The following is a 288,358-nucleotide window of genomic DNA, read 5'->3' as shown; positions in this document are numbered from 1 at the left end:
GAGTTCCCTAGCAATGTTGGAGGTTTCAAAAATAATTCTATGGGCAGAGGTTCACTCTTGCCTTCTATCAGCTATCCATATCCCAGGAGTAGAGAACTGGGAGGCAGATTTTCTAAGTCGACAGACTTTTCATCCGGGGGAGTGGGAACTCCATCCGGAGGTGTTTGCGCAGTTGATTCAACTTTGGGGCAAACCAGAACTGGATCTCATGGCGTCTCGTCAGAACGCCAAGCTTCCTTGTTATGGATCCAGGTCCAGGGATCCCAAGGCAGCACTGATAGATGCCTTGGTCCTTCAACCTGGCTTATGTGCTTCCACTGTTTCCTCTGCTCCCTCGTCTGATTGCCAAGATCAAGCAGGAGAGAGCTTCGAGGATTTTGATAGCACCTGCGTGGCCACGCAGGACTTGGTATGCAGATCTGGTGGACATGTCATCCTTTCCACCATGGACTCTGCCGCTGAGACAGGACCTTCTACTTCAGGGTCCTTTCAACCATCCAAATCTAATTTCTCTGCATCTGACTGCTTGGAGATTGAACGCTTGATTTTATCAAAGCGTGGTTTCTCCGAGACGGTCATTGATACCTTACTACAGGCGCGAAAGCCTTCACCAGGAAAATCTATCATAAGATATGGTGTAAATATCTTCATTGATGTGAATCCAAGGGTTACTCATGGAGTAAAGTCAGGATTCCTAGGATATTATCTTTTCTCCAAGAAGGATTAGAGAAGGGTTTGTCAGCTAGTTCCTTAAAGGGACAGATTTCTGCTCTGTCTATTCTTTTGCACAAACGTCTGGCTGAGGTTCCAGATGTTCAGGCATTTTGTCAGGCTTTGGTTAGAATCAAGCCTGTGTTTAAACCTGTTGCTCTGCCATGGAGTTTAAATTTAGTTCTTAAAGTTCTTCAAGGGGTTCCGTTTGAACCTTTGCATTCCATAGATATTAAGCTCTTATCTTGGAAAGTTCTGTTTTTAGTAGCTATCTCCTCGGCTCGAAGAGTTTCGGAGTTATCTGCTTTACAATGTGATTCCCCTTATCTCATTTTCCATGCAGATAAGGTAGTGTTACGTACCAAACCTGGTTTTCTACCTAAGCTGGTATCTAATAAGAATATCAATCAGGAGATTGTTGTTCCATCACTGTGTCCTAATCCTTCTTCAAAGAAGGAATGTCTATTACACAATCTTGACGTGGTTCGTGCTTTAAAGTTTTATTTACAAGCTACTAAAGATTTTCGTCAAACATCTGCATTGTTTGTTGTCTACTCTGGACAGAGGAGAGGCCAAAAGGCTTCGGCAACTTCTCTTTCTTTTTGGCTAAGAAGTATAATCCGCTTAGCTTATGAGACTGCTGGCCAGCAGCCTCCTGAAAGAATTACAGCTCATTCTACTAGAGCAGTAGCTTCCACATGGGCTTTTAAGAATGAGGCTTCTGTTGAACAGATTTGTAAGGCGGCGACTTGGTTTTCGCTTCATACTTTTTCTAAATTCTGCAAATTTGATACTTTTGCTTCTTCGGAGGCTATTTTTGGGAGAAAGGTCTTACAGGCAGTGGTGCCTTCCGTTTAAGCGCCTGCCTTGTCCCTCCCTTCATCTGTGTCCTATAGCTTTGGTATTGGTATCCCACAAGTAATGAATGATCCGTGGACTGGATACACCTTACAAGAGAAAACAAAATTTATGCTTACCTGATAAATTTATTTCTCTTGTGGTGTATCCAGTCCACGGCCTGTCCTGTCATTTTAAGGCAGGTGTTTTTTATTTTTAAACTACAGTCACCACTGCACCCTATAGTTTCTCCTATCTCTTGCTTGTCTTCAGTCGAATGACTGGGGGTGGCAGTTAGGGGAGGAGCTATATAGACAGCTCTGCTGTGGGTGATCCTCTTGCAGCTTCCTGTTGGGAAGGAGAATATCCCACAAGTAATGGATGATCCGTGGACTGGATACACCACAAGAGAAATAAATTTATCAGGTAAGCATAAATTTTGTTTTTTTTATTTTGTGAATTTTTTTTTTTAACTTTTTAGTTTTTCAGATCCCCAATACTTACACCATTGGAAAGGTTATGTGATTAATTTTCCAAAGGTAGATCTTGGGGGTCTGTAGCTGCTTAGATGCCTGAGATACAGGCTTCTAAGCATCATGCCCCCTTTCCCTATACTTTGTATTGACAAATTGTTAATAAATTTGCGCAGTGACATTATCATGTCATTGCGCGTGATGTCAATGTTCAAAACATGATGCCCCGGTAATGCCTGTCACTCTACAGGCACAATCGCCAAGTTAGGAGTGGGTGGCAGTCTCCAGATCTCCCTCAAGGTGGGAAAGTGGTAGTGACGGCTCTGAGTCATCATTAGTACCAGAGTGGGAAACTCTGTGACGGCTTAGAGCCGTCATTAGCACTCAAAGGGGTAAGCTTCAAATTAGCCTCCTGCACCTTTTCTATATCATGCAGCAGGAAGCGTAAAAAAAGTTATTTTAAAATGGTCTCTCTGGTCACTGAAATGGATGCCAAGCTCAGCCCAAGGATGACATCATGATCTGGGCTGCATCTAGGCACTCTGCTGAATAGCAATGGCAGTCTGTTGAATCCAACTAGTGAGCCTTTGGTGATTGGATGCCATATACAGCCCAGATCATGATGTCATCAGTGGGATGAGCATGGCAGCCATTTCAAAGTTGCCAGAAACAATAACTTTTTTACTGTTCATGCTGCATGATAAAGAAAAGGTGCAGGAGGCCAGGGTCAGCTCCAGAATGAATGAAATGGGGGGGGGGCATTTTTTTCACAAGGGTGCACCCCTTAATCACCATGATCCAAAACCCTTAAACTCATTCTCAAATCTCAATCATGTCCCCTAAACAGCCATGCACCCCAAACCCCCAATGCAATTGACCCCTTTGTTTGCAATAGCAGTGAGGATACTAGGTTTTCAGGTACTGGTAATTTTGTAGATTAGATTTTGCTATACCTATTTCACAATAACTAACGGATATCAGGCTACTTAAAGGGACAGTCAACACCAGAATTTTGTGTTGTTTAAAAAGAAAGATAATCTTTTTATTACCTATTCCCCAGTTTTGCATAACCAACACTTATATAGAAATACACTTTTTACCTCTGTGATTACCATGTATCTAAGCCTCTGCAAACTGCCCCTTAGTTCAGTTCTTATGACAGACTTGCATTTTAGCCAATCAGTGCTCATTCCAGGGTAACTTCACGTGCATGAGCTCAATGTTATCTATATAAAACACATGAACAATGCCCTCTAGTGGTCAAAATGCATTCAGATTAGAGGCAGTCTTCAAGGTCTAAGAAATTAGTATATTTACCTCCTAGAATTAGCTTTCAACTAAGAATACCAAGAGAACAAAGCAAAATTGGTGATAAAAGTAAATTGGAAAGTTGTTTAAAATTACATTCCTTACATTCCCTATTTAAATTATGAAAGTCTTTTTGGACTTGACTGTCCCTTTAATACAACCTATGTACTGTGAACCTATAAGAATATGATTGTATCATATAAATATAAGTCTATAACTGGCTACCGGCCTGTAAACTCCTCAAAAGTGCACTGTTATCTTAGGCCGGGCCAGTGCTCTTTTGAGGCGTCTATAGAAGCCGGTAGCCATTTATAGACATATTTATATGATACAATCATATTCTTATCATGGTCTATTGTTTAAGAAAATGAGTAACTCACGATAGTTAGGTAAAATTAATAGGGTTAAAGACAAGTGCAAAAAGTCTCTAACTTCCAAATAAGAGGTTAAAACACGGAGCTCTTTGCAGATGCGAGATGCAACCTCACAGTTCGGTAGCTGACTCCGCCCCCAACATGCAGCATTACATAACAATTCATTATTTTATTTATTATTTTTAAAGCGTATAATCATATCAATATTTTTTTCGGGTGCACAGCATTTCATTTGGGTGGGCATTGCCCCCTCCCTTGAGCCGACCCTGCAGGAGGCTATTTGCAGCTTAATCTAAGGTAAAACTTTAAGATGACCAAGGTGTAGACTGTCTCTTTAAATACATACAGTGAGATTACGAGTTTTAGGGTAACAGGGGTGCGGTGCTAACGTGCAGTTTTTTCTCACTGCTCACTTACATACAGCACTGGTATTACGGGTTTTTATAACCCCGGAGTTAATAGACAAAAAGTGAGAGTAGAGCAAAATGTTGCTCCACACTTCACTCCAATACCAGCACTGCTTAAGTGAGCGGTGAGCTGGTTATACGCGCTCGTGCACAATTTCCCCATAGGAATCAATGGGGAGAGCCAGCTGAGAAAAAGTCTAACACCTGCAAAAAAGCAGCGTATAACTCAGTAACGCAGCCCCATTGATTCCTATGGGGAAATAAAATTTATGTTTACACCTAACACCCTAACATGAACCCCAAGTCTAAACACCCCTAATCTTACACTTATTAACCCCTAATCTGCCGCCCCCGAAATCGCCGACACCTACATTATACTTATTAACCCCTAATCTGCCGCCCCCGACATCGTCGCCACCTACATTATATTTTTTAACCCCTAATCTACTGCTCCAGACATTGCCGCCACTACAATAAACATATTAACCCCTAAACCGCCACACTCCCGCCTCGCAAACATTAGTTAAATATTATTAACCCCTAATCTGCCGTCCCTAACATCGCCGCCACCTACCTACATTTATTAACCCCTAATCTGCTGCCCCCAAAGTCGCCGTCACTATACTAAATGTATTAACCCCTAAACCTAAGTCTAACCCTAACACCTCCTAACTTAAATATAAATACAATAAATCTAAATAAAAATTAATATTATTAACTAAATAATTCCTATTTAAAACTAAATACTTAACTATAAAATAAACCCTAAGCTAGCTACAATATAACTAATAGTTACATTGTATCTAGCTTAGGGTTTATTTTTATTTTACAGGCAAGTTTGTATTTATTTTAACTAGGTATAATAGTTATTAAATAGTTATTGACTATTTAATAACTACCTAGCTAAAATAAAGACAAATTTACCTGTAAAATAAAACCTAACATATGTTACACTAACACCTAACACTACACTACAATTAAATAAATTAAATACAATTAAATAAATTAAATTAAATTTAGCTAAATTACAAAAAACCCCCACTAAATTACAGTAAATAAAAAACAAATTACAGATCTTTAAACTAATTACACCTAATCTAATAGCCCTATAAAAAAAAGCCCCCCCAAAATTAAAAAAAAACCCTAGCCTAACTAAACTATCAATAGCCCTTAAAAGGGCCTTTTGCGGGGCATTGCCCCAAAGAAATCAGCTCTTTTACCTGTAAAAAAAAAATACAAACAACCCCCCAACAGTAAAACCCACCACCCACACAACCAAACCCCCCAAATAAAATACTAACTAAAAAAAACTAAGCTCCCCATTGCCCTGAAAAGGGAATTTGGATGGGCATTTAGCTCTTTTGTGGCCCAAAGCCCTAACCTAAAAATAAAACCCACCCAATACACCTTTAACCCCCTGAAGATCAACTTACTATTCTGAAGACTGGACATCCATCCTTAAGGAAGCGGCAGAAGTCTTCATCCAACCGGGCCGAAGTCCTCAATGAAGCCGGGAGAAGTCTTCATCCAAGCCGGGCAAAGTGGTCCTCCAGACGGGCAGAAGTCTTCATCCAGATGGCATCTTCTATCTTCATCCATCCGACGCGGAGCGGCTCCATATTCAAGACATCAGACGCGGAGCATCCTCTTCATCCGGAGTCTTCTTACTGAATGACGGTTCCTTTAAATGACGTCATCCAAGATGGTGTCCCTTAGATTCCGATTGGCTGATAGAATTCTATCAACCAATCGGAATTAAGGTAGAAAAAATCATATTGGCTGATGCAATCAGCCAATAGGATTGAGCTTGCATTCTGTTGGCTGATTGGAACAGCCAATAGAATGCAAGCTCAATCCTATTGGCTGATTGGATCAGCCAATAGGATTGAAGTTCAATCCTATTGGCTGATTGCATCAGCCAATAGGATTTTTTCTACCTTAATTCCGATTGGCTGATATAATTCTATCAGCCAATCGGAATCTAAGGGACCCCATCTTGGATGACGTCATTTAAAGGAACCGCCATTCAGTAAGAAGACTCCGGATGAAGCGGATGCTCCGCGTCTGATGTCTTGAAGATGGAGCCACTCCACGTCGGATGGATGAAGATAGAAGATGCCGTCTGGATGAAGACTTCTGTCCCTCTGGAGGACAATTTCTCCCGGCTTCGTTGAGGACTTCGGCCCGGTTGGATGAAGACTTCTGTCGCTGTCTTCAGAACAGTAAGTGAATCTTCAGGGGGTTAAGTGTTAGGTTTTTTTAAGGGTGTATTGGGTGGGTTTTATTTTTAGGTTAGGGCTTTGGGCCGCAAATGAGCTAACTTCCCTTTTAAGGGCAATGCCCATCCAAATGCCCTTTTCAGGGCAATGGGGAGCTTAGGTTTTTTTAGTTAGTATTTTATTTGGGGGGTTGGTTGTGTGGGTGGTGGGTTTTACTGTTGGGGGGTGTTTGTATTTTTACAGGTAAAAGAGCTGATTTCTTTGGGGCAATGCCCCGCAAAAGGCCCTTTTAAAGGCTATTGGTAGTTTAGTTTAGGCTAGGGGTTTTTTTAATTTTGGGTGGGCTTTTTTATTTTGATAGGGCTATTAGATTAGGTGTAATTAGTTTAAAGATCTGTAATTTGTTTATTATTTTGTGTAATTTAGTGTTTGTTTGTTTTTGTACTTTAGCTAATTTAATTTATTTAATTGTATTTAATTTAGTTAATTTATTTAATTGTAGTGTAGTGTTAGGTGTTATTATAACTTAGGTTAGGTTTTATTTTACAGGTCAATTTGTATTTATTTTAGCTAGGTAGTTATTAAATAGTTAATAACTATTTAGTAACTATTCTACCTAGTTAAAATAAATATAAAATTGCCTGTAAAATAAAAATAAACCCTAAGCTAGATACAATGTAACTATTAGTTATATTTTAGCTAGCTTAGGGTTTATTTTACAGGTAAGTATTTATTTTTAAATAGGAATTATTTAGGTAATAATATTAATTTTTATTTAGATTTATTGTAATTATTTTTAAGTTAGGGGGTGTTAGGGTTAGATTTAGGGGTTAATACATTTAATATAGTGGCGGCGACGTTGGGGACGGCAGATTAGGGGTTAATAAGTATAATGTAGGTAGCGGCGATGTTAGGGGCGGCAGATAAGGGGTTAATAATATTTAACTAGTGTTTGCAAGGCGGGAGTGCGGCGGTTTAGGGGTTAATATGTTATAGTGGCAGCGATGTCCAGAGCAGAAGATTAGGGGTTAATAAATTTATGTAGATTGCGGCAACATTGGGGGAGGCAGATTAGGGGTTAATAATATTTAACCAGTGTTTGCGAGGCGGGAGTGCGGCGGTTTAGGGGTTAATATGTTTATTATAGTGGCAGCGATGTCCTGAGGGGCAGATTAGGTGTTAAAAATTTTATTATAGTGTTTGCGATGCGGGAGGACCTTGGTTTAGGGGTTAATAGGTAGTTTATGGGTGTTAGTGTACATTTTAGCACTTTAGTTATGAGTTTTATGCTACGGCGTTGTAGTGTAAAACTCATAACTACTGACTTTAGAATGCGTTAGGAATCTTGACGGGGTAGGGTGTACCACTCACTTTTTGGCCTCCCAGGACAGACTCATAATACCGGCGCAATGGAAGTCCCATAGAAAAAAGACTTTACGAAGTTTACGTAAGTCGGTTTGCAGTAAGGCCAGTGCCCCTAAACCTGCAAGACTCGGACGTAAAAAAGCAGCGTTAGGACCTGTTAACGCTGCTTTTTTAGCTTACCGCAAAACTCGTAATCTAGCCGATAGTTATTTACAATCCGTGGTACAATAATAAACTGATCTAACATATTAAACATTATTGCACCTTTATATCTCTTTAATTAATAATAGAGATAATTAACAATTGTATTCTAGATAATCAATATCTTGGTAAATTTGTCACAATGTTATCTTCATTAAACAAGGATTCACAACAAGATAGCACAAAGCTAGATCTGAGTAAAGAGACAGTAAACACCTCGAGACTGTAATATAAACTTACTAAAGGAACACTGAAACCAGTTTTTTTTTCTTTCATGATTCAGCTAGCGCATGCAATTTTAAGCAACTTTCTAATTTACTCCAATTATAAATTTGTCTTCCTTCTCTTGTTATCTTTATTTGAAAAGCAAGAATGAAAGTTTAGATGCCAGCCCATTTTGTGTTCACAACCTGGGTTGTTCTTGCTGATTGGTTGCCAAATGTCAGCCACCATTAAACAAGTGCTGTCCAGGGGCAGAACCAAAAATAGTCTGGCTCCTTAGCTTAGATATCATCTTTTTTCAAATAAAGATAACAAGAGAATTTAGAAAAATTGATAATAGGAATAAAAGTTGCTTAAAATGTCATGCTCTATCTAAATCATGAAAGAAAATATTTGGGTTTATATACAAGTTTTCTTGGTATCTTTATTTGAAAAAGCAGGAATGAAAGCTTTGTAGCTGGCCCATTTTTGGTTTAGTATTCTGGATAGGGCTTGATGATTGGTGACTACATTTAGCCATCCAATCAACAAGCGCAACCCAGGTTCTCAACATAAATTGGGCTGGCTCCAAAGCTTTTATTCCTGCTTTTTCAAATAAAGATACCAAGAGAACAAAGAAAAATTGATAATAGGAGTAAATGAGAGAGTTGCAGGCTCTATCCGAATCATGAAAGAAAACAATTGCGTTTAGTATCCCTTTAATGTTTAAGCCATTCAATGTTTCTCCACCCCCTGCAAGTGATCTGCTTGCTTGCGGTATGTCTGGGCGTCACTCCCTTTTCGTTTCTGGTTGAATTATCAATCCGTATGCAGAAATAGCGTCCCACTCTCTTGTGCTACAGTCACTTCCGGTCATGGCGAATTTCCTGTGTTGCTTTAGGTTTCCTACGGCAGCTGCACGCCAACACTTCAGTGGTACAAAGGGTCCCCACTGTTATAGTGATTCCTCTATTCACTACATATAAACTGTAATAAGCAAACAGCAGGGAACAGTCCTATGGATTAAGGCGGCTTTATTAGAAAGATGCAGCGTTATCGTGACCTCTTATTGTGACTTCATCAGAGACGTCTGACAAAGCACTCAATGAGCGAAACTAAGTCATTGTAAAACAAACACTCTGAGGATGGACATTATGGTGCCGAATATCTAAAGGTCTCTGGGATGGCGAAATTATTTAAAGTGATTGTAAAAAACTAATTAAACTTTCATGATTCAGATAGGGCATGTAGTTTTATACTACTTTCTAATTTACTTTTATCAACAAATGTGCTTTGTTCTCTTGGTATTCTTAGTTGAAAGGTAAACCTAGGGAGGCTCATATGCCAATTTCTAAGTCCTCGAAGGCCGCCTCTTATCTGAATGCATTTGACATTTTTTTACAGCTAGAGGGTGTTAGTTCATGTGTTTCATATCAATAACATTGTGCTCATGCACGTGGAGTTATTTAAGAGTCAGCACTAATTGCCTGAAGTGCAAGTTTGTCAAAAGAACTGAGGGATCTGCCAAAAAAACACATACAAATATGTATTTATAATTACAAAATACAAAGTGTAATTGTTGTGGTGTTTTTAAAAAAATAACCTGAACATGGACGTTCCATGAGCGTGTATGGAATTTTCTCTCAAATCCCAACGTAATTATCTAAACATTTTCGCCCTTCAGTTCTCACTGTTTTTCCCACCAATGAAAAGGTGGCGAGGTTGTGACAACATACTGAAAATACTTAATACACCAATAGAAAGACTCATGAATATAAAAATATAGGTGACTGTAGGATGCGCATCTTTTTTTTTCTTTTAAATTGTTTATTTACAATATCAACAAAAAAGATAGATAATAAACAGATATAAGTAAGATAATCACAGTAAATAAATTAATTTGCATGCAGGGCAGATAAATCAAATTAACATCATATTAACGTGGTCTTCACCTGAGCAATGCAAATTTCATTATCAACTTATCTATGTAAAAAAAAACAATTTGAATTAAATAACTTACTCCTAGATTACGAGTTTTGCGGTAACAGGGGTGCGGTGCTAACAAGCAGTTTTATCTCACCGCGCACTTTACTGCAGCGCTGGTATTACAAGTTTTCAGAAACCCGGCGTTAAAAGACAAAAAGTGAGCGTAGAGCAAAATTTTGCTCCAAATCTAACTCCAATACCAGCGCTGCTTAAGTCAGCGGTGAGCTGGTGTAACGTGCTCGTGCACGATTTCCCCATAGGAATCAACGTGGAGAGCCGGCTGAAAAATAGTCTAACACCTGCAAAAAAGCAGCGTAAAACTCAGTAACGCAGCCCCATTGATTCCTATGGGGAAATTAAATTTATGTTTATACCTAACACCCTAACATGAACCCCGAGTCTAAACACCACTAATCTTACACTTATTAACCCCTAATCTGCCGCCCCCGACATCGTCGACACCTGCATTAAAATGATTAACCCCTAATCTGCCGCTCCGGACACCGCCGCCACCTACATTATACTTATGAACCCCTAATCTGCTGCCCCCAATATCGCCAACACCTACATTATATTTATTAACCCCTAATCTGCTGTCCCCTATGTCGCCCCAACCTACCTACATTTATTAACCCCTAATCTGCCGCCCTAACGTCGCTGCCACTATAATAAACATATTAACCCCTAAACCGCCGCACTCCCGCATCGCAAACATTAGTTAAATATTATTAACACCTAATCTACCTTCCCTAACATCGCCACCACCTACCTACATTTATTAACCCCTAATCTGCCGCCCCCAATGTCGCCGCCACTATATTAAATGTATTAACCCCTAAACCTAAGTCTAACCCTAACACCCCCTAACTTAAATATAATTTAAATAAATCTAAATAAAATTACTATCATTACCTAAATAATTACTATTTAAAACTACTGTAAATACTTACCTATAAAATAAACCCTAAGCAAGCTACAATATAACTAATAGTTACATTGTAGCTAGCTTAGGGTTTATTTTTATTTTACAGGCAAGTTTGTATTTATTTTAACTAGGTAGAATAGTTACTAAATAGTTATTAACTATTTAATAACTACCTAGCTAAAATAAATACAAAAGTACCTGTAAAATAAAACCTAACCTAAGTTACACTAACACCTAACGCTACACTATAATTAAATAAATTAAATACAATTACCTAAATTAAATTAGCTAAAGTACAAAAAACCCCACTAAATTACAGAAAATAAACAACAAATTGCAGATATTTAAACTGATTACACCTAATCTAATAACCCTATTAAAATTAAAAAAGCTAGCCTAAACTAAACTACCAATAGGGCCTTTTGCGGGGCATTGCCCCAAAGTCTCTTTTACCTGTAAAAAAAAATACAAACAACCCCCCCAACAGTAAAACCCACCACCCACACAACCAACCCCCCAAATAAAAACCTAAATAAAAAAACCTGTCAAGGTATATGTAAAGATTAATTAAAATATATATATTTTAATCATATATTTGGCTAGTCAGTAGCAAATGATTCATTCATTTAGAAAAATTAACTTCACTCATGTTCAGCTCTCCCCCCCCCCCCACTTAGTATGCAAAGTTATTCTAAACACACAAGTGAGGACAATAAAACATTAGGTTTATTTAACTTTAACAGCCTTTCCAAGAGACCATATGTGGCCACTACCTGGAAATATCTGATAAAATCACAACGTTGCCTGGTAGTCTGGTCTAGGTGAGATATTTTGTGAGAAAGACATATGTTATAGTGTAACTTTGAAACTTACTAAAAATACAGCAAATAAACATATTTGAATGTATGCCTCAGAATGTATTGAATATAGAAATTTGGGAGATTGTCTAATTTTCTAATATTACATGAGTATTTGCTAAGCTTGATAGGTGACTATTTTAGTTGGTCTAAAATGTTTAACTGTGTCAGAATAATAACCTCTGTATTTTTTTATTTCTTTTATTTTTCAAAGATGATAAATACAAGATACTGCATAGAAATGAATGTGTATATATATATATATATATATATATATATATATATATATATATATATATATTGAAAGCATAAAATGTCTTAGCATCTGTATTTTTTTAAGAATAGTTGTGGACCTAAAAAGAAATGATTAATAACACTTATTTTTATTTCAGATGGACCATAGACAAGATTCATGCATGCAAAATTTGTTGGAGATGTAGAACATGCTGTATTTGTGTAAATACATATATAACAGATGTATAAATGCCATTAATTTCAGAATAATTTGTAGTATTAATTTGCTTTAATATAGTATGATGTTGGGGACACATGATGTTTCATATTGAAATAATCAGAGAGATGATATGATACTACCCCATCTACAATTAATATTGTAATCTATTAATGAAATAAATTATAATATGTTTAATAGGGAGAATTGAATTAACAGTGTACTTATTTTGATATTATATAATGGTGTTTGGTATAGAAATGATCAGAAAATTCACATAATACCACCCTGCCTGGAATTCGGATTGTAAGTGATAAATGCAATGTTATAGTATTGTTTAATATAATCATTATATGGGATATGTAAGATTTAGAAACAAAAATGCTAGAAATGGTTAAAAGGAATCTGTTTTGTGTTGTCATGCTGCCCCCCGGTGCTGTGATGCGAGAATTACAGCCAGAAGGCATTTTGGCTGTTAAAAATGAAATTTCCAAGGGCCAATCCGATAAGATATTCCAGATATCCAATCAGAAGGGACAAGGTTTCCGAAGGGCCGCCCATATTCCACTCCTATGATTAAACAATATAAGCTGTATGCAGGATAGGAGGAAGGTGAACTGGCTGTGATTTTTCTTTGCTAAACTGACTGAAAACGGTTGCGTAGGATACAGTCAAGCTATATGCAGAGTGGGCCATACTTTCTCTTATCAATTGCTATTACACTTATTTTTATATGAGGTGGGACAAGTCTTGAAGCTGAATATCATCTGGTAAAGTATATACATATATATAAAAGGTTATTGGTAAGAACATAGTCAAGTTATAATAAATAGATTTAAAGAGAGCAGTCTGTATTTTTGCTTATATTCATAGCCCTGTGTAGGATCAAGTTTATCTTTTGTATGCTAAGTAATTCATTTGAAGCAAAATATAGAATATCTACATATATCTTAGAATTAGTTTTAATTATAAGTAAATAAGAATTTGTTCCAGTTTAAATAAATAGACATTTAAGTAACAGTTTACAGTAAGAATATATGTATTTTTAGTATCCTAATTAGAATTGTATTAGAATCAATTGCAGCTAAATAGCTAAGTATATATATATATATATATATATATATATATATATATATATATATATATATATATATATATATATATATACTGTTCTATTGTTCATATAAGCACTATTAGATACAACAAAGGTTTTTGTTTTTTTTAAGCACACCACAAAAAGACTATTTGCAACCTAGCACACACATTGTGGAAGTGCTACCAAGGTGACCAGCAATGATTAATTGAAAAAAACAAGAAAGTGTAGGTGCACATTCTACCACTAGAGTCCACATAGTTATAGCATATTTAAATATATACTTCAATTTGCTAAATATACTTGCACTGTTCAGATAAGATTGGGGATAGACATCTCACACAATAATATCGACATATATTTAAATTGCAAAGAATATTATCAGAAAAATATGCTTTTAAATAAAAATGGGATCTTAGTCACACAATATGATCATATTCTGCTAAGCCAGTCTACCACTTACAAGGTGTCCCAAATCAGACTGGTCCTATGCTAATCAGTATCCACACTGCAGCAAATTATGTCTATGCAGAGTTCCTTAGCTATATATATATGACACAGTAGTTAAACTGGAACACACCTGAACTGTGTGGCGTGCATTAACCAAAAGGAGGGTTTGGTCAGCTCACTAATCTAAAGATACAACAAAGGGAAGTATATATTTAAATATGCTATATCTATGTGGACTCTAGTGGTAGAATGTGCACCTACACTTTCTTGTTTTTTTTCAGTTAATCATTGCTGGTCACCTTGGTAGCACTTCCACAATGTGTGTGCTAGGTTGCAAATAGTCTTTTTGTGGTGTGCTTAACCAAAAAAAACCTTTGTTGTATCTTTAGATTAGGGAGCTGACCAAACCCTCCTTTTGGTTAATGCACGCCACCCAGTTCAGGTGTGTTCCAGTTTAACTACTGTGTCATATATATATATAGCTAAGGAACTCTGCATAGACATAATTTGCTGCAGTGTGGATACTGATTAGCATAGGACCAGTCTGATTTGGGACACCTTGTAAGTGGTAGACTGGCTTAGCAGAATATGATCATATTGTGTGACTAAGATCCCATTTTTATTTAAAAGCATATTTTTCTGGGGAGCGGAGCCAACTGCAGAGCTGGTGGGACGTGTTTTGATGCAGCTCCCGGGCCCAAGATCCTAATATAGGGGTCTTTCCACACTTTATTGCAACCTCTTTGAAGCCAGAATTCAGGTGGATGGACCTAAGAACTAGCAGTGTATTCTGATGAACTTATAGGGTCTCAGGGAGACTGCATCGGCCCGCCTAAACTGTTTTATACTGCTGAGCCAGACAAGAAAGACGCCATCTTGGGGACGCTGTGTTTTCTATACAGGTCTTTAACTAATCCCTTCACTCAAAAGCAATTGAAGGCACACTATCCCTCAAGGTCTGTGATCCAGACTGCAATATGAAGTTCCCGGCTCGCTTTCTAGAGGAGATGAGGCACCTCCTTGAAAGCCACCACGCTCGCTTAGCTGACAGACTGTATACCGCTACAAATAGAAATGGCGACCATCAGACCCGGCAGCCCGACCTAACTGAGCACATCTTAAGAGATCAAGATGGGGATGGTGTTATGGGGCCCCGGTGCCTACTCCCTCCCGGCAGCATATCTAATGAAGGTCGGGTTGCGAACACAGCAGGGGAAAAAACTTGCAATAGCACACCTCCTAACTACATTAAACAACAAGGCGAATCACATACAGGAAACAGATACCCACTAGGCATACCCGCGGACGTGTCTCTCACTATGGTAATGGTAATGCTACAAGACGCAGAGCCAGATCAGCATAGCCTTGTACAAAGGGGGAAAGCGGCAACCCGACAGGTCAAATTCACATATCCTCCCTTTGAGCCACCCTCTGCTTGTGACTTTCCGGGTGATCTCACATATTTCAGCAACTCTGTGCAGCTCCGTTACTCACTTTTTCTATACATAGGGGCAGTGAACTTGGAATTTTCCCTCCAACGTCCCCAGGCCTACTGTGAGTCTCTTTCATCGAGGACACTGACGGAGACTTTAGCTTTGCATGAAAGACTAGGAGTGGGCTAAAAATCTCCTTTAATAAAGCCATTGCAATGTGCTTCTGCGATCAACCTATATCACCACTACAAGATGGATCTATTAATGTTACACCAAAGTTTAACGCTCTTATGCAGTTCACAGTATGTGTGTAAGCTCCTCTTTGTCTACATATATGGTGAGGTTGCTAGAATTTAAAACATTTTATCACATAATTCTTTACTAAAGTTTGATATTTGCTTACTGCTACAATACCCAATATGCAACTGAGCCTCTGTTAAAACCTACATTATTCTATACTTCCTAAGCTGCAGTGACTTATACTCACTGCCTCATACTTTTGCCAATTTTGTGTATTATGTTGATGGCTGCCTCTCCTGAATTAAGTATACTATGTATTTGATTTATACCAAAACACTGTAATATGCACATCTTGTTACTTGTCTCATGCCTTAGGACACAGTCTGTGCAGTACTTAGGGCTATCCGATGAAAATGTACCTATGCCAAGCTTCTTGTTTTATTGTCCCTTGTTCATTTGATGAGAGTTAAGTTTTTCTTTTACACGATATCTATATGCAATGTGTGTTATCTCAATGCATCCCTATTGTTGTTACAGTACTGAGGTGTTCAGAGTCGCTATATGTTCAACTAGATGGGTCCTGCTACTTTATATACTCCTCAACCTAGCAGAATTGTGACTGTGGAGACATATAAAATATTTAAACTAACTATTCTTCACACTATAATAGTGCAGCTGTATGGTGGGATCTTTCCTTTCACTACAGTACAGACGTAGCCAGCGGCCGAGGCTGCGTCCTACCATTTGTTATGTTCCATCTTGCAGTTGTTCTATAAGGCCCAAGTGTTTTGTTTTGTTGCCTTCCCTATAACGTTGCAGCTGCATTGCTGCCACCGAAATCACATAGACTGTGTTATCTAACCCTGCCTTAACTCCAATTTTAGATTCCATATCGTCCCAGGGACAATCTTGTATAGCTAAGAATATTGTACTTCAAAATGGTCCCATCCTAACTCCCATAGTCTAATTATGCCCTTACATATAACTCATGTAAATACCCTAATTTTTCTCTACCAGTGCATGACCCATTCCAAATATATCACCTTTACACGAGTGCCGCAACTACAGCCTTGCTCTGTGCCCTACTAAGTCTATTACCTCTGACCCATCTGATTAACGCTCCATTTTACATATAGCCCTCGCCTGAATGACATTAATGATTCTGATGTAAAGACCTATAAATATATACGCACAGCTTCCTCTATATAGTTTCATATGGCGTCTTTGGAGCAGGCAGGTCCTGCATCATTGTTATTCCCATTTCTGCCCTCATCATACGAGGGATTTCTTATAAGCTCAAAGTGCTATATTAGCTTTGTGACCCTCAGGCTTTACTGGTCGAGTTATTGTCCCAACCCAGGCGCTATTAATACACTTACACTTTTAATATACTTCCATTACCACCTCCCCCCCCCCACCTTTTCTTATAATATACCTCCTGTTAGGAGGATTACTGAAGCGATTTGTCTAGCCTATATCGCACCCTACCTACTTTTCTTACACATATAATTTACAGTCTCCCATATCATTGACCACACCTTATCTTTTTAAATTAGTAAGACTGTTCAAAGTTACTTTATTCGATTACTAATCTAGTTGTAGTGTATGATTTAAACACTACATGCCCGCATATTTCACTACAACTTAATATAAGAGAAAACTCTTCCTTCTTTATAATGTTTCAAACCTTCTAGGGTCCATAAGTGGCCCATCTGTTATTAGAGGAAGATACCTATATATGTATTGTCTATGTAAAAATGAAAAAGAGGTTCCAGGTTTCTACACAACATAACCCACGAAGGGAATCTTAACTTTTTCCATGGAAACTGTTTACTTGAAATGTACCATTTATATCTGTCTTACGATATGTTATTTTACATAAGTTGTATTTGTTCTCACACAACCTCAATAAAAATTCTTTAAAAAAAAAAAAAAAAGCATATTTTTCTGATAATATTCTTTGCAATTTAAATATATGTCGATATTATTGTGTATCCCCAATCTTATTTGAACAGTGCAAGTATATTTAGCAAATTGAAGTATATATTTAAATATGCTATAACTATGTGGACTCTAGTGGTAGAATGTGCACCTACACTTTCTTGTTTTTTTCAATTAAGCACTATTAGAATTGTACCAGTCTGAATGTTTTAGTGGTTTATACTTTAGTCTCATTGTGTTAATTGAATGAAAGGCTATTGTAAGTAATGCTAATTTTAAGGGTAAACTGGTATGAACTCTGCATAGCATATTTTAAATGTTTTTAAACGCATATGATATTGATTCATATTCTGGTATTACAAATATATTTCAATGTGTTCATAGATATTAACTAATAAAAAGAATTTAGGCATTTATATTAATTTTATGGTTTCTAGTACATGCATATTGATTGAGGGTTTATTTTTAAAAGGATAAATATTAAATATATTGTATTATAACCCTGCCATAGACTGACATGTTATTTGGAGAGCACTACTGAGATTCTTATAAATATACTGACAAACCTAAGCTCCCCATTGCCATGAAAAGGGCATTTGGATGGGCATTGCCCTTAAAAGGGCAGTTATCTCTTTTGCCGCCCAAACCCTAACCTAAAAAAAAAAACACCCAATACACCCTTAAAAAAACCTAACACTAACCCCCTGAAGATCGACTTACCGGGAGACGTCTTCATTCAAGCCGGGCCGAAGTCCTCAATGAAGCCGGGAGAAGTCTTCATCCAAGCCGGGCGAGGTGGTCCTCCAGACGGGCAGAAGTCTTCATCCAGACGGCATCTTCTATCTTCATCCATCCGACACGGAGCGGGTCCATCTTCAAGACATCTGACCCGGAGCATCCTCTTCATCCGACAACTAAAGCTGAATGAAGGTGCCTTTAAGTGACATCATCCAAGATGGCATCCCTTAGATTCCGATTGGCTGATAGAATTCTATCAGCCAATTGGAACAGCCAATAGAATGCAAGCTCAATCCTATTGGCTGATTGCATCAGCCAATAGGATTTTTTCTACCTTAATTCCAATTGGCTGATAGAATTCTATCAGCCAATTGGAATCTAAGGGATGCCATCTTGGATGACATCACTTAAAGGTACCTTCATTCGTCGGGTAGTCATCGTTGGAAGAGGATGCTCCGCGCCGGATGTCTTGAAGATGGACCTGCTCTGCATCGGAAGGATGAAGATAGAAGATGCCGTCTGGATGATGACTTCTGTTCCACCATTTATTTAACAGGTAGGGTGTCTGATATATTTGACAGTATTTCTTTTACAAGATATGATGAGTCCACAAATATCGTCCTTGCTTGTGGGGTGTCGCCTCCTGGTCGGTGGGGGGGGGGCGGGAAGCGCCACAACGGAGCTGTGTGTGTGGCTCCTCCATTCCCTCCCACTTCAGTCATTCTGTCTAGAGATCGAGTTGTTTTCTCAACTCTCATTAAGCTTTTTTTAACTAATGATTCCGATACCCCTTAAATCGGAGTTTCTCCATTTCTGTGCAATATTAAGTGTATTTTAAGTTTTTTCCTCAGTAAACAAACTTATATACAGATATTTTATAGTTTTCTAAGGAGTATATATTAATAATATCTTCAAATTGTATCCCATCTCTATACAGTGGTATTTTCCTTGCATAGAAATGTTTAACCTGAAGGAATGCAAAATATGCGAATAGTGAATTCATAGTAAGTTTTATTGCATTCTATTGTTAGCATGAATCTATTGATTTCTTCTACAAGATACGAGTCCACGGATTTCATCCTTACTTGTGGGATATTATCCTCCTGCTAACAGGAAGTGGCAAAGAGCACCACAGCAGAGCTGTATATATAGCTCCTCCCTTCCCTCCACCCCCAGTCATTCTCTTTGCCTGTGTTAGTAATAGGAAGAGGTAAAGTGAGGTGTTAGTTTTAGTTTCTTCAATAAAGAAGTTTTTTTATTTTAAATGGTACCGGTGAGTACTATTTTCCTCAGGAAGATATGGAAGAAGATTTCTGCCCTGAGGTTGATGATCTTAGCAGCTGTAACTAAGATCCATGTTGGTTCCCACAGAGCTTCTGAAGGTAGTGCAAGAGAAATCTTCAGTGTGGAGAACGGTTTCATGCTACAAGCAGCATTGAGGTATGTTCAGTCCTTTATTTCTGAGGAGACTTGGTATATCAGAACTGGCTGACATTTTTCCCCTGCAAGGGAAGGGGTAAGCAGTAGACCTGTAAAACAAAGGGTGTTACTGAAATTCCTGTGTTTATTTATTTTGTTTACATAAGTACTAGGCTTAAGGCAGCATTTATAAAGAGCTTAATGCAGCATATACAAAGGGACACTGGGAGAGGCAGCTTAACGGTTGATCAAATAATCAGTATGGCTGTTTATTTTTATGTGTGCTTAGGGGACCACATGGCTTTTGCTAACCACTTCCCACGCGGTTGTTCAGTCTAATGCCAATGTCGTCCATGATGTGCAGGGCCTATATTCTGCGCTCAGACACGCAGCTTACTCTGGCTGAGAAGGCAGCAGGCATTAGCTCCGGTTGGGATTAAACTAATGTTCTGTTAACCGGATCGTTGTCGAGTCATTTTGCAGTACCCTGGGGGCAGGTAGGTGCCACAGCAGAGCTGTGGCGAGGTGCAGGGGTTATTTTTTCAAATCAAACATATTTTTTGCTATAAATATCTTTTGGAGGTTAATTTCACCCTTTGCTCTTAGGGTGCAATAATTTTTGGCACTTTTGATTATGTGTAGTTAATTTTACAGTGTTATTTAACATTTTTAGGCAGTTTGGAAAATATTGTGCGCTTTTTTATCTCTTAAAGGCGCAGTACACGTTTTTTAAAAAAAATTAAATCAATAAATAAAGTGTTTAACGACTATTGTGGTTATTGCTAGTCTGTTCAACATGTCTGACATTGAGGATACTAATTGCTCTATGTGTTTAGAAGCCATTGTGGAACCCCCTCTTATGTTGTGTACCTCTTGTACTGAAAGGGCCTTATAATGTAAAAAGCATATTTTAAGTAAAGAAAGTGTGCCTAAGGATGATTCTCAGTCTGAAGAGAATCAGGATATGCCATCCAATTCTCCCCAAGTGTCACAACCTTTAACGCTCACACAAGCGACGCCAAGTATCTCTAGTGCGTCTTATTCTTTTACTTTGCAGGAGATGGCTGCAGTTATGTCAACTACCCTTACAGATGTATTATCTAAGTTACCAGTGTTACAGGGTAAACGCAGTAGGTCAAGTATTAATGTAAATACTGAATCCTCTGATGCTTTATTGGCTATTTCCAACGTACCCTCACAGTGCTCTGCGTTGGGGGTCAGGGAATCGCTGTCTGAGGGAGAACTTTCAGATTCAGGAAAGATATCTCAGACAGATTCGGACGTCATGTCCTTTAAATTTAAGCTTAAACACCTCCGCCTGTTACTTCGGGAGCTTTTAGCGACTCTGGATGATTGTGACCCTATTGTGATACCACCAGAGAAATTGTGTAAGATGGACAAATATCTAGAGGTGCCTACTTACACTGATGTTTTTCCGGTTCCTAAAAGAATTTCGGAAATTGTTAAAAAGTAATGGGATAGACCAGGTATACCGTTCTCTCCTCCTCCTAATTTTAAGAAAATGTTTCCCATATCAGACACCATACGAGACTCTTGGCAGTCGGTCCCTAAGGTGAAGGGAGCTATATCTACCCTGGCTAAGCGTACAACTATTCCTATTGAGGACAGTTGTGCTTTCAAAGATCCTATGGATAAAAAGTTAGAGGGTCTTCTAAAGAAATGATTTATTCATCAGGGTTTTCTTTTACAACCTACAACCTGCATTGTTCCAGTTACTACTGCAGCAGCTTTTTGGTTTGATGCTCTTGAAGATGGACCTGCTCTGCATCGGAAGGATGAAGATAGAAGATGCCGTCTGGATGATGACTTCTGTTCCACCATTTATTTAACAGGTAGGGTGTCTGATATATTTGACAGTATTTCTTTTACAAGATATGATGAGTCCACAAATATCGTCCTTGCTTGTGGGGTGTCGCCTCCTGGTCGGTGGGGGGGGGGGGCGGGAAGCGCCACAACGGAGCTGTGTGTGTGGCTCCTCCATTCCCTCCCACTTCAGTCATTCTGTCTAGAGATCGAGTTGTTTTCTCAACTCTCATTAAGCTTTTTTTAACTAATGATTCCGATACCCCTTAAATCGGAGTTTCTCCATTTCTGTGCAATATTAAGTGTATTTTAAGTTTTTTCCTCAGTAAACAAACTTATACTGGATAATGAGAAGGCGTACTTTCACGCACTGAAACTTTTATGCACTTGTCCGTATATGGTATATATCTCAAGTCAAACTTCAAACTATATGGCTATATGCATATTTATTTTCGCTTCTGTATGACTGTGTATATGTTCTCTGTTTCACCTCCCAGCAGTATGCTCAAGAACTTGATTAAGGTATGTGGTGTAAATATGTATTTCTATTACTTCTGTCAGTAAATCAAGGAAAGAGATTACCTTGTATCCTTTGTAAAAGTTCTGTGCGTTCCTGCTTGGGTGGTAGCGAGGCTCCTTGCAACCTGGAGATGAGACACTCCTTAGTCTCACGAGAAAGCAATTCCTAGATAATGTTTAATGGGTCCGCTGCAAGGAAGACACATCAGCCGCCTGATTTGCATGTAAAAACCGACTTTATTTAAAGTCAAATTAGGTACAAGTTTGCTCGGGAGGGAGCACTAAGAATGAAACGTCCGACGCGTTTCCTGCCCGGAGGCACTTCGTCAGGGACTAAAGCATAATGAATTCCTTAGTTCTTTTAAACACTTAGCATTTCCTGTTACGTATGCTTACCTGTGTTACAGCACACCTGTAGTCTTAATTAGGACAAATACACTGCAGTATTGGTCTCCTCACACACAGCTTGTCCGCGCATGCGCTACGGACCTCACACAGCTACATCACAATGTATATATATTTTGTATCTATTAGTGTCTCTGTCTGACTAAGCGCTGTATGTGAAAAAAACAAAACGTTTCAGGTTGTTGCTGCGAAAAGTAACACTGGTAAAGCAATTACGCAACAGTGTCTATAGAATCATTTCCAGCCAATATGTTTAGAGAAATTATAAAAATTATAAGAAAAAATGTCAATAAAAAAACAAAATTAATATAAAAAATGCTATTCTTATACACGATCTTTATCTCTTTACTTGTTTATCTAATAGAATGTTTCAGATATTTTTTCCGATATTTTTAGTTGAGAGAGGAAAAGAGAATAAAATTCAATTCACTAAACATCCCCCCGTGTGAACAGATCCACCAAATAATGCTTCATATCTATCTTGGTATTTGTATTCTATTTATATTCGATTGTATTGTGTTGCACCGTATTTCCTCTTTTATTTTTCCAAATACAGATTTCTTATATTAACGCTACAATTCCTCCTAATTCGCTTTTTTGTTCATTTGGTATTGTATTATTTCATTTCCTCTTATTTATTTATTTTTGTTTTTATTCCTATTTTGGTTGTTATTGCTGGTCTTTTATATGTTAATGTCTATTATTTTTGTTTTGTTTTCATTCCCCTTTAATTTTTATTTATTATTTGTTTTTTGTTTTTTATTTTTTATTTTTTACTTTTTATTTTTTATTTTTTATTGTTATTTTTTATTTTTATGTTTCTATCTAGTACTTTGTGTTTTATATTAGTGACTAAACCTCTTGTGAGTCTCTGACATCTTAGTATCTTATTGTGAACAAATTTGTATCATCTTGACAAACTGTGGAAAAATTAAGTGTTGCACATCTACTCCAGGATAAATGTCTATAGATTAAAAAATATAAAAATATAAAATATTGTTATTTATTGCTATAATAGTGTTGAAAAAATGTGTATATTATATAGTATAATATTGTGAAAAGATATTGAAATATATAACTATCTCTCTGTGTGCTAAATTCTTAACTATATCATGTGGTGTGGGTTTATCAGGTGTTCTAACTACCTTATCTCAATGTGCTTGAGGTGTGTTCCCCTTATACTGTGCTTCGGGAATAGTGTATATTTAGACTTAAACTTTCTTCTGCTCCTATCTAAACCAATGTAATAAAAATTTAAAGAATGAAAAACAAATATAAATAAAAAGCCTCAACTGCAGCCCTTACTGTGTTCCCCAATACTATTCACCTTTACCTCATAGAATATGACTCATCGCTTGTAAATGTATTATCATTCTTTGATTGTATTGAGGAATTGATGCTGTATCTTCTAAATATTGTATACTTGGAGTACAGTGCCACACTTTAATTTATTTTTAATTAGTAATATTTAAACTTTAGATATTTGATTTATTCTATTATTTATGGTGATCATCTTAGCTTATTAGGTGTTGGATGTTTTTTTAAAAGAACTTTGAGCTTATACATTTTCATATCCCTACTGCATCACTCCCAATTCATGAATGATGTTATAAGGTGCTGGTGGTGCTTATATTAACTCTTCATCTAGACTGTTAAATTCACTTAGTCAACAAAATACCTAAGATCGGTGATCTTATTAATTCCTAGGGGGACCCCTGTGGACAAATGGAAAATCCAGAATGCCTCTTTCCTATCTAATACAGCTGTCCTGTCTCCTCCTTTGGGGCTTTTGATGGCCATGTCAATGCCTTGAAACCCTAGTACTGAGCCTATGTTATTGTCATTTACGGGCATTCCCATAGATTTGAAATGTGTAACAAAGTGTTTTGCTATGGGAGTTTTGGGGGGGTCTTGTTTAATTGATATTAAATGTTCACGGATTCGATCTTTTAATAATCTTGTAGTCCTACCCACATATTGTTTGTGACATAGATTGCAGGTAATTAAATAAACCACAAAGTTAGAATGGCAAGTCATCCTGTGTCTAATATCAAAAGTTTTGCCTGTGGCTGTAGACTTAAATGAATAGCCTGAAATGACAAAATCACAGCTTTTACATGGTTTTCTTTTACATTTGTAAAATCCATTTTGACTTTGTAGCCATGTGGCTGCATGCTTTCTAGAGAAGTCCCTAGTTAATTGATTTCCAATAGTTCTCGCTCTCTTACTAACACATCTAATTCCTTGTTTCTTCATCACCTCTTGTAAAAGTGTATCTTTTTCCAAAACTGGAATATACTTTCTGATTATTTGATTTATATGTTTAAACTGCCTACTGTAGCTAGTGGTAAATGTGATCGGACCCTCTGTATGTTGCTCAACATTGTGTTGATTTCTTTTATTATGTTTCTTATTGCTATCTTTTAGTAGATCTTCTCTTCTCATGATTTCTACTTCTTTGCTTGTCTGTGACAGTATGGTTTTATCATATCCTCTAACAATGAGTCGCTTGGAGAGTGAGTCTGCTTGTTCTTTATACACGTCTAGATTTGTGCAGTTTCGTCTAAGGCGCATATATTGCCCTTTGGGTATAGCTCTTTTCAAATGGGATGGATGATGTGAGTCCGCCCTAAGTATAGTGTTCCCTGAAGTCGATTTCCTGTAAGTTGATGTTATTATTTTGTGTGAATTAAAGTCTAGTTTTAACTCTATATCTAAAAACGGTATATTAGTATCCGACACTGTGTATGTGAACTTTAAATTTTGGTCATTATTATTCAAGTAACCTATGAATTCTTCTATTTGTTCCATCCCCCCTTTCCAAATAATTATCAGGTCGTCAATGAACCTACGATAAAATCTGATATGTTGTTTATAGGGGTTATTGTCACAGAAGATTTTCAGTAATTCAAAATTGGTTAAATACAGGTTCGCATATGAGGGGGCGAACTTTGCTCCCATGGCTGTGCCTTGGTTTTGAACATAGTGGTCCCCCTCAAATGAGAAGCAGTTATGGGTGAGCAAGAACCTCACCCCCTCACATACGAACTCGATAAATCTCTCGTCAAAGTTAGTATATAACTGTAGCATATGTTCCAGTGCCCTTAGGCCTTGTTGATGTGGGATGCATGAATATAGTGAGGCTGCATCTATTGTTAGCAGAATGTCCCCTTCTCTGATCTGTATGTTATCCAATAATCGCAGTACATGTTTTGTGTCCCTCACATATGCAGGTGTTATTTGGACTATCGGCTGGAGGATAGTATCTATATAAGACCCCAATCTCTCCCCCAATGACCCAATCCCCGAAATGATGGGGCGTCCTGGGGGGGAGGTTAGGGACTTATGTATTTTCGGCAGGTGTTTGAAAACCGGTGTCACTGGGAAATCTACTTTTAAACTTTCAGCCGTCTGCAATGTGATAATACCTTTCTCCACATAAAATTTAAGAAATCTATTTAATTCTTGAGTAAATTTCTTGATTGGATTAAATGTAAGTTTACAGTAGGTTTCTATATCACTTAATTGTCTTACTGCTTCCCGAGTGTATTGGATTCTGTCTTGTACCACTATGCTCCCTCCCTTGTCTGAGTTTAATATGATCAGGTCATGGTTTCTTTGTAACTTACTTAGGACCCTTTGTTCACTAGTTGTTAAATTACTATTTGGGGACCACCTTTTCTTATTAGTTTTTGTTTCTATATCCTTAGACAACAAATATAGATCCTGTTCTACTAGGCCCTGAAACACATCTATCAAATCCCCTCTCATTTGTATTGGATAGAAATTTTTGTTTGTATTTCTATAATTGATTTTGGGGATTTTAAGATCATTTGCAATGAATCGTGTACTCTCACTTTCTAGTTTTAATAGGTCGATAGATTGACATTGATCAGGAAAATCAAAAGTGTCCATATTAATGTCCCCAAAACATGCTTCAGCTTGTCCTCCAGTCGAGCTGTTATCAGTTATACTTCCTTCCTCTCCAGCTATGTCTCTTCCTTCTTGGGTGGTAGCTGAGGAAAAGTGTCTTTTGAGAGTGAGCTTACGAGTGAATCTATTAAAATCGATCAGGGTCTGAAATAGATCAAAGTTCCTACTCGGTGCAAATCCCAATCCTTTAGAAAGCACCGCTTCTTCTGCCGCACTCAAATTGACAGATGACAAGTTCACCACATTCAGATCTTCAGCTTTCCCATTAATATTGGATTTCCCCTCAGGATCAAGTGGATTGGTTCGTCTCCTCTGTTCCTGATTCACATCAGTTGTTATTTCCTGTTGCTGTTGTAACTCACATTCCTGTTTTTTGTCTGATTTCTGCTGGGGTATCTGGCCGGGGTGATCATCACATCTTCCACGGTTCCCCCATTTTTTGAGGGTTTTTCCCCTTTGGTATTCTTGTTTCCTGTAGATAATAGTGTAGCTAGGGACTTATGACTCGAGCCCTTCTTAGGTTTGACAGACTGGTCCTCTGGTCTTGGATCCTCCTTATCATGTATAGGGGTCGATGCTCTTGGGCTCTCATCACCCGTATCTTCCTCAAAGCTAGAGAAGGTGACCCTCTTGTCCTCATTTTTCTTTTTATTTTTGTTTCTGGAATTACGTCTCGTTAGATTCCAACTGTAGACAACATTTAGCTCATAATCTTTGCTATCACGATTGTATTTTTTCATCTTTGTCTCAGTTAGTTCATCATCCAGTGTGCTGATGGTTGTTTTCAACTGCGTTTCATAGTCCTTATATTTTTTATCACTTTCAAATTGTCTACAGTTTTCCTTCAATTCTGTTAATTCTGTACATGTTTTTTTATGTTCCTCTTCTTTATCTTTTAGGAGCTGTCTCATCAAGGTAAGTGAGCATTGACTCAGTGTATTGTTCCACTCGGACATAAAGTCCGGACGCTGTGATGCATAGGCCGGATATTTCTTCATCCGGAGCCCCCTCGGAATTTTTTCTTCTTGTATGTACAGTTTAAGAAACTCCATATCCCACCATAATTTCAACTCCTTAATTTCCTTTTTCTCTCTTAAAACAAATAAAGAGCTAAGATCGTCTGGATACTCACCTCCCGAGCCTGTACCTTGTATTAGTAGATTGAATTTTGCTTTGCGGTCTGAATAATTAGCTTCGGCCATGTTGTTTTTGTGCGTTCAAGTGCTAGGAGTAAAAGATTTTTCGAGCTGTTAACCCGATATGATACTGGATAATGAGAAGGCGTACTTTCACGCACTGAAACTTTTATGCACTTGTCCGTATATGGTATATATCTCAAGTCAAACTTCAAACTATATGGCTATATGCATATTTATTTTCGCTTCTGTATGACTGTGTATATGTTCTCTGTTTCACCTCCCAGCAGTATGCTCAAGAACTTGATTAAGGTATGTGGTGTAAATATGTATTTCTATTACTTCTGTCAGTAAATCAAGGAAAGAGATTACCTTGTATCCTTTGTAAAAGTTCTGTGCGTTCCTGCTTGGGTGGTAGCGAGGCTCCTTGCAACCTGGAGATGAGACACTCCTTAGTCTCACGAGAAAGCAATTCCTAGATAATGTTTAATGGGTCCGCTGCAAGGAAGACACATCAGCCGCCTGATTTGCATGTAAAAAACGACTTTATTTAAAGTCAAATTAGGTACAAGTTTGCTCGGGAGGGAGCACTAAGAATGAAACGTCCGACGCGTTTCCTGCCCGGAGGCACTTCGTCAGGGACTAAAGCATAATGAATTCCTTAGTTCTTTTAAACACTTAGCATTTCCTGTTACGTATGCTTACCTGTGTTACAGCACACCTGTAGTCTTAATTAGGACAAATACACTGCAGTATTGGTCTCCTCACACACAGCTTGTCCGCGCATGCGCTACGGACCTCACACAGCTACATCACAATGTATATATATTTTGTATCTATTAGTGTCTCTGTCTGACTAAGCGCTGTATGTGAAAAAACCAAAACGTTTCAGGTTGTTGCTGCGAAAAGTAACACTGGTAAAGCAATTACGCAACAGTGTCTATAGAATCATTTCCAGCCAATATGTTTAGAGAAATTATAAAAATTATAAGAAAAAATGTCAATAAAAAAACAAAATTAATATAAAAAATGCTATTCTTATACACGATCTTTATCTCTTTACTTGTTTATCTAATAGAATGTTTCAGATATTTTTTCCGATATTTTTAGTTGAGAGAGGAAAAGAGAATAAAATTCAATTCACTAAACATCCCCCCGTGTGAACAGATCCACCAAATAATGCTTCATATCTATCTTGGTATTTGTATTCTATTTATATTCGATTGTATTGTGTTGCACCGTATTTCCTCTTTTATTTTTCCAAATACAGATTTCTTATATTAACGCTACAATTCCTCCTAATTCGCTTTTTTCAACACTATTATAGCAATAAATAACAATATTTTATATTTTTATATTTTTTAATCTATAGACATTTATCCTGGAGTAGATGTGCAACACTTAATTTTTCCACAGTTTGTCAAGATGATACAAATTTGTTCACAATAAGATACTAAGATGTCAGAGACTCACAAGAGGTTTAGTCACTAATATAAAACACAAAGTACTAGATAGAAACATAAAAATAAAAAATAACAATAAAAAATAAAAAATAAAAAGTAAAAAATAAAAAATAAAAAACAAAAAACAAATAATAAATAAAAATTAAAGGGGAATGAAAACAAAACAAAAATAATAGACATTAACATATAAAAGACCAGCAATAACAACCAAAATAGGAATAAAAACAAAAATAAATAAATAAGAGGAAATGAAATAATACAATACCAAATGAACAAAAAAGCGAATTAGGAGGAATTGTAGCGTTAATATAAGAAATCTGTATTTGGAAAAATAAAAGAGGAAATACGGTGCAACACAATACAATCGAATATAAATAGAATACAAATACCAAGATAGATATGAAGCATTATTTGGTGGATCTGTTCACACGGGGGGATGTTTAGTGAATTGAATTTTATTCTCTTTTCCTCTCTCAACTAAAAATATCGGAAAAAATATCTGAAACATTCTATTAGATAAACAAGTAAAGAGATAAAGATCGTGTATAAGAATAGCATTTTTTATATTAATTTTGTTTTTTTATTGACATTTTTTCTTATAATTTTTATAATTTCTCTAAACATATTGGCTGGAAATGATTCTATAGACACTGTTGCGTAATTGCTTTACCAGTGTTACTTTTCGCAGCAACAACCTGAAACGTTTTGGTTTTTTCACATACAGCGCTTAGTCAGACAGAGACACTAATAGATACAAAATATATATACATTGTGATGTAGCTGTGTGAGGTCCGTAGCGCATGCGCGGACAAGCTGTGTGTGAGGAGACCAATACTGCAGTGTATTTGTCCTAATTAAGACTACAGGTGTGCTGTAACACAGGTAAGCATACGTAACAGGAAATGCTAAGTGTTTAAAAGAACTAAGGAATTCATTATGCTTTAGTCCCTGACGAAGTGCCTCCGGGCAGGAAACGCGTCGGACGTTTCATTCTTAGTGCTCCCTCCCGAGCAAACTTGTACCTAATTTGACTTTAAATAAAGTCGGTTTTTACATGCAAATCAGGCGGCTGATGTGTCTTCCTTGCAGCGGACCCATTAAACAAACTTATATACAGATATTTTATAGTTTTCTAAGGAGTATATATTAATAATATCTTCAAATTGTATCCCATCTCTATACAGTGGTATTTTCCTTGCATAGAAATGTTTAACCTGAAGGAATGCAAAATATGCGAATAGTGAATTCATAGTAAGTTTTATTGCATTCTATTGTTAGCATGAATCTATTGATTTCTTCTACAAGATACGAGTCCACGGATTTCATCCTTACTTGTGGGATATTATCCTCCTGCTAACAGGAAGTGGCAAAGAGCACCACAGCAGAGCTGTATATATAGCTCCTCCCTTCCCTCCACCCCCAGTCATTCTCTTTGCCTGTGTTAGTAATAGGAAGAGGTAAAGTGAGGTGTTAGTTTTAGTTTCTTCAATAAAGAAGTTTTTTTATTTTAAATGGTACCGGTGAGTACTATTTTCCTCAGGAAGATATGGAAGAAGATTTCTGCCCTGAGGTTGATGATCTTAGCAGCTGTAACTAAGATCCATGTTGGTTCCCACAGAGCTTCTGAAGGTAGTGCAAGAGAAATCTTCAGTGTGGAGAACGGTTTCATGCTACAAGCAGCATTGAGGTATGTTCAGTCCTTTATTTCTGAGGAGACTTGGTATATCAGAACTGGCTGACATTTTTCCCCTGCAAGGGAAGGGGTAAGCAGTAGACCTGTAAAACAAAGGGTGTTACTGAAATTCCTGTGTTTATTTATTTTGTTTACATAAGTACTAGGCTTAAGGCAGCATTTATAAAGAGCTTAATGCAGCATATACAAAGGGACACTGGGAGAGGCAGCTTAACGGTTGATCAAATAATCAGTATGGCTGTTTATTTTTATGTGTGCTTAGGGGACCACATGGCTTTTGCTAACCACTTCCCACGCGGTTGTTCAGTCTAATGCCAATGTCGTCCATGATGTGCAGGGCCTATATTCTGCGCTCAGACACGCAGCTTACTCTGGCTGAGAAGGCAGCAGGCATTAGCTCCGGTTGGGATTAAACTAATGTTCTGTTAACCGGATCGTTGTCGAGTCATTTTGCAGTACCCTGGGGGCAGGTAGGTGCCACAGCAGAGCTGTGGCGAGGTGCAGAGGTTATTTTTTCAAATCAAACATATTTTTTGCTATAAATATCTTTTGGAGGTTAATTTCACCCTTTGCTCTTAGGGTGCAATAATTTTTGGCACTTTTGATTATGTGTAGTTAATTTTACAGTGTTATTTAACATTTTTAGGCAGTTTGGAAAATATTGTGCGCTTTTTTATCTCTTAAAGGCGCAGTACACGTTTTTTTAAAAAAATTAAATCAATAAATAAAGTGTTTAACGACTATTGTGGTTATTGCTAGTCTGTTCAACATGTCTGACATTGAGGATACTAATTGCTCTATGTGTTTAGAAGCCATTGTGGAACCCCCTCTTATGTTGTGTACCTCTTGTACTGAAAGGGCCTTATAATGTAAAAAGCATATTTTAAGTAAAGAAAGTGTGCCTAAGGATGATTCTCAGTCTGAAGAGAATCAGGATATGCCATCCAATTCTCCCCAAGTGTCACAACCTTTAACGCTCACACAAGCGACGCCAAGTATCTCTAGTGCGTCTTATTCTTTTACTTTGCAGGAGATGGCTGCAGTTATGTCAACTACCCTTACAGATGTATTATCTAAGTTACCAGTGTTACAGGGTAAACGCAGTAGGTCAAGTATTAATGTAAATACTGAATCCTCTGATGCTTTATTGGCTATTTCCAACGTACCCTCACAGTGCTCTGTGTTGGGGGTCAGGGAATCGCTGTCTGAGGGAGAACTTTCAGATTCAGGAAAGATATCTCAGACATATTCGGACGTCATGTCCTTTAAATTTAAGCTTAAACACCTCCGCCTGTTACTTCGGGAGCTTTTAGCGACTCTGGATGATTGTGACCCTATTGTGATACCACCAGAGAAATTGTGTAAGATGGACAAATATCTAGAGGTGCCTACTTACACTGATGTTTTTCCGGTTCCTAAAAGAATTTCGGAAATTGTTAAAAAGTAATGGGATAGACCAGGTATACCGTTCTCTCCTCCTCCTAATTTTAAGAAAATGTTTCCCATATCAGACACCATACGAGACTCTTGGCAGTCGGTCCCTAAGGTGAAGGGAGCTATATCTACCCTGGCTAAGCGTACAACTATTCCTATTGAGGACAGTTGTGCTTTCAAAGATCCTATGGATAAAAAGTTAGAGGGTCTTCTAAAGAAATGATTTATTCATCAGGGTTTTCTTTTACAACCTACAACCTGCATTGTTCCAGTTACTACTGCAGCAGCTTTTTGGTTTGATGCTCTAGAAGAGTCTCTGAAAGTAGAGACCCAATTAGAGGATATTTTGGATAGAATTAAGGCTCTCAAGCTAGCTAATTCTTTTATTTTAGATACCGCTTTTCAAATTGCTAAATTAGCGGCGAAAAATGTAGGATTTGCCATTTTAGTGCGTAGAGCTTTATGGCGCAAATCGTGGTCTGCTGATGTCTCCTCAAAATCTAAGCTTTTAGCTATTCCTTTCAAGGGTAAGACCCTATTCGGGCCTGAATTGAAGGAAATTATTTCTGACATTACTAGAGGTAAAGGTCACGCCCTACCTCAAGATAAGTCTGTTAAGATGAGGGGTAAACAAAATAATTTTGTTGCTTTCGAAATTTTTAAAGGAATGCCCTCTGCTTCCTCTTCCTCCACAAAGCAGGAAGGGAATTTTGCTCAATCCAATTCTGTCTGGAAACCCAACCAGGCATGGAATAAAGGTAAACAATCCAAGAAGCCCATTGCTGCTACAAAGACAGCATGAAGGGACTGGATCTGGTAGGGGGCAGACTTCTTTCTTTGCCCAGGCTTGGGCAAGAGATGTTCAGGACCCATAGGCATTGGAAATCGTGACCCAAGGGTACCAACTGGATTTCAAGGATTTTCTCCCAAGAGGGAGATTTAATCTTTCACGATTGTCTGAAGACCAGATAAAAAGAGAGGCGTTCTTATGCTGTGTAGAAGACCTTTTTACCATGGGAGTAATTTGTCCCGTCCCAAAACTGGAACAGGGTTTTAACTCAAATCTTTTCGTGGGAAATTTCAGACCCATTTTAGATCTCAAGTGTCTAAACAAGTTTCTCAGAGTTCCTTCATTCAAGATGGAGACTGTACGAACAATATGACTACCGTGGACTTGAAGGATGCATACCTTCATATTCCTATTCACAAGGATCATCATCAGTTCCTAAGGTTTGCGTTCCTGGACAAACATTATCAGTTTGTGGCTCTTTCCTTCGGGTTAGCCACAGCACTCAGAATCTTCACAAAGGTTCTAGGGTCTCTTCTAGCGGTTCTCAGACCGCAGTGCATAGCAGTGGCGCCTTATCTGGACGATATTCTGATTCAGGCGTCGACTTATCATCTGACAAAATCTCACACGGACACAGTGTTGTCTTTCCTGAGAACTCACGGCTGGAAGGTGAATATAGAAAAGAGTTCACTAGTTCCACGAACAAGGGTTCCCTTCTTGGGAACTCTGATAGACTCAGTAGACATGAAAATATTTCTGACGGAGGTCAGAAAATCAAAGATTCTAAATACTTGCCGAGCACTTTAGTCCATTCCTCGGACATCAGTGGCTCAGTGTATGGAGGTCATTGGATTAATGGTAGCGGCAATGGACATCATTCTGTTTGCTCAATTTCATCTCAGACCACTGCAGCTGTGCATGCTCGGACAGTGGAATTGGGACTATGCAAATTTATCGCCTCAGATAAATCTGGATCAAGAGACCAGAGACTCTCTTCTTTGGCGGTTGTCGCCGGATCAGCTGTCCCAGGGGACATGTTTTTGCAGACCCTCGTGGGTGATAGTGACAACGGACACCAGTCTTCTGGGATGGGGTGCAGTCTGGAATTCCCTGAAGGCTCAGGGTGTTTGGACTCAGGTGGAGTCTCTACTTCCAATCAATATTCTGGAACTGAGAGCAATATTCAATGCTCTTCAGGCGTGGCCTCAGTTGGCTTCGGCCAAATTCATCAGATTCCAGTCATACAATAACACGACTGTGGCGTATATCAATCATCAGGAGGGAACAAGGAGTTCCTTGGTGATGATAGAAGTATCAAAGATAATCCGATGGGCGGAGGCCCACTCTTGCTATCTATCAGCAATCTACATTCCAGGAGTAGAAAACTGGGAAGCGTTTTTTCTAAGTCGTCCGACTTTTCATCCGGGGGAGTGGGAACTCCATCCGGAGATGTTTGCCTCATTGATTCGTCAATGGGGCAGACCGGAATTGGATCTGATGGCATCTCGTCAGAATGCCAAGCTTCCACGTTACGGATCCAGGTCGAGGGATCCTCAGGCTGAACTGATAGATGCCTTGTCAAATAAAGTTAATAAATTAAAAGTGGCGCTAAAAAAGCTTTAAGTATTAAAAACTATGGGCAGATTAGATTCCAAAGGGTCTGAAACTAAGGGATTATAATGTGGATTGGATGTCACTTAAACGCACAATGGGGTGTTAATAGTGATTATTTTTCAAATATTTCTCAAATAAACCACAATAGGGAATATATATATAAAAAAAATTACATTTACTGATAAAAAATTAGCATAAAGATAAACAATTAATGAATTATTGGAATAGCAACACATTCATACGTATAAAAAATAGCTTTTACTGATATTACATAAAATTTTTGTATGAAAATAAACAATCAATAAAATATTGGAATAGCAACAAATTCATAAATGGAATAAAGTGCAAAATTCATATATGAAGAGAGAGCCAAGATTTATAAGGATCTTAATTGGCATATATACATATCCTTTTCTTGATTCCACGAATTATTCAAATAAGTCACTGTAGGCAATTTTCTATTAAAATCAATATGCATAAAAAGTTCTCATTGACGGTGCCTATAATGCAACATCTAAAAATAGCAGTCTTGTGTACGGCAATGAACAATAATTTCAGGGAATCCCTTTAAATTGTGTTGCGGTATTGGGTAAAATAGTAGTGGCCAGCCACTATTAAAACTATAAAGTCCCCGCTGTAGAGTAGTTGAAGCACAATTAGTAAAAAATAAACTCACTTGACAGATCTTTACCTTAAGGTGGATATATATAGTGCCTGCTATGCAGGTGATCTCACCCTTCAGCGTCCGTGGTTAGATTCTGACAGGCTTCTAGTGTTCGTGCTCTTTAATGAAGGCAGTTACTGGTCCCGGTTTTTTTTCGGACTTGCGCAAGTCACCGTCGGAAACCGGTGCAATTCTCCTATGCAATTCTCCTGCTCTTAGTACTCAGATGTACGCAGGAAGCGGTCGAGTATTCAAAAGCAATATGCAAACCTCCCGGTTTGGTGAATAATCTTCTTTATATAGTAAGGAACAAGGGAAAGATCCTTAACACAGCTTTCTATGCGTTTCACCCAATTTCAGGGCTTTTTCAAGACCTTGACAGTGCCTTGGTTGTTCAGCCTAGCTTATGTGTTTCCACCGTTTCCTTTCCTTCCACGTGTGATTGCTCAGATCAAACAAGAGAGAGCTTCAGTAATCCTGATAGCGCCTGCGTGGCCACGCAGGACTTGGTATGCGGATCTAGTGGACATGTCCTCCCTGCCACCGTGGAAACTTCCTTTGAGACAGGACCTTCTCATTCAAGGACCTTTCCAACATCCAAATCTAAATTCTCTGCAGCTGACTGCTTGGTGATTGAACGCTTGATTTTATCTAAGCAGGGATTCTCTGATTTGGTCTTTGATACAGGCGTGTAAGCCTGTCACTAGAAAAATCTATCATAAGATATGGCGTAAATATCTTTATTGGTGTGAATCCAAGGGTTACTCATGGAGTTAAGTTAGGATTCCCAGGATTCTGTCTTTTCTCCAAGAAGGATTGGAGAAAGGGTTATCAGCTAGTTCCTTAAAGGGACAGATTTCTGCTTTGTCTATTTTGCTTCACAAACGTTTGGCAGATGTGCCAGATGTTCAGTCTTTTTGTCAGGCTCTAACCAGAATTAAGCCTGTATTTAGACCAATTACTCCTCCCTGGAGTTTGAATTAGTTCTTCGAGTTCTTCAAGGGGTTCCGTTTGAACCCATGCATTCTATAGATATTAAGTTGTTATCTTGGAAAGTTCTGTTTTTGGTTGCTATTTCTTCTGCTCAAAGAGTTTCTGAGCTTTCAGCATTACAATGTGATTCGCCTTATCTTATATTTCATTCTAATAAGGTGGTTTTACGTACCAAACCTGGATTTCTTCCTAAGGTTGTTTCAAATAAGAATATTAATCAGGAAATTGTTGTTCCTTCCTTGTGTCCTAATCCTTCTTCTAAGAAGGAGCGTCTGTTACATAACCTGGACGTGGTCCGTGCCTTGAAGTTTTACTTGCAGACAACCAAGGATTTCCGTCAATCATCTTCATTATTTATTCTGGAAAGCATAGGGGTCAGAAAGCTACTGCTACCTCTCTTTCTTTTTGGCTGAGGAGTATCATCCGCCTGGCATATGAGACTGCTGGACAGCAGCCTCCTGAAAGAATTACGGCTCATTCTACTAGGGCTGTGGCTTCCACATGGGCCTTTAAAAACGATGCTTCTGTTGAGCAGATTTGTAAGGCTGCGACTTGGTCGTCTCTTCATACTTTTTCCAAAATTTATACATTTGATACTTTTGCTTCTTCTGAGGCTGTTTATGGGAGAAAGGTTCTTCAAGCAGTGGTGCCTTCCGTTTACGTCTCTCTCTTGTCCCTCCCGTTTCATCCGTGTCCTGTAGCTTTGGTATTGTATCCCACAAGTAAGGATGAAATCCGTGGACTCGTCGTATCTTGTAGAAGAAAAGGAAATTTATGCTTACCTTATAAATTGATTTCTTCTACGATACAATGAGTCCACGGCCCTCCCTGTCATTTTTCAGACAGATTTTTTTTTTTTTTTTTTTTTTTTTTTTTTTTTAACTCTCACAGTTTATTAGAGTGCAAACAGGGTAAAATAAAATGATGTTTAATAAAACATAAGAAGTAAATAAACCCTAAACTATGAGAATATAAGTATTTATCACGGTCTTGCACAATTTGTATATATATTAGGCCAAAGATGGTCCTCTCCGGGCCATAGAGATGGTAAATTAGAATATCTGTTCAGTTAGTAATAGGGCCCGGAAGGAGTTAGTTTTACAAATTTAAAGGGGGTAGGGATGCAGCGGGCAAGAGCCGCTCGATATAAAATGGGGGTGGGGTGGGGGGTGGAGGGCGGAGCCAGCTAAGAAGTCAGGAGTGTAGTTACTATGAAGGAAAGAGTTAGTGTTATCAGCTAGACAATAAGATAGATACTTGCGCAAATGAAAGATAGGCTGTTAAGTAGAGGGTCCGCACAGCTCATCTCAGGCCTCAGTGAAGGTGAAATATAATAGTGTAGAAAAATGAAATGAGTAATAGGGCACTTGAGGTCGTTCAGCTGTAGATTAAATAGTTAATGTAGCCTAGATAAAATTTACATTACAATCACATATACTACCAGAGGGGAATAGAATGCAAGAACAATTAAGATAAACCATAATAACCATGCTGAGTGCCTTGAAATTTAAATAGCAAGTACATAATCATTCCTCCAGTAACAGAGAAGAATAGTAGCTTACATAGTTTAGGTAGAGCATTAGCATATAACAGTATTGGCATGTGGAAGTATATTAGACACTGGAATATCATAGAAAGCCTCACATCTAGGAACTAACGCTCAACAGGGAACAAAGCATAAACACAGATTATTAGATTTAGCTATGGGCCTATAATAAACCAAAGCTATGTGATGCCTTTTAGACAATGAATCCGGAAAGGAACATGCTAACCCCTCTCATAAAGCAGGATATACTTCAGCCCATCCACATCACAATTATCTAGTTTGTTCCCATATGCGATATGAATTATATGGATGGGATTAACATTGATGTAGGACAGAGATATAACTACAATAAACTGTTCTACAATAACTTTAGCTGCGTATGAGTACATATACCCAATCATAAATTAGGTTAGAGGAACTTCTACTATCCTACAACTTATAAGAATGGAAGCCCTGTCCTTATGTGAGGAGTGTAAAAGAGAATAACTGCACCTTTAACAAATGCTTATATACCCAACTGCTAGCAGGAGTGATGCACGACTTATCTTAGTCCTAACATCTAAAAATAAGAGTATTGGGACAATGCTTTAAATTTAAGACCTGTAATCCGATTTGATAATAGCATAACTAAGTTATAGTCCTTTATAACGTGTGTACCATAGGTTCGTTAATCAGACAATGTAGGGGGTAACTTGAGGTATGATATGAGTATAGGTATATACCCTGGTAGTTTACTCGCTATTGAATTAAAAAATTACAGTAGTATTATCACTGTCAAGCAACCAGCATAGGCTATTCCACGAGAGGCGTAAATAGTTACACAAAGGATCTGTGAGATGGCATTATATACTATATACACAGCTCTAGTGTTCATCTTAGTTACATAGTGGTAAGATAACTTGTTTTGCGGTGTTGAAAGGATATTTGACCCTTATTAGGACATGCTCTGCTATTGAACGCTATCTATACATAACATATTGCCTATGTACATGATGGTAAAAAAAAAACCCAGTGAAGACGTATAATACATGGGAAACAATATTAAACTTGTACAGTAATGAGGCAGCATAGCATAGAAGTATAGGGAAATAAAATAATACAAAAAAAAATGAAACATATGCTTACAAAACTTAACTCTACGAAAATATGGAAGGCAGTAACTATGACTCCAAAAATAAGTGTCAACGATAAAATAAATGCAAGTAGACAGCCTAAGAAACATAGGGCTTGAAAGTCTGTATTATTAAGTCTGTGAAGTACAAATGTGATAAACATGAGGGACCGCTGTGTAAGATGTCCGTGTCAGTTTTCTCAGGATCAGCAGGCTATCCAACACCCATACGAACCCAATTCTCATACTGCGCTGCTCTCAGGAGACTCAGACTACTCCATTGCCACATCAACACCAACAACGGATTTCCAGCCAGCAGTGGAAAGAAGACCGTTATGGCGTATGTGCCTTCAGGGGAGCTGCAGTAAGTTATACCACCTCCATGGCGGCCCGTGGAGACAAGAGTGCTGTGGAATTTCAGGCTCCTGGTACACGCCGGAGCTAAAGGCTGCTCCAAGTACAAGTTAGCAGTACAGGGAACCGAGCCGAAATAGTTAGAGTTCAGAGTCCCCAGATCTTCACACCTCACTGGTCTAGGGATATGCACCGCTTCTGTCACTGGCTGACTTTCGCTGGGTCCTTCCACTACCGGGAGTAATGAAGTCATCTCCCGCGGCTCAGAGTGTCCCGGATGCATTCTAATTTGTGGCGCCATGCTTTGGCCTCCTTTCCCAGTGGGAGCCGGTATCTCTTCGCTAGGCCAGGGTGTGGGGCTTCCATCCTCACCCCTACATGCTGCGATAAGCTCCACAGAGTAACCATCCAGCTTATCATTTAAATGTTCAAATAGGGTCTGCAGTGTGGGGTAAGATGCCTCCATGTTCAGAGCATGTATAGGGCCGCAAGACTTTGCGCTTGTAACACTCAATCTTATAGGGATGGTAGGAATAAATGCTTCTGAGAAGATGTAAATTGGTTTCAATACAGTTTAGGAGCTATTAGATGGTTGTCGCACAGGTTGTTAATCTATTATTATGCATTAGTTGGCCCTTTCAATTGACTTGTGGTCAGAGCTCCATAGATTAGCGACCTTCCATGTTGGCAGTTGGCTCCGCCCCCGACAGATTATATTTTATTTTTACAACTTCAGTCACCTCTGCACCTTTAGCTTTTCCTTTCTCTTCCTAAACCTTTGTTCGAATGACTGGGGGTGGAGGGAAGGGAAGAGCTATATATACAGCTCTGCTGTGGTGCTCTTTGCCACTTCCTGTTAGCAGGAGAATAATAACCCACAAGTAAGGATGAAATCCGTGGACTCGTCGTATCATAGAAGAAATCAATTTATCAGGTAAGCATAAATTTCCTTTTTGTAATGCTATACTTTATTATCCTTTTAAATGGGCTGAGCTTGCTGGAAGAAAATATCTAATTTTGTTATCACTATATGTAATCACAAAGAACTAGATTACAAGTGAGGTGCAAACGGTTTTGCATTAGCGAAATCGTCTTTTCACAAGATATTTTCAATGCGTTGATATTACAAATCAGCAAACAGAATGAAAGATTTTTGCTTTCATCCTTATGGCTGATTTGAATTAGAAGATTTCAAATCAAACAATAGGAATGTAAAGGTACCCTATATAAAAGGGGTACCTTGCATTCACTATTCAGTGTGCAGCTGGGGACCACATGAAGAGGAGCTCCCTATTACTGCTGTAAAGAGGAGGACCACCATCACCACCGCCATCACTGCCTCCCTTTTCAGGGCAATTGGTAATTTAGTTTTTTTTTAGTTAGTTTTTCTTCCTAATTGGAAAGAGTTCACAGCTGCATCCATTACTTTTGGGAAATAAGAACCTGGCCACCAGGAGGAAGCAAAGACACCCCAGCCAAAGGCTTAAATATTCCTCCCACTTAACTCATCCCCCAGTCATTCTTTGCCTTTCATCCCAGGAGGTTGGCAGAGAAGTGTCAGAAGTTTAGTTAGTCTCTTATGGAGGGTAGTACTCTTCGTAATGGGACGGGAGTTTTAAGTAGTCCTGTCAGCCTCTGTTAGGGTTTTTTCCCTGCTTTGTTTGCCATGTGCTGCTGGCAGCCATTTTACTCACCTCTCTTGCTGACTCTGGTGCATACTGTGTTATGCTGCTCATTTCCTGCACTTCCTTTTATGGCCAGACTGGTGTACATCATCCGTGTGAGACAGGATGCAGTCTCAGAATTGTGATGTCATCACTTATTATTTAAAGGGCCTTTGTTCAGTATGCTTTGCCCTTGCGTTGTCTCAGACCTGTTTGTGAGAGCTCCTGTGTATTACCTGGCTGTCTGATATCCATCCTGGTTCCTGATCCCTGACTCTGCTGTTCTCCTTGTTCCTGATTCTGGCTCATCTGACTACTCACTTTGGCTCCTGACTCTGCTCGTCTGACTATTCGCTTTGGCTCCTGACTCGGCTCGTCTGACTACAAGCTCTGGTTTTGATTCCTGGCTTGTTATTTGACTTGTGGACTTTTTATTATATTTTGCACTTCTCATCTCAGTCTGATTCCTGGCATCCTGACAGCCTCTCAGTGAGAGCCTGGATGTAAGTTAGAGTCCGGAGATGCAGGGAGAGTCTTTCGGCAAAACCATCCCGACTCATTTTAACAGCTTCACTAGCAATCAGTGTTCACGAACTTCACTTCGCTGCCTGCTTTCTTCTCTCAAGTCCATGTCGGAGGCGATGCTACTATCCGTCAAACTTGAAGGGCCATGTTCCTTTTCCACATTGTAGATTCCAGTAAGATCATTTCATTTTATTTATTTCATGAATGTACTGTAGGGGGGGTTATTGAACAGGAGTTTTTTTAATCATGTTTGTTATGTGATTCAATCTGCTTATGTGTAGTGTTAACTGGGCTCATGGCTTGGAACATAAGGGTCTTTGGAAGTGATGCAACCTTATGGTTTGGTGCGCTTTTTTGGACTCAACGGTTCACCTTGTGACCTGGCGTGATTACGTTCTGTCTTCCATTTCCGCATTCCTGACTGTGTGGCGACTGAGAAATTCTTGTCCGCAGGGGTCTGGTCATAGGAGGTGGTGAGTGCCCCAGCCATTGTGGGTGTCAGGTGCCGTTTTTTGTTTTTTTCTTATAGTCCATATTTGCATATACTCCATCCAGTTATGGAGGACTCTGATGCTGAGACCGTTCAATTTACAGACTCAGTTATGGAGGATTCTGATACTGAGACTGGTCTACTTTCAGATTCAGATCCTTCGTACAGTGAAGAATCCGGACTGGCCTCGTTGACACCTGTCAATCAGTTATGTTTTGTATGCTGTATTAGAGTGCCTTGTTCCTCAGGCTCGGGGATTCAAGGGCCAGCTGAGTCATCCACCTCTGGGGGTCCTGTCCTCCAAGAGGCAAGTTCCCTACTGCTCCATACTTCTACACATGCGGGTAACTCAGTTTCTGATTATTTCTCCATGCAGGGCGAATGGTTCCCCCCGGAGGTTGCGGCACATTTTCGCTCCCACATACTTTTGGAAATTGTTCGTCTGCAGAGTCCAGACGTTTGTGCGTGATTGTGCTCGTGCCCTATTGTCCCGGGTATTCCACCTTGGACTGTACAGTTCCCTGCAGGTTGGACTGTCCCTGAGTGTTGTGTCTTTTGTTACAGAATTGCGCGCCTTCGCTTGTTACTCAGACATGTTTTTCCATTATTGAATGACCCAAATCCTTATCGGATACGTGAATACTCAGTCTGCATCTTCGAATGGGGTGCACCTCATTAGACACATGGGGATGATGTAATCTCCTGGTTGTCTATGTATTAAGATCTTTCCCAGTTTTTGGAAGATCAGCGCTCCGTTTTGGCTGGTCCTGCGGTTCGGCCTGTTTCTTCTTGGGCGTTAACCTATGGGTTGCCTTGTATTTTATTTTCATCCGATAGGATGTCCTTTAATTTTTGTTTATCTGTTTCCTGTTACTTCTGTGGAAGTTTTTTTGAGGACATGTTAGTCCTATGTTTGTCTGTTTTCCTTCTTCCCCTCTGAGGGAGGATTTATGCAGCTTGACGGTTAGGATCCGGATTTTTGGTTCAGTTCTGTCTGGTAGCTGTTCAGACACGTGACGACGCTTTGCTTGGCTGGTCCTGTAGAGGCGCTGAGTGCTCATGTTATCATCTGTGTTCAACTAAGCATTCTAGAGGACCGGTGGTTCCGTGAGGCAGGAAAGATTGTCTCAGTCCTTATAGCCTTCAATATGGATGACTGGGTCAGTGGAGTTCTGCTGTGTTTCTCTCTCTTGTGGCTGGGGTTGTCCTTCCCCATGTAGTGGAAGGTTGGGCGGTTTGGCCTTTTTTCTTTTGAGGCCCTTGGATTTGTCCTTTCTGGACTTAGTTCTCAGCAGCTCGTAGTTTAATGGGTAGTTCAGCTGCCTTGCAGCAGATGGGTTGCAGAATGTGACCAGCTGCAGCTATTGCACATTGACTGTGTACTGTCTAGCTGTTTTTATGAGACCTTTTGGTCTTCCTCAATTGTCTCCATGTGGGTTAGGTCTCTTTTTAGGGACCTGGGTTCCCCCCGGGAGATGGTTGTTCCCTGTTGGGGACACTGGGTGTGGTCTCCTTGGGCTCTGCTTGGAGCTGAGGATGCTGTGCGTCCTTTTCTCTCTGTGATCCCCTGATTGTATGGAGGTGATGCAGAGACCAGTCTTTGCTCAAGTGATTTTGGCCTCCCCTTGCTTGTTGTCCTGCGGCTGTTTGAGAGTCTATGGGCTCTAGTGTCGTTGTATGACTTTTAATGCCTTAGCTCCATTGGAGCATTGGACTTTGGCAAGGGGTGTTCGCTTCCTTGGGACGGGACTTGCGAGTTATCTCGTTTCTCGGTTTGATCTGGATATTGCATTGATATCTTCTGTGGTCTGTATTTTTTATATCAGACAGCGAGTTATCTCGTTTCCCGGCTTGATCTGGATATTGCATTGATATCTTCTGTGGTCTGTATTTTTTATATCAGACAGGGTGTTAAGTTCTTGAATATTGGTGCTTCCGGTTGCTGAGGCTTTGCTCAGTGTTTTCCCTTGTGGAGTTGTTGCCAGACTTTTTGGCTCTAGGGCTGGTTCGAGGTTCTGGGGACTTGGGCTATGTCCTTTTACTCGGACTAATTGACCTGGTCACGATTGGCCAGGTTTTCTGAGTGCCGATGCTCATTGGGCTTGACTTATGCCTTTATGGTCGGTTTCCCTTGGTCAGCTTGCTGCAGTAACCTTATGGATTCACTGCTCTGCAGGCGAATGGGTTTGCAGTGTCACTGCTGCAGCTATTGCACATTGGAAGTGTGTTAGCAAGCTAATTCCTTAGGGGGATTCCTTCCAAGTTCATCTGCGTTGGAGATTGATTTATCCTTTAGCCTGTGGCTTCGTGTCTTGTGGGCAGGTGCTCTGCCTTTTTGGCCACATCCCTTTTCTTAGGGTGGGGGGCTTATTCTCCTTATGGAGGTGTGGTCCTTTTCTTAGGGATTCTCCTGTATTCAGGAGGTTGGAACTGATAGTTAACCTTCAGAGTGGGGTGTTTCTCTCTTTGTTGTTACGTTCCATCTGGAGTCTTGCTGGCTCTGTGTCGAGACTATGGTGGGCTTTTTGTTAGATTCCTTTGGGTCTACGGTCTTGTTGTCTGTTTCTACGGAGTCGGGTTAGCACCCATGTTCTGTTGAGATGGCTGTGGCCATTCTTCCACTGGTTTTTGAGTTTGTGTTGGGGTTCTTTTGTTCCCCTGTTTCAGACCTGATGATGCTTGGGCTGGCCCGGCTGGGAATGGGTTCTGAGATGCATTGTCATCTTCAGGATCTAGGTTGGCATAGTAGCTAGCTCCCTGGGCTTACAAGCATAAGGTCCTGGGTTACCATACACCTTCGGGTTCTGGGTGTAACCTTTCCCTTTTGGAGCCCTGTGTGTAGGTCTGGCGGCTTTGATTGCCTGGATTATGCCCTCTGTCTGGGAGTTCTCCTTCTGCAATCTGTTCTCTTGCTGGCCGCTTTTTACTTCTCAGCAAATATTCTTCTGTGTCATCCTGATGATGGCTGCGTGTTCTTGACTCAGGGTTTTTCATCTGGGTCTGTTACACGTTCTTTTTTTGTCTGAATACTTTAGTATTCTTAGTTCTGATGTTGTGAGGACTCCGTCTTCAGTTGTCTTTTGGTGTTTTTGCACAATGTTGAGAGAAAGGTTTCTTTGTTTTGATGCCCAGTCCTAAAAACCTGGTTTCTGTTTGGTCTGGGCGTAGCCTCCCCTTGTCTCTCAGGACCCTTTTGGGTCTTTGTGAGCTGGGCTCACTATTGAAGGTTTCCTTTAATGGATTTTGTGGTGATCTTTTGGTTTCCCATCGGTTCTTCCTTGCCCTATCCCTTGGGGAGCTTAGGCTGGTGTTCGCCCCAGTAGTGAGGGGTGAGTGGTGAGCGACTGCCTGTTGGTCGACGGTGTCTCCTGGAGGACTGTAGGCTCAGTTGAGTCTGATTTGGCAGTCTCTAGCTAGGCTTCTGGACTATCTGCGGGTCAGTATCCTTGGGGCCTTTGCTTTTCAAAGTTTTCTCAGCTTCGGACGAAGCGGGGTACTGTTTTCCCAAAAGTAATGAATACAGCTGTGGACTCTTTTCAATTAGAAAGAAAAACATAAATTATGCTTACCTGATAATTTCCTTTTCTTCCGTTGGAGAGAGTCCACAGCTCCCCATCTGTTTTCTTAAGTGGGGCATCTTTTTATTCATCTGGCACCTTTTTTCACCCCGATATTTCTTCTACTGTTCCTTGTTCATCGGCAGAATGACTGGGGGATGAGGGAAGTGGGAGGAATATTTAAGCCTTTGGCTAAGGTGTCTTTGCATCCTCCTGGTGGCCAGGTTCTTATTTCCCAAAAGTAATGAATGCAGCTGTGGACTCTTTCCAACAGAAGAAAAGGAAATTATCAGGTAAGCATAATTTATGTTTTATTTTTATTTTGGGGGGTGTAATGTTAGAGGGGTTAGTGGGGTTTTTTTTAGAAAAAAAGCTGATTGCGTTAGGCAATGTATTTAGATACTTTGCATTGTATGGGTGGTGGTTTAGGTGTTAATAATTTACTTAGATCATTTACCTTGTGGGGGGATGGCGGTTTAGGGGATATTAGGCTAGGGTCTTATGATAGGGTGTTAGTTTTTTTTACTTTTTTTGTCTCCATTGATCTCTTTGGGGGAATACATGCTCGCGCATGTGAAAACTCAAGTTAAGTTTTTTTTGCGCTTTTTTGGTTAACATTAGCATAAAATACGTTTTTTGGGAACTTGTAATACCAGCGCAACCGTCAAGCACAAAAAGCTGAAAGCTAGCTGTGTTTTTGCGATCGCAGGAATTTTTTTTACTGCACCACTTGTAATCTAGCCCAATGTCTTCTTTTTCTTACTCTGTGCTAGAACCAATTGAAAATTAATATTTTAGCGTCGGTCTCTTCCACCACCACCCCCCCTCTTGCATTGTGATTTAAAGGGACACTGTAACTAAAATTTTTCTTTCGTGATTCAGATTGAGCATGACATTTTAAGCAACTTTCTAATTTACTCCTATTATCAAATTTTCTTCATTCTCTTTGTATCTTTATTTGAAATGCAAGAATGTAAGTTTAGATGCCGGCCCATTTTTGGTGAACAACCTGGGCTGTCCTTGCTGATTGGTGGATAAATTCATCCACCAATAAAAAAGTGCTGTCCAGAGTACTAAAACAAAAAAAGCTTAGATGCCTTCTTTTTCAAATAATGATAGCAAGAGAACGAAGAAAAATTGATAATAGGAGTAAATTAGAAAGTTGCTTAAAATTGCATGCTCTTTCTGAATTACAAAAGAAAAAAATTTGGGTTCAGTGTCCCTTTAAGACAACTCCGTACTGACCAGGAGAAGATAAAGGACTGGGGGTGGAGCACAAGACAAATACAAAATGTCTGACAGTGAGATTAGTAGGAAGTACAATACCAATACTCAGTATTAGATGTAACTTACACTTAAACAACTCTTATGTAACATAAAATCTTGTTATGTGTCAGTGCTTTTCTATAAATGATAGAATAAAATGATTATAATATATTTGTCAGGTTGTGGTTTGTGCCACTTATAAATAGATTGTCTGCTCCTGAGCTTATAGTGTAAAGTTCTGGGGAAACTGTAACACACACAGAGCTAACTGTACTAAATGCTTGTGGGGAATCAGCAGCGCATGTGTAATACCCTAAGCACAGGGACTCAGCCGATCTGTATCACATGACTTGTTATGCGTGCCTTTAAAGTGAAGGTCAATTTTCATCAATGAGTGCCCGGTTTTTAAAAATACTTTTAAAATCAGGGGCACTTTCATTGATGAAAATTAACATTGCACTGGATTTTAAGAAATACTTACCTTTTACTTCTGCAAAGCCGGATCGACGATCTCCCTCCTTCTTCTTCCTGCTGTAGACAACAGCAATGACGAAACTGGCTTCCTCCAATCACAGCCAGGCATCACGAGCTGGACGCTCTGGGGTGCAAGCCATGATTGGAGGAAGCCGGTTTTTGACATTTCTGACGTCACTACAGAGGAACTGAGGCTGAGATCGGCGATCCGGTTTTGCAGGAGAAAAAGGTAAGTATTTCTTAAAATCCAGTGCAATGTTAATTTTCATCAATGAAAGTGCCCCTGTTTTAAAAAGTATTTTTAAAAACCGGGCACTCATTGATGAAAATTGACCTTCACTTTAATTATAACATACGGACACTTAATCACAACCATTATTTACTGTTAGCTCTTTATATCATTTAAAGGGACAGGAAACTCAAAAGTTTTCTTTCATGATTCAGATAGAGCAGCGATTTTAAACAACTTTCTAATTTTCTTCTATTATCAATGTTTATTTGTTCTCTTGGAGTCTTCTGTTGAAAAACAGGGACATATGCTTAGGAGCCGCCCATTTCTGGAGCACTATATGGCAGCCGTTTTACAAGAATGTTATCCATTTACAAGAGCACTATATGGCAGCACTATTTCCTGTCATGTAGCGCTGCTGATGCCTACCTAGGTATCTCTAACACAGAATATCATGGGAATGAAGCAAATTTAATAATAGAAGTAAATTGGAAACTTTTTTTTTAAATGATTTGCTCTGTCTGATTGACAAAAATGTTTGGGCTTCATATCCCTTTAATATACTTTTACAGACACCGCTAGAGAACTGAAAGACAATAAAAACAAACTGAAACAAAAAGAGATAACAGTGAGATACTGAGTGGTGCTGTGTTTATAAATAGTTTACCTGATGATATTATATTTATATCTATATATAGTGACCTATAGCTGTACAATATTATGCACTAGATTACAAGTGGTGCTGTGTTTATAAATAGTTTACCTGATGATATTATATTTATATCTATATAGAGTGACCTATAGCTATACAATATTATGCACTAGATTACAAGTGGTGCTGTGTTTATATAAATAGTTTAACTGATGATATTATATTTATATCTATATAGAGTGACCTATAGCTGTACAATATTATGCACTAGATTACAAGTGGTGCTGTGTGTATAAATAGTTTAACTGATGATATTATATTTATATCTATATAGAGTGACCTATAGCTGTACAATATTATGCACTAGATTACAAGTGGTGCTATGTGTATAAAATAGTTTAACTAATGATATTATATTTATATCTATATATAGTGACCTATAGCTGTACAATATTATGCACTAGATTACAAGTGGTGCTGTGATTATAAATAGTTTACCTGATGATATTATATTTATATCTATATAGAGTGACCTATAGCTGTACAATATTATGCACTAGATTACAAGTGGTGCTGTGTTTATAAATAGTTTAACTGATGATATTATATTTATATCTATATAGAGTGACCTATAGCTGTACAATATTATGCACTAGATTACAAGTGGTGCTGTGTGTATAAATAGTTTAACCCCTTAAAGACCAGCGACGTACCCTGTATGTCACTGGCCTTTTTTTGCGACTTGATTGTTTTATAGCACGGTCTTGCCACCAGCGTTGAGATTGCTCTATTCCACAAAGCCTGCTGGAGGGAGGGCATTAATAGTGTGTTCTTGCTAGACTTGTGCTATTATGTCCTGAAAAAAACATTAACGACCAGTGACATACAGGGTACATTGTGGTCATTAAGGGGTTAACTGATGATATTATATTTATATCTTTATAGAGTGACCTATAGCTGTACAATATTATGCACTAGATTACAAGTGGTGCTGTGTGTATAAATAGTTTAACTGATGATATTATATTTATATCTATATAGAGTGACCTATAGCTGTACAATATTATGCACTAGATTACAAGTGGTACTGTGTGTATAAATAGTTTAACTGATGATATTATATTTATATCTACATAGAGTGACCTATAGGTGTACAATATTATGCACTAGATTACAAGTGGTGCTGTGTTTATATAAGTAGTTTACCTGATGATATTATATTTATATCTATATAGAGTGACCTATAGGTGTACAATATTATGCACTAGATTACAAGTGGTGCTGTGTTTATATAAATAGTTTAACTGATGATATTATATTTATATCTATATAGAGTGACCTATAGCTGTACAATATTATGCACTAGATTACAAGTGGTGCTGTGTGTATAAATAGTTTAACTGATGATATTATATTTATATCTATATAGTGACCTATAGCTGTACAATATTATGCACTAGATTACAAGTGGTGCTGTGTGTATAAATAGTTTAACTGATGATATTATATTTATATCTATATATAGTGACCTATAGCTGTACAATATTATGCACTAGATTACAAGTGGTGCTGTGTTTATAAATAGTTTACCTGATGATATTATATTAGTATCTATATAGAGTGACCTATAGCTGTACAATATTATACACTAGATTACAAGTGGTGCTGTGTGTATAAATAGTTTAACTGATGATATTATATTTATATCTATATAGTGACCTATAGCTGTACAATATTATGCACTAGATTACAAGTGGTGCTGTGTGTATAAATAGTTTACCTGATGATATTATATTAGTATCTATATAGAGTGACCTATAGCTGTACAATATTATGCACTAGATTACAAGTGGTGCTGTGTGTATAAATAGTTTACCTGATGATATTATATTAGTATCTATATAGAGTGACCTATAGCTGTACAATATTATACACTAGATTACAAGTGGTGCTGTGTGTATAAATAGTTTAACTGATGATATTATATTTATATCTATATAGTGACCTATAGCTGTACAATATTATGCACTAGATTACAAGTGGTACTGTGTTTATATAAATAGTTTACCTGATGATATTATATTAGTATCTATATAGAGTGACCTATAGCTGTACAATATTATACACTAGATTACAAGTGGTGCTGTGTGTATAAATAGTTTAACTGATGATATTATATTTATATCTATATAGTGACCTATAGGTGTACAATATTATGCACTAGATTACAAGTTGTACTGTGTTTATATAAATAGTTTAACTGATGATATTATATTTATATCTATATAGAGTGACCTATAGGTGTACAATATTATGCACTAGATTACAAGTGGTGCTGTGTGTATAAAATAGTTTAACTGATGATATTATATTTATATCTATATAGTGACCTATAGCTGTACAATATTATGCACTAGATTACAAGTGGTGCTGTGTGTATAAATAGTTTAACTGATGATATTATATTTATATCTATATAGAGTGACCTATAGGTGTACAATATTATGCACTAGATTACAAGTGGTGCTGTGTTTATATAAATAGTTTAACTGATGATATTATATTTATATCTATATAGAGTGACCTATAGCTGTACAATATTATGCACTAGATTACAAGTGGTGCTGTGTTTATAAATAGTTTACCTGATGATATTATATTTATATCTATATAGTGACCTATAGCTGTACAATATTATGCACTAGTTTACAAGTGGTGCTGTGTATATAAATAGTTTCACTGATGATATTATATTTATATCTATATAGAGTGACCTATAGCTGTACAATATTATGCACTAGATTACAAGTGGTGCTGTGTGTATAAAATAGTTTAACTGATGATATTATATTTATATCTATATAGAGTGACCTATAGCTGTACAATATTATGCACTAGATTACAAGTGGTGCTGTGTGTATAAAATAGTTTAACTGATGATATTATATTTATATCTATATAGAGTGACCTATAGCTGTACAATATTATGTACTAGATTACAAGTGGTGCTGTGTTTATAAAATAGTTTAACTGATGATATTATATTTATATCTATATAGAGTGACCTATAGCTGTATAATATTATGCACTAGTTTACAAGTGGTGCTGTGTGTATAAAATAGTTTAACTGATGATATTATATTTATATCTATATAGAGTGACCTATAGCTGTACAATATTATGCACTAGTTTACAAGTGGTGCTGTGTGTATAAAATAGTTTACCTGATGATATTATATTTATATATAGCGACCTATAGGTGTACAATATTATGCACTAGATTACAAGTGGTGCTGTGTGTATAAAATAGTTTAACTGATGATATTATATTTATATCTTTATAGAGTGACCTATAGCTGTACAATATTATGCCCTAGATTACAAGTGGTGCTGTGTGTATAAATAGTTTAACTGATGATATTATATTTATATCTATATAGAGTGACCTATAGCTGTACAATATTATGCACTAGATTACAAGTGGTGCTGTGTGTATAAATAGTTTAACTGATGATATTATATTTATATCTATATAGAGTGACCTATAGCTGTACAATATTATGCGCTAGATTACAAGTGGTGCTGTGTGTATAAATAGTTTAACTGATGATATTATATTTATATCTATAGAGTGACCTATAGGTGTACAATATTATGCACTAGATTACAAGTGGTGCTGTGTGTATAAATAGTTTACCTGATGATATTATATTTATATCTATATATAGTGACCTATAGCTGTACAATATTATGCACTAGATTACAAGTGGTGCTGTGTTTATAAATAGTTTACCTGATGATATTATATTTATATCTATATAGAGTGACCTATAGCTGTACAATATTATGCACTAGATTACAAGTGGTGCTGTGTTTATAAATAGTTTAACTGATGATATTATATTTATATCTATATAGAGTGACCTATAGCTGTACAATATTATGCACTAGATTACAAGTGGTGCTGTGTGTATAAATAGTTTAACTGATGATATTATATTTATATCTTTATAGAGTGACCTATAGCTGTACAATATTATGCACTAGATTACAAGTGGTGCTGTGTGTATAAATAGTTTAACTGATGATATTATATTTATATCTATATAGAGTGACCTATAGCTGTACAATATTATGCACTAGATTACAAGTGGTGCTGTGTGTATAAATAGTTTAACTGATGATATTATATTTATATCTATATATAGTGACCTATAGCTGTACAATATTATGCACTAGATTACAAGTGGTACTGTGTTTATATAAATAGTTTACCTGATGATATTATATTAGTATCTATATAGAGTGACCTATAGCTGTACAATATTATACACTAGATTACAAGTGGTGCTGTGTGTATAAATAGTTTAACTGATGATATTATATTTATATCTATATAGTGACCTATAGCTGTACAATATTATGCGCTAGATTACAAGTGGTGCTGTGTGTATAAATAGTTTACCTGATGATATTATATTAGTATCTATATAGAGTGACCTATAGCTGTACAATATTATACACTAGATTACAAGTGGTGCTGTGTGTATAAATAGTTTAACTGATGATATTATATTTATATCTATATAGTGACCTATAGCTGTACAATATTATGCACTAGATTACAAGTGGTACTGTGTTTATATAAATAGTTTACCTGATGATATTATATTAGTATCTATATAGAGTGACCTATAGCTGTACAATATTATACACTAGATTACAAGTGGTGCTGTGTGTATAAATAGTTTAACTGATGATATTATATTTATATCTATATAGTTACCTATAGGTGTACAATATTATGCACTAGATTACAAGTTGTACTGTGTTTATATAAATAGTTTAACTGATGATATTATATTTATATCTATATAGAGTGACCTATAGGTGTACAATATTATGCACTAGATTACAAGTGTTGCTGTGTGTATAAAATAGTTTAACTGATGATATTATATTTATATCTATATAGTGACCTATAGGTGTACAATATTATGCACTAGATTACAAGTGGTGCTGTGTGTATAAAATAGTTTAACTGATGATATTATATTTATATCTATATAGAGTGACCTATAGGTGTACAATATTATGCACTAGATTACATGTGGTGCTGTGTTTATATAAATAGTTTAACTGATGATATTATATTTATATCTATATAGAGTGACCTATAGCTGTACAATATTATGCACTAGATTACAAGTGGTGCTGTGTTTATAAATAGTTTACCTGATGATATTATATTTATATCTATATAGTGACCTATAGCTGTACAATATTATGCACTAGATTACAAGTGGTGCTGTGTTTATAAATAGTTTACCTGATGATATTATATTTATATCTATATAGTGACCTATAGCTGTACAATATTATGCACTAGTTTACAAGTGGTGCTGTGTATATAAATAGTTTAACTGATGATATTATATTTATATCTATATAGAGTGACCTATAGGTGTACAATATTATGCACTAGATTACAAGTGGTGCTGTGTTTATATAAATAGTTTAACTGATATTATATTTATATCTATATAGTGACCTATAGCTGTACAATATTATGCACTAGATTACAAGTGGTGCTGTGTGTATAAAATAGTTTAACTGATGATATTATATTTATATCTATATAGAGTGACCTATAGCTGTACAATATTATGTACTAGATTACAAGTGGTGCTGTGTTTATAAAATAGTTTAACTGATGATATTATATTTATATCTATATAGAGTGACCTATAGCTGTACAATATTATGCACTAGTTTACAAGTGGTGCTGTGTTTATAAAATTGTTTAACTGATGATATTATATTTATATATAGCGACCTATAGGTGTACAATATTATGCACTAGATTACAAGTGGTGCTGTGTGTATAAAATAGTTTAACTGATGATATTATATTTATATCTTTATAGAGTGACCTATAGCTGTACAATATTATGCCCTAGATTACAAGTGGTGCTGTGTGTATAAATAGTTTAACTGATGATATTATATTTATATCTATATAGAGTGACCTATAGCTGTACAATATTATGCACTAGATTACAAGTGGTGCTGTGTGTATAAATAGTTTAACTGATGATATTATATTTATATCTATATATAGTGACCTATAGCTGTACAATATTATGCACTAGATTACAAGTGGTACTGTGTTTATATAAATAGTTTACCTGATGATATTATATTAGTATCTATATAGAGTGACCTATAGCTGTACAATATTATACACTAGATTACAAGTGGTGCTGTGTGTATAAATAGTTTAACTGATGATATTATATTTATATCTATATAGTGACCTATAGCTGTACAATATTATGCGCTAGATTACAAGTGGTGCTGTGTGTATAAATAGTTTACCTGATGATATTATATTAGTATCTATATAGAGTGACCTATAGCTGTACAATATTATACACTAGATTACAAGTGGTGCTGTGTGTATAAATAGTTTAACTGATGATATTATATTTATATCTATATAGTGACCTATAGCTGTACAATATTATGCACTAGATTACAAGTGGTACTGTGTTTATATAAATAGTTTACCTGATGATATTATATTTATATCTATATAGAGTGACCTATAGGTGTACAATATTATGCACTAGATTACATGTGGTGCTGTGTTTATATAAATAGTTTAACTGATGATATTATATTTATATCTATATAGAGTGACCTATAGCTGTACAATATTATGCACTAGATTACAAGTGGTGCTGTGTTTATAAATAGTTTACCTGATGATATTATATTTATATCTATATAGTGACCTATAGCTGTACAATATTATGCACTAGATTACAAGTGGTGCTGTGTTTATAAATAGTTTACCTGATGATATTATATTTATATCTATATAGTGACCTATAGCTGTACAATATTATGCACTAGTTTACAAGTGGTGCTGTGTATATAAATAGTTTAACTGATGATATTATATTTATATCTATATAGAGTGACCTATAGGTGTACAATATTATGCACTAGATTACAAGTGGTGCTGTGTTTATATAAATAGTTTAACTGATATTATATTTATATCTATATAGTGACCTATAGCTGTACAATATTATGCACTAGATTACAAGTGGTGCTGTGTGTATAAAATAGTTTAACTGATGATATTATATTTATATCTATATAGAGTGACCTATAGCTGTACAATATTATGTACTAGATTACAAGTGGTGCTGTGTTTATAAAATAGTTTAACTGATGATATTATATTTATATCTATATAGAGTGACCTATAGCTGTACAATATTATGCACTAGTTTACAAGTGGTGCTGTGTTTATATAAATAGTTTAACTGATGATATTATATTTATATATAGCGACCTATAGGTGTACAATATTATGCACTAGATTACAAGTGGTGCTGTGTGTATAAAATAGTTTAACTGATGATATTATATTTATATCTATATAGTGACCTATAGCTGAACAATATTATGCCTTAGATTACAAGTGGTGCTGTGTATATAAAAAGTTTAACTGATGATATTATATTTATATCTATATAGAGTGACCTATAGCTGTACAATATTATGCACTAGATTACAAGTGGTGCTGTGTAGATAAAATAGTTTAACTGATGATATTATATTTATATCTATATAGAGTGACCTATAGGTGTACAATATTATGCACTAGATTACAAGTAGTGCTGTGTTTATAAATAGTTTAAAGGGACACTGAACCCAATTTTTTTCTTTTGTAATTCAGATAGAGCATGTAATTTTAATCAACTTTGTAATTTACTCCTATTATCAAATTTTCTTCATTCTCTTGCTATCTTTATTTGAAAAAGAAGGCATCTAAGCTATTTTTTAGTTCATAGCCATGGATAGCTCTTGTATATTGGTCGGTTAAATTAATCCACCAATCAGCAAGAACAACCCAGGTTGTTCACCAAAAATGGGCCGACATCTACACTTACATTCTTGCTTTTCAAATAAAGATACCAAGAGAATGAAGAAAATGTGATAATAGGAGTAAATTAGAAAGTTGCTTAAAATGTCATGGTCTATCTGAATCACGAAATAATTTTTTTTGGGTTCAGTGTCCCTTTAACTGATAATATTATATTTGTATCTATATAGAGTGACCTATAGCTGTACAATATTATGCACTAGATTACAAGTGGTGCTGTGTGTATAAATAGTTTAACTGATGATATTATATTTATATATATATAGAGAGAGTGACCTATAGCTGTACAATATTATGCAGTAGATTACAAGTGGTGCTGTGTTTATAATAGTTTAACTGATGACATTATATTTATATCTATATAAAGTGACCTATAGCTGTACAATATTATGCACTAGATTACAAATGGTGCTGTGTTTATAAAATAGTTTAACTGATGATGATATATTTATATCTATATAGAGTGACCTATAGGTGTACAATATTATACACTAGATTACAAATGGTGCTGTGTTTATAAAATAGTTTAACTGATGATATTATATTTATATCTATATAGAGTGACCTATAGTTGTACAATATTATGCACTAGATTACAAGTGGAGCTGTGTTTATAAGTAGTTTACCTGATGATATTATATTTATATCTATATAGAGTGACCTATAGCTGTACAATATTATGCACTAGATTACAAGTGGTGCTGTGTGTATAAAATAGTTTAACTGATGATATTATATTTATAGCTATATAGAGTGACCTATAACTGTACAATATTATGCACTATATTACAAGTGGTGCTTTGTGTATAAATAGTTTAACTGATGATATTATATTTATATCTATATAGAGTGACTTATAGTTGTACAATATTATGCACTAGATTACAAGTGGCGCTGTGTTTATAAGTAGTTTACCTGATGATATTATATTTATATCTATATAGAGTGACCTATAGCTGTACAATATTATGCACTAGATTACAAGTGGTGCTGTGTGTATAAAATAGTTTAACTGATGATATTATATTTATATCTATATAGAGTGCTCTATAGCTGTACAATATTATGCACTAGATTACGTGGTGCTGTGTTTATATAAATAGTTTAACTGATGATATTATATTTATTTCTATATAGAGTGACCTATAGGTGTACAATATTATGCACTTGATTAAAAGTGGTGCTGTTTTTTTTATAAAATAGTTTAACTGATTATATTATATTTATATCTATATATAGTGACCTATAGCTCTACAATATTATGCACTAGATTACAAGTGGTGCTGTGTTTATAAAATAGTTTAACTGATGATATTATATTGATATCTTTATAAAGTGACCTATAGGTTTACAATATTATGCACTAGATTACAAGTGGTGCTGTGTGTATAAAATAGTTTAACTGATATTATATTTCTTTCTTTCATGTAATTGGCAAGAGTCCACGAGCTAGTGACATATGGGATATACAATCCTACCAGGAGGGGCAAAGTTTCCCAAACCTCAAAATGCCTATAAATACACCCCTCACCACACCCACAATTCAGTTTTACAAACTTTGCCTCCTATGGAGGTGGTGAAGTAAGTTTGTGCTAAGATTTCTACGTTGATATGCGCTTCTCAGCATTGTTGAAACCCGATTCCTCTCAGAGTACAGCGAATGTCAGAGGGACGTGAAGGGAGTATCACCTATTGAATACGATGATTTCTCTAACGGGGGTCTTTTTCATGGGTTCTCTGTTATCGGTCGTAGAGATTCATCTCCTATCTCCCTTTTCAGATCGACGATATACTCTCAAATTACCATTACCTCTACTAAAGAACTGTTTTAGTACTGGTTTGGCTATCTGCTATATGTGGATGGGTGTCTTTTGGTAAGTATGTTTTCATTTACTTAAGACACTCTCAGCTATGGTTTGGCACTTTATGCAATTATATAAAGTTCTAAATATATGTATTGTACTTATATTTGCCATGAGTCAGGTTCATGTATTTCCTTCTGCAGACTGTCAGTTTCATATTTGGGAATATAAACACTTTAAGAATTTTTTTTTTCTTACCTGGGGTTTAGTCTTTTTCAATTTGACAACTTTTTGCATTTGCGGGTATTAGGCCCGCGGGTGCGTCAAATGTTAGACTTTATGGCGTCATTTTTGGCTCGAACTTTTTTGGCGTGGAAAAATACGTTTTTGACGCAACTTCGTCATTTCCGGCGTCATACGTGACGCCGAGACCTTTCACACGGCGGCGTCATTAGTGACGCAAGTGTGTCATTTCCGGTCATTTTTGGCGCCAAAAAAGTTTACGTTACATAGTGCGTCATACTTGGCGCCAATTTTTCTTCATTATTTCAATACCCCATTGTTGTTTGCCTCCTGCTTTCTTTTCTATCAAGAGGCCTATGCTTTTGCATTTTTTCCCATTTCTGAAACTGTCATTTAAGGAAATAGATAATTTTGCTTTATATGTTGTTTTTTCTCTTACATTGAGCAAGATGTCCCAATCTGATCCTTCCTCTGAAGTTTCTGCTGGAACATTGCTGCCTGACATCGGCTCTACCAAAGCTAAGTGCATTTGTTGTAAAATTGTAGAAATTATTCCACCGATTGTCATTTGTAATAGTTGTCATGATAAACTTTTACATGCAGATAGTGTTTCTATCAGTAATAGTACATTGCCAGTTGCAGTTCCTTCAACTTCTAATGTGCATGATATACCTGTAAATTTTAAAGAATTTGTTTCTGATTCTATTATGAAGGCTTTGTCTGCATTTCCACCTTCTAATAAACGTAAAAGGTCTTTTAAAACTTCTCATTTAGTTGATGAAATTTCAAATGACCAACAACATAATAATTCATCCTCTTCTGCTGAGGATCTATCTGAAACAGAAGATCCTTCCTCAGATATTGACACTGACAAATCTACTTATTTATTTAAAATAGAGTATATGCGTTCTTTATTAAAAGAAGTGTTAATTACTTTGGATATTGAGGTAACCAGTCCTATTGACGTTCAGTCTAATAAACGTTTAAATGCTGTTTTTAAACCTCCTGTGGTTTCCCCAGGTGTTTTCCCCATTCCTGAGGCTATTTCTGATATGATTTCTAGGGAATGGAATAAGCCAGGTACTTCCTTTATTCCTTCTTCAATGTTTAAGAGATTGTATCCTTTACCAGCAAAATCTATAGAGTTTTGGGAAAAGGTCCCCAAAGTTGATGGGGCTATTTCTACTCTTGCTAAACGTACCACTATTCCTATGGAAGATAGCACTTCCTTTAGGGATCCTTTAGATAGGAAACTTGAATCTTATCTAAGGAAGGCCTATTTATATTCAGGTCATCTTCTCAGACCTGCTATTTCTTTGGGTGATGTTGCGGCTGCATCAACTTTCTGGTTGGAAAATTTAGCGCAACATGAATTGGATTCTGACATATCTAGCATTGTTCGCTTACTGCAACATGCTAATCATTTTATTTGTGATGCAATTTTTGATATTATCAAAATTGATGTTAGATCCATGTCTTTAGCTGTATTAGCTAGAAGAGCTTTGTGGCTTAAATCTTGGAATGCTGATATGACATCTAAATCTAGATTACTATCTCTTTCTTTCCAAGGTAATAATTTATTTGGTTCTCAGTTGGATTCTATTATTTCAACTATCACTGGAGGAAAAGGAGTTTTTTGCCTCAGGATAAAAAACCTAAGGGTAAATCTAAGGCTTCTCACCGTTTTCATTCCTTTCGTCAGAATAAGGAACAAAAACTCAATCCTCCTCCCAAGGAATCTGCTTCCAGTTGGAAGCCTTCCTCAAATTGGAATAAATCCAAGCCATTTAGGAAACCAAAGTCTGCCCCTAAGTCCGCATGAAGGTGCGGCCCTCATTCCAGCTCAGCTGGTAGGGGGCAGATTAAGGTTTTTCAAGCATTGTTGGATAAAATCTGTCCAAAATCATTGGATTCAGAGCATTGTCTCTCAAGGGTATCGAATAGGATTCAAAGTAAGACCTCCTGTGAGAAGATTTTTTCTCTCACGCATCCCTGTAAATCCAGTAAAAGCTCAGGCTTTTCTGAAGTGTGTTTCAGACCTGGAGTCTTCAGGGGTAATCATGCCAGTTCCTCTTCAGGAACAAGGTTTGGGGTTTTAATCAAACCTATTCATTGTACCAAAGAAAGAAAATTTGTTCAGACCAGTTCTGTATCTGAAAATTTTGAATCGTTATGTAAGAGTACCAACTTTCAAGATGGTGACTATAAGGACTATTCTGCCTTTTGTTCAGCAAGGACATTATATGTCCACAATAGACTTGCAGGATGCATACCTCCATATTCCGATTCATCCAGAACACTTTCAGTTTCTGAGATTCTCTTTTCTAGACAAGCATTACCAATTTGTTGCTCTTCCATTTGGCCTAGCAACAGCTCCAAGAATCTTTTCAAAGGTTCTGGGTGCCCTACGTTATGTAATCAGAGAACAGGGTATTGCGGTGTTTCCTTATTTGGACGGTATCTTGGTACTAGCTCAGTCTTTACATACTGCAGAATCTCACACGAATCAACTAGTGTTGTTTCTTCGGAAACATGGTTGGAGGATCAATTTACCAAAAAGTTTCTTGATTCCTCAGACAAGGGTTACCTTTTTAGGCTTCCAGATAGATTCAGTGTCCATGACTCTGTCTCTAACAGACAAGAGACGTTTAAAATTGGTTGCAGCCTGCCGGCACCTTCAGTCTCAGTCATTCCCTTCAGTGGCTATGTGCATGGAAGTTTTTCAGCTTTGTATGCTGAATCAATGGTGCAGGGATTATACAAAGATATTACAATTAATATCCTTGAATCCCAATGTGCGACACTCTCTGACATGGTGGATGGATCACCATCGTTTGGTTCAAGGGGCTTCTTTTGTTCGCCCAATCTGGACTGTGATCACAACAGATGCGAGTCTTTCAGGTTGGGGAGATGTTTGGGGATCTCTGACAGCACAAGGGGTTTGGAAATCTCAAGAGGCGAGATTACCAATAAATATTTTACAACTCCGTGCAATTCTCAGGGCTCTTCAGTTCTGGCCTCTACTAAAGAGAGAACCGTTCATTTGTTTTCAGACAGACAATATCACAACTGTGGCTTATGTCAATCATCAGGGTGGGACTCACAGTCCCCAAGCTATGAAAGAAGTATCTCAGATACTTGCCTGGGCGGAATCCAGCTCCTGTCTAATCTCTGCGGTGCATATCCCAGGCATAGACAATTGGGAGGTGGATTATCTCAGCCGCCAGACTTTACGTCCAGGGGAGTGGTCTCTCCATCCAGATGTGTTTTCTCAGATTTTTCAGATGTGGGGGCTTCCAGAGATAGATCTCATGGCCTCTCATCTAAACAAGAAACTTCCCAGATACCTGTCCAGGTCCAGGGATGTTCAGGAAGCAGTGGATGCGCTGACACTTCCTTGGTGTTATCAACCTGCTTACATCTTTCCGCCTCTAGTTCTCCTTCCAAGAGTGATCTCCAAAATCATCATGGAACAGTCTTTTGTGTTGCTGGTGGCTCCAGCATGGCCACACAGGTTTTGGTATGCAGATCTGGTTCGTATGTCCAGTTGCCCGCCTTGGCCACTTCCGTTACGGCCGGACCTACTATCTCAAGGTCCGTTTTTCCATCAGGATCTCAAATCATTAAATTTGAAGGTATGGAAATTGAACGCTTAGTTCTAAGTCATAGAGGTTTCTCTGACTCAGTGATTAATACTATGTTACAAGCTCGTAAATCTGTTTCTAGAAAGATTTCTTATAGAGTTTGGAAGACTTACATTTCATGGTGTTCTTCTCATAAATTCTCCTGGCATTCTTTTAGAATTCCTAGAATTTTACAGTTTCTTCAGGATGGTTTGGATAAGGGTTTGTCTGCAAGTTCCTTGAAAGGACAAATCTCCGCTCTTTCTGTTTTATTTCACAGAAAGATTGCTATTCTTCCTGATATTCACTGTTTTGTACAGGCTTTAGTTCATATTAAGCCTGTCATTAAATCAATTTCTCCTCCTTGGAGTCTTAATTTGGTTCTGAAGGCTTTACAGGCTCCTCCATTTGAGCCTATGCATTCTTTGGACATTAAACTACTTTCCTGGAAAGTGTTGTTCCTTTTGGCTATTTCTTCTGCTAGAAGAGTTTCTGAACTATCTGCTCTTTCTTGTGATTCTCCTTTTCTGATTTTTCATCAGGATAAGGCAGTTTTGCAGACTTCTTTTCAATTTTTACCTAAGGTTGTGAATTCTAACAACATTAATAGAGAAATTGTTGTTCCTTCCTTGTGTCCTAATCCTAAGAATTTTTTGGAGAGATCCTTACATTCTTTGGATGTGGTAAGAGCTTTGAAATATTATGTGGAAGCTACTAAAAATTTCAGGAAGACTTCCAGTTTATTTGTTTTATTTTCTGGTCCTAGGAAAGGTCAGAAAGCTTCTGCTATTTCCTTGGCTTCTTGGTTGAAACTTTTTATTCATTAAGCTTATTTGGAGTCGGGTCAAACTCCACCTCAGAGAATTACAGCTCATTCTACTAGATCAGTCTCCACTTCGTGGGCTTTTAAGGATGAAGCTTCAGTTGATCAGATTTGCAAAGCAGCAACTTGGTCCTCTTTGCATACATTTACTAAATTCTACCATTTTGATGTATTTGCTTCTTCTGAAGCAGTTTTTGGTAGAAAAGTTCTTCAGGCAGCTGTTTCAGTTTGATTCTTCTGCTTTTTTATTTAAGTTTTTTTCTTTCAAAAGTGAAAATAACTTATTTTTTGGGTTGTGGATTATTTTTTCAGCGGAATATGGCTGTTTTTATTTTATTCCCTCCCTCTCTAGTGACTCTTGAGTGGAAGACTCCACATCTTGGGTATTGATATCCCATATGTCACTAGCTCATGGACTCTTGCCAATTACATGAAAGAAAACATAATTTATGTAAGAACTTACCTGATAAATTCATTTCTTTCATATTGGCAAGAGTCCATGAGGCCCACCCTTTTTATGGTGGTTATGATTTTTTGTATAAAGCACAATTATTTCCAAATTTCCTTTGTTGATGCTTTCTACTCCTTTCTTTATCACCCCACTGCTTGACTATTCGTTAAACTGAATTGTGGGTGTGGTGAGGGGTGTATTTATAGGCATTTTGAGGTTTGGGAAACTTTGCCCCTCCTGGTAGGATTGTATATCCCACATGTCACTAGCTCATGGACTCTTGCCAATATGAAAGAAATGAATATATCAGGTAAGTTCTTACATAAATTATGTTATCTATATAGAGTGACCTATAGCTGTACAATATTATGCACTAGATTACAAGTGGTGCTGTGTTTATAAATAGTTTAACTGATGATATTATATTTTATATCTATATAGAGTGACCTATAGGTATAAAATATTATGGGCTAGATTACAATTTTATGGTATATATATTTTTCTCGCAATTGAAAACTCCGTTAGTGTTAAAGGGACACTGAACCCAATTTTTTTCTTCCATGATTCAGATAGAGCATGACATTTTAAGCTACTTTTTTTATTTACTCCTATTATTCATTTTTCTTTGTTCTCTTGCTATCTTTATTTTAAAAGCAGGAATGTAAATCTTAGCAGCCAGCCCATTTTAGGTTCAGCACCATGGATAGCGCTTGCTTATTGGAGGCTTACATTTACCCACCAATAAGCAAGCATAACCCAGGTTCTCAACCAAAAATGGTCTGGCTCCTATGCATTACATTCCTACTTTTTAAATAAAGATAGCAAGAGAACGAATAAAAATTGATAATAGGAGTAAATTAGAAAGTTGCTTAAAATTGCATGCTCTATCTAAATCATGAACAAAAAAATTTGGGTTTAGTGTCCCTTTAAGCTTTTTGCGCCAGTCGGGTTTTGCTAGTATTACAAGTTAAAAAAACAACACTAGCGGTAACCCGAAAAACCTAACTTAAGTTTTCACATGCATGGTTCTCCCCATAGAAACACCCACTCTGTCACACAAACACCATGACATATTCTCATTAGCACAAACTCGACATGAAAATATTAATTTTAATTTTTCATATTCCAATGTTCTTTAACATATTTGAAGAATATGTATACATATATATGAATGTATTTATGTGTATATATGCCTGTAAATACATATATACACATATACACACACGTATCTGTATGTAGCTCTACTTGGGAGGCATGTTTTTTGGGTTTTTTCTTCTTAACACCCAAGATCTCATATCTTTGAGCCCTTATAACTTTTTTGTGCAATATTTTTTTTAAATAATTTCTATTAGACAGTCACCTAGATTACGAGTTTTGGGTTGTGGCTTGTAAAACGCTGAAAATATGGTATTTTCAGTGTTAAAACAGCAATGATGGTGTCACGAATACCTCAGGATTTAGCTGCTATGGGGTTAATTATGTTTAGCCTGTGAGCTAAAAACATAATTTATGTAATAACTGATAATGTCTCATCATACGTTGACTACTTCTTACAGAAGTATGTCTTAGGTCTTGAATCCTATATTCGAGACTCAGCTGATCTTCTTAAAAAACTGGAATCATATCGCATTACATCCGATATGATTTGGGTCACCTGCGATGTGCAGGCCCTATATTCCAACATTCCTCATGACTTGGGCCTACAGGCAATCTCTGAATATCTAGAACAAGATTTCTATCTACCACAGACCCAAAGAGAGTTTCTTTTAGATCTCATTGCTTTCATCTTGAGACATAATTATTTCGTCTTTCAAGATGAATTTTACATCCAAACAAAGGGCACTGCCATGGGTACCAGGTTCGCCCCCAGTTATGCGAACCTGTTTATGGGTTCCTTTGAACAATGTTACATCTATGATTCAGCATACGGGGCGAACCTGGTATACTATGGCAGATACATAGATGACCTCATTTTCATCTGGAGGGGTGAACCCTCCACCGCCGTATCTTTTGTTGAACATCTAAACACTAACAATAGAGGCTTGGTTTTCACTAGTTCCATTGAGAGACAATCAATAGTGTACCTAGACCTTAATCTCTGCTTTACTGAGGGTAAAGTGACTAGCACCACTTTCTTTAAAGCAGTAGATTGTAACAGCTATCTTGATTTTAAGAGCTGTCACTATCACCCCTGGAAATTGAACGTTCCTTACGGCCAGTTTAAAAGAGTACGTCGTAACTGTAGTTCTATGGCCGACTACGAATCTCAAAGTCTTATCCTAAAGGAACGCTTTAGGGAGAAACATTACCCTAACTCTATTATCGAAAATGGTTTTTTGAGAGCCAAAAACGACAATAGGGACATATATTTCACTGGTCCTAATGCACGATTGGAACCCACGAATAACAGCACCTTTCATAAAGATCCATTCTTCATCACTCAATTTAATTATAACCATAATTTAATTAGAGAGATTGTCACACGTCACTGGCAAATTTTACTTAAAGACCCTATTCTGAAAAGAACTTTGGATAACAAACCTAGAATAGTTTATAGAAGGGCGCCGACCCTTAAAACAATGTTGGCTCCGAGCAAGATTGTCAAACATAGACAGTCATATTCTGGTGCTAACAGTAATAATTTGCAACATGGGTCATTCAAATGTAGACGAGCCCGTTGCAAGATGTGCACTTTCATTGGTGATCAGCAGAAAACCTTCAGGTCTAGTATCACTCATAAATCTTATGCCATCATTGGCCATGCATCTTGTGCTTCCACCTATGTAGTTTACCTACTAACTTGTGTCTGTGGGGCTCAATACGTAGGGCGTACCTGTAGACACTTTAGTACCAGATGGTCTGAACACTATCGGAATATGAAGAAGAACTATAGACTCCATAGTGTATCTAGACATTGTAATGATGAACATAGGGGAGATCTGAACTGTTATTCCGTGAATCCCATAGAATTCATTCCCAAATCGCATCTTTACAATCAGTTTTTCAGGCTCAGACAGAGGGAGACCTATTGGATCCATCTGCTGAAAAGCATGCATCCAGACAGTCTCAATCTATGTGTTGATTTGGCGGCCTTCTCATAAAGGTCCGATCCTCTAGTCCCTCTGCCTGAGCTTGCTGTAGATTATACATTATATATATTTTTTTCCCTTTGGAGTATACGTTTATAGTCTCTGACCAACTAGATAAAAATACTTTAATTATTAGGAATGAAATTTCTGTTAGTCATCCGAATCCTGACTTAGACATAAGCCAATCCACATAGAAATACACACTGATATCTATCTGTCAAAACATATGGTCCCCTTATAATATGTACAGGCAATCACACCTTTAACATGCTCATGGATACTAATCGACTTCTACTCACGCCGTACGGCTGAGAAATTATTGTGAATACCATTAGCTCACATCTCATTTATCAGCACTGTCTCTGCACTTCTTATGGATTATATTTTATTCCAAATTCTCTCTCTTGTTATTGTAGACTTTCGTTCCATGTACATGAGAAGAGCAGACACAGCCCTGCCTTTGCGTCTGACACATAAAACTTTATGATGTCAGTAATAACCATTAATTTAGGCACTACTTGATGTTGTGATCTGAACTACATATGAACTTATGGGACTTTGATATTGTGTTTATTTGTATAATTTTTTGGTTGTCTTGTATGTAATTTAGGATTACTATGTATACATATCACAGTCGGCATTGTTTTTCCACACTCCTCATCTCTCATCACAGAACAGAATTAACTGTCATTATAGATACCAATCACAATTCTGATTGACTCTATGATGGGTGTGGACAACAGACCGGTCTATGATTGGACGATTATCATGTTAAATAGAGCGGGGTTTTCCAAAATTAATATCAGCCTGATGAAACGACCGGAAGGTCGAGAAACGCGTTGCTGTTTCTACTACTTACTATTTACTAGTATTTTAAACAGTTTTTAGTAATTTTTTAATAAACTGCTTTTACGATACCCCCACTCTCTGTCTATCATCATTCGACTACTTGGCTGGTTTGGTATCCTGCCATTCACACTAAGGGCTCTGAGCCAGTAGTCCTATCACAGACGCTGTGGGCCTCTGACGCGGTGACTTCCCGCTGCTGCGGATTGGACCATTGGAGTGCCGGAGCTATCCTCCCATTGGACCGTCTGGCGGACGACTAAGGTTCCGTCCTGTCTAGTCTGGCATACGTTTATGCCATCATTTTTGTGAGTACTCTGCCATCTGTGTGTGCTGTATGTTCTATCTTGTACTCACTGTGATACCACGATACTGTCCCATAAGGCGCCTCTCTGTTCTCTGCTCCTACAGTTATGTAAGAACTTACCTGATAAATTCATTTCTTTCATATTGGCATGAGTCCATGAGCTAGTGACGTATGGGATATACAATCCTACCAGGAGGAGCAAAGTTTCCCAAACCTCAAAATGCCTATAAATACACCCCTCACCACACCCACAATTCAGTTTAACGAATAGCCAAGTAGTGGGGTGATAAAGAAAGGAGTAAAAAGCATCAATAAAGGAATTTGGAAATAATTGTGCTTTATACAAAAAATCATAACCACCACAAAAAAAGGGTGGGCCTCATGGACTCTTGCCAATATGAAAGAAATGAATTTATCAGGTAAGTTCTTACATAAATTATGTTTTCTTTCATGTAATTGGCAAGAGTCCATGAGCTAATGAGGTATGGGATATCAATACCCAAGATGTGGAAGAGTCACTAGAGAGGGAGGGATAAAAATAAACAACAGCCATACTCTGAAAAAATAATCCACAACCCAAAATAAAAGTTATTCTCATAATGAAAAGAAAAACTCAAAACTTCAGCAGAAGAATCAAACTGAAATAGCTGCCTGAAGAACTTTTCTACCAAAAGCTGCTTCTGAAGAAGCAAAAACATCAAAACGGTAGAATTTAGTAAATGTATGCAAAGAGGACCAAGTTGCTGCTTTGCAAATCTGATCAACTGAAGCTTCATTCTTAAAAGCCCACGAAGTGGAGACTGATCTAGTAAAATGAGCTGTAATTCTCTGAGGTGGGGCCTGACGTGACTCAAAATAAGCTTGAAGAATCAAAAGCTTTAACCAAGAAGCCAAGGAAATAGCAGAAGCCTTCTGACCTTTCCTAGGACCAGAAAATATAACAAATAGACTAGAAGTCTTCCTGAAATCTTTAGTAGCTTCAACATAATATTTCAAGGCTCTCACCACATCCAAAGAATGTAAGGATCGTTCCAAAAAATTCTTAGGATTAGGACACAAGGAAGGGACAACAATTTCTTTACTAATGTTGTTAGAATTCACAACCTTAGGTAACAATTTAAATGAAGTCCGCAAAACTGCCTTATCCTGATGAAAATCAGAAAAGGAGATTCACAAGAAAGAGCAGATAGCTCAGAAACTCTTCTAGCAGAAGAGATGGCCAAAAGGAACAACACTTTCCAAGAAAGTAACAAAAAGAAGAGGGGGTAGCAATAGCACTACACAAATATATGGGTTGCTCTGTATGTATTACTGAAATTTCAGTTCACTGTGAGCTAGAGTGCTTGTGCAAAAGAACGTCTGAAAGCCCTGAGAGGGGTCTCTGGACTCAAAAGGATGCACTTGAGTAGCACTTCTGTTACCCTTTAAATAGAAAACATCAACCTTGGAAGGCAAACATAGAGTAAGAGTTTGTTGGATTAAAACTTAACTTTTATTGTGTACAATAATCTTTATAAAATAAAATATATGTATGTGTGCATAGGGAGATTAAAATTACAAGAGGACTAGAATTTGCATCAATTGCAATTAATTTTGGAACATTAGTGTAAGTATACAATAATTAGAGGAAGATTCCCAATTAGAGGAAGATTCCCAATTCGGGGAGGAAAGTTGTTCCTTATCTTTGGTGTTATTTGTTGCTATATTGTGGTGTGTTTGATGACATCCAGTAGTGGTCGTGTGTTCTATCACACTATTCAAACTTATGAAAGGTTAGTAAGTTCAAGTACAGGTATATGCTGGTGCAGTGTTGTGCCTTTTTGTAGTTATTGGGTAAGTTAGTGTGCCCAAATTTGCCCTATCTATATTTTGCACCAGTGATATAATGTACTGTAACTGGATCAATTGGTATTTACACTTATGTTTAGTCTAATATGTCATCTATTAGAGGTGTTCTTTTACTTGATACAAGCTAGTGTATAACGAATATAGTCTATTGGCACTCAGTCTGGTATTACCCAGCAAGTACATTCATACATAGACACAGTGTAACCTGACTCAGGGTTGACACTGTCAATAGTAATTGGACTATTATAATCTTTCTACACAAGTGGACACATCTATATTTGTAAAATCATATAGTGGCGGGATAATATGCATAATATTATATAGATAAAGCGCAACATAACACAGTGATGTTACTGTAGACTGTAGAAGGATCATTATATCTTGTACATATAAGTGGACACATTTAAATTTGTCCAACAATATAGTGATACAATTCAAAGATATAGCGATATAAGTCAATGCATAATAAAACCATTTTATTGGCACCAATTCCAGCCAGTGCAATTCAATCACAGATACAGTGTAATATGACACAGTACTGATACAGTGCAATCCTCTATGATCCTCCCTTGTACAGAGAAATATATACTCAATATTAAATTAAGTACATATTAGAGAGCAAGACAAACACATTTGATACAGGATTCAACTACTAATGAAAGCTAGTTTTGAATAACTGACATTAGTGGATGTTACAACGGAGTGCCACAATAAGCTTGACCAGTATAAGAATCAAGTGTAAGACAAGGTCCTTCCACAAAAACCAAAATACTTCAATTTATACACTCATAGATTTAATCCCAATGTAATAATTATGAACTGAGATATAAGCAGACACAGCGTTTGCAAAAGTACAGAATCCACAATTGTAGTACCCGGATTTATGTAATAAGTAAGCCAGACAACTAAACATTAACACTAACTGTGTAAAACTAGAACCTTAACAACAGATGGTGTACAACTTATAAACATCACCAATTGAAGCAGTATTCAATCTCAGTGTTTTAATAAATACGTGGGCACACCAACTTACCTAATAATAACTACAAGCATCCTAATAAAATGCATACACACTTATGATACAAGTGCTATAACCAAGTAGAACCTAAGAAAAGACCCACACTTTATGCGAGTGATGAGAACCCACTGTAACAAATCTTGACAACTACTCCAAACCCTAATAGGTGTCAAATCAACGTGCCAGACTTAAAGAGTATCTGCAACTCAATAAGTGTTCAAGTAAAAGAACACCTCTAATAGATGACATATTAGACTAAACATAAGTGTAAATACCAATTGATCCAGTTACAGTACATTATATCACTGGTGCACAATATAGATAGGGCAAATTTGGGCACACTAACTTACCCAATAACTACAAAAAGGCACAACACTGCACCAGCATATACCTGTACTTGAACTTACTAACCTTTCATAAGTTTGAATAGTGTGATAGAACACACGACCACTACTGGATGTCATCAAACACACCACAATATAGCAACAACTAACACCAAAGATAAGGAACAACTTTCCTCCACAATATTGGAATCTTCCTCTAATTATTGTATACTTACACTAATGTTCCAAAATTAATTGCAATTGATGCAAATTCTAGTCCTCTTGTAATTTTAATCTACCTATGCACACATACATATATTTTATTTTATAAAGATTATTATACACAATAAAAGTTAAGTTTTAATCCAACAAACTCTTACTCTATGTTTGCCTTCCAAGGTTGATGTTTTCTATTTAAAGGGTAACAGAAGTGCTACTCAAGTGCATCCTTTTGAGTCCAGAGACCCCTCTCAGGGCTTTCAGACTTTATTTAACATTTCCAAGAAAGTAGTTTAATGTCCAAAGAATGCATAGGCTCAAATGGAGGAGCCTGTAACGCCTTCAAAACCAAATTAAGACTCCAAGAAGGAGAAATTGATTTAATGACAGGCTTAATACATACTAAAGCCTGTACAAAACAGTGAATATCAGGAAGTTTAGCAATCTTTTTGTGAAATAAAACAGAGAGAGCAGAGATTTGTCCCTTCAAGGTACTTGCAGACAAACCTTTATCCAAACCATTCTGAAGAAACTGTAAAATTCTAGGAATTCTAAAAGATTGCCAAGAGAATTTATGAGAAGAACACCAGGAAATGTAAATCTTCCAAACTCGATAATAAATCTTTCTAGAGACAGGTTTACGAGCTTGCAACATAGGGGGGTAGTTATCAAGCCGTCTACTTTTCTGGCTTCGCCGGCCCAATACGTCCGCCTAAGCTCGCCTACCTTCGCCGCCGCGGACCTTGAATACGTTCGCCTAAGTTATCAAATAAAGCTGTCAAAAAGCCGCAGGGCAATGAGCAGCGGACTGTGACAGTTATCACTCATCCGATCTCGCTGCCCTTCGGCTTTTTCCCAGCTTTATTGCTAGCCTGTCACTAAGCACTCACACTAAACTACACTGTTCTACCCCCTATACCGGCGCCCCCGGAGGCCCCTGCAACTAAATAAAGTTACTAACCCCTAAACCGCCGCTCCTAGACCCTGCCGCAAGTCTTATAAATGTATTAACCCCTAAACCGCCGCTCCCGGACACCGCTGCCACCTACATTATACCTAGTAACCCCTATCCTGCCCCCCCTATACCGTCGCCCTCTATTATAAAATTATTAACCCCTATCCTGCTGATCCCGCACCTCTCCGCAACTAAATAAATAGTTTAACCCCTAAACCGCCGCTCCATGAACCCGCCGCAACCTATATTAAACCTATTAACCCCTATCCTGCCCCCCCTACACCGTCGCCACCTATAATAAATTTATTAACCCCTATCCTGCCCCCCACTACGCCGCCGCCACTGTAATAAAATGATTAACCCCTAAACCTAAGTCTAACCCTAACCATAACGCCCCCCTAACTTAAATATTAATTAAATAAATCTAATTAAATTAACTCTTATTAACTAAATGAATCCTATTTAAAACTAAATACTTACTTATAAAATAAACCCTAATATAGCTACAATATAAATAATAATTATATTCTAGCTATCTTAGGATTTATTTTTATTTTACAGGTACCTTTCAATTTATTTTAACCATGTACAATAGCTATTAAATAGTTATTAACTATTTAATAGCTTACCTAGCTAAAATAAAGAGAAATGTACCTGTGAAATAAATCCTAACCTAAGTTACAATTACACCTAACACTACACTATACTTTAATAAATTATTCCTATTTAAAAATAAATACTTACCTGTAAAATAAACCCTAAGATAGCTACAATGTAATTAATAATTATATTATAGCTATCTTAGGATTTATATTTATTTTACAGGTAACTTTGTATTTATTTTAGCTAGTTAGAATAGTTATTAAATAGTTATTAACTATTTAATAACTACCTAATTACCTGTAAAATAAATCCTAACTTAAGTTACAATTAAACCTAATACTACACTATCATTAAATTAACTAAATAAACTACATACAAATAACTACAATTAAATACAATTACATAAACTAACTAAAGTACAAAAAATAAAAAAAGCTAAGTTACAAAAAATAAAAAATGAAGTTACAAACATGTTAAAAATATTACAACAATTTTAAGCTACTTACACCTAATCTAAGCCCCCTAATAAAATAACAAACCCCCCCAAAATAAAAAAAATCCCTACCCTATTCTAAATTAAATAAATTTCAAAGCTCTTTTACCTTACCAGCCCTTAAAAGGGCCATTTGTGGGGGCATGCCCCAAAAAGTTCAGCTCTTTTGCCTGTAAAAGAAAAATACAACCCCCCCCAACATTAAAACCCACCACCCACATACCCCTAATCTAACCCAAACCCCCCTTACAAAAACCTAACACTAATCCCCTGAAGATCATCCTATCTTGAGTCGTCTTCACTCAGCCGAGCCACCGATGGAACTGAAGAGGACATCCGGAGTGGAAGAAGTTAATCCTCCAAGCGGCGCTGAAGAAATCTTCCATCCGATGAAGTCATCATCCAGGCGGCGCTGAAGAAGTCTTCGATCCAGCCGATGTCATCTTCAAAGAGGCGCTGAAGAGGTCTTCTATCCGGGCGAAGTCATCTTCCAAGCCGGGTCTTGAATCTTCCTTCCGCCGACGCGGAACCACCTTCTTCACCGACGGACTACGACGAATGACGGCTCCTTTAAGGGACGTCATCCAAGATGGCGTCCCCTCAATTCCGATTGGCTGATAGGATTCTATCAGCCAATCGGAATTAAGGTAGGAAAATCTGATTGGCTGATGGAATCAGCCAATCAGATTCAAGTTCAATCCGATTGGCTGATCCAATCAGCCAATCAGATTGAGCTTGCATTCTATTGGCTGATCGGAACAGCCAATAGAATGCGAGCTCAATCTGATTGGCTGATTCCATCAGCCAATCAGATTTTTCCTACCTTAATTCCGATTGGCTGATAGAATCCTATCAGCCAATCGGAATTGAGGGGACGCCATCTTGGATGACATCCCTTAAAGGAGCCGTCATTCGTCGTAGTCCGTCGGTGAAGAAGGTGGTTCCGCGTCGGCGGAAGGAAGATTCAAGACCCGGCTTGGAAGATGACTTCGCCCGGATAGAAGACCTCTTCAGCGCCTCTTTGAAGATGACATCGGCTGGATCGAAGACTTCTTCAGCGCCGCCTGGATGATGACTTCATCGGATGGAAGATTTCTTCAGCGCCGCTTGGAGGATTAACTTCTTCCGCTCCGGATGTCCTCTTCAGTTCCATCGGTGGCTCGGCTGAGTGAAGACGACTCAAGGTAGGATGATCTTCAGGGGATTAGTGTTAGGTTTTTGTAAGGGGGGTTTGGGTTAGATTAGGGGTATGTGGGTGGTGGGTTTTAATGTTGGGGGGGTTGTATTTTTCTTTTACAGGCAAAAGAGCTGAACTTTTTGGGGCATGCCCCCACAAATGGCCCTTTTAAGGGCTGGTAAGGTAAAAGAGCTTTGAAATTTATTTAATTTAGAATAGGGTAGGGATTTTTTTTATTTTGGGGGGGTTTGTTATTTTATTAGGGGGCTTAGATTAGGTGTAAGTAGCTTAAAATTGTTGTAATATTTTTAACATGTTTGTAACTTAATTTTTTATTTTTTGTAACTTAGCTTTTTTTATTTTTTGTACTTTAGTTAGTTTATGTAATTGTATTTAATTGTAGTTATTTGTAGGTAGTTTATTTAGTTAATTTAATGATAGTGTAGTATTAGGTTTAATTGTAACTTAGGTTAGGATTTATTTTACAGGTAATTTTGTATTTCTTTTAGCTAGGTAGTTATTAAATAGTTAATAACTATTTAATAACTATTCTAACTAGCTAAAATAAATACAAAGTTACCTGTAAAATAAATATAAATCCTAAGATAGCTAGAATATAATTATTATTTATATTGTAGCTATATTAGGGTTTATTTTAAAGGTAAGTATTTAGTTTTAAATAGGATTCATTTAGTTAATAAGAGTTAATTTATTTAGATTTATTTAATTAATATTTAAGTTAGGGGGGCGTTAGGGTTAGGTTTAGACTTAGGTTTAGGGGTTAATAATTTTATTACAGTGGCGGCGGCGTAGTGGGGGGCAGGATAGGGGTTAATAAATTTATTATAGGTGGCGACGGTGTAGGGGGGGCAGATTAGGGGTTAATAAATTTATTATAGGTGGCGACGGTGTAGGGGGGGCAGATTAGGGGTTAATAAATTTATTATAGGTGGCGACGGTGTAGGGGGGGCAGGATAGGGGTTAATACATTTAATATAGGTTGCGGCGGGTTCAGGGAGCGGCGGTTTAGGGGTTAATACATTTATTATAGTTGCGGTGGGCTCCGGGAGCGGCGGTTTAGGGGTTAATAACTTTATTTAGTTGCGGCGGTGTAGGGGGGGTCAGATTAGTGGTGTTTAGACTCGGGGTACATGTTAGGGTGTTAGGTGTAGACAGCTCCCATAGGAATGAATGGGATGTCTGTCAGCAGCGAACTTGTACTTTCGCTATGGTCAGACTCCCATTGATTCCTATGGGATCCGCCGCCTCCAGGCTGGCGCTTTGAAAACCAGGTACGCTGGGCCGTAAAAGTGCCGAGCGTACCTGCTAGTTTTTTGATAGCTAGCAAAAGTAGTGAGAATGTGCCGCACTTGTGTGCGGAACATCTGGAGTGACGTAAGAATCGATCTGTGTCGGACTGAGTCCGGAGGATCGATGCTTACGTCACAAAATTCTACTTTTGCCGGTCTCGAGCCTTTGATAACTAAGGCGAATCAGCCTCGCCACAAATACGCTGCGGAATTCCAGCGTATTTGAGGTTGACGGCTTGATAACTAGGCCCCATAGTATTAACTACTGAGTCAGAGAAACCTCTATGACTTAGAACTAAGCGTTCAATTTCCATACCTTCAAATTTAATGATTTGAGATCCTGATGGAAAAACGGACCTTGAGACAGAAGGTCCGGCCTTAACAGAAGTGGCCAAGGTTGGCAACTGGACATCCGAACAAGATCCGCATACCAAAACCTGTGTGGCCATGCTGGAGCCACCAGCAGCACAAACGATTTTTCCATGATGATTTTGGAAATCACTCTTGGAAGAAGAACTAGAGGCGGAAAGATGTAAGCAGGTTGATAACACCATGGAAGTGTCAACGCATCTACTGCTTCCGCCTGAAAATCCCTGGACCTGGACAGGTATTTGGGAAGTTTCTTGTTTAGATGAGAGGCCATCAGATCCATTTCTAGAAGACCCCACATCTGAACAATATAAAAAAACACATCTGGATGGAGAGACCACTCCCCCGGATGTAAAGTCTGACGGCTGAGATAATCCGCCTCCCAATTGTCTACACCTGGGATATGAACCGTAGAAATTAGACAGGAGATGGATTCTGCCCAAACAAGTATCTGAGATACTACTTTCATAGCTTGGGGACTGTGAGTCCCAACCTGATGATTGACATATATGACACCGTTGTGATATTATCTGTCTGAAAACAAATGAACGGTTCTCTCTTCAACAGAGGCCGAAACTGAAGAGCTCTGAGAATTGCACAGAGTTCTAAAATATTGATTGGTAATCTCGCCTCTTGAGATTTCCAAACCCCTTGTGCTGTCAGAGATCCCCAGACAGCTCCCCAACCTGAAAGACTCACATCTGTTGTGATCACAGCCCAGGTTGGCCGAACAAAAGAGGCCCCTTGAACTAAACATTGGTGATTTAACCACCACGTCAGAGAGTGTCGAACATTAGGATTTAAGGATATTAATTCTAATATTTGTATAATCCCGGCACCATTGATTCAGCATACAAAGCTGGAGAGGTCTCATGTGAAAATGAGCAAAAGGAATCGCGTCCGATGCTGCAGTCATGAGGTCTAAAACTTCCATGCACAAAGCCACTGAAGGGAATGACTAGACTGAAGGTGCCGACATGCTGCAACCAATTTCAAATATCTCTTGTCTGTTAGAGACAGAGTCATGGACACTGAATCTATCTGGAAGCCTAAAAAGATTACCCTTGTCTGAGGAATCAAGAAACTTTTTGGTAAATTGATCCTACAAACCATATTTTCAAAGAAACAACACTAGTTGATTCATGTGAGATTCTGCAGAATGTAAAGACTGAGCTAGTACCAAGATATCATCCAAATAAGGAAACACTGCAATACCCTGTTCTCTGATTACAGAGAGTAGGGCACCTAGAACCTTTAAAAAGATTCTTGGAACTGTTGCTAGGCCAAATGGAAGAGCAACAAATTGGTAATGCTTGTCTAGAAAAGAGAATCTCAGGAGCTGATAATGTTCTGGATGAATCGGAATATGAAGGTAAGCATCCTGCAAGTCTATTGTAGACATATAATGTCCTTGCTGAACAAAAGGCAGAATAATCCTTATAGTCACCATCTTGAAAGTTGGTATTCTTACATAACGATTCAAAATGTTCAGATCCAGAACTGGTCTGAATGAAATTTCTTTCTTTGGGAAAATGAATAGATTTGAATAAAACCCCAGACCTTGTTCCTGAAAAGGAACTGGCATGATTACCCCTGAAACCTCAAGATCTGAAACACACTTCAGGAAAGCCTGAGCTTTTACTGGATTTACTGGGATGCGTGTGAGAAAGAATCTTCTCACAGGAGATCTTACTCTGAATCCTATTCGGTACCCTTGAGAGACAATGCTCTAAATCCATTGATTTTGGACAGAATTTGCCCCAACATCCTTGAAAAACCTTAATCTGCCCCCTACCAGCTGAGCTGGAATGAGGGCCGCACCTTCATGCGGACTTAGGGGCTGACTTTGGTGTCTTAAAAGGCTTGGATTTATTCCAATTTGAGGAAGGCTTCCAATTGGAAACAGATTATAGAATCCAACTGAGAACCAAATAAATTATTACCTTGGAAAGAAAGAGATAGCAATCTAGACTTAGAAGTCATATCAGCATTGCAAGATTTAAGCCACAAAGCTCTTCTAGCTAAAATAGCTAAAGACATGGATCTAACATCAATTTTGATAATATTAAAAAATAGCATCACAAATAAAATGATTAGCATGTTGCAGTAAATGAACAATGCTATATAAGTCAGAATCCAAATCTTGTTGCGCTAAATTCTCCAACCAAAAAGTTGAAGCAGCTGCAACATCAGCCAAATAAATTGCAGGCCTAAGGAGATGACCTGAATATACAGTTGCAAGAAAAAGTATGTGAACCCTTTGGAATGATATGGATTTCTGCACAAATTGGTCATAAAATGTGATCTGATCATCATCTAAGTCGCAACAATAGACAATCACAGTCTGCTTAAACTAATAACACACAAAGAATGAAATGTTGCCATGTTTTTATTGAACACACCCTGTAAACATTCACAGTGCAGGTGGAAAAAGTATGTGAACCCTTGGATTTAATAACTGGTTGAACCTCCTTTGGCAGCAATAACTTCAACCAAACGTTTCCTGTAGTTGCAGATCAGATGTGCACAACGGTCAGGAGTAATTCTTGACCATTCCTCTTTACAGAACTGTTTCAGTTCAGCAATATTCTTGGGGTGTCTGGTGTGAATAGCTTTCTTGAGGTCATGCCACAGCATCTCAATCTGGTTGAGGTCAGGACTCTGACTGGGCCACTTCAGAAGGCGTATTTTCTTCTGTTTAAGCCATTCTGTTGTTGATTTACTTCTATGCTTTGGGTCATTGTCCTGTTGCAACATCCATCTTCTGTTGAGCTTCAGCTAGTAGACAGATGGCCTTAAGTTCTCCTGCAAAATGTCTTGATAAACTTGGGAATTAATTTTTCCTTCGATGATAGCAATCCGTTCAGGCCCTGACGTAGCAAAGCAGCCCCAAAACATGATGCCCCCACCACCATACTTCACAGTTGGGATGAGGTTTTGATGTTGGTGTGCTGTGCCTCTTTTTTGCCACACATAGTGTTGTGTGTTTCTTCCAAACAACTCAACTTTGGTTTCATCTGTCCACAGAATATTTTGCCAGTACTGCTGTGGAACATCCAGGTGCTCTTGTGCAAACTGTAAACGTGCAGCAATGTTTTGTTTGGACAGCAGTGGCTACCTCTGTGGTATCCTCCCATGAAATCCATTCTTGTTTAGTGTTTTACGTATTGTAGATTCGCTAACAGGGATGTTAGCATTTGCCAGTGACTTTTGTAAGTCTTTAGCTGACACTCTAGGATTCTTCTTCACCTCATTGAGCAGTCTGCGCTGTGCTCTTGCAGTCATCTTTACAGGACGGCCACTTCTAGGGAGAGTAGCAGCAGTGCTAAACTTTCTCAATTTATAGACAATTTGTCTTACCATGGACTGATGAACAGCAAGGCTTTTGGAGATACTTTTATAACCCTTTCCAGCTTTATGCAAGTCAACAATTCTTAATCGTAGGTCTTCTGAGAGATCTTTTGTGCAAGGCATCATTCACATCAGGCAATGCTTCTTGTGAAAAACAAACCCAGAACTGGTGTGTGTTTTTTATAGGTCAGGGCAGCTGTAACCAACACCTCCAATCTCATCTCATTGATTGGACTCCAGTTGGCTGACATCTCACTCCAATTAGCTCTTGGAGATGTCATTAGTCTAGGGGTTCACATACTTTTTCCACCTGCACTGTGAATGTTTACATGGTGTGTTCAATAAAAACATGGCAACATTTCATTCTTTGTGTGTTATTAGTTTAAGCAGACTGTGATTGTCTATTGTTGTGACTTAGATGATGATCAGATCACATTTTATGACCAATTTGTGCAGAAATCCATATCATTCCAAAGGGTTCACATACTTTTTCTTGCAACTGTAAATAGGCTTTCCTTAGATAAGAGTCAAACTTCCTATCTAAAGGATCTTTAAAGGAAGTACTATCTTCCATAGGAATAGTGGTTCGTTTAGCAAGAGTAGAAATAGCCCCATCAACTTTGGGGATCTTTTCCCAAAACTCTACTGAAACTGTTGGTAAAGGATACAATTTTTTAAACCTTGCAGAAGGATTGAAAGGAGTACTCGGCTTATTCCATTCCTTAGAAATCATATCAGAAATAGCATCAGGAATAGGAAAAACCTCTTGAGTAACCACAGGAGGTTTAAAAACAGAATTTAAATGTTTACTGGTTTTAATATCAAGAGGACTAGCTTCCTGAATATCCAAAGTAATTAACACTTATTTTAACAAAGAATGCATAAACTCCGTTTTAAATAAATAAGTAGATTTGTCATTGTCAATATCTGAGGAAGGATCTTCTGAATCAGAAAGATCCTCATCAGAGGTGGATAATTCATTATGTTGTCGGTTATTTGAAATTTCATCAACTTTATGAGAAGTTTTAAAAGACCTTTAACGTTTATTAGAAGGCGGAAATGCAGACAAAGCCTTCAGAATAGAATCAGAAACAAATTCTTTAAAATTCATAGGTATATCATGTACATTAGAGGTTGAAGGAACTGCAACTTGCAATGTACTGTTACTGATGGTGGATACATTCTCTGCATCTAAAAGTTTATCATGACAACTATTACAAATGACATTAGGAGATATAATCTCTACAATTTTACAACAAATGCACTTAGCTTTGGTAGAACAGATGTCAGGCAGCAAAGTTCCAACAGATACTTCTGAGGCAGGATCAGATTGAGACATCTTACAAAATGTAAAAGAAAAAACAACATATAAAGCAAAATGATCAATTTCCTTATATGACAGTTTCAGGAATGGGAAAAAATGCAAATAGCATAGCCCTCTGACATAGAAAAAGGCAAGAGGCAAACAGCAATGGGATAATAAATAATGAAAAAAGTTTGGCGCCAAGTAATTTATTGGCGCTAACCATGTCTGAAAATGACACACTCGCATCACTAACGACGCAACCCTGTGTGAACAACTCAACATCAACTATGACGCTGGAAGTGACGAACTTGCATCAACGGACGTGCCTTTTGGCACCAAAAAATTCTTGCGCCAAGAATGACGCAATGAAGTGTAGCATTTGGCGCACCCGAGAGCCTAATACAGCCCGCAATTTGAAACAAAGTAGTCAACTGAAAAAAGACTAAACCCCAGGTAAGAAAAATATTACTTAATATTTACTTTCCCCAAATATGAAACTGACAATCTGCAAAAGGAAATACATTAACCTGACTCAAGGCAAATATAAGTACAACACATATATTTATAACTTTATATTAATGCATAAAGTGCCTAACCATAGCTGAGGTGTCCTAAGTAATAAAAAACATACTTACCAAAAGACACCCATCCACATATAGCAGATAGCCAAACCAGTACTGAAACAGTTATCAGTAGAGGTAATGGTATATGAGAGTATATCGTCGTTCTGAAAACGGAGGTAGGAGATGAATCTCTAAGACCGATAACAGAGAACCTATGAAATAGACCCCCGTTAGGAAAATCATTGCATTCAATAGGTGATACTCTCCACGTCCCTCTGACATTCGCTGTACTCTGAGAGGAATCGGGCTTAAAAATGCTGAGAAGCGCATGTCAACATAGAAATCTTAGCACAAACTTACTTCACCACCTCCATAGGAGGCAAAGTTTGTAAAACTGAATTGTGGGTGTGGTGAGGGGTGTATTTATAGGCATTTTGAGGTTTGGGAAACTTTGCCCCTTCTGGTAGGATTGTATATCCCATACGTCACTAGCTCATGGACTCTTGCCAACTACATGAAAGAAAAGATTTGTTTTTCAACAAGAACTGCTTGTTTGTGTTTTATTTTATGAGCCAGAACCCCTCATAAATAGTTTCTAAGACCCCTTCCTCCAAATTATATTGTGTTCTCTAAAGTCAGTCAAAGGTACTTAAAGTTTATTGACTGTTGTAAAATATAGGGGTTTCCCTGGCCAGCCCCTGCTGAGTGAGCGATATCAGGCAACCTGATCTATGGAAAGAAGGTATAAGGGTTTTGTGTTTAACACTGAAATGATCATTCTTACAAGGGGAGCTGTTCTACAGAGTAAGGACTATTGTTTCATGCCAGTCCCCAGGCGCAGATCTGGAAACTAGTAAAGTATTCCATCTGTTTTTCTCCTTTTTTATTTTAAAAAACTGTTTGCTTGTGTGTAATTTTATTTGTAACAACTTTTATTAATAATGCATTGTGCATAATATTTTTGGGATAATAAATAATTCCTTTATTAAGTTTTGGCCTTTGTCTAATAATTGAATCACGTTACTGAAGAGACTGAAATATTAGAATTGTATAATTTAGGTTATTTTCTGATAAATTGTATTCTGAGAGTTAATGTGTAAATCTGGGGTTTCCTTAAGATTTCCCATATCATATAATCTTAAGTGGTGGCAACTAGATATAATTAGTTTAGTGTGGGTGGCATTAAAGGGGAGTTTGGGGCATTTCTTTTACGTCTAGTACAGACTGGAGAGTGTTGTTAACCCTTGCACCCAAGGGTAAGAAAATATTCCTAATGATGTTTTACTGGGTACTGATCTGGGTAGATTGTTATCTCTTTATGTGCCTGACAATGCTACATATTACCTAGTGACATTAGTTGCAGACCCTTATGTGAAAAGGGCTGAGTGTAAAAATGCACAGAGACATTATAGCCAGGAGTGAGGACAGAGTGCGTGTGTGCAAAATGCTGTGCCTAAACTGGGTGTGTCTGTGCTGAGATGTGAACCTGTAAGAGGAGAGACTGACTGGGGAGAACGACGGATAGATGGTGTGTGTCTTCCTGTAATTAAACCAGCAGTATCTGCAGAATTAAAGTTAACTGTACAGTGTGAGACTGATGGGGGAGAAAGGCAGATAGACTGTGTGGGTCTGTCTGTGCCTGAACCGAGTTTAACTGTACAGGGAGAAACTGTTTGTGAGAGGAGGCAGATGAGTAGTGAGTGTCTGTCTGTGATTGAATCAGTGGATTCTATAGAAGGAAGTGAGACTGATGGGGGAGAGAATGACTGGGTGACTGGGCCGTTAAATAATGTGTGCCAGTCTGGACCAGGACCAATTGAGCATTTTGACTTCTTGTTTTGATTGCACTAGTGGTGAGAAGTGCAATCAGGAGGCTAGGCATTTCTGGTCAGCCTAATCACAGTTTACTTCTATCATTCAACATAGTGCTATGTTTAGTTCGTATTAAGCCTGTCATTAAATCCATTAAGTCTTAATTTGGTTTTGAAGGCATTACAGGCTCCTCCATTTGAGCCTATGCATTCTTTGGACATTAAACTACTTTGTTGGAAAGTGTTGTTCCTTTTGGCTATCTCTTCTGCTAGAAGAGTTTCTGAGCTTTCTGCTCTTTCTTGTGAATCTCCTTTTCTGATTTTTCATCAGGATAAGGCGGTTTTGCGGACTTCATTTAAATTTTTACCTAACAACATTAGGTAACAACATTAGTATAGAAATTGTTGTCGCTTCCTTGTGTCCTAATCCTAAGAATTCTTTGGAAAGATCCTTACATTCTTTGGATGTGGTAAGAGCTTTGAAATATTATGTTGAAGCTACTAAAGATTTCAGGAAGACCTCTAGTCTATTTGTTATATTTTCTGGTCCTAGGAAAGGTCAGAAGGCTTCCGTTATTTCCTTGGCTTCTTGGTTAAAGCTTTTGATTCATCAAGCTTATTTGGAGTTGGGTAAGTCCCCACCTCAGAGAATTACAGCTCATTCTACTAGATCAGTCTCTACTTCATGGGCTTTTATGAATGAAGCTTCAGTTGATCAGATTTGCAAAGCGGCAACTTGGTCCTCTTTGCATACATTTACTAAATTCTACCGTCTTGATGTATTTGCTTCTTCAGAAGTAGTTTTTGGTAGAAAAGTTCTTCAGGCAGCTGTTTCAGTTTGATTCTTCTGCTGATGTTTTAAGTTTTTCTTGTCATTAAAAGAATAAACTTATAATTTGGGTTGTGGATTATTTTTTCAGCGGAAAATGGCTGTTTTTTATTTTATCCCTCCCTCTCTAGTGACTCTTGCGTGGAGTTCCACATCTTGGGTATTGATATCCCATACGTCACTAGCTCATGGACTCTTGACAATTACATGAAAGAAAACATAATTTATGTAAGAATTTACCTGATAAATTAATTTCTTTCATAATGGCAAGAGTCCATGAGGCCCACCCTTTTTATGTTGGTTATGATTTTTTGTATAAAGCACAATTATTTCCAAATTCCTTTGTTGATTCTTTTTACTCCTTTCTTTATCACCCCACTGCTTGGCTATTCGTTAAACTGAATTGTGGGTGTGTTGAGTGGTGTATTTATAGGCATTTTGAGGTTTGGGAAACCTTGCCCCTCCTGGTAGGATTGTATATCCCATACGTCACTAGCTCATGGACTCTTGCCAATATGAAAGAAATTCATTTATCAGGTAAATTCTTACATAAATTATGTTTTGATGTCTTAAACTTGCAATTAGTCTATCACCTGTGCAACTCTGCTTACAGCTCTAAATACTATTAAGTACTGTGAACCTGCAGTAAGTCTTTGCATCCATGAATCACAAACTTTTCCCAGTTTACTCTGAAGTCTGAACATTTTACATTGCTATATTTAGCTCATGAATGCTGCCGCTTACTCCTATTAAACCATTAGTCACAGTATCAATTTATGTTTCCATTGAAGTCACAATATATTATATTCATATGCTCTACTCTCTATGATTTCTACAATAACTTCTTGCAACTATGAACCACAGAATTTCATCTATCCAGGTCCAGGATACTCTTCCCCGGGTCAGGGGTCGGTGTCTCCAATTCCCTACCACTGTCCCGAGGGTCTGTGTCCTGAGCGCATATACACCGGAACATGACAAATGCATTCAGATAAGAGGCAGCCTTCGAGGGCTTAGAAATTAGCATATGAACCTCCCTAAGTTTACCTTTCAACTAAGAATACCTAGAGAACAAAGCACATTTGTTAATAAAAGTAAATAAGAAAGTTGTTTAAAACTATGTGCCCTATCTGAATCATGAAAGTTTAATTTGGACTTTAAAATCCCTATAATAATCTCGCCATTCCAGAGACCTTTAGATATTCGGCACCATAATGTCCATCCTCAGAGTGTTTGTTTTATAATGACTTAGTTTCGCTCATCGAGTGCTTTGTCAGACGTCTCTGATGAAGTCACAATAAGAGGTCACGATAACGCTGCAGCTTTCTAATAAAGCCGCCTTAATCCATAGGACTGTTCCCTGCTGTTTGTTTATTACAGTTTATATGTAGTGAATAGAGGAATCACTATAACAGTGGGGACCCTTTGTACCACTGAAGTGTTAGCGTGCAGCTGCCGGAGGATGCCTAAAGCAACACATAAAACTCGCCATGACCAGAAGTGACTAGTAGCGCAAGCGAGTGGGACTTTAATTCCACATACGGATTGATAATTCAACCAGAAACTAAAAGGGAGTGACGCCCAGACATACCGCAAGCAAGCAGATCACTTGCAGGGGGCGGAGAAATATTAAATAATTTCAAGATTAGAGGGATACTAAATGCAATTTTTTTCTTTCATGATTTGGATAGAGTCTGCAACTTTCTAATTTACTATTATTATCAATTTTTCTTTGTTCTCTTGGTATCTTTTATTTGAAAAAGCAGGAATAAAAGCTTTGGAGCCAGCCCATTTTATGTTGAGAACCTAGATTGTGCTTGCTGATTGGATAGCTAAATGTAGTCACCAATCATCAAGCCCTATCCAGGGTACTAAACCAAAAATGAGCAAGCTCCAAAGCTTTCATTCCTGCTTTTTCAAAAAAGATACCAAGACAACAAAGAAAAAGTAATAATAGGAGTAAATTAGAAAGTTGCTTAAAATTTCATGCTCTATCTGAATCATGAAATTAAATATTTGGGTTTACTATTAGTGATGTTGTGAATTGTTTGCCGGCGAATAGTTCCCGGCGAACATAGCTTGTTCGTGTTCGCAACGGCGGGCGAACATATGCGATGTTCGATCCACCCCCTATTCGTCATCATTGAGTAAACTTTGGCCCTGTATCTCACAGTCTGCAGACACATTCCAACCAATTAGCAGCAGACCCTCCCTCCCAGACCCTCCCAGCAGCCATTTTAGATTCATTCGGAAGCTGCATTCTTAGTGAGAGGAGGGACAGTGTAGCTGCTGCTGATTTAATAGGGAAATTGATAGCTAGGCTAGTGTATTCAGTGTCCACTACAGTCCTGAAGGACTCATCTGATCTCTGCTGTAAGGACAGCACCCCAAAAAGCCCTTTTTAGGGCTAGAACATCAGTCTGGTTTTTTTTTCCTGTGTAATCTAATTGCAGTTGCCTGCCTGCCAAGCCACTTGCCCAGTGCCACCACTCATATCTGTTGTAACAGTAGTGTAAATTATTAAAAAAAAAAAATTTTTGACTGTGAAACATCAGTCTGCTAGTGTAATCTAATTGCAGTTGCCTGCCTGCCAGCGTGTGTGCCAGGCCCACTTGCCCAGTGCCACCACTCATATCTGGTGTAACAGTAGTGTAAATTTAAAAAAAAAACTTTTTTGACTATGAAACATCAGTCTGCTAGTGTAATCTAATTGCAGTTGCCTGCCTGCCAGCGTGTGTGCCAGGCCCACTTGCCCAGTGCCACCACTCATATCTGGTGTAACAGTAGTGTAAATTTAAAAAAAAAAAACTTTTTTGACTGTGAAACATCAGTCTGCTAGTGTAATCAAATTGCAGTGGCCTTCCTGCCAGCGTGTGTGCCAGGCTCACAGCGTATACTATGCCCACTTGCCCAGTGCTACCACTCATATCTGGTGTAACAGTAGTGTAAATTTAAAAAAAAAACTTTTTTGACTGTGAAACATCAGTCTGCTAGTGTAATCTAATTGCAGTTGCCTGCCTGCCAGCATGTGTGCCAGGCCCACTTGCCCAGTGCCACCACTCATATCTGGTGTAACAGTAGTGTAAATTAAAAAAAAATTTTTGACTGTGAAACATCAGTCTGCTTGTGTAATCTAATTGCAGTTGCCTGCCTGCCAGCGTGTGTGCCAGGCTCACAGCGTATACTGTGCCAACTTGCCCAGTGCCACCACTCATATCTGGTGTAACAGTAGTGTAAATTTTAAAAATAAAACTTTTTTGACTGTGAAACATCAGTCTGTTAGTGTAATCTAATTGCAGTTGCCTGCCTGCCAGCGTGTGTGCCAGGCCCACTTGCCCAGTGCCACCACTCATATCTGGTGTAACAGTAGTGTAAATTTAAAAAAAAAAAAAATTTGACTGTGAAACATCAGTCTGCTTGTGTAATCTAATTACAGTTGCCTGGCTGCCAACGTGTGTGCCAGGCTCACTTGCCCAGTGCCACCATTCATATCTGGTGTAACAGTAGTGTAAATTAAAAAAAAAAAAACTTTTTTGACTGTGAAACATCAGTCTGCTAGTGTAATCTAATTGCAGTTACCTGCCTGCCAGCGTGTGTGCCAGGCCCACTTGCCCAGTGCCACCACTCATATCTGGTGTAACAGTAGTGTAAATTTAAAAAAGAAAAAAACTTTTTTGACTGTGAAACATCAGTCTGCTTGTGTAATCTAATTGCAGTTGCCTGCCTGCCAGCATGTGTGCCAGGCCCACTTGCCCAGTGCCACCACTCATATCTGGTGTAACAGTAGTGTAAATTTAAAAAAGACTTTTTTGACTGTGAAACATCAGTCTGCTAGTGTAATCTATTTGCAGTTGCCTGCCTGCCAGCGTGTGTGCCAGGCCCACTTGCCCAGTGCCACCACTCATATCTGGTGTAACAGTAGTGTAAATTAAAAAAAAAAAAACTTTTTGACTGTGAAACATCAGTCTGCTAGTGTAATCTAATTGCAGTTGCCTGCCTGCCAGCATGTGTGCCAGGCCCACTTGCCCAGTGCCACCACTCATATCTGGTGTAACAGTAGTGTAAATTTAAAAAAAAAAAAAACTTTTTTGACTGTGAAACATCAGTCTGCTTGTGTAATCTAATTGCAGTTGCCTGCCTGCCAGTGTGTGTGCCAAGCTCACTTGCCCAGTGCCACCACTCATATCTGGTGTAACAGTAGTGTAAATTTAAAAAAGAAAAAAACTTTTTTGACTGTGAAACATCAGTCTGCTTGTGTAATCTAATTGCAGTTGCCTGCCTGCCAGCGTGTGTGCCAGGCCCACTTGCCCAGTGCCACCACTCATATCTGGTGTAACAGTAGTGTAAATTTAAAAAAAACTTTTTTGACTGTGAAACATCAGTCTGCTAGTGTAATCTAATTGCAGTTGCCTGCCTGCCAGCGTGTGTGCCAGGCTCACAGCGTATACTGTGCCAACTTGCCCAGTGCCACCACTCATATCTCGTGTAACAGTAGTGTAAATTTTAAAAATAAAACTTTTTTGACTGTGAAACATCAGTCTGCTAGTGTAATCTAATTGCAGTTGCCTGCCTGCCAGCGTGTGTGCCAGGCTCACTTGCCCAGTGCCACCACTCATATCTGGTGTAACAGTAGTGTAAATTTAAAAAAGAAAAAACTTTTTTGACTGTGAAACATCAGTCTGCTTGTGTAATCTAATTGCAGTTACCTGCCTGCCAGCGTGTGTGCCAGGCCCACTTGCCCAGTGCCACCACTCATATCTGGTGTAACAGTAGTGTAAATTTAAAAAAAACTTTTTTGACTGTGAAACATCAGTCTGCTAGTGTAATCTAATTGCAGTTGCCTGCCTGCCAGCGTGTGTGCCAGGCCCACTTGCCCAGTGCCACCACTCATATCTGGTGTAACAGTAGTGTAAATTTAAAAAAAAAGAAAATTTTGACTGTGAAAAATCAGTCTGCTTGTGTAATCTAATTGCAGTTGCCTGCCTGTCAGCGTGTGTGCCAGGCCCACTTGCCCAGTGCCACCACTCATATCTGGTGTAACAGTAGTGTAAATTTAAAAAAAAAAATTTTGACTGTGAAACATCAGTCTGCTCGTGTAATCTAATTGCAGTTGCCTGCCTGCCAGCGTGTGTGCCAGGCCCACTTGCCCAGTGCCACCACTCATATCTGGTGTAACAGTAGTGTGAATTTAAAAAAAAAACTTTTTTGACTGTGAAACATCAGTCTGCTTGTGTAATCTAATTGCAGTTGCCTGCCTGCCTGCCTGCCTGCCAGCGTGTGTGCCAGGCTCACTTGCCCAGTGCCACCACTCATATCTGGTGTAACAGTAGTGTAAATTTAAAAAAAAAAAACTTTTTTGACTGTGAAACATCAGTCTGCTTGTGTAATCTAATTGCAGTTGCCTGCCTGCCAGCGTGTGTGCCAGGCCCACTTGCCCAGTGCCACTACTCATATCTGGTGTAACAGTAGTGTAAATTAAAAAAAAAAAAAACTTTTTTGACTGTGAAACATCAGTCTGCTAGTGTAATCTAATTGCAGTTGCCTGCCTGCCAGCGTGTGTGCCAGGCTCACAGCGTATACTGTGCCCACTTGCTCAGTGCCACCACTCATATCTGGTGTAACAGTAGTGTAAATTAAAAAAAAAAATTTGACTGTGAAACATCAGTCTGCTTGTGTAATCTAATTGCAGTTGCCTGCCTGCCAGCGTGTGTGCCAGGCTCACAGCGTATACTGTGCCAACTTGCCCAGTGCCACCACTCATATCTGGTGTAACAGTAGTGTAAATTTTAAAAATAAAACTTTTTTGACTGTGAAACATCAGTCTGTTAGTGTAATCTAATTGCAGTTGCCTGCCTGACAGCGTGTGTGCCAGGCCCACTTGCCCAGTGCCACCACTCCTATCTGGTGTAACAGTAGTGTAAATTTAAAAAAAAAAAAAATTTGACTGTGAAACATCAGTCTGCTTGTGTAATCTAATTACAGTTGCCTGGCTGCCAACGTGTGTGCCAGGCTCACTTGCCCAGTGCCACCATTCATATCTGGTGTAACAGTAGTGTAAATTAAAAAAAAAAAACTTTTTTGACTGTGAAACATCAGTCTGCTAGTGTAATCTAATTGCAGTTACCTGCCTGCCAGCGTGTGTGCCAGGCCCACTTGCCCAGTGCCACCACTCATATCTGGTGTAACAGTAGTGTAAATTTAAAAAAGAAAAAAACTTTTTTGACTGTGAAACATCAGTCTGCTTGTGTAATCTAATTGCAGTTGCCTGCCTGCCTGCCAGCGTGTGTGCCAGGCCCACTTGCCCAGTGCCACCACTCATATCTGGTGTAACAGTAGTGTAAATTTAAAAAAGACTTTTTTGACTGTGAAACATCAGTCTGCTAGTGTAATCTATTTGCAGTTGCCTGCCTGCCAGCGTGTGTGCCAGGCCCACTTGCCCAGTGCCACCACTCATATCTGGTGTAACAGTAGTGTAAATTAAAAAAACAAAAACTTTCTGACTGTGAAACATTAGTCTGCTAGTGTAATCTAATTGCAGTTGCCTGCCTGCCAGCATGTGTGCCAGGCCCACTTGCCCAGTGCCACCACTCATATCTGGTGTAACAGTAGTGTAAATTTAAAAAAAAAAAAAACTTTTTTGACTGTGAAACATCAGTCTGCTTGTGTAATCTAATTGCAGTTGCCTGCCTGCCAGTGTGTGTGCCAAGCTCACTTGCCCAGTGCCACCACTCATATCTGGTGTAACAGTAGTGTAAATTTAAAAAAGAAAAAAACTTTTTTGACTGTGAAACATCAGTCTGCTTGTGTAATCTAATTGCAGTTGCCTGCCTGCCAGCGTGTGTGCCAGGCCCACTTGCCCAGTGCCACCACTCATATCTGGTGTAACAGTAGTGTAAATTTAAAAAAAACTTTTTTGACTGTGAAACATCAGTCTGCTAGTGTAATCTAATTGCAGTTGCCTGCCTGCCAGCATGTGTGCCAGGCTCACAGCGTATACTGTGCCAACTTGCCCAGTGCCACCACTCATATCTCGTGTAACAGTAGTGTAAATTTTAAAAATAAAACTTTTTTGACTGTGAAACATCAGTCTGCTAGTGTAATCTAATTGCAGTTGCCTGCCTGCCAGCGTGTGTGCCAGGCTCACTTGCCCAGTGCCACCACTCATATCTGGTGTAACAGTAGTGTAAATTTAAAAAAGAAAAAACTTTTTTGACTGTGAAACATCAGTCTGCTTGTGTAATCTAATTGCAGTTGCCTGCCTGCCAGCGTGTGTGCCAGGCCCACTTGCCCAGTGCCACCACTCATATCTGGTGTAACAGTAGTGTAAATTTAAAAAAAACTTTTTTGACTGTGAAACATCAGTCTGCTAGTGTAATCTAATTGCAGTTGCCTGCCTGCCAGCGTGTGTGCCAGGCCCACTTGCCCAGTGCCATCACTCATATCTGGTGTAACAGTAGTGTAAATTTAAAAAAAAAACAATTTTTGACTGTGAAACATCAGTCTGCTAGTGTAATCTAATTGCAGTTGCCTGCCTGCCAGCGTGTGTGCCAGACTCACAGCGTATACTGTGCCCACTGGCCCAGTGCCACCACTCATATCTGGTGTAACAGTAGTGTAAATATAAAAAAAAAGAAAATTTTGACTGTGAAAAATCAGTCTGCTTGTGTAATCTAATTGCAGTTGCCTGCCTGTCAGCGTGTGTGCCAGGCCCACTTGCCCAGTGCCACCACTCATATCTGGTGTAACAGTAGTGTAAATTTAAAAAAAAAATTTTTGACTGTGAAACATCAGTCTGCTCGTGTAATCTAATTGCAGTTGCCTGCCTGCCAGCGTGTGTGCCAGGCCCACTTGCCCAGTGCCACCACTCATATCTGGTGTAACAGTAGTGTGAATTTAAAAAAAAAACTTTTTTGACTGTGAAACATCAGTCTGCTTGTGTAATCTAATTGCAGTTGCCTGCCTGCCTGCCTGCCTGCCAGCGTGTGTGCCAGGCTCACTTGCCCAGTGCCACCACTCATATCTGGTGTAACAGTAGTGTAAATTTAAAAAAACCAAACTTTTTTGACTGTGAAACATCAGTCTGCTTGTGTAATCTAATTTCAGTTGCCTGCATGCCAGCGTGTGTGCCAGGCTCACTTGCCCAGTGCCACCACTCATATCTGGTGTAACAGTAGTGTAAATTTAAAAAAGAAAAAAACTTTTTTGACTGTGAAACATCAGTCTGCTTGTGTAATCTACTTGCAGTTGCCTGCCTGCCAGCGTGTGTGCCAGACCCACTTGCCCAGTGCCACCACTCATATCTGGTGTAACAGTAGTGTAAATTTAAAAAAAAAAATTTTGACTGTGAAACATCAGTCTGCTTGTGTAATCTAATTGCAGTTGCCTGCCTGCCAGCGTGTGTGCCAGGCCCACTTGCCCAGTGCCACCACTCATATCTGGTGTAACAGTAGTGTGAATTTAAAAAAAAAACTTTTTTGACTGTGAAACATCAGTCTGCTTGTGTAATCTAATTGCAGTTGCCTGCCTGCCTGCCAGCGTGTGTGCCAGGCTCACTTGCCCAGTGCCACCACTCATATCTGGTGTAACAGTAGTGTAAATTTTAAAAAAAAAACTTTTTTGACTGTGAAACATCAGTCTGCTTGTGTAATCTAATTGCAGTTGCCTGCCTGCCAGCGTGTGTGCCAGGCCCACTTGCCCAGTGCCACTACTCATATCTGGTGTAACAGTAGTGTAAATTAAAAAAAAAAAAACTTTTTTGACTGTGAAACATCAGTCTGCTAGTGTAATCTAATTGCAGTTGCCTTCCTGCCTGCCAGCGTGTGTGCCAGGCCCACTTACCCAGTGCCACCACTCATATCTAGTGTAACAGTAGTGTAAATTAAAAAAAACAAAACTTTTTTGACTGTGAAACATCAGTCTGCTAGTGTAATCTAATTGCAGTTGCCTGCCTGCCAGCGTGTGTGCCAGGCCCACTTGCCCAGTGCCACCACTCATATCTGGTGTAACAGTAGTGTAAATTTTTTTAAAAAAAACTTTTTTGACTGTGAAACATGTCTGCTTGTGTAATCTAATTGCAGTTGCCTGCCTGCCAGCGTGTGTGCCATGCTCACAGCGTATACTGTGCCAACTTGCCCAGTGCCACCACTCATATCTGGTGTAACAGTAGTGTAAATTTAAAAAAAAAAAACTTTTTTGACTGTGAAACATCAGTCTGCTTGTGTAATCTAATTTCAGTTGCCTGCATGCCAGCGTGTGTGCCAGACTCACTTGCCCAGTGCCACCACTCATATCTGGTGTAACAGTAGTGTAAATTTAAAAAAGAAAAAGACTTTTTTGACTGTGAAACATCAGTCTGCTTGTGTAATCTAATTGCAGTTGCCTGCCTGCCAGCGTGTGTGCCAGACCCACTTGCCCAGTGCCACCACTCATATCTGGTGTAACAGTAGTGTAAATTTAAAAAAAACTTTTTTGACTGTGAAACATCAGTCTGCTACTGTAATCTAATTGCAGTTGCCTGCCTGCCAGCGTGTGTGCCAGGCCCACTTGCCCAGTGCCACCACTCATATCTGGTGTAACAGTAGTGTAAATTTAAAAAAAAACAAAAAACTTTTTTTACTGTGAAACATCAGTCTGCTAGTGTAATCTAATTGCAGTTGCCTGCCTGCCAGCGTGTGTGCCAGACTCACAGTGTATACTGTGCCCACTGGCCCAGTGCCACCACTCATATCTGGTGTAACAGTAGTGTAAATTAAAAAAAAAAAATTTTTTGACTGTGAAACATTAGTCTGCTTGTGTAAACTAATTGCAGTTGCCTGCCTCTCAGCGTGTGTGCCAGGCCCACTTGCCCAGTGCCACCACTCATATCTGGTGTAACAGTAGTGTAAATTAAAAAAAAAAACTTTTTTGACTGTGAAACATCAGTCTGCTAGTGTAATCTAATTGCAGTTGCCTGCCTGCCAGCGTGTGCACCAGGCCCACTTGCCCAGTGCCACCACTCATATCTGGTGTAACAGTAGTGTAAATAAAAAAAACAAAAACTTTTTTGACTGTGAAACATCAGTCTGCTTTTTTGTGTCAGGCTCACAGCGTATACTGTTCCCACTTGCCCAGTGGCACCACTCATATCTTGTTTAATAGTAGTGTAAGTGTACATTTAAAAAAAAAAAAACTTTTTGGACTTTGAAACATCAGTCTGCTTTTTTGTGTCAGGCTCACAGCGTATACTGTGCCCACTTTCCCAGTGGCACCACTCATATCTTGTTTAATAGTAGTGTAAGTGTACATTTAAAAAAAAAAAAAAAAAAAATTTGGACTGTGAAACATCAGTCTGCTTTTTTGTGTCAGGCTGACAGCGTATACTGTGCCCACTTGCCCAGTGGCACCACTCATATCTTGTTTAATAGTAGTGTAAGTGTACATTTCTTTCATGTAATTAGCAAGAGTCCATGAGCTAGTGACGTATGGGATATACATTCCTACCAGGAGGGGCAAAGTTTCCCAAACCTCAAAATGCCTATAAATACACCCCTCACCACACCCACAATTCAGTTTTACAAACTTTGCCTCCGATGGAGGTGGTGAAGTAAGTTTGTGCTAGATTCTACGTTGATATGCGCTCCGCAGCAAGTTGGGGCCCGGTTTTCCTCTCAGCGTGCAGTGAATGTCAGAGGGATGTGAGGAGTATTGCCTATTTGAATGCAGTGATCTCCTTCTAAGGGGTCTATTTCATAGGTTCTCTGTTATCGGTCGTAGAGATTCATCTCTTACCTCCCTTTTCAGATCGACGATATACTCTTATATATACCATTACCTCTACTGATTCTCGTTTCAGTACTGGTTTGGCTATCTACTATATGTAGATGAGTGTCCTGGGGTAAGTAAGTCTTATTTTTTGTGACACTCCTAGCTATGGTTGGGCACTTTGTTTATAAAGTTCTAAATATATGTATTCAAACATTTATTTGCCTTGACTCAGAATGTTCAACTTTCCTTATTTTTCAGACAGTCAGTTTCATATTTGGGATAATGCATTTTAATTTAACATTTTTTCTTACCTTAAAATTTGACTTTTTCCCTGTGGGCTGTTAGGCTCGCGGGGGCTGAAAATGCTTCATTTTATTGCGTCATTCTTGGCGCGGACTTTTTTGGCGCAAAAATTCTATTTCCGTTTCCGGCGTCATACGTGTCGCCGGAAGTTGCGTCACTTTTTGACGTTATTTTGCGCCAAAAATGTCGGCGTTCCGGATGTGGCGTCATTTTTGGCGCCAAAAAGCATTTAGGCGCCAAATAATGTGGGCGTCTTATTTGGCGCGAAAAAATATGGGCGTCACTCTTGTCTCCACATTATTTAAGTCTCATTTTTTATTGCTTCTGGTTGCTAGAAGCTTGTTCTTTGGCATTTTTTCCCATTCCTGAAACTGTCATTTAAGGAATTTGATCAATTTTGCTTTATATATATGTTGTTTTTTCTCTTACATATTGCAAGATGTCTCACGTTGCATCTGAGTCAGAAGATACTACAGGAAAATCGCTGTCAAGTGCTGAATCTACCAAAGCTAAGTGTATCTGCTGTAAACTTTTGGTAGCTATTCCTCCAGCTGTTGTTTGTATTGATTGTCATGACAAACTTGTTAATGCAGATAATATTTCCTTTAGTAAAGTACCATTGCCTGTTGCAGTTCCTTCAACATCTAAGGTGCAGAATGTTCCTGATAATATAAGAGATTTTGTTTCTGAATCCATAAAGAAGGCTATGTCTGTTATTTCTCCTTCTAGTAAACATAAAAAATCTTTTAAAACTTCTCTCCCTACAGATGAATTTTTAACTGAACATCATCATTCTGATTCTGATGATTCCTCTGGTTCAGAGGATTCTGTCTCAGAGGTTGATGCTGATAAATCTTCATATTTATTTAAAATGGAATTTATTCGTTCTTTACTTAAAGAAGTCCTAATTGCTTTAGAAATAGAGGATTCTGGTCCTCTTGATACTAAATCTAAACGTTTAAATAAGGTTTTTAAAACTCCTGTAGTTATTCCAGAAGTTTTTCCTGTCCCTGATGCTATTTCTGCAGTAATTTCCAAAGAATGGGATAATTTGGGTAATTAATTTACTCCTTCTAAACGTTTTAAGCAATTATATCCTGTGCCGCCTGACAGATTAGAATTTTGGGACAAGATCCCTAAAGTTGATGGGGCTATTTCTACCCTTGCTAAACGTACTACTATTCCTACGTCAGATGGTACTTCGTTTAAGGATCCTCTAGATAGGAAAATGGAGTCCTTTCTAAGAAAAGCTTATCTGTGTTCAGGTAATCTTCTTAGACCTGCTATATCTTTGGCTGATGTTGCTGCAGCTTCAACTTTTTGGTTGGAAACTTTAGCGCAACAAGTAACACATTGTGATTCTCATGATATTATTATTCTTCTTCAACATGCTAATAATTTTATCTGTGATGCCATTTTTGATATTATCAGAGTTGATGTCAGGTTTATGTCTCTAGCTATTTTAGCTAGAAGAGCTTTATGGCTTAAAACTTGGAATGCTGATATGGCTTCTAAATCAACTTTACTTTCCATTTCTTTCCAGGGTAACAAATTATTTGGTTCTCAGTTGGATTCCATTATTTCAACTGTTACTGGTGGGAAAGGAACTTTTTTACCACAGGATAAAAAATCTAAAGGTAAAAACAGGGCTAATAATCGTTTTCGTTCCTTTCGTTTCAACAAAGAACAAAAGCCTGATCCTTCATCCTCAGGAGCAGTTTCAGTTTGGAGACCATCTCCAGTCTGGAATAAATCCAAGCCAGCTAGAAAGGCAAAGCCTGCTTCTAAGTCCACATGAAGGTGCGGCCCTCATTCCAGCTCAGCTGGTAGGGGGCAGGTTACGTTTTTTCAAAGAAATTTGGGTCAATTCTGTTCACAATCTTTGGATTCAGAGCATTGTTTCAGAAGGGTACAGAATTTGTTTCAAGTTGAGACCTCCTGCAAAGAGATTTTTTCTTTCCCGTGTCCCAGTAAATCCAGTAAAAGCTCAAGCATTTCTGAAATGTGTTTCAGATCTAGAGTTGACTGGAGTAATTATGCCAGTTCCAGTCTCGGAACAGGGGATGGGGTTTTATTCAAATCTCTTCATTGTACCAAAGAAGGAGAATTCCTTCAGACCAGTTCTGGATCTAAAAATATTGAATCGTTATGTAAGGATACCAACATTCAAGATGGTAACTGTAAGGACTATCTTACCTTTTGTTCAGCAAGGGAATTATATGTCCACAATAGATTTACAAGATGCATATCTGCATATTCCGATTCATCCAGATCACTATCAGTTTCTGAGATTCTCTTTCCTAGACAAGCATTACCAGTTTGTGGCTCTGCCGTTTGGCCTAGCTACAGCTCCAAGAATTTTTACAAAGGTTCTCGGTGCCCTGCTGTCTGTAATCAGAGAACAGGGTATTGTGGTATTTCCTTATTTGGACGATATCTTGGTACTTGCTCAGTCTTTACATTTAGCAGAATCTCATACGAATCGACTTGTGTTGTTTCTTCAAGATCATGGTTGGAGGATCAATTTACCAAAAAGTTCTTTGATTCCTCAGACAAAGGTAACCTTTCTGGGTTTCCAGATGGATTCAGTGTCCATGACTCTGTCTTTAACAGACAAGAGACGTTTAAAATTGATTACAGCTTGTCGAAACCTTCAGTCACAATCATTCCCTTCGGTAGCCTTATGCATGGAAATTCTAGGTCTTATGACTGCTGCATCGGACGCGATCCCCTTTGCTCGTTTTCACATGCGACCTCTTCAGCTCTGTATGCTGAAGCAATGGTGCAAGGATTACATGAAGATATCTCAATTAATATCTTTAAAACCGATTGTTCGACACTCTCTAACATGGTGGACAGATCACCATCGTTTAATTCAGGGGGCTTCTTTTGTGCTTCCGACCTGGACTGTAATTTCAACAGATGCAAGTCTCACAGGTTGGGGAGCTGTGTGGGGATCTCTGACGGCACAAGGAGTTTGGGAATCTCAGGAGGTGAGATTACCGATCAATATTTTGGAACTCCGTGCAATTTTCAGAGCTCTTCAGTTTTGGCCTCTTCTGAAGAGAGAATCGTTCATTTGTTTTCAGACAGACAATGTCACAACTGTGGCATACATCAATCATCAAGGAGGGACTCACAGTCCTCTGGCTATGAAAGAAGTATCTCGAATTTTGGTTTGGGCGGAATCCAGCTCCTGTCTAATCTCTGTGGTTCATATTCCAGGTGTAGACAATTGGGAAGCGGATTATCTCAGTCGCCAAACGTTGCATCCGGGCGAATGGTGTCTTCACCCAGAGGTATTTCTTCAGATTGTTCAAATGTGGGAACTTCCAGAAATAGATCTGATGGCGTCCCATCTAAACAAGAAACTTCCCAGGTATCTGTCCAGATCCCGGGATCCTCAGGCGGAGGCAGTGGATGCATTATCACTTCCCTGGAAGTATCATCCTGCCTATATCTTTCCGCCTCTAGTTCTTCTTCCAAGAGTAATCTCCAAGATTCTGAAGGAATGCTCGTTTGTTCTCCTGGTAGCTCCGGCATGGCCTCACAGGTTTTGGTATGCGGATCTTGTCCGGATGGCCTCTTGCCAACCGTGGACTCTTCCGTTAAGACCAGACCTTCTGTCACAAGGTCCTTTTTTCCATCAGGATCTGAAATCCTTAAATTTAAAGGTATGGAGATTGAACGCTTGATTCTTGGTCAAAGAGGTTTCTCTGACTCTGTGATTAATACTATGTTACAGGCTCGTAAATCTGTATCTCGAGAGATATATTATAGAGTCTGGAAGACTTATATTTCTTGGTGTCTTTCTCATCATTTTTCCTGGCATTCTTTTAGAATACCGAGAATTTTACAGTTCCTTCAGGATGGTTTAGATAAGGGTTTGTCCGCAAGTTCTTTGAAAGGACAAATCTCTGCTCTTTCTGTTCTTTTTCACAGAAAGATTGCTATTCTTCCTGATATTCATTGTTTTGTACAAGCTTTGGTTCGTATAAAACCTGTCATTAAGTCAATTTCTCCTCCTTGGAGTTTGAATTTGGTTCTGGGAGCTCTTCAAGCTCCTCCGTTTGAACCTATGCATTCATTGGACATTAAATTACTTTCTTGGAAAGTTTTGTTCCTTTTGGCCATCTCTTCTGCCAGAAGAGTTTCTGAATTATCTGCTCTTTCTTGTGAGTCTCCTTTTCTGATTTTTCATCAGGATAAGGCGGAGTTGCGAACTTCTTTTGAATTTTTACCTAAAGTTGTGAATTCCAACAACATTAGTAGAGAAATTGTGGTTCCTTCATTATGTCCTAATCCTAAGAATTCTAAGGAGAAATCGTTGCATTCTTTAGATGTTGTTAGAGCTTTGAAATATTATGTTGAAGCTACGAAATCTTTTCGTAAGACTTCTATTCTATTTGTTATCTATTCCGGTTCTAGAAAAGGCCAGAAAGCTTCTGCCATTTCTTTGGCATCTTGGTTGAAATCTTTAATTCATCTTGCCTATGTTGAGTCGGGTAAGACTCCGCCTCAGAGAATTACAGCTCATTCTACTAGGTCAGTTTCTACTTCCTGGGCGTTTAGGAATGAAGCTTCGGTTGACCAGATCTGCAAAGCAGCTACTTGGTCCTCTTTGCATACTTTTACTAAATTCTACCATTTTGATGTATTTTCTTCTTCTGAAGCAGTCTTTGGTAGAAAAGTACTTCAGGCAGCGGTTTCAGTTTGAATCTTCTGCTTATGTTTTTCATTAAACTTTATTTTGGGTGTGGATTTTTCAGCAGGAATTGGCTGTCTTTATTTTATCCCTCCCTCTCTAGTGACTCTTGTGTGGAAAGATCCACTTCTTGGGTAGTCATTATCCCATACGTCACTAGCTCATGGACTCTTGCTAATTACATGAAAGAAAACATAATTTATGTAAGAACTTACCTGATAAATTCATTTCTTTCATATTAGCAAGAGTCCATGAGGCCCGCCCTTTTTTTGTGGTGGTTATGATTTTGTATAAAGCACAATTATTCCAATTCCTTATTTTATATGCTTTCGCACTTTTTTTCTTATCACCCCACTTCTTGGCTATTCGTTAAACTGAATTGTGGGTGTGGTGAGGGGTGTATTTATAGGCATTTTGAGGTTTGGGAAACTTTGCCCCTCCTGGTAGGAATGTATATCCCATACGTCACTAGCTCATGGACTCTTGCTAATATGAAAGAAATGAATTTATCAGGTAAGTTCTTACATAAATTATGTTTTTAAAAAAAATGACAGGCAGAGGCAGGCCACCCCGCAGGTGCCGTCGTGGTCGTTGTACTGTGATTCCCTTTGGCCCTAGAATAATGCTTAGTGTTCAGAGGCCACATACCATGAACTCGAAAAGTTCTGAGGACATAGTTGACTTTTTAACACAGGACACCCAATCTTCTATAGCTTCCGCTCCGAACCTTGACGAACCATCCTCCTCCAGCTTATCTTCGGGCACCTCTCAAGTTATCACTCGCCTGCCTGCCACCACCACCAACACTAGCACCACAGCCGCTTCACTTGATCTGTCAGAGGAGTTATTTACATATCAGTTGGAAGAAATGAGTGATGCGCAACCATCATTGACAGAGGATGTAGATAACAGTGATATGTCTCAGTCAGGCAGCATTACAGACATGGACGTACGGTATGATGATGTTGTACCCACTGCTGCTTCCTTTGTTGATTTTTCAGATACAAGTGAAGCGGTTGATGATGACGATGCGTCCGTGGATGTCACGTGGGTGCCCACTAGAAGAGAAGAAGAACAGGGGGAAAGTTCAGATGGGGAGACAGAGAGGAGGAGGAGGAGACGAGTTGGAAGCAGGGGGAGGTCATCGCAAGGAGCTAGTGGCACAGTCAGACAGCATGCATCAGCACCTGGGGTCAGCCAGACAGCAAGCCAATCAATGCATGCTGTTGCCACCACCAGAATGCCGTCATCGCAGAGCTTAGCAGTGTGGCATTTTTTGTGTGTCTGCCTCTGACAACAGCGGTGCCATTTGCAACCTGTGCCAAAAGAAACTGAGTCGTGGGAAGTCCAACACCCACCTAGGTACAACTGCTTTGCGAAGGCACATGATCGCACATCACAAACGCCTATGGGATCAACACATGAGTACAAGCAGCACACAAACTCAAAGCCGCCATCCTCCTCCTGGTCCAGCATCTTCAGCCACGTCAACCACTGCTGTCCTCCTTGCCCCCTCTCAACCATCCGCCACTCCGTCTCTCTTCCAGAGCAGTTCCTGCTCATCTGCCCACAGTCAGGTGTCTGTCAAGGACATGTTTGAGTGTAAGTCACCCCCTTGCCCGGCGTCTGACAGCTGGCTTGTCTGAACTCTTAGCCCGCCAGCTTTTACCATACAAGCTGGTGGAGTCTGAGGCATTCAAAAAATTTGTAGATATTGGGACACCGCAGTGGAAGGTACCCGGCCGAAATTTCTTTGCACAAAAGGCAATCCCCAACCTGTACTCGATTGTGCGAAAGGAAGTAATGGCATGTCTGGCACACAGTGTTGGGGCAAGGGTCCATCTGAGCACTGATAGCTGGTCTGCAATGTATGGTCAGGGCAGGTATATCACCTACACTGGAATGCGTGGCTCTGCAGAGGAGTTGGTGACACCGCCACGACTTGCAGGCAGGCCTGCTGCCACCTCCTCTACTCCTCCTACTCCATCCTCTTCCATAACCTCCTCGGCTGAGTCCTCTTCTGCTGCTGCATCTTGCTCCCCATCAACAGCACCCGCCCAGCTCCGCAGGTACTATTCCACATCCCGGATATGGCAGTATCACGCCGTCTTGGGGTTGACTTGCCTGAAAGCAGAGAGTCACACCGGACCAGCACTCCTGTCCGCCCTGAACGCACAGGTGGATCAGTGGCTGACTCCACACCAACTGGAGATCGGCAAAGTGGTTTCTGACAACGTAATTTGGTGGCGGCATTGAAATTGGGCAAGTTGACACATGTGCCGTGCATGGCACATGTGTGTAATCTGATCGTACAACACTTTGTGCATAGTACCCAGGCTTACAGGACGTCCGGAAGCAGGCCAGGAAGGTGTGTGGCCATTTGAGGCGTTCCTACACGGCCATGGCACACTTTTCAGATATCCAGCGGCGAAACAACATGCCATTGAGGCGCTTGATTTGCGACAGCCCGACACATTGGAATTCAACACTCCTAATGTTCGACCGCCTGCTCCAACAAGAAAAAGCCGCTAACGAGTATTTGTATGACCGGGGTGCTAGGACAGCCTCTGCGGAACTGGGAATTTTTTTGCCATGTTACTGGACGCTCATGTGCAATGCCTGCAGGCTCATGTGTTCTTTTGAGGAGGTGACAAACGTAGTCAGTCGCACCAAAGGCACCATCAGCAACATCATACCATTTGTTTTCTTCCTGGAGCGTGCCCTGCGAAGAGTGCTGGATCAGGCCGTAGATGAGCGTGAAGAGGAAGAGTTGTGGTCACCATCACCACCAGAAACAGCCTTTTCAGCATCGCTTGCTGGACCAGCGGCAACGCTGGAAGAGGATTGTGAGGAAGAGGAGTCAGAGGAGGAATGTGGCTTTGAGGAGGAGGAGGAAGACCAACCACAACAGGCATCCCAGGGTGCTTGTTGTCGCCTATCTGGTACCCGTGGTGTTGTACGTGGATGGGGGGAAGAAGATACCTTCAGTGAGATCACTGCAGACAAGGAACGGGACATGAGTAGCTCGGCATCCAACCTTGTGCAAATTTGGTCTTTCATGCTGTCGTGCCTGTTGAGGCACCCTCGTATAAAAAAGCTGAAGGAGAATGACCTGTACTGGGTGTCCACGCTACTAGACCCCCGGTATAAGCATAAAGTGCCTGAAATGTTACCGAATTACTGCAAGTCGGAAAGGATGCAGCAGTTCCAAAATAAATTAAAAAGTATGCTTTACACAGCATATAAGGGTGATGTCACAGCACAACGGGAATCTTACAGGGGAAGAGGTGAAAGTAATCCTCCGACTCTCACGTCCATACCGGCAAGGACAGGATACTTTACAGACGTGTTGTTGATGGAGAACATGCAGAGCTTTTTAAGTCCTATGCAACCCCACATTCCTTCGGGGTCCACCCTCAGAGAACGACTCGACCGACAGGTAGCAGACTACCTCGCCTTAACTGCAGATCTCGACACTCTGAGGAGCGATTAACCCCTTGACTACTGGGTGTGCAGGCTTGACCTGTGGCCTGAGCTATCCCAATTTGTGATAGAACTTCTGGCCTGCCCCGCTTCAAGTGTCCTGTCAGAAAGGACCTTCAATGCAGCAGGAGGTATTGTCACAGAGAAGAGAAGTTGCCTAGGTCAAAAAAGTCTAGATTACCTCACCTTTAGTAAGATAAATGAGGGATGGATCCCGAAGGGACTGACATTGGGCGATACATTCGAGTAAAAAAAGGCCTGATGAGATGAGCTGCCTTGGGCTAAAAATGGTCCACACGCTGCTGTATTTTATCTTTGAATGCCGGATGACTTGCGTGACTTATCCGCCACCAACTAGGGTTCAAGCCGCAATGTTTTAGGACACTTTCTGCCTGGGAAACAAACATCAATTTTTCTGGCCTCTGGTGCTGCACTGTGGCTTTAAAAACCAAACCAAAAAAAAGGCACGTAACAGGGATTAAACTGATAGGAATAGTACTACTTAACACACCACTCCTATCTGGTGGCACATTAGATTGCACGCGCAGTGCCCCAAATTTGAAGTAGGAGGACCGACCAAGCATCTTTTTCCATCTCCCAGTTCCTAAAATCCATGCCATATACACGTCCCCTGATAGGGGACGTAACAGGGATTAAACTGATAAGAATAGTACTACTTAACACACTACTCATATCTGGTGGCACAGTAGATTGCACGCGGTGCTCTGACAAAATGCAGAAGGACATTTGACAGACGGACATTTGGCCGACAGACAGAAAGCTAAAGAGTGTTCCGATTTCGGCCTACGGCAAATACGTTCCAGAGTGCTCTGTTCTAATCAGAGCCTCGGGCACCGCAACTGCCTCTGGGAACCTTACCATGGGTCCCAGACCGCACGTCTTGTAATTCTCTGTCTGGGAAATTATCTATCTATCAAATCTATCTATTTATCTATCAAATCTATCTATCTATCGTATCTATCAAATGTATCTATTGCATCAATTGATCTATCTATCTATCCAATCTATCTATCTCGTGGCCGGACTGTTATCTGACAGCCACTTGTGTTTCGGCCAAATGTCCGTCGGCTAAAAGTCCGACCCCGATTGCACGCGCAGTGCCCCAAATTTGAAGTAGGAGGACCGACCAAGCATCTTTTTCCATCTCCCGGTTCCTAAAATCCATGCCATATACACCTTCCCATGATAGGGGACGTAACAGGGATTAAACTGATAAGAATAGTACTACTTGGTGTTCTAATTATACCCCTAACCAACTTACACACTAATGGCTAACACATCACATTCTACAAAACCACTAGATTCAATCCGGATTCAAACGATTAATGCCAAAGGCCTTAATATTCCTTCCAACAGATCCCAAGCAATTAGAGACTTTGATAGAAATAAAACAGACATAAGTTTTATCCAAGAAACTCACTTTATTAAAGGTAGAGAACCCCTCACCTTTTCAATTAAATTTGGCACTTGCTATTACTCTTCCCACCCTAAAGTTAAGAAACAGGGAGTGGGGATCCTTATCAGGAAAAACGTACCATTCACAGCAATTAAGACACTCAGGGATAGAGAGGGCAGATACATTATATTAATAGGACTGTTATACGGACGCCCCGTCACTTTGGTTTCTCTATATACCCCGAATGCTAAACAATCACGATTCATTAAAATCGTGACTGACCTTATCTTAGAACACCAAAAAGGTGTATTAATAATTGGAGGTGATTTAAATCTTCCCCTAAATCCTAGAGTAAACTGTTCGAACGCAAAGTCATCGATACCGGACTCACAAATTACCCGCACTAACAATTGCCTTAAAAAACTCTGCGTACACGACCTGTGGAGGGTATCTAACCCTGAGAAATACGATTACACGTTCTATTCGTACCCCCACAAACTCTACACTAGGATCGATTACATCTTCACAGATGTAACAGGTCTATCATTGTTTCACTCCTCACAGATAGCCCCGACGACTTGGTCAGACCACGCAGCAGTATTGGGAACACTAACGTGGCCAACCAAACCCATACAAGATTTTATTTGGAAAATGGATGATTATCTTTTACTAGACCCTTCGGTAGAGCAGCAAATATCACAGTTAATCACAGAATACTTTACCAATAACGTATCCCCTGATATCTCCCCCTTCGATGTCTGGGAAGCACATAAATGCGTGATACGGGGAGAACTTATGGGTATCAAGGCAGCTATTCTTAAGAGGAAGCGTATTTACTTAGCATCCTTACTATCCAATATAGAAGTTTTAGAACAAAACCATAAAAAATCCCCATCTGACCACACGTTGCTTTTAGCATTACAAGCTGAACGAGAAAAATTATCCTCACACTATAATAAAGAACACAAAAGACAATCACTTAGACTACAACAAACACACTATGAAGGGAGGAATAAAGCTGGACGGTCCCTTGCACGATACCTTAAACAAAAAGCACACAAATCCTATATTATGCGCATAAAAGACGATAAGAACACAGAACACTTTTCTTCCAAGGCTATTTCAAACACTTTCAGGAACTTCTACCAAAAACTATATAACCTAAAAGACATCTCCAAATTAAATCCTTCAGATCAGATGATAAAAAACAATGCCATTAATACATATCTGTCTTCACTCCATCTCCCTCACTTGTCTCCCCCCCAAAAAGACCAATTAGAGGAACCCATATCAGCAACGGAAATTAAGGTGGTTCTAAAAGATCTCCCAAGTGGCAAGGCTCCTGGTCCTGATGGATTTAGCAATAAGTACTACAAACTGTTCCAGGAGGAATTGGTGCCACAGCTTACCCAATTTTTCCGCCATATAGATGAAGTTAAAATATTATCTCCAAGAGCTTTAGAAGCTCATATTATACTACTTCCAAAACCAAATAAACCCCTGGATCACCCCTCGCACTATAGACCAATTTCACTCTTAAACTCTGATATAAAAATTTATGCAAAAGTCTTAGCAAACCGGGTGAACCGCCTCATATCAGATATAATCCATCGGGACCAGGTGGGGTTTATCCCGCAACGTGAGTCCAAAGATAACACGGTCAGGGCCTTAAATCTCATCTACTTTGCACAAGATAAGAACATCCCGACAGTTTTACTGTCCATAGATGCAGAGAAGGCCTTTGACCGTGTTGATTGGGAATTTCTGCGCCTTACTCTGACCCACATGGGTTTTGGCCCTAAAATGCTAGATAGAATATTTTCCCTTTACTCAAACCCTAACGCTAAACTGTTAATTAATGGAACCCTTTCTAAACCCTTTGCCATCTCAAATGGTACCCGACAGGGCTGTCCGCTGTCCCCTCTTTTATTTGCATGCTTTATCGAAACTATTGCGACCAAAATTAGGCAAAATCCTTATATTACAGGTGTGAAGATTGACACACACGACTTTGTCCTTTCTCTTTTTGCGGACGACATACTGTTCTCACTGACTAACCCAGAAGCATCTATCCCCCCCCCCTATTACAAGAATTTTAACTATTCAACTCACTCTCCAACTTTAAAATAAACTCCACCAAATCTGAAGTGCTTAACATTAATCTAGATGGCAACACGTTACAGGCAGTTAAAAAGATAACCCCCTTTACTTGGTGTAGACGGTCTCTACATTACCTAGGAATAGAGTTAGCAGCCTCAGCAGAAGTAACTTTTGAGAAAAACTTTGGTCTGATCAAAAAACATATCATTAGGGACCTTTCATCATGGCTATCAAAAAAACTATCATGGTCTGGCAGAATAAATGTCATCAAGATGAACATTTTTCCCAGGTTATTATATGTTCTTCAGGCACTCCCAATACCCTTACCCAAAAGTTATATCCCCAGCTTACAGAAAGCATTTAGCAACTTTGTTTGGCACAGAAAACGACCGAGGATTAATGCTAAAATTATGCAATCTCCTAAATCCCAAGGCGGCCTCGGACTACCTAACATCTCTCTCTATAGACAAGCCATCTTTTTACAAAGAATAGTAGACTGGCATATACATTATTACCATAAGCGATGGGTACTCCTGGAACACCTAATATCTAACACCTCTCACTTGGGGAGACAGTGCTGGAGTTTGGAGACAACAAAAACACTCATTCCCATATACCACCCATGGTGATAGAAACCTATGCTATATGGGAAAATGCTCTGTCCCACAACATCTATATCTCATCCAAGCCATCTCCATTAACATCCCTCATTGATAACAACCAATTCTCACTTGGACCCAATACCAACCACATCATACCAGATAGTAACATTCGTGATCTCACTATACATATGATTTCATCCAATGAGAAAGTCCTCTCTCAACCTGAGCTAGTGGAAAAGGGATTCATATACTTTCATAACTGGTATAACTATCATCGTGTACATCAATACATTACCTGCCATGAACACTATAGAAACATGCTAAGACCCTTAACAAACTTCAAAGTTCTTTGTACCCGAATCCCCCCCCTATCACACACTCTCTCAAAGATATATAAATTGTTATCCACTAACCCTCCAGGCTATATACCCTCTTTTATGGAGAGTTGGGAAGACGACCTGGGTGTTATTGTTCTCCCACAAAAATGCTTATCCATCTTTCAGAACATAACTAAATCATCAATCTCACTTTCAATAGTGGAAATTAACCTTAAACTACTTCACAGGTGGTACCTCACCCCTCGAAAACTCCACCGCTTATTTAATCATAGACCAGACCAATGTTGGCGTTGCGGCCACAAGGGCAGTGACACGGCGCACATGTGGTGGTGGTGTAATACGATTCAGATTTTCTGGAGAACCATCATAGCGGAGATGGAGAAAATTTTAGAGACTACTTTTCTCCTAGACCCATTAATATGGTTGGTAGGTTACCCACCTAAAATAAAATATAAACCCTATTATAAATTATTTTATATTATGACAAATAGTGTCAAATACTTAATAGCCAAAAATTGGAAAAGTAGAAACGCCCCAACATTAGAAATGTGGTCCCGCCGGGTTTCGGAATTTCTAGATCTAGAAGAATACTTCTACATGGTAAACGATAAAATGGATACTTACGCAGAGATTAGTGCCACATGGGATCAATATTTAGAGACGGATTCTAGCAATAAGTTATATCCCTAAATAAACTATAGCAAATCCAATTTCATATACTAACTAACCTTAAAACAGATATACATTTTTCTAAAAACTGAACTCAATATGCTTTTGTGGACAGGGTTATGCAGCATCTTCTTCTTTCCCAGATACCCTTCTTTAGGTATTCCCAATTTCACCCCCCCCCCCCTTTTTCCTTTTTTTTTTTTTTCTCTCTCTCCTTTTTCCTTTTTCTCTTAACCTCTATTTAATAGTAATATCTTACACAATCTTAGAGTATAATGAGGTTTATTTCTTTTTTCTGTTATTGTTGGATATTATGTAAAACTCACTGACATGATTGTTGTACCAAAGGGAGCTGCGTCTCCCATTTTGTACCAAATATGCCTTTTTTTTTTTTCTTTCAATAAAGTCAGTTAAAAAAAAAAAATTAAAAAAAAAAAGAATAGTACTACTTAACACACCACTCATATCTGGTGGCACAGTAGATTGCATGCGGTGCTCTGACAAAATGCAGAAGGACATTTGGCAGACGGACATTTGGCAGACGGACAATTGGCCGACAGACAGAAAGCTAAAGAATGTTCCGATTTCGGCCGAGGGCAGATACGTTCCAGAGTGCTCTGTTCTAATCAGAGCCTCGGGCGCCGCAACTGCCTCTGGGAACCTTACCATGGGTCTCAGGCCGCACGTCTTGTAATTCTCTGTCTGGGAAATTATCTATCTATCAAATCTATCTATTTATCTATCAAATCTATCTATCTATCAAATGTATCTATTGCATCTATTGATCTATCTATCTAATCTATGTATCTATCTATCTATCTATCTATCTATCTATCTATCTATCTATCTATCTATCAAATCGATCTATCTCGTGGCCGGACTGTTATCTGACAACCACTTGTGTTTCGGCCAAATGTCCGTCTGCCAAATGTCCGTCGGCTAAAAGTTTGGTCACGATTGCACACGTAGTGCCCCAAATTTGGAGTAGGAGGAATGACCAAGCATCTTTTTCCATCTCCCGGTTCCTAAAATCCATGCCATATACACGTCCCCTGATAGGGGACGTAACAGGGATTAAACTGATAAGAATAGTACTACTTAACACACCTTATAACAACACAGACAGAGGCAATGCAGAGAGAGGAGTCTGAAGAAGAGGAGTCAGAGGAGGAAGGTGGCTTTGAGGAGGTGGAAGATCAAACAGCAGGCGTCCCAGGGGGCTTGTTGTCACCTTTCGGGGACCCTTGGTGTTGTACGTGGCTGGGTGGAGGAAGAGACCTTCAATGACATCAGTGAGGACAAGGAACGGGACATGGCTAGCTTGGTATCCAACCTTGTGCAAATGGAGAGTTTGCGGTTGTGCAAATGGACTGTTTGCGGTTGTTTGCGGTGCGTTAAACGGGGTGTTTGGTCTGTCACTGTGAAGTGGGTGTAACCCTTACACTACCTGATCGATACAACATCATACCTGATGTTTTAAAGCACGTTATTCCAAACAATTTAGGAATGTTAGGTGATTTATGCCCTTTATGGATTAAAACCAGACTCTGCATCAACTATGTAATTTTCCGTGGGAGTTTTGCCATGGATCCCCCTCCGGCATGCCACAGTCCAGGTGTTAGTACCCTTGAAACAACTTTTCCATCAATATTGTGGCCAGAAAGAGTCCCTGTGGGTTTTAAAATTCGCTTGCCTATTGAAGTCAATGGCGGTTCGCCCGGTTCGCCCGTTCGCGAACTTTTGCGGAAGTTCGCGTTCGCCGTTCGCTAACGGAAAATTTTAAGTTTGCAACATCACTATTTACTATCCCTTTAAATAGTGAGTCAGTGAACTTATTTCTATGTGTTTATTGCCTTATTAGTCACTGTAGGTCTGTGACACACAGATAATATCCCGGCACACAGCTGATATAACAATACTATTAGACATTGAATAGTGAGTCAGTGAAGTTATTTCTATGTGTTTATTGCATTATTAGTCACTGTACGTTTGTGACACACAGATAATATCCTGGCACACTGCTGACATAACAATACTATTAGACATTAAATAGTGAGTCAGTGAACTTATTTCTATGTGTTTATTGCATTATTAGTCACTGTACGTCTGTGACACACAGATAATATCCCGGCACACAGCTGATATAACAATACTATAAGACATTAAATAGTGAGTCAGTGAACTTATTTCTATGTGTTTATTGCATTATTAGTCACTGTACGTCTGACACCAAGATAATATCCCGACACACAGCTGATATAACAATACTATTAGACATTAAATAGTGAGTCGGTGAACTTATTTCTATGTGTTTATTGCATTATTAGTCACTGTACGTCTGTGACACACAGATAATACCCGGCACACAGCTGATATAACAATACTATTAGACATTAAATAGTGAGTCAGTGAAGTTATTTCTATGTGTTTATTGCATTATTAGTCACTGTACGTTTGTGACACACAGTTAATATCCCGGCACACAGCTGATATAACAATACTATTAGACATTAAATAGTGAGTCAGTGATGTTATTTCTATATGTTTATTGCATTATTAGTCACTGTACGTCTGACACACAGATAATATCCCGGCACACAGGTGATATAACAATATTATTAGACATTAAATAGTGAGTCAGTGTAGTTATTTCTATGTGTTTATTGCATTATTAGTCACTGTACGTTTGTGACACACAGATAATATCCTGGCACACAGCTGATATAACAATATTATTAGACATTAAATAGTGAGTCAGTGACATTATTTCTATGTGTTTATTGCATTATTAGTCACTGTACGTTTGTGACACACAGATAATATCCCGGCACACAGCTGATATAACAATACTATTAGACATTAAATAGTGAGTCAGTGACGTTATTTCTATATGTTTATTGCATTATTAGTCACTGTACATCTGTGACACACAGATAATATCCCGGCACACAGCTGATATAACAATACTATTAGACATTAAATACTATTTGACAATGAAAGTATATGGTAAAGTTGTTTTCCTAGAAATCATTAAAGGGACAGTATACACTCATTTTCATATGACTGCATGTAATAGACACTACTATAAAGAATAAGATGCACAGATACTGATATAAAAATTCAGTATAAAACTGTTTAAAAACTTACTTAGAAACTCTCAGTTTAGCTCTGTTGAAAAGGTAGCTGGAAAGCCCACTGCAAGTGGGAAATAAGACACTCCCCCCCTCCCCCTTCTTTTGCATATGAAAAGACCCTTTACACAAACAGGAACAAGCTGGAGAAGGTAGCTGACGGTATTCACATAAAACTTTCGGGCTTGGTTAGGAGTCTGAAAATCAGAGCAATGCTATTTAAAAATAAGCAAAACTATACATTTTTGTTTAAAAAAAATAAATAAACCTTATGGGCTATATAAATAGATCATCTACAAAACATTTATGCAAAGAAAAAATGAGTGTATAATGACCCTTTAAGGGATATTAAACCCAAATATTTTATTTCATGATTCAGATAGCGCATGACATTTTAAGCAATATTCTAATTTATTCCTATTATCAATTCTTCTAAATTCTCTTGTTACCTTTATTTGAAAAAGACGATATCTAAACTAAGGAGCCAGACAGTTTTTGGTTCAGACATCACTTGTTTAATGGTCGCTGACATTTGGCAACCAATCAGCAAGAACAACCCAGGTCGTGAACACAAAATGGGCTGGCATCTAAACTTACATTCTTGCTTTTCAAATAAAGATAGCAAGAGAATGAAGACAAATTAATAATTTGAGTAAATTAGAAAGTTGCTTAAAATTACATGCTCTATCTGAATCATGAAACAATTGTTTTCAGTATTGCTTTAGTAAGTTTATATTACAGTCTCTGTGTTTACTTTCTCTTTACTCAGATCTAGCTTTGTGCTATCTTGTTGTGAATCCTTGTTTAATGAAGATAACATTGTGACAAATTTACCAAGATATTGATTATCTAGAATACAATTGTTATTAATTATCTCTGTTATTAATTAAAGAGATATAAAGGTGCAATAATGTTTAATATGTTAGATCAGTTTATTATTGTACCACTGATTGTAAATAACTATTTAAAGGGACAGTCTACACCTTCGTCATCTTAAAGTTTTACCTTAGATTAAGCTGCAAATAGCCTCCTGCAGGGTCGGCACCAAGGAGGGGGCATTGACGGCAATGACCACCCAAATGGGATGCTGTGCCCCCTCAAAAAATATTGATATGATCATACACCTTAAAAATAATAAATGAAATAATGAATTGTTATGTAATGCTGCATGCTAGGGGCAGAGTCAGCTGCCGAACTGTGAGGTCGCATCTCGCATCTGCAAAGAGCTCCGTGTCTTAACTTCTTATTTGGAATTGGAAGTTAATTAGAGACTTTTTGGACTTGTCTTTAACCCTATTAATTTTACCTAACTATTGTGAGCTACTCATTTTCTTAAACAATAGACCATGATAAGAATATGATTGTATCATATAAATATGTCTATAAATGGCTACCGCCTTCTATAGACGCCTCAAAAGAGCACTGGCCCGGCCTAAGATAACAGTGCACTTTAGAGGAGTTTACAGGCCGGTAGCCAGTTATAGACTTATATTTATATGATACAATCATATTCTTATCATGGTCTATTGTTTAAGAAAATAAGTACCCATTTATAGCTGGTTGCCATTTATATTTATATGATACAATCATATTCTTATAGGTTCACAGCACATAGGTTGTATTAAAGGGACAGTCAAGTCCAAAAAACCTTTCATGATTTAAATAAGGAATGTAATTTTAAACAACTTTCCAATTTACTTTTATCACCAATTTTGCTTTGTTCTCTTGGTATTCTTAGTTGAAAGCTAATTCTAGGAGATTCGTATGCTAATTTCTTAGACCTTGAAGACTGCCTCTAATCTGAATGCATTTTGACCACTAGAGGGCATTAATTCATGTTACCCTGGAATGAGCACTGATTGGCTAAAATGCAAGTCTGTCATAAGAACTGGAATAAGGGGGCAGTTTGCAGGGGCTTAGATACATGGTAATCACAGAGGTAAAACATGTGTTTCTATAACAGTGTTGGGGAATGGGTAATAAAAAGATTATCTTTCTTTTTAAACAACACAAAATTCTGGTCTTGACTGTCCCTTTAAGTAGCCTGATATCCGTTAGTTATTGCGAAATAGGTATAGCTAAATCTAATCTTCAAAATTACCAGTACATGAAAACCTAGTATCCTCACTGCTATTGCAAACAAAGGGGTTAATTGCATTGGGGGGTTTTGGGGTGCATGGCTGTTTAGGGGACATGATTAAGATTTGAGAATGAGTTTAAGGGTTTTGGATCATGGTGATTAAGGGGTGCACCCTTGTGAAAAAAATGCCCCCCATTTCATTCATTCTGGAGCCAACCCTGGCCTCCTGCACCTTTTCTTTATTATGCAGCATGAACAGTAAAAAAGTTATTCTTTCTGGCAACTTTGAAATGGCTGCCAAGCTCAGCCCACTGATGACATCATGTTTTGGGCAGCATATGGCATACAATCACCAAAGGCTCACCAGTTGGATTCAACAGACTGTCATTGCTAATCAGCAGAGTGCCTAGATGCAGCCCAGATCATGATGTCATCCTTGGGCTGAACGTGGCAGCCATTTCAGTGACCAGAGACAAAATTCATTTTAAAATAACTTTTTTTTTTATTGTTCCTGCTGCATGATATAGAAAAGGTGTAGGAGGCTAATTGCAGCTTAACCCTTTGAGTGCTAATGATGGCTCGAAGCTATCACAGAGTTTCCCACTCTGGTGCTAATGAAGGCTCAGAGCCGTCACTAGCACTATCCCACCTTGAGGGAGATCTGGGGGCTCCCACCCACTCCTACCCCGGCGATTGTGCCTTTAGAGTGACAGGCATCACGTGATGACGTCACCGCACAATTTTATTAACAATTTGTCAATACAAAGTGTCAGTATATGGCTGGGTTATAATACAATATATTTAATAATTATTCTTTAAAATAAAACCCCAATAAAATGCATATACAAAACCATAAAAATAATATAAATTCCTAAGTTCTTTGTATTAGTTAAAGGATTACTTTCCGTTATAATTTTTAAGCCAAACAACTAACATATTAAAGTTAATAAACATTAATTAAAACCTACTGACCTATATTTTCTTCAAAACGAAGTTTCATAACGTTCTAAAAGTTATATCTTTTATTTGCCGATGATGTCACGTTATCCTGCCCACTATTTTCAGCACTGCATGTTCAAAATACTTAAACCAATGAAATTGTGTTTAACGCTCCATTTTGAAACCTAGGTATTGTAAACGGATTGGTACAGAGCAAAGGATACCCGTGGAGTGGGTTTGGAAAACAATTAAATTTGCAGACAAGATTTCTGATATACGGTAGAGATATGTTAATGAAATGCTATTGATAAAAAGCGTATTTGGGGTAGTTAGTTAGTAACAGGCATAGAAAATATTTACTTACAGTGGCCCTTTAACATTTATAGACACCTTGAAATTTATTTGTAGAAAGCCAGATATGAATCAATACTATACACGTTTATAAACTATTATAATATGCTATGCAAAGATCATAAAAGTTGCCTTATGCACCATAGTCTCTCAAATGAGGGTTGAATTTAAAATACCACAATCAGATACCAAGATATAAGCCACTAACATTCAGACTGGTACAATTAAGTTATTTAACCCCCAAATGATTCTAATACAATTCTAATTAGAACACCAGAAGTATATATATTCTTAATGTAAATAGTCAGTTTCAATGCCAATGTATCTAAGCTGAAATAAATACTTAATTACCTACAATTAAGACCAATTCTAAAATATATTTGTATATTTGCAAAGATAAATTACTTAGCATTAATAATTAGTTTTAAAATACACAGACTAGGAAATAGAAGATTAAAATACGAATTGTTCTTTTAAATCTTTTAACTGCAGTTTGACTATGGTCTTACCAACTACCTTTGTCTAAAACATTAAAACATAGAACAATCATACATCACCAACTTGAAACGATAAATGTTTCAAGTATATTCAAATCACCTCATTTGAAGAAAATTTATTGCATAGATCAAGAGTTAGTCTCAGCTTTTGATATGTGATTGTGTTTCCAAGTATCGCAGCCAGTTCAATCACACCAGTGTAAACAGAGCAAAGCTTCAAGACTGTCCTCTCTTGCCTTCAGCTTTTTTGTATCTAATCATTGGTAATCTTTTTCGGTTACGCCCCACAGAAGCTTGTCCCTTCTCATTGGTTCATTTTGGGGGACTCTCCCCTCACTGGCTCTGTATGTGTTTCAATAGAAAATTCATTTGGCTGTCATACCATTCCAATCCCCTAGGGGGCAGCAGCTTAATTTTCAATACTGTTAACAGAAAATTACAGATTCTTGTATATTTTTAATATGTACACTATAATTTGCGATTAATAAACTATGTGTATAATATTCATAGGACCATATAGTGTTATTTTCTCTGATCATTCCAATACCAAATACAAGCATGTTCTTTTAACATCATATTACTACTAACCCAAAATTATAGCATTTAAAATCCTAATATATATATATATATATATATATATATATATATATATATATATATATATATATATATACACACACACACACACACACAGCATGTTTCACATTCCCAAATTTTTATTTTTTATTTTAACACATAGATCCATGTTCACGGCTAACATTCAATGGACATCTTGTTATTATATGTCTGAAAAATAAAGAGATAGCAAAGTTATTATTCTGACACAGTTAAACATTCTAGACCGACTAAAATAGCCACCTATCAAGTTTAGTAAATACCCATCTAATATTAGAAAATTAGACAATCTCCCAAATTTAAGTGTTCATATTTAATATTATACAAGTTGTACTTTCAATAAATTTTAAAGTTACAATCATATATTTTCTGTTTAGCTAGCAATACAGAAGTGTATTTGATGTTCAGGGACAATAAACAGGCCTGTGCTAATTACCATTTCCTTGTGATTTTGACCAGCTTTTCACTGCTGATTACAGACTCAGCGTCCCTCTCACGACAGGTAGTAGTATTCTGATCTAGGAACCATCATTATCTTTGTTTGAAAAAGATCTAATCTCATCAAGTGGTGAGGTAAAATTTTTTTTTAAGTTTGTACTTGGATAGGGAGCAAATGTCCTCTTTTGAATTTTTTGGGACATCTTGTCTGCACTGAGTTTTAAGATGTGTATTCAGATAATATGGGTTTCAAGTCAATTCTTGACATCAGAATTGTAACCTTATAGTAATATCTGATAAAAATATGGCTTCATATATAAACAAATTATTTTGTCTTATCATATATGTGTATATATATATATATATATATATATATATATATATATATATATATATATACTGTGTGTATATATATATACAAAAAATCCAGTAAGGACAGCACAATCTTACCCACAGCCGGTAATGCCACGGTGCACTGCTACACAAGTATCCAAGCCATCCAAAAATGCAGGCACTCACTGGGCTTTTTATAAAAAGTATAAATTTATTAATATTCCAATTAAAAATTAGACATAACGTTTCGGCATTGTCAAATGTCAAAGAAATCCAAAATAGTACAATGAAGCACCTAAAACCACTGACAAACAACCACAAACCCACTCCTTAAATATCACCAAAGTTACCGCCATCAGCCCGCTCGTGTGTCTCAGATGCGCATCATTGTCGTCACACTGGCACGCTAACATCCCTAACGTGATGACGCATATCCCGACGTTGTCATAGCAACGTCCATATACAATGTAGCGAGGCGCATGTCACAACAACGAGCAGCTGATGGGCACATACAGTCTAAGTGCTCACGCGCTCAAGGCGCTTAATAATAGGTAAAACATGTTGTCAAGCCAACCATCGTCTATGATCAACAAAAACATACCACGCAAATAGACAATTGTATGTGAGCATCAGACATCTGGCGGCACTAACACAATGCCATATGTGTCATACGCTAAGTCTTAACATAGGTTCATGGGGCTATAACTGACCAGTAACTCACGGGTTCACAGTAATCAGAACGAGTTAAAATACTCATCGACTAGCCCCGACCTAAGTTGACATATTGGCGCATGAAACATATGAGTGAAATCAATATAAAAAAAACATATATAATACACTGAGAATGGTATACTAAACTGAGAGGAACATATTATTATTCAGTGAAACTGCCCAGCGCAAGCAGTATCACAAAACCAAGCAATGGATTATAATTAATCAAATACATCAAGGGACATCACACCTCAATGGGGTATGTTAGAAACTTCAATAAATAGCAAGTACCCATACAGGAAATAGAGGTTATACTCAGCGGAACCGTGGGAATATACAGGAATACCAGAGGCACCTAGTAAAACGGACTAAAGTCTAATGACATATTGAGGCCCCTTGGAGCCAATGTGTCCAACCTGTAGATCCACCTGCTTTCCAGTTGTAACAGTCTCCTGGCCCTATTGCCACCTCTAGGCATAAAGGGCACATGGTCGATTAGCATGGATCTAATGCTTGAAAGTGCATGTTTGTGATTAACACAGTGGCGTGTCACTGGTTGGTCTGATTCATATATAGGTAGCATGAAGGAAGTGGAGTTCACCAATACGTGAAATCCAAAAGTCTAGGATATATGCACCTAATAGACAATATTTAAATAAAGTAATGACAATCAAGTATGATAAGTGCAAAATATACTTTATGTAGATAGAAAAACATAATACAATACAAATCCTAAAACAAAATAATAATAATAAATCATTCATTCATCCATATACTCACACACAACAAGGGGTCCCCTTAATAATGCAAAACAGAGCAAGAATGGTATAAATAAGTGGTGCACTACTATAAAGTCCTGTTAGCTGCAGATGAAATAGGCAGAACAGCACAATGAAGCAGAAAGATGTTCAAGCATAGATGTTTGCAGAAAAAACAGCAAGCAAGACTGTAAAGCTGGTCTTAGATGATGCAGAGTCAAGCTGTATTTGAAGTGCAAGACATACAGTCATATACCAGAAAGAACACAGTTGCTCAGTAAGCAGATAGATTGTGTCAAAATGATTATTGTGAATGTTCCAATCATTTCCACCAAAGGCCTCAGATAATGATAATGTTCGATAGATTTATACAAATGCCATAGAACAAGTTCCACAGTTATTGCCGACCATCAGCATGCAACCGCATCCGGCGGTGCCTTATATGTAATAAGGAAGAGTGATACTTATCCGCTTCAAAGAGTTCATCAGGTGGGCACTTTGTCAGATATCAAAGAAGGCTGGCAGACAGGTGAAAACGGGGACATGCCCAAGCTGGGTGAGGTAGCGACCGACCAACGCGTCCCTGTGCGCGTTTCGCTCCGCTCTCGTGGTCGCTCGGAGCTTCTTCCAGGTCTGACGTCACATTGTTGAACAGGCTTCTTTATTGGGCAAAAGACGAGCACCTGATTGCAGGCAATACCATGATGCACATAATATGCAGGTGTAAAGTAGTGCAAGGCATCATCATATTGGTTCAGTCCAGAACTTAAAGAGCCAGATATATACAATTTAAAACTGCAACAAGTGAAATCAAAAAGCGGTATTTCTTTTTAACTTATTGAATGCTACAATGCTATGTACTTATAATTCTCATAAACAATCACACACACATTCATACATAAAATTAATACTAAATCAAAGTCATACTAATTAAAGCTAGACTTTAAAGGGACGGATATATTTATGGTTATTCATCAAAAATATATATAGGATTTATATAAATTTTTGCAATCAAATTTAACCAATAATTCTGCTTACAGACCGTCAATATACAAACAACAGCAATTTAGATTTACATTTTTGGATTAATAATGAAGAAGGAGCGTGTCAGTTCAAGAAAGAGGCAAATTCCATTTTTTCATTTAACCCATTAGGGGATAATGTGTTTAGATAATACATCCATCGGGTTTCTTTCTGCAAAAGAATTGTATCAATGTTACCACCTCTCTTACTGGCCTTTACAGACTCAATGCCAACGAATTTCAGACAATCCGTTTTAGATTGGTGGTATTGTGCAAAGTGTCTAGCAATGGGACTATCCATATTAAAATCTTTGATATCATCACGATGTTCAGTGATGCGGGAACAAAACTCTCTGTATGTTTTACCCACGTAAAAAAGGGGGCATGAACAAGATAGAAGGTATATCACCCCTTCAGTGGAACAATTAATGAATGATTTTATTTGATAAACTTTTTCAGTATTATTTGCAAACGTCTTTGTTGTTTTAACAAACTCACAACAAACACAGTGGTTACATGGGGTACATCCTACAATTTTTTGTGAATGCTCCTCCAGCCAATTGGTTTGTTTAACCTGATTAAATTCACTACTGACCAAACAGTCTTTAAGGTTATTGGCCCTTCGTGCAGTCATAAGAGAATAGTCCCCAACATGTTCCTGTAAAACAGGATCAAGTAGAAGAAGATGCCAATTTTGTTGTAAGATACTTTTAACTGTATCCCAATGGGAATTCAACTTGGTGATAAACCTAATCTTAGGAGTCATAGTATCACTTTTTAATACTTTATTTTGAAAAAGAAGGTCTCTCCTATTAGTATTCCTTACTCTAAAAAGGGTTCTTTTCACACAACGTTTAGAATATCCTCTGTCATTAAATCTCTCCGCCATCTCCATGGCTTGTCTATTAAAATTTCTATCATCAGTGCATATTCTGCGAAGACGCAAAAATTGCCCTAAGGAATACTTTTCTTTAAATTTTCAGGGTGATGACTAGATCCTAAAAGAAGGCTATTAGAGGCTGTTGGTTTTCGATAGACTTCAGTTACCACCATGTTGTCAATAAATCTAGAAACTCAAGTTTTTTACTGTTATAATTGCAAGTGAGAAAGATGTTAAGGTCATTTTGATTGAGAATAGATACGAATTTCAAAAGTTCTTGTTCAGTCCCATCCCACAGGATGAAAATATCATCCACATATCGAATCCTACTTTACACCTGCATATTATGTGCATCATGGTATTGCCTGCAATCAGGTGCTCGTCTTTTGCCCAATAAAGAAGCCTGTTCAACAATGTGACGTCAGACCTGGAAGAAGATCCGAGCGACCACGAGAGCGGACGCGTTGGTCGGTCGCTACCTCACCCAGCTTGGGCATGTCACCATTTTCAACTGTCTGCCAGCCTTCTTTGATATCTGACAAAGTGCCCACCTGATGAACTCTTTGAAGCGGATAAGTATCACTCTTCCTTATTACATATAAGGCACCGCCGGATGCGGTTGCATGCTGATGGTCCGCAATAACTGTGGCACTTGTTCTATGGCATTTGTATAAATCTATCGAACATTATCATCATCTGAGGCGTTTGGTGGAAATGATTGGAACATTCACAATAATCCTTTTGACACAATCTATCTGCTTACTGAGCAACTGTGTTCTTTCTGGTATATGACTGTATGTCTTGCACTTCAAATACAGCTTGACTCTGCATCATCTAAGACCAGCTTTACAGTCTTGCTTGCTGTTTTTTCTGTAAACATCTATGCTTGAACATCTTTCTGCTTCATTGTGCTGTTCTGCCTATTTCATCTGCAGCTAAGAGGACTTTATAGTGGTGCACCACTTATTTATACCATTCTTGCTCTGTTTTGCATTATTAAGGGGACCCCTTGTTGTGTGTGAGTGTATGGATGAATGAATGATTTATTATTATTTTTTTGTTTTAGTATTTGTATTGTATTATGTTTTTCTATCTACATAAAGTATATTTTGCACTTATCATACTTGATTGTCATTACTTTATTTAAATATTGTCTATTAGGTGCATATATCCTAGACTTTTGGATTTCACGTATTGGTGAACTCCACTTCCTTCATACTACCTATATATTGTATTATTATCTAGGTTGCACTCTTAGTTACTTGTATTGGTAGGTGAGCTTTACCATTTTATTTTTGTTTGTTTGTAACATAGCTCTTTTTGTAAGAGTTTATATAACCACGGAGTCTCTGGTATATGCTCCCTTAAATTACCTATTTACAATAATACATATTTTGAAAAACTGTTCATATAATAAATAGTATATACGAACATTATAGTACGGTTTGTGCTTGCTTGCAGACTGTTGATATACAATAACAGATATGGCTTTTAAACTCAGTGAGGAACGTTGGAATACAGATATTTCTGAGGCCTTTACTTTGAAGGAGAGGGTGCAGATTGAGGGGGAGGAGGATCTCATAAATTATGTTGTATCAGCATTTAAATGTTACAAAAAGAAATTGACTAAACAGGTCAAAATTAAATGGGAATATCAAAGTTTATCAAATTATTTGAAGATGGAAATTATCCCTAGAGTACTTAGAATTAGATTAGATCCAGGAATTAATCTAAGGGGGATTGATGCTAACAATGACTTTCTAATCAAGTGGAATGAAATTCTAACTAAATGCTCTTTAGATTTGATAACTCTCATGATTGCTGAGGATGAGAAAAAACTTGAAAACTGTAAAATTGAGGTTGACAATATATATGATAAACTTCAGTTCTATGTAAATGATTAGTCTTTTGAGAAACTGAATAAAGAGACTCAGAAATTGATTGAAAAATTGCAAAGTGAGATTAAGATGAGAAAGAGACGTAAATTAATTAGAGACCAGGAAGACTATAGGAGAAACAAAGTCTATATTTATCGTAACAGATATAACAGCATAAATTACTATGACTCTGGAACTGATGGTTCTGATGCTGACTCTGACCCTGACAATTTAAATTTAGAGGGAAGTCAAGAGCAACGCCCTTTAGGGGTAGGACCAGGAGAGGGGTGAAGCGGCGACACGCGAAGGCCCCCTCAGGAAAGAAGAGATGGAGGAGGGAGGAGGAACAGGGGTCATTACATGATCACCAGGAACAGGTTGAGGTTCAATTAGAACAGGAAATACCATCCCTTTTGGGAGAGCCCCCTTGTAAACAAAAATCTAATATTGTAAACCTGTCCTCTTTTCCCCTTAACCAACAACATATTCAACTCCTTGAAAAAGGTCTGAGTTTTTGTCCCTCGAGCAGACTTGATTTATTTGAAATAACTAAGGACTTGGACCTCTTTGCACGTAAACTTGCATTAAAAAAGATAATGTGTCCCCGCACGACTATCAACTATGGTGACAGCCGTGATAGAGAGGCATTACATGATTTGGAAAGCTTAGCTTATGAACAATCCAATGAAGTAACAGATATTTTTCCTGGAACTGATTTTAGGAAGAGATCCACATACATGCCTTCTTTTTCAACAATTCCAAATATTGCTGTTTTTGTGCAAAGTGTTACTGAGCAGTTTGCACAGATACAGCTAACTGGCATCATTAATGATAATTTATCCAAAGGTGAACGAATTGCTCTTGAAGAGCTTATGTTTCATAAAGAGCTTATGTTCAAACCGGCTGATAAGGGCGGAATTGTTGTGATTCTTGATCAGAGTTACTATATTAGTGAGGCTATTCGCCAACTTTCAGACACTAACCAGTATTGTGTTGTAACTCGTGAAGAGTTTCAAAAATCCCATAATGAACTACTATTCCTTCTTAATGATGCAAGAAGATCTAATCTGATTACTAGTCAAGAACAAGGATACCTATACAATGCTAAACCAAAAATTCCAGTGTTTTACTGGATTCCCAAACTTCATAAGTCCCTGTCTAAGCCCCCAGGCCGTCCCATTATCTCAGGGATTGGTGGCCCGACAGAGGGCCTCAGTAGGTATGTGGATTTTTTCTTAAAACCGTATGTTAATGAATTACGTACGTTCGTACAGGATTCCAATGATGATATTAAAAAATTGGATGGAATAACCATATCTGAACAGACATTATTAGTCTCTTTAGATGTGGAATCTCTTTATTCTTCTATTCCTCACTCTGTTGGTATTGAGGCTTGCAAGTCCTTTTTGTATTCTAGAGGATCTGGATATCGTAAACGTACTAAATTTGTTATGGAACTTTTAGAGTTCGTTCTGACTAACAATATTTTTCTTTTCAATGGAAAATATTTCAAACAGAGTCGTGGTACGGCTATGGGGGCCACATGTGCACCAACCTACGCATGTCTCCACCTAGGTTGGTGGGAGAATAACATAGTATTTGGTGATCTTATTGATTGGGTTGATGCACATGTGGCCCTCTGGATTCGATATGTGGATGATATTTTCATCCTGTGGGATGGGACTGAACAAGAACTTTTGAAATTCGTATCTATTCTCAATCAAAATGACCTTAACATCTTTCTCACTTGCAATTATAACAGTAAAAAACTTGAGTTTCTAGATTTATTGATTATCAAACAAGACAACATGGTGGTAACTGAAGTCTATCGAAAACCAACAGCCTCTAATAGCCTTCTTTTAGGATCTAGTCATCACCCTGAAAATTTAAAGAAAAGTATTCCTTATGGGCAATTTTTGCGTCTTCGCAGAATATGCACTGATGATAGAAATTTTAATAGACAAGCTATGGAGATGGCGGAGAGATTTTATGACAGAGGAAATTCTAAACGTTGTGTGAAAAGAGCCCTTTTTAGAGTAAGGAATACTAATAGGAGAGACCTTCTTTTTCAAAATAAAGTATTAAAAAGTGATACTATGACTCCTAAGATTAGGTTTATCACCAAGTTGAATTCCCATTGGGATACAGTTAAAAGTATCTTCCAACAAAATTGGCATCTTCTTCTACTTGATCCTGTTTTACAGGAACATGTTGGGGACTATCCTCTTATGACTGCACAAAGGGCCAATAACCTTAAAGACTGTTTGGTCAGTAGTGAATTTAATCAGGTTAAACAAACCAATTGGCTGGAGGAGCATTCACAAAAAATTGTAGGATGTACCCCATGTAACCACTGTGTTTGTTGTGAGTTTGTTAAAAGAACAAAGACGTTTGCAAGTAATACTGAAAAAGTTTATCAAATAAAATCATTCATTAATTGTTCCACTGAAGGGGTGATATACCTTCTATCTTGTTCATGCCCCCTTTTTTACGTGGGTAAAACATACAGAGAGTTTTGTTCCCGCATCACTGAACATCGTGATGATATCAAAGATTTTAATATTGATAGTCCCATTGCTAGACACTTTGCACAATACCACCAATCTAAAACGGATTGTCTGAAATTCGTTGGCATTGAGTCTGTAAAGGCCAGTAAGAGAGGTGGTAACATTGATACAATTCTTTTGCAGAAAGAAACCCGATGGATGTATTATCTAAACACATTATCCCCTAATGGGTTAAATGAAAAAATGGAATTTGCCTCTTTCTTGAACTGACACTCTCTTTCTTTATTATTAATCCAAAAATGTAAATCTAAATTGCTGTTGTTTGTATATTGATGGTCTGTAAGCAGAATTATTGGTTAAATATGATTGCAAAAATTGATATAAATCCTATATATATTTTTGATGAATAACCATAAATATATCCGTCCCTTTAAAGTCTAGCTTTAATTAGTATGACTTTGATTTAGTATTAATTTTATGTATGAATGTGTGTGTGATTGTTTATGAGAATTATAAGTACATAGCATTGTAGCATTCAATAAGTTAAAAAGAAATACCGCTTTTTGATTTCACTTGTTGCAGTTTTAAATTGTATATATCTGGCTCTTTAAGTTCTGGACTGAACCAATATGACGATGCCTTGCACTACTTTACACCTGCATATTATGTGCATCATGGTATTGCCTGCAATCAGGTGCTCGTCTTTTGCCTAATAAAGAAGCCTGTTCAACAATGTGACGTCAGACCCGGAAGAAGCTCAGAGCGTCCACGAGAGCGGAGCGAAACGCGCACAGGGACGAGTTGGTCGGTCGCTACCTCACCCAGCTTGGGCATGTCCCCGTTTTCACCTGTCTGCCAGCCTTCTTTGATATCTGACAAAGTGCCCACCTGATGAACTCTTTGAAGCGGATAAGTATCACTCTTCCTTATTACATATAAGGCACCGCCGGATGCGGTTGCATGCTGATGGTCCGCAATAACTGTGGCACTTGTTCTATGGCATTTGTATAAATCTATCGAACATTATCATCATCTGAGGCCTTTGGTGGAAATGATTGGAACATTAACAATAATCATTTTGACACAATCTATCTGCTTACTGAGCAACTGTGTTCTTTCTGGTATATGACTATGTCTTGCACTTCAAATACAGCTTGACTCTGCATCATCTAAGACCAGCTTTACAGTCTTGCTTGCTGTTTTTTCTGCAAACATCTATGCTTGAACAACTTTCTGCTTTATTGTGCTGTTCTGCCTATTTCATCTGCAGCTAACAGGACTTTATAGTGGTGCACCACTTATTTATACCATTCTTGCTCTGTTTTGCATTATTAAGGGGACCCCTTGTTGTGTGTGAGTGTATGGATGAATGAATGATTTATTATTATTTTTTTGTTTTAGTATTTGTATTGTATTATGTTTTTCTATCTACATAAAGTATATTTTGCACTTATCATACTTGTTTGTCATTACTTTATTTAAATATTGTCTATTAGGTGCATATATCCTAGACTTTTGGATTTCACATATTGGTGAACTCCACTTCCTTCATACTACCTATATATTATATTATTATCTAGGTTGCACTCTTAGTTACTTGTATTGGTAGGTGAGCTTTACCATTTTATTTTTGTTTGGTTGGTCTGATTCCCCCTTTTTTAGGGCCTCCAGTATGGCACATCTGTGATTCGCCATTCTCTCCCGGAAGGTAGTAATCGTTTTGCTGACGTAAACACTGGAGCAGGGGCAAATCAAGATGTATATGACGAAAGTGCTTGTACAGGTCAATCAAAGGTTTATTTTAAATCTGTGATTATTGTGTGGATGCTGAAATGTATCTTCTCTTAGCATACTATTGCAAGTAGTGCAACTACCACACGGGAAACACTCAGTTTTTGCCGACTTTAACCATGTCTCCTTTCGATAATGTTTGATGGGGCCTGTCTTGACCAATACATCTCTCAAATTATTTGCCCTGCGATATACCATCCTAGGAGCCATCATACTTCGAAATGGGAGTGTAGGGTCAGTCTCAACAACCGGTCAATGTCTTCGTACTGCTTTTCTCAATCGTTCACATCTAGGTGAAAATGTGGTGACCATATTTAGTTGTCCACAGGTGTTCTTAACCACAGTGTTGGTGCCTACAGTAGCATCGGTATTACACAGTCTCTCCTGAATGCCACGTATTTCATCCATCGCATAACCTCTTTTTGTCAGTTTCTCTCCCATTTCCTTAATTTGAATTTGCATCATGGGTGTCTCGCTATTATTTCTAATAACACGAGTGAGCTGGGAGGTGAGAACACCTTTCTTTTGGTGCCTGGGGTGAAAACTTCTTGCATCAAGCAATGCGTTGCGGTCCGTAGGTTTCGTATACAACGATGTGCCGAACTGCATAACACCACAGGCATCAACCTTAAACACACACAAGTCTAGAAAATGTACATTATTGAGGTGGAATTCAAGTTTAAATCGAATAGGGTTTGCCATGGAATTCAAATGTGACACCCACTCACGCAACATTACCTCGCTCCCCCTCCATATCATAAATACATCATTAATATAGCGAATATAATATTTCACATTGGGGTGACCAAATGGTTTCATCAATTCCTGTTCATACCAGGCCATATAAATGTTGGCGTAAGTGGGTGCCGCATTCGAACCCATGGCAGTACCTGCAACCTGTAAATAGTAGTCATTTTCGAACTTAAAGTAATTCCTTTCCAAACAGAAGGTTAACTCACACAAAAATTCAACAGGCGTACCGCTGTAGTGGACATTCCCTGTCACCATGGACCTGACAGCCCCCACCCCAACAATGTGGGGGATCACGGTGTAGAGGCAGTCCACATCCATGGTGACCAGAATGTCCTCCTGCTGCAAATCAGCGTACCCTCTAAGTATTTCAAGCAAACTGGGCGAATCCTGAAGGTAGGCCTTAGTGTTCTTAACTACACTCTGAAGGTGTGAATCAATATATATCGCCAAATTAGTTAATACAGACCCACGGGCAGACACAATCTGTCTGCCCGGAGGGTTCGTGAAAGTCTTATGAACCTTAGGAAGCAGGTACAGTACAGGTACAATGGGATAATCAGTAACCAAAAAAGATAGCTCTTTCTCACCCAATATACCTGCTTCAAAACTATACTGGAGGAAATTGTCAATTGTTTTTTTGTATATGTAAGTAGGGTTGCCCTTCAACTTCATATAAGTATTTACATCAGATAGCTGTCTCAATGCCTCGTCGATAGTCAGCGTAATCCTGGATTACAATAGATCCACCCTTATTAGCAGGGCGGATAATAATTGATGTATCATTACTCAAGTCTGTTAGGGCCTTAGTTTCTGCAACACTAAGATTAGAATAGGTATGCGTCTGAGGTGTTTCCTTAAAGGGACAGTATACTGTAAAATAGTTTTTCCCTTAATGTGTTTACAATTGCTTTTTTTACCAACTGCAGAGTAAAAATGTATAAAAATTAGCTTTTTAAGGTTTATTTGTGTATATTAATGCTCTGATTTTGTGTTTTGAAGCCACAGCCTAATAAAATGGGTTGAGCTTGTAGGTATAATCTGATCTTATTACTGTATCACATTGTGTACATATACCTGCTTCTTTATATTATATCTGTCCATAAAACAATCACCAGTACTTGAAGAAAACAATGGAACATCAACATTTTATAACCTTATCTCTGCTATATCCCACTGGGAGTGTAATCTCTTCTGCTGGCTGTGTTTACAAAGCTTATCTATAGCTTGGACCTGCGGTCACAAACTTCCAGAATAGGTGGGGATACCACATGCTAAATCAACTATTTCAAATGCCAATATAAGGGTAAAGGAGCTACTTGTAAACAATGTAATACACTCCAGCAGGTAAAGTGGATCATTGGGAACAAATTAAAGGGGAGAAAATTTTTGAGTAAACTGTCCCTTTAATGTTACACCTCAGAGATGAGAGAGAGGTAGAGCAGTGTATTTTTTTTTTTTCCCCCATTATTTTTCTGTTAACCATTTTTACTGTTTGTTAATTTATCAGAAAATTAATCCAACTAATGTATTTTATTTGGGCATGAATTACATGACCTATATTGTTGATTTACATATGTAGATTTTTATGTTATGCTAAATTTAAGGCTATAGCTGTATTCCTTAAGTAGGTCATGATAGGAGGTTTATATGACTTTAATTTTGATTGATGATAGACTCTTTTATTTTAAGTTGTAATCCCTCTATCTAAGCTTAATTTTAGTTTGTTCCGCACATATACGTTTTGTCATATGAATATTAAGAAAGGAAGAGGGTAGGTAAAGGAGTAAGAAAAAGGAAAATATGATGTATTATAATGTTTTGTTGACTCACATAACCTACCCTGCGTGGTAGGCTGAAATACTAAGTTTGCCCAACTGTTATTGTTGTTCACTGTTGGATGTTAAATAAAAGATATTATAAAAAAAAGTAAGTAATCTTGTATAGCTCCTAATAGTAGCATGAGTGTTAGGTGGCTCAAAAGTAGAAGCCTTCTTAGAAGATTAAACACATGAACTGTGGACTGTATTTCAGTGTTTTACACCTGGAACTTTTTGTGACAAACTCTTTTAACTTGTGTCTTTTACTTTGTGCACTCCTTGGAACTATACAGTGCAATAATGGCTGAGGCAGCAGCGGATATCATGATGAGGACTTTAACACCGACCCTCTGGCATTTACTGATGAGGACGCTGAAAGGATAAGGGTCTCTGATGAGCTGAGTGAGTTGGGTGGTGATACACCTATTAATGTCTATCATAAATTGTTAAACCTGCGCAGGAAAGATATTGATTACCATTTGCATGCCGTATTTCTGTCTGGTTATCATAGGAAGAAGTTTATACCTAGGGGTTTTAGGGTAAAAAACATCCTGATCCTAGGGAGACAAAATGTGGATTTTTGCAGGAGATGGTGCTCCATACTGAACAAATGTTCATATGACCTGATCCTCCTAGTGATCGAAGAGGTCACTAGGTTGGAACATAAAATCAAAGGTGAATTAGACATTATTAATGAACATAGTATACATGTACTTGTTAATGATGGGAGTCAGGAATGGATCTCTAAGTTGGATAGCCTAGTAAATAAATATCGTAGTGATCTTATTGCCTTTAAAAATAAAAAACTCAATAATGTTGAAAATGATTATAGAGAGAAAAAGGTATACAAATGGTTATATGGATGAGATTACATTTAATAGATGCCGTAGAAATTTACGGCTAGATTTAGAGTTGGGCGGTAGCCGTCAAAACCAGCGTTAGAGGCTCCTAACGCTGGTTTTGGGCTAGCGCTGGTATTTAGAGTCAGTCATTAAAGGGTCAAATGCTCACTTTGCAGCCGCGACTTTTCCATACCGCAGATCCCCTTACATCAATTGCGTATCCTATCTTTTCAATGGGATCTTTCTAACGCCGGTATTTAGAGTCGTGTCTGAATTGAGCGTTAGAATTCTAACGACAAGACTCCAGCCGCAGAAAAAAGTCAGTAGTTAACAGCTTTCTGGGCTAACGCCGGTTTATAAAGCTCTTAACTACTGTGCTCTAAAGTACACTAACACCCATAAACTACCTATGTACCCCTAAACCGAGGTCCCCCCACATCGCCGCCACTCTATTAAATTTTTTTAACCCCTAATCTGCCGACCGCACGCCGCTGCCACCTACATTATCCCTATGAACCCCTAATCTGCTGCCCCTAACACCGCCGACCCCTATATTATATTTATTAACCCCTAATCTGCCACCCCCGCTATCGCTGACCCCTGCATATTATTTTTAACCCCTAATCTGCCGCTCCGTAAACCGCTGCCACCTACATTATAGCTATGTACCCCTATTCTGCTGCGCCTAACTCCGCCGACCCCTATATTATATTTAATAACCCCTAATCTGCCCCCCTCACCGTCGCCTCCACCTGCCTACACTTATTAACCCCTAATCTGCCGAGCGGACCGCACCGCTACTATAATAAAGTTATTAACCCCTAATCCGCCTCACTCCTGCATCAATAACCCTATAATAAATAGTATTAACCCCTAATCTGCCCTCCCTAACATCGCCGACACCTAACTTCAAGTATTAACCCCTAATCTGCCGATCAGAGCTCACCGCTATGCTAATAATTTTTTTAACCCCTAAAGCTAAGTCTAACCCTAACCCTAACACCCCCCTAAATTAAATATAATTTAAATCTAACGAAATAAATTAACTATTATTAAATAAATTATTCCTATTTAAAGCTAAATACTTACCTGTAAAATAAACCCTAATATAGCTACAATATAAATTATAATTATATTGTAGCTATTTTAGGATTAATATTTATTTTACAGGTAACTTTGTAAACATTTTAACCAGGTACAATAGCTATTAAATAGTTAATAACTATTTAATAGTTACCTAGTTAAAATAATTACAAAATTACCTGTAAAATAAATCCTAACCTAAGTTACAAGTAAACCTAACACTACACTATCAATAAATAAATTAAATAAACTACCTACAATTATCTACAATTAAACCTAACACTACACTATCAATAAATAAATTAAATAAAATTCCTACAAATAAATACAATGAAATAAACTAACTAAAGTACAAAAAATAAAAAAGAACTAAGTTACAAAAAATAAAAAAATATTTACAAACATTAGAAAAAAATTACAACAATTTTAAACTAATTACACCTACTCTAAGCCCCCTAATAAAATAACAAAGACCCCCAAAATAAAACAAATGCCCTACCCTATTCTAAATTACAAAAGTTCAAAGCTCTTTTACCTTACCAGCCCTTAAAAGGGCCATTTGAGGGGCATGCCCCCAAGAATTCAGCTCTTTTGCCTGTAAAAAAAACATACAATACCCCCCCCAACATTACAACCCACCACCCACATACCCCTAATCTAACCCAAACCCCCCTTAAATAAACCTAACACTAAGCCCCTGAAGATCTTCCTACCTTGTCTTCACCATGCCAGGTATCACCGATCGTTCCAGGCTCCAAAATCTTCATCCAAGCCCAAGTTTGACGGTTCCTTTAAGGGACGTCATCCAAGATGGCGTCCCCCGAATTCCGATTGGCTGATAGGATTCTATCAGCCAATCGGAATTAAGGTAGGAAAATTCTGATTGGCTGATAGGATTCTATCAGCCAATCGGAATTAAGGTAGGAAAATTCTGATTGGCTGATGGAATCAGCCAATCAGAATCAAGTTCAATCCGATTGGCTGATCCGATCAGCCAATCAGATTGAGCTTGCATTCTATTGGCTGATCGGAACAGCCAATAGAATGCAAGCTCAATCTGATTGGCTGATTGAATCAGCCAATCGGATTGAACTTGATTCTGATTGGCTGATTCCATCAGCCAATCAGAATTTTCCTACCTTAATTCCGATTGGCTGATAGAATCCTATCAGCCAATCGGAAATCGAGGGACACCATCTTGGATGACGTCCCTTAAAGGAACCGTCATTCGTCGGGAAGTCGTCGGAAGAAAAAGATGGGTCCGCGGTGGAGGTCTTCAAGATGGAGCCGGTCGTCATTGGATGAAGATAGAAGATGCCGCTTGGATCAAGATGGTTGCCGGTCCGGATCGCCTCTTCTTCCCGGATAGGATGAAGACTTCGGAGCCTCTTCTGGACCTCTTCAGCCGCCGGATTATGGATCGCCAGCCCCCGCTTGGGCTTGGATGAAGATTTTGGAGCCTGGAATGATGGGTGATACCTGGCATGGTGAAGACAAGGTAGGAAGATCTTCAGGGGCTTAGTGTTAGGTTTATTTAAGGGGGGTTTGGGTTAGATTAGGGGTATGTGGGTGGTGGGTTGTAATGTTGGGGGGGGATTGTATGTTTTTTTTTACAGGCAAAAGAGCTGAATTCTTTGGGGCATGCCCCGCAAAGGGCCCTTTTAAGGGCTGGTAAGGTAAAAGAGCTTTGAACTTTTGTAATTTAGAATAGGGTAGGGCATTTTTTTATTTTGGGGGTCTTTGTTATTTTATTAGGGGGCTTAGAGTAGGTGTAATTAGTTTAAAATTGTTGTAATATTTTTCTTATGTTTGTAAATATTTTTTTATTTTTTGTAACTTAGTTCTTTTTTATTTTTTGTACTTTAGTTAGTTTATTTAATTGTATTTATTTGTATTTATTTGTAGGAATTTTATTTAATTTATTTATTGATAGTGTAGTGTTAGGTTTAATTGTAGATAATTGTAGGTATTTTATTTAATTAATTTATTGATAGTGTAGTGTTAGGTTTAATTGTAACTTAGGTTAGGATTTATTTTACAGGTAATTTTGTAATTATTTTAACTAGGTAGCTATTAAATAGTTCTTAACTATTTAATAGCTATTGTACCTGGTTAAAATAAATACAAAGTTGCCTGTAAAATAAATATTAATCCTAAAATAGCTACAATATAATTATAATTTATATTGTAGCTATATTAGGGTTTATTTTACAGGTAAGTATTTAGATTTAAATAGGAATAATTTATTTAATAAGAGTTAATTTATTTCGTTAGATTTAAATTATATTTAATTTAGGGGGGTGTTAGTGTTAGACTTAGCTTTAGGGGTTAATACATTTATTATAGTAGAGGTGAGCTCCGATCGGCAGATTAGGGGTTAATTACTGTAGGTAGCTGGCGGCGACGTTGTGGGGGGCAGATTAGGGGTTAATAAATATAATATAGGGGTCGGCGGTGTTAGGGGCAGCAGATTAGGGGTACATAGGTATAATGTAGGAAGCGGCGGTATACGGAGCGGCAGATTAGGGGTTAAAAAAATATGCAGGTGTCAGCGATAGCGGGGGCGGCAGGTTAGGGGTGTTTAGACTCGGGGTACATGTTAGGGTGTTAGTTGCAGACATAGGAAGTGTAACCCCATAGAAAACAATGGGTCTGCGTTAAGAGCTGAACGCTGCTTTTTTGCAGGTGTTAGGTTTTTTTTCAGCTCAAACTGCCCCATTGTTTTCTATGGGGATATCTTGCACGAGCACGTTTTTGAAGCTGGCCGCGTCCGTAAGCACCGCTGGTATCTACAGTTGCAGTGGCGTTAAATTATGCTCTACGCTCCCTTTTTGGAGCCTAAAGCACTGAAAACCCAGCCCTTCTGTGAACTCTAAATACCCGCGGTATTTAAAAGATGCGGGAGAAAAAAAGCAAGCGTAGCTAACGCACCCCTTTGGCCGCAGAACTCTAAATCTAGGCGTGAAGGTTTAGGAATACTCTGAGTATGGTTGATAGTAGTGGGGGCGACTCCTCAGGCACTAAGGTGGCTAATACTGACAGACCATCTAATGATAATTCCCAACAAGCACAATCTTTTTTAGGGGTGGTTACAAGGTCCACCATGAAACCCCCGGTTATGACACATATCAAAAAAGGACAAAGACATATAAGATTAGAAGGGGAGGGCACAAGTCAAAATAAAAAACAGACAAAAAAGAAATAGATATTGTGTTTAATTTGAGTAGAAGACCACTCAGTGAAGCTGAGAATACCCTACTTAATCATGGATTGTCATTTATTCCTACTCCTAAAACCGATACTTTTGATCAACTTGTTGATATTCATAGATTCCAACGACAACTTAAACTTAGGGATTATTTCAGGGATCAGATTTATTTGCCTGAATCTTCTACTTTTGAGCCACCTAACACTCATACTACTATTAGGAGCTATACAAGATTGATTACTTACTAATAACATTAAGGAAACACCTCAGACGCATACCTATTCTAATCTTAGTGTTGCAGAAACTAAGGCCCTAACAGACTTGAGTAATGATACATCAATTATTATCCGCCCTGCTGATAAGGGCGGATCTATTGTAATCCAGGATTACGCTATCAACAAGAGGCATTGAGAAAGCTATCTGATGTAAATACTTATATGAAGTTGAAGGGCAACCCTACTTACATATACAAAAAAGCAATTGACAATTTCCTCCAGTGTAGTTTTGAAGCAGGTATATTGGGTGAGAAAGAGCTATCTTTTTTAGTTACTGATTATCCCATTGTACCTGTACTGTACCTGCTTCCTACTACCTTCCGGGAGAGAATGGCAAATCACAGATGTGCCATATGGAGGCCCTTAAAAAGGGGGAATCAGACCAACCAGTGACACGCCACTGTGTTAATCACAAACATGCCGTTTCAAGCATTAGATCCATGCTAATCGACCATGTGCCCTTTATGCCTAGAGGTGGCAATAGGGCCAGGAGACTGTTTCAACTGGAAAGCAGGTGGATCAACAGGTTGGACACATTGGCTCCAAGGGGCCTCAATATGTCATTAGACTGCAGTCCATTTTACTAGGTGCCTCTGGTATTCCTGTATATTCCCACGGTTCCGTTGAGTATACCTCTATTTCCTGGATGGGAACTTGCTATTTATTGAAGTTTCTAACATACCCCATTGAGGTGTGATGTCCCTTTATGTATTTGATTAATTATAATCCATTGCTTGGTTTTGTGATACTGCTTGCGCTGGGCAGTTTCACTGAATAATAATATGTTCCTCTCAGTTTAGTATACCATTCTCAGTGTATTATATATGTTTTTTTATGATGATTTCACTCATATGTTTCATGCGCCAATTTGTCAACTTAGGTCGGGGGTAGTCGATGAGTATTTTAACTCGTTCTGATTACTGTGATCCCGTGAGTTAATGGTCAGTTATAGCCCCATGAACCTATGTTAAGACTTAGTGTATGACACATATGGTATTGTGTTAGTGCCGCCAGATGTCTGATGCTCACATACAATTGTCTATTTGCGTGGTATGTTTTTGTTGATCATAGACGATGGATGGCTTGACAAAATGTTTTACCTATTATTGAGCGCTTCGAGCACGTGCAAGCTTAGACTGTATGTGCCCATCAGCTGCTCGTTGTTGTGACATGCGCCTCGCTACATTGTATATGGACGTTGCTATGACAACGTCGGGATATGCGTCATCACGTTAGGGACGTTAGTGTAACTTTGGTGATATTTAAGGAGTGGGTTTGTGGTTGTTTGTCAGTGGTTTTAGGTGCTTCATTGTACTATTTTGGATTTCTTTGACATTTTACAAAGGCACAATTACGTGCCGAAACGTTACATCTAGTTTATAATTGGAATATTAATAAATTTATACTTTTTATAAAAAGCCCAGTGAGAGCCTGCATTTTTGGATGGCTTATATATATATATATATATATATATATATATATATATATCTAAAAGAAAAAATAGTAACTCTTAATCCAGCACATTGGGATAGATAAAAATAATAAAATTACCAGGATTAGTACTATCCTCAAGAAAACACAGGCAGATAGCAGGTCATTTTGTTAATCAATTTTATCTGAAATCAAAATTATAGCAAAAAAACAATGTACATATTATAAATTGTTGTGGCAACAAAATTAAATTAAATGTCTGAAAGTCCCATATAATTCTGTGAGTCGTATTAAGGAACCCTATATAGAGGCCTCTATTCCAGGGTATATATGAAAAACTTTATCCTGGTTTACTTTTCGAGACAATAAAGTCCCATTAATAGGTCTCCAAAAGTGTAAAGCATCCTGCAAATTGTGAAAGTCTATTTTGAAAAACAGGTAAAGTGAACAGTTCCGTTGTTATTAATCTCAATTTCCACAACAGCAGATATAGCAGCGTTCACAGTTAACCTAAGATCGACTTAGGATCAGATGTAACAAGACAGGTAATTTAACAGTGTTCTGTGGTATCGCTACTTATACAGCAGCTAATATGGCGGTCAGGTGGTTAGCTTAAGATCGACTTAAGACCCCGTATACCATTGTAAATATGTATCCGCTTCTGTTATTAGAATGATTTTACCTGTTCTTTGAATTCCTTCTGTCTTAAAGGTATCCTGAATGTGCAAGGCACTTAGTGGTGAATCCCACGCCTTACTTGTTTGCAGGACGCTGTACTTTGGCTCCTTACGTCTCCACAATGTAATCAGGACTTCAGCGTGTGCTCGGTATAGATCAGCTGTTACTCCACCGGCATCCAAAACAGCTACGCGCGTTTCACCCACAAAGCATTGGGCTTCTTCCGGCTGAGTTTGTAATTACTTGCAGATCTGTGTTGCCTTAAGTCTTCCAGAAAACTCCTCCTTTTTTCCTTTATTAGATTGCCAGGTGTATAATTTGTATCCACAATCAAATACTATGTTGCCACAATTGTTACCATAATGCTAATTTCACTAAAGCAATATATTTCCAGAAACGGATTATATCTCACAGCTAATACAATCTTATATACAAAATCATCATTGTAATCAAAGCATTTCAAAACAGCCTACTATACTTGCAATTATAAATAATTATTTGGCCCCAAATTGTTCCTATAATATTTAAGCAAAAGTCTTAAGGTGTTAAAGTTCACATTGATATTAATGTTCATAAAAATGGTGCATAGTTGATTTCTTCATTTAGACCTAGGGGTTTCAATGATTTTAAATTATATAACCATTTGCATTCCAATTGCAAAAGTTTTTTTATCTAAATCCCCCCCTCTTCCTTTGAAATCTACTGCCTCTAAGCCTCTAAATCTCAATTGTTTTTTATCACTTTGATGGCATTCTAGGAAGTGTCTGGCTACTGCACTTGTTTTTATGTTCACATTTTTAATATTCCTTTTGTGTTCTTATATGCGCTCACGTAATTCCCTGTAGGTTTTTCCTATATAGAACATTGGACATTTACAGAACAGCATGTATACAATTCCTTCACTGCCACAAGATATATGCCCTTTGATTTTTTGTATCTTACCTTCTTTGTCAGTAAATCTACTATCCGTTGCCACATTCTGGCAAACTGAGCAATGGCTTCATTTGTAGTTACCATCTTTATTTTTCCATTTTTCCAGCCAAGATGATTTGGGTTTATAGGTAAGGTGACTCCTTACTAATTTATCCTTTAAATTATTTGTTTTCCTTGCTGTTAGAGATGGTTTATCTCCAATAATATCAGATAGGGAAGGTTCGGCTTGTAAAATGTGCCAGTGTCTTTCTAGAATTCTTCTTATTGTTATTTATTATTATAAATCTTACAGGGCCTGAATTTAATGGTTCATTTGCATTACACATATATAATAGATTGTCCCTAGTTTTAAGTTTTGAATGATTATAGGCTATTTTTAGAGTTTTATCCGGATACCCTCTATCTCTGAATCTATTTTTGAGGTCCCTGGCTTCCAATCTAAATTTCTCCTCTTCAGAGCAATTTCGCTTTAGTCTTAAATATTGACCATAAGGTATATTATTTATTAATGCTTGTGGATGATGACTATTATAGGCTAGCAGTGTATTTCCTGCTGTTGGTTTCCTATATGTGGATGTTTCTATTTTATTTTGAAGTATCATTACATTTAAATCTAAAAATGAAATAACTGATTTATCCTGTGACAATGTAAATTTTAGATTCCAATGATTGGAATTCAATTTTATCATAAATTTTATTAAATTTTCTTCAGTATTCTCCCAGATAACTAGAATGTCATCTTGAAATCTTAACCATAGGCCTATACTGTTGTTCTGGTTAAATTCATTATCAAGGACACAATCCTGTTCCCATTTGCCTAGGTATAAACAGGCATAAGTTGGGGCACAACATGTCCCCATCGCTGTTCCAAGTATCTGTTCATAATATTTACCATTAAATATAAAAAAGTTATGTTCTAGGATAAATTTAAGTAATTCTAAGACAAATGATGTATGTTTCTCATATGCTGGTCCTCTTTGTTCCAAATAGAATTTGCATGCTTCTATTCCTTGATTATGTGGGATTGAAGAATATATCATTTCTACATCAATTGCTATCAAAATTGTGTCTTGTTTAACTGTAATATCATCTAACGTTTTGAGGACATCCAATGTGTCTTTTATATATGATGGTAAATTTTGTAAAAATGTTGTAAATAAGTAGCGATACCACAGAACACTGTTAAATTACCTGTCTTGTTACATCTGATCCTAAGTCGATCTTAGGTTAACTGTGAACGCTGCTATATCTGCTGTTGTGGAAATTGAGATTAATAACAACAGAACTGTTCACTTTACCTGTTTTTCAAAATAGACTTTCACAATTTGCAGGATGCTTTACACTTTTGGAGACCTATTAATGGGACTTTATTGTCTCGAAAAGTAAACCAGGATAACGTTTTTCATATATACCCTGGAATAGAGGCCTCTATATAGGGTTCCTTAATACGACTCACAGAATTATATGGGACTTTCAGACATTTAATTTAATTTTGTTGCCACAACAATTTATAATATGTACACTGTTTTTTTGCTATAATTTTGATTTCAGATAAAATTGATTAACAACATGACCTGCTATCTGCCTGTGTTTTCTTGAGGATAGTACTAATCCTGGTAATTTTATTATTTTTATCTATCCCAATGTGCTGGATTAAGAGTTACTATTTTTTCTTTTAGATTTATAACCAATTGTCTAACTCTCTGCGCACAGGTGAAGGGGGAGAATCTGGGGGTTACCCCATTAATCCTTTCATTTTTGGGGAGAGACTATATATAAATGTAGTGCGGATATTCTATATTCTATATATATATATATATATATATATATATATATATATATATATATATATGTCATTTACCTTTACCCTGACAAACGTATAGGGAAAGGGGGCATGCTGCTTAGAAGCCTGTATCTCAGGCATCTAAGCAGCTACAGACCCCCAAGATCCACCATTGGAAAAGTAATCAACTAACCTTTCCAATTGTGTAAGAAATGGGGATCTGAAAAAAAAAAAACTTAAAACTTTTTTTCACAAAATAAAAAAATAAATTAGATCAGTTTAGCACCCTGGTTGGAAAGTTTTTAGCACTCAAAGGGTTAATCTAAGGTAAGACTTTAAGATGACTAAGGTGTAGACTGTCCCTTTAACTCCTGCAAAGTCAGTTATAGAGCAGCAATGAATTACTGGGAGCTAGCTGATCATATGTGGTGAGCCAATGACAAGAGACATGTGTGTAGCCACCAGTCAGCTCTCAGTAGTACATTAGTTTTATGACACTTTTATTTTCACTTCTGTTATCAAACTTCACATTCTATCCGAATCATGAAAGTGTAATTTCCTATCCCTTTAAGTATGATTTAAGTAACAGAAAATGTCTGTGTATAAAGTCTTGCTGGTGATTAATAATCTGGGTTGGTGAAGGTTGGGGTTAATTTGATATTGTTTTATGTACTGTTAAAAGGGACAGTAACGTCAAAATTAAATTTAAATGGATTGGATAGAACATAACATTTCAAACAACTTTCCAATTTTCATTTAATTATCAATTGTACTTAGTTCTCTTAGTATCCTTTGTTAAACTGTAATCCTAGGTGAACTCAGGAGCGTGCACGTATCTTCAGACAGCAGAGTTTGCAAGAACATTTATAGCTGTTATACATAGTTGAAAACACTGCTAAATACACATGCACGCCCCTAAGCTCATATAATATCAGCCTCCTAGGTTTACTCTATAACAAAGGATAACAAAAGAACAAGGCAAATTAGATCATAGAAGTAAATTGGAAAGTTGGGTAAAATTCCTGCTGTATCTGAATTATCAGCGTTTAACATTCATTGACAGATTTGGCTTCTGTATTTGATGATGTTTTCCTAATTCTTCTGTGATATTGTATTTCTAATTATACAAAAAAACACAACATACTGGTCTGGATTACAATCACTTTTTATTTGCATAAAAAAACATTGTATATCATTATATAGTAAAAAGCAGCATTACATGATATATGCACACAATGGTATAAATATGCTGTACAAGAAAGGATTCAGTCAAAGACTGAAAAGAAGTGTACATACATAGCACTCAACAACTGAATTAATTGTATTATAGAAGATACTAGCTTAAATAAGAAATAGTGTAACTTGTCTGGTTCCAGTTAATAAAACTTAACCTTTATTATATAAAATTTAAAACCAATAGAACACTAATAAGATCCTAAATATTAAAAACACAGTCGCGGTGTCAGAGTTTGGGCAGGGAGCACAGGTGTACAGGATGGTCACAACACCTGGTAATAGTACAGTGAATAACCACAAGACCAACCACTAAAAGAGCAATGGATAAAGGGTGGTCTCCTAGGATATGATGGGGTTAAACAGTATGAAGGGTCATCTGCTATGTAGGTCAATCAAAATGGGTGTCAGATGAATCTGTCATACAACAACCACAAAGTGAAAATAGAAATATAGAGTAGATCTAGTTTATTAAAGTGGGTATATGAGTTTCCAGTGAAATGATCAGTGTGCTTCTCTGGTGTATTTGTGGAGTACTGGTTAATGCCACCATGTACCATAGGAGCACAAACCTGAGGGGAGTGATCACTGGACTTATGGAATTGGTTTGTTCTTTATTACACAATTCTCCTCGCACAATAGTGGTAATCAGTGTGTTTCACTTGTGTAATTGTGGAGTATTGATTTATACCCCTGTTTACCATACAATCTAATCACTTGGAAAATGGTCACTTATTGAATTTATATATACACATTATTGCACAACTTTCTGTGCACAGGAGTAATAGTCAAATTGTTGTCCTAAGTCACTTTTATTCTGTTATCAAATTAATAAAATGTAGGTTATAGTACAAAAGTAACCACCCTGGTGGATATCTGGATAAATTGTCCTACACAGTATCTGTTATAAATAGGTAGTGCTTAGGAGATGGATGAAGTGTTGATATAAAAAACAACAACCATGTTATCTATCATTTTTGTGGTGTAAAAATACCCCTATATTTATATATCAACACTATTGCAGGTTTTTGTATAGTTACCCCGTGCAGGGAGGGTGGTCAGAAAGTAGGTCTGACTCACGGTTTTATATATAGCTGAAATGTCAAATTCAATGCATAACTATAACACACAGTGGCGTGCTAGTTCTAGTATGCCACCATCTATCGTATCGATTGTTGATACCTAGTGCTAGGGAGAGTCCTGAGTAGCTAACACTAAGAGCCAATATATACCGACAGTATTATGTTCAGTATATACTATATGTAAGGTAATAACCATTTACCAATATAGTCTTTCATCTGAATAACCATTAAGAGTTACTATATCTAGATTATACTCAGGACTCTCCCTAGCACTAGGTATCAACAATCAATACGAAAGATGGTGGCATACTAGAACTAGCACGCCACTGTGTGTTATAGTTATGCATTGAATTTGACATTTCAGCTATATATAAAACCGTGAGTCAGACCTACTTTCTGACCACCCTCCCTGCACGGGGTAACTATACAAAAACCTGCAATAGTGTTGATATATAAATATAGGGGTATTTTTACACCACAAAAATGATAGATAACACGGTTGTTGTTTTTTATATCAACACTTCATCCATCTCCTAAGTACTACCTATTTATAACAGATACTGTGTAGGACGATTTATCCAGATATCCACCAGGGTGGTTACTTTTGTACTATAACCTACATTTTTTTAATTTTGATAACAGAATAAAAGTGACTTAGGACAAAAATTTGACTATTACTCCTGTGCACAGAAAGTTGTGCAATAATGTGTATATATAAATTCAATAAGTGACCATTTTCCAAGTGATTAGATTGTATGGTAAACAGGGGTATAAATCAATACTCCACAATTACACAAGTGAAACACACTGATTACCACTATTGTGCGAGGAGAATTGTGTAATAAAGAACAAACCAATTCCATAAGTCCAGTGATCACGCCCCTCAGGTTTGTGCTCCTATGGTACATGGTGGCATTAACCAGTACTCCACAAATACACCAGAGAAGCACACTGATCATTTCACTGGAAAGTCATATACCCACTTGAATAAACTAGATCTACTCTACATTTCTATATTTACTTTGTGGTTGTTGAATGACAGATTCATCTGACACCCATTTTGATTGACCTATATAGCAGATGACCCTTCATACTGTTTAACCCCCATCATATCCTAGGAGACCATCCTTTATCCATTGCTCTTTTAGTGGTTGGTCCTGTGGTTATTCACTGTACTATTACCAGGTGTTGTGACCATCCTGTACAACTGTGCTCCCTGCTCAAACCCTGACACAGCGACTGTGTTTTTAATATTTAGGATCTTATTAGTGTTCTATTGGTTTTAAATTTTATATAATAGGGGGCGGAGCCAGCTATCAGGGAGATCAGACGTGTGTGATGAGTGCTCCTTGATCTTATATGCTATAACTAATATTTATCAATATCTAAAGCCAGCTTTTTTCACATCAAACGGGGACCCTGTTGAATATAGCACTATTGGTGGCATTGGGAGCTCTTGAATAGCCGTTTTAGCTACCCAGAAGTCAAGATACAATGGAGGCCTTAGATAGCTGGTGGCCAGCTGTGACGCAGCTCCTACGGGATCATTTCAACAATCTGGAACAGGCTCTGCTTGAGTGTTGTGTTAGCACATTAGTGGAGGAGATTCTAAACGACCAGCTAACTGTCATCTTGCTCATACTCTGAATGCTAACGTCTCCACTATTTACCAGAGTAGCTATATTGTAATTCCAGCCCCTGAAAGCCTGTGCAGCCAGGTTTCTTTCACACAGCAAGAGGATGCGTCTATCTACCTCTGCAGAGATGGTCTAAATTGCGATGTCAGTCAAGGGGGTTACCCAACTACAATACCTGCTTCCAGATCGGCTACAGATCCGACTTGCCTCACGAGGGACCTGACCTCACCACCGAACTTACCTTTGAGTGTGCTGTGTACGGTTTCTGTGGGTGGCAGCCATGTTTGGGAGGTTTCCCCTCAGCTTTGTGTTGGCGGTGCGTGGCAAATTGTGACACCGACATTCGCATGTGCTGAATATATACTGCGTTGGGATTGCAGCGCTCTGATCCTAGGGGGCTCTGAAGAAAGGGTGCTACAAAGTGAGGATATATTATCTGGTCGCAAGCAGCCTTTGATCTATTTTGAAGTAGGCTAAAGTGGATGGTTAGCGAGTTCCTTCTGTATTGACTGTCCTTTAAATGTTTATATGTGGCGTCACCACTTAGATCTTTTGAGTACCTTACCCCTTCCCATTCCTTGCAGTATTACCTGAAGCTCTCCTAACCCTCTATGGGTCTGTGAATATAACTAAACCCTTCATTTGTGGCACTTCACTGATAGTGGGAACACTCGTTAATGAAAACCATTGGGTGACTCTCTCCATGTGGACTAGAAGTACTTAACAGCTGCTTTATCTTACATAACACAAATTTTTATTAACTTCTGGGCAGTACACTGTATTTTCTTATTTTTTTACAGCACTATATATTCCACACTGTTTGCTCCAAAAAAGCTAGTTAAACCCTATCTAGGTGTGATCTTCTGTTTCACTGCCTGTTCCTTAGTCATACAGGTTTAGGAAATGTAGTTCCTTGTTTATTATTGAAACCACAGACTGAATGTGAACTCAGGCTTTATTATTTTCTGTTTTTTATTGATTGCTGTAATCCTAATATTTGATATAGAAATGTTTGTATATTGCCCCTACGTACAATTACGCCAGTTTGATACACATTACAGTGCAGGATAGTTTTATATAGCTTATGTCCTTCCTTTTGTGTGAGAGAGCTGACGTTGTTATTTATATTTTCTCTACACCCTGACTTATTGAGCCCCCCATTGAAGCACAATCTATTTGTACTGCTAACTTGAGACTGCAAAGCACATTAATAACTTAAAGATGTATTGTTTATATAGTTCTGTCTTGCCCGTTTCTAAGCATTATATGCAGCCTCCACTTTCCTTTTCAAAAAACCACAATCCCTATAATTAGACATATTCCCATTTTCCCTATCTATGCCATATTGTAATATCTATCAAACCCTGACTGATAATCTATATGTCTGTCATGAATGGTCTTACTCACTGGTGTTTTTTCTGGAAAGAGTTTATATTGCCTAGCATAACCCCCTGTTTTTTAATCCAATGGTCCATTTTATGTCCCATACCTTTAACATTACTTCTAGCACATTCATAATATAATCTTCTGTGACTGAACACTTAAGTATTTTACTGATATAGCTGAACTATACATTTGTTTTGCCTGTAGTGCTGTATATACTGAACCACTGTCAAACTGCTGTGGCTGTCATGACCGAGGTTGCCTTAGTTAATAATGTTCGTTCTATTTTTGTAATGTTTAGCTAAACAATTAACGCCTTATATCAAGCAAGCCCTAAGATTCTACAGAAATGTAGAGAAACTGATAACTGCCCATCTATTATATATAAAGGAAAGGGGGTAACTAACCTATAGCCGTCTCTGCTAATTTCCACAATGAGAATGGTTATTCTGTTCTTCACAGATCAGTTAGCACATAAGATTAATATATTGTTGCGTAGTTACACTTTTATTATTTTTAATGTTTCATTATCTTGTTTCCAAGTGCTATGTGTGGCTTTGCAGCATGATAGTCCCCTACTCTTTAGCATACTGGCCTGTTGTTGGATATAGGGCCCATATCCAACTGACATGGTTATTATGAAGTGTTGCTGCCACAAAAGCCGATTTATACCTCTATTCCATATCTTCATGGAGACAGCATTGATATGATAGCGTTTTTATTTTAAACTGTTTAGCCTACTGTATATATGCTGTTCTATCTCCCCGATGTCACATATTATCTTAGGGCCTCGTAATGACTTGCCCAATCTTTAGCTCTTCCGCGAAGATTAACCTATCACTCTGCACTTCATAAGACTAGCTCCCAGTCCCAAAACTCCTACCGCTCTTTAAGTATGCTCCACAGTGATTTTGATCCCCTTACAATTCAATGAGTTCCATATTTAGTATCATAGGCTAATCTTTTTTCAGTGGTACAGTCTCCCTAGCAAATCTTTTTCCCCTAGATGTAAAGGAATTTCTATATCCCACAATTCTTAAAAATTCAGTACTTTTCTCTCCCCCTTAGCAAATGGATTATCACTTCCTCCCTAACCCACAATGAGCCTTTCGGTTCATAGGCTACATAGTTTTCGTAAATTAACTCACTTTATCACCTCCCCCCCCCTCATTTTATAGTATTCTGGTTTTGTATAATTAGACCAGATACTTAACTCGCGGTTCCCTTGTGAATAACCGCAATTATCAATAATAAGCTGTATATGGAAAAACCCAAGCATATAAATAGCTATGCTCTCTATCTTTAATATTGTCATTCTCATAGCAATATAGAGCTATATAAACCATTTTATTGAAAGGGTAGAAAACAAACAAATACTCTTTAATGATATATATCATATCTGCTATGATTGCTTTTTCTTCATCATTTCAGATATTGTGTGTCTTGCATGCCTTGAATAAGTTTAATTTATATTTGTAGATTATTTCCTAGCTGGAAAAAATTAGAAAATATGAGGTTGAGTGTATTTATTTTTGGTAGGCCTGAATTCCTCTGCGAGGCTTTAGGCATGATTTTGTATTCTCATCGAAATGTATGATGTGATTCTTTTCTTATGTTATGTATTATGCATTTAACCTCAATAAAAAGTATTTAAAAAAAAAAAAAAATTATATAATAAAGATTAAGTTTTATTAATTGGAACCAGACAAGTTACACTATTTCTTATTTAAGCTAGTATCTTCTATAATACAATTAATTCAGTTGTTGAGTGCTATGTATGTACACTTCTTTTCAGTCTTTGACTGAATCCTTTCTTGTGCAGCATTTCTGTCAGTGTACAGCACCCACCCTATGAGACATCTACTTGTATATACTCCAGCTCACTTAGCAGGCTTACTATACTTAGACATATAAGGGCAACAACCTCAGTAGTGCCATTGTTTGTTTCTCTTTTGAATGGTATAAATATACCTAACACTTGTGCTCTTGATACAAAGGGATTTATCAGACATATAATGTTCCCTTTATATATACAGTATGTGCTATTATCAGTTCTTGTGGCTTCTAACTAACATGAAAACATCTAACAGACATAATATCAAGTTACAGAACATGACAAACATATTACATACCCAGTATACATGCAGGTTATAGTAGCCATTTAAATTAAACTGATTATGATCAAGTATGTACCGGTTACTGATATTGTGTCTCATGAAATAAAATCAGTTTCCCCTCAGTAATTCCTCTGGTATATAACATGTACAATGCTAAGCATCCATTGCTATAAGAAATGGTTTATCCACGGGGGGCGGAGCCAACTAGCAAAGAGATCGGACGCACATCTCTGGAGCTCCTCATCTATAACCACACATAGTGATATTTTTACTATATAGAAAACCTCTTTTCATACACTAAAACTGACCCTCATCGAGTGTACTCTGATATTCATGCACAGAGTGAACTAACAGTGCGCTCTTTGAGAGAACAGCTCCTAAAACTGATACCAAGCTCATTACTATAAAGGCGCGTGTCGCCATTTTGGCCCAGAATGGAGGCTGTGGATAGATGGGGAGACACAGCGGAACGAGCACTCAAATTTATTATCGGGAGCTAAAACATGATTTGACCGACATGATAGCCAAGCTGGCAGTGATGCTACCAAATTGGGTAACAGATCAAGAGGCGCCTGTAACCCCAGCCCAATTTCCTTTGTACAGCATGCACGAAGACTCTGCAAGCTCCGCTGGTGTACTCACATCTAGCCGCGACCTGAATGGTCTATTTGGAAACCCACAGAGAGACATGCCTGCTTTTGACAATCGGGAGAAATATACAGCAGCCACGTCCGGATTGTTCCGCATTGGGATTCAGCTCTGCTGCCCGGAATATCCTGAGAAACTTCACCGCTCTGAAAAGCTACTAGGCAATCCGCCACACACCGTGAGATTGACATCCCCGAGAGAGCTCTCACCACCTAACCGCATACACGGAGAAACGACCACCGATATCAGAGCAACTGATCTTAGAGGAGGGTCACAGGTTCCGGCTCCTATAAAACATCCCCGTGTGGTTAACAGATCAGCTCTGAGCCTACACCTCACCGTTGGAGAAAGCTTGAACACCATCGCAGGAACCACCAGCTTGAGCCATGTGTTAGTGAGGGAGACAGGAGATACCGCTAACACGTTTGTAACAGCCCTGACCTTCTCATTTGCAGCACCCTGCTCTGGCATTGTACCGAGAAAACAACATAGACATGGTCGGCAAATGCTCTCTTTCTTTTGCCTGAGAAGAGGTATTGGCTAATGTGAATTCTATTTTTCCTTTGACTGTAATGGGATATACTTCTATAATGCAGGGACTACTCATGTTTGGATGATGACCTATCGGTTTAAAACACTTGTACAGTTCTATGGCGTTACCTAATTGTTTGAGACTTTGTTTATATGGCCTTATCTTTATGTTCTGCTGTTTGCTTATACAGGCTCATGGGCATGGCCAATTCAAGTAACATTGCTGTCCTACTTCTTTACATATCTCAGCTGTAGCTATCAACAGTGTGGTTTTATGTTGGGTGGGACATGGGGGAGTATAATAGGAGGCAATTATATATTAATACTGGTATAGCTATTTTGGCTCATTATAGTTGTGTACACTATATGTGGTATGTGAGTCTTAGACCCCCAAATATGCCTAACATACTGTTTGAACTAATTTTTACATCTTCTCTGCAGAGAGTATGCAACCATCACTTACCTAGATAGGGTTAATGTGTTTAACTTTATTGTTATTTTCTTAATATTACTCACCATTGTCAATGCAAGGTGTTAAAATTATGCTTCATGTTTACTCATTTTTTTTGCTAGCATGGAATGTATAATATACCTAATGTATCCTCTAAGTAAACCCATAGCATATACAAACAGCCTATTAACAGAAGTCAGGTTCACCAACACAGATTACTGCTGTATAATTTTTTTTTTTTTATTTTTTTTTTACTTTTTTTATTGAGGGTCATTGTAACTTAGTCTCCTCAGACAACACTCAGCCCCCGTAGTTGATAGCCCCTATGCTTGTACAGGTTACAGTCTATGTCAAGGGACACGCAGACTCCAGTGGTGTTTATTCTTACCACAGTTTTTTTTAACATTTTATGCCTACAAGCTACTACCTTCTTTCTTTTAAAGCTCCTCACTGTATAGAAACACATTATTATACATGCCTCAGTTAGATAGAGAGTTGGTCTGCTACTTAGTGAAATATTTAGAGCTTTGATATTACCAAACAGTCCCCTTAATTTCAGAGATACTTTGTCTGGTCACTGCAGTGTTTCCATGCAGGCATCACTAGATATTGCTGGGCAGTGCTAACTGGGAAGGCACGGTCTGGCTTATAAGTTTTCATCCTTAGTTAGACGCATGGGCTCTTTCTGCAGGGTGCTGGACATATGTTACAGTATAAGATATAGGATAAATTTATCACTAAACAGAGTTATCTAGCTTTACAAAGCTTATTGTTGACATTGTATCTCTTATGATGATGTATAGTTTAAAGTCCTACGCTCTATATCACCTCTTTTAGATATTTATCTCCCATGGCACAGCTACTTCACATTGCTCTAGTACTTTCTAGGTCTCATGTCCCCTCTTGTGGATAGTTAGCTCTCATGGAACATGTATATCACTATGCACTAGTGCTTTTGGGTTTCATCTTACCTTTTCTGGATGGATAGTTCGCATGGCGCATATATACTGCATCCCACTAGTATATCAGTGGTTTATTTTACCTCATCAACATATTTCGCTCTTCATAATATCCATAGTAATATCATTGAGTATATATGTAAGTCAGACTCTCCCTAGTATATCCCGGTTTTCTATGCTGTGTTTAATGGTTATTGTTGTTTATATGGGTACACGTGACCTCTCTTTTGCCTAAATGTTGTGTTATATTTATATTATTTGTTACAGGCTATCATTTTCTGTGACCATACGATTATCACTCCTAATTTATCTATGTTCTTACTCATATTACTAGCACATAATAGTGGTATTGATTGAGCCCCTCTCCTCCCTTTCCCGCCGGTACTTATGCCTGCGGGTCATATCCCTTTTCCCTTTCCAGCATCGCCTATAGGTGGCACTCCCCTAGGAGAGGGGCTCACCCAGAAGTTCCCCAAGCCCCTCAGTCTCCAACTACTCTTACGTCCCCCCTCCACTTTATAATATATTATATGATTCTAGGCCCCCTCTTTAGGAATACAAGGGTTTAGATGAGTGTGATTTATTTTTATTAAGTAATAATACTCTAGTCCAACCTAAATTTGTCCCTGGTGTTGACATGCAAACTGGCTCCGCCCACCCCCCTATTACATTTTGAGCGGCTCTTGCCTGCTGCATCCCTCTTCCCTATATAACTATAGAGTCACCTCCTCCCTAGTCTTACCCTTACCTGATTGGTTGCCTTGCTTTTCTATACATATAGCTAGGAGAGGATCATTTTTTTTTTGCTTATATTACATCTGCCATACTCTAAAACAAAACTGAAGTCTCTTTATGTGATAGCCCATATTTTTTTGGAAATGTTTGAGATACTTGAATATATTGTCTACTAATTATGCTCTGTACACATTGTCTCGTGACTGTTTTGAGACATACCCTATACTCTATATTGGTTTTTGACTTCAATAAAAAAAAGAAAAAAAAAAAAAAAAGAAATGGTTTATCCAAATGATGTGCACATTAAATATATCTCCCAGATGTCAATCATTTGAGACTGATGTTCTTGTTTATATAATTTTCTAACACTCTGATCATATAAAGACTCCTTTATTCTGTAAATATAATTTTTTTCCTCCCCTATGTAAATCAAATGTACAACTCATAACACTGACATATTAATAAACAACACTGAGGTTGCTATGGGGGTGAATGGTTCTGTAAACTGGTCAGTATGAGGACAGATCTGTATATTCCTGTGTGGTGTTTGGATTCTATCACATTTATATGAGAGAAATTGAGGTGCACAGGAGCACTTTAAATCTGGGGCTTTTGTAACTGTGATTTAGAAAGTATTATTTACAATATCATCCTTTTCTATGCTTCTATTTAGAGAGTTTGTCCTTTAGGATAATTTTAAAAAGGTTTGTACGCTGTGTATATAAAGTTTATTTGTGAGTAAATATTTGGTGTTTTGTGATACCGGATTTCAATAAAAACATTTTTTCCACTTTCTAAACATGTGAAAGGTTTCTTCCCTTGTGAATCCTTTCATGAGTTTTCAGACTACTTATTTGTGTAAAACTTTTTCCACAATCTGTACATGTGAACGGCTTTTCTCCTGTGTGAATCCTTTTATGACTTTTTAGATGACTCATTTCTGTAAAACTTTTTCCACACTCTGTACATGTGAATGGCTTTTCTCCTGTGTGAATCCTTTCATGACTTTTCAGATGACACATTTCTGTAAAACTTTTTCCACACTCTGTACATGTGAACGACTTTTCTCCTGTGTGAATCCTTTCATGTCTTTCCAGATGACACATTTCTGTAAAACTTTTTCCACACTCTGTACATGTGAACGACTTTTCTCCTGTGTGAATCCTTTCATGTCTTTCCAGATTACTCATTTGTGCAAAACTTTTTCCACACTCTGTACATGTGAACGGCTTCTCTCCTGTGTGAATCCTTTCATGTCTTTCCAGATCACCCTTTTCTTTCAAACTTTTTCCACACTCTGTACATGTGAATGGCTTTTCTCCTGTGTGAATCCTTTCATGACATTTCAGATTACTCATTTGTGCAAAACTTTTTCCACACTCTGTACATGTGAATGGCTTTTCTCCTGTGTGAATCCTTTCATGACTTTTCAGATTACTCATTTGTGCAAAACTTTTTCCACACTCTGTACATGTGAACGGCTTTTCTCCTGTGTGAATCCTTTTATGACTTTTCAGATCACTATTTTCTGTAAAACATTTTCCACACTCTGTACATGTGAACGGCTTTTCTCCTGTGTGAATCCTTTCATGACTTTTCAGATTACTCATTTGTGCAAAACTTTTTCCACACTCTGTACATGTGAACGGCTTTTCTCCTGTGTGAATCCTTTTATGAGTTTTTAGACTACTTATTTGTGCAAAACTTTTTCCACACTCTGTACATGTGAACGGCTTTTCTCCTGTGTGAATCCTTTTATGAATTTTCAGATCACTCTTTTCTGTAAAACTTTTTCCACACTCTGTACATGTGAACGGCTTGTCTCCTATGTGAATCCTTTCATGTCTTTCCAGAAGGCTCATTTGTGCAAAACTTTTTCCACACTCTGTACATGTGAACGGCTTTTCCCCTGTATGAATCCTTTCATGAGTTTTCAGATCACTTTTTTCTGTAACACTTTTTTCTGTAAAACTTTTTCCACACTCTGCACATGTGAATGGCTTTTTTCCTGTGTGAATCCTTTTATGAGTTTTCAGATTACTTATTTGTGCAAAACTTTTTCCACACTCTGTACATGTGAATGGCTTTTCCCCTGTGTGAATCCTTTCATGTTTTTCCAGATGACTCTTTTTTGTAAAACTTTTTCCACACTCTGTACATGTGAAAGGCTTTTCTCCTTTGTGAATATTTTTAGGAGTTTTCAGATTATCCATTTGTGTAAAACATTTGCTGCACTCAGTACATGTGTGTAGTTTCTCACCTGTGTGAATTTTGTAGTGTTCTAGTAGATGAGACTTCCATCTAAAGCTTTTCTCACACACTGTGCATTGGAAAGGTTTTGAAAACTCAGTAAATATGTGTGGTTTATCCTCTGGGATAATAATATCACTAGATAAGTCAGAAATGTTGTCCTCTTGTTTGATGACTAAATTATTCCCTGTACATAATGATTGCTGCCCAGTTCCTGCCAATTCATCATCATCTTTAAATATCTGCTGTGATATCCCCACCATTTGTGAATATACATTAGTGTCTAAGACTAATGGAGTTTGCGGTATCATTCTGATGCTTCCTGTAGTGAAGGATAGATATGAACTATTGACGTGATTGCCTACATAAAAAGAAATAGAATAAAGAAAAATAAGACTTTATTCATTTATAATATAATCCATCTCAATAAAAAAATGTTATACTCAAAAATGTCTTATATTTTGTATTTTTAAATTTATTTATCTGTAAATCACAAATTAAAAAAGGATGACATAGAATGTAAGCACTACTACATCATAGTAACCTAAATTACTGATGAAAACAAGTTAGTTATAGGGCCGCATTAAACAAAATGCGTCTGGTAATGTTCTCAGCCAGGGAACAAGTACATCTGTATTCTGGGCAAGAGAGGTGGCATCCACCATCCTCATTCAACATTACACAAGCAAATGCACATACAGCTCTACCAGGCTCATGCTGAACCAAATGGGTGAGAACATGACGTCTTAATCATCACAGACTAATAATCAGTGTGAGATGTTTTGAGATGGTAAGAAGCAGTGATCTTATCATAATCTTTAGCTTTCAGCTGCGGTTGTTCTATTTATGTAAACAGCCAAAAACTTTATTAGTTTCATAATACTTAATGTAAAATGAATCACACAAATCATTGGTGGTTCTGGGGTGGGGAACACTGGGGGAGTTGTGGGTGTTTCACACATGGGAACAAGGTAGGCAGAAGTGTAGTTATGGGTGTTCCATGAGTGAGACCAGGGCAGAGGAAGGTGCAGTTGCAGGTGTTTTGAGTAATGAACCTGGGGCCCGATCCAATATGCAGCGAATTTTGCGCTGGTTTGGTATCCTATATACCGCGTAGCCTAGAAGTTACGCTCGTATATTTCTGCCTTCGCCTGTAGTTTTTTGGGCCATAGGCAGGTATACCAAACCCGCACAGTTTGGTATCCAATATACAGTGTAAGGACTTACGTGGCGAAAATGGAGATATCTTACTCCATTTTCACCTCGCCACAAAATGCAGCCGTAGTGAGCCTTACGCTGTCTATTGGAGCACCGTAACTCCCTAAACTACCTGCTAAATAAAACCTAACACCTAATGCATGCGCAATGTCTATCTACCTGTCAACCGCGATCTGCTAAATAAAACCTAACACCTAATGCATGCGCAATGTCTATCTATCTGTCAACCGCGATCCCCCGCCGCAATCCCTAATAAAGTATTTTAACCCTAAACCGCCGCTCCCGGACCCCGCCGCCACCTACATTAAAAGTATAACCCCCTAATGTGATCCCCCTACACCGCCGCCATCTACCTTACCTACCCCCTAAAGTGAGCTCCTACCCTGCCGCCATCTACCTTACCTAGCCCCTAAAGTGAGCCCCTACCCCGCCGCCATCTACCTTACCTACCCCCTAAAGTGAGCCCCTACCCCGCCACCATCTACCTTACCTACCCCTTAAAGTGAGCTCCTACCCCGCCGCCAGCTATATTACATAATTAACCCCTAATCTAATCCCCCTATACCGCTGCCACCTATATTAAATTAATTAACCCCAAAGTAAAGAGCTCTATTGCCAGCCCTTAAAAGGGCTTTTTGCGGGGCATGCCCGAAAGAAATCAGCAATTTTACCAGCCCTTAAAAGGGCTTTTGGCAGGGCATTGTCACAAAGTAAACAGCTCTTTTGCCTATAATCTAAATCCCCCTACACCGCCGCCACCTATAATAAATGTATTACCCCCTAATCTAATCCCCCTACACTGCCGCCACCTATATTAAATAGATTACCCCCTAATCTAATCCCCCTACACCGCCGCCACCTATATTAACTATATTGACCCTAATTATATTAGGTATTTATTTTAACTAGGTACAATAGCTATTAAATAGTTAATAACTATTTAATAGCTACCTAGTTAAAATAATTACCAATTTACCTGTAAAATAAATCCTAACCTAAGTTACAAATACACCTACACTATCAATAAATTAAATAAAGTACAAATATCTAAACTAAAATACAATTAAATAAACTAAACTAAATTACAAAAACAAACACTAAATTACAAAAAATAAAAAAAAGATTACAAGAATGTTAAGCTAATTACACCTATTCTAAGCCCCCTAATAAAATAATAAAGCCCCCCAAAATAAAAAAAATCCCTACCCTATACTAAATTAAAAAAAGTTAACAGCTCTTTTGCCTTACCAGCCCTTAAAAGGGCCTCTTTTGCCTGTAAAAAAAAAACGCAATACCACCCCCCAACATTACAACCCACCACCCACATACCCCCATTCTAAACCCACCCAAACCCCCCTTAAAAAAACCTAACACTACCCCCCTGAAGATCTCCCTACCTTGTCTTCACCCAGCCGGGCAGAACTCTTCCTCCGATCCAGGCGATGTCTTCAATCAAGCGACAAAGAAGTCTTCTTCCATCCGGGCGATGTCTTCAAGCAAGCGGCAGAGAAGTCTTCTTCCATCCGGCGATGTCTTCAAGCAAAGTGGCATCTTCAATCTTCTTTCTTCGCTCCTCCGCCGCGGAGCATCCATCTGGCACGATGACTGAACGAGGAATGAGGTACCTTTAAATGACGTCATCCAAGATGGTGTCCGTCGAATTCCGATTGGCTGATAGGATCAGCCAATCGGAATTAAGGTAGAAAAATCTGATTGGCTGATTGAATCAGCCAATCAGATTCAAGTTCAATCCGATTGGCTGATTGGTTTTGAGATTATAGGCAAAAGAGCTGTTTACTTTGTGACAATGCCCCACCAAAAGCCCTTTTAAGGGCTGGTAAAAGAGCTGATTTCTTTGGGGCATGCCCCGCAAAAAGCCCTTTTAAGGGCTGGCAATAGAGCTGTTTACTTTGGGGTAATGACACGCAAAAAGCCCTTTTCAGGGCTATTTGTAGGGTTAGACTTAGGTTTAGTGGTAGGGATAGTTTAGTATTTTAGGGGTTAATTAATTTAATATAGGTGGCGGAGGTATAGGGGGATTAGATTAGGGGTTAATTAATTTAATATAGGTGGCGGCGGTATAGGGGGATTAGATTAGGGTTTAATTAATTTAAAATAGGTGGCGGCGGTATAGGGGGATTAGATTAGGGGTTAATTATTTAATATAGCTGGCGGCGGGGTAGGAGCTCACATTAGGGGGTAGGTAATGTAGGTGGCGGCAGTGTAAGGGGCTCACATTAGGGGGTAGGTAATATAGCTGGCGATGGTATAGGGGCTCACATTAGGGGGTAGTTAATGTAGGTGGCGGCGGGGTAGGAACTCACATTAGGGGGTAGTTAATGTAGGTGGCGGCGGGGTCCGGGAGCGGCAGTTTAGGGGTTAATAACTTTATTAGGTGGCGGCGGGGTCCGGGAGCGGCGGTTTAGGGGTTAATGCATTTATTGTTAGGATAGTGAGGGGGGATAGCGGATAGAGGGTTAGACGTGTCGGGCTATGTTTGGGAGGCATGTTAGACAGTACGGGAGATGTAATACTTTAGTCAGGTTTTGTAGGCGCCGGCAGTTTCTAAAGTGCCGTAAGTCACTGGCGACTCCAGAAATTTGTACTAACGCAGATTTCTGGACATCGCTGGTTTATCAGACTTACGGCACTTTAGCATCTGACGGCGCCGTATATTGGATAGCTCGAGTTGCGAGCTGAAACTACGGGCGGCGGGAGTTCCCTCACTTGCACCGCAAACTACGATCTATATCGTATCGCGCCCCTGGTCTTGGGGTGAGGTTAGGCAGTTGTTGGAAATTATCTGTCTAAAAGGACAGAGGGAGGAGTAGTATTTTTTACCCTACTATTCAGCAAAAACATAATTTATGTAAGAACTTACCTGATAAATTAATTTCTTTCATATTGGCAAGAGTCCATGAGCTAGTGACGTATGGGATATACAATCCTACCAGGAGGGGCAAAGTTTCCCAAACCTCAAAATGCCTATAAATACACCCCTCACCACACCCACAATTCAGTTTAAGGAATAGCCAAGCAGTGGGGTGATAAAGAAAGGAGTAAAAAGCATCAACAAATGAAATTAGGAAATAATTGTGCTTTATACAAAAAATCATAACCACCATAAAAAAGGTGGGCCTCATGGACTCTTGCCAATATGAAATAAATGAATATATCAAGTAAGTTCTTACATAAATTATGTTTTCTTTCATGTAATTGGCAAGAGTCCATGAGCTAGTGACGTATGGGATAGCAATACCCAAGATGTGGAACTCCACGCAAGAGTCACTAGAGAGGGAGGGATAAAAATAAAAACAGCCATTTTCCACTGAAAAAAATTAATCCACAACCCAAAAAAAATTATTTTCTTCTCATAAATGAAAAACTTAAATCAAAAGCAGAAGAATCAAACTGAAACAGCTGCCTGAAGAACTTTTCTACCAAAAACTGCTTCTGAGGAAGCAAATACATCAAAACGGACCAAATACATCAAAACGGACCAGAGGACCAAGTTGCTGCTTTGCAAATCTGATAAACTGAAGCTTCATTCTTAAAGGCCCACGAAGTGGAGACTGATCTAGTAGAATGAGCTGTATTTCTCTGAGGCGGGGCCTGACCCGACTCCAAATAAGCTTGATGAATCAAAAGCTTTAACCAAGAAGCAAAGGAAATAGCAGAAGCCTTCTGACCTTTTCCTAGACTGTAAGTCTTCCTGAAATCTTTAGTAGCTTCCACATAATATTTCAAAGCTCTTACCACATCCAAAGAATGTAAGGATCTTTCCAAAGAATTCTTAGGATTAGGACACAAGGAAGGGACAATAGTGATGTCGCGAATTGTTCGCTGGCGAATAGTTCCCGGCGAACATGGCATGTTCGCGCTCGCCGCGGCGGGCGAACATATGCAATGTTCTATCCGCCCCCTATTTGTCATCATTGAGTAATACTTTGACCCTGTACCTCACAGTCAGCAGGCACATTCCAGCCAATCAGCAGCAGACCCTCCCTCCCAGACCCTCCTACCTCTTGGACAGCATCCATTTTAGATTAATTCGGAAGCTGCATTGTTAGTGAGAGGAGGGACAGTGTAGCTGCTGCTGATTTAGTAGGGAAATCTATAGCTAGGCTAGTGTATTCAGTGTCCACTACAGTCCTCAAGGACTCATCTGATCTCTGCTGTAAGGACAGCACCCCCAAAAAGCCTTTTTTAGGGCTGCTTTTTTTTCCTGTGTAATCTAATTGCAGTTGCCTGCCTGCCAGCGTGTGTGTTAGGCTCACAGCGTATACTGTGCCCACTTGCCCAGTGCCACCACTCATATCTGGTGTAACAGTAGTGTAGATTTAAAAAAAATAACACTTTTTTGACTGTGTTAAATAATAGCAGTCTGTTTCCTTCACACGTGTGCGCTTAAGTGCCTGCCTGCCAGGGCACAGTGTCACCCCAGTGCAACTCATATCTGGTGTAACAGTAGTGTAGATTTAAAAAAACAAACACTTTTTTGACTGTGTTAAATAATAGCAGTCAGTTTCCTTCACACTAATAATAATAAAGGGATTATCTATCTTTTAAAACAATAAAAATTCTGGTGTAGACTGTCCCTTTAAACGGGGAGTTTGGTCTGTCACTGTGAAGCGGGCGCAACCCTTACACTACCTGATCGATACCACATCATACCTGATGTTTTAAAGCATGTTATTCCAAACAATTTAGGAATATTAGGTGATTTATGCCCTTTATGGATTAAAACCAGACTCTGCATCAACTATGTAATTTTCCATGGGAGTTTTGCCATGGATCCCCCTCCGGCATGCCACAGTCCAGGTGTTAGTCCCCTTTTCCATCACTATTGTGGCCAGAGAGTCCCTGTGGGTTTTAAAATTCGCCTGCCTATTAAAGTCTATGGTGGTTCACCCGTTCGCGAACAGTTGCGGAAGTTCGCATTCCCCGTTCACGAACGCAACATTTTAGGTTTGCGACATCACTAAGGGACAACAATTTCTATACTAATGTTGTTAGAATTCACAACCTTAGGTAAAAATTGAAAAAAAGTCCGCAAAACTGCCTTATCCTGATGAAAAATCAGAAAAGGAGACTCACAAGAAAGAGCAGATAGCTCAGAAACTCTTCTAGCAGAAGAGATAGTCAAAAGGAACAACACTTTCCAAGAAAGTAGTTTAATGTCCAAAGAATGCATAGGCTCAAATGTAGGAGCCTGTAAAGCCTTCAGAACCAAATTAAGACTCCAAGGAGGAGAAATTGATTTAATGACAGGCTTAATACGAACTAAAGCCTGTACAAAACAGTGAATATCAGGAAGAATAGCAATCTTTCTGTGAAATAAAACAGAAAGAGCAGATTTGTCCCTTCAAGGAACTTGCAGACAAACCCTTATCCAAACCATCCTGAAGAAACTGTAAAATTCTAGGATTTCTAAAAGAATGCCAAGAGAATTTATGAGAACACCATGACATATAAGTCTTCCAAACTCTATAATAAATCTTTCTAGAGACACATTTACGAGCTTGTAACATAGTATTAATCACATTAAAGTCAGAGAAACCTCTATGACTTAGTACTAAGCGTTCAATTTCCATACCTTCAAATTTAATATTTTGAGATCCTGATGGAAAAACGGACCTTGAGACAGTAGGTCCAGCCTTAACGGAAGTGGCCAAGGTTGGCAACTGGACATCCGAACCAGATCCGCATACCAAAACCTGTGTGGCCATGCTGGAGCCACCAGCAACACAAACAATTGTTCCATGATGATTTTAAAGATCACTCTTGGAAGAAGAACTAGAGGCGGGAAAATATAAGCAGGATGATAACACCAAGGAAGTGTCAGCACATCCACTGCTTCCGCCTGAACATCCCTGGACCTGGACAGGTATCTAGGAAGTTTCTTGTTTAGATGAGAGACCCCACATCTGAACAATCTGAGAAAACACATCTGGATGGAGAGACCACTCCCCTGGATGTAAAGTCTGACGGCTGAGATAAACCGCCTCCCTATTGTCTACACCTGGGATATGCACCGCAGAGATTAGACAGGAGCTGGATTTCGCCCAAGCAAGTATCCGAGATACTTCTTTCATAGCTTGGGGACTGAGTCCCACCCTGATGATTGACATATACCACTGTTGTGATATTGTCTGTCTGAAAACAAATGAACAGTTCTCTCTTTAACAGAGGCCAAAACTGAAGATCTCTGAGAATTGCACGGAGTTCTAAAATATTTATTGGTAATCTCGCCTCTTGAGATTTCCAAACCCCTTGTGCTGTCAGAGATCCCCAAACAGCTCCTCAACCTGAAAGACTCGCATATGTTGTGATCACAGTCGAGGTTGGCTGAACAAAAGAAGCCCCTTGAACTAAACAATGGTGATCTATCCACCACGTCAGAGAGCGTCGAACATTGGGATTTAAGGATATTAATTGTGATATCTTTGTATAATCCCTGCACCATTGGTTCAGCATACAAAGCTGGAGAGGTCTCATGTGAAAACGAGCAAAGGGGATGCTGCAGTCATGAGACCTAAAACTTCCATGCACATAGCCACTGAAGGGAAAGACTGAGACTGAAGGTGCCGGCAGGCTGCAACCAATTTTAAATGTCTCTTGTCTGTTAGAGACAGAGTCATGGACACTGAATCTATCTGGAAGCCTAAAAAGATGACCCTTGTCTGAGGAATCAAGAAACTTTTTGGTAAATTGATCCTCCAACCATGTTTCCAAAGAAACAACACTAGTTGATTCATGTGAGATTCTGAAGAACGTAAAGACTGAGCTAGTACCAAGATATCGTCCAAAGGAGGAAACACAGCAATACCCTGTTCTCTGATTACAGAGAGTAGGGCACCTAGAACCTTTGAAAAGATTCTTGGAGCTGTTGCTAGGCCAAATGGAAGAGCAACAAATTGGTAATGCTTCTCTAGAAAAGAGAATCTCAGGAACTGATAATGATCTGGATGAATCGGAATATGAAGGTATGCATCCTGCAAGTCTATTGTGAACATATATTGTCCTCGCTGAACAGAAGGCAGAATAGTCCTTATAGTCACCATCTTGAAAGTTGGTACTCTTACATAACGATTCAATATTTTCAGATCCAGAACTGGTCTGAATAAATTTTCCTTCTTTGGGACAATGAATAGATTTGAATAAAACCCCAAACCTTGTTCCTGAAAAGGAATTGGCATGGTTAGCCCTGAAGACTCCAGGTCTGAAACACACTTCAGGAAAGCCTGAGCTTTTACTGGATTTGCTGGGATACGTGAGAGACAAAATCTCACAGGAGGTCTTACTCTGAATCCTATTCGATACTCTTGAGAGACAATGCTCTGAATCCATTGATCTTGGACAGAATTTATCCAAATATCCTTGAAGAACCTTAATCTGCCCCCTACCAGCTGAGCTGGAATGAGGGCCGCGCCTTTATGTGGACTTAGGGGCTGACTTTGGTTTCTTAAATGGCTTGTATTTATTCAAATTTGAGGAAGGCTTCCAATTGGAAACAGATTCCTTGGGGGAAAGATTGAGTTTTTGTTCCTTATTTTGATGAAAGGAAAAAAAATGGTTAGAAGCCTTAGATTTACCCTTAGGTTTTTTATCCTGAGGCAGAAAAACTCCCTTTCCCCCAGTAACAGTTGAAGTAATAGAATCCTACTGAGAACCAAATAAATTATTACCTTGGAAAGAAAGAGATAGCAATCTAGACTTAGATGTCATATCAGCATTCCAAGATTTAAGCCACAAAGCTAAAATAGCTAAAGACATGGATCTAACATCAATTTTGATAATATCAAAAATGGCATCACAAATAAAATGATTAGCATATTGCAGTAAGCGAATAATGCTAGATATGTCAGAATCCAATTCTTGTTGCACTAAATTCTCCAACCAGAAAGTTGATGCAGTCGCAACATCAGCCAAAGAAACTGCAGGTCTGAGAAGATGACCTGAATATAAATAGGCTTTCCTTAGATAAGATTCAAGCTTCCTATCTAAAGGATCCTTAAAGGAAGTACTATCTTCCATAGGAATAGTGGTACGTTTAGCAAGAGTAGAAATAGCCCCATCAACTTTGGGGATTTTTTCCCAAAATTCTATAGAATTTACTGGTAAAGTATACCATTTTTTAAACCTTGAAGAAGGAATAAAAGAAGTACCTGGCTTATTCCATTCCTTATAAATCATATCAGAAATAGCCTCAGGAATAAGAAAACCCCCTGGAGAAACCACAGGAAGTTTAAAAACAGCATTTAAACGTTTATTAGACTTAACGTCAAGAGGACTGGTTACCTCAATATCCAAAGTAATTAACACTTCTTTTAATAAAGAATGCATATACTCTATTTTAAATAAATAAGTAGATTTGTCAGTGTCAATGTCTGAGGAATGATCTTCTGTATCAGATAGTTCCTCATCAGAAGAGGATAAATTATTATGTTGTTGGTCATTTGTAATTTCATCAACTGAGTTTTAAAAGACCTTTTACGTTTATTAGGTGGAAATCCAGACAAAGCCTTTTGGATAGAATCAGAAACAAATTCTTTAAAAGTCATAGGTATATCATGTAAATTAGAAGTTGAAGGAACTGCAACTGGCAATGTACTATTACTGATGGACACACTATCTGCATGTAAAAGTTTATTATGACAACTATTACAAATGACATTCGGTGAAATAATTTCCACAATCTTACAACAAATGCACTTAGCTTTGGTAGAACCAATGTCAGGCAGCAAAGTTCCAGCAGATACTTCTGAGGAGGAAGGATCAGATTGAGATATCTTGCAAAATGTAAAAGAAAAAACAACATATAAAGCAAAATGATCAATTTCCTTATATGACAGTTTCAGGAATGGGAAAAAACATAATTTATGTAAGAATTTACCTGATAAATTAATTTCTTTCATTTTGGCAAGAGTCCATGAGCTAGTGACGTATGGGATATACAATCCTACCAGGAGGAGCAAAGTTTCCCAAACCTAAAAATGCATATAAATACACCCCCCACCACACCCACAATTCAGTTTAACGAATAGCCAAGAAGTGGGGTGATAAGAAAGGAGCGAAAGCATCAACAAGGAATTGGAATAATTGTGCTTTATACAAAAAATCATAACCACCATAAAAAGGGTGGGTCTCATGGACTCTTGCCAATATGAAAGAAATTAATTTATCAGGTAAATTCTTACATAAATTATGTTTTCTTTCATGTAATTGGCAAGAGTCAATGGGCTAGTGCCGTATGGGATAGCAAATACCCAAGATGTGGAACTCCACACAAGAGTCACTAGAGAGGGAGGGATAAAAATAAAGACAGCCAATTCCGCTGAAAAACTAATCCACAACCTAAATCAAAAGGTTTAATCTTAATAATGAAAAAAACTGAAATTATAAGCAGAAGAATCAAACTGAAACAGCTGCCTGAAGAACTTTTCTACCAAAAACTGCTTCTGAAGAAGAAAAAACATCAAAATGGTAGAATTTAGTAAAAGTATGCAAAGAAGACCAAGTTGCTGCTTTGCAAATCTGATCAACAGAAGCTTCATTCCTAAAAGCCCAGGAAGTAGAAACTGACTGAGGCGGGAATTTAACCAACTCCAAATAAGCATGATGAATCAAAAGCTTTAACCAAGAAGCCAAGGAAATAGCAGAAGCCTTCTGACCTTTCCTAGAACCAGGGAAGATAACAAATAGACTAGAAGTCTTCCTGAAATCTTTAGTAGCTTCAACATAATATTTCAAAGCTCTTACCACAACCAAAGAATGTAAATATCTCTCCAGAGAATTCTTAGGATTAGGACACAAAGAAGGGACAACAATTTCTCTAATACTGCCTTATCCTGATGAAAAATCAGAAAAGGAGACTCACAAGAAAGAGCAGATAGCTCAGAAACTCTTCGAGCAGAAGAGATGGCCAAAAGGAACAATACTTTCCAAGAAAGTAATTTAATGTCCAGAGAATGCATAGGCTCAAAAGGAGGAGCCTGTAAAGCCTTCAAAACCAAATTAAGACTCCAAGGAGGAGAGATTGATTTAATGACAGGCCTGATATGAACCAAAGCCTGAACAAAACAATGAATATAAGGAAGATTAGCAATTTGTCTGTGGAATAGAACAGAAAGAGCAGAGATTTGTTCTTTCAAGGAACTTGCAGACAAACCCTTATCTAAACCATCCTGAAGAAACTGTAAAATTCTAGGAATTCTAAAAGAATGCCAAGAGAATTTATGAGAAGAGCACCATGAAATGTAAGTCTTCTAAACTCGATAATAAATCTTTGTAGACACAGATTTACGAGCCTGCAACATAGTATTAATCACTGAGTCAGAGAAACCTCTATGACTAAGCACTAAGCGTTCAATCTCCATACCTTCAAATTTAATGATTTGAGATCCTGATGGAAAAACGGGCCTTGAGATAGAAGGTCTGGCCTTAATGGAAGTGTCCAAGGTTGACAACTGGACATCCGAATAAGATCCGCATACCAAAACCTGTGTGGCCATGCTGGAGCCACCAGCAGTACAAACGAACACTCCATTATGATTTTGGAAATCACTCTTGGTAGAAGAACTAGAGGCGGAAAAATATAAGCAGGTTGATAATTCCAAGGAAGTGTCAACGCATCCACTGCTTCCGCCTGAGGATCCCTGGACCTAAACAGATACCTGGGAAGTTTCCTGTTTAGATGAGAAGCCATCAGATCTATTTCTGGAAGCCCCCACATCTGAACAATCTGAAAAAAACACATCTGGGTGAAGAGACCACTCTCCCGGATGTAAAGTCTGATGACTGAGATAATCCGCTTCCCAATTGTCTATACCTGGGATATGGACCCGAGATGCTTCTTTCATAGCCTGAGGACTGTGAGCCCCACCCTGATGATTGACATATGCCACGGTTGTGAGATTGTCTGTCTGAAAACAAATAAATGGTTCTTTCTTTAGTAGAGACCAAAACTGAAGAGCTCTGAGAATCACACCGAGTTCCAAAATATTGATTGGTAATCTCGCCTCTTGAGATTTCCAAACCCCCTGCTCTGTCAGAGATCCCCAGACAGCTCCCCAACCTGAGAGACTCACATCTGTTGTGATCACAGTCCAGATTGGATGAACAAAAGAGGCCCCTTGAACTAAACAATGGTGATCTAACCACCAAGTCAGAGATAGTCGAACATTGGGATTTAAGGATATTAATTGTGATATCTTTGTATAATTCCTGCACCATTGGTTCAGCATACAAAGCTGAAGAGGTCTCATGTGAAAACGAGCAAAGGGGATCGCGTCTGATGCTGCAGTCATGAGACCTAAAACCTCCATGCACATAGCTACTGAAGGGAATGATTGAAACTGAAGGTTCTGAGAAGCTGAAACCAATTTCAGACGTCTTGTCTGTTAGAGACAAAGTCATGGACACTGAATCTATTTGGAATCCTAAAAAGGTTACCCTTGTCTGAGGAATCAAATAACTTTTTGGTAAATTGATCCTCCAACCATGTCTTTGAAGAAACAACACTAGTTGATTCGTGTGAGATTCTGCAGAATGTAAAGACTGATCAAGTACCAAGATATCGTCCAAATAAGGACCTTTTCTTTTTCCTTTTAGTCTGGAGGCTTGGTTGATGACAGAAACACACTTCAGGAAAGCATGAGCTTTTACTGGGTTCACTGGAATGCGTGAGAGAAAGAAACTTCTCACAGACGGCCTTACTTTGAAACCTATTCTGTACCCCTGAGAGACAATGTTCTGAATCCAATGATTTTGGACTGAATTGATCCAAACATCTTTGAAAAATCTTAGTCTGCCCCCTACCAGCTGGGCTGGAATGAGGGCCGCACCTTCATGCCGACTTGGGGGCTGATTTTTATTTTTTAAATGGCTTGGATTTATTCCAGACTGAAGAAAGCTTCCAATTGGAAACCGTTCCCTTAGGGGAAGGATCAGGTTTCTGTTCCTTATTTTGTCGAAAGGAACGAAAATGGCTTAAATTTACCCTTAGATTTTTTATCCTGAGGCAAAAAAGCTCCATTCCCCCCAGTGACAGTTGAAATAATCGAATCCAACTGAGAACCAAATAATTTATTACCTTGGAAAGAGAGAGACAGCAACGTTGATTTAGAAGTCATATCAGCATTTCAAGATTTAAGCTATAAAGCTCTTCTAGCTAAAATAGCTAAAGACATATATTTAACATCAATTCTAATGATATAAAAAATGGCATCACAAATGAAATTATTAGCATGTTGAATTAATTTAACAATGCTATACACATTATGATCTGGTACTTGTTGCACTAAGGTTTCCAACCAAAAAGTTGAAGCAGCTGCAACATCAGCTAAAGAAATAGCAGGCCTAAGAAGATGACCTGAACATAAATAAGCCTTCCTTAGATAAGATTCAAGTTTCCTATCTAAATGATCTTTAAAAGAAGTACTATCTGCCGTAGGAATAGTAGTATGCTTTGCAAGAGTAGAGATGGCCCCATCAACTTTGGGGAACTTTTCCCAAAACTCCAATCTATCAGATGGCAAAGGATACAATTTCTTAAACCTTGAAGGAGTAAAAGAAGTACCCAGTCTATTCCATTCCCTAGAAATCACATCTGAAATAGCATCAGGAACTGGAAAAACCTCAGGAATAACTACATGAGGTTTAAAAACTGAATTTAAACGTTTATTAGTTTTAATATCAAGAGGACTAGTTTCCTCCATATCTAATGCAATCAACACTTCCTTTAATAAGGAACGAATATACTCCATTTTAAACAAATATGAAGATTTGTCAGTGTCCATATCTGAGGCAGAATCTTCTGAACTAGATAGATCCTCATCAGAGATAGATAAATCAGAATGTTGTTGGTCATTTAAAAATTTATCAATTTTATGAGAAGTTTTAAAAGACCTTTCACGTTTATTAGAAGATGGTATAACAGACAGGGCCTTCTGAATGGAATTAGAAACAAATTGTCTCACATTAACAGGAATATCCTGAGCATTAGATGTTGAAGGACCAGCAACAGGTAATGGACTACTACTAATGGAAATATTGTCTGCATGTAAAAGTTTGTCATGACAACAATCGCAAATTACAGCCGGAGGAACAATTATCACAAGTTTACAACAAATGCACTTAGTTTTTTTTTTTGTTTTTTTTTTTATAAGTTTTTTATTTGGTTTTAGAATTAGAAGTATCAATTGGGGACACGCAGGTCCCCTGCTCTAATAGACATATACAAAAGGATCAGACATGCAGGTCCGGTTACAATTGCAATCAAAACATAGATATAGACTTTAAATAAGCAGTTCTAACATGATATGAGGTGAAAATAGTTCACCTAACTTGAACCCTAATGTGGGTTCTGAATGTGTGGGGGAGAGCTAGTGAATGAAGTTTATTACTCCAGTCAGTATAAAGGACATTTTTGTACTTTAGGAGGAGAAGATTATATTCCAGCAATACCTAGTATTATATCAATCTCTGTGTTCTATAAATAAAATCTAAGACAACTAAACATAGCAACATGGAGGAGATAGCATCGAACAAAAGGTCACTGAGGCATGTTGAGACTGTGTCTGGCACAAGCTGTACTTAGCACACACCGCACTTAGCCCAAACCGTAACCAGCACTCACTGTATCTAGCACAAACAGTACCTAGTACACTCTGTACATAGGGCACATAGTACCCAACACACGCAGTACCGAAAACACGCAGTACCGAGCACAAACAGTACCTAGGACATAAAATGCCTAGCACACACAGTACCTAACATAAGCAGTATCTAGTACATACAGTACCAAGTGTATACTTTACTCAACACATACAGTGCCTAGCCCATACAATACATAGCCCATACAGTGCCTAGCCCATACAGTACCTAACACATGCAGCACCTAGCACATATAGCACCTAGCACCCACAGTGCCTAGTACATACACTGCCTAGCGCATACAGCACCCAGCACATACAGCACCTAGCACATACAGCACCTAGCACCCAAAGTGCCTGGCACACATAGCTAGCGATGTTGCAAACTGTTCGCCGGAGAACAGTTCCCGGCGATCTTAGCTTGTTCGCGTTTGCCGCGGCGGGCGAACATATGCAATGTTTGATCCGCCCCCTATTAGTCATCATTGATGAAACTTTGACCCTGTGTCTCACAGTCTGATGACACATTTGAGCCAATCAGCAGCAGACACTCCCTCCCAGACCCTCCCAGCTCCTGGGCAGCAGCCATTTTAGATTCATTACGCTCTTGCTTTGTTAGTGAGAGGAGGTTTAGTGCTGCAGCTGCTGATATTATAGGGAAATAGATAGGCTAGTGTATTTAGTGTCCACTACAGTCCTGAAGGACTCATCTAATCTCTGCTGTAAGGACAGCACCCCAAAAAGCCCTTTTTAGGGCTAGAACTTCAGCCCAAAAAGCCCTTTTTAGGGCTAGAACTTCAGTCGTTTTTTTTTTTTTTTTTATTTGTAATTTTATTTGCATTTGCCTGGCTGTCAGCCTGTGTGTGAGGCTCACAGCATATACTGTGATTAGTGCCACCACTGATATCTGCTTAACATTAGTGTAAATTTTTTTTAAAAAACTTTTAAATCATTTTGCTAGTGTAATCTAATTTCATTTTCTATCAGGCCTGTGTGTCAGGCCCACATCATATACTGTGATTAATTGCTCTCTGCCACCACTGATATCTGGTGTAACATTAGTGTAAAATAAAAAATAAAAACTTTTACATCATTTTGCTAGAGTAATCTAATTTCATTTTCTATCAGGCCTGTGTGTCAGGCTCACAGCATATACTGTGGTTAATGGCTCTGTGCCACCACTGATATCTGCTTAACATTAGTGTAAATTTTAAAAAAAAACTTTTAGATAATTTTGCTAGTGTAATCTAATTTAATTTTCTATCAGGCCTGTGTGTCAGGCCCACATCATATACTGTGATTAATTGCTCTGTGCCACCACTGATATCTGGTGTAACATTATTATAAATTAAAAAAAAAAAAACTTTTACATCATTTTGCTAGTGTAATCTAATTTCATTTTCTATCAGGCCTGTGTGTCAGTCCCACATCATATACTGTGATTAATAGCTCTGTTTTCCACCACTTATATCTGGTGTAACATTAGTGTAAATTTAAAAAAAAAAAAAAACTTTTACATCATTTTGCTAGTGTAATCTAATTTCATTTTCTATCAGGCCTGTGTGTCATATATTGTGATTAATTCTTCAGTGCCACCACTGATATCTGGTTAACATTATTATAAATTAAAAAAAAAAAATTTTTACATCATTTTGCTAGTGTAATCTAATTTCATTTTCCATCAGGCCTTTGTGTCATGCCCACATCATATACTGTGATTAATAGCTCTGTTTTTCACCACTTATATCTGGTGTAACATTAGTGTAAATTTAAAAAAAAACAACTTTTACATCAGTCCTCTTCTAGTGTTATTTAATATTAGTTGCCAGCCCAGCCTGGCTGCCACTAGTGCCAGCCTGTGTGTCAGGCTGCCAGCATATACTGTGCCTACTTCCATCCTCAGTGCCACCACTCCTATCTGGTGTAACATTAGTTTAAATTTTGTAAAAAAAAATTTTTACATCAGTTTTCTAGTGTTATTTAATTTTAGTTGCAAGGCCAGCCTGCCACTAGTTCCAGCCTGTGTGTCAGGCTGCCAGCACATACTGTGCCTACTTCTATCCTCAGTGCCACCACTCCTATCTGTTGTAACATTAGTGTAACTTTTTTAAAAAAAAACTTTTACATCAGTCTGCTAGTGCAATTGAATTTCAGTTGCCTTCCTCCCAGCGTGTGTGCCAGGCCCACTTGCCAACTATTGCCACCAATCATATTTGTTATAACAGTTTTGAAAAAATTTAAAATAAAAACTTGTTTTGACTGTGAATCAACAGTCTGCTAGTGCAATTGAATTGCAGTTACCTGCCTGCCAGCGTGTGTGCCAGGCCCACTTGCCAACTAGTGCCACCAATCATATTTGTTATAACAGTATTGTAAATATTTAAAATAAAAACTTTTTTGACTGTGAATCATCAGTCTGCTAGTTCAATTGAATTGCAGTTTCCTGCCTGCCAGCGTGTGTGCCAGGCCCACTAGCCAACTAGTGCCACCAATCATATTTGTTATAACAGTATTGTAAATATTTAAAATAAAAACTTTTTTGACTGTGAATCATCAGTCTGCTAGTGTCATCTAATTGAAGTTGCCTGCCTGCCAGCGTGTGTGCCAGGCCCACTTGCCAACTAGTGCCACCAATCATATTTGTTATAACAGTAGTCTAAATATTTAAAAAAAAAACTGTTTTGACTGTGAAACATCAGTCAGCTAGTGTCATCTAATTTCAGTTGCCTGCCTCCAAGCGTGTGTGCCAGGCCCACTTGCCAACTAGTGCCACCAATCATATTTGTTATAACAGTAGTGTAAATATTTAAAAAAAAAAAACTTCTTGGACTGTGAAACATCAGTCTGCTAGTGTCATCTAATTGAAGTTGCCTGCCTGCCAGCGTGTGTGCCAGACCCACTTGCCAACTAGTGCCACCAATCATATTTGTTATAGCAGTAGTCTAAATATTTAAAATATAAACATTTTTGACTGTGAATCATCAGTCTGCTAGTGTCATCTAATTGAAGTTGCCTGCCTGCCAGCGTGTGTGCCAGGCCGACTTGCCAACTAGTGCCACCAATCATATTTGTTATAACAGTAGTCTAAATATTTAAAATATAAACTTTTTTGACTGTGAATCATCAGTCTGCTAGTGTCATCTAATTGAAGTTGCCTGCCTGCCAGCGTGTGTGCCAGGGCCACTTGCCAACTAGTGCCACCAATCATATTTGTTATAAAAGTAGTGTAAATATTTTTAAAAAAAACTTATTGGACTGTGAAACATCAGTCTGCTAGTGTCATCTAATTAAAGTTGCCTGCCTGCCTGCCAGCGTGTGTGCCAGGCCCACTTGCCAACTAGTGCCACCAATCATATTTGTTATAACAGTAGTCTAAATATTTAAAATAAAAACTTTTTTGACTGTGAATCATCAGTCTGCTAGTGTCATCTAATAGAAGTTGCCTGCCTGCCAGCGTGTGTGCCAGGCCCACTTGCCAACTAGTGCCACCAATCATATTTGTTATAACAGTAGTCTAAATATTTAAAATATAAACTTTTTTGACTGTGAATCATCAGTCTGCTAGTGTCATCTAATTGAAGTTGCCTGCCTGCCAGCGTGTGTGCCAGGGCCACTTGCCAACTAGTGCCACCAATCATATTTGTTATAACAGTAGTCTAAATATTTAAAAAAAAAACTTTTTTGACTGTGAAACATCAGTCAGCTAGTGTCATCTAATTGCATTTGCCTGCCTCCCAGCGTGTGTGCCAGGCCCACTTGCCAACTAGTGCCACCAATCATATTTGTTATAGCAGTATTGTAAATATTTAAAAAAAAAAAAATTTGGACTGTGAATCATCAGTCTACTAGTGCAATTTGAATTGCAGTTGCCTGCCTGCCAGCGTGTGTGCCAGGCCCACTTGCCAACTATTGCCACCAATCATATTTGTTATAACAGTTTTGAAAAAATTTAAAATAAAAACTTTTTTGACTGTGAATCATCAGTCTGCTAGTGCAATTGAATTGCAGTTACCTGCCTGCCAGCGTGTGTGCCAGGCCCACTTGCCAACTAGTGCCACCAATCATATTTGTTATAACAGTATTGTAAATATTTAAAATAAAAACTTTTTTGACTGTGAATCATCAGTCTGCTAGTGCAATTGAATTGCAGTTTCCTGCCTGCCAGCGTGTGTGCCAGGCCCACTAGCCAACTAGTGCCACCAATCATATTTTTATAACAGTATTGTAAATATTTAAAATAAAAACTTTTTTGACTGTGAATCATCAGTCTGCTAGTGTCATCTAATTGAAGTTGCCTGCCTGCCTGCCAGCGTGTGTGCCAGGCCCACTTGCCAACTAATGCCACCAATCATATTTGTTATAACAGTAGTCTAAATATTTAAAAAAAAACTTTTTTGACTGTGAAACATCAGTCAGCTAGTGTCATCTAATTTCAGTTGCCTGCCTCCAAGCGTGTGTGCCAGGCCCACTTGCCAACTAGTGCCACCAATCATATTTGTTATAACAGTAGTGTAAATATTTTTAAAAAAACTTCTTGGACTGTGAAACATCAGTCTGCTAGTGTCATCTAATTGAAGTTGCCTGCCTGCCAGCGTGTGTGCCAGACCCACTTGCCAACTAGTGCCACCAATCATATTTGTTATAACAGTAGTCTAAATATTTAAAATATAAACTTTTTTGACTGTGAATCATCAGTCTGCTAGTGTCATCTAATTGAAGTTGCCTGCCTGCCAGCGTGTGTGCCAGGGCCACTTGCCAACTAGTGCCACCAATCATATTTGTTATAAAAGTAGTGTAAATATTTTTTAAAAAAACTTATTGGACTGTGAAACATCAGTCTGCTAGTGTCATCTAATTAAAGTTGCCTGCCTGCCTGCCAGCGTGTGTGCCAGGCCCACTTGCCAACTAGTGCCACCAATCATATTTGTTATAACAGTAGTCTAAATATTTAAAATATAAACATTTTTGACTGTGAAACATCAGTCGGCTAGTGTCATCTAATTGAAGTTGCCTGCCTGCCAGCATGTGTGCCAGGGCCACTTGCCAACTAGTGCCACCAATCATATTTGTTATAACAGTAGTCTAAATATTTAAAAAAAAAACTTTTTTGACTGTGAAACATCAGTCAGCTAGTGTCATCTAATTGCAGTTGCCTGCCTGCCAGCGTGTGTGCCAGGCCCACTTGCCAACTAGTGCCACCAATCATATTTGTTATAACAGTATTGTAAATATTTTTTAAAAAAAATTTGGACTGTGAATCATCAGTCTACTAGTGCAATTGAATTGCAGTTGCCTGCCTGCCAGCGTGTGTGCCAGGCCCACTTGCCAACTAGTGCCACAAATCATATTTGTTATAACAGTATTGTAAATATTTAAAAAAAAAACTTTTTGACTGTGAAACATCAGTCAGCTAGTGTAATCTAATTGCAGTTGACTGCCTGCCAGCGTGTGTGCCAGGCCCACTTGCCAACTAGTGCCACCAATCATATTTGTTATAACAGTAGTCTAAATATTTAAAAAAAAAACTTTTTTGACTGTGAAACATCAGTCAGCTAGTGTCATCTAATTGCAGTTGCCTGCCTCCCAGCGTGTGTGCCAGGCCCACTTGCCAACTAGTGCCACCAATCATATTTTTTTTTTATAACAGTAGTGTAAATATTTAAAATAAAAAATGTTTTGACTGTGAATCATCAGTCTGCTAGTGCAATTGAATTGCAGTTGCCTGCCAGTGTGTGTGCCAGGCCCACTTGCCAACTAGTGCCACCAATCATATTTGTTATAACAGTATTGTAAATATTTAAAAAAATACTTTTTTGACTGTGAAACATCAGTCAGCTAGTGTAATCTAATTGCAGTTGCCTGCCTGCCAGCGTGTGTGCCAGGCCCACTTGCCAAGTGCCAACTAGTGCCACCAATCAAATTTGTTATAACAGTATTGTAAATATTTAAAAAAAAAACTTTTTTGAATGTGAAACATCAGTCTGCTTTTTTGTGCCAGGCTCACAGCGTATACTGTGCCCACTTGCCCAGTGCCACCACTCATAATTTGTTTAATAGTAGTGTAAGTGTACATTTAAAAAAAAATGACAGGCAGAGGTAGGCCACCCCGCAGGTGCCGTCGTGGTCGTGGTGCTGTGATTCCCTTAGACCCTACAACTATGCACATTGTTCAGAGGCCACGTGCCATGGACGCGAAAAGTTCTGAGGAGTACCTAGTTGAATGGCTAACACAGGACACCCAATCTTCTACAGCTTCCGCTCTTAGTCCTAACCTTGACGCACCATCCACCTCCAGGTTAGCTTCGGGCACCTCTCAAGTGACCAGTGCCACTCGCCCGCCTGCTGCTACCACCAACACTAGCACCACAGCCGCTTCACTTGATCTGTCAGAGGAGTTATTGACACATCAGTTGGAAGAAATGAGTGATGCGCAATCATCATTGACAGAGGATGTAGATAACAGTGATATGTCTCAGTCAGGCAGCATTACAGACATGGACGTACGGTGTGATGATGATGATGATGTTGTACCCGCTGCTGCTTCCTTTGTTGATTTGTCAGATACAAGTGAAGCGGTTGATGATGATGTGTCTGTGGATGTCACGTGGGTGCCCGCTAGGAGAGAAGAAGAAGGGGAAATTCAGATGGGGAGAGGAGGAGGAGGAGACGAGTTGGAAGCAGGGGGAGGTCGTCGCAAGGAGCTAGTGGCACAGTCGGACAGCATGCATTGGCACCCAGGGTCAGCCAGACAGCACGCCAATCAACGCATGCTGTTGCCACCACCAGAATGCCATCATCGCAGAGCTCAGCAGTGTGGCATTTTTTTGTGTGTCTGCCTCTGACAACAGCGATGCCATTTGCAACCTGTGCCAAAAGAAACTGAGTCGTGGGAAGTCCAACACCCGCCTAGGTACAACTGCTTTGCGAAGGCACATGGTCTCACATCACAAACGCCGATGGGAAGAACACATGAGTAGAAGCAGCACACAAACTCAAAGCCGCCATCCTCCTCCTGGTCCAGCATCTTCAGCCACATCAACCACTGCTGTCCTCCTTGCCCCCTCTCAACCATCCTCCACTCAGTCTCTCTTACGTAGCAGTTCCTGGTCATCTGCCCACAGTCAGGTGTCTGTCAAGGACATGTTTGAGCGTAAGAAGCCAATTTCCCAAAGTCAGCCCCTTGCCCGGCATCTGACAGCTGGCTTGTCAGAACTCTTAGCCCGCCAGCTTTTACCATACAAGCTGGTGGAGTCTGAGGCTTTCAAAAAATTTGTATCTATTGGGGCACCGCAGTGGAAGGTACCCGGCCGAAATTTCTTTTCACAAAAGGCAATCCCCAACCTGTACTCGATTGTGCGAAAGGAAGTAATGACATGTCTGGCACACAGCATTGGGACAAGGGTCCATCTGACCACTGATAGCTGGTCTGAAAAGCATGGTCAGGGCAGGTATATCACCTACACTGCGCTTTGGGTAAACCTGCTGACGGCTGCCAAGCATGGAATGCGTGGCTCTGCAGAGGAGTTGGTGACACTGCCACGACTTGCAAGCAGGCCTGCTGGTACCTCCTCTACTCCTCCTACTTCATCCTCTTCCATAACCTCTTCCTCGGCTGAGTCCTCTTCTGCTGCTGCGTCTTGCTCCACATCAACGGCACCCCCCCAGCCCCCCAGGTACTATTCAACATCCCGGATACGGCAGTGTCACACCGTCTTGGGGTTGACTTGCCTGAAAGCCGAGAGTCAGACCGCACCAGCACTCCTGTCCGCCCTGAACGCACAGGTAGATCAGTGGCTGACTCTGCACCAACTGGAGATTGGCAAGGTTGTTTCTGACAATGGAAGTAATTTGGTGGCGGCATTGAAATTGGGCAAGTTGACACATGTGCCGTGCATGGCACATGTGTGTAATCTGATTGTACAACGCTTTGTGCATAAGTACCCAGGCTTACAGGATGTCCTGAAGCAGGCCAGGAAGGTGTGTGGCCATTTCAGGCGTTCCTACACGACCATGGCGCACTTGTCCGATATCCAGCGTCGAAACAACCTGCCAGTGAGGCGCTTGATTTGCGACAGCCCGACACGTTGGAATTCAACACTCCTAATGTTCGATCGCCTGCTACAACAAGAAAAAGCTGTTAACGAGTATTTGTATGACCAGGGTGCTAGGACTGCCTCTAGGGAGCTGGGGATTTTTTTTCCAAATTACTGGACGCTCATGTGCAATGCCTGTAGGCTCATGCGTCCTTTTGAGGAGGTGACAAAACTTGTCAGTCGCACCGAAGGCACCATCAGTGACATCATACCATTTGTTTTCTTCCTGGAGCGTGCCCTGCGAAGAGTGCTGGATCAGGCCGTAGATGAGCATGAAGAGGAAGAGTTGTGGTCTCCATCACCACCAGAAACAGCCTTGTCAGCATCGCTTGCTGGACCAGCGGCAACGCAGGAAGAGGATTGTGAGGAAGAGGATTCAGAGGAGGAATGTGGCTTTGAGGAGGAGGAGGAAGACCAAGCACAACAGGCATCCCAGGGTGCTCGTTGTTGTCACCTATCTGGTACCCGTGGTGTTGTACGTGGCTGGGGGGAAGAAGATACCTTCAGTGAGATCAGTGAGGACGAGGAACGGGACATGATTAGCTCCAACCTTGTGCAAATGGGGTCTTTCATGCTGTCATGCCTGTTGAGGGACCCTTGTATAAAAAAGCTGAAGGAGAACGACCTGTACTGGGTATCCACACTACTAGACCCCCGGTATAAGCATAAAGTGACTGAAATGTTACTGAATTCCCGCAAGTCGGAAAGGATGGAGCAGTTCAAAAATAAATTAAAAAGTATGCTTTACACAGCGTATAAGGGTGATGTCACAGCACAACGGGAATCTAACAGGGGAAGAGATGAAAGTAATCCTCCTCTTCCTCCCACGACCACGCCAGCAAGGACAGGGCGCTTTCCAGACGTGTTGTTCATGGAGGACATGCGGACCTTTTTAACTCCTATGCATCGCCACAGCCCTTCGGGATCCAGCCTCAGAGAAAAACTCAACCGACAGGTAGCAGACTACCTCGCATTAACTCCGGATCTCGACAATCTGTGGAGCGATGGTCCCCTTGACTACTGGGTGTGCAGGCTTGACATGTGGCCTGAGCTATCCCAATTTGCAATCGAACTTCTGGCCTGCCCCGCTTCAAGTGTCCTGTCAGAAAGGACCTTCAGTGCAGCAGGAGGTATTGTCACTGAGAAGAGAAGTCGCCTAGGTCAAAAAAGTCTTGATTATCTCACCTTTATTAAAATGAATGAGGGATGGATCCCGAAGGGAGTGACATTGTGCGATACATTTGAGTAAAAAGGCCTGATGAGATGTACTGGGTTTCCAAGCATGTTTTTCCATCTCCCGGTTCTTAAAAATGATCTCCGGGTTCCTAAAATCGATGCCATACCTGTACTGGATTGTTCAAAAGGATGGCATATGTGGTGTTTCATGCTGTTGTTTCTGTTGAGGGTCCTGGACCCTCATATAAAAAGGCTGAAGGAGAACAACCTGTACTGGGTGTCCAAGCATCTTTTTCCATCTCCCGGTTCCTAAAAATTATCTCCGGGTTTGTAAAATCGATGCCATACCTGTACTGGATTGTTCAAAAGGATGGCATATGTGGTGTTTCATGCTGTTGTTTCTGTTGAGGGTCAGGGACCCTCGTCTAAAAAGGCTGAAGGAGAACGAACTTTACTGGGTGTCCAAGCATCTTTTTCCATCTCCCGGTTCCTAAAAATTATCTCCGGGTTCATAAAATCGTTGCCTTTCCTTATACTCGATTGTGCAAAAGGATGGCATATGTGGTGTTTCATGCTGTTGTTTCTGTTGAGGGTCCTGGACCCTCGTATATAAAGGCTGAAGGAGAACGACCTGTACTGGGTGTCCAAGCATCATTTTCCATCTCCCGGTTCCTACAAAATAATCTCCGGGTTTGTAAAATCAATGCCATACCTGTACTGGATTGTGCAAAAGGATGGCATATGTGGTGTTTCATGCTGTTGTTTCTGTTGAGGGTCCGGGACCCTCGTATAAAAAGGCTGAAGGAGAACGAACTGTACTGGGTGTCCAAGCATCTTTTTCCATCTCCCGGTGCCTAAAAATTATCTCCGGGTTCCTAAAATTGATGCCATACCTGTACTCTATTGTGCAAAAGGAAGTAACCTTGCCATGGGTCTCTGACGGCATGTCTTATTGTTATATTTTGTCAGGGTAATCGGGTAGGCCATATAGACCTCCCCCGATAGGTGGAGTACCACGTATTAAAGTGCTAAGAATAGTACTAGTTAACACAACCTTACCATGGCTCACAGACCGCATGTCTTATTGTTATATTTTGTCAGGGTAATCATGCAGGCCATATAGACCTCCCCCGATAGGGGGAGTAAAAGGGATTAAAGTGCTAAGAATAGTACTAGTTAACACAACCTTACCATGGCTCCCAGACTGCATGTCTTATTGTTATATTTTGTCAGGGTAATCAGGCAAGCCATATAGACTTCCCCCGATAGGTGGAGTAACACGTATTAAAGTGCTAAGAATAGTACTACTAAACACAACTGTGACAAAACCAATCTCGCCACTGTACATTGGAGGGCCTGTTATGGAACATTCTTTGGGCTGGAGGTACATGGGCTTAAGGATACCCAGAGACTGCATGGAAATATGGAATTTTATATGCTGGACACCCCATGTACTTTCATACCTCTGTCTTATGTCTATGTCACCCTGTATCCATAAATACAGGATGGGTACAGGGTGTGAGTGCCCCTTGTGGGAGCAATTGTGACTCTATAAGCAAAGTGGGCATAAAAGACTTTATAGCTAATAAGAACTGTTCCTATATTCTCTAATAAGATGTATTCTATGTATGTTTAAGATCTGATTGTGTCTCAGGAGTCTGTCTGGGTAAACTGATTGTGTCCTTGTGTGATTATGTTAACTAGACTGCCCAACATCAGATTGTCTGAGTAAACGTTCTTCCCTAGTTAATTAACTTAATATGTTAATCTGTTTTACCTGTGAATAGACAATTGTTTGATGCATTGTTCATATGTTTGCTTTACTGTTAAACCAATGCCCTTTTGTAACCTGAAGCGAGGGTGTATAAATCTGTGTGCTGCCTTCAAATAAAGCAGATATTCTGTTTATAAACCTGAAAACTGGCTGGTTTGTGAATTGCTGATTCCCTATGCAGGACGTTGTTCCCGGGTATTAACCCTTGGTACACTGTTGGTACCGTAACATTGGTGGCAGCGACGGGATGAACCTTATCGCCCAGAACTACACAAGCCAGTAACCTCAGGAAGAGGGGGATTATTACAATACTGACTAAGATGGAAAAGAGAAAAGTAAATTTTGCAGCTTTTAAAAACTTCCTGGAAACAGAAGGAGAGATTGATGGGTACCTTGCGGATTTTGAGAGGCAATGTGCACTACACAAGGTACCCGCAGAGGACTGGGTCACGATATTATCTGGAAAATTATCCGGCCGGGCCAGAGAGGCTTTTCGGGCCATTCCAGATGAGGAAGTCAGGGATTATAATACTGTAAAAGAGGCTCTGCTCTCCAGGTATGCAGTTACACCGGAGGCATACCGGAGACGGTTCAGAGACACTGTTAAATTAGCTGGAGATTCCTACCTTGAGTGGGCATGTAAGGTGCACCGCACAGCAGCTCACTGGATAGCGGGGGTGCCAAGCCATATCTGGGGAAGAGGTGCTGCAGCTATTCCTGTTGGAACATTGCTTCGACAAATTACCCGCAGGAGTTCGAGAGTGGGTTCGGGACCGTAAACCCTCCACCCTGCAGGAAGCAGCTCGCTTGGCAGATGAGTATACGGATGCCCGCAAACTGGACATTGCTACCACTAAGCCCCCTGCTAGAGTGGAGTACAGACCCCCAGTCACCCCAGCAGCTGCCAGTTACCAAACCCCGGCGCACCGCTATACCACACGGCCTCCGGCCACGAACTACCCTCAGAGAGCCCTGTTCAATTCGCGGGGCTACTCACAACCTATTCGGTGCTTTAGATGTAAGCAACTAGGGCACAAAAGACCAGAGTGTCCCCTAAACGCAGCGAACCAAGCGCAGTCCTGGAGAAGACCCGCTGGCGGAATCCCACGTAATCCTCAGCCTGCGGCCCGCTATGTAGAGGCGCAAGAATGCTGGAGCATCCTACATGAGACAGACCTTGTGCAAGCTGCCCACCGGAATAACCGGCAACTGGTTAAAGTGAATGGGAAGAAGGTCAGTGGTCTACGGGATACTGGTGCTACCATGACCTTGCTTCAAAAGAACTTGGTGTCTGAGAAACAGTACACTGGAGACACTGTGGCTGTGAGGGTAGCAGGGGGCGATGTGTTCAGCCTACCTGTTGCCCAGGGTACATTTGGATTGGGGAGTGGGCGCTAGACCTGTGAATGTGGGGGTCAAGAAGGACTTACCTGCTGATGTTCTTCTTGGAAATGACTTGGCCCCCCTTGTTTCTGCCTACGCTCCTATGGGTCCCGCTGATGTTAACTCTGTGACTAACCGTGCCCAGATCGTGCAGCAGAGACTGACCCACCTGCTGCTAAGCCCCAGGACGCTGAGCTCAGTAAATCTCTATCCGCTATTGATATGTGGAGGTCCCGTTACAATGCGCTGATGAAGGAGAAGAGGAGCGCAGAGGAAAAAGCACGTTTAGAACAGGAATCTCTGCTAGACAAGCTGCACCGACAGACTGCAGAAAACACCAGCTTGAGAGTGGAACATGAAACATTAAAGACAAACTTAGTGACACTGGAGGAGAAGCTGACGCTGGCTCATAGTGAGGTGCAGCAACTCAAGGGCACCCTATGTCAGTATGAAGGGATTGTGGATACCTATAAAGAGCAGGTACAGAAAACTCGTAAAGAAGCTGATGGGATTTTGAAGGACTGTTTGGCCCTGGTCTGGGCACTGAGGAATTTGAACCCTTGTTTGTATGGACAGGAATTCTCTCTCATAACGGGAATACAGATGGATTGTCCCAGCAAACTGACATGCCTACCAGGCGCTCTGGTGGTATATGCCACAGTATATACCCTGGACAGCCGAGCATGACAAACCAGAGGGAGAGGAGTTTGATGGTCCTGTCCCCCAGCAACACGGCTGTTTAGCCAAAGGGGAGACGATTGGTCCTCCCCCTCCAGCAGCACAGCTATGTATTCGAAGGGGAGACAGTCGGTCTTCCCCTCCAGCAACCAGGCTCCCACCAGGCTACTTCCATGGTAGTGCTGGCGCCCGGGCAGAGTACAGCTGGTCTCTGCCCACCTCGCAACCCACCAATTCAGCGTACCAGTCCCCCACACAGCTGTGGTGAGGCACCTGGACATGGACAAGTTTTCCCCGTACTCAGGTGTAGTAACCATTTATTGTGGGTGGGCTGTACTACTAATTGTGTTTTATGGGTGGGTTGCTGGACTAACCAGGGCACTGACCGGCAGGAGGTCAGATACCCTGTTAGTCTGTTTGGAAAAGGGGAGAGATGTGACAAAACCAATCTCGCCACTGTACATTGGAGGGCCTGTTATGGAACATTCTTTGGGCTGGAGGTACATGGGCTTAAGGATACCCAGAGACTGCATGGAAATATGGAATTTTATATGCTGGACACCCCATGTACTTTCATACCTCTGTCTTATGTCTATGTCACCCTGTATCCATAAATACAGGATGGGTACAGGGTGTGAGTGCCCCTTGTGGGAGCAATTGTGACTCTATAAGCAAAGTGGGCATAAAAGACTTTATAGCTAATAAGAACTGTTCCTATATTCTCTAATAAGATGTATTCTATGTATGTTTAAGATCTGATTGTGTCTCAGGAGTCTGTCTGGGTAAACTGATTGTGTCCTTGTGTGATTATGTTAACTAGACTGCCCAACATCAGATTGTCTGAGTAAACGTTCTTCCCTAGTTAATTAACTTAATATGTTAATCTGTTTTACCTGTGAATAGACAATTGTTTGATGCATTGTTCATATGTTTGCTTTACTGTTAAACCAATGCCCTTTGTAACCTGAAGCGAGGGTGTATAAATCTGTGTGCTGCCTTCAAATAAAGCAGATATTCTGTTTAAAACCTGAAAACTGGCTGGTTTGTGAATTGCTGATTCCCTATGCAGGACGTTGTTCCCGGGTATTAACCCTTGGTACACTGTTGGTACCGTAACAATAACCTAGTTACCGTGGCTCCCAGACCGCATGTCTTATTGTTATATTTTGTCAGGGTAATCAGGCAGGCATATAGACCTCCCCCGATAGATGGAGTAACACGTATTAAACTGCTAAAAAAAGTACTACTTAACAAAACCTAGTTACCATGGCTCCCAGACCACATGTCTTATTGTTATATTTTGTCAGGTTAATCAGGCAGACCATATAGACCTCCCCCGATAGGGGGAGTAAAAGGGATTAAAGTGCTAAGAATAGTACTACTTAACACAACCTTACCATGGCTCCCAGACCGCATGTCTTATTGTTATATTTTGTAAGGGTAATCAGGCAGGCCATATAGACCTCCCCCGATAGGGGAGTAAAAGGGATTAAAGTGCTAAGAATATACTAGTTAACACAACCTTACCATGGCTCCCAGACAGCATGTCTTATTGTTATATTTTGTCAGGGTAATCAGGCAGGCCATATAGACCTCCCCCGATAGGGGGAGCAAAAGGGATTAAAGTGCTCAGAATAGTACTACTTAACACAACCTTACCATGGCTCCCAGACCGCATGTCTTATTGTTATATTTTGTCAGGGTAATCAGGTAGGCCATATAGACCTCCCCCGATAGAGGGAGTAAGAGGGATTAAAGTGCTAAGAATAGTACTAGTTAACACAACCTTACCATGGCTCACAGACCGTATGTCTTATTGTTATATTTTGTCAGGGTAATCAGGCAGGCCATATAGACCTCCCCCGATAGGGGGAGTAAAAGGGATTAAAGTGCTCAGAATAGTACTACTTAACACAACCTTACCATGGGTCTCAGCCCGCATGTCTTATTGTTATATTTTATCAGGGTAATCAGGCAGGCCATATAGACCTCCCCCGATAGGTGGAGTAACACGTATTAAAGTGCTAAGAATAGTACTACTTAAAACAACCTATTTACCGTGGCTCCCAGACCACATGTCTTATTGTTATATTTTGTCAGGGTAATCAGGCAGGCCATATAGACCCTCCCCAGATAGGTGGAGTAACAAGTATTAAAGTGCTTAGAATAGTACTACTTAATACAACCTAGTTACAGTGGCTCCCAGACCGCATGTCTTATTGTTATATTTTGTCAGGGTAATCAGGCAGGCCATATAGACTTCCCCCGATAGGTGGAGTAACACGTATTAAAGTGCTAAGAATAGTACTACTTAACATAACCTATTTACCGTGGCTCCCAGACCGCATGTCTTATTGTTATATTTTGTCAGGGTAATCAGGCAGGCCATATAGACCTCCCCCGATAGATGGAGTAACACGTATTAAAGTGCTAAAAAAAGTACTACTTAACAAAACCTAGTTACCGTGGCTCCCAGACCACATGTCTTATTGTTATATTTTGTCAGGTTAATCAGGCAGACCATATAGACCTCCCCCGATAGGGGGAGTAAAAGGGATTAAAGTGCTAAGAATAGTACTAGTTAACACAACCTTACCATGGCTCCCAGACCGCATGTCTTATTGTTATATTTTGTAAGGGTAATCAGGCAGGCCATATAGACCTCCCCCGATAGGGGGAGTAAAAGGGATTAAAGTGCTAAGAATATACTAGTTAACACAACCTTACCATGGCTCCCAGACAGCATGTCTTATTGTTATATTTTGTCAGGGTAATCAGGCAGGCCATATAGACCTCCCCCCGATAGGGGGAGCAAAAGGGATTAAAGTGCTCAGAATAGTACTACTTAACACAACCTTACCATGGCTCCCAGACCGCATGTCTTATTGTTATATTTTGTCAGGGTAATCAGGTAGGCCATATAGACCTCCCCCGATAGAGGGAGTAAGAGGGATTAAAGTGCTAAGAATAGTACTAGTTAACACAACCTTACCATGGCTCACAGACCGCATGTCTTATTGTTATATTTTGTCAGGGTAATCAGGCAGGCCATATAGACCTCCCCCGATAGGGGGAGTAACAGGGATTAAAGTGCTCAGAATAGTACTACTTAACACAACCTTACCATGGGTCCCAGACAGCATGTCATATTGTTATATTTTGTCAGGGTAATCAGGCAGGCCATATAGACCTCCCCCGATAGGGGGAGTAACAGGGATTAAAGGGCTCAGAATAGTACTACTTAACACAACCTTACCATGGGTCGCAGACCGCATGTCTTATTGTTATATTTTGTCAGGGTAATCAGGCAGGCCATATAGACCTCCCCCGATAGGGGGAGTAAAAGGGATTAAAGTGCTAAGAATAGTACTAGTTAACACAACCTTACTATGGCTCCCAGACAGCATGTCTTGTTGTTATATTTTGCCAATTTAATCAGGCAGGCCATATAGACCTCCCCCGATAGGGGGAGTAAAAGGGATTAACACAACCTTACTCTATAGTGCAAAAGGAAGTAACCTTACCATGGATCCCGATACCGCATGTCTTGTTGTTATATTTTGTCAGGGCAATCGGGCAGGCCATATAGACCTCCCCCGATAGGTGGAGTAACACGTATTAAAGTGCTAAGAATAGTACTACTTAACAAAACCTAGTTACCATCGCTCCCAGACCGCATGTCTTATTGTTATATTTTGTCAGGGTAATCAGGCAGGCCATATAGACCTCCCCCGATAGGGGAGTAAAAGGGATTAAAGTGCTCAGAATAGTACTACTTAACACAACCTTACCATGGGTCTCAGCCCGCATGTCTTATTGTTATATTTTATCAGGGTAATCAGGCAGGCCATATAGACCTCCCCCGATAGGTGGAGTAACACGTATTAAAGTGCTAAGAATAGTACTACTTAAAACAACCTATTTACCGTGGCTCCCAGACCGCATGTCTTATTGTTATATTTTGTCAGGGTAATCAGGCAGGCCATATAGACCTCCCCAGATAGGTGGAGTAACACGTATTAAAGTGCTAAGAATAGTACTACTTAACACAACCTAGTTACCGTGGCTCCCAGACCGCATGTCTTATTGTTATATTTTGACAGGGTAATCAGGCAGGCCATATAGACTTCCCCCGATAGGTGGAGTAACACGTATTAAAGTGCTAAGAATAGTACTACTTAACATAACCTAGTTACCGTGGCTCCCAGACCGCATGTCTTATTGTTATATTTTGTCAGGGTAATCAGGCAGGCCATATAGACATCCCCCGATAGATGGAGTAACACGTATTAAAGTGCTAAAAAAAGTACTACTTAACAAAACTAGTTACCGTGGCTCCCAGACCACATATCTTATTGTTATATTTTGTCAGGTTTAATCAGGCAGACCATATAGACCTCCCCCGATAGGGGGAGTAAAAGGGATTAAAGTGCTAAGAATAGTACTAGTTAACACAACCTTACCATGGCTCCCAGACCGCATGTCTTATTGTTATATTTTGTCAGGGTAATCAGGCAGGCCATATAGACCTCCCCCGATAGGGGGAGTAAAAGGGATTAAAGTGCTAAGAATATACTAGTTAACACAACCTTACCATGGCTCCCAGACAGCATGTCTTATTGTTATATTTTGTCAGGGTAATCAGGCAGGCCATATAGACCTCCCCCGATAGGGGGAGTAAAAGGGATTAAAGTGCTCAGAATAGTACTACTTAACACAACCTTACCATGGCTCCCAGACCGCATGTCTTATTGTTATATTTTGTCAGGGTAATCAGGTAGGCCATATAGACCTCCCCCGATAGAGGGAGTAAGAGGGATTAAAGTGCTAAGAATAGTACTAGTTAACACAACCTTACCATGGCTCCCAGACCGCATGTCTTATTGTTATATTTTGTCAGGGTAATCAGGCAGGCCATATAGACCTCCCCCGATAGGGGGAGTAAAAGGGATTAAAGTGCTAAGAATATACTAGTTAACACAACCTTACCATGGCTCCCAGACAGCATGTCTTATTGTTATATTTTGTCAGGGTAATCAGGGCAGGCCATATAGACCTCGCCCGATAGGGGGAGCAAAAGGGATTAAAGTGCTCAGAATAGTACTACTTAACACAACCTTACCATGGGTCTCAGCCCGCATGTCTTATTGTTATATTTTATCAGGGTAATCAGGCAGGCCATATAGACCTCCCCCGATAGGTGGAGTAACACGTATTAAAGTGCTAAGAATAGTACTACTTAAAACAACCTATTTACCGTGGCTCCCAGACCGCATGTCTTATTGTTATATTTTGTCAGGGTAATCAGGCAGGCCATATAGACCTCCCCAGATAGGTGGAGTAACACGTATTAAAGTGCTAAGAATAGTACTACTTAATACAACCTAGTTACAGTGGCTCCCAGACCGCATGTCTTATTGTTATATTTTGTCAGGGTAATCAGGCAGGCCATATAGACTTCCCCCGATAGGTGGAGTAACACGTATTAAAGTGCTAAGAATAGTACTACTTAACATAACCTAGTTACCGTGGCTCCCAGACCGCATGTTTTATTGTTATATTTTGTCAGGGTAATCAGGCAGGCCATATAGACCTCCCCCGATAGATGGAGTAACACGTATTAAAGTGCTAAAAAAAGTACTACTTAACAAAACCTAGTTACCATGGCTCCCAGACCGCATGTCTTATTGTTATATTTTGTCAGGTTAATCAGGCAGACCATATAGACCTCCCCCGATAGGGGGAGTAAAAGGGATTAAAGTGCTAAGAATATACTAGTTAACACAACCTTACCATGGCTCCCAGACAGCATGTCTTATTGTTATATTTTGTCAGGGTAATCAGGCAGGCCATATAGACCTCCCCCGATAGGGGGAGCAAAAGGGATTAAAGTGCTCAGAATAGTACTACTTAACACAACCTTACCATGGCTCCCAGACCGCATGTCTTATTGTTATATTTTGTCAGGGTAATCAGGTAGGCCATATAGACCTCCCCCGATAGAGGGAGTAAGGGGGATTAAAGTGCTAAGAATAGTACTAGTTAACACAACCTTACCATGGCTCCCAGACTGCATGTCTTATTGTTATATTTTGTCAGGGGTAATCAGGCAGGCCATATAGACCTCCCCCGATAGGGGGAGTAAAAGGGATTAAAGTGCTAAGAATAGTACTAGTTAACACAACCTTACTATGGCTCCCAGACAGCATGTCTTGTTGTTATATTTTGCCAATTTAATCAGGCAGGCCATATAGACCTCCCCCGATAGGGGGAGTAAAAGGGATTAACACAACCTTACTCTATAGTGCAAAAGGGAAGTAACCTTACCATGGATCCCATACCGCATGTCTTGTTGTTATATTTTGTCAGGGTAATCAGGCAGGCCATATAGACCTCCCCCGATAGGTGGAGTAACACGTATTAAAGTGCTAAGAATAGTACTACTTAACACAACCTAGTTACCATCGCTCCCAGACCGCATGTCTTATTGTTATATTTTGTCAGGGTAATCAGGCAGGCCATATAGACCTCCCCCGATAGGGGGAGTAAAAGGGATTAAAGTGCTCAGAATAGTACTACTTAACACAACCTTACCATGGGTCTCAGCCCGCATGTCTTATTGTTATATTTTATCAGGGTAATCAGGCAGGCCATATAGACCTCCCCCCGATAGGGGGAGTAAAAGGGATTAAAGTGCTAAGAATAGTACTAGTTAACACAACCTTACTATGGCTCCCAGACCGCATGTCTTGTTGTTATATTTTGCCAATTTAATCAGGCAGGCCATATAGACCTCCCCCGATAGGGGGAGTAAAAGGGATTAACACAACCTTACTCTATAGTGCAAAAGGAAGTAACCTTACCATGGATCCCATACCGCATGTCTTGTTGTTATATTTTGTCAGGGTAATCGGGCAGGCCATATAGACCTCCCCCGATAGGTGGAGTAACACGTATTAAAGTGCTAAGAATAGTACTACTTAACACAACCTAGTTACCATCGCTCCAGACCGCATGTCTTATTTTTATATTTTGTCAGGGTAATCATGCAGGCCATATAGACCTCCCCCGATAGAGGGAGTAAGAGGGATTAAAGTGCTAAGAATAGTACTAGTTAACACAACCTTACCATGGCTCCCAGACCGCATGTCTTATTGTTATATTTTGTCAGGGTAATCAGGCAGGCCATATAGACCTCCCCCGATAGGGGGAGTAACAGGGATTAAAGTGCTAAGAATAGTACTTGTGACAGACCCTTCTGTCAGGACTGAAGGTGTTAACTTTATTTTCTAACCACAAGTGGCTGGCTCCAGCTACAATCTAATTAATGCTTAGCATTCTATTGTTTGATCACCTCCTAAGTGATAAGGAGAGTCAAGAGTGTCCTGTGGCTGAAGTGTTTAAGTAATCTAATCCTATTGTATCATGTCAAGGGCGCTTCTCCCTTTTATCTAATGTACAACATTCTTTCAACCCCCCATCTGTGGGGGGGTCAAAAACCTGTATAAATCTGTATGCTGCCTTCAAATAAAGTTATTATCCTGTTTTAAACCTGAAATGTGGAGCTTGGTCTCATGTTTGCAGGAAACTGATCAAGGTTGTGAAGTGCTGATTCTGTATGCAGGACATTGTTCATCTGGTATTAACCCTTGGTATACAGTTGGTACCGTAACATTGGTGGCAAGCGACGGGAGAATCCTTATCGCCCAACAGGAGCAACTACGGATCCAGACCGAATGGGAACACCGTATGAAAGGCTAAAAAGAGCTACCCTTAAAGACCTGCTAGAGCAACGGGGCCAACAAACCAGTAACCTCAGGAAGAGGGAGATTATTGCAAGACTGACCGAGATGGACGGAGTATCAGGGGCACGAAGGAACCAATGAGCCCAGCATGTCAGACAGAACCCCCGAAGAAGCAAGCTTTGACCGGGCGGTCAAAATAAGACTGGCACACTATGGCCCCAACCCATCTGGCGGAAATTATCGACCGGGTCATAGCAGCTGTGGAGGCCAACCTACTCGCCAAAGCGGCGCTGCAGCAGTCCAAGTCACCGCAACCCCAGTGGAAAAGAGAAAAGTGCATTTTACCCGCTTTTAAAAACTTTCTGGAACCAGAAGGAGAGATTGATGGGTACCGTGTGGATTTTGAGAGACAATGTGCACTACACCAGGTACCCGCAGAGGACTGGGTCACGATATTATCCGGAAAATTATCCGGCCGGGCCAGTGAGGCTTTTCGGGCCCATTCCCAGATGAGGAAGTTGGGGATTATAATACTGTGAAAGAGGCTCTGCTCTCCAGGTATGCGGTTACACCGGAGGCATACCGGAGGCGGTTCAGAGGACACTGTTAAATTGGCTGGCGATTCCTACGTTGAGTGGGCATGTAAGGTGCACCGCACAGCATCGCACTGGATGGCGGGGTGCCAAGCCGTGTCTGGGGAAGAGGTGCTGCAGCTATTCCTGTTGGAACATTGCTTTGACAAGTTATCAGCAGGAGTTAGGGAGTGGGTTCGGGACCGTAACCCTCCACCCTGCATGAAGCTGCTCGCTTGGCAGATGAGTATACGGATGCCCGCAAACTGGACACTGCTACCACTAAGCCCCCTGCTAAAGTGGAGTACAGACCCCCGGCCACCCCAGCAGCTGCCATTTACCAACCCCCGGTGCACCGCTATGCCACACAGCCTCCAGTCACGAACTACCCTCAGACAGCCCGGTTCACCTCACGGGATTACTCCCAGCCTATCCGGTGCTTTGGATGTAAGCAAATCGGACACAAAAGGTCGGAGTGTCCCCTCAACACGGCCAACCAAGCACAGTCCTGGAGGAGACCCGCCGGCGGAATCCCACGTAACCCTCAGCCCGATGCCCACTGCGTAGAGGATCAAGAGTGTTGGGGCATCCTACATGAAGCAGACCCCGGTACAAGCTGTCCATCGGGATAACCGGCAACAGCACCGGCAACTGGTTAAAGTAAATGGGAAGGAGGTCAGTGGTCTACGGGATACTGGTGCTACCATGACCTTGCTCCAAAAGAACTTGGTGTCCGAGAACCAGCACACTGGAGACACTGTGGCTGTGAGGGTGGCAGGGGGCACTGTGTTCCGCCTACCTGTTGCCCGGGTACATTTGGATTGGGGAGTGGGCGCTAGACATGTGAATGTGGGGGTCATGAGGGATTTACCAGCTGATGTTCTCCTTGGAAATGACTTGGCCCCCCTTGTTTCGGCCTACGCTCCCATGGGTCCCGTTGATGTTAACCCGGTGACTACCCGTGGCCCAGGCCCGTGCCACCGAGACCGACCCACCTGCTGCTGAGACCCAGGTAAGACTCTCTTCCCCGACTTATACCCTAGACCAGACCCCCTTGAGTTGGGATACCCCAGAGACGTACGGGAGGGAAACCCGGGAGGATCCGACCCTTCAGAAGTACAGGGCTAGGGCAGACACTGGAGAAGAGGGAGTAGAGGGGGAACGTTATGAGTGGATGGGGGATAGGCTATATAGAATCCCCAAACCTGCCCAGAAAAGTACTGCCCTTCCGCCAAATCGGCAGCTGGTAGTGCCTGCGAAATACCGGCAAGAGATTCTGCGGATTGGGCACGATGTACCGTTAGCTGGACATCTAGGGTCCCGCCGCAACCGCTCATAGGATCACCCAGAATTTCTTCTGGCCCAATTTTAACCGAGATGTGCGGGTATATTGTAGTACTTGTGACACCTGTCAACGGGTGGGTAAGCGGGGGGACCACCCCAAAGCTAGGCTTATGTCTATGCCTGTCATTGGGGAACCCTTTTCCCGCATAGCCGTTGACATTGTGGGTCCCCTTGCCAGGGCTAGTCCATCAGGTAAGAAGTATATTCTCACTGTGGTGGACTATGCCACTCGTTACCCAGAGGCAGTAGCACTGTCGAATATAGAGGCAGAGACAGTCGCTGATGCCCTAGTTAAGGTTTTTACTAGGGTCGGGTTCCCTAAGGAGATTCTCTCTGATCAGGGGACCCAGTTTACCGCGGTGCTCACCCAGCAGCTGTGGAAGGTGTGCGGCATTAAACCGTTGCTCAGTTCGCCTTATCACCCCCCAGACTAACGGTCTCTGCGAGCGCTTTAATGGCACCCTCAAGCAGATGCTGAGGACCTTCACGGACACTTGCAGAGACTGGGAACGATTCCTGCCTCATCTGCTATTTGCGTACAGGGAGGTGCCCCAGGAGTCCACTGGGTTCTCTCCCTTTGAGTTACTCTATGGGAGAAGAGTCCGCGGCCCTCTGGACCTCATTAGAGGACACTGGGAGGGAGAGATAGAGCAGGAGGGAACCCCCATCGTGCCATATGTTCTGGAACTCCCGGGACCGCATGGAGAAACTGTCTCTGATGGTAAGAGGGGAATCTCCAGGTGGCCCAGGAAAGACAGAAGGGGTGGTACGATCAAGGTGCCCGGCAGCGGGTCTTCCAGGTTGGACAGAAGGTTTTGGTGCTCAAGCCTGTGAAGGCCAACAAGATGCAAGCATCTTGGCAGGGCCCGTATAAAGTGTTATCCCGGGTGTGTGATACTACCTATGTTATAGCCAGCTGTGCAGATGAGAGGATCCAGCGATCCTTTCATGTGAACATGCTGAAGGAGTATCAGGAGAGGCCAGAGGACGTAGCCGCAGTATGTGCCCCTGCTGCAGATGACCCAGAGAACTTACCCCTACCCGACTTATTAGAGAAGGACCCCCCCCAGACTGACCTCACTAGTCTTGTGCAGCTAGGGGACCGGTTGAACCCTACCGAGAGGGTACAGGCAAGACAGCTCCTGTGGGAGAAGCAGGCGACGTTCTCCCAAGAGCCCGGCTACACTACCCTAGCTGTACATAAAGTAGAGACTCCAGGACAGAATCCCCTGCGACAGCCTCCCTAACCGTATACCCGAAGCAGTCCGAGAAGGAATGCGGAAGGAGATACAGGAGATGGCCCGGGCTGGGAGTGATCGAGCCCTCCGATAGTCCTTGGGCTTCCCCTGTAGTCCTGGTACCCAAGAAGGATGGAACCACCCGGTTCTGTGTGGACTACCGGCGGCTCAACGAGAGGACCACCACTGACGCCTACCCGATGCCCCGGGTAGACGAATTACTAGACCGTATTGCTAGGGGCGCTATCTGACAACCATAGACCTGTGTAAAGGCTATTGGGCAGATTCCCCTGGCCGAGGATGCTATCCCCAAGTCGGCATTCGTCACCCCATTCGGCCTGTACCAGTTTAAGGTCATGCCCTTTGGGATGAAGAATGCTCCGGCTACCTTCCAGCGTATGGTGGATAGACTCCTTGATGGCTTCCAGGAATTTGCTTGTGCATACCTGGACGACATTGCGGTTTACAGTGGGTCCTGGGAAGAACACCTTACCCATGTAGGGCTGGTACTGGACAAGATTCGGGCCGCTGGCCTGACCTTGAAACCGGACAAGTGCCATCTAGGTATGGCTGAAGTACAGTACTTGGGGCACCGAGTGGGGTGTGGGAGCCAGAGACCGGAGCCAGCCAAGGTAGAGGCTGTGGCTAACTGGCCCACACCTATCACTAAGACCCAAGTACTAGCCTTCCTGGGGGACGGCCGGGTATTACCGACGTTTTGTCCCCCCGACTACAGTACTATCGCCAAGCCCCTGACTGACCTGACTAAAAAGAACCTCCCCAAACAGGTCCTGTGGTCTCCAGCTTGTGAAGCCGCGTTTCAGGCACTGAAGCAGGCCCTTGTGAATGCCCCTGTCTTGGCTGCCCCAGTTCCTAACAAACGTTTTCTCATTCATACAGATGCTTCCATGTATGGACTGGGGGCTGTACTGAGTCAAGTCGGGGAGGATGGAGGAGAGCATCCTGTCGCATACCTAAGCAGAAAGTTATTACCTCGGGAAGTAAGCTATGCGGCAGTGGAGAAAGAATGTTTAGCCCTGGTCTGGGCACTGAAAAAGTTGAACCCTTATCTATATGGACAGGAATTTTCCCTCATAACGGACCACAATCCCTTAGTCTGGCTCAACCGGGTCTCAGGAGGACAATGGTAGATTGCTGAGGTGGAGTTTAGCCCTCCAGCCCTATAACTTCACCATCAGCTACCGGCCCGGTAAGCTAAACGGGAATGCCGATGGATTGTCCCGGCAAACTGATATGCCTACCACCACCCAGTCCGGTCATCCCCAAGTTGACCCGCCAAAGGGTCAAGCCGGGTCTGCCGGAGTGTTCCACAAGGGGGGAGCTATGTGACAGACCTTCGGTCAGGACTGAAAGTGTTAACTTTATTTTCTAACCACAAGTGGCTGGCTCCAGCTACAATCTAATTAATGCTTAGCATTCTATTGTTTGATCACCTCCAGAGAGAAAAAACGCCTAAGTGATAAGGAGAGTCAAGAGTGTCCTGTGGTTGAAGTGTTTAAGTAATCTAATCCTATTGTATCATGTCAAGGGCGCTTCTCCCTTTTATCTAATGTACAACATTCTTTCAACCCCCATCTGTGGGGGGGGTCAAAAACCTGTATAAATCTGTATGCTGCCTTCAAATAAAGTTATTATCCTGTTTTAAACCTGAAATGTGGAGCTTGGTCTCATGTTTGCAGGGAAACTGATCAAGGTTGTGAAGTGCTGATTCTGTATGCAGGACATTGTTCATCTGGTATTAACCCTTGGTATACAGTTGGTACCGTAACAGTACTACTTAACACAACCTTACCATGGGTCCCAGACCGCATGTCATATTGTTATATTTTGTCAGGGTAATCATGCAGGCCATATAGACCTCCCCCGATAGGGGGAGTAACAGGGATTAAAGGGCTCAGAATAGTACTACTTAACACAACCTTACCATGGGTCGCAGACCGCATGTCTTATTGTTATATTTTGTCAGGGTAATCAGGCAGGCAATATAGACCTCCCCCCGATAGGGGGAGTAAAAGGGATTAAAGTGCTAAGAATAGTACTAGTTAACACAACCTTACTATGGCTCCCAGACCGCATGTCTTGTTGTTATATTTTGCCAATTTAATCAGGCAGGCCATATAGACCTCCCCCTATCGGGGGAGTAAAAGGGATTAACACAACCTTACTCTATAGTGCAAAAGGAAGTAACCTTACCATGGATCCCATACCGCATGTCTTGTTGTTATATTTTGTCAGGGTAATCGGGCAGGCCATATAGACCTCCCCCGATAGGTGGAGTAACACGTATTAAAGTGCTAAGAACAGTACTACTTAACACAACCTAGTTACCATCGCTCCCAGACCGCATGTCTTATTTTTATATTTGTCAGGGTAATCATGCAGGCCATATAGACCTCCCCCGATAGGGGGGAGTAACAGGGATTAAAGGGCTCAGAATAGTACTACTTAACACAACCTTACCATGGCTCCCAGACCGCATGTCTTATTGTTATATTTTGTCAGGGTAATCAGGCAGGCCATATAGACCTACCCCGATAGGGGGAGTAACAGGGATTAAAGTGCTCAGAATAGTACTACTTAACACAAACTTACCATGGGTCCCAGACCGCATGTCATATTGTTATATTTTGTCAGGGTAATCATGCAGGCCATATAGACCTCCCCCGATAGGGGGAGTAACAGGGATTAAAGGGCTCAGAATAGTACTAACTTAACACAACCTTACCATGGGTCGCAGACCGCATGTCTTATTGTTATATTTTGTCAGGGTAATCAGGCAGGCCATATAGACCTCCCCCGATAGGTGGAGTAACACGTATTAAAGTGCTAAGAATAGTACTACTTAACACAACCTAGTTACCGTGGCTCCCAAACTGCATGTCTTATTGTTATACTTTTGTCAGGGTAATCAGGCAGGCCATATAGACCCTCCCCCGATAGATGGAGTAACACGTATTAAAGTGCTAAGAATAGTACTACTTAACACAACCTATTTACCGTGGTTCCCAGACCGCATGTCTTATTCTTATATTTTGTCAGGGTAATCAGGCAGGCCATATAGACCTCCCCCGATAGGGGGGAGTAAAAGGGATTAAAGTGCTCAGAATAGTACTACTTAACACAACATTACCATGGGTCTCAGCCCGCATGCCTTATTGTTATATTTATCAGGGTAATCAGGCAGGCCATATAGACCTCCCCCGATAGGTGGAGTAACACGTATTAAAGTGCTAAGAATAGTACTACTTAACACAACCTATTTACTGTGGCTCCCAGACCGCATGTCTTATTGTTATATTTTGTCAGGGTAATCAGGCAGGCCATATAGACCTCCCCAGATAGGTGGAGTAACACGTATTAAAGTGCTAAGAATAGTGCTACTTAACACAACCTAGTTACAGTAGCTCCCAGACCGCATGACTTATTGTTATATTTTGTCAGGGTAATCAGCCAGGCCATATAGACTTCCCCCGATAAGTGGAGTAACACGTATTAAAGTGCTAAGAATAGTACTACTTAACACAACCTAGTTACCGTGGCTCCCAGACCACATGTCTTATTGTTATATTTTGTCAGGGTAATCAGGCAGGCCATATAGACCTCCCCCCGATAGAGCGAGGTAAAATGGATTAAAATGCTAAGAATAGTACTACTTAACACAACCTTACCATGGCTCCCAGACCGCATGTCTTGTTGTTATATTTTGCCAAGGTAATCAGGCAGGCCATATAGACCTCCCTCGATAGGGGGAGTAAAAGGGATTAACACAACTATACTCTATAGTGCAAAAGGAAGTAACCTTACGATGGATCCCAGACCGCATGTCTTGTTGCTATATTTTGTCAGGGTAATCGGGCAGGCCATATAGACCTCCCCCGATAGGTGGAGTAACACGTATTAAAGTGCTAAGAATAGTACTACTTAACACAACCTAGTTACCATGGCTCCTAGACCGCATGTCTTATTGTTATATTTTGTCAGGGTAATCAGGCAGGCCATATAGACCTAGTTACTAGTTAACACAACCTTACCATGGCTCCCAAGCCGCATGTCTTGTTGTTATATTTTGTCAGGGTAATCAGGCAGGCCATACAGACCTCCCCCAATAGGGGGAGTAAAAGGGATTAACACAACCTTACCATGGGTCTCAGCCCGCATGTCTTGTTGTTATACTTTGTCAGGGTAATCATGCAGGCCATATAGACCTCCCCCGATAGGGAGAGTAACAGGTATTAAACTGCTAAGAACAGTAATACTTAACACAACCTAGTTACCATGGGTCCCAGACCGCATGTCTTGTTCTTATACTTTGTCAAGGTAATCATGCAGGCCATATAGACCTCCCCCGATAGGGGGAGTAACAAGTATTAAACTGCTAAGAACAGTAATACTTAACACAACCTAGTTACCATGGCTCCCAGACCGCATGTCTTGTTGTTATATTTTGTCAGGGTAATCAGGCAGGCCATATAGGCATCCCCCGATAGGGGGAGTAAAAGGGATTAAAGTGCTAAGAATAGTACTAGTTAACACAACCTTACCATGGCTCCCAGACCACATGTCTTATTGTTATATTTTGTCAGGGTAATCAGGCAGGCCATATAGACCACCCTCGATAGGGGGAGTAAAAGGGATTAAAGTGCTCAGAATAGTACTACTTAACACAACCTTACCATGGCTCCCAGACCGCATGTCTTATTATTGTTATATTTTGTCAGGGTAATCAGGCAGGCCATATAGACCTCCCCCGATAGGGGGAGTAAAAGGGATTAAAGTGCTAAGAATAGTACTAGTTAACACAACCTTACCATGGCTCCCAAACCGCATGTCTTATTGTTATATTTTGTCAGGGTAATCAGGCAGGCCATATAGACCTCCCCCGATAGGGGGAGTAAAAGGGATTAAAGTGCTAAGAATAGTACTAGTTAACACAACCTTACCATGGCTCCCAGACCGCATGTCTTATTGTTATATTTTGTCAGGGTAATCAGGCAGGCCATATAGACCTCCCCAGATAGGGGGAGTAAAAGGGATTAAAGTGCTCAGAATAGTACTACTTAACACAACCTTACCATGGGTCTCAGCCCGCATGTCTTATTGTTATATTTTATCAGGGTAATCAGGCAGGCCATATAGACCTCCCCCGATAGGTGGAGTAACACGTATTAAAGTGCTAAGAATAGTACTACTTAAAACAACCTATTTACCGTGGCTCCCAGACCGCATGTCTTATTGTTATATTTTGTCAGGGTAATCAGGCAGGCCATATAGACTTCCCCCGATAGGTGGAGTAACACGTATTAAAGTGCTAAGAATAGTACTACTTAACATAACCTAGTTACCGTGGCTCCCAGACCGCATGTCTTATTGTTATATTTTGTCAGGGTAATCAGGCAGGCCATATAGACCTCCCCCGATAGATGGAGTAACACGTATTAAAGTGCTAAAAAAAGTACTACTTAACACAACCTAGTTACCGTGGCTCCCAGACCACATGTCTTATTGTTATATTTTGTCAGGTTAATCAGGCAGACCATATAGACCTCCCCCGATAGGGGGAGTAAAAGGGATTAAAGTGCTAAGAATAGTACTAATTAACACAACCTTAACATGGCTCCCAGACCGCATGTCTTATTGTTATATTTTGTAAGGGTAATCAGGCAGGCCATATAGACCTCCCCCGATAGGGGGAGTAAAAGGGATTAAAGTGCTAAGAATATACTAGTTAACACAACCTTACCATGGCTCCCAGACAGCATGTCTTATTGTTATATTTTGTCAGGGTAATCAGGCAGGCCATATAGACCTCCCCCGATAGGGGGAGCAAAAGGGATTAAAGTGCTCAGAATAGTACTACTTAACACAACCTTACCATGGCTCCCAGACCGCATGTCTTATTGTTATATTTTGTCAGGGTAATCAGGTAGGCCATATAGACCTCCCCCGATAGAGGGAGTAAGAGGGATTAAAGTGCTAAGAATAGTACTAGTTAACACAACCTTACCATGGCTCCCAGACCGTATGTCTTATTGTTATATTTTGTCAGGGTAATCAGGCAGGCCATATAGACCTCCCCCGATAGGGGGAGTAAAAGGGATTAAAGTGCTCAGAATAGTACTACTTAACACAACCTTACCATGGGTCTCAGCCCGCATGTCTTATTGTTATATTTTATCAGGGTAATCAGGCAGGCCATATAGACCTCCCCCGATAGGTGGAGTAACACGTATTAAAGTGCTAAGAATAGTACTACTTAAAACAACCTATTTACCGTGGCTCCCAGACCGCATGTCTTATTGTTATATTTTGTCAGGGTAATCAGGCAGGCCATATAGACCTCCCCAGATAGGTGGAGTAACACGTATTAAAGTGCTAAGAATAGTACTACTTAATACAACCTAGTTACAGTGGCTCCCAGACCGCATGTCTTATTGTTATATTTTGTCAGGGTAATCAGGCAGGCCATATAGACTTCCCCCGATAGGTGGAGTAACACGTATTAAAGTGCTAAGAATAGTACTACTTAACATAACCTAGTTACCGTGGCTCCCAGACCGCATGTCTTATTGTTATATTTTGTCAGGGTAATCAGGCAGGCCATATAGACCTCCCCCGATAGATGGAGTAACACGTATTAAAGTGCTAAAAAAAGTACTACTTAACAAAACCTAGTTACCGTGGCTCCCAGACCACATGTCTTATTGTTATATTTTGTCAGGTTAATCAGGCAGACCATATAGACCTCCCCCGATAGGGGGAGTAAAAGGGATTAAAGTGCTAAGAATAGTACTAGTTAACACAACCTTACCATGGCTCCCAGACCGCATGTCTTATTGTTATATTTTGTAAGGGTAATCAGGCAGGCCATATAGACCTCCCCCGATAGGGGGAGTAAAAGGGATTAAAGTGCTAAGAATATACTAGTTAACACAACCTTACCATGGCTCCCAGACAGCATGTCTTATTGTTATATTTTGTCAGGGTAATCAGGCAGGCCATATAGACCTCCCCCGATAGGGGGAGCAAAAGGGATTAAAGTGCTCAGAATAGTACTACTTAACACAACCTTATCATGGCTCCCAGACCGCATGTCTTATTGTTATATTTTGTCAGGGTAATCAGGTAGGCCATATAGACCTCCCCCGATAGAGGGAGTAAGAGGGATTAAAGTGCTAAGAATAGTACTAGTTAACACAACCTTACCATGGCTCACAGACCGCATGTCTTATTGTTATATTTTGTCAGGGTAATCAGGCAGGCCATATAGACCTCCCCCGATAGGGGGAGTAACAGGGATTAAAGTGCTCAGAATAGTACTACTTAACACAACCTTACCATGGGTCCCAGACCGCATGTCATATTGTTATATTTTGTCAGGGTAATCATGCAGGCCATATAGACCTCCCCCGATAGGGGGAGTAACAGGGATTAAAGGGCTCAGAATAGTACTACTTAACACAACCTTACCATGGGTCGCAGACCGCATGTCTTATTGTTATATTTTGTCAGGGTAATCAGGCAGGCCATATAGACCTCCCCCGATAGGAGGAGTAACAGGGATTAAAGTGCTAAGAATAGTACTAGTTAACACAACCTTACTATGGCTCCCAGACCGCATGTCTTGTTGTTATATTTTGCCAATTTAATCAGGCAGGCCATATAGACCTCCCCCGATAGGGGGAGTAAAAGGGATTAACAAAACCTTACTCTATAGTGCAAAAGGAAGTAACCTTACCATGGATCCCATACCGCATGTCTTGTTGTTATATTTTGTCAGGGTAATCGGGCAGGCCATATAGACCTCCCCCGATAGGTGGAGTAACACGTATTAAAGTGCTAAGAATAGTACTACTTAACACAACCTAGTTACCATCGCTCCCAGACCGCATGTCTTATTGTTATATTTTGTCAGGGTAATCAGGCAGGCCATATAGACCTCCCCCGATAGGGGGAGTAAAAGGGATTAAAGTGCTCAGAATAGTACTACTTAACACAACCTTACCATGGGTCTCAGCCCGCATGTCTTATTGTTATATTTTATCAGGGTAATCAGGCAGGCCATATAGACCTCCCCCGATAGGTGGAGTAACACGTATTAAAGTGCTAAGAATAGTACTACTTAAAACAACCTATTTACCGTGGCTCCCAGACCGCATGTCTTATTGTTATATTTTGTCAGGGTAATCAGGCAGGCCATATAGACCTCCCCAGATAGGTGGAGTAACACGTATTAAAGTGCTAAGAATAGTACTACTTAATACAACCTAGTTACAGTGGCTCCCAGACCGCATGTCTTATTGTTATATTTTGTCAGGGTAATCAGGCAGGCCATATAGACTTCCCCCGATAGGTGGAGTAACACGTATTAAAGTGCTAAGAATAGTACTACTTAACATAACTGTGACAAAACCAATCTCGCCACTGTACATTGGAGGGCCTGTTATGGAACATTCTTTGGGCTGGAGGTACATGGGCTTAAGGATACCCAGAGACTGCATGGAAATATGGAATTTTATATGCTGGACACCCCATGTACTTTCATACCTCTGTCTTATGTCTATGTCACCCTGTATCCATAAATACAGGATGGGTACAGGGTGTGAGTGCCCCTTGTGGGAGCAATTGTGACTCTATAAGCAAAGTGGGCATAAAAGACTTTATAGCTAATAAGAACTGTTCCTATATTCTCTAATAAGATGTATTCTATGTATGTTTAAGATCTGATTGTGTCTCAGGAGTCTGTCTGGGTAAACTGATTGTGTCCTTGTGTGATTATGTTAACTAGACTGCCCAACATCAGATTGTCTGAGTAAACGTTCTTCCCTAGTTAATTAACTTAATATGTTAATCTGTTTTACCTGTGAATAGACAATTGTTTGATGCATTGTTCATATGTTTGCTTTACTGTTAAACCAATGCCCTTTGTAACCTGAAGCGAGGGTGTATAAATCTGTGTGCTGCCTTCAAATAAAGCAGATATTCTGTTTAAACCTGAAAACTGGCTGGTTTGTGAATTGCTGATTCCCTATGCAGGACGTTGTTCCCGGGTATTAACCCTTGGTACACTGTTGGTACCGTAACATTGGTGGCAGCGACGGGATGAACCTTATCGCCCAGAACTACACAAGCCAGTAACCTCAGGAAGAGGGGGATTATTACAATACTGACTAAGATGGAAAAGAGAAAAGTAAATTTTGCAGCTTTTAAAAACTTCCTGGAAACAGAAGGAGAGATTGATGGGTACCTTGCGGATTTTGAGAGGCAATGTGCACTACACAAGGTACCCGCAGAGGACTGGGTCACGATATTATCTGGAAAATTATCCGGCCGGGCCAGAGAGGCTTTTCGGGCCATTCCAGATGAGGAAGTCAGGGATTATAATACTGTAAAAGAGGCTCTGCTCTCCAGGTATGCAGTTACACCGGAGGCATACCGGAGACGGTTCAGAGACACTGTTAAATTAGCTGGAGATTCCTACCTTGAGTGGGCATGTAAGGTGCACCGCACAGCAGCTCACTGGATAGCGGGGTGCCAAGCCATATCTGGGGAAGAGGTGCTGCAGCTATTCCTGTTGGAACATTGCTTCGACAAATTACCCGCAGGAGTTCGAGAGTGGGTTCGGGACCGTAAACCCTCCACCCTGCAGGAAGCAGCTCGCTTGGCAGATGAGTATACGGATGCCCGCAAACTGGACATTGCTACCACTAAGCCCCCTGCTAGAGTGGAGTACAGACCCCCAGTCACCCCAGCAGCTGCCAGTTACCAAACCCCGGCGCACCGCTATACCACACGGCCTCCGGCCACGAACTACCCTCAGAGAGCCCTGTTCAATTCGCGGGGCTACTCACAACCTATTCGGTGCTTTAGATGTAAGCAACTAGGGCACAAAAGACCAGAGTGTCCCCTAAACGCAGCGAACCAAGCGCAGTCCTGGAGAAGACCCGCTGGCGGAATCCCACGTAATCCTCAGCCTGCGGCCCGCTATGTAGAGGCGCAAGAATGCTGGAGCATCCTACATGAGACAGACCTTGTGCAAGCTGCCCACCGGAATAACCGGCAACTGGTTAAAGTGAATGGGAAGAAGGTCAGTGGTCTACGGGATACTGGTGCTACCATGACCTTGCTTCAAAAGAACTTGGTGTCTGAGAAACAGTACACTGGAGACACTGTGGCTGTGAGGGTAGCAGGGGGCGATGTGTTCAGCCTACCTGTTGCCAGGGTACATTTGGATTGGGGAGTGGGCGCTAGACCTGTGAATGTGGGGGTCAAGAAGGACTTACCTGCTGATGTTCTTCTTGGAAATGACTTGGCCCCCCTTGTTTCTGCCTACGCTCCTATGGGTCCCGCTGATGTTAACTCTGTGACTAACCGTGCCCAGATCCGTGCAGCAGAGACTGACCCACCTGCTGCTAAGCCCCAGGACGCTGAGCTCAGTAAATCTCTATCCGCTATTGATATGTGGAGGTCCCGTTACAATGCGCTGATGAAGGAGAAGAGGAGCGCAGAGGAAAAAGCACGTTTAGAACAGGAATCTCTGCTAGACAAGCTGCACCGACAGACTGCAGAAAACACCAGCTTGAGAGTGGAACATGAAACATTAAAGACAAACTTAGTGACACTGGAGGAGAAGCTGACGCTGGCTCATAGTGAGGTGCAGCAACTCAAGGGCACCCTATGTCAGTATGAAGGGATTGTGAATACCTATAAAGAGCAGGTACAGAAAACTCGTAAAGAAGCTGATGGGATTTTGAAGGACTGTTTGGCCCTGGTCTGGGCACTGAGGAATTTGAACCCTTGTTTGTATGGACAGGAATTCTCTCTCATAACGGGAATACAGATGGATTGTCCCAGCAAACTGACATGCCTACCAGGCGCTCTGGTGGTATATGCCACAGTATATACCCTGGACAGCCGAGCATGACAAACCAGAGGGAGAGGAGTTTGATGGTCCTGTCCCCCAGCAACACGGCTGTTTAGCCAAAGGGGAGACGATTGGTCTCCCCCTCCAGCAGCACAGCTATGTATCCGAAGGGGAGACAGTCGGTCTTCCCCTCCAGCAACCAGGCTCCCACCAGGCTACTTCCATGGTAGTGCTGGCGCCCGGGCAGAGTACAGCTGGTCTCTGCCCACCTCGCAACCCACCAATTCAGCGTACCAGTCCCCCACACAGCTGTGGTGAGGCACCTGGACATGGACAAGTTTTCCCCGTACTCAGGTGTAGTAACCATTTATTGTGGGTGGGCTGTACTACTAATTGTGTTTTATGGGTGGGTTGCTGGACTAACCAGGGCACTGACCGGCAGGAGGTCAGATACCCTGTTAGTCTGTTTGGAAAAGGGGAGAGATGTGACAAAACCAATCTCGCCACTGTACATTGGAGGGCCTGTTATGGAACATTCTTTGGGCTGGAGGTACATGGGCTTAAGGATACCCAGAGACTGCATGGAAATATGGAATTTTATATGCTGGACACCCCATGTACTTTCATACCTCTGTCTTATGTCTATGTCACCCTGTATCCATAAATACAGGATGGGTACAGGGTGTGAGTGCCCCTTGTGGGAGCAATTGTGACTCTATAAGCAAAGTGGGCATAAAAGACTTTATAGCTAATAAGAACTGTTCCTATATTCTCTAATAAGATGTATTCTATGTATGTTTAAGATCTGATTGTGTCTCAGGAGTCTGTCTGGGTAAACTGATTGTGTCCTTGTGTGATTATGTTAACTAGACTGCCCAACATCAGATTGTCTGAGTAAACGTTCTTCCCTAGTTAATTAACTTAATATGTTAATCTGTTTTACCTGTGAATAGACAATTGTTTGATGCATTGTTCATATGTTTGCTTTACTGTTAAACCAATGCCCTTTGTAACCTGAAGCGAGGGTGTATAAATCTGTGTGCTGCCTTCAAATAAAGCAGATATTCTGTTTAAACCTGAAAACTGGCTGGTTTGTGAATTGCTGATTCCCTATGCAGGACGTTGTTCCCGGGTATTAACCCTTGGTACACTGTTGGTACCGTAACAATAACCTAGTTACCGTGGCTCCCAGACCGCATGTCTTATTGTTATATTTTGTCAGGGTAATCAGGCAGGCCATATAGACCTCCCCCGATAGATGGAGTAACACGTATTAAAGTGCTAAAAAAAGTACTACTTAACAAAACCTAGTTACCGTGGCTCCCAGACCACATGTCTTATTGTTATATTTTGTCAGGTTAATCAGGCAGACCATATAGACCTCCCCCGATAGGGGGAGTAAAAGGGATTAAAGTGCTAAGAATAGTACTAGTTAACACAACCTTACCATGGCTCCCAGACCGCATGTCTTATTGTTATATTTTGTAAGGGTAATCAGGCAGGCCATATAGACCTCCCCCGATAGGGGGAGTAAAAGGGATTAAAGTGCTAAGAATATACTAGTTAACACAACCTTACCATGGCTCCCAGACAGCATGTCTTATTGTTATATTTTGTCAGGGTAATCAGGCAGGCCATATAGACCTCCCCCGATAGGGGGAGCAAAAGGGATTAAAGTGCTCAGAATAGTACTACTTAACACAACCTTACCATGGCTCCCAGACCGCATGTCTTATTGTTATATTTTGTCAGGGTAATCAGGTAGGCCATATAGACCTCCCCCGATAGAGGGAGTAAGAGGGATTAAAGTGCTAAGAATAGTACTAGTTAACACAACCTTACCATGGCTCACAGACCGTATGTCTTATTGTTATATTTTGTCAGGGTAATCAGGCAGGCCATATAGACCTCCCCCGATAGGGGGAGTAAAAGGGATTAAAGTGCTCAGAATAGTACTACTTAACACAACCTTACCATGGGTCTCAGCCCGCATGTCTTATTGTTATATTTTATCAGGGTAATCAGGCAGGCCATATAGACCTCCCCCGATAGGTGGAGTAACACGTATTAAAGTGCTAAGAATAGTACTACTTAAAACAACCTATTTACCGTGGCTCCCAGACCGCATGTCTTATTGTTATATTTTGTCAGGGTAATCAGGCAGGCCATATAGACCTCCCCAGATAGGTGGAGTAACAAGTATTAAAGTGCTAAGAATAGTACTACTTAATACAACCTAGTTACAGTGGCTCCCAGACCGCATGTCTTATTGTTATATTTTGTCAGGGTAATCAGGCAGGCCATATAGACTTCCCCCGATAGGTGGAGTAACACGTATTAAAGTGCTAAGAATAGTACTACTTAACATAACCTAGTTACCGTGGCTCCCAGACCGCATGTCTTATTGTTATATTTTGTCAGGGTAATCAGGCAGGCCATATAGACCTCCCCCGATAGATGGAGTAACACGTATTAAAGTGCTAAAAAAAGTACTACTTAACAAAACCTAGTTACCGTGGCTCCCAGACCACATGTCTTATTGTTATATTTTGTCAGGTTAATCAGGCAGACCATATAGACCTCCCCCGATAGGGGGAGTAAAAGGGATTAAAGTGCTAAGAATAGTACTAGTTAACACAACCTTACCATGGCTCCCAGACCGCATGTCTTATTGTTATATTTTGTAAGGGTAATCAGGCAGGCCATATAGACCTCCCCCGATAGGGGGAGTAAAAGGGATTAAAGTGCTAAGAATATACTAGTTAACACAACCTTACCATGGCTCCCAGACAGCATGTCTTATTGTTATATTTTGTCAGGGTAATCAGGCAGGCCATATAGACCTCCCCCGATAGGGGGAGCAAAAGGGATTAAAGTGCTCAGAATAGTACTACTTAACACAACCTTACCATGGCTCCCAGACCGCATGTCTTATTGTTATATTTTGTCAGGGTAATCAGGTAGGCCATATAGACCTCCCCCGATAGAGGGAGTAAGAGGGATTAAAGTGCTAAGAATAGTACTAGTTAACACAACCTTACCATGGCTCACAGACCGCATGTCTTATTGTTATATTTTGTCAGGGTAATCAGGCAGGCCATATAGACCTCCCCCGATAGGGGGAGTAACAGGGATTAAAGTGCTCAGAATAGTACTACTTAACACAACCTTACCATGGGTCCCAGACAGCATGTCATATTGTTATATTTTGTCAGGGTAATCATGCAGGCCATATAGACCTCCCCCGATAGGGGGAGTAACAGGGATTAAAGGGCTCAGAATAGTACTACTTAACACAACCTTACCATGGGTCGCAGACTGCATGTCTTATTGTTATATTTTGTCAGGGTAATCAGGCAGGCCATATAGACCTCCCCCGATAGGGGGAGTAAAAGGGATTAAAGTGCTAAGAATAGTACTAGTTAACACAACCTTACTATGGCTCCCAGACCGCATGTCTTGTTGTTATATTTTGCCAATTTAATCAGGCAGGCCATATAGACCTCCCCCGATAGGGGGAGTAAAAGGGATTAACACAACCTTACTCTATAGTGCAAAAGGAAGTAACCTTACCATGGATCCCATACCGCATGTCTTGTTGTTATATTTTGTCAGGGCAATCGGGCAGGCCATATAGACCTCCCCCGATAGGTGGAGTAACACGTATTAAAGTGCTAAGAATAGTACTACTTAACAAAACCTAGTTACCATCGCTCCCAGACCGCATGTCTTATTGTTATATTTTGTCAGGGTAATCAGGCAGGCCATATAGACCTCCCCCGATAGGGGGAGTAAAAGGGATTAAAGTGCTCAGAATAGTACTACTTAACACAACCTTACCATGGGTCTCAGCCCGCATGTCTTATTGTTATATTTTATCAGGGTAATCAGGCAGGCCATATAGACCTCCCCCGATAGGTGGAGTAACACGTATTAAAGTGCTAAGAATAGTACTACTTAAAACAACCTATTTACCGTGGCTCCCAGACCGCATGTCTTATTGTTATATTTTGTCAGGGTAATCAGGCAGGCCATATAGACCTCCCCAGATAGGTGGAGTAACACGTATTAAAGTGCTAAGAATAGTACTACTTAATACAACCTAGTTACAGTGGCTCCCAGACCGCATGTCTTATTGTTATATTTTGACAGGGTAATCAGGCAGGCCATATAGACTTCCCCCGATAGGTGGAGTAACACGTATTAAAGTGCTAAGAATAGTACTACTTAACATAACCTAGTTACCGTGGCTCCCAGACCGCATGTCTTATTGTTATATTTTGTCAGGGTAATCAGGCAGGCCATATAGACATCCCCCGATAGATGGAGTAACACGTATTAAAGTGCTAAAAAAAGTACTACTTAACAAAACCTAGTTACCGTGGCTCCCAGACCACATATCTTATTGTTATATTTTGTCAGGTTAATCAGGCAGACCATATAGACCTCCCCCGATAGGGGGAGTAAAAGGGATTAAAGTGCTAAGAATAGTACTAGTTAACACAACCTTACCATGGCTCCCAGACCGCATGTCTTATTGTTATATTTTGTAAGGGTAATCAGGCAGGCCATATAGACCTCCCCCGATAGGGGGAGTAAAAGGGATTAAAGTGCTAAGAATATACTAGTTAACACAACCTTACCATGGCTCCCAGACAGCATGTCTTATTGTTATATTTTGTCAGGGTAATCAGGCAGGCCATATAGACCTCCCCCGATAGGGGGAGCAAAAGGGATTAAAGTGCTCAGAATAGTACTACTTAACACAACCTTACCATGGCTCCCAGACCGCATGTCTTATTGTTATATTTTGTCAGGGTAATCAGGTAGGCCATATAGACCTCCCCCGATAGAGGGAGTAAGAGGGATTAAAGTGCTAAGAATAGTACTAGTTAACACAACCTTACCATGGCTCCCAGACCGCATGTCTTATTGTTATATTTTGTCAGGGTAATCAGGCAGGCCATATAGACCTCCCCCGATAGGGGGAGTAAAAGGGATTAAAGTGCTAAGAATATACTAGTTAACACAACCTTACCATGGCTCCCAGACAGCATGTCTTATTGTTATATTTTGTCAGGGTAATCAGGCAGGCCATATAGACCTCGCCCGATAGGGGGAGCAAAAGGGATTAAAGTGCTCAGAATAGTACTACTTAACACAACCTTACCATGGGTCTCAGCCCGCATGTCTTATTGTTATATTTTATCAGGGTAATCAGGCAGGCCATATAGACCTCCCCCGATAGGTGGAGTAACACGTATTAAAGTGCTAAGAATAGTACTACTTAAAACAACCTATTTACCGTGGCTCCCAGACCGCATGTCTTATTGTTATATTTTGTCAGGGTAATCAGGCAGGCCATATAGACCTCCCCAGATAGGTGGAGTAACACGTATTAAAGTGCTAAGAATAGTACTACTTAATACAACCTAGTTACAGTGGCTCCCAGACCGCATGTCTTATTGTTATATTTTGTCAGGGTAATCAGGCAGGCCATATAGACTTCCCCCGATAGGTGGAGTAACACGTATTAAAGTGCTAAGAATAGTACTACTTAACATAACCTAGTTACCGTGGCTCCCAGACCGCATGTCTTATTGTTATATTTTGTCAGGGTAATCAGGCAGGCCATATAGACCTCCCCCGATAGATGGAGTAACACGTATTAAAGTGCTAAAAAAAGTACTACTTAACAAAACCTAGTTACCATGGCTCCCAGACCGCATGTCTTATTGTTATATTTTGTCAGGTTAATCAGGCAGACCATATAGACCTCCCCCGATAGGGGGAGTAAAAGGGATTAAAGTGCTAAGAATATACTAGTTAACACAACCTTACCATGGCTCCCAGACAGCATGTCTTATTGTTATATTTTGTCAGGGTAATCAGGCAGGCCATATAGACCTCCCCCGATAGGGGGAGCAAAAGGGATTAAAGTGCTCAGAATAGTACTACTTAACACAACCTTACCATGGCTCCCAGACCGCATGTCTTATTGTTATATTTTGTCAGGGTAATCAGGTAGGCCATATAGACCTCCCCCGATAGAGGGAGTAAGGGGGATTAAAGTGCTAAGAATAGTACTAGTTAACACAACCTTACCATGGCTCCCAGACCGCATGTCTTATTGTTATATTTTGTCAGGGTAATCAGGCAGGCCATATAGACCTCCCCCGATAGGGGGAGTAAAAGGGATTAAAGTGCTAAGAATAGTACTAGTTAACACAACCTTACTATGGCTCCCAGACCGCATGTCTTGTTGTTATATTTTGCCAATTTAATCAGGCAGGCCATATAGACCTCCCCCGATAGGGGGAGTAAAAGGGATTAACACAACCTTACTCTATAGTGCAAAAGGAAGTAACCTTACCATGGATCCCATACCGCATGTCTTGTTGTTATATTTTGTCAGGGTAATCGGGCAGGCCATATAGACCTCCCCCGATAGGTGGAGTAACACGTATTAAAGTGCTAAGAATAGTACTACTTAACACAACCTAGTTACCATCGCTCCCAGACCGCATGTCTTATTGTTATATTTTGTCAGGGTAATCAGGCAGGCCATATAGACCTCCCCCGATAGGGGGAGTAAAAGGGATTAAAGTGCTCAGAATAGTACTACTTAACACAACCTTACCATGGGTCTCAGCCCGCATGTCTTATTGTTATATTTTATCAGGGTAATCAGGCAGGCCATATAGACCTCCCCCGATAGGGGGAGTAAAAGGGATTAAAGTGCTAAGAATAGTACTAGTTAACACAACCTTACTATGGCTCCCAGACCGCATGTCTTGTTGTTATATTTTGCCAATTTAATCAGGCAGGCCATATAGACCTCCCCCGATAGGGGGAGTAAAAGGGATTAACACAACCTTACTCTATAGTGCAAAAGGAAGTAACCTTACCATGGATCCCATACCGCATGTCTTGTTGTTATATTTTGTCAGGGTAATCGGGCAGGCCATATAGACCTCCCCCGATAGGTGGAGTAACACGTATTAAAGTGCTAAGAATAGTACTACTTAACACAACCTAGTTACCATCGCTCCCAGACCGCATGTCTTATTTTTATATTTTGTCAGGGTAATCATGCAGGCCATATAGACCTCCCCCGATAGAGGGAGTAAGAGGGATTAAAGTGCTAAGAATAGTACTAGTTAACACAACCTTACCATGGCTCCCAGACCGCATGTCTTATTGTTATATTTTGTCAGGGTAATCAGGCAGGCCATATAGACCTCCCCCGATAGGGGGAGTAACAGGGATTAAAGTGCTCAGAATAGTACTTGTGACAGACCCTTCGGTCAGGACTGAAAGTGTTAACTTTATTTTCTAACCACAAGTGGCTGGCTCCAGCTACAATCTAATTAATGCTTAGCATTCTATTGTTTGATCACCTCCTAAGTGATAAGGAGAGTCAAGAGTGTCCTGTGGCTGAAGTGTTTAAGTAATCTAATCCTATTGTATCATGTCAAGGGCGCTTCTCCCTTTTATCTAATGTACAACATTCTTTCAACCCCCATCTGTGGGGGGGTCAAAAACCTGTATAAATCTGTATGCTGCCTTCAAATAAAGTTATTATCCTGTTTTAAACCTGAAATGTGGAGCTTGGTCTCATGTTTGCAGGGAAACTGATCAAGGTTGTGAAGTGCTGATTCTGTATGCAGGACATTGTTCATCTGGTATTAACCCTTGGTATACAGTTGGTACCGTAACATTGGTGGCAAGCGACGGGAGAATCCTTATCGCCCAAAGGAGCAACTACGGATCCAGACCGAATGGGAACACCGTATGAAAGGCTAAAAAGAGCTACCCTTAAAGACCTGCTAGAGCAACGGGGCCAACAAACCAGTAACCTCAGGAAGAGGGAGATTATTGCAAGACTGACCGAGATGGACGGAGTATCAGGGCACGAAGGAACCAATGAGCCCAGCATGTCAGACAGAACCCCCGAAGAAGCAAGCTTTGACCGGGCGGTCAAAATAAGACTGGCACACTATGGCCCCAACCCATCTGCGGAAATTATCGACCGGGTCATAGCAGCTGTGGAGGCCAACCTACTTCGCCAAAGCGGCGCTGCAGCAGTCCAAGTCACCGCAACCCCAGTGGAAAAGAGAAAAGTGCATTTTACCGCTTTTAAAAACTTTCTGGAAACAGAAGGAGAGATTGATGGGTACCTTGTGGATTTTGAGAGACAATGTGCACTACACCAGGTACCCGCAGAGGACTGGGTCACGATATTATCCGGAAAATTATCCGGCCGGGCCAGTGAGGCTTTTCGGGCCATTCCAGATGAGGAAGTTGGGGATTATAATACTGTGAAAGAGGCTCTGCTCTCCAGGTATGCGGTTACACCGGAGGCATACCGGAGGCGGTTCAGAGACACTGTTAAATTGGCTGGCGATTCCTACGTTGAGTGGGCATGTAAGGTGCACCGCACAGCATCGCACTGGATGGCGGGGTGCCAAGCCGTGTCTGGGGAAGAGGTGCTGCAGCTATTCCTGTTGGAACATTGCTTTGACAAGTTATCAGCAGGAGTTAGGGAGTGGGTTCGGGACCGTAAACCCTCCACCCTGCATGAAGCTGCTCGCTTGGCAGATGAGTATACGGATGCCCGCAGACTGGACACTGCTACCACTAAGCCCCCTGCTAAAGTGGAGTACAGACCCCCGGCCACCCCAGCAGCTGCCATTTACCAACCCCCGGTGCACCGCTATGCCACACAGCCTCCAGTCACGAACTACCCTCAGACAGCCCGGTTCACCTCACGGGATTACTCCCAGCCTATCCGGTGCTTTGGATGTAAGCAAATCGGACACAAAAGGTCGGAGTGTCCCCTCAACACGGCCAACCAAGCACAGTCCTGGAGGAGACCCGCCGGCGGAATCCCACGTAACCCTCAGCCCGATGCCCACTGCGTAGAGGATCAAGAGTGTTGGGGCATCCTACATGAAGCAGACCCCGTACAAGCTGTCCATCGGGATAACCGGCAACAGCACCGGCAACTGGTTAAAGTAAATGGGAAGGAGGTCAGTGGTCTACGGGATACTGGTGCTACCATGACCTTGCTCCAAAAGAACTTGGTGTCCGAGAACCAGCACACTGGAGACACTGTGGCTGTGAGGGTGGCAGGGGGCACTGTGTTCCGCCTACCTGTTGCCCGGGTACATTTGGATTGGGGAGTGGGCGCTAGACATGTGAATGTGGGGGTCATGAGGGATTTACCAGCTGATGTTCTCCTTGGAAATGACTTGGCCCCCCTTGTTTCGGCCTACGCTCCCATGGGTCCCGTTGATGTTAACCCGGTGACTACCCGTGCCCAGGCCCGTGCCACCGAGACCGACCCACCTGCTGCTGAGACCCAGGTAAGACTCTCTTCCCCGACTTATACCCTAGACCAGACCCCCTTGAGTTGGGATACCCCAGAGACGTACGGGAGGGAAACCCGGGAGGATCCGACCCTTCAGAAGTACAGGGCTAGGGCAGACACTGGAGAAGAGGGAGTAGAGGGGGAACGTTATGAGTGGATGGGGGATAGGCTATATAGAATCCCCAAACCTGCCCAGAAAAGTACTGCCCTTCCGCCAAATCGGCAGCTGGTAGTGCCTGCGAAATACCGGCAAGAGATTCTGCGGATTGGGCACGATGTACCGTTAGCTGGACATCTAGGGTCCCGCCGCACCGCTCATAGGATCACCCAGAATTTCTTCTGGCCCAATTTTAACCGAGATGTGCGGGTATATTGTAGTACTTGTGACACCTGTCAACGGGTGGGTAAGCGGGGGGACCACCCCAAAGCTAGGCTTATGTCTATGCCTGTCATTGGGGAACCCTTTTCCCGCATAGCCGTTGACATTGTGGGTCCCCTTGCCAGGGCTAGTCCATCAGGTAAGAAGTATATTCTCACTGTGGTGGACTATGCCACTCGTTACCCAGAGGCAGTAGCACTGTCGAATATAGAGGCAGAGACAGTCGCTGATGCCCTAGTTAAGGTTTTTACTAGGGTCGGGTTCCCTAAGGAGATTCTCTCTGATCAGGGGACCCAGTTTACCGCGGTGCTCACCCAGCAGCTGTGGAAGGTGTGCGGCATTAAACCGTTGCTCAGTTCGCCTTATCACCCCCAGACTAACGGTCTCTGCGAGCGCTTTAATGGCACCCTCAAGCAGATGCTGAGGACCTTCACGGACACTTGCAGAGACTGGGAACGATTCCTGCCTCATCTGCTATTTGCGTACAGGGAGGTGCCCCAGGAGTCCACTGGGTTCTCTCCCTTTGAGTTACTCTATGGGAGAAGAGTCCGCGGCCCTCTGGACCTCATTAGAGGACACTGGGAGGGAGAGATAGAGCAGGAGGGAACCCCCATCGTGCCATATGTTCTGGAACTCCGGGACCGCATGGAGAAACTGTCTCTGATGGTAAGAGGGAATCTCCAGGTGGCCCAGGAAAGACAGAAGGGGTGGTACGATCAAGGTGCCCGGCAGCGGGTCTTCCAGGTTGGACAGAAGGTTTTGGTGCTCAAGCCTGTGAAGGCCAACAAGATGCAAGCATCTTGGCAGGGCCCGTATAAAGTGTTATCCCGGGTGTGTGATACTACCTATGTTATAGCCAGCTGTGCAGATGAGAGGATCCAGCGATCCTTTCATGTGAACATGCTGAAGGAGTATCAGGAGAGGCCAGAGGACGTAGCCGCAGTATGTGCCCCTGCTGCAGATGACCCAGAGAACTTACCCCTACCCGACTTATTAGAGAAGGACCCCCCCCAGACTGACCTCACTAGTCTTGTGCAGCTAGGGGACCGGTTGAACCCTACCGAGAGGGTACAGGCAAGACAGCTCCTGTGGGAGAAGCAGGCGACGTTCTCCCAAGAGCCCGGCTACACTACCCTAGCTGTACATAAAGTAGAGACTCCAGGACAGAATCCCCTGCGACAGCCTCCCTACCGTATACCCGAAGCAGTCCGAGAAGGAATGCGGAAGGAGATACAGGAGATGGCCCGGCTGGGAGTGATCGAGCCCTCCGATAGTCCTTGGGCTTCCCCTGTAGTCCTGGTACCCAAGAAGGATGGAACCACCCGGTTCTGTGTGGACTACCGGCGGCTCAACGAGAGGACCACCACTGACGCCTACCCGATGCCCCGGGTAGACGAATTACTAGACCGTATTGCTAGGGGGCGCTATCTGACAACCATAGACCTGTGTAAAGGCTATTGGCAGATTCCCCTGGCCGAGGATGCTATCCCCAAGTCGGCATTCGTCACCCCATTCGGCCTGTACCAGTTTAAGGTCATGCCCTTTGGGATGAAGAATGCTCCGGCTACCTTCCAGCGTATGGTGGATAGACTCCTTGATGGCTTCCAGGAATTTGCTTGTGCATACCTGGACGACATTGCGGTTTACAGTGGGTCCTGGGAAGAACACCTTACCCATGTAGGGCTGGTACTGGACAAGATTCGGGCCGCTGGCCTGACCTTGAAACCGGACAAGTGCCATCTAGGTATGGCTGAAGTACAGTACTTGGGGCACCGAGTGGGGTGTGGGAGCCAGAGACCGGAGCCAGCCAAGGTAGAGGCTGTGGCTAACTGGCCCACACCTATCACTAAGACCCAAGTACTAGCCTTCCTGGGGACGGCCGGGTATTACCGACGTTTTGTCCCCGACTACAGTACTATCGCCAAGCCCCTGACTGACCTGACTAAAAAGAACCTCCCCAAACAGGTCCTGTGGTCTCCAGCTTGTGAAGCCGCGTTTCAGGCACTGAAGCAGGCCCTTGTGAATGCCCCTGTCTTGGCTGCCCCAGTTCCTAACAAACGTTTTCTCATTCATACAGATGCTTCCATGTATGGACTGGGGGCTGTACTGAGTCAAGTCGGGGAGGATGGAGGAGAGCATCCTGTCGCATACCTAAGCAGAAAGTTATTACCTCGGGAAGTAAGCTATGCGGCAGTGGAGAAAGAATGTTTAGCCCTGGTCTGGGCACTGAAAAAGTTGAACCCTTATCTATATGGACAGGAATTTTCCCTCATAACGGACCACAATCCCTTAGTCTGGCTCAACCGGGTCTCAGGAGACAATGGTAGATTGCTGAGGTGGAGTTTAGCCCTCCAGCCCTATAACTTCACCATCAGCTACCGGCCCGGTAAGCTAAACGGGAATGCCGATGGATTGTCCCGGCAAACTGATATGCCTACCACCACCCAGTCCGGTCATCCCCAAGTTGACCCGCCAAAGGGTCAAGCCGGGTCTGCCGGAGTGTTCCACAAGGGGGGAGCTATGTGACAGACCCTTCGGTCAGGACTGAAAGTGTTAACTTTATTTTCTAACCACAAGTGGCTGGCTCCAGCTACAATCTAATTAATGCTTAGCATTCTATTGTTTGATCACCTCCAGAGAGAAAAACGCCTAAGTGATAAGGAGAGTCAAGAGTGTCCTGTGGCTGAAGTGTTTAAGTAATCTAATCCTATTGTATCATGTCAAGGGCGCTTCTCCCTTTTATCTAATGTACAACATTCTTTCAACCCCCATCTGTGGGGGGGTCAAAAACCTGTATAAATCTGTATGCTGCCTTCAAATAAAGTTATTATCCTGTTTTAAACCTGAAATGTGGAGCTTGGTCTCATGTTTGCAGGGAAACTGATCAAGGTTGTGAAGTGCTGATTCTGTATGCAGGACATTGTTCATCTGGTATTAACCCTTGGTATACAGTTGGTACCGTAACAGTACTACTTAACACAACCTTACCATGGGTCCCAGACCGCATGTCATATTGTTATATTTTGTCAGGGTAATCATGCAGGCCATATAGACCTCCCCCGATAGGGGGAGTAACAGGGATTAAAGGGCTCAGAATAGTACTACTTAACACAACCTTACCATGGGTCGCAGACCGCATGTCTTATTGTTATATTTTGTCAGGGTAATCAGGCAGGCAATATAGACCTCCCCCGATAGGGGGAGTAAAAGGGATTAAAGTGCTAAGAATAGTACTAGTTAACACAACCTTACTATGGCTCCCAGACCGCATGTCTTGTTGTTATATTTTGCCAATTTAATCAGGCAGGCCATATAGACCTCCCCCGATAGGGGGAGTAAAAGGGATTAACACAACCTTACTCTATAGTGCAAAAGGAAGTAACCTTACCATGGATCCCATACCGCATGTCTTGTTGTTATATTTTGTCAGGGTAATCGGGCAGGCCATATAGACCTCCCCCGATAGGTGGAGTAACACGTATTAAAGTGCTAAGAATAGTACTACTTAACACAACCTAGTTACCATCGCTCCCAGACCGCATGTCTTATTTTTATATTTTGTCAGGGTAATCATGCAGGCCATATAGACCTCCCCCGATAGGGGGAGTAACAGGGATTAAAGGGCTCAGAATAGTATTACTTAACACAACCTTACCATGGCTCCCAGACCGCATGTCTTATTGTTATATTTTGTCAGGGTAATCAGGCAGGCCATATAGACCTACCCCGATAGGGGGAGTAACAGGGATTAAAGTGCTCAGAATAGTACTACTTAACACAACCTTACCATGGGTCCCAGACCGCATGTCATATTGTTATATTTTGTCAGGGTAATCATGCAGGCCATATAGACCTCCCCCGATAGGGGGAGTAACAGGGATTAAAGGGCTCAGAATAGTACTACTTAACACAACCTTACCATGGGTCGCAGACCGCATGTCTTATTGTTATATTTTGTCAGGGTAATCAGGCAGGCCATATAGACCTCCCCCGATAGGTGGAGTAACACGTATTAAAGTGCTAAGAATAGTACTACTTAACACAACCTAGTTACCGTGGCTCCCAAACTGCATGTCTTATTGTTATATTTTGTCAGGGTAATCAGGCAGGCCATATAGACCTCCCCCGATAGATGGAGTAACACGTATTAAAGTGCTAAGAATAGTACTACTTAACACAACCTATTTACCGTGGTTCCCAGACCGCATGTCTTATTCTTATATTTTGTCAGGGTAATCAGGCAGGCCATATAGACCTCCCCCGATAGGGGGAGTAAAAGGGATTAAAGTGCTCAGAATATTACTACTTAACACAACATTACCATGGGTCTCAGCCCGCATGTCTTATTGTTATATTTATCAGGGTAATCAGGCAGGCCATATAGACCTCCCCCGATAGGTGGAGTAACACGTATTAAAGTGCTAAGAATAGTACTACTTAACACAACCTATTTACTGTGGCTCCCAGACCGCATGTCTTATTGTTATATTTTGTCAGGGTAATCAGGCAGGCCATATAGACCTCCCCAGATAGGTGGAGTAACACGTATTAAAGTGCTAAGAATAGTGCTACTTAACACAACCTAGTTACAGTAGCTCCCAGACCGCATGACTTATTGTTATATTTTGTCAGGGTAATCAGCCAGGCCATATAGACTTCCCCCGATAAGTGGAGTAACACGTATTAAAGTGCTAAGAATAGTACTACTTAACACAACCTAGTTACCGTGGCTCCCAGACCACATGTCTTATTGTTATATTTTGTCAGGTTAATCAGGCAGGCCATATAGACCTCCCCCGATAGAGCGAGGTAAAATGGATTAAAATGCTAAGAATAGTACTACTTAACACAACCTTACCATGGCTCCCAGACCGCATGTCTTGTTGTTATATTTTGCCAAGGTAATCAGGCAGGCCATATAGACCTCCCTCGATAGTGGGAGTAAAAGGGATTAACACAACCTTACTCTATAGTGCAAAAGGAAGTAACCTTACGATGGATCCCAGACCGCATGTCTTGTTGCTATATTTTGTCAGGGTAATCGGGCAGGCCATATAGACCTCCCCCGATAGGTGGAGTAACACGTATTAAAGTGCTAAGAATAGTACTACTTAACACAACCTAGTTACCATGGCTCCCAGACCGCATGTCTTAATGTTATATTTTGTCAGGGTAATCAGGCAGGCCATATAGACCTAGTTACTAGTTAACACAACCTTACCATGGCTCCAAGACCGCATGTCTTATTGTTATATTTTGTCAGGGTAATCAGGCAGGCCATATAGACCTAGTTACTAGTTAACACAACCTTACCATGGCTCCCAGCCCGCATGTCTTATTGTTATATTTCGTAAGGGTAATCATGCAGGCCATATAGACTTCCCCAGATAGTGGGAATAACAGGTATTAAACTGCTAAGAACAGTAATACTTAACACAACCTAGTTACCATGGGTCCCAGACTGCATGTCTTGTTGTTATACTTTGTCAGGGTAATCATGCAGGCCATATAGACCTCCGTCAGGGTAATCATGCAGGCCATATAGACCTCTACTGATAGGGGGAGTAAAAGGGATTAAAGTGCTAAGAATAGTACTACTTAACACAACCTAGTTACCATGGGTGCCAGACCGCATGTCTTATTGTTATACTTTGTCAGGGTAATCAGGCAGGCCATATAGACCTCCCCCGATAGGGGGAGTTACAGGGATTAAAGTGCTAAGAACAGTACTACTTAACACAACCTAGTTACCATGGGTCCCACACCGCATGTTTTGTTGTTATATTTTGCCAAGGTAATCAGGCAGGCCATATAGACCTCCCCAGATAGGGGGAGTAAAAGGGATTAACACAACCTTACTCTATAGTGCAAAAGGAAGTAACCTTACCATGGATCTCAGACCGCATGTCTTGTTGCTATATTTTGTCAGGGTAATCGGGCAGGCCATATAGACCTCCCCCGATAGGTGGAGTAACACGTATTAAAGTGCTAAGAATAGTACTACTTAACACAACCTAGTTACCATGGCTCCCAGACCGCATGTCTTATTGTTATATTTTGTCAGGGTAATCAGGCAGGCCATATAGACCTAGTTACTAGTTAACACAACCTTACCATGGCTCCCAGTCCGCATGTCTTATTGTTATATTTCGTCAGGGTAATCAGGCAGGCCATATAGACCTCCCCGATAGGGGGAGTAAAAGGGATTAAAGTGCTAAGAATAGTACTAGTTAACACAACCTTACCATGGCTTATTATTGTTATATTTTGTCAGGGTAATCAGGCAGGTCATATAGACCTCCCCCGATAGGTGAAATAACACGTATTAAAGTGCTAAGAATAGTACTACTTTTAGTTAACACAACCTAGTTACCATGGCTCCTAGACCGCATGTCTTATTGTTATATTTTGTCAGGGTAATCAGGCAAGCCATATAGACCTCCCCCGATAGGGCGAGTAAAAGGGATTAAAGTGCTAAGAATAGTACTAGTTAACACAACCTTACCATGGCTCCCAAACCACATGTCTTATTGTTATATTTTGTCAGGGTAATCAGGCAGGCCATATAGACCTCCCCCTATAGGGGGAGTAAAAGGGATTAACACAACCTTACCATGGGTCCCAGCCCGCATGTCTTGTTGTTATACTTTGTCAGGGTAATCATGCAGGCCATATAGACTTCCCCAGATAGTGGGAATAACAGGTATTAAACTGCTAAGAACAGTAATACTTAACACAACCTAGTTACCATGGCTCCCAGACCGCATGTCTTGTTGTTATACTTTGTCAGGGTAATCATGCAGGCCATATAGACCTCCCCCCATAGGGAGAGTAACAGGTATTAAACTGCTAAGAACAGTAATACTTAACACAACCTAGTTACCATGGGTCCCAGACCACATGTCTTGTTGTTATACTTTGTCAGGGTAATCATGCAGGCCATATAGACCTCCCCCGATAGGGGGAGTAACAGGGATTAAAGGGCTCAGAATAGTACTACTTAACACAACCTTACCATGGGTCGCAGACCGCATGTCTTATTGTTATATTTTGTCAGGGTAATCAGGCAGGCAATATAGACCTCCCCCGATAGGGGGAGTAAAAGGGATTAAAGTGCTAAGAATAGTACTAGTTAACACAACCTTACTATGGCTCCCAGACCGCATGTCTTGTTGTTATATTTTGCCAATTTAATCAGGCAGGCCATATAGACCTCCCCCGATAGGGGGAGTAAAAGGGATTAACACAACCTTACTCTATAGTGCAAAAGGAAGTAACCTTACCATGGATCCCATACCGCATGTCTTGTTGTTATATTTTGTCAGGGTAATCGGGCAGGCCATATAGACCTCCCCCGATAGGTGGAGTAACACGTATTAAAGTGCTAAGAATAGTACTACTTAACACAACCTAGTTACCATCGCTCCCAGACCGCATGTCTTATTTTTATATTTTGTCAGGGTAATCATGCAGGCCATATAGACCTCCCCCGATAGGGGGAGTAACAGGGATTAAAGGGCTCAGAATAGTATTACTTAACACAACCTTACCATGGCTCCCAGACCGCATGTCTTATTGTTATATTTTGTCAGGGTAATCAGGCAGGCCATATAGACCTACCCCGATAGGGGGAGTAACAGGGATTAAAGTGCTCAGAATAGTACTACTTAACACAACCTTACCATGGGTCCCAGACCGCATGTCATATTGTTATATTTTGTCAGGGTAATCATGCAGGCCATATAGACCTCCCCCGATAGGGGGAGTAACAGGGATTAAAGGGCTCAGAATAGTACTACTTAACACAACCTTACCATGGGTCGCAGACCGCATGTCTTATTGTTATATTTTGTCAGGGTAATCAGGCAGGCCATATAGACCTCCCCCGATAGGTGGAGTAACACGTATTAAAGTGCTAAGAATAGTACTACTTAACACAACCTAGTTACCGTGGCTCCCAAACTGCATGTCTTATTGTTATATTTTGTCAGGGTAATCAGGCAGGCCATATAGACCTCCCCCGATAGATGGAGTAACACGTATTAAAGTGCTAAGAATAGTACTACTTAACACAACCTATTTACCGTGGTTCCCAGACCGCATGTCTTATTCTTATATTTTGTCAGGGTAATCAGGCAGGCCATATAGACCTCCCCCGATAGGGGGAGTAAAAGGGATTAAAGTGCTCAGAATAGTACTACTTAACACAACATTACCATGGGTCTCAGCCCGCATGCCTTATTGTTATATTTATCAGGGTAATCAGGCAGGCCATATAGACCTCCACCGATAGGTGGAGTAACACGTATTAAAGTGCTAAGAATAGTACTACTTAACACAACCTATTTACTGTGGCTCCCAGACCGCATGTCTTATTGTTATATTTTGTCAGGGTAATCAAGCAGGCCATATAGACCTCCCCAGATAGGTGGAGTAACACGTATTAAAGTGCTAAGAATAGTGCTACTTAACACAACCTAGTTACAGTAGCTCCCAGACCGCATGACTTATTGTTATATTTTGTCAGGGTAATCAGCCAGGCCATATAGACTTCCCCCGATAAGTGGAGTAACACGTATTAAAGTGCTAAGAATAGTACTACTTAACACAACCTAGTTACCGTGGCTCCCAGACCACATGTCTTATTGTTATATTTTGTCAGGTTAATCAGGCAGGCCATATAGACCTCCCCCGATAGAGCGAGGTAAAATGGATTAAAATGCTAAGAATAGTACTACTTAACACAACCTTACCATGGCTCCCAGACCGCATGTCTTGTTGTTATATTTTGCCAAGGTAATCAGGCAGGCCATATAGACCTCCCTCGATAGTGGGAGTAAAAGGGATTAACACAACTATACTCTATAGTGCAAAAGGAAGTAACCTTACGATGGATCCCAGACCGCATGTCTTGTTGCTATATTTTGTCAGGGTAATCGGGCAGGCCATATAGACCTCCCCCGATAGGTGGAGTAACACGTATTAAAGTGCTAAGAATAGTACTACTTAACACAACCTAGTTACCATGGCTCCCAGACCGCATGTCTTAATGTTATATTTTGTCAGGGTAATCAGGCAGGCCATATAGACCTAGTTACTAGTTAACACAACCTTACCATGGCTCCCACACCGCATGTCTTATTGTTATATTTTGTCAGGGTAATCAGGCAGGCCATATAGACCTAGTTACTAGTTAACACAACCTTACCATGGCTCCCAGCCCGCATGTCTTATTGTTATATTTCGTCAGGGTAATCATGCAGGCCATATAGACTTCCCCAGATAGTGGGAATAACAGGTATTAAACTGCTAAGAACAGTAATACTTAACACAACCTAGTTACCATGGGTCCCAGACTGCATGTCTTGTTGTTATACTTTGTCAGGGTAATCATGCAGGCCATATAGACCTCCGTCAGGGTAATCATGCAGGCCACATAGACCTCTACTGATAGGGGGAGTAAAAGGGATTAAAGTGCTAAGAATAGTACTACTTAACACAACCTAGTTACCATGGGTGCCAGACCGCATGTCTTATTGTTATACTTTGTCAGGGTAATCAGGCAGGCCATATAGACCTCCCCCGATAGGGGGAGTTACAGGGATTAAAGTGCTAAGAACAGTACTACTTAACACAACCTAGTTACCATGGGTCCCACACCGCATGTTTTGTTGTTATATTTTGCCAAGGTAATCAGGCAGGCCATATAGACCTCCCCAGATAGGGGGAGTAAAAGGGATTAACACAACCTTACTCTATAGTGCAAAAGGAAGTAACCTTACCATGGATCTCAGACCGCATGTCTTGTTGCTATATTTTGTCAGGGTAATCGGGCAGGCCATATAGACCTCCCCCGATAGGTGGAGTAACACGTATTAAAGTGCTAAGAATAGTACTACTTAACACAACCTAGTTACCATGGCTCCCAGACCGCATGTCTTATTGTTATATTTTGTCAGGGTAATCAGGCAGGCCATATAGACCTAGTTACTAGTTAACACAACCTTACCATGGCTCCCAGACCGCATGTCTTATTGTTATATTTCGTCAGGGTAATCAGGCAGGCCATATAGACCTCCCCGATAGGGGGAGTAAAAGGGATTAAAGTGCTAAGAATAGTACTAGTTAACACAACCTTACCATGGCTCCCAGACCGCATGTCTTATTATTGTTATATTTTGTCAGGGTAATCAGGCAGGTCATATAGACCTCCCCCGATAGGTGAAATAACACGTATTAAAGTGCTAAGAATAGTACTACTTTTAGTTAACACAACCTAGTTACCATGGCTCCTAGACCGCATGTCTTATTGTTATATTTTGTCAGGGTAATCAGGCAAGCCATATAGACCTCCCCCGATAGGGCGAGTAAAAGGGATTAAAGTGCTAAGAATAGTACTAGTTAACACAACCTTACCATGGCTCCCAAACCACATGTCTTATTGTTATATTTTGTCAGGGTAATCAGGCAGGCCATATAGACCTCCCCCTATAGGGGGAGTAAAAGGGATTAACACAACCTTACCATGGGTCCCAGCCCGCATGTCTTGTTGTTATACTTTGTCAGGGTAATCATGCAGGCCATATAGACTTCCCCAGATAGTGGGAATAACAGGTATTAAACTGCTAAGAACAGTAATACTTAACACAACCTAGTTACCATGGCTCCCAGACCGCATGTCTTGTTGTTATACTTTGTCAGGGTAATCATGCAGGCCATATAGACCTCCCCCCATAGGGAGAGTAACAGGTATTAAACTGCTAAGAACAGTAATACTTAACACAACCTAGTTACCATGGGTCCCAGACCACATGTCTTGTTGTTATACTTTGTCAGGGTAATCATGCAGGCCATATAGACCTCCCCCGATAGGGGGAGTAACAGGTATTAAACTGCTAAGAACAGTAATACTTAACACAACCTAGTTACCATGGGTCCCAGACCACATGTCTTATTGTTATACTTTGTCAGGGTAATCATGCAGGCCATATAGACCTCCCCCGATAGGGGGAGTAACAGGTATTAAACTGCTAAGAACAGTAATACTTAACACAACCTAGTTACCATGGGTCCCAGACCGCATGTCTTGTTGTTATACTTTGTCAGGGTAATCATGCAGGCCATATAGACTTCCCCAGATAGTGGGAATAACAGGTATTAAACTGCTAAGAACAGTAATACTTAACACAACCTAGTTACCATGGGTCCCAGACCGCATGTCTTGTTGTTATACTTTGTCAGGGTAATCATGCAGGCCATATAGACCTCCCCCCATAGGGAGAGTAACAGGTATTAAACTGCTAAGAACAGTAATACTTAACACAACCTAGTTACCATGGGTCCCAGACCACATGTCTTGTTGTTATACTTTGTCAGGGTAATCATGCAGGCCATATAGACCTCCCCCGATAGGGGGAGTAACAGGTATTAAAGTGCTAAGAATAGTACTACTTAACACAACCTAGTTACCATGGCTCCCAGACCGCATGTCTTATTGTTATATTTCGTCAGGGTAATCAGGCAGGCCATATAGACTTCCCCAGATAGTGGGAATAACAGGTATTAAACTGCTAAGAACAGTAATACTTAACACAACCTAGTTACCATGGGTCCCAGACCGCATGTCTTGTTGTTATACTTTGTCAGGGTAATCATGCAGGCCATATAGACCTCCCCCCATAGGGAGAGTAACAGGTATTAAACTGCTAAGAACAGTAATACTTAACGCAACCTAGTTACCATGGGTCCCAGACCACATGTCTTATTGTTATACTTTGTCAGGGTAATCATGCAGGCCATATAGCTCTCCCCCGATAGGGGGAGTAACAGGTATTAAACTGCTAAGAACAGTAATACTTAACACAACCTAGTTACCATGGGTCCCAGACCGCATGTCTTGTTGTTATACTTTGTCAGGGTAATCATGCAGGCCATATAGACCTCCCCCCATAGGGAGAGTAACAGGTATTAAACTGCTAAGAGCAGTAATACTTAACACAACCTAGTTACCATGGGTCCCAGACCACATGTCTTGTTGTTATACTTTGTCAGGGTAATCATGCAGGCCATATAGACTTCCCCAGATAGTGGGAATAACAGGTATTAAACTGCTAAGAACAGTAATACTTAACACAACCTAGTTACCATGGGTCCCAGACCGCATGTCTTGTTGTTATACTTTGTCAGGGTAATCATGCAGGCCATATAGACCTCCCCCCATAGGGAGAGTAACAGGTATTAAACTGCTAAGAGCAGTAATACTTAACACAACCTAGTTACCATGGGTCCCAGACCACATGTCTTATTGTTATACTTTGTCAGGGTAATCATGCAGGCCATATAGATCTCCCCCGATAGTGGGAGTAACAGGTATTAAACTGCTAAGAACAGTGATACTTAACACAACCTAGTTACAATGGGTCCCAGACCGCATGTCTTGTTGTTATACTTGGTCAGGGTAATCATGCAGGCCATTTAGACCTCCCCCGATAGGGGGAGTTACAGGTATTAAAGTGCTAAGAATAGTACTACTTAACACAACCTAGTTACCATGGCGGTCCCAGACCACATGTTTTGTTGTTATACTTTGTCAGGGTAATCATGCAGGCCATATAGACCTCTACTGATAGGGGGAGTAAAAGGGATTAAAGTGCTCAGAATAGTACTACTTAACACAACTTTACCATGGGTCTCAGCCCGCATGTCTTATTGTTATATTTATCAGGGTAATCAGGCAGGCCATATAGACCTCCCCAGATAGGTGGAGTAACACGTATTAAAGTGCTAAGAATAGTGCTACTTAACACAACCTAGTTACAGTAGCTCCCAGACCGCATGACTTATTGTTATATTTTGTCAGGGTAATCAGGCAGGCCATATAGACTTCCCCCGATAGGTGGAGTAACACGTATTAAAGTGCTAAGAATAGTACTACTTAACACAACCTAGTTACCGTGGCTCCCCGACCGCATTTCTTATTGTTATATTTTGTCAGGGTAATCAGCCAGGCCATATAGACTTCCCCCGATAAGTGGAGTAACACGTATTAAAGTGCTAAGAATAGTACTACTTAACACAACCTAGTTACCGTGGCTCCCAGACCGCATGTCTTATTGTTATATTTTGTCAGGGTAATCAGCCAGGCCATATAGACTTCCCCCGATAAGTGGAGTAACACGTATTAAAGTGCTAAGAATAGTACTACTTAACACAACCTAGTTACCGTGGCTCCCAGACCGCATGTCTTATTGTTATATTTTGTCAGGGTAATCAGGTAAGTGGAGTAACACGTATTAAAGTGCTAAGAATAGTACTACTTAACACAACCTAGTTACCGTGGCTCCCAGACCGCATGTCTTATTGCTATATTTTGTCAGGGTAATCAGGCAGGCCATATAGACTTCCCCCGATAGGTGGAGTAACACGTATTAAAGTGCTAAGAATAGTACTACTTAACACAACCTAGTTACCGTGGCTCCCAGACCGCATGTCTTATTGTTATATTTTGTCAGGGTAATCAGCCAGGCCATATAGACTTCCCCCGATAAGTGGAGTAACACATATTAAAGTGCTAAGAATAGTACTACTTAACACAACCTAGTTACCGTGGCTCCCAGACCACATGTCTTATTGTTATATTTTGTAAGGTTAATCAGGCAGGCCATATACACCTCCCCCGATAGAGCGAGGTAAAATGGATTAAAGTGCTAAGAATAGTACTAGCTAACACAACCTTACCATGGCTCCCAGACCGCATGTCTTATTGTTATATTTTGTCAGGGTAATCAGGCAGGCCATATAGACTTCCCCCGATAGTTGGAGTAACACGTATTAAAGTGCTAAGAATAGTACTACTTAACACAACCTAGTTACCATGGCTCCCAGACCGCATGTCTTATTGTTATATTTTGTCAGGGTAATCAGGCAGGCCATGTAGACCTCCCCCGATAGGGGAGTAAAAGGGATTAAAGTGCTAAGAATAGTACTAATTAACACAACCTTACCATGGCTCCCAGACCGCATGTCTTGTTGTTATACTTTGTCAGGGTAATCATGCAGGCCATATAGACCTCCCCCCATAGGGAGAGTAACAGGTATTAAACTGCTAAGAACAGTAATACTTAACACAACCTAGTTACCATGGGTCCCCGACCACATGTCTTGTTGTTATACTTTGTCAGGGTAATCATGCAGGCCATATAGACCTCCCCCGATAGGGGGAGTAACAGGTATTAAACTGCTAAGAACAGTAATACTTACACAACCTAGTTACCATGGGTCCCAGACCACATGTCTTATTGTTATACTTTGTCAGGGTAATCATGCAGGCCATATAGATCTCCCCCGATAGGGGGAGTAACAGGTATTAAACTGCTAAGAACAGTAATACTTAACACAACCTAGTTACCATGGGTCCCAGACCGCATGTCTTGTTGTTATACTTGTCAGGGTAATCATGCAGGCCATATAGACCTCCCCCGATAGTGGGAGTAACAGGTATTAAACTGCTAAGAACAGTGATACTTAACACAACCTAGTTACAATGGGTCCCAGACCGCATGTCTTGTTGTTATACTTTGTCAGGGTAATCATGCAGGCCATATAGACTTCCCCAGATAGTGGGAATAACAGGTATTAAACTGCTAAGAACAGTAATACTTAACACAACCTAGTTACCATGGGTCCCAGACCGCATGTCTTGTTGTTATACTTTGTCAGGGTAATCATGCAGGCCATATAGACCTCCCCCCATAGGGAGAGTAACAGGTATTAAACTGCTAAGAACAGTAATACTTAACACAACCTAGTTACCATGGGTCCCAGACCACATGTCTTGTTGTTATACTTTGTCAGGGTAATCATGCAGGCCATATAGACCTCCCCCGATAGGGGGAGTAACAGGTATTAAACTGCTAAGAACAGTAATACTTAACACAACCTAGTTACCATGGGTCCCAGACCACATGTCTTATTGTTATACTTTGTCAGGGTAATCATGCAGGCCATATAGATCTCCCCCGATAGGGGGAGTAACAGGTATTAAACTGCTAAGAACAGTAATACTTAACACAACCTAGTTACCATGGGTCCCAGACCGCATGTCTTGTTGTTATACTTTGTCAGGGTAATCATGCAGGCCATATAGACCTCCCCCGATAGTGGGAGTAACAGGTATTAAACTGCTAAGAACAGTGATACTTAACACAACCTAGTTACAATGGGTCCCAGACCGCATGTCTTGTTGTTATACTTGGTCAGGGTAATCATGCAGGCCATTTAGACCTCCCCCGATAGGGGGAGTTACAGGTATTAAAGTGCTAAGAATAGTACTACTTAACACAACCTAGTTACCATGGCGGTCCCAGACCACATGTTTTGTTGTTATACTTTGTCAGGGTAATCATGCAGGCCATATAGACCTCTACTGATAGGGGGAGTAAAAGGGATTAAAGTGCTCAGAATAGTACTACTTAACACAACTTTACCATGGGTCTCAGCCCGCATGTCTTATTGTTATATTTATCAGGGTAATCAGGCAGGCCATATAGACCTCCCCAGATAGGTGGAGTAACACGTATTAAAGTGCTAAGAATAGTACTACTTAACACAACCTAGTTACAGTAGCTCCCAGACCGCATGTCTTATTGTTATATTTTGTCAGGGTAATCAGGCAGGCCATATAGACTCCCCCGATAGGTGGAGTAACACGTATTAAAGTGCTAAGAATAGTACTACTTAACACAACCTAGTTACCGTGGCTCCCAGACCGCATGTCTTATTGTTATATTTTGTCAGGGTAATCAGGCAGGCCATATAGACTTCCCCCGATAAGTGGAGTAACACGTATTAAAGTGCTAAGAATAGTACTACTTAACACAACCTAGTTACCGTGGCTCCCAGACCGCATGTCTTATTGTTATATTTTGTCAGGGTAATCAGGCAGGCCATATAGACTTCCCCCGATAGTGGAGTAACACGTATTAAAGTGCTAAGAATAGTACTACTTAACACAACCTAGTTACCGTGGCTCCCAGACCGCATGTCTTATTGTTATATTTTGTCAGGGTAATCAGGTAAGTGGAGTAACACGTATTAAAGTGCTAAGAATAGTACTACTTAACACAACCTAGTTACCGTGGCTCCCAGACCGCATGTCTTATTGCTATATTTTGTCAGGGTAATCAGGCAGGCCATATAGACTTCCCCCGATAGGTGGAGTAACACGTATTAAAGTGCTAAGAATAGTACTACTTAACACAACCTAGTTACCGTGGCTCCCAGACCGCATGTCTTATTGTTATATTTTGTCAGGGTAATCAGCCAGGCCATATAGACTTCCCCCGATAAGTGGAGTAACACGTATTAAAGTGCTAAGAATAGTACTACTTAACACAACCTAGTTACCGTGGCTCCCAGACCACATGTCTTATTGTTATATTTTGTCAGGTTAATCAGGCAGGCCATATACACCTCCCCCGATAGAGCGAGGTAAAATGGATTAAAGTGCTAAGAATAGTACTAGCTAACACAACCTTACCATGGCTCCCAGACCGCATGTCTTATTGTTATATTTTGTCAGGGTAATCAGGCAGGCCATATAGACCTCCCCCGATAGTTGGAGTAACACGTATTAAAGTGCTAAGAATAGTACTACTTAACACAACCTAGTTACCATGGCTCCCAGACCGCATGTCTTATTGTTATATTTTGTCAGGGTAATCAGGCAGGCCATGTAGACCTCCCCCGATAGGGAGAGTAACAGGTATTAAACTGCTAAGAACAGTAATACTTAACACAACCTAGTTACCATGGGTCCCAGACCGCATGTCTTGTTGTTATACTTTGTCAGGGTAATCATGCAGGCCATATAGACCTCCGTCAGGGTAATCATGCAGGCCCTACAGACCTCTACTGATAGGGGGAGTAAAAGGGATTAAAGTGCTAAGAATAGTACTACTTAACACAACCTAGTTACCATGGGTGCCAGACCGCATGTCTTATTGTTATACTTTGTCAGGGTAATCAGGCAGGCCATATAGACCTCCCCCGATAGGGGGAGTTACAGGGATTAAAGTGCTAAGAACAGTACTACTTAACACAACCTAGTTACCATGGGTCCCACACCGCATGTTTTGTTGTTATATTTTGCCAAGGTAATCAGGCAGGCCATATAGACCTCCCCCGATAGGGGGAGTAAAAGGGATTAACACAACCTTACTCTATAGTGCAAAAGGAAGTAACCTTACCATGGATCTCAGACCGCATGTCTTGTTGCTATATTTTGTCAGGGTAATCGGGCAGGCCATATAGACCTCCCCCGATAGGTGGAGTAACACGTATTAAAGTGCTAAGAATATTACTACTTAACACAACCTAGTTACGATGGCTCCCAGACCGCATGTCTTATTGTTATATTTTGTCAGGGTAATCAGGCAGGCCATATAGACCTAGTTACTAGTTAACACAACCTTACCATGGCTCCCAGACCGCATGTCTTATTGTTATATTTCGTCAGGGTAATCAGGCAGGCCATATAGACCTCCCCGATAGGGGGAGTAAAAGGGATTAAAGTGCTAAGAATAGTACTAGTTAACACAACCTTACCATGGCTCCCAGACCGCATGTCTTATTATTGTTATATTTTGTCAGGGTAATCAGGCAGGTCATATAGACCTCCCCCGATAGGTGAAATAACACGTATTAAAGTGCTAAGAATAGTACTACTTTTAGTTAACACAACCTAGTTACCATGGCTCCTAGACCGCATGTCTTATTGTTATATTTTGTCAGGGTAATCAGGCAGGCCATATAGACCTCCCCCGATAGGGCGAGTAAAAGGGATTAAAGTGCTAAGAATAGTACTAGTTAACACAACCTTACCATGGCTCCCAAACCACATGTCTTATTGTTATATTTTGTCAGGGTAATCAGGCAGGCCATATAGACCTCCCCCTATAGGGGGAGTAAAAGGGATTAACACAACCTTACCATGGGTCTCAGCCCGCATGTCTTGTTGTTATACTTTGTCAGGGTAATCATGCAGGCCATATAGACTTCCCCAGATAGTGGGAATAACAGGTATTAAACTGCTAAGAACAGTAATACTTAACACAACCTAGTTACCATGGGTCCCAGACCGCATGTCTTGTTGTTATACTTTGTCAGGGTAATCATGCAGGCCATATAGACCTCCCCCCATAGGGAGAGTAACAGGTATTAAACTGCTAAGAACAGTAATACTCAACACAACCTAGTTACCATGGGTCCCAGACCACATGTCTTGTTGTTATACTTTGTCAGGGTAATCATGCAGGCCATATAGACCTCCCCCGATAGGGGGAGTAACAGGTATTAAACTGCTAAGAACAGTAATACTTAACACAACCTAGTTACCATGGGTCCCAGACCACATGTCTTGTTGTTATACTTGGTCAGGGTAATCATGCAGGCCATTTAGACCTCCCCCGATAGGGGGAATTACAGGTATTAAAGTGCTAAGAATAGTACTACTTAACACAACCTAGTTACCATGGCGGTCCCAGACCACATGTTTTGTTGTTATACTTTGTCAGGGTAATCATGCAGGCCATATAGACCTCTACTGATAGGGGGAGAAAAAGGGATTAAAGTGCTAAGAATAGTACTACTTAACACAACCTAGTTACCATGGGTCGCAGACCGCATGTTTTATTATTATACTTTGTCAGGGTAATTATATATCTATCAAATCGATCTATTTATCTTCTATCGATTCTATCTAACTATCAATCTATGTATATCTATCTATCAAATCTATCTATCTCGTGGCTGGACTGATTTGAGACAGCCACTTGTGTTTAGGCCAAATTTGAAGTAGGAGGACCGACCAATCATCTTCTTCCATCTCCCAGTTCCAAAAATGAAGGCCATATAGACCTCCCCCGATAGGGGAAGAACAGGTAGTAAACTGCTAAGAATAGTACTACTTAACACACCACGGGTCCCAAACCGCATGTCTTATTGTTATACTCTGTCAGGGAAATTATATATCTATCAAATCTGTCTATTTATCTATCGAATCTATGTAACTATCAATCGTATCTATCAAATATAAATTGCATCTATTGATCTATGTATTTCGTATCTATCAAATGTATATTGCATCTTTTGATCTATGTAATTCGTATCTATCAAATGTATATTGCATCGATTGATCTATGTAATTCGTAACTATCAAATGTATATTGCATCTTTTGATCTATGTAATTCGTATCTATAAAATGTATATTGCTTTGATTGATCTATGTAATCTATGTATCTATCTATCAAATCTATTTATCACGTGGTTGTGCAAATGGACTGTTTGCAGTTGTTTGCGGTGCATTACACGGGGAGTTTGGTGTGTCACTGTGAAGCGGGCGTAACCCTTACACTACCTGATCAATACAACATCATACCAGATGTTTTTTTTTTTTTTTTTTTTTTGGTTTTATAAAACTTTTATTGAAATATAATTGCGATACAATACAATGCAGATTCTAGGAACAATTGTACAGTTGGTAGGTGGGTGCCAGTGGCCTCACGCTATGCAAGAGTCCATGGGGTTTAAAGTCCAAGTGGTCCTTGTATTGGGGCATATTAAGTGGGGGGATCCAATGACAGCCCTCTTGGCTGTGGCAAGTTCCCAGCTTATTAAGACAGTAACGCAATTGGAAGATAAGTGAGTCCGTACGTTTCAGCTGCAACGTACATGACTGTAAACAGTTATTAACAGTTGTGAACAGTTATAAACAAATAACAAATGCCTTTCTGTCCTTTAGTATCGCCTTACCTGCCTGTGTAACATAAGAGTAATATATAATGAAGGGGAAAGAGGGAGGGGAAAAAAAAAGAGGAAATGAGGGAGGGGGGAGGGAGAGGGGGGGGAAAGGAGAGGGGGAGGGGAGAGGAGGGGAGGGGGGGGGTCTGGTCGGAGGCATTGTTCCCTACGGGACGCCGGGCGGGGGAGAGTGTGTCGTCTCTCTCAGGGTGTGGGAGAGAGATTCCCAGTAGAACCGGACTTCGTGAAAGAAGGCCAGATTGCCATTCTTGAAGAAGGAATACTCTTCCCCCTCCAAGAGTTCCGAGATGTGGTGGAACCATTCCTGGGTCGTGGGGACAATTGAGGATTTCCATTTCCGGGAGATGAGTGCTTTCGCACTATTTATGGTAATTTGTAGGAGTTTCCATCTGATCTTACAGATCTTGCCATATTTGTGGTTCAGGAGAGCAGTGAGGGGTGTTAAGCTAAATGTTGGACCCATGAGCTCCTTAAGGAATCTCTCTACTCTCCTCCAGAAAGGGGAGATCACTGGACAGTACCACCATATATGGGCCATCGTTCCCACTGCCCCGCACCCCCTCCAGCAAGTGGCGCCTGCTCTTGGGTAAATTTGTTTAATTCTTTCGGGTGTGAGGTACCAACGGAATAGGATCTTATGATTCAGTTCTAAGATTCTAGCTAGGGACGAGGACTTGGAAGTGCTATATAGAATCGCCAGCCATTGCTCTTCAGATATTTCTCTCCCTAGTTCTGCTTGCCAGTGGAGCTTGTATGAGGGGGGGCAGTGCCATAGGGGTTTTGTCTAACATTTTCTTTGCTATAGAGAGGGAGCTACGGGGCGAGGAGCCTGACAGGCACAGCCTTTCAAATGGGGTCAGTTCTCTAGTTAGACTGTCCTTGTGGGGTGAGATTTTCAGGAGGTGTGTCAGTTGGGCATATTTGAGCCAGGAGGAGAAGCTCCCCCCAGCTATGTCTGTCATTTGTGAGCGCGTTTTTAGAGTGTGGTTAGAGACCAGGTTGGCAAATGGGGTTGTGTTTGACATGCCGCCTGGGCAATGCCTCTCCGCCAATAGGCCTCCCAAGAATTCGGCGTTGTGTGATATTGGTGTCATCGGGGAGATAGGGGAAGAAATACCCTTGTCTTTGGCTCGTATTATGTCCCAGGTCTTGAAAAGGTGGGCATAGAGTTGGGATGTCTTTGCGAGGGGTGGTCGGGCTGAGGGGCTGATCCAAGCTAGGGGGCCCAGGTTAGGTGAGGTTAGAAGGAAAGAGTCGATAGATGCCCATGCTTTGCTATTTGTGTTGTCATGCCATTCAAGAACTCTCTGCATCACTATTGCCTTATAATATTGCTGGATCGAGGGTACACCCAGTCCACCCGCTCCCAATGGGGACATAATGACTTTTTTGCTAATGCATGGTTTAATACTGCCCCAGATGAATGAGTTTAGCATTGACTGTATTTGGTGGAGGTATGTGTTTGGTAGGTGTATTGGCACCGCCTGCATTATGTAAAGCAGCCGTGGGAGGGCAGTCATCTTGACCGCCTGTATGCGGCCCCACCACGAAAGTGGCTTGTTTTGCCAGTTGTCTAGATCTTTCTTGAGTCTATGCATAATAGGTATGTAGTTATGTTTAAACAGTTTGCCACTATTCGGGGTAAGATAGACACCAAGGTATTTAATTTTGTCGCAGTTTAGTTTGTAGGGGCAGCAGTTCGCCAAAGCTGCAAACTGCTGCCTTTCAATGTTTATATTTAAGATCTCAGATTTCCTAGCATTGATGAGGAAGTTGGAATGGGCACTAAATCTATCAAACTCTCCTAATAGGTGAGGTAGTGAGGCACTCGGGTGGGTGAGTAGAAGTAGGACATCGTCCGCGTAGAGTGTTACTTTATATGTATTAGGACCTAGCTCAATTCCTGTAATGTTGGGGTTGTTTCTGATCTGAGAGGCCAGGACTTCCATTGAGATGGCGAAAAGGAGTGGAGACAAGGGGCATCCCTGCCTCGTCCCGTTTCTTATCTCGAAGCTGTCAGAGAGAATACCATTGGCCTTAACCCGTGCTGAGGGTTGGGAGTATAAGCTGAGAATTCTTTGGATCATTACCCTTCCTATGCCAAAGGCGGACAGACAAGAATGGAGTCCATGGGGTTTAAAGTCCAAGTGGTCCTTGTATTGGGGCATATTAAGTGGGGGGATCCAATGACTGCCCTCTTGGCTGTGGCAAGTTCCCAGCTTATTAAGACAGTAACGCAATTGGAAGATAAGTGAGTCCGTACGTTTCAGCTGCAACGTACATGACTGTAAACAGTTATTAACAGTTGTGAACAGTTATAAACAAATAACAAATGCCTTTCTGTCCTTTAGTATCGCCTTACCTGCCTATGTAACATAAGAGTAATATATAATGAAGGGGAAAGAGGGAGGGGGAAAAAAAAGAGGAAAGGAGGGGGGGGGGAGGGAGAGGGGGGGGAAAGGAGAGGGGGAGGGGAGAGGAGGGGAGGGGGGGGTCTGGTCGGAGGCATTGTTCCCTACGGGACGCCGGGCGGGGTAGAGTGTGTCGTCTCTCTCAGGGTGTGGGAGAGAGATTCCCAGTAGAACCGGACTTTGTGAAAGAAGGCCAGATTGCCATTCTTGAAGAAGGAATACTCTTCCCCCTCCAAGAGTTCCGAGATGTGGTGGAACCATTCCTGGGTCGTGGGGACAATTGAGGATTTCCATTTCCGGGAGATGAGTGCTTTCGCACTATTTATGGTAATTTGTAGGAGTTTCCATCTGATCTTACAGATCTTGCCATATTTGTGGTTCAGGAGAGCAGTGAGGGGTGTTAAGCTAAATGTTGGACCCATGAGCTCCTTAAGGAATCTCTCTACTCTCCTCCAGAAAGGGGAGATCACTGGACAGTACCACCATATATGGGCCATCGTTCCCACTGCCCCGCACCCCCTCCAGCAAGTGGCGCCTGCTCTTGGGTAAATTTGTTTAATTCTTTCGGGTGTGAGGTACCAACGGAATAGGATCTTATGATTCAGTTCTAAGATTCTAGCTAGGGACGAGGACTTGGAAGTGCTATATAGAATCGCCAGCCATTGCTCTTCAGATATTTCTCTCCCTAGTTCTGCTTGCCAGTGGAGCTTGTATGAGGGGGGCAGTGCCATAGGGGTTTTGTCTAACATTTTCTTTGCTATAGAGAGGGAGCTACGGGGCGAGGAGCCTGACAGGCACAGCCTTTCAAATGGGGTCAGTTCTCTAGTTAGACTGTCCTTGTGGGGTGAGATTTTCAGGAGGTGTGTCAGTTGGGCATATTTGAGCCAGGAGGAGAAGCTCCCCCCAGCTATGTCTGTCATTTGTGAGCGCGTTTTTAGAGTGTGGTTAGAGACCAGGTTGGCAAATGGGGTTGTGTTTGACATGCCGCCTGGGCAATGCCTCTCCGCCAATAGGCCTCCCAAGAATTCGGCGTTGTGTGATATTGGTGTCATCGGGGAGATAGGGGAAGAAATACCCTTGTCTTTGGCTCGTATTATGTCCCAGGTCTTGAAAAGGTGGGCATAGAGTTGGGATGTCTTTGCGAGGGGTGGTCGGGCTGAGGGGCTGATCCAAGCTAGGGGGCCCAGGTTAGGTGAGGTTAGAAGGAAAGAGTCGATAGATGCCCATGCTTTGCTATTTGTGTTGTCATGCCATTCAAGAACTCTCTGCATCACTATTGCCTTATAATATTGCTGGATCGAGGGTACACCCAGTCCACCCGCTCCCAATGGGGACATAATGACTTTTTTGCTAATGCGTGGTTTAATACTGCCCCAGATGAATGAGTTTAGCATTGACTGTATTTGGTGGAGGTATGTGTTTGGTAGGTGTATTGGCACCGCTTGCATTATGTAAAGCAGCCGTGGGAGGGCAGTCATCTTGACCGCCTGTATGCGGCCCCACCACGAAAGTGGCTTGTTTTGCCAGTTGTCTAGATCTTTCTTGAGTCTATGCATAATAGGTATGTAGTTATGTTTAAACAGTTTGCCACTATTCGGGGTAAGATAGACACCAAGGTATTTAATTTTGTCGCAGTTTAGTTTGTAGGGGCAGCAGTTCGCCAAAGCTGCAAACTGCTGCCTTTCAATGTTTATATTTAAGATCTCAGATTTCCTAGCATTGATGAGGAAGTTGGAATGGGCACTAAATCTATCAAACTCTCCTAATAGGTGAGGTAGTGAGGCACTTGGGTGGGTGAGTAGAAGTAGGACATCGTCCGCGTAGAGTGTTACTTTATATGTATTAGGACCTAGCTCAATTCCTGTAATGTTGGGGTTGTTTCTGATCTGAGAGGCCAGGACTTCCATTGAGATGGCGAAAAGGAGTGGAGACAAGGGGCATCCCTGCCTCGTCCCGTTTCTTATCTCGAAGCTGTCAGAGAGAATACCATTGGCCTTAACCCGTGCTGAGGGTTGGGAGTATAAGCTGAGAATTCTTTGGATCATTACTCTTCCTATGCCAAAGGCGGACAGACAAGAATGGAGGAACTCCCAGTCCAGCCGGTCAAAGGCTTTTTCAGCGTCAGTTGATATTACAATTGACGGTGCGTTAGACCGGCTGGACTGTTCTATTAGGTAGAGTACCCGGATGGTATTGTCTCGTGCTTCCCTTCTGGGAATGAACCCTGTTTGGTCTACATGGATGATTTGGGGAAGGATTGTGTTCAGTCGTGTCGCTAATATTTTTGCGTAAAGTTTAATATCAGAATTTAGTAGCGAGATAGGTCTATAATTTTCCACTTTTTGGGGGTCCCTGTCCGCCTTTGGCAAAACAATGATATGGGCTTCTAAGGTGTGTTTGGGCCATGGTACCTGCTTATCTATTGTAGCGAACATGGAGGTTAGGTGTGGGGCTAATAGCTGTCTAAACTGTTTATAGTATATGTTGGTGAACCCGTCGGGCCCTGGACTCTTACGTAGTGGAAGGGATTTTATTGCTAGGAGTACCTCCGAGGTAGTTATTGGGGCTTCCAGGGCTTCTGATAGCTCTGGGGGGAGTACCGGTAGGGCGGCTTCCTCAATGTACTGTTCCCGCGCCTGTGGGGTGGCCGCGAGTGGGGGGCTCGGTAGATTGTATAAGTTGTTATAGAAAGACCTGAATTGGTCCACGATTTGGTGGCTGCTAAGGGCTTGATGACCGGCAGAGTCGATTAGACTGTGTATGTAAGAACTGAGTTTTTGTTCCTTGAGAGATTTAGCTAGGGAGGGGCCTATCTTATTGGAGGTAGCTAGATACATTTTCTTCAGGAAGAATGCCTTCGTTTGAGCTTCTTTATAAATTAGTCTATTTAAGTCATTCCTCGCCTGCCTCAGTTTATCTGTTAAGTTCTTGTCTTGTGGGCACATTTTATGCTGTAGCTCTATGTCACGAATGCTCTGTGTCGTGGACCTATATGATTCTCGGTATTGTTTAGTCAGCTGTGCTTTGTGTTTAATTATTTCGCCTCTGATTACACATTTGTGGGCCTCCCATAGGGTGTGCGGTGCTATATCTGGTGTATTGTTTAGTTCAAAAACATAATTTATGCTTACCTGATAAATTCCTTTCTTCTGTTGTGTGATCAGTCCACGGGTCATCATTACTTCTGGGATATAACTCCTCCCCAACAGGAAATGCAAGAGGATTCACCCAGCAGAGCTGCATATAGCTCCTCCCCTCTACGTCACTCCCAGTCATTCGACCAAGAATCAACGAAAAAGGAGAAACCAAGGGTGAAGTGGTGACTGGAGTATAATTTAAAAAATATTTACCTGCCTTAAAAAACAGGGCGGGCCGTGGACCGATCACACAACAGAAGAAAGGAATTTATCAGGTAAGCATAAATTATGTTTTCTTCTGTTATGTGTGATCAGTCCACGGGTCATCATTACTTCTGGGATACCAATACCAAAGCAAAAGTACACGGATGACGGGAGGGATAGGCAGGCTCACTATACAGAAGGAACCACTGCCTGAAGAACCTTTCTCCCAAAAATAGCCTCCGAAGAAGCAAAAGTGTCAAATTTGTAAAATTTGGAAAAAGTATGAAGCGAAGACCAAGTTGCAGCCTTGCAAATCTGTTCAACAGAGGCCTCATTCTTAAAGGCCCAAGTGGAAGCCACAGCTCTAGTAGAATGAGCTGTAATTCTTTCAGGAGGCTGCTGTCCAGCAGTCTCATAGGCTAAACGAATTATGCTACGAAGCCAGAAGGAGAGAGAGATAGCCGAAGCCTTATGACCTCTCCTCTGACCAGAGTACACGACAAACAGGGAAGAAGTTTGTCGAAAATCCTTAGTTGCCTGCAAGTAGAACTTGAGGGCACGAACTACATCCAGATTGTGTAGAAGACGTTCCTTCTTTGAAGAAGGATTCGGGCACAGGGAAGGAACCACGATCTCTTGATTGATGTTCCTGTTAGTGACTACCTTAGGTAAGAACCCAGGTTTAGTACGCAGAACTACCTTATCTGAATGAAAAATCAAATAAGGAGAATCACAATGTAAAGCTGATAACTCAGAGACTCTCCGAGCCGAAGAAATAGCCATTAAAAATAACACTTTCCAAGATAACAACTTTATATCAATGGAATGAAGGGGTTCAAACGGAACTCCTTGTAGAACGTTAAGAACAAGGTTTAAACTCCATGGCGGAGCAACAGTTTTAAACACAGGCTTGATTCTAGCTAAAGCCTGACAAAAGGCCTGGACGTCTGGATTTTCTGACAGACGCTTGTGCAACAAGATGGACAGAGCTGAGATCTGTCCCTTTAATGAACTAGCCGATAAACCCTTTTCTAAACCTTCTTGTAGAAAGGACAATATCCTAGGAATCCTAACCTTACTCCAGGAGTAACCCTTGGATTCGCACCAGTATAGGTATTTACGCCATATCTTCTGGTAAATCCTTCTGGTAACAGGCTTCCTAGCCTGTATCAGGGTATCAATAACCGACTCAGAAAAACCACGTTTTGATAAAATCAAGCGTTCAATTTCCAAGCAGTCAGCTTCAGAGAAGTTAGATTTTGATGTTTGAATGGACCCTGTATCAGAAGGTCCTGTCTTAGAGGTAGAGACCAAGGCGGACAGGATGACATGTCCACTAGATCTGCATACCAAGTCCTGCGTGGCCATGCAGGCGCTATTAGAACCACTGATGCTCTCTCCTGTTTGATTTTGGCAATCAATCGAGGAAGCAGCGGGCAGGGTGGAAACACATAAGCCATCCCGAAGTTCCAAGGTGCTGTCAAAGCATCTATCAGAACCGCTCCCGGATCCCTGGATCTGGACCCGTAGCGAGGAAGTTTGGCGTTCTGGCGAGACGCCATGAGATCTATCTCTGGTTTGCCCCAACGTCGAAGTATTTGGGCAAAGACTTCCGGATGAAGTTCCCACTCCCCCGGATGAAAAGTCTGGCGACTCAAGAAATCCGCCTCCCAGTTCTCCACTCCCGGGATGTGGATTGCTGACAGGTGGCAAGAGTGAGACTCTGCCCAGCGAATTATCTTTGATACTTCCATCATCGCTAGGGAACTCCTTGTCCCTCCCTGATGGTTGATGTAAGCCACAGTCGTGATGTTGTCCGACTGAAACCTGATGAACCTCAGAGTTGCTAACTGAGGCCAAGCCAGAAGGGCATTGAGAACTGCTCTCAATTCCAGAATGTTTATTGGTAGGAGACTTTCCTCCTGATTCCATTGTCCCTGAGCCTTCAGGGAATTCCAGACAGCGCCCCAACCTAGTAGGCTGGCGTCTGTTGTTACAATTGTCCAGTCCGGCCTGCTGAATGGCATCCCCCTGGACAGATGTGGCCGAGAAAGCCACCATAGAAGAGAGTTTCTGGTCTCTTGATCCAGATTCAGAGTAGGGGACAAGTCTGAGTAATCCCCATTCCACTGACTCAGCATGCACAATTGCAGCGGTCTGAGATGTAGACGTGCAAAGGGTACTATGTCCATTGCTGCTACCATTAAGCCGATCACCTCCATGCATTGAGCTACTGACGGGAGTTGAATGGAATGAAGGACACGGCATGCATTTAGAAGTTTTGTTAATCTGTCTTCTGTCAGATAAATCTTCATTTCTACAGAATCTATAAGAGTCCCCAAGAATGGAACTCTTGTGAGAGGAAAGAGAGAACTCTTCTTTTCGTTCACTTTCCATCCATGCGACCTTAGAAATGCCAGGACTAACTCTGTATGATACTTGGCAGTTTGAAAGCTTGAAGCTTGTATCAGAATGTCGTCTAGGTACGGAGCTACCGAAATTCCTCGCGGTCTTAGTACCGCCAGAAGGGCACCCAGAACCTTTGTGAAGATTCTTGGAGCCGTAGCCAATCCGAATGGAAGAGCTACAAACTGGTAATGCTTGTCTAAGAAGGCAAACCTTAGATACCGGTAATGATCTTTGTGAATCGGTATGTGAAGGTAAGCATCCTTTAAATCCACTGTGGTCATGTACTGACCCTTTTGGATCATGTCCCTTGTTCCAGGACTGGTTAGGTTTCCAGCCTTGTCTGTAACGAGCAACGGCTCCTTCCTGTTTTGGTGCAGTGGAAGTTGGTGCTGCTCCTGCTTTGAAATTCCGAAAGGGACGAAAATTAGACTGTCTAGCCTTAGCTTTGGCTTTGTCTTGAGGCAGGGCGTGGCCCTTACCTCCTGTAATGTCAGCGATAATTTCTTTCAAACCGGGCCCAAATAAAGTTTGCCCTTTGAAAGGTATATTAAGTAATTTGGACTTAGAAGTTACATCAGCTGACCAGGATTTTAGCCACAGCGCCCTACGTGCCTGAATGGCGAATCCTGAATTCTTAGCCGTAAGTTTGGTTAAATGTACTACGGCCTTCGAAATGAATGAATTAGCTAGTTTAAGGACTCTAAGTCTGTCCGTAATGTCGTCCAGCGTAGCTGAACTAAGGTTCTCTTCCAGAGACTCCATCCAAAATGCTGCCGCAGCCGTAATCGGCGCGATGCATGCAAGGGGTTGCAATATAAAACCTTGTTGAACAAACATTTTCTTAAGGTAACCCTCTAATTTTTTATCCATTGGATCTGAAAAAGCACAGCTATCCTCCACCGGGATAGTGGTACGCTTAGCTAAAGTAGAAACTGCTCCCTCCACCTTAGGGACCGTTTGCCATAAGTCCCGTGTGGTGGCGTCTATTGGAAACATCTTTCTAAATATTGGAGGGGGTGAGAACGGCACACCGGGTCTATCCCACTCCTTAGTAACAATTTCAGTTAGTCTCTTAGGTATAGGAAAAACGTCAGTACTCGCCGGTACCGCAAAGTATTTATCCAACCTACACAATTTCTCTGGTATTGCAACAGTGTTACAATCATTAAGAGCCGCTAAAACCTCCCCTAGTAATACACGGAGGTTCTCCAACTTAAATTTAAAATTTGAAATATCTGAATCCAATCTGTTTGGATCAGAACCGTCACCCACAGAATGAAGCTCTCCGTCCTCATGCTCTGCAAGCTGTGACGCAGTATCAGACATGGCTCTAGTATTATCAGCGCACTCTGTTCTCACCCCAGAGTGATCACGCTTGCCCCTTAGTTCTGGTAATTTAGCCAAAACTTCAGTCATAACAGTAGCCATATCTTGTAATGTTATCTGTAATGGCCGCCCAGATGTACTAGGCGTCACAACATCACGCACCTCCCGGGCGGGAGATGCAGGTACTGACACGTGAGGCGAGTTAGTCGGCATAACTCTCCCCTCGCTGTTTGGTGAAATTTGTTCAATTTGTACAGATTGGCTTTTATTTAAAGTAGCATCAATACAGTTAGTACATAAATTTCTATTGGGCTCCACCTTGGCATTGGAACAAATGACACAGGTATCTTCCTCTGAATCAGACATGTTTAACACACTAGCAAATAAACTTGCAACTTGGTTACAATCTTATTTAACAAAAACGTACTGTGCCTCAAAGAAGCACTAAACGATTAAAAGACAGTTGAAATAATGAACTGAAAAACTGTTATAGCATCAATCCTTGAAAACAACACAACTTTAGCAAAGGTTTGTTCCCATTAGTAAAGTAACAATAATTAAATTTGAAACGTAAAAATTACAGAGCAACGTTTTTAATCACAGTCAATATATAAGTCTCACAGCTCTGCTGAGAGAATCTACCTCCCTTCAAAGAAGTTTGAAGACCCCTGAGTTCTGTTAGAGATGACCGGATCATGCAGGAAATACAAGAGTAACTGACTGGAAATTTTTGATGCGTAGCAAAGAGCGCCAAAAAAACGGCCCCTCCCCCTCACACACAGCAGTGAGAGAGAAACGAAACTGTCACAATTAAAACAAGCAACTGCCAAGTGGAAAAATAATGCCCAAACATTTATTCACTCAGTACCTCAGAAAATGCAAACGATTCTACATTCCAGCAAAAACGTTTAACATAATAAATACCTATTAAAAGGTTTACTGTACTTTTTACAGAGTAATTCCAGTGAAGTACCATCCCCGGAATACTGAAGTGTAGAGTATACATACATGTCATTATAACGGTATGGCAGGATTTTCTCATCAATTCCATTCAGAAAATAAAAACTGCTACATACCTCAATGCAGATTCATCTGCCCGCTGTCCCCTGATCTGAAGCTTTTACCTCCCTCAGATGGCCGAGAAACAGCAATATGATCTTAACTACTCCGGTTAAAATCATAGTAAAAACTCTGGTAGATTCTTCTTCAAACTCTGCCAGAGAGGTAATAACACGCTCCGGTGCTATTATAAAATAACAAACTTTTGATTGAAGTTATAAAAACTAAGTATAATCACCATAGTCCTCTCACACATCCTATCTAGTCGTTGGGTGCAAGAGAATGACTGGGAGTGACGTAGAGGGGAGGAGCTATATGCAGCTCTGCTGGGTGAATCCTCTTGCATTTCCTGTTGGGGAGGAGTTATATCCCAGAAGTAATGATGACCCGTGGACTGATCACACATAACAGAAGAAATATTCTTTTAGTTTTTCTGCCAAACGTGTGTACAACTCAGGTCTTTTTAGCAGTGATTCATCGAGCCTCCACACATAAGGGGAAAGGGGCCTATCTGACCAGTTTAATGTGGTTGTCACCATAGCATGGTCTGTCCAACTAATAGGTTCTATGTCGGCGTCCCTCACTAGGCTGTAGGTAATTTGGTCGGTGAAAATGTAGTCTATACGTGAGTAGCACCTGTGTGGGTTAGAGAAAAACGTGTAGTCGCGTTGGCCTGGATGTTTCGCCCGCCAAACGTCTATCAGGGTAAGTTTGTGGGTGGTCGTAGTTATGTCTTGGATGGTTTTAAGGGGTACACTGCCTTGGCTTAGGGAACAGTCAATGCAAGGGTCAAGGGCTACGTTCAAATCCCCGGCCATGACTAGAGAGCCCTTTTGAACCTGGAATATCTTATTTGCGACTTTTCTAAAAAACTGTGCCTGTTTGGAGTTTGGGGTGTAGATGTTGGCCAGGGTAATAGGTCGATTGTATAGAAGGCCAGTAAGGATTAGCCATCTGCCCCCTGGGTCTGCCTCTACTTGTGACAATTGAAACGGTAGTGATCTGTGGAACATAATCCCTACCCCTCTACGCTTGCTGGTATGGGACGCAAAGTATGCAGTGGGGAAGTCTCTATTTGAGAATTTAGGTGAGTTATCTTTCGGGAAGTGCGTCTCCTGTATGAAGACTACATCTGCCTTAGCTCTTTTAAAACAGGAGAGAGCGACCAACCTCTTTGTGGGTGAGTTCAGTCCCCTGGTATTAAGGGTTATTAGTTTGATGGTGTGTGTTCCGGTGGGGGGGGAGTACTGTGTCGCTGTGAGAGTCATTCTAAGCTATTAGTGGGGAGGGGGAGGTGGGAAGGGTGGGAGCCATACTGGTTCTGTGCTGTGTGCTCACAAGGGGGATTGTACCTTATGTCGAATGGATCCAGATCCCAGGGCTGAGTTTTAGGGTGAGTCGTGCGGGTCCGACCAGACCAGGGAGAAGGGGGAGGAAAAGTAGGTGGTGGTAGAGGCAGTTCAGAGAAGGCATATCTGAAATGGTAAAAGGCAAACGTAAACAAAAACAAAGCAACATGTGTAAAACTTAAACTAAAAGCATAAACATACCTCATGCTACGCTTGCAGGTGAATAAAAATGAAAAACAAAAAAAAGGGGGGAGTAGGGGGGGGAATAAGTAGCTGCTACGACTTGCGGTAGCAGGTCGGCCTCAGAATATGGGGCTGGAATTATGAGGTATAGACGCTGCCACAGGGAGCAAACTCTCTGTAGGATGGTTAACCTTTCGTCGTACTTTTGGCGCATATGGCGCAACAATCATATACTTGGTTTATTGTATACATGGCGCATGCGGCATAATAAAACATAAACACAATTAAATTTTAGTACTGTGCAGAGAAGGGAAAAAAAGAAAAAAAAAGGGCATAATAAAACAAAACAGTAACAAAGCAACAGGTAGGTGCCTAGGATGTGGCATAATGTCTATATGGAACACACCGCGCTGTGGCAATGTGTAACATGGCAATCAACAGATATAGGTTACTTAACACAAGGTAGTCCTTGCAGTCAGGTGACTGCTCCTTGATTCAGAGGCATTCCCTTGGAGGGCTTGGTCTTTTTCCCATGGTGGACAGGAGTCCATTCTTGCCTGTGTGGTCTTGGTGGGCGCTGGTCTTTAGGGGCTTCCTGTAGCGATGGGCAAAAGTCTTCCAGGTCCTCTGTTGATCTGTAGATTGCAGTTGTATTATCCTTGATCACTTTGAGGCAAAATGGAAAGCCCCATCTGTAGGGGATTCCAAGGTCTCTGAGGTGTAAAGTGAGGTATCTGGTCTCCCGTCGCTTGGCTAGTGTGAGCTGACTTAAATCAGCAAAAAATTGAAGTGCACAGCCCTTATGTGATATGGGTGATTTCTTCCTCGCCGCAGTGAGGATATCTTCTTTGTCTCTGAAACTTGTGAATTTTATAATTATGTCCCTTGGAGGGGCTGCATCTTTGGGAGTTGGTCTCAAAGCTCTGTGGTACCGATCAAGCGGATACTCAATTTCTTCTTTGTTATCCATAAGTGTGTTAAGCAAGGTCTGTAAATAGGGGAGGAGCTCTGGGGTTTTGATGTTCTCAGTGACACCCCGGATTCTAATGTTCTGGCGTCTCCCCCTATTATCCAAGTCTTCCACTTGGTTCTGTAGTTGTGTTATTAGAGTGGAATGGTGGGATGTCTGTTGTGACTGAACATCCAGCAGCCTATCTGTGTGTTCTGAATCTTCTTCTAGTTGTGCTATTCTATTGCCAATTTCACTTATCTCTTTTCTGACTTCAGATAAGCTGGACTTTAACATGGAGCTGACTTGGGCAATAAAATTGTTGAAATCCTCTTTGGAGGGTAGAGATTGCAGGTCTGCTTTAGTGAGCATTGTCTCTGTTGTGCCTGTATCTGATGTAGATGATAAAGAAGGCAGTTTTTCTGAGTGTTCAGTTGGGTCTGTAGCAGCCATTTCAACTGCTTTGAAAAAATTATGAACTGTAGGGGTTGCGCTGCTCTTACTGGATTTTTCAGCCCTAGGTGCCCTCCTGGCTGACATAGTGGGAAGGGAGCCCTTCTGTTGTGATATGCTGGTTCAGTTGCTGTGGCTAGGAGTAAATTTAATGATAGATGGAGCGCCTGCAAGTGTGCATTATCTCCCTCTTCACTAAGTATAGTGAGGCTGCAATTCCTGTGCTGATGTGACTATCGGCGCCATCTTTGTGTCATGCAGCGCAGTGGTCCACATAGAATGCAGGGATAATTGGTGGGTGATAGAGGTTAGATAGGCTATATAACGTGATTTGCCCGTTTGGGGGAGTAATTACCCCTGTGTGAGGTTATTGTGATGAGGCCACGATGTGTGTGTTATGCGGCAATGGAGACTAACATGTCTGCATTACGTTCTCACCCCTCGCATGGTGTCCGCGTGGCTAGTCAGATGGAGAGCGCTGGTCGTGAGGTGTAGAGTTGCTCCTCCGGTAAGCGGTGTGAAGCCTTCTGTGTGCGTCGCACCTCCGTAACGGGTGTTGTTAAGGCTCGATGTGGGCCATGTGGGTAGCCGTCAGAAGGCCGCGGGAGGCCGCGGTAGTGTGCGGTGCTAATTATAACACCGGGTCTTCTCCGCCTCACTTCATGTGATCCCTGGGCTATTAGGAGACAGATGCACTGGTTATTAGCTTCCAGCTCGCAGGTTCTATGGTGTTAGGGCTGTTTTTGGGCCGACCCTACTTCAGAGCTCTACATGCTATTGACCATCTTGGACGCCGGCTAGCTCCGCCCCCCATCATACCAGATGTTTTAAAGCACGTTATTCAAAAAAAAAATTAGGAATGTTAGGTGATTAAGACCCTTTATGGGTTAAAACCAGACTCTGCATCAACTATGTAATTTTCCGTGGAAGTTTTGCCATGGATCCCCGGCATGCCACAGTCCAGGTGTTAGTCCCCTTGAAACAACTTTTCCATCACTATTGTGGCCAGAAAGTGTCCTTGTGGGTTTTAAAGTTCGCCTGCCTATTGAAGTCAATAGCGGTTCGCCAGTTCGCGAACAGTAGCAGAAGTTCGAGTCCGCCGTTCGCGAACCAAAATTTTAAGGTTTGCAACATCACTACACATAGCACATACAGTACCTAGCACACACAGAACCTAGCACACACAGAACCTAGCACACACAGAACCTAGCACACACAGAACCTAGCACACACAGCACCTAGCACACACAGCACCTAGCACACACAGCACACACAGCACCTAGCACATACAGCACCTAGCACACACAGCACCTAGCACATACAGTACCTAGCACATACAGCACCTAGCACATACAGCACCTAGCACATACAGCACCTAGCACATACAGCACCTAGCACATAGAGCACCTAGCACATACAGCACCTAGCACACACAGCACCTAGCACACACAGCACCTAGCACATACATCATGAACTATAAAACTAGCAGAGTAAAGGGTGTGATTAAAATAAAAAAACAAACATAGGTCAGGCTAGTAGTATAGGGAGCATATGAGAACAGTACAGAAGTAGGTATCTGCACATAAATGAGCTGTTAAGTATATATGGCTTTATACTCACCATTTATTGTAATTTAACAAGTCAAAACAAAGTGATGAAGCAGTGCTTACCAGTCTTCCACAGAAGTGAACAGTACATAGTTTCTTCAGTGTGTCTTCGGTGAGTACACAATCTCGCCCCCTCCTACAGCCTGTTCAGCTTGTTCGACACCATCCTGGACATTAATAAATTTGTCAGAAAACTGACACTCAAGAAACATTTTTTTGATGGTACCCAGGATGGTGTCGAGCAGAGTGACATTTTGGTAGACACTCCTGAAACCATTGGTAACAGCGTCCTTGAACAAGAGGATTTAGATTTTAAGGATCAATGTGCCATCACTGATCTCCTAGTTTTAGGGGGTGAGGTTGATAATTCAGGAGCTGATGGTGGGGGTGAAGTTGTGATCAATTTGTCCAAAATCAAGGGGAGTAATACATTCTACCCCATACACACGAGAGGGAAGAGTTTGGATATCTTCCAAAGAACCATTGAACACAAGTTAATACAACTTTCTGATAAAGTAAATTCTAAGTGTAAGAAAAAATCCTTTAGACATCGCAGCAACATTACCAGTGAGCAACATAAGACCCTTGTCTCTCTTAAAGAGAATATTAATATAGTTATAAAATCATCCGATAAGGGTGGTAATGTTGTCGTGATGGACAAGGAATATTACATATTTGAATCTCTGAGGCAACTCAGAGATGAGGAAGTGTATTTTAAGTTAAAAGAAAATCCTACCAGACTTTTCAAAAACAAATTGGAAAAGATTCTTACATTGGGTTGTCAAATAGGTATTTTTCCTGAACATAAGAAAGAGCAATTTTTGCCAGATGCCCCCAATGTACCTATCTTTTACTTCTTACCGAAGCTTCATAAAGACCCAGTACACCCGCCGGGTAGACCCATCATTTCGGGGATGGGCTCCCTTTTGGAGCCCACCTCTGAATTGATTGATATATTTCTGAAGCCTTTAGTTGGAGATCTTGTGAGTCACATACAGGACTCTACACAGGTCTTAAAAAGTTTGCAAAATCTTGAATGTAAATCTACCTACAAGTTTGTAACTGTTGATGTGGCTTCACTATACACCTACATTCCGCACCACAGGGGTTACAGGCTATTTCTGGCATTTTGAATAAATTGCCTCAGTACACTGAAGACGTTAAACATTTTTTGTCTGTTACCATAGAATTTTTGCTTACACACAATTATTTTTTGTTTGAGGGGTCTTACTATCTGCAGAGGCGTGGAACAGCGATGGGGGCAAAATTTGCCCCATCGTACGCCAACCTATATATGGGTTGGGGGGAACTGCTCCACGTCTATGCAGATAGTAACCCCTTTAGAAGTCATATTGTTTATTTTGGCTGCTACATTGATGACCTCCTGTTGATGACATCCCCCGTAACTCCCTGCTGACTTATAACAAAAATAAGAATAAAAAAAAAAGGAACAGATAAACAAAGTGATTTTCAGCACTCCTTTTAGCTTAGAATTCAAATGTATAAGTAAGATCATCAGGGAATGTCTTCCAATATTGAATAATGATCCCATTTTGAGTAGAGTTATATATAATGGAGTGCAGTGTGTTTCCAAACGAGCCAAAACTATAGGCAATTTTGTTGCACCTTCATTTTTACCAGAGAACAAGGTATCGACTTGGCTAAAACGCAGAACTGGGTTTTGTAAATGTAGGGCCAGGATCTGCAAAACTTGTGACTATATTATAGAGGGGGACACCTTTAAATCCAGTGTCACTAATAAAGAGTACAATATAAAATTCTTGTTATCATGTAAATCTACCCATGTAGTGTACCTCCTCACCTGTAGGGGGTGAAAAAAAAACAATACACTGGAAAAACCAAAAGAGCTCTCAAAGATAGGGCTCTGGAACACATCAGGGACATTGATGACCCTGATGTGTTCACATCAGTAGCATCACATTTTAAATTTGCACATAATGGTGATTCTACACTTGATACCTTTCAGGCTATTGATCATGTTCCCTTTTCTAAAAGAGGGGGAGATAGGGATTATGCCCTATGTAAAAAGGAAGTGAAGTGGATATTCTATCTACAGACCAGATCCCCAGAGGGTTTAAATGTTGAGGTAGATGTTAATTTATTTGTTTAACTATGTAGAGATTTGATCAATTTTTTACAGAGGTCTAAAGAAACCAAAAAAAACATTTTATATTTGCATCAGTTGTAGCCATTGTTTCTTAATATATCAGGTTACAGTATCTGTTTCTCTTAGTATACATTTTTCCTTACTACTCTGTGTAATATCAATTAATTGTGTGTGTCTTTTTACACCTTGTAAGCCATTTAAGGGTTAACCAGAAGTCTTAATTTTGATAATCCTGTGGCTTTAAAAGGGCACCAATCTAACCTGTTAACCAAGCAGTGATCAAGTGCGGTAGCCCCGCACGCACGCACGCGTATGCTGTTTTTTTCTTGCTGCCCTTCTGATCACTCCGAATAGGGAGTGATCAGTATACCTTTTTGTATTTTTCTATAGCAGTTCAAAGTAGAAAATAGGAGCACCGGCACTGTGTTAAAAATTCAAATTTATTTATAACACCTTAGTGTCTTTAAAATCTTGTTTCAAGTAGGGCACAAACAAAAACAAAAAACATAGGACTGTCTGATGACAACAACAGGCTGTTGTCATCAGACAGTCCTATGTTTTTTGTTTTTGTATTGCGTAGTTCTGAAGAGGTTCGAATTGCTTTTATTTGTTTTGTAATTCCTTAAGAAAAACTCACTATTGTCAAATATTTACTCTTATAATTTCTCATATATTTGTACCTATTTGCATAGTTCATTTGTTTGTCTACTTAAATTTGCAATTTTAGGATTATCTGTTCTTTTTCTTGATCTTCCTAGGGATCCTTGCTTCAAATGACCCCCATTTTTAATCCTAACTCCAGAACTATTGTATTATCATATATATCTTGATTTTGTATGTCCATATACATTGGTGTTAGTAGTTTTCTCAATTCATATCTAATTCTCTACTATTATGTTAATAGCACTTACTTGACATTTTAAAAGAAGGGGGGGTGTTGCAAACTATAAGTGCTTGTGAAATTGAAACCATTTCCCTATTTCTACAATGTGAATGTGTCATTTGATTTTAGTGCTCCTGATATGTGTTCGAATGGTCCTTATTATGTGAATAGTTACTGGTGCTAATCAACTCTTATTTAACCTATTCTTAAATTCCCACTACAAGTTCCTATTTCGACTTCCCTATCATTGTAGTCATTTTTTGTTGTCAATGTCATGTCTCCTTTATTTACATCTTTCTTGTTATTCTAATGTTTATAAAAACACATAATAGTTGTTATTTTCATTTATACCATTGGGGTGTACTGTGTTTAGTAAATATATCCATTTACTCTCTGCTTTTAATAGGGATTTCTCAAGGTCTCCCCCTCTGATTCCTAGTTTTATCTGTTCTATTCCCCAACATTGTAAATTTCTGGTATCTGAATTGTGTTTATGTAGAAAATGGAACGCCACACTTGTTATGGTTTTACCATCCTCCACATCTTTCTTGGCATTTCTGATATTTCTTAAATGTTCCATTAATCTCACTCTCAACATACGTGTGGTCATGCCCACATAGTACAAGTGGCACGAGCATTGTAGTACATAGATCACCCCTTGTGTATTGCAACTGATATAGTTGTTTATACGGTGAGTGAAACCAAATCTGTCGGTGATCGTACTTGTCTTCTTGATGTAATGACATGTAGAACAAGTGCCACACTTGAAGGACCCAGGGGTAAATGATGTCATAGTTTTTTTCTTTGTATAATGACTCCTAGTTAACAAGTCTTTCATATTTCTTGATCGTCTATATCCTATCTCTGGTTTTTCTCCTAGATGGGCTTTTAATATTGGATCAGAAGTTAAAACGTGCCAGTGTTTATTAATGACATTTTTGATTTGAGTCATTTGTGAAGAGTATGTTAAAATCAATCTGGTTTTGTTGTCCTGTTTTTTACACTTTTTTGTTAGTAGTTCTTTTCGATTAGTTCTCATAGCTTTATTTTTTGCCTTTTTTATGCTTGTCTTACTGTATCCTCTCTTGATTAACCTTTCCTCCAGTTCTTTTGCTCGGATTTTAAATGTGCTCAGGTCTGTACAGTTTCTTCTAGTTCTCAAAAATTCACCAGTTGGCAATCCCCGTATTGTTCCTGGTGCGTGGGCACTTGCTTTATGCAACAAGCTATTGGTTGCCGTTTTCTTCCTGAAGAGGTCAGTTGTTACTCTTCCATCTTCCTCTTTTTTGATTTTTAAATCAAGGAATGCAATTTCTGTTTGACTTGCTTCAGTGGTTAGCTTAATATTTAAGTCATTCGAATTCAGTATATTTAAGAATTCGAGTAAGATATCATATGGCCCTTCCCATATAAACAGAATATCATCTATAAATCTGAGCCATAGAGGTATATACTCTGTGTACTTCGAGTTGTTCTCCGTGAAAACGTATTCAGCCTCCCACCATCCCATAAACAGATTTGCATATGTGGGGGCACATGCTGTCCCCATCGCAGTCCCCCGAGTTTGTAAGTAAAAATTATTATCAAAGGTGAAAAAGTTGTATTGTAAGACAAATTTTAACAGGTTTATAACAAATTGATTGTGATTCTCATTCTCTTCAGATTTTTGGTTTAGAAAATATCTTACTGCATGAATTCCTTTGTCATGGTCAATAGAGGTGTATAACGCCTCCACGTCTGAAGTCACAAGCCATGTGTTTTTCTCAATGTGTACACTGTCTAGTTTTTGCAGAACCTCCATCGTATCCTGTACGTATGAAGGTAACTCATGCACAAAGGATCGTAATCTATAATCGATATACTGGCTCGCTTTTTCTGTAAGGCATCCTATGCCAGACAAGATAGGTCTTCCAGGAGGGCTTACTAAGACCTATCTTGTCTGGCATAGGATGCCTTACAGAAAAAGCGAGCCAGTATATCGATTATAGATTACGATCCTTTGTGCATGAGTTACCTTCATACGTACAGGATACGATGGAGGTTCTGCAAAAACTAGACAGTGTACACATTGAGAAAAACACATGGCTTGTGACTTCAGACGTGGAGGCGTTATACACCTCTATTGACCATGACAAAGGAATTCATGCAGTAAGATATTTTCTAAACCAAAAATCTGAAGAGAATGAGAATCACAATCAATTTGTTATAAACCTGTTAAAATTTGTCTTACAATACAACTTTTTCACCTTTGATAATAATTTTTACTTACAAACTCGGGGGACTGCGATGGGGACAGCATGTGCCCCCACATATGCAAATCTGTTTATGGGATGGTGGGAGGCTGAATACGTTTTCACGGAGAACAACTCGAAGTACACAGAGTATATACCTCTATGGCTCAGATTTATAGATGATATTCTGTTTATATGGGAAGGGCCATATGATATCTTACTCGAATTCTTAAATATACTGAATTCGAATGACTTAAATATTAAGCTAACCACTGAAGCAAGTCAAACAGAAATTGCATTCCTTGATTTAAAAATCAAAAAAGAGGAAGATGGAAGAGTAACAACTGACCTCTTCAGGAAGAAAACGGCAACCAATAGCTTGTTGCATAAAGCAAGTGCCCACGCACCAGGAACAATACGGGGATTGCCAACTGGTGAATTTTTGAGAACTAGAAGAAACTGTACAGACCTGAGCACATTTAAAATCCGAGCAAAAGAACTGGAGGAAAGGTTAATCAAGAGAGGATACAGTAAGACAAGCATAAAAAAGGCAAAAAATAAAGCTATGAGAACTAATCGAAAAGAACTACTAACAAAAAAGTGTAAAAAACAGGACAACAAAACCAGATTGATTTTAACATACTCTTCACAAATGACTCAAATCAAAAATGTCATTAATAAACACTGGCACGTTTTAACTTCTGATCCAATATTAAAAGCCCATCTAGGAGAAAAACCAGAGATAGGATATAGACGATCAAGAAATATGAAAGACTTGTTAACTAGGAGTCATTATACAAAGAAAAAAACTATGACATCATTTACCCCTGGGTCCTTCAAGTGTGGCACTTGTTCTACATGTCATTACATCAAGAAGACAAGTACGATCACCGACAGATTTGGTTTCACTCACCGTATAAACAACTATATCAGTTGCAATACACAAGGGGTGATCTATGTACTACAATGCTCGTGCCACTTGTACTATGTGGGCATGACCACACGTATGTTGAGAGTGAGATTAATGGAACATTTAAGAAATATCAGAAATGCCAAGAAAGATGTGGAGGATGGTAAAACCATAACAAGTGTGGCGTTCCATTTTCTACATAAACACAATTCAGATACCAGAAATTTACAATGTTGGGGAATAGAACAGATAAAACTAGGAATCAGAGGGGGAGACCTTGAGAAATCCCTATTAAAAGCAGAGAGTAAATGGATATATTTACTAAACACAGTACACCCCAATGGTATAAATGAAAATAACAACTATTATGTGTTTTTATAAACATTAGAATAACAAGAAAGATGTAAATAAAGGAGACATGACATTGACAACAAAAAATGACTACAATGATAGGGAAGTCGAAATAGGAACTTGTAGTGGGAATTTAAGAATAGGTTAAATAAGAGTTGATTAGCACCAGTAACTATTCACATAATAAGGACCATTCGAACACATATCAGGAGCACTAAAATCAAATGACACATTCACATTGTAGAAATAGGGAAATGGTTTCAATTTCACAAGCACTTATAGTTTGCAACACCCCCCCTTCTTTTAAAATGTCAAGTAAGTGCTATTAACATAATAGTAGAGAATTAGATATGAATTGAGAAAACTACTAACACCAATGTATATGGAGATACAAAATCAAGATATATATGATAATACAATAGTTCTGGAGTTAGGATTAAAAATGGGGGTCATTTGAAGCAAGGATCCCTAGGAAGATCAAGAAAAAGAACAGATAATCCTAAAATTGCAAATTTAAGTAGACAAACAAATGAACTATGCAAATAGGTACAAATATATGAGAAATTATAAGAGTAAATATTTGACAATAGTGAGTTTTTCTTAAGGAATTACAAAACAAATAAAAGCAATTCGAACCTCTTCAGAACTACGCAATAAATTATGAAGTTTCTCAAATATATTCCTTCCAAAATTATCACGAATTTATAGAGTTTTTATTTTTTCATTGACTATAGAACTTTAATAGGACTTAGATTAAATCACAATATAATTTAAAGTTTTCATTTTTCATCACTCAACACTTCCCTTTGAATGAAACACTTCTTCACACACTCTGAGACTAAAGCGCATTTGTATATAAGCACAAAAGAATATCTTTAGGCAAAATGAGCACCACCACAATTTTATATAAACACCAAATATTGATATAAAATCATATCACATTGACACATAATCATATCACAGGATTGTACACACATGGTTTTAGAACCAAGCAACAGTTTTTAAAAAAGTATATCACAAACTACAAATGATAAAATATATCAACCATAAGCAAGAGCATTTGATTCCTATTTTCCCTAAAAGCAAACCTCAACCTCACATATGAAGGAAAATCTTACTTTCTGTTCAATGCCAATACTGTAATATACATCAAAAACATAAAAATTTCAGGTAATTGAATATAATAATCCACCTCAACAGTACGGAGGAAAAATGATGCAGAAAATCTCACTCTCCGCTTAATGTACATTATGAGAATATATCAGTAATAGAGTGAAATATCAGGTAACTGGACATAATAATCCACCTTAATAATACGGAGGAGAAATGATGCAGTCCTCCTTAAAAACTTCAGAAATATTCACGGAACTAATCGAGTCCCGATTGGCTGTAACCATGACAATACAACCAATCAGAAAGCAGTAGGGGCGGGATATCCGGCTCAAATGCGTATAAATAGGTTAAACCACGGCGGCCCGCCGCCTTTGATAAAGCCTAAACAGGCGAAACGCGTCAGGGGGGTTGTGTGGGATAATGGGGTCCCTCAATTGTTATGTTTTTTAAAAAAGTTTAACCTAGCTAAGTGTACTTAGATAATAATACTTAATAATGTTTGACGGCAATAGCGGTAAATAGTGGAGAACTGTGATGGGATATAGGAGCCAAGCATAAAGACTCAGCCTGATAAACAATGTGCTGACGATTACGATAACAAACAGCACAGTTTGTCACAACTAATTGAAGCGAGCTAGAGATTTAATTATATAGAAAGAAAGTATAAATATATAGCTCGTAGCTTCAATTCTATACAGAGATAGACAAACTGTGAATATAAAGAGTGACAAACTAGACTGAAACCACTTGATATAAATCACACAGCTTCAATTCCATACAGAGATAGACAAACTGTGGATATAAAGAGTGACAAACTCGACTGAAACCACTTGATATAAACCAAACAGGAAAAATAAAAAATAAAAAATAAAAAAGCTCAACAATACTTAAATATATATGCTTATGGAAATATAGACAGCTGTATATATATTTTATAATTCAGTATGTAAGAAAAACGAATGAGGTGTGTATGAATTGAGTGCATGATACGTTGTAACTTAATATAGAATCACAGTTACAAGACTAAGAACAGTATCGGTTTTTCTGTGGATACCAAAACAGATCACTTAGTAATACTATTCAAATCACATTTCAATGTTCCATTTTATCTTAACATTGAAATTGATTAAGAGTCAACCCAAATAGAACATACTTGCCAAATAAAGAGATAGAATTATATCGATCACATAATAGAACATACTTGCCAAATAAAGAGATAGAATTATATCGATCACACAAGAGATATCATAGATCCAGATCGATAGTTATCAAAAAACAAGAAAATGAATGGTGCGCATATCTAATGAACGCAAAACACATTTAAAGGCAAATGCTTGAGGGGGCTCAAAAACAAAGTTAAGATAACAAATAAAGAACGTATATGCAAAACACACGATTACATAAAAGAACGATATATACAGCCAATAAGAGAACTGCAACTACTGAATGTAGAACAAATAATAAATGAAGTGGTTCAAGTAACATAAATACAGGATGATGTGCATACGAATGAGGGTATAGTAAACGCAGCAACAGATGTTACGAGTGATTTAAAATCACAGGAGTCTATGACAAAATAAGGACAGTTGTGCAGAACTGCATGATTACCCCAGAACACTGATTATAATAGCGCATATCCCTTAAAGCAACCACAACCTAGGTTGGAGATAGGCTTTATTAATATTGAATCACAACCAGAATTATACCTTAAATCATATTCTACAGTCCAATAATCCGGGAAGCATATTATATTATGTTTGGTAACAAGTGACGTCAGCCAGAAGTATTCAAATAAAAGCACATATATCCACTCTACTATACTGACACCCTAGAGACCAGATAACACAGTAATTTACTGTCCGGGTAAGGTGTGAACTCAGCAAAATCACACTTACCAAGGCATAGAGCAACCGAGATCAATAGTACCATTTACACTGAAGAGACTAGAAAATAATAATGGTTTAAAGGCCAGATTAATTGATAATAGTGCTCTTGAGATACAGCTACCAAGGTTAAACTACAATTTTAAATGTGTGTGTTTACCCATATTTTAAATAAATAATAAAAGTTAAATTTTAAAATTCTTTTTTTGCCCCTACCAATAGTCTGGGCACAGAGTGCTATTAGGGCATTATTCTTTCAGGGATCCTTAATCCCATTTGTTTGCCAATAATCATACTCATATATGGCAGATAAATCTTTTGTACTTAAATCGCAGCATATTTAAATAAGAGTAATATAAAGTATGCACCATCATAATCAGTTAGAGTACTACATAGAGCCTATACCCTTACTATATCATCATGATGTTATAGAGTCTCAACCTTATGGTCTAGTTTCAATGTGAATTGTATGGACTTTAGCATGAATGACTTTAAATAAAGTGGGTTAGGGTGTCAAACTGGGAATACATGGGTGCAATTTGCTTAGGTGGCCAGAGAGGGTAATTGGTAACTGACATTCCCTCTAGGTCTAGGTGACAGCAACATGAGATGCTTGAGTTTTGCACTCTAAAAGTAAAAATACTAGATTTTTTTTCCAGTCTAACTATACTACCTAACAAGGCATATATTCTATTCACCAGTTGAAGTTGTAGATGGTAAAAAATACTCACATAAAATTATTAACTCTACATTACCCAAATATTTGTGCTGTGTGTAGCTATGCAATTTACCTAACCCATAAAGTCAAGTAGCCTTACTAGAAGCATATAATAGGATTGTATATATATGAAATGTCCATGCAGTCTCACATAGTATATGAAATCTCTAGTACTATGCACACGGTATCGCCCAAGAATAGCGATCAGCTAGCCATTAGAACATCCGAGCAGATTATTTACAAAAAGAATCAGACAGTTTAGTCTTCATAAAATACTCAAGGATGGATTCTTATATGAAAGTCACCGTTATAATATCATATATACTCGATGACCTGCTGCAGAGCAATCATACATGCATATGTTCTGTAGATGGGCTTATGTTGTAGTGTTATGTCACAATTTAGCATGCTGCCTTTCTCTGCTATATAAAACAATCGAGTATGTGATGAGCTCTGTTTATTTTAACCCACGCCTTCCCTCCAATGTACACATTTACAGCTACCATTTCTGGCATGAGGAAGATCTAGTGACATTAGGGGAATTAATGTGTTTCAAAGTAAAGCAAATTAAATAGAGTCCCTCTCAGCTTCGAATCCTGATATGCTCCAAGCGATGTCGAGAGAAATGTGTCCCGCTGATCTGTGGGGACCTCACACTCCAGCCCAAGAGATCGGCCGCATTCTCTTCAACTGGGTAGGATATTTGCAAGATAAGAGCCCCAATCACAGGAATCCAGGGCCAAGCAATAAGACTCGGGTTCTGTTGTACACGGTCTTGCATGCAGCTGGATGCTCCCGCAGCACGGGACTGAATCCCTTTCATCCGAAAATTCAAGTACTGTGGCAACTTTCTCTGTATGCTGTATTCTGGCCTCACATATTACATTTTCAAAGCTGTGATGCATCTTTAAATTCGGCCAGTCGCATTCTGATCTGTATGTGGCAGTCCTCCATGCTCAAACACAAAGTAGGGAAAGAATTTTATAGAGCAAGAAATCCGCAGAATACCAGCTGCTAAACCCGGTAAACCGGGGGTATCATGAACACAGTATAGGCCGCTGCCTTGGTTCACGTCGGGCTAGATCCGGTCCCAGCAAATTATGTTTAGATGATCTTGGTATCCTTCAAAGCAGAATTCACTAAAGTATTTGTATCTTGTGATCTTAAGGTTGGATGATGATGTTATTCTGAAATAATCGGCGGATTATCAGTTGAGAACTGGGAGCTTCATATTTTGCAGTCTAGCATAGCTGCTTCCTAGCCACGCCCCCCCCCCCCAAATACACTTAGCTTTGGTAGAACCGGCATCATGCAGCAGGATTCCAGTAGTAGATTCTAAAACAGGGTCAGTTTGAGACATCTTGCAATATGTAAGAGAAAAAATAACATATAAAGCAAAATTATCAATTTCCTTATATGACAGTTTCAGGAATGGGAAAGAAATGCAAAACAAAATAAGCCTCTGGAAACCAGAAGCAAAAAGAAATGAAGTCTTAAATAATGTCAAAAAGTTTGGCGCCAAGTATGACGCCCAACTGACAAAATATTTTTTGGCGCAAGAACACGCACGTCATAGATGACGCAACTACGTGAAAAAACTCGGCGCCAACTAAGACGCCGGAAATGACGAAATTACGTCAACAAACATAATTCTCGTGCCAAAAAAATCTCGCGCCAAGAATGACGCAATAAATTATAGCATTTTGTGCTATAACAGCCTGCAATTTTGAAAAGAGAATCAATTTGAAAACTTCAGGTAAGAAGAAAAATCTTTTTTTTTTTTCTATGCATTTCCCAAATATGAAACTGACAGTCTGCAAAAAGGAAATATACTGATAAACCTGAATCATGGCAAATATAAGTACAAACATATATTTAGAACTTTAAATATAAAGTGCCAAACCATAGCTGAGAGTGTCTTAAATAAAAGAAACATACCAAAAGACACTCATCTACATAAAGTAGATAGCCAAACCAGTACTGAAACGAGAATCAGCAGAGGTAATGGTATATAAAAGTATATCGTCGATCTGAAAAGGGAGGTAGGAGATGAATCTCTACGACCGATGACAGAGAACCTTTGAAATAGATCCCCATTAGGATGACCATTGTATTCAATAGGTAATACTCCCTTCACATTCCTCTGTCATTCACTGCACTCTGAGAGGAACCGGGCTTCAAAAAAAACTGAGAAGCGCATATCAACATAGAAATCTTAGCACAAACTTACTTCACCACCTCCATAGGAGGCAAAGTTTGTAAAACTGAATTGTGGGTGTGGTGAGGGGTGTATTTATAGGCATTTTGAGGTTTGGGAAACTTTGCCCCTCCTGGTAGGATTGTATATCCCATACGTCACTAGCTCATGCACTCTTGCCAATTACATGAAATAAATGGGGGTTGTTCCTTCTTTATAACTGTCACTGACACAAATATTCTTAAAGATGCAGATATAAATATAATAGTTTATATTTGTTTAATGAGTGATCTATTCTATTTTCCCAGTAATTAAAGTCAGCATAATATCTGATTTTACTCACCTAACACATATGAGTTCATGCTGATAACAGGCTCCAATGTCTGTGCTCAGGAAGAAGGTTCCCTTATTCACTCCAGTTACATCAATACCTGATACCTCTCAGTGCTCTGGCCGTGTCTGTAAAAAGTTTATTAAATGGTTTAGAAAGATAATAATAAATAATGGTCCTGATTAAAAGGGACATAAAATCCAAAGTTTTTCTTTCATGATTCAGATAGAGAATACAATTGTAAACAACTTTCTAATTTAATTTAATTATCTAATTTGTTTCATTCTCTTGGTATCATTTGTTGAAGTAGCAGCAATGCACTAATGGTTTCTAACTGAACTTATGGGTAAGCAAATCACAAATCGATATATATATATATATATATATATATATATATATATATATATATGCAGCTACCAATCAACAGCTAGAACCTAGGCTCTCTGCTGCTCCTGGGCTTTCTTAGATAAAGCTAAGGAGAAGGAAGCAAATTAAATAATAGAAGTAAATTGGAAACTAGATTTAGAGTTCTGCGGCCAAAGGGGTGCGTTAGCTACGCATGCTTTTTTTCTTCCGCACCTTTTAAATACCGCTGGTATTTAGAGTTCACAGAAGGGCTGCGTTAGGCTCCAAAAAGGGAGCATAGAGCATATTTACCGCCACTGCAACTCTAAATACCAGCGGTGCTTACGGACGCGGCCAGCTTCAAAAACGTGCTCGTGCACGATTCCCCCATAGAAAACAATGGGCCGTTTGAGCTGAAAAAAAACCTAACACCTGCAAAAAAGCAGCGTTCAGCTCTTAAAGCAGCCCCATTGTTTTCTATGGGGAAACACTTCCTAAGTCTGCACCTAACACCCTAACATGTACCCTGAGTCTAAACACTCCTAACCTTACACTTATTAACCCCTAATCTGCCGCCCCCGCTATCTCTGACCCCTGCATATTATTATTAACCCCTAATCTGCCGCTCCGTACACCGCCGCCAGCTACGTTATCCCTATGTACCCCTAATCTGCTGCCCCTAATACCGCCGACACCTATATTATATTTATTAACCCCTAATCTGCCCCCCCCCAACGTCGCCGCCACCTACCTACACTTATTAACCCCTAATCTGCCGAGCGGACCGCACCGCTATTATAATAAAGTTATTAACCCCTAATCCGCCTCACTCCCGCCTCAATAACCCTATAATAAATAGTATTAACCCCTAATCTGCTCTCCCTAACATCGCCGACACCTAACTTCAAGTATTAACCCCTAATCTGCTGACCGTAGCTCACCGCTACTCTACTAAATTTTTTAACCCCTAAAGCTAAGTCTAACCCTAACACGAACACCCCCCTAACTTAAATATAATTTTTATCTAACGAAATAAATTAACTCTTATTAAATAAATTATTCCTATTTAAATCTAAATACTTACCTGTAAAATAAACCCTAATAAAGCTACAATATAAATTATAATTATATTGTAGCTATTTTAGGATTAATATTTATTTTACAGTCAACTTTGTAATTATTTTAACCAGGTACAATAGCTATTCAATAGTTAATAACTATGTAATAGTTACCTAGTTAAAATAATTACAAAATTACCTGTAAAATAAATCCTAACCTAAGTTACAATTAAACCTAACACTACACTATCAATAAATAAATTAAATAAAATACCTACAATTATACCTAACACTACACTATCAATAAATTAATTAAATACAATACCTACAAATAAATACAATAAAATAAACTAACTAAAGTACAAAAAATAAAAAAGAACTAAGTTACAAAAAATAAAAAAATATTTACAAACATTAGAAAAATATTACAACAATTTTAAACTAATTACAACTACTCTAAGCCCCCTAATAAAATAACAAAGCCCCCCATAATAAAAAAATGCCCTACCGTATTCTAAAATTAAAATAAAAAAGCTCTTTTACCTTACCAGCCCTGAAAAGGGCCCTTTGCGGGGCATGCCCCAAAGAATTCAGCTCTTTTGCCTGTAAAAAAAAACATACAATACCCCCCCCCCCAACATTACAACCCACCACCCACATACCCCTAATCTAACCCAAACCCCCCTTAAATAAACCTAACACTAAGCCCCTGAAGATCTCCCTACCTTGTCTTCACCTCACCGGGTTCAGCGATCGGTCCAGAAGAGGGTCCGAAGTCTTGATCCAAGCGGCGGCTGAAGAACTCCATCATCGGGCTGAAGTCGGAAGTCCATCATCGGGATGAAGTCTTCTATCAAGCGGCATCTTCAATCTTCTTTCTTCCGGAGCGGAGCGGAGCCATCTTCTTCCCAGCCGCCGTGGATCCATCCTCTTCAACCGACGCCTACTCGTCGAATGACGGTTCCTTTAATCAAAGATGGCGTCCCTCAAATTCCGATTGGCTGATAGGATTCTATCAGCCAATCGGAATTAAGGTAGGAAAAATCTGATTGGCTGATGGAATCAGCCAATCAGATTGAGCTTGCATTCTATTGGCTGTTCCGATCAGCCAATAGAATGCGAGCTCAATCTGATTGGCTGATTGGATTGAACTTGAATCTGATTGGCTGATTCCATCAGCCAATCAGAATATTCCTACCTTAATTCCTATTGGCTGATAGAATCCTATCAGCCAATCGGAATTCGAGGGACGCCATCTTGGATGATGTCATTTAAAGGAACCGTCATTCGGCGAGTAGGCGTCGGTTGAAGAGGATGGATCAGCATCGGCTGGGAAGAAGATGGCTCTGCTCCGCTCCGGAAGAAAGAAGATTGAAGATGCCGCTTGATAGAAGACTTCATCCCGATGATGGACTTCCGACTTCAGCCCGATGATGGAGTTCTTCAGCTGCCGCTTGGATCAAGACTTCGGACCCTCTTCTGGACCGATCGCTGAACCCGGTGAGGTGAAGACAAGGTAGGGAGATCTTCAGGGGCTTAGTGTTAGGTTTATTTAAGGGGGGTTTGGGTTAGATTAGGGGTATGTGGGTGGTGGGTTGTAATGTTGGGGGGGGGTATTGTATGCTTTTTTTTTACAGGCAAAAGAGCTGAATTCTTTGGGGCATGCCCCACAAAGGGCCCTTTTCAGGGCTGGTAAGGTAAAAGAGCTTTTCTATTTTAATTTTAGAATAGGGTAGGGCATTTTTTTATTTTGGGGGGCTTTGTTATTTTATTAGGGGGCTTAGAGTAGGTGTAATTAGTTTAAAATTGTAATATTTTTCTAATGTTTGTAAATATTTTTTTATTTTTTGTAACTTAGTTCTTTTTTATTTTTTGTACTTTAGTTAGTTTATTTCATTGTATTTATTTGTAGGTATTGTATTTAATTAATTTATTGATAGTGTAGTGTTAGGTTTAATTGTAGATAATTGTAGGTAGTTTATTTAATTTATTTATTGATAGTGTAGTGTTAGGTTTAATTGTAACTTAGGTTAGGATTTATTTTACAGGTAATTTTGTAATTATTTTAACTAGGTAACTATTAAATAGTTATTAACTATTTAATAGCTATTATACCTGGTTAAAATAATTACAAAGTTGCCTGTAAAATAAATATTAATCCTAAAATAGCTACAATATAATTATAATTTATATTGTAGCTATATTAGGGTTTATTTTACAGGTAAGTATTTAGATTTAAATAGGAATAATTTATTTAATAAGAGTTAATTTATTTCGTTAGATAAAAATTATATTTAACTTAGGGGGGTGTTAGTGTTAGGGTTAGACTTAGCTTTAGGGGTTAAAAAATTTAGTAGAGTAGCGGTGAGCTACGGTCGGCATATTAGGGGTTAATACTTGAAGTTAGGTGTCGGCGATGTTAGGGAGAGCAGATTAGGTGTTAATACTATTTATTATAGGGTTATTGAGGCGGGAGTGAGGCGGATTAGGGGTTAATAACTTTATTATAGTAGTGGTGCGGTCCGCTCGGCAGATTAGGGGTTAATAAGTGTAGGTAGGTGGCGGCGACGTTGGGGGGGGCAGATTAGGGGTTAATAAATATAATATAGGTGTCGGCGGTATTAGGGGCAGCAGATTAGGGGTACATAGGGATAACGTAGCTGGCGGCGGTGTACGGAGCGGCAGATTAGGGGTTAAAAAATGTAATAGAGTGGCGGCGATGTGGGGGGACCTCGGTTTAGGGGTACATAGGTAGTTTATGGGTGTTAGTGTACTTTAGAGCACAGTAGTTAAGAGCTTTATAAACTGGCGTTAGCCCAGAAAGCTCTTAACTACTGACTTTTTTCTGCGGCTGGAGTTTTGTCGTTAGATTTCTAACGCTCACTTCAGCCACGACTCTAAATACCGGCGTTAGAAAGATCCCATTGAAAAGATAGGATACGCAATTGGCGTAGGGGGATCTGCGGTATGGAAAAGTTGCGGCTGCAAAGTGAGCGTTAGACCCTTTCCTGACTGACTCCAAATACCAGAGGGCGGTAAAAACCAGCGTTAGCAGCCTCTAACGCTGGTTTTGACGGCTACCGCCCAACTCTAAATCTAGCCGTATGAGTCCACGGATCATCTTCATTACTTATGGGATATTCACTTCCTGGTCAGCAAAAGAGACAAAGAGCACCACAGCAGAGCTGTTAAATAGCTCCTCCCTTCCCTCCCACTCCAGTCAGTTGACCAAGGTTAAGAAGAGAAAAGAAAAGCCAAGGTGCAGAGGTGATTGAAGTTTACAATAAATAACATCCTGTCTTATAAGGACAGGGTGGGCTGTGGACTAATCATGTCTAAGAAAAAATAAATTCAGGTAAGCATAAATGTTCTTTTCTTCTTAAAGACATGATGAGTCCACGGATCATCTTCATTACTTATGGGATCCAATACCCATGCTAGAATACACGGATGATACGGGAGGGACAAGACAGGATACCTAAATGGAAGGCACCATTGCATGAAGAACCTTTCTCCCAAAAGCAGCCTCAGCCGAGGCAAAAGTATCAAATTTGTAAAACTTTGTAAAAGTGTGAAGAGAAGACCAGGTTGCAGCCTTGCAAATCTGTTCCACAGAAGCTTCATTTTTGAATGCCCATGAGGAAGCAACAGCCCTATTGGAATGAGCCGTAATCCTTTCAGGAGGCTGCTGTCCAGCAGTCTCGTATTCCAAACATATAATACTCTTCAGAAAAAAAGAGAAACAGCCGTAGCTTTCTGTCCCCTACGTTTGCCTGAAAATACCACAAACAAAGAGGAAGACTGGTGAAAGTCTTTAGTCGACTGTAAATAAAACTTTAAAGCACGAACTACATCCAAATTGTGTAAGAGCCTCTCCTTCTTAGAAGAAGGATTAGGACACAAGGAAGGTACAACAATCTCCTAATTAATGTTTCGATCAGAAACAACCTTGGGGAGAAATCCAAATTTCGTACGTAAGACGACCTTATCCGCATGAAAAAAAAGGTAAGGGGGCTAACATTGTAATGCTGAAAGCTCAGACACTTTGCGAGCCGAAGAAATCGCTACCAGAAATAAAACCTTCCAAGATAACAACTTGATATCTAAGGAATGCATAGGTTCAAACGGAACCCCTTGAAGAACCTTGAGAACTAAATTAAGACTCCATTGAGGAGTAAATGGTCTAAACACAGGCCTAATTCTGCTTAAGGCCTGAAAAAAAGACTGAACATCAGGGACATCAGCTAGACGCTTGTGTAACAGGATAGATTAATGCTGACATTTGACCCTTTAAGGACCTTGTTGATAAGCCTTTCTCCAATCCTTCCTGGAGAAAAAGATAAAATCCTAGGAATCCTAACTCTACTCCAGGAGTAGCCCTTGGATTCACACCAATAAAAGTATTTACGCCAAATCTTATGATAAATCTTTCTAGTGACAGACTTACGAGCCTGAATCAAAGTGTCTATGACTGAGTCAGAAAAACCTTGCTTGGCTAGAATCAGCCGTTCAATCTCCAAGCAGTCAGCTTCAGAGAATTCAGAGAAGATTTGGATGATGGAACGGTCCCTGAATCAGAAGGTCCTTTCGAAGCGGAAGCCTCCAAGGAGCAAAAGACGACATCTCCACCAGGTCTGCATACCAGATACTGCAAGGCCAGGCTGGTGCTATGAGAATAACTGAAGCCCTTTCCTGTTTCATCCGGGCAATCACACAAGGAAGGAGAGAAAATGAAGGAAACAGATATGCTACATTGAAGGACCAAGGGGCCGTCAGAGTATCTATCAGAGTCGCCTGAGGATCTCTGGATCTCAACCTGTACCTCAGAAGTTTGGCATTCAGCCTGGATGCCATGAGATCCAATTCCGGCTGACCCCATTTGAGGATCAGACTGGAGAACACATCCGGATGAAGTTCCAACTCCCCCGGATGAAAGGTCTGTCTGCTCAGAAAATCCACCTCCCAGTTGTACACTCCTGGGATATGAATTCCCGACAGACAACAAGAATGGGTCTCCGCCCACTGAATTATTTTGGAGACCTCTGCCATCACCAAGGAACTCCTTGTTCCTCTGTCCGACTGGAACCTGATAAACTGAACCGAAGCCAGCTGATGCCAGGCCAGAAGAGCATTGTAGATCACTCTCAGTTCCAGAATGTTTATGGGTAACAAAGACTCTGTCTGAGACCATATACCCCGAGCCCTCAGCGAGCCCCAAACTGCTCCCCACCCCAGAACGCTGGCATCTGTTGTCACAATCTCCCAGTAAGGTCTGCGAAAACACGTTCCCTGGGAGAGATGATCTACAGACAACCACCAAAGAAGAGACTCCTTTGTCTCCTGTGCCAATAGAAGTCGAGGGGACAAGTCCAAATAATTTCCGTTCAATTGTTTGAGCATGTCCAACTGATGAAAGCGAGCAAACAGGATGATGTCCATTGCCGCTACCATCAGACCTATTAACTCCATGCACTGAGCCACTGAAGGGCGAGGAGAAGATTGCAGAGCTAGACAAGTAGGGCTGTCAAAAATAATCGTCACACCGATGCATCACGATGCAGCAGTGAACGATTCTGCATCGATGCAGTGAAGGCTCTTAATCGATTCCGGGTCAGTGACGTCATGGGCAGGTATGTGAGGAAATGGGTCTTGTACTGTCAGTTTCCTGTTTTCCTCATTGCTCCGTTTTTAAACTTCACTGTTGTTATGGAGCCACAATATAAGCCTTTCCAAGCCGCCTCCTCCCCTGTATGTCATTGCGTTTATATTTTTATTGCAAGCAGCCATCGTTGGTGTCTTACCTGACCCCGCGGTATGTGAGGAAATGGAACACTCTGGTTTACTCATTGCTCCGATTTTAAACTTCACTGTTATGGAGCCACAATATAAGCCTTTCCAAGCCGCCTCCTCCCATGTATGTCAGTTCGTTTATTGCAAGTACTGGGAGTTTGCCCTCCCTTCACTGACTGCTGCTTTATTTAATACTATTGGTATTGGTAGTACTAGCAGTCAGTGCCTATCACTGTTCTACGTAGTGCAATATTGTGCACGTCAGAGAGAGGCTCTCGGTAGCCAGTGTCACAGGAATTCATATAATCCCTCTGAATTAGCTGCTGATAACGTAGAACAGCGATAGGCACTGACTGCTAGTACTACCAATACCAATAGTATTAAATAAAGCAGCAGTCAGTGAAGGGAGGGCAAACTCACAGTACTTGCAATAAAAAAATAAACGAACTGACATACAGGGGAGGAGGCGGCTTGGAAAGGCTTATATTATATAAAGACAGGTGACATAGAACAGGCAACTCCCAGATAGGCACCATTAACCCCATACATGCCAGGCGAGTCTGACAGGGAACTCCTGTGATTCAGGGAACTCCTGTGATTCAGGACTTGCTGTGCACACTGCGCAGATATCTGACCCAGAGAGCATTACCAATAGACCTCCTCTCACACACAAATGTTCCGGTCAGGAATTTTTATGACACCTATCTGTTACGGTTGCCTCCAGGCTGGCTGGAAGTTGGACCGTAGAAAAGGATGCTCCTAGCGCTCACCAAAGAATCATCAGCACCATAGTCAGCAATCCCTGTAGTGATATTAGCTGAATCCTACAAACATGAGTCAAAGCTTCAAGTTAGAGGGTCAACATAGGTCTGCTGTGCTGGAGCACACAGCCTGCTTTTATTCAGGTTACATGCAAACAGGACACTCTCAGGGGGAGGCATAAAATCCCCCATCACACATTTGATATTAGATAGAGACACTCCCTTTGACAGGCCACAACAGCAGATAACATTACACACAAGAAAACAATGCAGTCCACCTTATCAATACTAGTCTGATTAGACAATGGGAAAGTCACTAAACCTAATTAGAGCTGATCCCAGCAGACTTGTATTTAGAATAGGTTTCTTGAAGCTGAACAAAATTTAACTCTTAATGGCACACAATGAAACTGAACCAAGTGGGAGAAAGCCAGGGACAAGTCATTTCACAGGTCTGGGGACATAGTCTTAAAGGGGCATTGTCTATCAAAGTCACAATATGTCCCCAGATGGTTCTTAAAGGGCCACACACACCCAACAAAAGTCAATATGTCCTCAGGGGCACAATCTTCCAGGGGCCATAGTCATGTGGAAGGAGGCTGGCAAATAGGCTTCTCCAAAATCCAGGGAAGCAGGGCAATTTTTCATTTAAAGGGCCAGTTACAAACAGCAGTTTGTAACATATCTCCCCTTTTGGAGGGAGACTAACCAGGCACCTGACCTTCTGCCGGTCAGTGCCCAAGTTAGTCTCGCAACCCACCCACAAATAATCGCTAGCAGCAAAGTAGCCCCCCCACAATACGTAGTACTGGCCTGTAAGTTCCAGGTTGCAGGATGAAAGTGCAGCATCCTCGGCCTTCCTGGCGCAGCTTGGCAAATAGCTGATGGTACTTGGGGGGCAGAGGCCAGCGGCACTCTGCCCTGGTGCCAGCGCTTCTGCTGGGGTGAGGGGTTTGCAGGCCAGTTCTGTAACAAGGACAAGGTCTGTAGGGCAGAGGCCAGCAGCGCTCTGTCCTGATGCCAGCTCTTCTGCTGGGGGAATTGGGGCATAGTCCTGCCTGGTGGCAAAGGGAACGTGGGGGTCAGTGGGGGTTAACATCTCCACTGTTAACCCTGGGCCCAAGTTAGGACTTAGCTGGGGAGGGGGAGATTGGCTTACCTCCTCCTCCTGATACTCCGGTGGCCGTTGGGAAGGGAGGTCGATGCTCTCCGCTTCCTGTGGAACATGCTGCAGCTGGGGAGAGAGACCGGTTGTCTCCTCTCCCTGGAAGGCACACTCCGGCTGGGGAGGGAGGTCGATGCTCTCCCCTCCCTGTAGCTGGGTCTGTCGCTGGGGATCTGGGTCGCCTGTCCAGCATCCCTGTAGGGCCGGTAGAGAGACTGCGGTCCCATCTCCACCTGCCTGCTGGGGGTCCTCCCAGGACCGGTCTATGAGGCCTGCTGCCTCTGGTATCTCTGGTTGGGGAAGTAGACTGGTTGTCTCTTCCCTCTGCACGGTATACTGCTGCTGGGGATGGAGGTCGCTGCTCTCCTCTCCCTGTAACTCCGGCTGCCGCTGGGGAGGGGGGTCGTTGCTCTCCGCTCCCTGTGACTCACTTTCTCGTTGGAGACCAGGTGTCCATACCCTCAAACTCCACAGTTGGCGCTCAAAGGCTCGTGCCGCTTTGTTCTCCGTATCCAATTCCCGGATGATGCGACTGACTACCTCCTGCGCAGGGTCTGGACCATATCGGACTAGCCGCCTCTTTACCTCTGGAACGAAATCCGCGCCCTCATAGCGACGGATCCGGTTGAGGTGCTCTTCACATGGTTCTGACCAGTATCTTGTCAGCTCCATGCTGCTGTAGGTAGGGACGCTGCGCAGTGGCTAGCGTTGCCCTCAATTACTCTCCTACGATACCAGTGCTGTTGTGGTGCTGCTCCTTGCGCTAGGACGCCAATCCCACCGCTGCCGCCAAATGTTACGGTTGCCTCCAGGCTGGCTGGAAGTTGGACCGTAGAAAAGGATGCTCCTAGCGCTCACCAAAGAATCATCAGCACCATAGTCAGCAATCCCTGTAGTGATATTAGCTGAATCCTACAAACATGAGTCAAAGCTTCAAGTTAGAGGGTCAACATAGGTCTGCTGTGCTGGAGCACACAGCCTGCTTTTATTCAGGTTACATGCAAACAGGACACTCTCAGGGGGAGGCATAAAATCCCCCATCACACATTTGATATTAGATAGAGACACTCCCTTTGACAGGCCACAACAGCAGATAACATTACACACAAGAAAACAATGCAGTCCACCTTATCAATACTAGTCTGATTAGACAATGGGAAAGTCACTAAACCTAATTAGAGCTGATCCCAGCAGACTTGTATTTAGAATAGGTTTCTTGAAGCTGAACAAAATTTAACTCTTAATGGCACACAATGAAACTGAACCAAGTGGGAGAAAGCCAGGGACAAGTCATTTCACAGGTCTGGGGACATAGTCTTAAAGGGGCATTGTCTATCAAAGTCACAATATGTCCCCAGATGGTTCTTAAAGGGCCACACACACCCAACAAAAGTCAATATGTCCTCAGGGGCACAATCTTCCAGGGGCCATAGTCATGTGGAAGGAGGCTGGCAAATAGGCTTCTCCAAAATCCAGGGAAGCAGGGCAATTTTTCATTTAAAGGGCCAGTTACAAACAGCAGTTTGTAACCTAATCCTAAAGAGCCGACAGCAGCCTCATGTAAACAGTGAATCTTTTCTTGTATTATAGATTCACTGTTTACTGTTGCGGTCTCTGCTGCATGTTTCCTCTCTGTCAGAACCCTAGCCCAAACGAGCATTTGAGGGTTGCTATTACATACAGTAAGTCAAAAGTTTTACAGCAACCCTCAAATGCTCGTTTGGGCTAGGGATCTGACAGAGAGGAAACATGCAGCAGAGACCGCAACAGTAAACAGTGAATCGATAATACAAGAAAAGATTCACTGTTTACATGAGGCTGCTGTCGGCTCTTTAGGATAGGTGTCATAAAAATTCCTGACCGGAACATTTGTGTGAGAGGAGGTCTATTGGTAATGCTCTCTGGGTCAGGTTTCAGATGTCTGCATGTACTCCGTGAGAATGTTTGAGTGAGTACACTGCTGCTGGTTTTCCTTTGTAAAATAAATCTACAGATACATTTCTGTGCATATTGTAGTATTATGTTTATAAGTGCTCTTCCATCTTACACAGTTGTTTAAAAGATTATTATATATATACACACACACACACAATATATATATATATATAAATGTGTGTATGTATATATATATGTGTGTGTGTGTGTATGTATATATATATATATATGTGTATGTGTATATATATATATATATATATATATATATACACACACATATAAATATATATATATATATATATATATATATATATATATATATAAAATATGAAATAGAACAAGATCATGAAAATCATGGGCAGTAATCGTGATGCATCGCGATGCATCGTAGAATCGAATCGTATCGAATCGTTACAATGATAATCGTAATCGAATCGAATCGTGAGACAAGTGAAGATGCGCAGCTCTATAGACAAGTATCAATAATCTTTAAATTTCCTGACTTTTTTCAGAAAAATCTTTATAGACAGAGAGTCTATAATGGTCCCTAGAAAGGTCACTCTTGTATGAGGAACTAAAGAGCTCTTTTCTAGATTCACCTTCCACCCGTGTGATCTTAGGAAAGTCACTGCCAATTCCATGAGTGATTTTGCTAGCTGAAAGGACGGCGCCTGAACTAGAATGTCATCCAGATACGGCGCCACTGCAATGCCTCTTGAACGAAGCACTGCAAGCAGAGACCCCAGAACCTTTGTGAAGATTCTGGGAGCTGTGGCAAGACCGAAAGGAAGAGCTACAAACTGGAAATTTTGTCTAGAAAAGCAAACCTTAAGAACTTGTGATGATCCCTGTGAATGGGAACATGCAGGTATGCGTCCTTTAAATCTCTCTCTGTGCAAAGAAAATCACAAAGACAAGGGCGCCTCCTCATGTTATATAGTTTGGACAAATGTGAATACATATTTTATACTCACAAGTAAAGCAGCACTCTGTTGTGCTTATAGAGGCAGACTGGGAGTTCACAGTGTCCCAGTTCACTGACCAAGGCAGTGCAACAAATCACTCCAGGGTAGATTTCAATCAAGCTCAGGCTCTCAGCAAAGAGTTAAAATACCATAGTTTAATGATGCAGTAAAATACAATATAAAATGTCACAAATGTGACTGTAACAATGGATAAACAAGCAACTAGTTTCTCAGATCTCTGTCTGTTTCCTCAGGCTCATTTGTCCAAAATATATCACACAAGGAGGCGCCCTTGTCTTTGTGATTTTCTTTGCACAGAGAGAGTATTTACCCAGACTGGTTTTGTGACAAGGAGCTGACTTCTGGATCTAAGGGAGAATCTTATATATGTGCTACCCAGGAGGACTAATAATCCTCTGAAGTGCCCTCCTAATCTTGGGACTGTCTGAGCATCAATATCATATACAGATAAGAAACTTATTAGAGACTTAATACTATTTATTTATTTATTATATATTGTTTTAAGCTGCATTTTCTGTTTATATTGATCTCATCACATCACATTTGATGAGAGTCCATGTCTCATTTTTTCTGTAATTGTCATTATTATTTTGTCTTTATACATTATTATCTGATCATTTTATATTATTTTTAAGTTTTTATTGTTTTTACTATACTTCAGTATTATCCTACAGATTGTTTTATATATTTCTTCTAGCGCCCCCTAGAGTTACGCTTGCATAGTGTAACAGGTATTTCTAGTCCTTTAAATCTACTGTTGTCATACATTGACCCTCCTGGATCAAGGGAAGGATGAAACGCATAGTTTCCATCTTGAAGGACGGTACTCTGAGAAACTGTAGCAATGTAGCAAATGTTTGTCTAGAAAAGCAAACCTTAAGAACTTGTGATGATCCCTGTGAATGGGAACATGCAGGTATGCGTCCTTTAAATCTACTGTTATTATACATTGACCCTCCTGGATCAAGGTAAGGATGAAACGCATAGTTTCCATCTTGAAGGACGGTACTCTGAGAAACTTGTTTAGACTCTTGAGGTCTAGAATTGGTCTGAAGGTTCCTTCTTTCTTGGGAACCACAAACAGATTAGAATAAAATCCCATACCTTGATCTTGAGATGGAATGGGGACAATCACTCCCAGAGCTAAGAGGTCTTCTACACAATGTAAGAACACCTCTCCTTTTGTCTGGTCTGCAGACAACCTTGAAATTAGAAACCTGCCCCTGGTAGGACAAATTTTGAACTCCAGCTTGTATCCCTGAAACACTATTTCTATAGCCCAGGGATCCTGAACGTCCCGAACCTAAGCTTGAGCGAAAAAAGAAAGTCTGCCCCCTACCAGATCCACTTGTCTCAGATCGGGGGCAAAATCTTCATGCTGTCTTGGAATCATTGGCCGCCTTCTTGGATTGCTTACCCTTATTCCAAGATTGGGCGGGTCTCCAATTAGAGATTTAGCTTGTTTCTGCTTAGATGAGGAAGAAGAGGAAGAGAATCCTTTGAAGTTGCGAAAGGAAAGAAAATTGCTTTGTCTTTCTGTCTAATCTTTTTATCCTGAGGGAGAAGGTGACCCTTACCTCCCGTAATGTCAGAAATAATCTCTTTCAGCTCAGGGCCAAACAGGGTCTTTCCCTTGTAAGGGACAGCTAGAAGTTTTGATTTAGATGAAACGTCTGCAGACCAAGGTTTCAGCCATAAGGCTCTGCAAGCCAAGATAGAGAAACTTGAGATTTTGGCCCCCAACTTAATAACTTGAAGGGTGGCATATTAGATAAAGGCATTGGCTAACTTAAGAGCTTTTATCCTGTCCTGGATCTCGTCCAAGGGAGTTTCTCGCTTGAGGGCATCAGCCAGAGCATCAAACCAGTAGGCTGCCGCACGTGTGACGGTAGTTATACAAACCGCCGTTTGCCACTGCATACCCTGGTGCACATAAATGTTCTTGAGAAGACCCTCTATTTTTGTATCCATTGGATCTTTAAAGGCACAACTATCTTCTATAGGGATAGTAGTTCTCTTAGCCAAGGTTGTAACAGCTCCTTCTATCTTAGGAACAGTCTGCCAAACCTCTTTGACTGAGTCAGCTATAGGAAACATCTTTTTTTTTTTTTTTAAATAATTTTTATTGAAGTCATAAACAAAGACAAGATATGGTGCTTGTCCCAAAACGATTACAGATCAAAGTATATACAACATAAGTGGCAAAGTAATGCATTTCTGTAACTCAAACGTTGCTATGAAATGTGGGTTATATCATAAAGAGACTTCAGTTTTGTTATAGAGTATTATAAATGTAATATACACAAGAATGGTCCTCTCCTAGCTATATAAGAAAAAGAGTACGATATCTATTCAGATAGGTGTAAGGCTAGGGAGGAGGTAACTCTATGGTTTTATGGGGAAGGGGAATACAGCGGGCAAGAGCCGCTCAAGATATAAGAGGGGGGAATGGGGGGGCGGAGCCAGTTAGTATGTCAAAGTCAAAACTATTCTGAGAGCACATATCCTTAGTGTACACTACGTAATACAACTATCCTCTAAACACATCGTGGATAGATTTAGGCTGGGGTATATAAAAATAAGTAAAGTTTCCTAAGAAGGATACAAACAGGAGGGGATAACTAAGTATATCAAAAAACAGAGGTAGAAAAAAATAAATAAAAGGTAAAGCACCCACCCAATCAGATATCTCCAACACCATGTATAATGTAAATTACTACATGTATATCCAAACTGAGGTCATTAATTTATCTAATAAGCTGAGCCGTGCTTTCCCAGTTAACACGGCCCAGTCGTGACCTTTATAATATGTGTTGAGAGACCCCAGTAGAGCCAATGCAGGCTCTCGAACTGAAAAGCATTGTTTGGGGATATTTAAGTTGTGCGCTTTTCAAACAAGTATAAACATACCCAACATCAGAGATAAGTTTAAATATTTGGGGTAGCCCCAGGGTATATACTATAAGGGAACTGATTTATGTCTGCCAGCCAGTTATATTGGAACTACGTTAAGGTATGCGTTATGGATCCATCCAGGACCTTAAACCAGACACTAACAATATGGGAGAGATAGGGAAACAAATTTAAAGGTGGCTATATTACAGATATTGAGGAATAGAAGCAGATACTGGTTGCAAGACTCTTACATAGATAAAAGGGGGAGGTTTTAGTGCTCGAATCTCTACTATGGACTACATGAGGACTCGAAAGGCAAGCTATGTATGGCTAGGGGGTCTAGTATAATGATGAGATAGAAGCATGTATTCGTATGATGGTATTAAAATACATTTAACTAAAGTCCTAGTCGACCGCAAAGGGAATATAATTCTGCGTGTTCAGGGGGGAATATACTGGAAGACAACATTAGGTTTATACCCTATACGTATAAGTGCAGAGCTCACAAGTTCGGTTATGTAGATATGAGGAGCATATAACTATTTCGCCTAGGCCTAGCTTAATTTGAGACCTATGGGTAGTTTTGTTCGCAGGAAGCAAATATGTAATCTTCAAGTGTTATTTTAAAGGGCACTGCAATATTAGGGATCAAAAGGGTGATATTGATCTAAGAAGTAAGGGAAAGCAGGATAAGATCTACTTGTAGGGTTACCCCTCTGGAGAGAGCTTAATTATGCAAAGTTAGGAGATAAACAAAGTAAGCTGGATCAGCTAGCCTGTAAGACAAATAGGTCTGAATTAGTTATGGCCATGTGTTGTGGGAAGCAGTGTGTCTGCAACGCATGGTTCCATATTACAAATAGTGTTATTTACTATCTGCCCCCAGCATAAATGATATGTAGAAAGATGTGCTCTTTCCCTCTGTACTAAGCTGTAGCCTAAAGATAGGTTTGAAGTGAGATCACAAACATCGCCATCTAGAGGAGATCGCCTGGTGAAATCTAATGTGTGGGTATTAACTGAGATTCAACAAACTATACATATGTGCGCACCCAGAGATGATACTGGGGGTGCTGTAATGAAAAAGTGGAGGTTATTCTCATGTGGAGCTAAACAATAAGGTGTCAATATTTCAATTAGGAGTGCAGTAACATATAAAATAGTAAATTAAAGAAATGTCACATAGTACAATGTAAAGATATCCCTAAACAGGGAAATTATCAATAATCATAACTCGAGCTGTAAAAAGTCCACCTATATTAAGATGTATGTCTTGTACCCTGCTGCAATAAGTCCAATCAAGTGTAGACCAGAAACCTAGAGTACTGGGTGGGGAAGAGGGGGACATGTTATAAAGACAATGAGGGGGAATTGCTGCATGGTATTTGTAAAGGGTTGAGACATGTAAGCAGTAAACGGGTAACTAGGTACCCCGTTGTATAGTGTCATTAGTTGCAACTCGACTAACCCACACCACTCCTCTGTGTCCAGTTTGTTATGTCCATATAGTTCAGGGAGTACCGTAGGCAGTTATGAGATAGCCACTCAATATTAGGAAACTTTAGTTGGCAGCGGAGGTTCCTATGAAAACTTTTGCTTTGTGCTTTGATGTATGAGGTCACTCCCTCAGTGAGAGCGCTGTCAAGAATCTGCGCCATATCTGTGCCAACATGCCGCAACCTCTGAAGACCAGTGTGACACGACCGGTCCTTGGGGTCTAACCGGCCATGACGAGTAGGCTGTTTGTTAATATGCTCAGGATGCATTAGTGTGGATACTTCATGCCCACCGCAGGGCTGTATCGTGGGCCAGTGAGAGAGTCCCGTTTTGCGGCCTGAGCGCCAATCCCTCAAGTTGTCATCGGCCCTCCTCTTAGAGAAAAGATGATGTGTGGCTATCAGGGATCCGGGTTTAGTTGGACCCACTTCAGGGAAGCGAAGCGCGGCTATGTCTGCTTTGACCCCCGCTCTAGCTGGCTGCTCTGGGGTAGGTGCCGGGTGAGTAGCAGAGAAGGTGGGAGTAGCGGCAGGCCACAGAGGTAACGCGGGAGGGTTATGGCAGGTCCCATCAGCTATCGAGTCCTGTCGGCGGTAAACCCGAGGGGGTAAGTTATCAGGATCCCCCTCTGGGGGATCAAATGAATCCTCCTGACTAAGTGACAGGGTTCGGGAGAGGATGCAGAATTGATTGTCCATGCGGTGTCCTAACATCGTCAAAGCATCCAGAAGTGCAGCGTCCATCTTCTTAGATTGATGTGGGATCAGATCTAGGATCTCAGCGTGAGCCGTAGAGAGGAGAAATTAGATCAAATGCCTTTAGATGTAGGATTTAGATGCAGGATTTGAGGGCTTCGATGTGAAGATGGTTGTCTCTTCTCAACTATGGGCCTTGTTTTGTCCTTGCCTTCCTTGTCTCCGCTGTTGACCTCGTAGCCATCTATGAATTGCTTCAAAATGTGCACTGGAGAATTTGTTAATAGGTCTTGCCTACCCTTTGACATGTAAGATGGTATTTTGGGGCTATTTAGTGGCTTTTGGTGAATTATTAGAGCAGGAGCTCCTGAATTCTGCGTCTACTCAGTTTGGTGGTTGACTCCGCCCCCCCAGGAAACATCTTCTTGAAGATAGGAGAGGGAGAGAAAGGAATACCAGGTCTCTCCCATTCTCTATTAATAATTTCAGAGGCCTTCTTAGGAACTGGAAAAATATCTGTAAAGGAAGGTACCTCATAATATCTGTCTAATTTGCTAGACTTTGGAGGGATAACCATCACTGTGGAGTCACTATCATCTAGGGTAATTAAAACCTCTCTCAGTAAAAGACGAAGATGTTCCAGTTTAAACCTGAATGATACCACTTCTGAGTCCGTTAACGGTAATACCTCCTCCGAATCTGAGATTTCTCCTTCAGATGCCAAAGCAGAAACCTCTTCCTCAGATCTGTGAGAAGAGACTTCTGAGATAGCTACAACAGCATCAGAAACCTTGCTAACTGCAGAAATGGACTTTCTCTTGCGATGGCCCTGCAACATTGGAAAGGCAGACAAAGCATCAGAGATTGTAGTAGACATAAGAGAAGCTATGTCCTGTAGTGAAATTCCAGAAGGAACTATAGTAGACGGGCAGGTCACTGCTGGGGAGGGCGATCATTTTTGGGACACTTGGGGAGAAAGTTGCTGCAGAAATTGACCCTCATCAAAGGACTCTTGGACAACATCTGTCTGAGAGGAGATTGGCTCAGCAAAAATGTTATCCCTAAAATTCACAGTCCTTTCAATACATGTAGGACAGAAAGGGATTGGTGGTTCCACATTTGCATCAAGACATAAAGCACATGTAACAGCTTGCACCTCATCTTGGTCCATCTTTTCACATAAAATATTGATATTGAGCAGAATAAATACTGGGAATAGCAAGAAAATAAATTATCAAAAACCGTTACTGTCTCTTTAAATTTAAACGGTTTTTCTTTCTCTTGACAAACTGCAAATTTTGCTGTCTTTAGAAAAAGGACAGAAAAGCAAGTAATAATTAAACTTCTACACCACAGCAACCTGCTGCAGTGCTCCTACCATAACCAATGCTACCGAAACCCTGTAGACAACGATCCATTACCGCAGTCTGCCAGAATACCGGACTAGGAACGCATCCATGCTAAAAGTGCATGAAAGGTGTCCTACATGCTGCTCTAGCCCAGAAAACACCCAGCACAACACTTCTGAATTCCTTCCACTGCTTGGAAATAGCTCTATAAGCAGGAAGTCCCGCCCCTCATGGGCGTGCTGCAAGTCTATGTTTCCCTCTCAGAGAAAAAACTAAAGTGAAAACACCGGAGCCCTCCATTATAGTGAAAATAAAATTAGCAACATAACTCCAGCCCCAGTGCCTGCACCAAATCACTGCCCAAATAAGACTTCTATTCTGAAAGTCTGAAACTGTCCCCACATAAAAAAGCTTTCCCATTAACCCCTTATGTACCATAGTGCTAATAATTTAACAAACACTGATACTCCTTAAATCCCAGAAAGGTAGCACTTACCTCAAACACTGCCTGGCAGTAGGGCAGTTCCCAAGCTTGAGAGGTCCTCTCCCTCACATTGGCCTGAGAGATAAAGTAATGCTGAGTCAGTAAGAATCTAAGGCTGAAGGATATGGGGCAGCTGAAAATGGGAGGCGCGTTGAGAATTATGTCTCACAAGTTCCCATAGCTCTAAAGCCACCAGAGCTCTAATGTAGAGACTGATATGGACTAAGGCTACACCCCAGAACAAAGTAGCACTCTCTGGCACTACTCTTAAAATAAAAAAACTCTTGATTCAAGAATCTAAACTAACACCTCACTTTAACTGCTCCTATCACTAATGTAGGCAAAGAGAATGACTGGAGTGGGAGGGAAGGGAGGAGCTATTTAACAGCTCTGCTGTGGTGCTCTTTGCCTCTACTGCTGACCAGGAATTGAATATCCCATAAGTAATGAAGATGATCCGTGGACTCATTGTGTCTTTAAGAAGAAAACAACACTGCACATCACCAAAAGAACACCATACCCACAGTGAAGCATGGTGGTGGCAGCATCATGCTTTGGGGCTGTTTTTCTTCAGCTAGAACTGGGGCCTTAGTTAAGCTGGAGGGAATTATGAACAGTTCCAAATACCAGTCAATATTGGCACAAAACCTTCAGGCTTCTGCTAGAAAGCTTAACATGAAGAGGAACTTCATCTTTCAGCATGACAACAACCCAAAGCATACATCCAAATCAACAAAGGAATGGCTTCACCAGAAGAAGATTAAAGTTTTGGAATGGCCCAGCCAGAGTCCAACCTGAACCCAATTGAAAATCTGTGGGGTGATCTGAAGAGGGCTGTGCAGAGGAGATGCCCTCACAATCTGACAGATTTGGAGTGTTTTTGCAAAGAAGAGTGGGAAAATCTTGCCACGTCAAAATGTGCTATGCTAATAGACTCATACCCAAAAAGACTGAGTGCTGTAATAAAATCAAAAGGTGCTTCAACAAAGTATTAGTTTAAGGGTGTGCACACTTATGCAACCATATTATTTTATTTTTATATTTTTTCTTCCCTCTACTAAAAGATTTCAGTCTGTTTTTCAATTGAGTTGTACAGTTTCTAGATCACATTAAAAGGTGGAAAAAGTTCTGACTTGATTAATCTTTGTCTAATTTTTTTTTACATCACAGAAACCTGACATTTTAACAGGGGTGTGTAGACTTTTTATATCAACTGTATATACATACATACATACACACAAACACATACTGCCACTTGACATGCTGGAATATCAGTGCTAGATTTATTTATTTGCTTAATATGCTCATATATTTACTGGAATGCAAATAACTTCCATGGTACTGAGGAGTGGACTAGAAGTTTCTTTCGGCTAGATTACGGGTTTTTGCGGTAATTGGGGTGCGGTAATAACTTGCACGTTATTGCACCACTACTTTTTTTTTAACGCCTCTATTACAAGTTTGTAATAAGCATGTGTTAGCTGGAACAATGGCAGCATTAAGCTCCATTGTGTTACTTACCGCATTCCAATACCAGCGTTGGTTAAGTCAGTGGTAAGATGGTTTTGCATGGTCGTGCACAATTTCCCCATAGGCATCAATGGGGAGAGCCAGCTAAAAAAACAACAACTAACAACTGCAAAAAAGCAGCGTTAAGGTCTGTAGCGCAGCCCCATTGATTCCTATGGGGAAACAAAAGTTATGTTTACACCTAACATTAACCCCAAGTCTAAACACCCCTAATCTTACACTTATTAACCCCTAATCTGCCACCCCCGACATCGCCGACACCTACATTATAATTATTAACCCCTAATCTGCCGCCCCCAACGTCGCTGCCACTGTACTAAATGTATTAACCCCTAAACTTAAGTCTAACCCTAACACCCCCTAACTTAAATATAATTAAAATAAACCTAAATAAATATTACAATTATTACCTAAATATTTCCTGTTTAAAACTAAATACTGACTTATAAAAATAAACCCTAAGCTAGCTACAATATAACTAATAGTTACATTGTATCTACCTTAGGGTTTATTTTTATTTTACAGGCAAGTTTGTATTTATTTTAAATAGGTAGAATAGTTACTCAATTTGTATTAACTATTTAATAACTACCTAGCTAAAATAAATACAAATTTACCTGTAAAATAAAACCTAATCTGTTCTACACTAACACCTAACCTTACAATAAAATTAAATAAATTACCTAAATTAAATCCAATTATCTAAATTACAAAACCCCCCACTAAATTACAGAAAATAAAAAACAAATTACAAGATGTTTAAAATAATTACACTTAATCTAATAGCCCTATCAAAATAAAAAAAGCCCCCCCCAAATAAAAAACCCTAGCCTAAACTAAACTTCCAATAGCCCTTAAAAGGGCCTTTTGCGGGACATTGCCCCAAAGAAATCAGCTCTTTTACCTGTAAAAAAAATACAAATACCCCCCCAAAAGTAAAACCCACCACCCACACAACCAAACCCCCCCAAAAAAACCTAACTAAAAAAAAAAAATAAGCTCCCCATTGCCCTGAAAAGGGCATTTGGATGGGCATTGCCCTTAATAGGGCATTTAGCTCTTTTTCTGATTGGAACAGCCAATAGAATGCAAGCTCAATCCTTTTGGCTGACTGTAACAGCCAATTGGATTTTTAAAACTTTAATTCCAATTGGCTGATAGAATTCTATCAGCCAATCGGAGTCTAAGGGACGCCATCTTGGATGACGTCATTTAAAGGAACCGTTATTCAGTGTTAGGCCATCGGAAGAAGAGGATGCTCCGCTTCGGATGTCTTGAAGATAGAGCCGTTCCGCGTTGTATGGATGAAGATAGAAGATGCTGTCTGGATGAAGACTTCTTCTTGTCTGGAGGACCACTTCTCCCGGCTTGGATGAAGACTTCTTCCAGCTTCGTTGAGGACTTCTTGCCGCTTTATTGAGGACTTCTCCTGGCTTCGTTGAAGATGGATGTCAGCTCTTCAAAACTGTAAGTCGATCTTCAGGGGGTAGTGTTAGGTTTTTGTAAGGGTGTATTGGGTGGGTTTTATTTTTAGAGTAGGGCTTTGGGCGGAAAAAGAGTTAAATACCCTTTTAAGGGCAATGCCCATCCAAATGCCCTTTTCAGGGCAATGGGGAACATAAGTTTTTTTTAGTTAGTTTTTTTTGGGGGGGGTTTGGTTGTGTGAGTGGTGGGTTTTACTGTTGGGGGGGTATTTGTATTTTTTTACAGGTAAAAGAGCTGATTTCTTTGGGTCAATGTCCCGCAAAAGGCCCTTTTAAGTGCTATAGGTAGTTTAGTTTAGGCTAGGGTTTTTTTTTAATTTGGGGGGCTTTTTATTTTGATAGGGCTATTAGATTAGGTGTAATTAGTTTAAATATCTTGTAATTTGTTTTTTATTTTCTGTAATTTAGTGGGGGGGGTTGTAATTTAGATAATTGTATTTCATTTAGGTAATTTATTTAATTGTATTGTAAGGTTAGGTGTTAGTGTAGAACAGGTTAGGTTTTATTTTACAGGTAAATTTTGTATTTATTTTAGCTAGGTAGTTATTAAATAGTTAATAATTATTTAGTAACTATTCTACCTAGTTAAAATAAATACAAACTTGCCTGTAAAATAAAAATAAACCCTAAGCTAGATACAATGTAACTATTAGTTATATTGTAGCTAGCTTAGGGTTTATTTTATAGGTTTCATTATAAATAGGAATTATTTAGGTAATAATTGTAATATTTATTTAGATTTATTTTAATTATATTTAAGTTAGGGGGTATTAGGGTTAGACTTAGGTTTAGGGGTTAATAAATTTAGTATAGTGGCAGCGACGTTGGGGCGGTAGATTAGGGGTTAATAAACGTAGGTAGGTGGCGGCTATGTTAGGGGCAGCAGATTAGTGGTTAATAATATTTAACTAGTGTTTTTGATGAGGGAGTACGGCGGTTTAGGGGTTAATGTGTTTATTATAGTGGTGGCGATGTCCGGATCAGCAGATTATGGGTTAATATTTTTATTTTAGTGTTTGTGATGCGGGAGGGCCTCGGTTTAGGGGTTAATAGGTAGTTTATGAGTGTTAGTGTACTTTTTAACCCTTTAGTTATGAGTTTTGCGCTACAAAGCTGTAACATAAAACTCATAACTACTGCTTTTAGAATGCGTTAAGGATCTTGGCGGTAAGGGCTGTACCGCTCACTTTTTTGCCTCCCAGGACAAGCTTGTAATACCGGCACTATGGAAATCCCATGAAAAAAAAGCTTACGAAAATTGCATAAGTTGATGTGCGGTATTGCCAGGTATGGCCAAAAAAGTGAGCAGTACAGCTCTTTTTCCAAGGCTTGTAATAGCAGCGGGCAATAAAAAGCAGCGTTATGACCTGACAATGCTGCTTTTTCACATTACTGCAAAACTCGTAATCTAGCCATTTATTATGTCACATATGGGCAGTTTTATACATGTGTAACAGCGCCACCTAATGGTCAGAGCATTGTTATCCACTGCTAGAGAATATTGATACTAGTCTTCTATACTGCATAGCTTTCTACTCAAGGTTTGTTGTTGTGGACATTTAATTGATGTGCCTGAACGATCATTTTTTTAAAATGTTTTTTTTCTATGCCCATGAAAGGGGAAAACATAATTTATGTAAGGAACTTACCTGATAAATTCATTTCTTTCATATTGGCAAAAGTCCATGAGCTAGTGACGTATGGGATATACAATCCTACCAGGAGAGGCAAAGTTTCCCAAACCTCAAAATGCCTATAAATACACCCCCTACCACACCCACAATTCAGTTTAACAAATAGCCAAGTAGTGGGGTGATAAAGAAAGGAGTAAAAAGCATCAACAAAAGGAATTTGGAAATAATTGTGCTTTATACAAAAAATCATAACCACCATAAAAAGGGTGGGCCTCGTGGACTCTTGTAAATATGAAAAAAATGAATTTATCAGGTAAGTTCCTTACATAAATTATGTTTTCTTTCATGTAATTGGCAAGAGTCCATGAGCTAGTTACATATGGGATAGCAATACCCAAGATGTGGAACTCCACGGAAGAGTCACTAGAGAGAGAAGGATAAAATAATAACAGCCATTTCCTGCTGAAAACAAAATTAATCCACAACCCAAATTATAAGTTTATTTTCAAAATGAAAAGAAAAAACTTAAACATAAGCAGATGAATCAAACTGAAACAGCTGCCTGAAAAACTTTTCTACCAAAAACTGCTTCCAAAGAAGCAAATACATCAAAACGGTAGAATTTAGTAAATGTATGCAAAGAAGACCAAGTTGCTACTTTGTAAATCTGATCAACTGAAGCTTCATTCTTAAAAGCCCACGAAGTGGAGACTGATCTAGTAGAATGAGCTGTAATTCTCTGAGGCGGGGCCTGACCCGACTCCAAATAAGCATGATGAATCAAAAGCTTTAACCAAGATGCCAATGAAATGGCAGAAGCCTTCTGACCTTTCCTAGGACCAGAAAACATAACAAATAGATTAGAAGTCTTCCTGAAATCTTTAGTAGCTTTAACATAGTACTTCAAAGCTCTTACCACATCCAAAGAATGTAAGGATCTCTCCAAATAATTTTTAGGATTAGGACACAAAGAAGGGACAACAATTTCTCTATTAATGTTGTTAGCATTTACAACCTTAGGTAGAAATTTAAATGAAGTCCGCAAAACTGCCTTATCCTGATGGAAAATCAAAAAAGGAGATTCACAAGAAAGAGCAGATAATTTGGAAACTCTTCTAGCAGAAGAGATGGCCAAAAGGAACAACACTTTCCAAGAAAGTAGTTTAATGTCCAAAAAATGCATAGGCTCAAAGTTTGAGCCTCAAACGGAGAAGCCTGTAAAGCCTTCAGAACCAAATTAAGACTCCAAGGAGGAGAGATTGATTTAATGACAGGCTTGATACGGACCAAAGCCTGTACAAAACAGTGAATATCAGGAAGTTTAGCAATCATTCTGTGAAATAAAACAGAAAGAGCATAGACTTGTCCCTTCAAAGAACTTGCAGACAAACCCTTATCCAAACCATCTTGAAGAAACTGTAAAATTCTAGGAATTCTAAAAGAATACCAGGAGAACACCATGAAATATGTCTTCCAAACTCGATAATAAATCTTCCTAGAAACAGATTTACGAGCCTGTAACATAGTATTAATCACTGAGTCAGAGAAACCTCTATGACTAAGCACTAGGCGTTCAATTTCCATACCTTCAAATTTAATGATTTGAGCCCCTGATGGAAAAAACGGTCCTTAATGGAAGTGACCAAGGTTGGCAACTCAACATCCGAACAAGATTCGCATACCAAAACCTGTGAGGCCATGCTGGAGCCACCAGCAACACAAAAAATTATTCCATGATGATCTTGGAAATCACTCTTGGAAGAAGAACCAGAGGTGGGAAGATATAAGCAGGTTGGTAACACCAAGGAACTGTTAACGCATCCATCACTTCCGCCTGAGGATCCCTGGACCTGGACAGGTACCTGGGTAGTTTCTTGTTTAGTTGAGAAGCCATCAGATCAATTCTGGAAGACCCCACATCTGAACAATCTGAGAAAACATATCTGGATAGAGAGACCACTCCCCCGGATGTAAAGTCTGACGGCTGAGATAATCCACTTCCCAATTGTCTACACCTGGGATATGAACCACAGAAATTAGACAAAAGCTGGATTCTGCCCAAGTAAGTATCCGAGATACTTCTTGCATAGCTTGGGGACTGCGAGTCCCACTTTGATGATTGACATATGCCACAGTTGTGATATTGTCTGTCTGAAAAGAAATGAACAGTTCTCTCTTCAACTGAGGCCAAACCTGAAGAGCCCTGAAAATAACACAGAGTTCTAAAATATTGATTGGTAACCTCGCTTCTTGAGGTTTCCAAACCCCTTGTGCTGTTATAGATCCCCAGACTGCTCCCCAACCTGAAAGACTTGCATCTATTGTAATCACAGTCCAGGTTGGACAAACAAAAGGAGCCCCTTGAACTATACGATGGTGATCTAACCACCAAGTCAGAGAGAGTCAAACAGTGGGATTTAAGGATATTAACTGTGATATCTTTGTATAATCCCTGCACCATTGGTTCAGCATACAAAGCTGGAGAGGTCTCATATGAAAACAAGCAAAGGGGATCGCGTCCGATGCTGCAGTCATGAGACCTAAAACTTCCATGCACTTAGCTACTGAAGGGAATGATTGAGACTGAAGGTTCCGACAAGCTGACACCAATCTTATTCATCTCTTGTCTGTTAGAGACAGAGTCATGGACACTGAATCTATCTAGAAACCTAAAAAGGTGGCCCTTGTCTGAAGAATCAAGGAACTTTTTGGTAAATTGATCCTCCAACCATGTCTTTGAAGAAACAACACTAGTTGATTCGTGTGAGATTCTACAGAATGTAAAGACTGAGCTAGTACCAAGATATCATCCAAATAAGGAAACACTGCAATACCCCGTTCTCTGATTACAGAGAGAATGGCACCGAGAACCTTTGAAAAGATTCTTGGAGCTGTCGCTAGGCCAAATGGAAGAGTAACAAATTGGTAATGCTTGTCTAGAAAAGAGAATCTCAGAAACTAATAATGATCTGGATGAATCGGAAAATGAAGATATGCATTATGCAAGTCTATTGTGGACATATAATGCCCTTGCTGAACAAAAAGCAGAATAGTCACCATTTTGAAAGTTGGCACTCTTACATAACGATTCAAAATTTTCAGATCCAGAACTGGCCTGAATGAATTTCCCTTCTTTGGGACAATGAATAGATTTGAAAAAAAAAAAAAAGACCCTGTTCCTGAAACGGAACTGGTATGATTACCCCTGAAAGTTCCAGGTCTGAAACACACTTCAGAAAAGCCTGAGCCTTTACTGGATTTGCTGGGATGCATGAGAGAAAAAATCTTCTCACAGGAGGTCTTACTCAAGTCTGAATCCTATTCGGTACCCTTGAGAGACAATACTCTGAATCCATTGATTCTGGACAGAATCTGCCCAAATGTTTTGGAAGAATCTTAATCTGCCCCCTACCAGCTGAGCTGGAATGAGTGCCACACCTTCATGCAGACTTGGGGGCTGGCTTTAGTTTCTTAAATGATCTGGACTTATTCCAACTTGAAGAAGGTTTCCAATTGGAACCAGATTCTTTGGGGGGAGGATTAGATTTATGTTCCTTATTTTGTTGGAAATAACGGAAACGGTTAGAAGCTTTAGATTTACCCTTAGGTCTTTTATCCTGAGGCAAAAAAAACTCCCTTCCCCCCAGTGAGAGTTGAAATAATTGAATCCAACTGAGAACCAAACAACTTATTACCTTGGAAAGAAAGAGATAGTAATCTAGACTTAGATACCATGTCAGCATTCCAATATTTGAGCCACAAAGCTCTTCTAGCTAAAATAGCTAAAGGTAAAACAAGAAAAAAACACCAGCGCTCTAGAAGGGACACTGGTACGAGATGCCTAACACCAATGGTGCAATAGGTGTGATGATTTACCAATATCAGTGGGAGTGTTGGTAATCACCACAACAACAGTGTAATCGTATGTATGGGAGTGCAGCAAGAAGTGGAGATAATCAGTGTACCCCTGACACTGTAATGATTAGCAATAAAAGAGAACAAAAAATCTAAATACTTCTGCGCAGCTTCAAACAGTTATTGACGTTTTAAGTCCAATATAATAAAGGATGTTGCTATAGTCTGTGACAATGAGTCTTTATGAAAAATATATATCTATTAGTGGTATATATTCTGAATTCATATGCGGTATATCTAAGGCATAAAAGAGTATAGTTGTCTTCTTACCGGAAAGTACCTCAATCATATGAGGTAATGTGTAGTCATGTAGTATAGATGTAGGTCTGTGGTCTGCCGCTGTCTGTGCGTGTTCTTTCCGTGCAGCCTTGTGTATGGTAGTCCTGGGTTTGGAACTTCCTGAATCTTGTGCTTGAACAGTTCTTGGCAATATGGTAGTTGTTTCGTCCCGGGGTCTTTCCCAGATATCTTATTGGGTGCTTCTCTCTTTTGTGCATAAAGTGGAATAAATCATCAGGGCCAGATCAGATCCTCTCAAAAGTACAGCAGTCATAGGATTCTAATCATTCATCAAAGTCATAGTGAAAGTTCAATCTAATAATTAACCATTCAGTTAATTATTAGATTGAACTTTCACTATGACTCTGATGAATGATTAGAATCCTATGACTGCTGTACTTTTGAGAGGATCTGATCTGGCCCTGATGATTTATTCCACTTTATACACAAAAGAGAGAAGCACCCAATAAGATATCTGGGAAAGCCCCCGGGACGAAACAACTACTTGCCAAGAACTGTTCAAGCACAAGATTCAGGAAGTTCCAAACCCAGGACTACCATACACAAGGCTGCACGGAAAGAACAAGCACAGACAGCGGCAGACCACAGACCTACATCTATACTACATGACTACACATTACCTCATATGATTGAGGTACTTTCCGGTAAGAAGACAACTATACTCTTTTATGCCTTGGATATACCGCATATGAATTCAGAATATATACCACTCATAGATATATATTTTTCATAAAAACTCATTGTCACAGACGATAGCAACATCCTTTATTATATTGGACTTAAAACGTCAATAACTGTTTGAAGCTGCGCAGAAGTATTTAGATTTTTTGTTCTCTTTTATTGCTAATCATTACAGTGTCAGGGGTACACTGATTATCTCCACTTCTTGCTGCACTCCCATACATACGATTACACTGTTGTTGTGGTGATTACCAACACTCCCACTGATATTGGTAAATCATCACACCTATTGCACCATTGGTGTTAGGCATCTTGTACCAGTGTCCCTTCTAGAGCGCTGGTGTTTTTTCTTGTTTTACCTTTAGTATTTAGATTTTTTGTTCTCTTTTATTGCTAAAATAGCTAAAGACATAGATTTAACATCAATTTTTATGATATCAAAAATAGCATCACAGATAAAATGATTAGCATGTTGAAGCTAGCGAACAATGCTAGACAAATCAGGATCTGTTTCCTGTTGCGCTAAACTTTCCAACCAAAAAGTTGATGCAGCTGCAACATCAGCCATAGAAATGACAGGCCTGAGAAGATAGCCGGAATGTAAAAAAGCTTTCCTTAGATAAGATTCCAGTTTCCTATCTAAAGGGTCTTTAAAAGAAGTACTATATTCCATAGGAATAGTAGTTAGTACGTTTAGCAAGAGTAGAAATAGCCCCATCAACTTTGGGGACCTTTTCCCAAAACTCCAATCTAACTGCTGGCAAAGGATACGATTTTTTAAACCTTGAAGAAGGGATAAAGGAACTACCAGGCCTATTCCATTCATTAGAAATTATATCAGAAATAGCATCAGAAACTGGAAAAATCTCTGGAGTAACCACAGGAGGTTTATAAACAGAATTTAAACGTTTACTAGTTTTAATATCAAGAGGACTAGTTTCCTAAATATCCAATGTAATAAACACCTCTTGTAACAAGGAACGAATATACTCCATTTTAAATAAATAAGTAGATTTGTCAGTGTCAATATCTGAGGAAGGATCTTCTGAATCAGATAGATCTTCATCAGAGGAGGATAATTCAGTATGTTGTCGGTCATTTGAAATTTCATCAATTTAATGAGAAGTTTTAAAAGACCTTTTATGTTTATTAGAAGGCGGGATAGCAGACAAAGCCTTCTGAATTGCATCAGCAACAAAATCTTTTATATTCAAAGGTATATCATGTACATTAGATGTTGAAGGAACAACAGGCATAGTACTTTTACTGATGGACACATTTTCTGCGTGT

The 288,358-nt window shown here is 40.4% G+C and overlaps 1 protein-coding gene across 1 annotated transcript; it reads right to left on the bottom strand.

Annotated features, from left to right (window-relative positions):
• Nucleotides 1-149,527: 149,527 nt before the first annotated feature.
• Nucleotides 149,528-258,693, bottom strand: LOC128660029 (oocyte zinc finger protein XlCOF6-like). The gene is made up of 2 exons (XM_053713632.1): nt 258,577-258,693; nt 149,528-151,764 (listed from the first exon to the last, which is right to left on the bottom strand). Exons 1-2 carry the CDS (start codon nt 258,593-258,595, stop codon nt 149,948-149,950), a joined length of 1,836 nt encoding a protein of 611 aa, XP_053569607.1. The 5' UTR covers nt 258,596-258,693; the 3' UTR covers nt 149,528-149,947.
• Between the last annotated feature and the right edge of the window lie 29,665 nt (nt 258,694-288,358).

The sequence above is a fragment of the Bombina bombina genome, chromosome 5, assembly GCF_027579735.1.
Source record: "Bombina bombina isolate aBomBom1 chromosome 5, aBomBom1.pri, whole genome shotgun sequence".
NCBI lineage: Eukaryota > Metazoa > Chordata > Amphibia > Anura > Bombinatoridae > Bombina > Bombina bombina.
This window is presented reverse-complemented; position numbering and strand designations above follow the sequence as displayed.